Raw genomic sequence first — 203,941 nt, forward strand, 5'->3', positions numbered from 1 at the left:
CTCAAGACGGAGTACCAGAGTACTATTCCGCAAAAAGAAGAAAGAGAGGCATTGATTAGGGTGAAAGGAACTTGTGTATTCCTACATGTACGTGTTTAAAGTTTAAGAAAAATATGTAACACGGAAGACAAAACCTCAATAATTTGGATGGCTTTGTATTCTAAACAGAAACTGCCTGATTTTCACGAGTACTCCACATTCACAATCCCTAGAGTCTGTCCCTTACTAAGTGTTTATTACAATAAATGTACAGCGAAGTGAACTTTTCTCAATTCTTGTGGAACAGGAAATAAAAGTCTTTCAACATCATTCAACTGTAATTTGCAAAGCCACATACACAATGATTTATATATCATTGCAATTTTTAATACGTAGTTGAGTTATGCAAAGCTTAAATTCAAAGGAGGGAAAAAGGCCAAAAAGTCCACTGTTTTCAAGAGTTACAATATTTGGAGAAAGCACAGCACTTGCAGAGTAAAAAGAAAGAGAATTTAAGTTGCCCCCAGAAGAGAAGTATGCTAGGATCTCAGGAAAAGGACAGATTTAGATACTATACAGACTTAATAGTTCCACAGACACAGCATTTGTCATTCTAATCCCTCATTTGGATACTGCAGGACTTGATCCTCGCTTACACAAGATGCTCTCCAGGTAAGGCTTTCACCTCCTGGTCTAGGTGAAATACTGCCGACTTATCTGCTGGCAGACTCTAGGCCCATCCGCACCACTCTGTCTGACTCTTTGCTGGCACCAGCCGTGAATTTAGCAGCTCTAGTCTGGTCATCTAGTGCAGATGTTCACAAAGCAGCTGGCTTTCAGCACCTTTCAAGAAACCAAGTCACAAGCCTCCCTGCGGGCAAAGCACAGCAGTGGTTACATCTGCTTTTTGTCAGGCACCTCCAAAACCATGGAATGTAATTCTCAGAAGTATACAGAAAATGAAATGTGTTCAAAAGAGAACATGTTCCCTCCAGGCCTTCTTTTGGCATCTGCTGTCACCACGTTCAACACTGGACTGAACTAGGCTCTGAACGGCTACACTGACTCATTCAATACATTTCTCGTTAACATCTCTTGCCTCTAATTACTGTTGGTTGGTAGGATGAGAGAACTGGCAGGTAGAACACTCCAGTAATTACATTTATTATACTGCTTTCTTTTGCCATCCTACAGCTTGCTTTCCTCCTTAATTTCAGAGTTTTTTTCTATGCCCTCATAAAATATATTTATGACTTTGCTCTAGAGATCTCCCACAGGCAAAAAGTAGGTGGATTGGTACTTATGAATTAGTCTTGGCAGTGCTCTTTTGCCTCTCTAGATCTGGTACCGAGTCACAACTACTTTTACAATCCTCTCATTGAGTAGGATGTAAGGAATGATGACTAAACTATGTAGATTTACTGGTGAACAATTTTTGACAGGTTTCTCGCTTACTGATGATATCTAGCATCTGAGTATCTCTCAGACTTCACTGAGGTTAGCCTCATGACACTACTGCAAAGCAGGGAGGCATAGTCTTTCCATTTTATTCATGCAGACTGAAGCTTGAAGATGTTGAGAGCCTTGCAAAGTCAATTAAAGCGAGAGAGATTAATTCTGACACCTCGTCCACCGCATTAAGTACTAAGACCTACAATTTCCTACTCCATCCAAATTATACAAGCCTGAAGTTAAATAGTCTTCCATCTGCATGTATTTGCCACCCACTTACTTCAAATTATCTTATCTAAGTCTATTTTACATTACACCTCCCAAAACATTGTCTTTGCCATCCATGCTTGGAGTTTGAATATTGTGCTACATACCTTACACATTCGATTGCGCTGTGTTGGGTTTTTCTCTTTTGCACTCCAGTCTAAGGCTAGAAGGAACAGCCACAGTTTTTTGAAGGGATGTTATATATGAGTCAAAACAGTTGGAGGCATCAAAGCAGTTTGAGAAATTAGAAGACACGCATAAACAAAAAAACAGTAAAACACTAAAATCCTCTTCCAAAAGGAAGACATTGGCTATCTGTTTTTCCCCCCTCCTTGTCTGAATTTTACTTTATTGGATTTATTAAGGCACATATAATAATTCTATTATGACTTTATAAATTATTATACAATATTTTTAATAGCTGGAAATGCCTATAACTTAGGCATTTAATTTCCTCCATAAATGCCTAGATACTGACACAATTAGGTTATGATGCATGGGTATTTCTGCTTACTGGAAATCTGGTAGCAAAACGACTCTACATTTTGAATGGGCTCATAAATATATATTGAATTTAATTTTTTAATACACAAAATCCATTTTCCTTTTGTTTGGCTGGTTTGGTGGCTGCTTGAGAGAAATATTTTCTATAAATATTTTTGTTTTGTACAACTAATTAGTCCATAAATCAGTACATTGTAATATGACAGAGATTACCCTCAAGCCAATAGAGAGCAACTGATTGAATATACTTACCTTCTTCATAACTCATCTATCTCTAATGTCTCTGCATTTTCTTCTGCTGCTTTCAAACATTGTCTTTTTTTCCTCTTCCCATTCTTCAAATATAAACACCAGCTTAACCAATACGCACACTTTCTATTAACCACCAGATTTTTCCTGTGTTTTGTACCAAGTGCAGCAGGTTGACATAGTACATAAATAAACAATAACCAGATAATCACAGATTAATCACTGTGATTCTGTAGTAGGAATTCTTACACGCTTTCCATCTTCACATTATTTATTAAGGCCATTTATTGATATTAAAAATGTGCCAACTCTCAAGCATAAACATGCCTCTAAGAGTAAAGAGGAAAACTACAAATGTAAAATTCCTGTAACAGATGTCAAAGACTAATTTAGAACTCAATTCAGGATAGCAAACATTCAAAAAAAATTAAGAAAAAAACTAAGCATTTGCTGAACTTGAAGCATCTATTTCAATAGCATTGAAGCTCTTTTTTCTTCCTAATATATATGCCTATTTTATTTTTTAAATGGCTTTTAATGGCTAAGACAACGTAGGTAGTTCTGAGGAAGTAGACATTCAGCTCTCCACAACTGTAAAGTTTAAAAAAAAAAAAAAAAAAAAACCAGCAGAAGAGACATGGCTTTGTCATTATTTCTGCTGACTTAAGCTTCTAAATGCTAAATCTTGTGAGGCAATTAGTACATTGACTAATGGAGATGTACAGCAAAAGCTATCAATGCTCTCTCACTACCTGTCAATCTTTGCAAAGGAAGCCTAATGGAACTGGAATGAAGACAAGTTAACCTTGCATCCTTAACCAGGCCTCGAATAAGGAAACAGGCTGAGGAAATAGCATCAGACCATGCAGAACTTCAGCGGACACGATGCACCTGTTCTGTGGACAATTCAGATTCATTCTCCATAGACTGACCATCTGCATTCATTAATGACCTAGTCCAGAGCCACTAAATGCGAAGGAAAGCCTTAACTTGATTTCAGCAAAACAGAGGCAGGTTTTAAATCTTGAAATCTTTAAACCTTGAAAAACAATTTCAGTAAAGGAAAAGGTAATCCCTCAGGCATTATCTCCGTGATCCCAGCATAATCTGCAACATTCGTACAATTCCTTGCACTATTTGTTGTGCATTATTCTATTGCAGCACTTAAGTTATTCTCATTTGAATGTTTCCGCAGACCCAGCAATTCACGGCAAACATCTTAATTTTAAAAGCTGGTCTGCATGGCAGGCACTATTTCTATCCAACTGAGAAAGGAACTCCCTAGCTGAAGCTGTTTTCACCAACAATTTGTTTGCCAGCAGCATGTTTTCCTGTTTAATCCGTGTTAACATTTTGTTCAGAGTTATCCTAACTGGCATGTATTCTATCTGATAAACATCTCTTCTTTTCCCTCACGGAAACATTATTTATTTATGACATTATTGTTACAGACAACTAAACAGCCAAGAGGGAAACACATTTGCTTTTCTACAAATACCTGCACATGCTGTTAAACCTGCATCATTTTTCTTACAGAAACATCTAAAACTTGGTAAAAGGCTTCCTAGCATGTTTTTGGTATCCACTGAGAACAAGGAACAGACACCGACACATGCAGCAATACAAAATCAGCAAGAGTTCAGGAGAACAGGAGAAAAATAATGACATCTCAGGTTGTTAGGTTGATAGATGAAACTCTCTCCCTTCTGGCCCAATTTGTCATGACTATGACTAAATGAACTAAATGGGCCCAATTTAAAATGACTCAAATCAAAAGCTGCTTTCATTCACATTCTCTGTATCTTTGCCAATGCAGGAACTAACTACCGCATTATTAGGGAACCAGTGCCCAGCAAACAAAGTGAGCTAACACCAAATAATTTGTGTTTGAGGTCACAGTGCCCCCCAGGCTGCTTCATGACTGAGACTGAATTAAGGAGGAAGAGATAGCATAATTCAAAATTTCTAAAGTGCCTGAGAAGCAAATCCCCTCAAGTAAATTCGCTCTCACTTCAACAACTGGTACCACACGTTGGATTTGGGATGACAGAAATGCATATCCGTTTACAAAAGAACAGTAAGTTCTACATCTTTCTCATGAATGCCATGGAAATTGGTCATCAATTTGAATCACAGCTCTGCCCCAGATTGACACTAGCAATTTCCTGCATCCGTGAAGATCCTGGTCCATCCAGGATCGGTACTTTTATCCACATGTAAAGATTTTAGTGTGCCTAACTTTAGGTTCCCCACTCTTGGTTCTTTATGATCTTTGTCTCAAAGTGCAGGTTTCTTTAGCACATCCATGTCTACACACTGTGTGACACAGCTGAAGACATAGCACTTATCCTCAATTATTATTAACTGGCATTCTTGAATCTTCTAACACTGAGCTCAGACAAGTAATGGTTTCTGCAAAAAGGTACAAATCAAAGGGAGCAGGAGCAAAGAGGCAACTGGAAGAGATAGAATGCATTGACTATTGACAGCAGGGCAAAGGTAACAAAGATGAACTAACCTCTATGAATATTATTTATATAAGCTTAGATGCACTGAAATTATATAGGCAATATTACTTATATTATATAGATATACATAAATATTCTTATTTTAGTTTTATTTTCTACCTGAAGATTTTATAGGGCTTATCAAATATGTCAATTTTGTTATGTAGGGAAGCATCTCCATATTATGTGAACATACACAAATAATAACTGTGTTTGATCACCTACCCACCTGCTCATTTGCAATTCACTTTCTAAGTTACATCATCCTTTTTCTCTGTACTCTCAACTAAAGGATATTTCTCAGCCCATTATTGGCTTATTAGCACAGAAGATTTATAGACCTTCTGGAATCCCTTGTATGGGATTGTATAGTGCAAAACACCCATCACGTCACCTTTCAGCCAGGGACCACAGGGGGGATTGCCACCAGCCGTGAGGCAGAGAACACAGCACAGAGAGTGATCATGCAGACAGAGGGCAAGTGAAAGGGTCAGTAACATGGACAGCAGAAATAATGGTTACTGGCAGGTCAAGGGGAGGAACTGGTGTATTTTTCAAAAACATCAGAACATTGACTAATGTAGAAACATTTTAGCTTAGTCCCTATTTTTATATATACATATATATATATATATATTTTTTTTTTTTTTTTTTTTTTTTTGCTGCACACCACTACTTCAAGGAGGTCAGGTTGCTGATTGAGTCTCACCTGCCTAATGTTTCTCCACTAAATTGGAGGATATGTGGAGCGGGTATTAAAAAGAAAAGCTCCCCACAGCACAATCTCGAAAAACACATCTTGTTTCTAACGCACACCACAACTTTCTCTGTTTCTAACAATGATGAGCAAGTAAGGAAGTAGCGTTTATAAAACCTGCTTAAAGCCATGTGTTGGTTGGGTTTTCAGAGTCATTATTCGCGTAACTCCATTCCCACTGAAGTCACTGAGGCCAATGACTCATTAGACAAGAGGCCAAACTCAGAAACCTTGAACTTACAGTGCACAGAACTTGATTGTATGAAGACTTTCTACCTAATTGTATCTTACAACAAAACAGCAAGGGCTGAGAGTTTCAAATCATTTTAAGCAACTGAGTGCAAAAATCTTCGGGCTTTAGAATGAAGTGATTGTTGGGCTTCTTTAGACGTCTTTGAAAATCTACGGTTTAATCATTACACTCTTTGTCACTTTTATTTCTGTGTACACGTATATATGCATAAGCATAAATATACACGCACACTTAGACGAACAGTACTCGTCGCCCCGGTGCGCTCCTCCATATTCAGATTAGCCTGCCATCTTGTGTCTGCAGGGAACATAACACCCCATTTAACCCAGCACCTAAATACCAACCTCATGCGCACAGGCATGCTGCCTGTATTACAACCTAGGCAAATACTAAACAGCTCTTGAGCAATGCAAGACGATTACTTCAATAAATTAGATACGGTGGGATCTCTGTGTTGGATGCTGATGAGACAAGCTGGTATTGCATGGTAAAGGCCAACTACTGTTACAAAAAATGCAGAGCTTTGGTTAAAAGAGACCAGACTACAATAGATAATATTTTGCTCAAAACTATCTATCTATCTAATCTGACATCAGAAGTGCAAGGATTTCTGTAGTTGTTTTTCTGGAATTTTCATGTTCACTATTAGTTTGATTTTTGCCACTGGGCCACCACCATCCCTGCTGCAGGACCAGCACTTCCACGCAGCAGCCTACAAGAGAAAAGGCTTCCCAGGCAGGAAGATGAATGACTAAAAAGGAAAGTGGTTCTGCTTACACGCTTGGGATTAGCAAGGGTGTGTGAGTGACAGGGGAAAGGGGGGGAAATCAACCAACCTACAAAGGGTAGCTGCTTTTGCTTTTCCTAAAAAGGTGTCTTATTGATTCCTGTTAAAGAAAAATAACTGGACTCTCAGGGGAAGGAAAAGAAGATTTCTTTTAGGAGCATTTGCTGCACTGTCTGAAGAGGCCTGACACTCACCTCCTGTTCTCCTTTTTGGCACAGAGAAAAACAATCGAGCAGAGAAAATAATTTGTGCAGTTTGATTAGTTTCCACACCAGATGTTCCCACATATATTCACATCTCCCCAACTCTCTCTCTCTAGCCAAGAGTGTGCGCAGCTGCTGCTTCTATAGTCAACACCAAAGCTATTTCACAGAGCTATTAGCAGGGGGGTTACATTACGGATCCCACCACTTCTCTGGGGGCCTGCTCCCGTTTCCAGTGAAATTAAGGCATCATTGTGCTCATTGTCTTCAGGGAGTGCCAGAAAAGGTTGTTGGAAAAAACTTTTGCTGCTGATATGCACCTGCACTTTCAACTCCTCCAGCCTGATTTCCATCTCACTCTCACTCCCTCACCTTTCTTGCTGGCGCCACAAAGCACTGCAGCTGTTCTGCTGACCAGCTCTAGGTTTCCATTCTTTGTCAAGTGGGTTCCAATGACAAACTATTTTAAAAAGAATCACAAAGCATAAGAACTTGTGCTTGTTTGTTAATTTTAAGTTTTAACATCCATGGATTTAAAGAAACAGCAACTACAAAGTTGCATCTCATGAACATAGTGGTGACTGAATAAACCTTAAAAAATGGTACAAGTACTACCAGATGAAGATATTCACAGTTTCTGGCAAACTCCGCTAGAGCAAGTACTGGCTGGAAATCCATTACGAAGAAATTGGCCACATTACGTGAAGTTTTAAATTCTTTATAAAAAAAAAAAAAAAAAAAAAAAAAAAAGTTTTTTACTTAATACTGACAGGAATGCTTCTATAGCCTTGGAGCTTTGGGTTTGGTTCAAATTGCTCTGGATGCAGGTGGGAGGTTTCCTGCTGATGCAGAAGGAACTAGGGTTATGCACCTTTTCATTTCTAGGAACTCGGTATCAGTGCAAATGCTGCAGTCAGTTTGTCTTCATAACTGCTGCATCTTGTTGCAGAAGACAAACACATGGGATTCTTTCATGAAGGATTTATGCTTTCTTGATGCGAACTGACGGTGATCTGAGGCAGAAACATGCTGGTGAAAGCACTGCAACAACAACTGGGAAGAAGTCATCCTGCATACCAACAGTCATGTCCATGAGGATGTTTTACCAGTAGGTTCTCCGTGCATGCATCTGACAACAAGTCTTGTCCGTGTGGATGATGACTTGAGAGATAACATTAAAGATGATGAAAGTTGGTTATCAGCTGAAAGCCGCTACTCTCCAAAAGGGGCATTTTAAATGTTTAGATGTGCCAGGTTAGCTAGATGACCTTAGCTATCTAAAAGCATAAACTCATGCAGCTTCCAGGAGGCAAGGGACTGCAGGAACTGGTCAGTAAGATGTGATTTGGGAAGAAAGAATGGACAGTACCCAGCACTGAAGTCCCTGTAAAGAGACAACGTGGCACTGCGTTATGCCAATACAGCAAGACTGGGTGAACACTGACAGAAGATTGGCAAAGGACAGCATGGCACAGGCAAGCATCACTGCTAGTGGCACAGCACATACAAAAGGACTCAAGGATAAAAAAGCCAGTCGTACTCTGAAAGGGCCAGGCTAATAAGCAGAGGATCTCTTCAGAAGAAAGAGGGCAGTGGACATCATTTGGGTCTCCTAAAGATTTGAAGTTGTACTGATACCTTGCACAGAAAATTAGATGTAAATGATCAGTGTTCGTTGTTTTTGGACTTGAGATGTCACTAAATTTAAACACTCTTGTGGTGGCTGCTACTCTAGCACAGACTTGTGTAATCCCAGGGAGAAAATAAAAAAGGGGCCACAAAGTAAAGTAAGAGAATTCACTGTTTTCCTTCGTGTTGAATGAGGTGAAGGCAAAAGCAGCACAGAATTAGAGGCAAATTACATGGCTTATATGATTCTGATCATTGAAAGTAATATTAACAGACATCAGGATCTAGTATGTGGAACTTTGCTTCCTGACCTTTGCTGGAGTTGTGCTGCTGACTGCAACGTAGCCACAATTTTATCCTGAAAATGTCTTGAGTCAAACTCTGAGAGAAAATGGAGGCCTACCAGTGTATCAAGACGTGAGGACATTGCATACCTGCCTGAGGGAGTGGGGGGCACTTTGCTGTAAGACTGTTTCTGTTCATAGGGAAATAGGATATACTTGCATAATTTTATCCTACCAGCATAGTGGCCATGTTCCCCTCCCACACACACAGCTGATGCAAACTCCCACTGTTTTTATTATAACAGAGAAAGCACCCAGGCCTGTTTCGGCTGCATTATCAGAACCTAATTTTTAAAACCCTAAAGATGAAGATATGACAAGGGATTTTCAAATGCATCTCAACACCCTAAAATCTGTCCCCCAGGTCCACTGACATTGAAACAAGGCACAGGATGTTTTTATCATTTTCCAATACAACCTTGAGAGGTGACAAAGAAAAGCAAATGTAATAGAGCAAGATAGCATGGCCTAGTAAAGGACATCTTGCACAAGCTGAAGGAGTACACAAAAAATACCATTTGGACCCTTCCTCCCCAGAGTCAGAAAGCTTTGTCATCACAAATACTTAGGCAGACTATATGGCAACCAAATGCTTCCCTCGCCCCCTTCAGCAAGCTCATTTCAGCTGCAGTTATAAACACAAAGATTTCTTCAATGAACCCAGGAGACAGCAGATGTTAATTATAGCAAAATGGTATCGAAGCCAAACAAAAATTTGTTTTGGTTTGGTTTTGCATGATTAGTTCAGCAGCACTTCCAAATAGTGTAAACTGCAGGGTATGCAAACCCTGATCACTTGACTAAGATGTATGTAGACTTGCCCATCCTCTATAACCAAATGTCACCTACATAGTTATTAGCAATTGCCCTTAAGCTAATGCATCATATGTCTTTTTGACAAGAGGAATGGCTGGGTTCTGACAAAGAATAATTGTCATCTCAATTGAAAAACGTTAAAATATAACCAAAATCAAAAATGAAATTATTAGTGAAAAACGTAAGGGAGCAGACAGAACTGTGTAACTTGGCTGGAATCAGCAGCAGCTTAATTTAGGCAAATACAGATTGACCTTAATTTACCTCTAATAAGCATTCAATGCAGTACAAGCTAAAAAAAGTAAATGAAAATGGTAGCTGTAGCACTTCGAGATTAGGGTGCCCTCAGTGCCCAAGGAGCTTCAGCACCAACCAGAGGAGAGGAGTGCTTCTAGGGAGTTAGGTTGGATTTTAGGAAAAACTTCTTTACAGAGAGTTGTGAGGCATTGGAATGGGCTGCCCAGGGAAGTGGTGGAGTCACCATCCCTGGAGGACTTCAAAAGACGTTTAGATGTAGAGCTTAGTGACATGGTTTAGTGGAGGACTGGTTAGTGTTAGGTCAGAGTTGGACTGGGTGATCTTGGAGGTCTCTTCCAACCTAGAGGATTCTGTGATTCTGATTCCCGTTTCCACCTAACCTAAGGTTTAATGACCAAATTCTTCAGTTTTACACTAATTTTCAACTCTCAAGCTACTGAAAACACTGAAGCTATACAGTGTACTTAAATGAGGATGAAGGCCACATCCTCCAGCATCAGCTGCTCTGCTGCTCCAGCACACCCTTTCTGGAAGGTGACATAGAGGGCTGAAGAGTAAGTACTGCACATCTCTCCTTCCAGACCTCAGCCTTCTGCAGTATGCTATTGTCACACTTTCCGCATTATAAATTAAGCTCACTAAATATTCCAATCAATTACTTTTTGATTTACTGCCTTCCATGGCATTTTCCTCTTTCATTTATTGGTACACTTGACTTGCATTTCCTAAGGGGACGTCATGTGCTAGAATTATATGGCAAAGAACGTCATTCTTTTAAAAATGTCTTCTTTCCTTCCAGTGCAAGTTTAGGCTGTACCCTGTAGGGTGCCCCTGAACTAATCTCTTCTCTCCTCAGTCCTTGCAGGGATCTCTGCTTCTCTGGCTAGCAGCTTTTCCCACCACAACAATTAGAATATTGATTAAAAGCTTCCCCTGAATCCTGTCTCTATAGGACTGCACTAACAAGCTAACAGACTTAAAACGTCTTCCAGCATACATTTATAACATAGCAGTGTTTGATTTCCTACCTTCAAATGCACTGGTTGCAGTCCTTGTCTCCCTCTGAGGAATAACAGAGGCAAATCAGAGTGGGTTTTGCCCACGTATCTGTGCTGCCAGGCAGTCCAGACTTTGGGATTATTCTTCTTATACTGGCCACTAATCATTGCCAACCCTGTGGGTAACCAAGTCAGAAGATCCTTGCACTAGCCAATACTACAGCAGCTCCTCACAACTCACTAAACCTAAGCACTTATTGATCAACTAGAACTTGTATTGCAGGAGGTGGAATCTTAAGCGTTTGTGTTTTTGTTTTGTTTTGTTTTTTTCTTTCCTTGAAGTGAATTTAAAGTATCACTTTGCTATGTACCAAGGCTCCAAAATCTTCTGTCATTCAGGTCCACTGCTTTGTCATGGTTATCCACACATAACATTTTTCTCGCACACACAACCCTCACCTACCCTTCACAAACATTTTTTGCTTGAGAAAAGGAAGGAAAGGAAAAAAGGAAAGATCCCTTGGGATAGTAATCTCCTTCTTACAAGTATATTTGTTTTCCCCGTATAAATATTGCAGAATATATCCGTAAGTCTGATGTTCCTTGCTCTTAAAATATCAACAACTAATAAGGAAATCATTCCTACACAGTATTGATAATTCACAAGGCCACAGAAAGAGGCTGGGTGGGGATTCTTTGAAATTTTAATTAACCCTGGGAGAATCAATAAAACCATTTGTTTAGTTCTAGCACCTGTTTTTAGGCAATAATATCTTCATGCTACTGCTTGCTTGGTTATATTAGAAATTACACTATCTCTTCAGCTGCAAAAAAGATTATTGATTTGTATGTAAAGTCAGGCAAAAAATACTGGCTGTTTACAGCGACTCAGAGCTGCTGTGAGCAGTGTCTGTAAAGTCACCCAACTCCAGTGCAACACACCAGCATGCCTCAAAGCAAGCAAGCTTAACAAATCAGCAGTTCACATCACGTAAGGAGCCACTACGCCGCCTTCTTTGTCAGGTAAGAAACTTTCCAAGTCTGATGATATGAACAGCACAAAAGAACTCATGCTTTTCAACAGCTCCAAAGGGGAAGATAACGGTAGGATAAAACGTGAAAAATATGACTATTTACTATTCAGGCAGCTTTCCACTATTTTTCCCTTTCTTTATACCTACTTGATATATATAAATATATACAGAATTTAAAAAATATGAAAGCTTATCTAGCTCATAATGACTAACTACTAACCAGTGAGCACCCGCTGGTCCAAAGCACTGCAATGAGCAGCATTCCCTGGTCAAAAGGGTTTTGCCACTACAGCAAAAGTAATCTGCCCTTCAACAGTCGCACTCACGCTAGCCAAAAGTTGAACAGCTCTGAATTTACAATTTTCTTTCTTATCCATGGGATTTAGACAGTCCCTGTTCACCATTTCTGTAAAATCCATAAATTATAAGTACCCCACAATATTTATTATCTTTAAAAATGAACATCATCAAGTCTCAGACTACAGTAACTGTAGTATCGTAATGAATTCCTGCTTCCATTCAAGTCGGCAAACAACTTCTGTAGATATCAATCATCAAGTTTTATACTTCTGTTCACCTGGTTACTGCCTAACTTTCCTATGAATGGACTTACAGCTCTTTAGTACTGGCCACTGAATGTTTTTTCATCTTACTATGTCTAGACTGAGGTGTGAACTTAATTTGAAACTCCTGGCTTTGTCAGTTTTGTCATGTAAGACAGTTTTTGACTATCTTTTATTATTTCAAAAGCAGATAGAAGGAGGATTTTAAAAATCATAATATTAACATGTTTAGTAAGCATGACATTAGTTTCTCAGTCTTAAGAACAGTGAGACAGAGCAGTCCACTTTCAGCTAACATATTTCCTGCCCTGTGGCTAATTTGTAGCCGAACCCAGCGAATGTAAAAATGCCTGGGCTTTCTCTGCATTTACTTTTGGGATCACAAATCCCAGCAAAGTCAAACTAAGCAGGGAGGAAGCAAACGATGCCTCTCAAACTGTTTTCAGCAGATTCTTCAACATAAAGAGTTTTCTCAAAATATCAGCCATTCAAATTTCAAAAAAGTTGTTCTCAAACACTTCCCTTAATGGAACAAAGAACTGGGTACAAGCAATAGATCTTGGGTTTTTTTTTGTTCTACTTTATTTCTGATGCTCTAGGATTACCATAGCTTTTAGGCCCAAGCACAGGAATGCTTAACTCCCACAGAAGTAATTTAGGTTGAGGCTTTTGTGCAAATTTTGGTTTATCTTTAACCTCAACTTTCAAATATGTGATGCTAACGTGTTCATCCCTGTGCACTGAAGATCAGTTTGCTAAAGATGTAATGTAACTTTCTGGACGATTATTTATATGTGATTACCAGATAACTGGCTTACACTAAGACACATCTGCAGGCACCGCCACGGCTAAAACTCAAGCAGCTGAGTAATTCTCAAGAGCTTGCATCTCAGCTGATCCATCTGGCTTCAGTTTGTACTTCTCTGTGTCCTTTTGACAATGAAAGGTCCATGGTAAAACAGAACTTCTCAGTTCTGGTCAAACTTGAGCTGATTCAGAGGAAGTTGACTATATTCTACATCACCATGGCCTGTGCTTAAGACATGTTTTCCATCACAGAAGGTTAAGGCAAATATTACAGGATCCTAGCTTTATGTGCTACAAAGTATATTGGCGAATTCTTACCTTGAAAGTAACCTGATAAAATTTAAAGGGTATCTCAGTTTGAGTTTTCCCCCTTTTCATAACAAGCTGTTGTAAACAGAGGCACAATTGATTACCTAAGCAGAACTGTACAAAATATTTTGAAATAATATAAAATCTCTGGAAAGTTCCGTTACTTAATAGAATATTGTTAAAACGAGCATTCAGTTCCCTCTTGTAGAAAACTCCCTCCAAACCCCACAAAAATAAAAATAAAATAAAAGAGATGGCTCTGTAAGCTCCTTTGTAACAAAATGCTCCTATTGACTAGGTGATATGGTGATCCTCTTTAGGGTTCTGTTCTCATCAAAATATTCAGAATAGAACATGATTTCCAAAAAAAAAAAAAAAAAAAAGAGTTAATTAAAATACATGTCTACAGGAAATGCTCAATTTTAAAATAAGAAAAAAAGATGGAATTTTGACCATACCTGATCAAGTGTGCATGTTGCCACTGAATTCAATCCTACCTGTGTTCCATAGGGCTTCTTTTAGTTTTTATATATACATGCACTCACACACTGCTGTGTAACTATGCTGGGAAGTGTTTGTAGCTGCTTTAATATGTATACTCCAGCAAGTTGAAGTTAATGCTCTACTAAGCACTTTTCACCCTAGCTATACAAGAAAAAAAAAAAAAAAAAAAAAGAAAAAAAAAGCAGTTAAATGTTCCTTGCACCACTAAGTAAGTATAATAAGAAACCACTACCCAAAGGCAAGGTAACTCCTTGTGAAAACTTAATACAGGCTGGCAAAGACCTCTCTCCTCCAGTTAGTGCCTCCTGAAACAGGTATGAGGAGTTGAGTGGTCTCTTCTGCTCATGTGCACAGAGGAGAGGGAGCGATAGAAAGGAAACAAAGAAGGTGTAAAAAACAGGGAAGGAATGCAAGCAGAGAAGAAAGTCACAAATGAGATTTAAAAGGGTGGATTTTTTTAACCAAGTATTCACCAAAAACCTCAGATTCTGGAGATAAATGCTTGGACTGGCAAACAGACAGCTCTGTATACCTTTTGTAATTTTAGTGGCTGCACTAAGGAAATTTTTTACACTATTTTTTACTCCTTTTTGTTCTCCTAAGAGAAGCAAGGTTCCAAAGCGTGGCTAAGTACAAGGAACAGAAAGAAAAGAACATCCTGTATGTATATTTGAATCTGAAGGTGGTCTTATCAAACAGATACCGCTGTAATCAGTGTCTAGATAATTTTTAATAACTTCTAAAAACTCTGCTAAGTTAAAACATCAGTAGAGCAAATGCTGACATTTTGCCAACTCTCTGAAGGCAGGATAAAGCTACACAAGGACCCATCAACACCTTCTCCAAAATAAGCAGCCACTTATTTGGTTTCAGCCACTACATGGCTCGCTACACAACAGCCATTGTGCACACTCTAAGCACAAGCCAAGAACACGCTGTGGATTTGGAGAACAGACACAGCTCAAACTCCAGTGACACTGGGAAATACGAACACACATCACGTGCCAGTTACTCCACATGCACCTTCACTTATATCACAGGTTAATCATTGTCATTTCATCCAGCCATACATCACATGGTCTTTAATGATTAGTTAACAATAATTTACTACTTCTTTTTTCCTGAATTCTAATAGTAATTAGAACTGTACACGCAGTGACATTCAAATAAAGCTTCTTGCTCTTCACAGGGCACTCCTGATGAAGAAACAGAAAGAGAAGATGCCTTGTTTTAATCTTACTGAATAGATGCATTCTTTTTGGACCATATTTCTTTTCTGTGCTTGTTGATTTATTTCATTGATAACTACCAAATATTTACGACAATCCAAAAACTGAGACTCAATTCAAATGTGTTTAGGAGATAAACCATTGTACCTGTGTATGCATAGCTAAAACACAGAGAAAAGATGCCATGCCAAAAGCTAACACTTAGTTGTAATTAATCTATAAAGTCAAAAAAGATGATGTGTTCAGTCACCAGGTAGAATTAATTTTAGCTCTAGTATTCAATCTTTTGACATTTTAAAAGATTCCAATCATGCTGATAGCTGGTTTATTGCTCTCTTATGGACAAGCTGTAGTATTACGGTACTTATACAAATTCAGCACAAGAACAGACTCACCTTTTTGTTTTATAAAAGCACATTTTCTGTTGATTTGAGGTGAAGATGTTTCAAGCAAAATTACCTTCTTCTCAAATCTTGTATTTTTTGTTTGGAATTGAGTAGAAAGACATGGTACCTGAGAAGCCTTCACTATTAACCATCCCTGAAATAAATGCATATCTAAGAAAAAAGTTTCGATTTTGACAACACTGCATACACTGCAGGAACAGTACATTCAAAAATAAACTTATAAATGGAAATAATGTTGTTTAAGCTCTGCCTTCCTACTGTTAACCAAAGACTTTTTTTTTTTTTTACACCAGTTTTATACTGCTACTTGAGCTAAATATGATCCAGTTGCACCTCTTGAGAAATTGTTTCAATTTGTGAAGATTCAAACTCTGTGTATATTGAGCGACCTGCTAGCTCTAAATTGGATGTTCAGCTTATTACCTGTCATAGATCTTTTCCTCTCTATGCTGGCTTAACATCTCTGCAGGTTTTTTTGGCAAACACCAAGTTGATTGAAGCATTGTACAGCTGAAAGGCAATTACAGAAAGGTAGTACAGCAGGAGCTCCAAGGAAACATGTGGTCAGTATCTTTAGCATCTTTAACTACAAACAGAACCACAGAACAGTTTGGGTTGGAAGCGACCTTAAAGTTCACCTAGTTCCAACACCACTTCCATGTTTATGTCTAGATATCTATAAATTATCCCCAATATATTGCTTAGCTAACCATACTTCAAAAACTTCTAATGATGGAGGTTCCACAATTTCCCTGGAAAATTTCAAATCCAGGCAGCTTGGTATTTGGGAAACTTCGCTGAAGTCTACATCTCCTTGCTGCAGTTCAAGTTTGTTTGTTTGTTTATTTTTGTTTGTTTGTTTTCCCCCGGTACTATTTACACTGACCGTGCTTAGTCTCATTACGGTAAGCAAAGCCTTTCACTTATTTGAACACTATTTCCGCCACCACCCTTAGCCTGCTCTTCTGTAACTCCATCAAATAGCTCATTTCTTCACCCTTCCTTGTTGGTCTCTTCAGGAATGTTTTCTGTGAGCCTTACCTTACATCAAGTTTAGTGCCCAAAACTGGACCGAGTACTCCAGCACAAGCCTTTTCAGAAATCAGCATTTTATAGAAGATATTCTCATTATTATAGACCAAGACAGCATTTACCTTCTTCACAGTACAATCCTGTAACTTTTGTTCTCTCCATCATTCACTTTTTCTTTTCTCCCTCAACCCATTAATGCACTACTGCAGCTTAACCAGAAGTTCCCCAGCCTGAACTGCTGTACAAAATTCAGTCCACCTGTAAATGTAACTTTGTAGATGTTAATTTAATTGCTTTTTTTTTTTATATATATAACCAATATATAACCAATTTATCAGTATGTGTGTTACAACCCTATCCTCCAGCCCATTCGCAACCTATGCTTGCATGACATCACCTGCAAATATTTTTATGCTCTAGACAAGAAAAGGCAGCATTTGTTTGTGAAGAATTTGTTTGCTGGGGGAAGGTCACCTTTCAAATAGACATCCCTGAGCACAAGATAAATCCTAATGCAGTAAAAATAGACTGCGACCCTCAGAGACTCAAGAATGTGCAAGCAGGGAACCGTTACCACTGGAAGCTGTTTGTTTTTCCTAAAACTGTACAACTCTTTGGGGTAAGAGGCAAAAGAGATAATGTAATTGGAAATATTTTCCATATAAATCCTTTGTGTACTTGTACGTATGCTTACTGGCATCCCCCCAAAGATCCAATATAAAAAGGCTTTTGTGCAGCTGGTCTTTTTAAGTCCTGTATAATCTGAGAAATTGTAAATCAAATTCTGTTTCTTCCCAGTGACAGGAAGACTAAGCCTGTGTTCCCACATTCAGGACAACGTTTGGAAAAAAAGTGAACCTTCCCCTTCAGTGTGAATGAAAGTTGCAAAGACTGAAAAACTATCTAGGTTTTGTTCTGGAGCTTGATTTTCCACACTCACTATCTGGAAAAGGTCATGATGATGTACTGATTCAGAGAGCAGTAGGTTCCCGTGTCTACCTGATCCAACTGGATATGCTTTCTTTGCTAAGCAATTTTAAAAACAATCAATACTTCTTTTTAAAGAATAGAAAACCTGCTACTACATCCTCCAGTTGGAATTATCCTTGGGAATATTAACAGTTGATATATTAAGTAATGAATATCCCACACACCCTCAGCAATAAAAATGTTACACAAAAAAATAAGGCATGATTGTTTTTCTGATCTACCTATATTTTTCCTCTCTCCACATTAATATTCCTGATGACAAACAACATATCGCACGTGAACTGGTACCTTCCTTTCAGAGTGCAGAAGCACATCCAAGCGTTCTTTCAGCCAAGCCACCCAAATTTGATGACACCAAAGAGCCACACCCAGAACATGACAGTAGGCACAGTTCCAAGGAGGCCAATCTCTCATCCATCACAACTCGAGTTTAATGAAGCTATATTCAGAAACACCAAATCAAGTGAATAAAACAGGCCTACAGATCCCTCTGGGTCTGGTATTCCCTTCTCTTGCACTAAAACAAAAGGTTTTCTATACCTTCCTTACAGCCACCTGAAGTCCATCTTAAGCAGTAGGGAACCAAAGGAACAGGAAGGAGAGAAAGCTCCCAGCCCCGTGTTCAAACTGTGTTCAGCTAAATGGCTTTCTATGTCACCTGCTTTAAATAACACTTGACAGGAAGGGGAAAAGTAAATTCAAGATTCAAAAAGACAAATTTCTAGGAGAACAGGTAAGGAAGCTGTTTTTACATTATCTAGCAACTTAGTGGGGCTTCCTGCCACATTACCCTTTACAAACAGCTGACAAGCTACCAGGATACAGATTGTAAAATTACTAAAGAAAATGTTCCTTCAATTATACATATCTCCATTAGCCTTATGCATGAGTAAGAACTTGAATCCTAGGAACACTATTGCATCTCCTTGAGGAAGCCTTTTAATTGCTTTGGGAAAAAATAAAACTAATTGAAGACAAATTTATAGAGTTCTCTAGTATGACTGGGACCAAGTCCAAGTGTGCTCGATCCCTCTACTGCATTAGCAAAGTTTTTCAATACAAAAGCATTGATGAATTTCTTTTCAATCCAATGCTAACATTAAATATTTAATATTTTGAGCAATCGTTTATAAGAATTTAGTAGCAGGCTGTTTCTAGCACATATGGTATGGTATCAACTTTCTACTTCTTGTTCTCTGATCTTCTCTATTTCTGTTCTTCCTAAAGCCACACATTTTACCCTATTAAAAAAAAAAAAAAGTTTTGAAAGAAACAAAACAGCCTCACACCCCTTGGCCAACAGCCACCTCCAAACCTGCCATTTGCTGTAACTATATGCTTCAGGTCAGATTGCAACATTTTTAAATGAACTTGCATATTTTCTGAAAAGCACATTACCAGATAAACTGTAACACAGAAAAAGTCACCAATAGCTCTGATGTTACAGGTGACTAATTAAAATCTAACTTCACTGTCATGTAAAGCAGTAGAGATCCTTATAATGAATGGACAGAATAAACTACTGCAGATCAGAAATTATAAAACTAAATTAGAAACTCAAATCTCATTTGCTATGAAAACAAATGATTCTTTGTTCTTGAAAAGGAAGTCGCTAAGCTAATGCAATGAATCACCCTTCTGCAGTCAATTTCTGATGCTTAATCCTTTCTATACCTTCTATTATCTAATTATATATGCATCATACACTTCAGCACTTTGTGAAGAAGTACGTACCATTAACATCTCATCCCACAGTTTTATGAAGTCAAAATTACTCAAAATTACCCTTCCCCCACATAGGTAAAGGCTAAAATTCTATTACTTGTTTGAGGAAAGGCTAGGACATGTATTAACTTCTTTCTCTGAAACGTATAGATTCAAAGATTCAACACTGTGCATCAGCGATGGCCCTCACTGAATCTGATGTAAAGATACTCTTGTGGCTTGCTGAAGTACCATGGATTCTACGTATACACAGCATCTCCTGTTTTACCTATTAATTTACTTTTATACCTGCTACACTGGGTCTGGCTTAGACAGAGCTGACATTTTCATAGCAGCTCCTAGGGTGCTACAACTGGTGTAACCTGGCTGACAAGATTTTACCTGTTTCATGATGATCACCACCATGTTAGAGATGAAAGTAAGACTGTTTGAATCCTGTATTACAAATCAGCTTTCAGTGTTTACTCTTTTGCTCAAGTAGAAGCAGCAGTGCTCTATGAACAGAAGAATCTGAATTCCAAAGAAAGTGGCAACGTGAAGCTCTCAGCAGCTCAGTTTGAAGCAGAGCCAGGAGTTGGACTCCATGATCCTTGCGGGTCCCTTCTACCTCTGGATATTCTATGATTCTAGCAGTGTCAGTACACTTGGTGAATCTGCATGACAGCATTACTGTGTAAATTGTACTTGTAGTTGCAGCTTCTTTTCCTAAAGTGTTGGAAATATTGATTGTGAATTAGAAACAAGCATTTTTGTACTGAACATCAGAGCCAACAGAACAAAGCCTGGGTGCACAGCTGGATATTCTGTATAAACAAGCCCATCTCTTTATAGACAGCATATCTTTCTTACTCCTATGAGCTATTAAAACCTTTAGAATCAACCTTATCTTCTCCTTCACAGAGTATCTAGAGTTTGCCTATGAGGCAGAGGAGAAAGGTGTTCTGGTAGGCATAATTTTCATTGTTCAAGTCTTTTGTGTGTGCGTTATTTCTTTGTTGTTGCTTTTCAAGCTGAGATTTTCAAATAGGTCTCCAAGCCTTAAAACTGAAGAAATTATTCAGAAACCCAGTCACAGGTGGTTCTTATGCCCTAATTACAGTACTCACTGCTTTCTCAATTTCTCACCCATCAGAGGACACATATCTCTTCTCACATAAAAGGGGAAGGAGAACATCTGTGACTGAGTGTGATACTGTTAACAACAGAATTTAATTGAGAAACATTTTTGCATCTCACATTAGGTGTGTCTCTTCGTTATCTGGTATGTTCACGGCTGACAGGAAAATTATGCCTTACATCTGTACAGACGTGTAAATGCCTCATTAAGTTTAATAATTATCTGTTAGAAGGGTAGTTCCACAAGAAAAACTTTGCCACTGGAAAACAGAAGTGACATAATGAAACAACACTGCAACAGTATCATCACTGACCTTGCTGAATTAATTCACCTGTCCAGAAATATTTTTATAAACATATTAATAATGAATTCTACATTGTAAAAAATGTATGAATGGGTTACGCCATGAAAATACTATCAGGTAGCCCATGAAATTAGACATACTGTATTTTGAGATTTCAGCTCAATTCAACCTGAATTTGTATGTTAATTTACATATGACAAAGAGACGAAGCAGAAGGTGGATGAGGAAGGACACTCCTATGAAACACGACAGAAAAAGAAAAACTTTTTACAACCATTTTTTTCCTCAACGACTACAAGTTATCATCTTCGACAGATAAGATCAATAGTATATGACTGATTGCATGGTGTTCTCTAGAACTAACACACAAACAAAAACCACCACTTGCCTGGATGTGGCAAAAGACAAATTAGTCCAACTACAAAAAGCTCCCAAAAACCTCAGTCTTATAGTCAAACAGGGATTATACAGATCTGAGAAACCAAAACATTATCAGCCTTCACTCACAATAAGGAAGAAGTTTGACAAACCAAGAGCAACCTTCATACTAGCCAACTACATATTTTGACACATAACATTAAACAAAAAATTAACCAGTTTATTATATTTAACATATTTACAAAATATTACAAAGTACTGTAACTCCATCGTTGCATGACAACAAAACCTCCATACAAGCAAAAGCAGCACATGAAAGAGACACTCCAGAGTATTTAGGAAGTCTTTGGTACTCAAAATACAGTTTAAGTTGCAGCATTAACTCAATTAACACAGGGCATTAAACACAGACAATGTGTAGATTTATGCCACAAAAGTAAGTTGAGCTATGGCTTTCATTCTTCTCCTAGGCTGATTACTGGATTCACAAATTGCTTAAAAGCTTTACAGCACCTTTAGGATGAAGAGACTACTCAAAATAATTCTAAAATCAAGCTGTCAAAAATGACTGATGTATTTTTTAACTCACTGAATTAAACTGCCTCTTCTCAGGACTATACAACAGCAAAGCACTGAACACTTCACAGATCTAGAGCCTACTCCTCTACCCTTTGAGCAGACAAAACTGTGAAAGATCAGTTTTGTCTACTTAAGGAATACAGGATCAGGCTCACAACAGACAATAAAACTGTATGGCAAAACATGATCAAAGAGTATACCCTAGACTACACTGCTGTACAGATAATTTACAAAATGTTTTGTGCACAATGTACATATTTACAAATGCTCTGAATTGTTCCATCAAGTAATTATCATAATCACAGTTTACATAATTTTGAGGTAAATCCTTGAAAAGTTAAGAGCAGAGTTTCACCGGCAAGGCTGAATCTCACAAGTGGAAGATTTCTAATTTGCAGATCCTCACTTACACCTGGTCACAGCAGTGTATGCTAGGTGTAGCACATGGATTAGATGGTTGCAGAGAGGAGGGGATTTCTGTCATCCTTTGTGCTGTGCTTGGTTCTTTGTGATGGCCAGAAGGAGGCCAGAAAGAAGCAGGGAACACTGGGGGCAGCCCAGGAATCTAAAACACATACTAGCACGGATTCTGTTCTGTGGATGGACAGTGGACACGATGCTGCTTGTACAGTGGGAAAACTTGCAGTGTTCAATTGTGCAGTGCACACTAATTGCACGATGCCTGTGTGAGAAGGGGAGAGGGAAAAACGAAGAGGATGTGGAACAGAATGAATTAACTTCCTTGATTAGACAATGTCATCTTAGAAGAAAAACATATTTAAGAGCTTTACTTTCTCGGAAGTTTTCAAACTGGGTTAGAAATTACGTAAACATTAGAAATTGCACATCTGAAGGCATCATCCACACTTCTTTTAATTTACAGCCCTTCTAACACTACAAATACCTCAAATGACTGCCTCACCCAAGGGGTAGACACCACTTTGAGGCCTGATGTTTTGAGCTAACTGATCTGTATACATGGGGGATATTCACAATACCGCAACAAGACCACTCGCTGCCTTGCCATTAACATCCTAGGGGACAAGAGAGGAACAGACACACTGCTCTGCGAGTCCCCTCTGCGTTACCATGGACGAGCACAAAAGGTGTCCATCTCCACCTCCTAATTAGGAACAGAAGCTCCTGTCTAACCATGAAAAAAACGTTTATAGTTGGAAGCATCAAAAAGTTTAACTGAATCGACCATAATGTTAAGATAAACAATTTTGTTCTTGAAAAGTAAAATCATCCTGCATCAGTATATCCTGCTATAGGATCTTGCACTACAATATTTAATGCTAATGCTCAGAACTTTAAAATGAATCTTGTCGGTTGCACTTTTACGGTCAGCTGCTTAAATGAAAAACACACAAAACAGCTGGAATAAGACAAAGATTCCAGAATTCCAGCTTCATTGATTTTTCAGGCAACACCTTGTAGATACTCCTTTTTAAAATGCTCTCTTTAAACAAATTGTTAGAACATTTAGGCAGGGCCTCAAAGAATTCAGTTATAATTATATATGCATGAATGCTATTCATATTCACTACATTTGTTTCCTTCAGGTGTTTTTTGTTTTTGAGTGTAAAACTGTTTAGAAGGTGATAAGTAAGGTAGTTTGATGTTTCAAGACAAGTCTATGCCTACTGGAATGACTGAACTCTGTTTTCTGCATGCAGCGATAAGGAATAGTAAGCCTTCGTCTCCTTGTACCATCACAGATGTTAGCTAGAAGAAAATAGACTTATTAAAGTCTATTATTCTAAAGGTCTAAAGACCTAGTATTCAGCCATAGCTAGTATTCATGGTGTACTACAGGGAGAAATAAGAATAAAGAAATTTGTTTTCCAGAGATCTTCTGGGAAGGCGAAGGTTGGACTTTGTACTGATCCCCAGTGATGGCAAAGTGTCAGGTTGTTTCTTGCACAGCTCTGGGCAAGGTAATGTTCTGTCAGCACAAATTTCATTATAAATCCCAACATTAAGACTGGAAGGTTCAGACAGACAAAAACGCTGCTGCTTAAATACTTAACAAGACCAGTAACACTTTAAAGTTATTAAATTTTACAATCCCTGAAATTGCTGGTCAGCAGAGGAAAATTTAATTCATTCGTCCTCTTCAACGTAAGTAGATGGAAACCAGCCCACCTAAAAAGAAAAAAGCACAACAAAAATACATTTTTTAATAGCCAAACTAGGCAAAAGAATGGATCTGTTCAGTAAATATAAGAATAACATTACTAAGTTAAACATGTCTGACCTGCCACAGTTAGATTGATTATTCTAAAATCATTTTAAAAGAATAACTTATAGATATGATGATTTCAAGACTAAATGCCTCCTCACTTGAAAAAAAAAAAAAAAAAAAAAAAAAAGAAAAGAAAAAAAACACCTTTGCCCAAATTGTAGGTCTATGCATTTAGGAAAAAAACAGCTAGAAAAGTCAAGAGCAGAAGTAGCTTTTACTATAGACAGGATGCTGCTACCATTATAACATGCAGATGGGAAGTTAAGTATTTCACAGGCTTTGGCCAGGTCCAGAGAATCACCTTACAAAGGAAATAGTGACCGATTCCATTGCATTACATGGAGTTGGGTCCCGCTGCTGACAATGGGACTTTTAGATTAAACAGAACCGGAAGGCAGAGATCACTGTTTTACACTTCATAACTTACAAAGTTATCTCTATTCTGAAATTAATGATGTGTCAAATAAGGATTATATTAGACATACAGAGAAGCAATGTCGTATTATTGTCTTATCTATTCACTTCATTTTTTCATTCAGACTTTATTCTTAAGTTAATTTAACACTGGTGAAAGACCTCAAAACCAAACCTAGAACACAACTGGAACAAGTGATTGCATAAGCATTTTTTGAGACTACATTACTGAACTATCTACAGCAGTGATCTTAGATCTTATAATCTCAAGGCCGGGCTGTGAAAGCCATCAGAAGGAATTCTAGTGTACAACAGGGTGTATTTTAGGAAGCAGGTAGCCACATTGGAATGGGATGCTCCATTTTAGAGCTTAGGAATATGGTTTAGTGGGGACTGCTAGCGTTAGGTCAGAGGTTGGACTCGATGATCTTGAGGTCTCTTCCAACCTAGAAATTCTGTGATTCTGTGTGATTCTGTGATTTTCTTTGACACATTAAGGATATGGGGTGATCACTTCCTCTTCCTTATTTCTTTTTGCCTATTTTCACTTTAAGATCATAACCAGTTCCACGTACATTTAAAAAAAATCTCTAAGTTGCTTAAAGCACTACATCTGGACGTATGCTCCCTCATCTTCTCCTACTGGACTTGCAACTTTCATTTCCAGTGTCCATACAGTTCGCTTTCCTCCAGTCCACTTATAAAGCAGGAGAGAAAAAAGGCATTCCTTGACCTTGCCTCTCAGCTCTTTAGACAAGTAAGCAGCAGCCCTGAATTCTCCTGACTAATATGCATTAAGGAGCAATCCAACAAGATTGAAACAATATAGTCTTTGTAGGTCAGAACTGAAACCTTATTTCCATACATTCAAAGCCAGGTAAGTCTCAGAGTGCAGCATGAAGTGACTTTGTAAAGAACACTACTAGAATATATACACCACTTAATCAGAACCTTTTTTTAATCGGAACCTTTTTTTTTTTTTTTTTTTTTTTCTTTTTAAGAGATCAAAAGCAGAAGCCTCTTAAAAATCCATGGCTGATTCCACAGCATTATAGTCTAGTAAAGAGGTGGCAATCCTCCTGCACGAAACTGCAAACCAGACTCCCAGCACCAGGAACTCAAAGAGATCCTGAGGTTCTGACCTCCCCTCCCCCAAATCCATGTGCAACACTTCAAGAAAAGTCAGCAGTAGCTGTACTATTAATCCTTGTTATTTTCCAACCATACAATCTTGTCCAAATATTCAGCCTGGCAGGTTACATTAAATAACCAATTAATTTAGATGCTGGGAAAGCTAGCTGGCAGGAGTGCTGCCTGGCTACTATGAAGCAGATGAGAACATGCAAACCTTTTTTGTCTCTTAAATACACAAGGTGCAACAATATAGGAACACACCTTTTTACAAAATCACCCGCAGTGAAGGCAATACAAATAAAACAAATAAGACAAAAACAACATACCCTTCCATTTACTTCACCTCTCCACCAGCCATTCGCACTCATCTTCGTATAAATTTTTACAACGTCCCCTTTCAATAAGGACAGCTCTCTCATGTCTCGTGCACAGAAGTCATACCTGGCTATGGCAATGCCTATCACCTTTGGGCTTAACACTGAAACAAAACAGAAGTTGGTATTATTAGGGTTTGTTAATTGACAGCTAAATAAGGTAAATAACATTACTGTAAAATATAAGACCATGATTTCATGACAACATACACTGACATTAACTTTACGGAAATATGAAAGCATCTGCACTAAAGATATCAAGAAGGTTTCATTGTCGGTGAATGGTAAAAGTTGAAGGGATTAATGATTTGTTATAGCTTGCTATTATTAGAAAAAAATCAAATTTAATAAACCGTAAGAAAATAACTTTCATCCCCCAAATTGCTAAATACATTTGAAATTATTGTATTTTTGTGTTTCATAATAAAACTTGCTGCCAGTTACATGCATCAACATATTTTACTGGTCACTGGTTTCTTTCTAAACGAATTATTAGCAGCTACTGTTGGTTTACATTCACCCCTCTAATGAAGCAAAACAGAATAAGGTGCTGTTCCTTCAGAAACAATTCCCCAGTTAAATATTAATGCACATCAAATTGGAAGTTAACATCAGCATGAGAAAAAAAAATTAAAGTGTCCACAGCGAATTTGTATAGATCATTCGTTACAACCTGCATGAACACCAGCTAATATAACCTCACTCTTTTCAGGACTTTATTCTGTAAATCACCAGTGAATCTGCTCTACAAACCTCTCAAGAACAAAACAACGCTTGTAAAAATTTTCCAAAGTTTCAGTGAAATTATTACCTACAATATTCAGCCTACATCAGTATGTAAGGATTTTGCCAATGTCAAGCACAGATATTTTAAGCAACAAAGAGTTGTAGAATATTTTAAAGTAACAAACGTAGGGGGAAAAAAAATCTCATCTGAAGACATCCTCCGCCAAAATCTTTACCCTCTTGTAGAATGTCCTAATAACCCCTCAACCTCCTCAGAGGCAGCTAGGAGATAATGATCAGCCTAGAAAAAACATCTACTACTCTCACACTTTAACATTTGAATATTTGGCCAAAGGATTGATATATAAAAAACACACACACACATATATTAATGCCTTTTATTTTGCAGTTTTCCACTGCACACCTTTGTAGGTAGAAATTTATATGCACAAGCCAGCTTCCATCTGAAAAGATTTCAAAATAATTTTTTGTATAGTCACGAGGGACAACTTCATTATACTATACGTAAAATCATGGTTTTCCCCCCTCAGAACCTTTTCCAATTTCTTAAAATCTCCCAATTGTCCTCAGGAAATACCAGTAAGAATCTAGTTCTCACAGTGCTCATGTTTACAGCATGAAGCTATCGTAAAAATCTAGGCCATGTATTAGGTGTGTTAAAGTTCAAACATACTTTTTCCCCTCTACGCAATCAGCTGTAGACATTATTTGTTTAGATCCTGACATCAATATTATGTCCTATATCTTATCAGGATTTCAATAATCAATTTTGCAGGGAAAGGGCACAGCACAGGCAGAAATTGTTTTGAAAAGGAAAATAAGAAAGGAGCTACTGGTTGTAGTGTCGGTAACCATTTACAAGCGCAGCAACATCACTGTCAGATTTGCAGAAGCAGGGAGTGATGCTGGGCAACAGCGTATCACTACTTGTGCTAGAAAGGAGGAAAATGGGCAAGAAAGAAGGCAACACGAGGCAAAGATGAACAAATTTGGGAAAACACAGAAGGAAAAAATGACAGATGGAAGAAATGCGTGGACAAATAATGAAGAGGGAAAATACCAAGGAGAACTAGGGTAGAAAGATAAAGTAGGGCAGATGTGGGGAGAAGGAGGAGGAGAACTCTTTTTCAAGTTGTGACTCCAGCGAGGAAAACATGACAAAAGCAAGAAAAACCAAAAGCATAAAGCCTTGAGACAGGAAGTAGCAGAATTTAGATTAATTTAGAATCCAATATCTAGATTTTCAAATAACAGATGTTTCATACAGGAAATATATGAAAGGAAGCCAGTCAATTAGGGAATACAGAAGAATTCCCAGTGTTTCTTTTGGAAAACTATTAACCCTATCTCTCTGGTGACAGTCACAAAAAAACTTGAAAGTCGTGAAATCCCAATCCAAGCTGTCCCTAGGTAAATCTTGAGAGAAGACAGCATGCAGAAAGGACACCCGTATGGATTGGAAAGAGTAGAAACACTGAGTCAAGTACAGAAGTAGGTACAGGAAGGGGGTACAGGGAGAATAAGGAAGGAGAGAAAGGATTAGCAGCAGAAATTGATGGAAAGAAAGGACCCAACAGGAGAATGTGAAGAAAAAAAAAAAAAAAGAAATACCAAGAAAAAAAAAAAATATCAAGGAAGGAGGAATAAAAAAAAGACCTGGTATATTAGGAGGGAGATACTGGGAGAATGAATAGAAAACAGACTGGAGAAATCCAAGGGAAGTGAATAAAAGGTCCATAAATGGGAAAAATAAAGTTTTGCTTAATCCGGCCTTCCCCTCAGGCAACAGAAAGAGAAGACAGGGAAATGCAGTCAGCTTTGCCTCACACTGGAGCATTCTGGACAAGTTTCACACTGACAATGAGATAGATGGGCTGCCAACAAATTTTAATACTAGCTTGGTCCAACGTTGAAGCCACTAAGATGCAAACAGAAGAGGCTCCATGGGATTAGCTCACATTTCTGCCTGTGCTTAAATTCCACAAGGGTCACTGCCATAGCACCCAAGGGTTGCTCTTTTTATTAGCTTCCATGTGCCTTGAAACCACGTACATTTTCTTGAACTGTTTAACCAAACCTCAGCTCTATTATGCAGGCATGGGCAGCACCTCCAGTACTGCTCAACAGCCAGCTAAACTCTTCTTGTGTGCTACCAACTTCCACATCTCAGCAGAAGTAGGTCAGTTCTGAAGATACATTTTTGGGAAAAAAATATATTATAAAAAAAAGTATTTATTTAATGTAAGCATTTTTGTTTGCGTATTTTAAGAGCATTACTAAGAACACACAAAGTATTGTAGCCTATCAAAACATGAAATACCACTCAAACAGGTATATAAGCTTAAATTAAGAATTACTGGTTAGTGTTTTCCCTTATTACTCTGCACTTGTGTAAAGAAATACTTCATGAAGCACATTGTGATATACAAGACATGGAATCCTGACTTATTTTTAGTTATTTATGAATTTTCCAAACAAGTCGTTTTTCATAGGGGAAAAAAGAAATATTATTATTTGTTGAAATCATATGTGGGAATATACAGGATTGTGTGATAGGCTCAAAGTAACCCCGAGCCTTGATTTCTTGATTGCTGGTCTGTCATTGTGGGCCAATTCACGACTTCCCCCCCACTCCATGGAACACAGACCCAGTAAGAGTGCCTTTGTGATTAAGCATCATGCAACTGAAGGAGAGACAGGTCATCTTTTATCCTGGCCTTGAAGGTGATTGCCACATGCTCGCAGTACTCACCTGCAATAAAGTACCAAAACTTAACTCCTTTGTGACTAAAATAGGACTCAAGAGCTTCAGACGTTCTAGCTGAATATTATGACCATAGGATAAAGAGCTCTGCCAAAACAGCTTTCTATTCATCTTTTCTCCAGATGTGTCCCTTTACGTAAATAAATGTTAACTGGAAGAGTGCCTTACAGCCTGTATTCTCAGTCAATGCTGTGACTACTGAAAGGGAGTAATACCTGTCCTCCAAAATGAACTATAATATAAGGACACATCCTTACAGATAGGAACTGAAGAAACGAACTCAAAGAACAGTGAGCCTGAGAGCCAAAACATTCAAAGCAGCAAAGGACACTGTGACTGAAGAGCCTGGCATGAATCAAGGGAGGGCTTGCTAGAGGCACTGCCAACACAACTAAACACACTAACCACTCTACTCCTGAGCTGCCACCTACATGGGCTTCCCTCTAGAAACTACAGAGCATCTTGAGAATCCTCCTCAGAGCCCTAAGCAATTTAGACCACCTTGGTGGGACAGAAATAAAACACACTGATTCACATCTTCTAGCCAGACTTTGATTACAACTGCATCTGGATTCGTGCATGGCAGTCACCTCCCTTTCCCAGTGCAAGAGCTGGCCTCAGTCCTGGTTTGGAGAGCTCGCAGTCCCTCTGTCCCGTGCACATGGAAGGCAGGACACGGAATGAAAGCGAATGCTGCTACTTTATATAAGTACCTCCTGCTGGATGTTCCTCAAAGGCATTTACCTTCCCACTAGCAAAATCCCATTCAAATTGTCCAGCAGTTCAGTTCACATCTTTGAAGACTGTGTCTTAGAGACCAGAACAGGTCCTAATTGCTCTGGTACATTAATTGAGACTAGTGCTGCTACTGCTACTAATTCAAGCATTTCTATGCACTCCCATTTTAAAATGTTTGCATTTCTTAAAGCCAAAGAAGGTTAAATAAGAATCAAGAAAACAATATTTGGAAACAGATGGATAAAATTAATAGCCATGTTAACGCAGAATTTAAAGAAAACACTTTCTACAAAAAAAGACTACTATGCTCTAAAACAGTTCTGCAGTACGATTTGCTGCAGGGATGGGACGAAAATATTTACCTACAAGCACTGAAATTTTTAAATTTGTGCAACTGAACCAACACATTAAAATACAAAATTTATAAATGCCACAGTTACACAGCAAATTAATAGTCAATTAATTGATCACTGATTGAATCTGGCGCAACTAGTGAGCTTTGCAACAGCTATTCAAACTCCTTTACTGTAGCATAGACTTTTTCAGAAGTTTTAGAGTTTGATTTTTGTTTCACTTCAGGAATAACATGCAATAACGCTGGTTTTGGACTCGGAAGAACTAAAATATTAAATTCGTCCCTTCCCTCGCATGACACACGGAAATAAACAGAAACAAATTCAGAATATAAAAGCAGTAAAGCAGTACCTGACCAGAAAGGAGTGGAGGAAGGGGGAACAAAGCTGTAGTCTGGAGGAGTTACAAAAGAAAACCCACAGAACAAAGAGGGGGCTTAGAGAAAGAAAGAGAAAAAGAGACAAGCAAAAGAACATTGAAATATCGGCACAAGATTTAAATAATAGCTTTTTAACTATATAATTCATTGATAATAAGGAAACTAAGGTTCCCTACTAAGGATGTCTGGAAGGAAATTGACTATAATAACTAGAAAATTTGGATCTATGATTTAATTTTTAACAATTGCATTTTTCAAAGAATAAGGTAGAAAGAAGACACTCATTCAGGGTTTCAGAGAAGCAAATTAAAACTGCAGACGCTTGCAAATATAACTTTTTTCTTTTTAATTTTTTGTGCCCCATTTTGTAAGAGTACAAAAGCAGACACTCATGCATATAAAAGAATTCCTCTCGAGCCCAAAAAGACTAGAGTCACATGCCCTTAAGTAAGTAGGAATATAGTCAATGCAACAGTTGAAATGGGGTCTAAATAATATGCATGTGGAAAAAAAAAATAAGCCTTTTGCCCTAATAACAATTAAGATCAATAGCAATTCCTCAATGGTACTGTCTAAGGACCAAACAGGGTTTCTCATTTTTGCAGTTCTCCCATACTTGGGTGAAAAACCTCAAGCAAACGAAACAGGCCTGAGTTTGAACCAGGCAGAGCCAGCAAACCATCCCTACTGTAACAGCTTCCACGGGTGAATGTTAGAGATGTATTTGCACTACTGCCAACAAACCCAGGATGACCTGTCACCACATTTTTAAATGCAGAACTAGTTGAAATGGAGTTAAATGGCCACAAGTGGAACTATATTTTGTTGCCCTGTTCTCTCATTTTGTCATTCCTTTGAAGAAGCAATGCAGATCCGTATCATCGTATAACATGCAAAACCTAAATAAGTTGGGATATTTGCTCCCAGCTGTGCACTTGGAAAGTCTGTCCTCAACTGGATAAATAGTCTAGCCTTTAAATAACACCCAATATTTAAAATATATTTTCATGTACATAATCTACGGGTTAGTACCTGAAAGCAATAAATACAAAAGAAACATACCTCAGGGCCTCTTGCACACTAAAAAACTGCCTTCTGATCATTTACAGTAACAAACCTTTCTCTGCCTCTAAAACTAAATGGATTATCTGAGAACGCATGAGGTTATCTGAGGAACATCTTTATACTGGACCCAGTAACCCCAGGTGACAACTCTGTGTGGAAATGCATTATGCAAACCAAAAAGACACCTTTGCTCAAGCAGTGCATCCATTCTTCAGGATAACTGCCTTATTGCTACAGTAGCGTGATGACACTGAGCAAAACTATCACATTACTACATGCTAGATACTACACAGGGGGGGGTAGCTGGTCCTTTCCTGTCCATACACATCTTCATTTTTCAGACCTTCTCTCTGTGATATAACTGACAGTTTGATTTTCTGCAAAATTCTAGTCCACTAAACCTGTGTGGGCAAGGAACTCCTTTAAGACTTCTACAGATAACCAGCCTTTTCCTATGTCACTGGTAAAAGTTTTGGTGTTGGCCTCCGTGTATGGTCTAAGGTGACATTTGTTTTACTTTACTTTTTCAACAGATGTCACATTTACACATTTAATGCACATAGAATGATGTAATTAATGTACCTCCTTCCTAGTCTACAGCTGATAAAAAACAGTCATTCAATATTTGGCATCATAATTTAGGTACATTTAAAACTAAGTTTCACAAAGATGCAGATTTCTCAGTTGTGCTCTGCATCAGCAGATTAGAATAAAATGCCAAGAACTCTTTTAGCAGAAGGAATGTCAACTGTTCTTTTCCATGTTTGCCTTCGTTTCATTAAAAGGTCAATCACTCCTCAAACCTAATGCAAGAATTAACATTTCTGTGTAGAAAAAAAACAAAAAAAAAAAGATCATAGTACACCTAGAAAAGCCTGGAACTGAAAAATTAAAAGTCATCTTAATTAACTTGAATTTCTATATTGAGAAAAGGAAATGTCTAACAGCATTTACAACCACATTAAAAGCGTGCATTAAGTATCAGAATAGAGTGGATGACTTATCTAAGACCAGAAGAACTTCTAATTAAAATGGGAAGCAGAATTAGCTGTTTCCACAAAATGAAAACTTTTTTTTTTTTCTAAGAACAAAGATTCTAAAAAAGATTCTAAAAGGAAAAGCAAATTCCTTGAAAATATATGATGTTACAAAGTTATTTGTTAGGATTCATATCAGAAATTACAAATAAACTGAAATGCCACTTGATTCTTTCCTTCAGTGAGCAAGTAAAAACTTGACAATTGCCAAAAATAAATTAAATCCTTTCTCACATTGTTCTGGAAAGCGAAGTTAATTTGTTATGGTCATTCAGCTTCAGGACAGCTCAAAGACTTTATCTGCAGAAAATGATACAACTCCTCCAAAGCCTACAGTACTTTATCTGATATTTTTCAGAAATACTTTCCCACTTATTCTGTCAATTATACATGCTAAAGACCAGCTGCTTTGAATAAGCTGATGCCTTTTCAAAACATGTCCTCATTAAAACATCCAGATACACTGTCTCGTGAATAGTGTAGTCCAAAACCCACTTGAATTCAGCTTCAAGCCAAGGAAGTCCGTGGCATTCATTAGCTTCAACTTCATGCTTGTTAAAATGTGTTAAGTATAATATTGAGTAATTACCCATCCGAAAAATGTGGAAGTGCCCCTCTCACTTTCAACAGCTAGGGTTTTTTTTTGCATTGCAATTAGATGGGAAGAGGTCAAAGAAAACATCCATGTGGAGGTTGACACTCAGGGCCAAAACAAAGTGAACCCTAATGTCCAACTGCTGCCCTATGACTTGTTTCCTTCCTTAAACAAAACTGCATCCCGAAGTTTATCAACACCTTTTCAACTTCAGTCCTGCAGGGTTCACACCGCCTCAATACATGGTTATTTTAATATCAGCTTCGTAAAAACTAACAGGATGGTTGTAAAACTGAGCAACATGACTCACAGATGGGCTGCTAATCAGGGAAATTTGGCTTTAAGAAAAATTTACAGGGACACACTGACACTTAAAAGAAAACTGTCAAATCCATTAATTGAAGTGTCATCCAGAGTAAATCTAGGTAGGCTAGAGAACCGTGGACATCTATTAGGTTTTACACAAGTCTGAGAACTGAGAGGTTTTTGGTCAGTTTGGCTTAAGAGAAAACCTGCCTTTCCTCATCAGTACGCTTTGTAGTATTAAATGGCTGAAATTTACTGTAGCAAAGATGCACTTTTTCATCCCCTTGACTAAAATGAGAGCATCCCACGTTCAATTCCACTGAATCCTGTGAAGCATGAAACAATTGAGCTCGTGCTCCTACAGAGTAGTAAGTTGGTGGACAATATAGATATACGCTAACTGGTCTAAGAAAGGGAAAAAAACCTGTTTTTGCTCACATTCAGTAACAACCAACCAAATGCAAACAAAAAATAGACAAGGCTTATTGTCTCAACATTTAAAGCCTCAATGCTATGAGCCAGCAATGGATGAAGAAAGCACAGAGGATGGCAAGAGGAAGAGAAAAGCAAATAGAGATCGCAAGGTAATGGGAGAAAAAAATGGGACAGAAATCCACCAAGAACAGATATATACTGAGACACAGCACAGCAGGGAGAAAACAGACAGAACTCCTAGGAAGCAGTGAAAGAAAACAGAAACAAAAGGAATAAAGAGGAATTAGGATACAGAGACAGAGTAAATGAAATGCACAGAGACACAATGGTTTCTTACAATTACCTATCCTAAATTATCTTCACTTTAATTAGGGGAGGAAGAAAATCTCTGAAGCTACAGAAATGTTATAGAACAGAGAGAAGCAAGCAAGTAAACAAAAGCTTACAAACGCAGCAGATGAAAATAATTCCACCAGCTTCATCATCACTAAGACTAGACTGGACTCTATGGTCTTTCACAAGAGTCTTCGTATTGTTAAAATCACCATCAATTCTTATTTCCCTGGTATTATGTAGTACGGTACAAAGCTACAGCCACTGTCTGCAGAACTGCAATATTTGCTCTTTGACAGAAATGGTATATATTTTCCAGAGGTGGGCCATGTGGTAATTTTTATCATTAACACTGAACTTGCATGTATTCTAGGAATCAAGCCAGCTTCCACTTAAGATGTAACGTGTTAGAAAAAAGGATACCATGTGCATTGTAAATCTCTTAAATTTACTTCTAAATTTCAAAACTTTTTAATTGCTATTTACGTTGTACAGTAGTTCATTTACTTTTAGAAGCACACAGGCCTGTAAATAAACATCTAATGTTAAAGGGAAAGCATAAAAGTAATTATGATACGGTAAATCTAATAGGGGTGGGTTTATCTACAAAATTTGTGGTGTTATTGAGATCCTAGTTCATACAGCTGCACTACAAGACTGATTTATTTAAATCCTTTTGTAAGGATTAGAAATTGTCACAGATACTTATTAACATTTCAGCAAATATCTGAAAAAAATAGGCAGGATGTGATTTATTCTCTCACCAGAATTCCTAATAGATTTTTGAATATCAAGGAGATTTAATGTTTGGCAGCAAGACAAACTTGCTAGACATGTTTATAAACCTCTTGACAGATCTGAATCTGCTTAGCTTAAAAAAATCCTAACTAAAGGCATTACCATATTAATTGGTTATATGTCAAAAATGGAAAATGAAGATATTTAGGGTATCTTTCCCTTGTAATATTTATGACAGAAAATAGTACTTAAATTTAAAATACTTACAGTTGCCACCTGTTCTGCTACTCCTTTGACCCGATGAGTTTTCAGGTTCTTTATATGGAAACTGAAGAGTAGTATCCAGACTTCGAAAGCCTTCTTTGAGAGAGTGGTGCTTATAGTACTCTACAAGTTCCTTCCAGAAAGGAAAAACAACATCATTGGAAACTGAAATCACATCCTTTTCAAGATTCTGGTGCACAGTCAATGTCAGTTTTATAAAATAAGGTTACTTGTATATACAACATCCCACAGAGCACATATATTAAAAAATCAAGTATCCTAAATGTTGGTTCATTTTATACTTCAACTCATTCAATACCGTGTCATTTGATCCTTACCCTGGAGTAAGGAACACATTTATACAGTGAACACTTATTTTTCACTAAAATGATACATATATGCTTTTTTTTTTTTTTTTAATAGAACTTTATAGTCGAGTCAACACTTACTGCTCCTTTGAGCCATGCTGAGCATGTATTTGCTACTCTGCAGTCAGGCTGAAGGCAATGTTCGTTAAGTATATAATGGCAATTGTCTGTTTTCCCAAATTTATTTTGCAATATGTGGTACTCATCCACAAATGAATTTATAAGCACAAAGACCCCAAACAGGCATGTAAGGCTTGCCTATAAGGCAACAACTTGATGTGCAGATACATGGCCCATATGAAAGTTTCAAGGCTCTGTCATTATTATTTTTCTCCCATAGTGCACATTGCATTAAAAAAAATAATAAAAAAACACAGCATTTCACATTTTCCTTGGGCCCAATCCAAAAACTTCCACATTTCTTCATATACACATTGAATTGGATCACATAGTTTATGTAACCAAGGAGATAAATTACTTAAGTTTCTATTCTAAAGAAGGCAGCACACATCAAAATACTGACAACTCATGTTCTTTCTTTGCAACCTTCAACCCCTGTCACTGGCTTAGATTTGAGTCAGTTCTAATAATGACAATATCATACAGTTTGTACTAGGAGCCTGGAATAAGATTAGAAGTACCAGACAATTATAAGCAAACATATTTAATTTGATTAATGTTACTTCAACTGTGAGATTTCACTCTTCAGAAATGCAATCTCAAAGCAGTGTATTTACTGCAAACCCTTCACTCCTACCACTAACTCCCTCAATCATTCCATTCTTACGTTTAGATTTCTAAAATCAAGAGTTGACCAAGCCAAACTTGGGTCAAAATAAGGAAATTGTACTGTATTCAATCAACTCCTTATAGTTCAAAAAAAAAAAAAAAAACAACTAAATAAATAACCCACATCAGTTCAGCAATATATTAATTGCAGCAAACAAAATTACTCCCAAATGATTTAGTCCAAGATTACTGCCTAAATCATATGTTTGTGATAACAGACTGAGGCTTATCTTCTGAACTGAACTCTGGAACATTTTGCTTCCCATGCTGTGAGCTGTTGTACGTCTCTGGAAATGCTTCTAAAACAGTCTAAAGCTAAGTAAAATCTACAACTGCTTTAAACAGTTCATAATCACAGACTGCCAGACACTACAAGTAAGCAGGAAGGCCAGGAGAATAAGAACGGTTTGCGCTTTGTTACTTTGACATTAGCATAGCAGGCAAGCCACAATGTCAGCAACCAAATTTTCTTTCACTTAACACCAGGTACGAAAGACATTGAAATTACCAAGGCAACGAAGAGGGTGATTTGTAAGAAGCAGCACTTACATTAAGATTTCCAGATAAATGGAAAAACAGTTAGTATGAAACTTATTTTATTACCTTTTTTGCACCACAAGTTTGAGAATTATGTGGACTGGGAAAGATAGCAAGAATATCAACTAGACAGATTCTATTAATTGGCAAAGTACATAAAATAATTTAAAATTGAGAATAAATTCGGGTCTTGATGATTCAGTTGCTTTTAAAACCTTTCCTTTTAACACTAGCAACAGTCAAGAAACAACTGGTGTCTTACACACTCATTACACAAATTAAAGTAGCAAACTTACAAACAGGTAAGTAGCCACAGCCCCTACCTTTGTGGACAAGCTTCTAAGAAGTTTGTCACACCCCTGTAATCCACACACCAGCCTCTGAGCTGACTTTTCACTGTATGTCCTTAGGTGTGCTTTACACTCTCGGCATATTTTAATTACTCCCATGAAAGTTTTTCAAATGTACTATGAAAACTACAAGCAAGAGCTGTTCTGCTTCATTTTTTCCAAAGCAATACAGAATTCTGTCACTGAAAATCCATGGCTTCCATGGCTTTCCATGGTTTCCATGCCTGCTGGCTTGTGTCTCTTCCGCTCCCAATTCTACTCAAACTACTTTTGTTCCTCTCTATTTCCAGCCATGATTACTTTTTCCTCTTGCATCTATCCAGGACAAAGTAGATGGTTCCACAGCATACGCAAACAGTACTTACACTATCACTTTTCAATTTAACTCTCCAGGGCATCCTTTATAATATCCTAAAACTGAGTTATGAAATTACTTTTTCCTAATTGAATGTTAGTAAGGCTGAACAGGTAGCAATGAGGCCTGAAGGCCTCCAGTGTAAACACTACAAGTTTACTTTGTCCTCTCAGATCTCTGATGGAATGCACGTTCTTTTTGTTGCCATTTTACCAGGGGGTTGCGTACTGTACTTATTTCTGATCCTTCAGTTCTATTTTGAAATCTCCATCACTGCATAAAACTGCGTTGTCAGAAGCAGTTATCCAGGAGGACAACTCCAGCTCACGTGCTTTGTCAAGATTTTAGTGTGGTCATATGTTTTCATCAGTTTCCAGGCAATTATTTACAGTGTTTGTAGACAAAGTAGCTACCTCCTTCATGCATTTGAGAAATGCCACCACTTCTTTGTTGTAACCAGTGGTAGGCCCCTAGCATCCACAGCCCTAACACTAAACACTTCCTGGATTTTAAGTGCCAAATGATACCAGATTGTGGAAACAGGTTGGTGCATTTTTCATCAGGAATTTTATGTTCTTTTCATTCTAATGGGCACTTATTTGAATCGGGGTCATGCAAAACATAGATTTGCCCTCTTTTTATAAACCACTTGTAGACTGTTCTTGTTTTACAGAGTGTCAGTGATTCAAACAAAATAATTTCTAAGACCTCCTAGTTTTAAAGCTCGTCTCCCTGCTCTTAGGTTGCACTGTCTTTCATTTTACTTTACTGCTTTAGAGAATTTGGATATGCATGCAGAAAGGCTGAAATGTAAGTGCAAACTAACTGATTGGACTAAACATAATATAGTGAATAAGCTTACAGTGAATAAGCAGCCACACATTGCTGGAATTTAGACTAGTTGGTACTGACCCCAGATGACTATTCCAAAATGGATTTCTAAGCTATCAGCAGTTTAGACAGCCTCATTCTCCAGATACGCTTCTTTACTCTCTCTCTGGTGTACCATGACCAGAAAGATTAGCTCTCACGAGTTTTTCTGGGCTCTCTGACACAGCTCCAACTTCTGTCCTTCTCCCTCTGAACTCACACATCAGTAGGCATCGTTCTGCTCCTCAGGACACATGGGGGGTGGGGGCAAGGAACCTTCACCTAACTACTTCTGAGGATCATTGTTATATAAACATACTGAAAAATATCAAATTCTGCTTTCAATATTTATCATAATGCTATAGTGTGCTGATGTATGGGATTCAAATTCCTCCTCTCATCCATACACCACTGCAAGGTACACAAGCCAGCCCTAAATACATAACATTAAGCACTTGTCACCATCACTTAAAGTTTAAAACATAAACATCTAAAAAAATCCTATTTGCAGGACATGATTCAAATCTCTCACTCTCACAACCTTCTGCAATTCTACAGACCAAAGCAGCAGACACTTTAACATCAAGTTACACAGAAATCACACCTTGTTAAAAACCTAATCAATGCTTACCATTAAATTTTTAAATTTTCTATTTTCTGCAATGTGGAAAAAGCCATCTCTTGTTAAAATCTTGATGTGTTTCACTTCGTTATTGTACCTGTGGGCAATGAATAACTTATGAATATAAATGTGTTTTTAATCAGAGGCAATCAATAGTTACCTGAGGGCCTGTCCCAGTAACACTATACAAATAAATTCTTGGGACAAAATGTATATCCGTGCCAAAACAAAGTTGACATCTAATTAACCAAATATATTTATTAAAGTACAGCTGAAGAGGTAATCTATATTCAGAAAAGAAGTTGCAACTAATTGTTCTAATCTGGAATTCCCACATTTTGCTTGCTTTTAAATTCATGCTGATAATCAATATGGAAGCAAACAAGACCTTCGTGATAACTTCTGTCCATAGACTTTTATGAACATGTTTTTCTGAAATGCAGAGTTTTAACAAATTCCTACTGAAGACAATTGCTTAAAAGAAGCAGATCTTATCACACTTCAAACACTAGCTTAGTTTTACCCAACATATTATACCATCATTTTTGTATACCTGTTTGCTATACTAACATTATAAAACTACTACTTCTTACTTTAAGTCCATGCATTTGTCAGCAAATTCAGTTTTCCTAAATTGACTCTTAAAGATAGTGTATGGTCATATAAATTGAAAAACTTTATTTCTTTCCTTATCAATTTCAAATATTGAGTTATTTAAACATAAATGAAAACAGAAAAACTTTCTGTAGACCTTATCCCACTTACTTAATACTAATCGCATATTCTCCCGACTCTTTGGTTCTGTGCCGCACCAGGTAAGTGCTGTTTACTCTGTTAATAAGTTCACTCTCTGCTTGTAATCTTTCCATTGCTCCTGCAAACCTGCAACACAGAAAAGTAAAATTGTCTGAGTCCTCCTGAAGGTGCAAAGATAGCTACCAAACATGCAGTGCAGAGTCACGATATTCTGCACGAGATGGTGATCTACAAACACATCAATTGGGATTGAATGCTAATTCCAGGACTTCCAATGAAGTGCAAAGAAGCTATGCAATGGGGGTGGGGAAATCCTTAGTTAGAAAAAGTCTTTTTCTTTGAGGAGGGGGAGTGACAGAGCAGTGTGGTGGAGTTCAGCTGTCCAGCAGGGTAAAATCACCACAGAAGGTAAGACAAATAAGTCACCGATTCTGCAGTCTGACTACATAAGTAGATTTGTGCCCTTGCTCCACGCCTTGCCAGTTTGGGAGAGGCTTCATAAGAGGCTGTCTGTAGACACTGCAAAACTAGAGGCTAAGCTGGTAACTGAAGAGGGGGAAAATGACCTACCTTACAGGAAAACAATGCTGATTTTACCATTTTAGAAAATAATCTAAAAGCAGACAATGTCAGAGACCACTGCTCTGAAAAATTTCCTGCTAATATATCAGTATCAGTTAAAAAAGATCTTGAAGTTATTTTATCAAACACACCAGGAAGAATGCATTTTGAAGTTTATCACACAATACAGGACTTTTGCAGCCTGAAGTAATTTTTCAGCTAAGTTTTACAAAATCTTAGAAAACCAAGACTGATCACAGTGATACCCAATTAGAAACACAGCAAGTGTTAGAATTGAATTACAAATACAAAATTTGAGATGTTAAACATTCTATTTGGCTTGTTGTGAAAAATCAATGTTTTCATCTGATTCTGATTTCACTTTAGGCAAGCTAGAGGAACTCAGAATTCATCTCTAAATGATCAACTATAAAACCAGTCAAAGAACACAAGTGATGATTAATCTGTTCTCTCAGAATCAGCATGTACATGTATCTATTCTGGAGGTGGCCTGAATTCCAGTAAAGAGATCATTCACAACACTACACATACCCCAGACCAGCAGTAACTGTAGATCTGATACAGTGCCCTCTTACACTGCTTAGACATGCGTGTTTGTTTTTAAGGAAAAGCAGAATTATTCACAAGACCAAATGTATTTAACGTTAATCCTTCTCTTTATTTCCTTAGCATGTAAGATGTACTTGCATGCTTCATATTATAACCATCTCTTACAATTCCATTTCAGTCCTCTGGGACTAAGGCTACAAACTTGTAAACACAATATCAAAATCATTAAGCACATTATTACATCAGAAACACTTTTAGGCAATGCATGGTGCTGCTTTCGTAAATTAATTTGTAATAAGCAATTATCTTTCTATGACCACTTTTGTCAAAGAGATGCTTCTTATAAGATTAGACAACGACTCACCACAGCTGTGACGAATAGTCTACTGGTTTAGGAACCTAAGACAGAGGAAATACAAGAGAATGGAGATCAAGATGTTTTTTTTCTATTCAGCACATAAATTAAACAGTATTGATCTAATACTTTATTCACATAAAACAAGAGAACAGAAATGGACAATCTAATTAGTCTGGAATTCTATTTTCATTTTAAGAAACTTAAAAATTAAATATTCTGTACTCCTCTGGAATACCACAGAATATTTTAACCTTTTGCTGCTGTGACAGATTCTTTTTTTTTTTTTTTTTTTTTTTTTTAACTGTTTTTATGTTCATTTGTTAACAGAACTGTCATACTTTTTCTTTTGACAAAGCCTATATTAAAATTAGTACTTACAATAGCCTCATGGTACGTTGTCGAAAAATACTTTAAAATTTGCAACAAATATACACTAACATATACAGATTTCACTCCGTGTTTCCAAAATTACGTGAGCCCTAGAAAGACTGTCTACTAGGAAACATAGTACATAATCTCAGAGAGGTAACACTAATACATGGAGTGTATTCTGTGACTTCATTCATACCTTTGTACTTTGTTTTACTCTTGCACTATGGAATTAAATGTTTAAAATGAAGTGAACTATAATCAGTTTGTAAAATGGATGTTATATACATATATAAGAATGTTTAGATAATTTTAATACATGCAAAAAGCACAATATAGCAGTCCTCACAAAACTCAGCATTTTATCTTATCTTGACCATCTCCCCACTGTTGTCTGGTACATCAGCATTATCCTTCTCTAAAATAATTTGTGAGAAACTTGCAAGGTGCTGAAAAATTTATTTTAGTGGAAGCTTAGCACACATTTTGCAGACGTATAACCTACTGTCATGTATTCTGAAATAAGTAGTTGTGCTTTTTTTCCCCCCAGTAAAACCAATGAATGTTCTATTATTTTCTGGAACCTAAGAAGGTAAAAATTACAGTATCATTCTTCTTACAATTTTTAATGATATACAGACTGTATTCATCAGAGACTTCCAAATACAGATTAACTCAGGAAGACAGTACTACACAGGCCCAATAATACAAAATACTTGAAGTTTAAATTAATTATAACTCCCACTAGCTTGTATGCTGAATAACATGTAGCTATATACAGATGACCTTGGGTATCAACCAAGTCTTTTCCATGAGGTCACTAGACCTGACCTTAAAGTGAAAAAAAAACAAACCCTACATACCACTGCATGTTTAAGCACTATTCTGCAGTTACAGCAGCAACTGTCCAAAGGCAGCAAGCAAACGAAGATATAGCCACTTACTCGAATGCCTCTCCATCCAAGATGTCTATGATAAAATTGTCAATTACACAGGACAGTCCCAAATGTACATTTTATTTAAATAAGAAGACAGGTACTAATATGGAACAGATTGAAGTTCTTTGCGATAAAAAAGCATGGCCACATGCTCAAGTTTGCACAGCAGTACATCTATCCAGGTGTTAAAACAGTTCCTACATTAGTCTAGTTCTTGGGAGAAAAGGGGAACAAGAGACAAAAATACATTACTCCCTACCAGCACAGGCAAAGGGCCCTCAACCAGCAGTGCTGTAGTGCTGGTGCTATGCAAACCCCTCGGACATGTGAGGGCCTAACACAGCTAGGTCCTACCACTGCCAGCAGCAATGGCACTAGGTATTGCCACAACTACTGATGGGGTTACTAAAGCATTTCTGCCTCTAATGGTGAGACTTCAGTAAAAAAGTAACACCCTACAAACATCCTGAGAAAGAATTTCCATGAGAAATGTTTTAATGAAGCAATCAAATGGGGGTATTTCAAAGCCAAGGGGGCATTTACAGACTCTTTACATGTTGCAAGATATCTCAAATAATAAATTTCATCTACAGAAAAAATGCACTACGAATGATTTGCATTATCCCCCGTAAGATGAATTAACGCATTATCAACAGCAGCAGAAAAAAATAATTTAAAAACAAACATCCTTCATGTGTCAAGTATCCCTGCTATGTTGGAAAGAACATACAAATTTGAAGATGGTTTTAAGGCCATGCTTCAGAGCAGTTAAACCATAGATATATGGTTTAAGACCAAGATATACAACAACCCTTGTTCACTGTCAAGAAATAGACTAAAATCAAATATTATTCCTGAAGCTCTTGGCTCACATTGTGCTATATGTACACAATGTCTCAAGAGAAATGAGGAAACTGTAGGAAAGCTAGGAAGGACCAGACATTACTCTTTTAGTGTAGAAAATATCTAATGACATATACTATTTACGGCAAACAGGAAGAAATTGTTTATAGGTACATCTGTGAAAAGTCTGGAATATAGATATTCTGGAGCTCAGCAGTTTTTCATTCAATATTCATTCCTAAAGTATTTTGAAATATGTATTTTATGCTGTTTCTGGGCATTTTTATATCAGCTGGTTGTAAAGACTGTTAGACTTAATAATAATAGTAAAAGTTATAGCATGTTAAAAAACCTGATCGATGCTTCAGTATCTTTAACTGCGTCATTTGTCATAACAACATGTTTATATTTCATCCTTCCAGGTTAACAGTGGTGAAGCATCAATTTTTCTTTTTGGTCTGATCACGACATCGGTTGGTAACATTTCATGAATAATATTTATTCACTCTGTAAAATTGTATTATTTTCAACACTCCTTTTAATAGTTTATTTCTCAACTTCGCAGCAAGTTTTATCACTGGAACACAACCTTCACAACACCCCCAAACAGCATTTTTCATACGTCTGGATATCCCACTTCCTCTGCTTTAAAGTATAGTGCTGGTTCCTGAAATGTTGCTGCAGTTGCTGTCAGCAATGCTAAGGTATGACTGACTGTGTGGCTTCAGGAACCCAAAGCCAATCCACAGCATGTATTGCCTGTGTCCAGCAGCACTTGTGATGACACCAGGGCACAAGAAATCCACAATTTTATAATAAGCAAGGTATCTGGAGAAGGAAGCTAAGCTCGTAACATTTTCATCATCATCACAGAGCTGTTCTGTCACTCAATCTAGCATACCTTGTGCTTACAGAAATTCTGTGCCATCCTTCAAACAAAACTCTCAAAATATACAGTCGAGATGTCTCAAGATATAACAACGTGTTTATTCTTTAGGATCATGTATTTGTTTGAGAAACTACAGGATAATGTAAGCCTTAAAGGCATATCAAAATGTAGTCAGTAACAGCTGGTTCCATCTACTTATAAATGATTAAGTGGCATCTTGACTGCTGTAATGAAAGTAATTCCATTAATAAGTCAAACTGTTGTGAATCAAGTTAAAAAGTTAAAGCTGTCACAGCAAAGTGAGGAATATAATTTGTCACTGTTGTTATGGGTTTACATGAACTATCTCAATAAAAGGACAAACAGTGATCTGATGCACATCATCACAGAGGACAGAACGAAGGACCAAGCACACAGCCTTTTAATGCAGTCATCATATCTGTACACAAAAATCATGAGCACACATTGTTAATTTATTTTTTTTTTATCTTGCATTTTTCTTAAGAAAATCATTGAGTTAAATAAAGGCAGGTAAGAATGTGCAGAGATGAGATTTATCACATACTCTGAATTCAAAGTTTTATTTTAGTTCCATGTGTTTTTAAGCTCACTACTCAGTGTAATCTCTCTCTCTAACCCAAAGTGACTGGGTAATAGATTAGAACCATAGCATTCTCACCTTGCTGTGGGGGAAGGAAGAAAGTATACTTGCACATAAAATGTTCTATATTCTGGAAACTCTTCAGACAATTCAATTTATTAATAATCCCAAAAGTTAAACCTACCTCTGAAACATGTTTTCTTAACATGTGCAACTTAAATCCAGTAAATTAAAGTACTACAATGCTATATTTTAAGCAATATAGAATGCCACAAAAACACAAAGGAACTAGAAATAATAGGATTTTGGTAAGGTAAGACTAATAAAGTGCTGGTATCAACTAGGAAAATTTCCTATAAATTGACAAACGGAAATGAACAACTGTACTTACACATGGGCTAGGCTTTACTGCATCACTTGGGAAGAAGCCAAGCTCTCCTGTTGTTAGATTTCTGCCCTAGAAAAAAAAAATCCCATTTTTGAGACATTATGGCAATTAATAATAAATAATACATGCACAGCAGTTTAGGACCGTAAGAGTTTACCAAAGAGAGCCCTCAGAATAAAAATGCTACTCTAATAAAGAGTTACTCAATGGTATTTTTTAAAAAATATGCAATTAAGTAGTAATTATAGATGACATAGATGAGAGTTCTGGGAAATAAAACACAAGGTGTACCCCAAGCCTATGTTGTAATTCCCAGTCCTGTTAATGTCTGCAGTATCTGAAGTCTTCACTAAAGGTGATTCCAATTACCTCCTTTCAAATCACTTCCACCTGAGCTGGCCTCACTCTAGCAAGAGCTGACACACTACAACACCACAGAACCCCCAGCCAGCACCACCATGCAGTAACGGTTGCAGCACCCAGGAAATCATGCCAACTCCAATAGGAACTTAGAGCTAATAATTAATCACCAAAGTCTACAGTTAAGATTTTCCCTAAATTATACAAATCACTGGAAATTGTGTGGGCACAAGAACACCAACAGAAGTCAGGATTTACTGTCTGTGCCATAGCCACAGAAACATTGTTGATGTGGGCACGCAGCTGGGAGACGAGCTGCAGCAGTGTGTTCAATTCACCAAGGCCTGAACTGAGCCCTTGGGGTACCCCTTGGGTTCCATCAAAGTTGCAGGACCACCAATTTCCTCTGGGCTACTCAGTGCCAAATGTGACCTGATCATTACAGAGCCATGCCCATGCAGCTCTAAATTCATCACCAAGCCTTCCTGAAGAAATTTCTCAGCCAGTCAGAACAGAAAAGAAAAAGGGGAAAAAAAAAAAAAAAAAAAAGGAAACCACACCTTTCTAGTGCTAGCAAACATTCAGCTCTGACCATGCCAACCAGATCACTCAGAGCAGCATAGAACATATGGCTAAAGTTTCCAAACAGGTATCTAAAATGAAGGCATCAAAAGTTGCATTTTGGCAAATAAATGTTGTCATTTAACAGATTTTAGAGAGCACATAAATGCTTAAGCTCCATTAAGTTTAATATGCTGATGTAACATACTATCAGCACTTTGCAATAAGAGCAAGTATTTTGTTAGCAATGTAATCTTGAAAGCAACATTTATTATTTTGACCACATACCTGCAGCACAGTTTCAGGGGAAAAATGCTTCAGAAACACTTTCCTTCTGTCTGCCTGAATTTGCATCCTTATACTGTATTTACCCCCCAGTGTGAATACCTCTGAATTACAGGTTTGACTTACATACCTCCGACAGTCTCCCATCTTAATGATCCCTATTTACCATACTAATCTCATCTGAACAGTGACATCAAAGTCAATACAGCCAGCCACTAGAAAAAATGTATTAATGAGAAAAGGCATTCTAAGCAGCACAATTAAACAATAAGTTTGTATGTGCCCACACACCATTGTTAAATATATGAATCATTTATATAAGGTGAAAGAAGCTGAAATAGATGACGTCTTGCAATGTATGTCCACATCTAGAAAACAGCCAAAGATCAAAATCTGATGAGCTCAGGGACAGAGATCTCCACTATGTTCTGACAGTGCAAGAAGGGACATCTTTTCAGATGTTCAATAGTGTTTGCAACACCATGGACATGATCGAAGTGCCACATCCTTCAAATCAGAAATACAGTCTGGATACTTTCTCCTCCAGATTTTTTTTTTTTCTTTGTCCACCCACAAGTCTAGAATGAAAGCTCATTTTAGCTTGCAGGCACTTAAATGCTTCAATCTGCACCACACTGCAACAAGAACATAGCTGTTTCGTGCCCTCAGGTAGAAGGTTGGGGGGGAACAGAAAAGCCACATTGCAGCCGCTAAATGAACTGCAGCACATAAAGACCCAACCACGAGACAGTTAAGATGCAGAGCCAGCATTATACTACCTGGTTTAGCTGCTGTTATGAGCACACAGTGCCATGAATCACAGCTTAAAAAATCCAGCAAAGCTGCAAAAATCATGAGATCAGCTGTGCTCCACACATTAAATCATTATCATCACAATGCAGATGTTACAATATAGACACACTCAGAATAAAGCAACTGAGCTGTAATCCATAGGCTGGAGAACATTTTAACACGTATGCACACTTTCATTAAGTATCCTGCAGGTAGCAAGTCAACCACACTTGCTGCAGAAAATGAATCATGTGAAGATTCACTTGACACACCTAAGAGAACATTCATTGAAATGAAAAGTGGCAAGAAACTATCATCAGTGGACAAACTAACTTGAAAGGTAGAGCATTAAGGAATACTCCCACTTGTCAGAAGATGCTGTGGGACATTTTGTGTCTAAATGTGTCATTTTGTTGGGCAGGGAGAGGCTGTAAGTGTAGCATGCATTCCATGGACGTATACCAAACCCAAAGTGAAAGCAGCAGTCATCACGTGGACAGACTCTCTCCTCATACAAAACTACCACCACTGGGACACCAATTCCCCAAGTACTATGACTGGTACAAAACTCTGCCTTTACATTTTGAACAGAGAACCCCAAGAAAGGCTTTGTCTTCTGAGGAAAAGCTTTACATTGGATAACTTCAGATGTCTTTGCTAGTTAAACAAAACCAACCCCTAAAACAGAACAGGCTTTGATTTATCACACATTGCTCAAGGAAAGTGCTCACCAGAAAATGTTCTGCAGATAATGAACTGATATAAGTCATTTGGTAATGTTCTTCGGATAGTAGGTTAATTTATTTACCTTCAGAAATCCCAGCTAAACTCATCAAGGCTTGGTGTCATTCAGACAAGAAACTGACTTGTCAGATGATGGTTTTAAAATTTAAGATCTATCCATCAACTGCTCATGATTAACAGCATCATGCCACCATGCTTCACTTCTACTAATCACTTCTTTCTAGTTTACGTTTCCTGCTTGCTAATTGCTTACTGTTTGATGAGTAAGCATTTCATTTCCTTTGAACACTCACTGTAAAGACTTAGGGTCATCATAAAAGCAAAAGCAACTGACTGGACAGAATTGTTTTTAATATATATATATATATTAAAACATAAATACAATGTAACAGTATATGTGTGCATGTGGATACTTGTATTCATATATATTTATATATATAAGGGCCAATGAAGCCCTTCAGTCCATTTCTTCCAATGACACTCTCAGCATGACTAGAGGCTGCCTCGCTGCTCTTGTGCCTGTGTTAATGGCAGAGACATTCCCAAGTCAAATGACACTTCTGCTATTTGCAGACTCCTCCCTGCTATTTAGCTATGCAACGTGCAGCAACTTCAGTGGGCTTGCACAGAGCTAGCATTCCAGGACACCTAAAAAATTATTAATTATTGTGTCCTTAGCCCCCTCCCTTTTTTTTTTTTTTTGGTTACTGCAAAGAATCTGGTGAAGAAAGACATGAGTTGGATGGAAAAATCACAAACTGAAAGAAAAGAGCCCAGTTTTCACTTTCAGAGAGCACTTCTACAGTGCTGCCTCCCCAGCATTTCAGAAGACATTGGGTACCTGTGAGTTCAATACCAGTTTATTTGTATGTATCGTAAATATCATGGCTACAGGTAAGCATGTTGTAAGAACCACATGAATGCTGTCTGTATTCAGATTACATGCTATACATGCAACAGGCAGAGAAGTATGTTCATGTAGTGGGTTTACGTGGCAAGGTTTTGGTAGCAGGGAGCCATAGGGGTGGTTTCTGTGAGAAAGATCTAGAAGCTGCCCCATGTTTGGGAAGGGCCCCATTGTTTTCCAGATCCGAGCCAATAAGCGATGTTGTTTGCGCCTCCGTGAGAGCATATTTAAGACAGGGAAAAAACGCTGCGCCACACAGCAGCCGGGAGAGTCAAGGGAGTGGGAGAACAGCCTTGCACCAAGGTCAGTGTAGAAGGAGGGGGAGAGGTGCTCCAGGTGCCGGAGCAGAAGTCCCCTGCGGCCTGTGGTGAGGACCATGGTGAAGCAGGATGTCCCCCTGCAGCCCGTGGAGTACCACGGTGGAGCAGGGTTCCACGCTGCAGCCCGTGGAGGAGACCACGGTGGAGCAGGTGGCCCTGCACCGACGGAGGCTGCCGCCTGTGGAAGACCCCTGCCGGAGCAGATTCCGGGCCGGACCTGTAGCCCGTGGAGAGGAGACCACGCAGGAGCAGGTGATCTGGCAGGAGCTGCTGCCCGTAGGGGAGCCAGGTTGGAGCAGTTTTCTCCTGAGGGATGGACCCCGTGGTACGGACCCATATCTGGAGCAGTTCTGGAAGAGCTGCTGCCTGTGGGAAGCCCACGCCGGATCAGTTCATCAAGGACTGCATCCCGTGGGTGGGACCCCACAGCACAGGGGACGAGAGTGACTGAGAAGGAGCGGCAGAGAAGAAGTGCTGTAGACTGACCATAACCCCCATTCCCCGTTCCCCTGCGCCGCTCGGGGGGAGGAGGTGGAAGAGGGTGGATGGGGGGGGAAGGTGCTTTTGTTTTTTTTTTCCTTTGTTTTCTCACTTCTCTCGCTTGTTAGTTGTAGGCAATAAATCTTACTATCTCCTTATGCCGAGTCTGTTTTGCCCGTTACAATAATTATTGCGTGATTTTCTCGTCCTTATCTCAATCCTTGAGCCCTTTTCACATATTTTCTCCCCATTCCTCTTTGAGGAGGGGGAGTGAGAGAGCGGCTGTGGTGGAGCTCGGCTGCCCACCTGAGTAAAACCACCACAGTTCAGTAAGAAATACTGACTACCATTAATATGAGAAAGCAACTTTTCAAAAAGACCCTTCAAGATAAGGGTTTTAAACTGCCTACCAAACAAGGGGCATTGTAACATACACTGAAAATCTTTACCCAATATACAGCTATGATACCACAATGTGAAATTATTAACATCATCTCCTATTAATGAACTGCTACAGCCTACAAAGCTGCACAGTAAAATCACTCACTTTTCCAATATAGTCTAGCAATATACAGATTCTATATATATATTAGGAACTCAAAAATTATTGGTATTTTAAATGAAAGTAATTAAAAATCTATCCCTTTAAAAACATTTTGAACCAGCATCAGCATTACATGGAAAACACGAAACCAGGATAAAAGCAGTTTTCAGACCTAATTCAGGGTAGCCCTCTGTTGAATTCCTTTCATTTAAATTCAAGGCAAAGCAGCACAATTCTAGAGGATGCTTAAAAACATCCATCCAAGTTCAGCTCATTTATGAGAAATTCCCTGAACAGACAAAAATTGCAAATAAAGGAAAAACCAGACACACAGCACATCTACTCAGGAGCTCAGGGAAGACTTAGGAACAATTTAAGAGAAGTTTTCTGATGTATAAATTAAGGCCCTTATATTCTATCATCGTTTCATCTGAGCAAAGAAGTGCTTCAAGCTCTTCCTCTTTCCCTCCTACTTAGCTCCCACCTCAGACTGAAGAAGCTGAAGTCTATGTTCTCTCTCAACTTCCAGTCCTTACTTCCCTTGTTTGTTTGTTTTGCTCTTCCCCCCCAAAAAAAAATATCCACAAATGCAACATTTTAACATGTATGAGTAGGAACCATATTCCAGACCTGCTCCTTTCCCAGCAAAACCAAGTTTTGTTCTGCATGCTCTCTGGGCAGAACAGTTGCTGTTAGCTAGCTCTAAGCTGCTCCGTCTCAAAGCATGCCCTTTCAGGATCAGAAAGCTTACCTCCTTCTATCTGCTACACATTGAGCCTTTAAAATACTTTATCGAAGCCAACACCCATCGTGTTTTGGGGTACATCACCTGACTATCTGAAAAGCCTTAAAATGAATATTGTCAGTTTAGCTTGAGAAAACTACTTTGAGCAAAGACATCAGATTCATATTTCACTCTTTTAGCAGCAATCACACAGGAACTCCTAGTTTTCTGCAAATATCTTCCCAAATGAGAATTATGCTCCATATTTATATGGAAAAGATAAAGAGCTCATGCTAGCTCCTCTCCACATTCTGACTTTTTTCACACAGTAGCATCATTTTCCATTGTCCCAGCGGGCTGTCATTACATTGCAACATAGAAAAATTAATTCTCTCTCAAACACAATTTCCAGTTTTTATATCATAAGTGTATTTACAACATACTTAATGTCTTCTGGATGTTTACAGCAGGACTACTAACTACTGAAGCATTAGGAAGGACATCTGTATTAGCAATTACTTGATATGGGTTTAATTTGCATTAAAGAAAAGCTGGTTTTGAGAATGGCAAGAATCAGCTCAGGAATTACCTGTACTCTTTTGGCATACTTCAGAAAAATGACTGCCTGAGGATGGTGGGTAATTACAGTGGAAACCAGCAAAGCTAGAATTACGTTATATCTTACGGCAGGCATCGGGGCATCCCTAAAAGCCTGCCCTCAGGTTAAGCAGCTACCAGTTTACTCAGAGCAAACTCTGGAGAGGAGAGAAATGCTCACGTCCACAATAAAAATAAGACTACTTCAAAAGGTACACTATTGCAGCTGAAGCAACTAGTAGTGCTCTGGTTAAGGGTCTGAAATTTCCTTTTAAAATATCAAAATTTCTCTCCACCCACCCACTCTCGATCTCCCCCACCCCTTTTTTATTTTTAATTTCATTCTGTAAGTGAGGATAAACAAGCAACACCTAGGCAAAGAGCATGGCTCTTCCAGTTCTGCACCTTGACAGGAAAGAAAAGCAGTCATGCAAAATGGGATACAAGAGGATCAGCACAGGACCATCCTTTTTCTACACAAGTGTTTACTGAGAACAGTAAGATTACTTGTGATAGCAGCAATCCCCTTGCACCTTCTCTTCAAAGAAAGCTCAGGTTTGAATGATACTAGTGGGGAGGCAGAAAGCAAATGCACAGAATACAGAAATATACCCCCCAACCATCTTATTGTCTCTTTGATCGGTCAGATGGTCTCTGAGAAGGCCATCATGGAAAAAAATCCTGCTTCTGTTTTCCAGGCTGTGCAACAGGAAGATTCATGTTTGTGTATGGCCTTGACTGACTGCAGAATTACCACAGTAACTGCTATACAATCATTCATGCAAACATTAACTTCACAGAATTTTGATATCTGTCAAAACACATTTGATAGTATTGCTTTCCAGCTGCAGTTTAAGGTAAGTATTGCTTAATAACTTGGGGTGTTTGATATACTGTAAAGAATGAAAAAATTAAACCACAAATACTTCTCTATTACAAGAATTTGAATTTCTAAAATGAGCAATGGTGCGCTTAAAAATCCATTCCTATATTACTGTTTTGCAGGTCAGCTACAAGTTATTCTAAAACACCTCTTGAATAAAATTTAGATTTGCATAAAAATATGTTTTGAAGTTTTCTTAACATGCATTTTAAAATACAGATGTTGTCACAAGTCTTATGAAAACCCTTACTGAGCAGCCTGTGACGAGACCGCTTGTTAAGGAAAAGATTTCCTGAGTGATTCTACTGAACAGGAGAATTTTTACTAAGATTCAAACCTGTTACTAAGGCTTCTGAGGAAAAAGTCTCGCCCACTTCCCAGTTTCTGCTAGCTGAACACAATTTGATTCTAGCTAAATTATTTAACATGATAGGTACAAATAACATTGACGATAATTCCAGTAGATTGAGTTGACGTATGGAGGGATATGGACATAACAATAGAAATGGTCCCACAAGGTCACAATAATTTTGGTTGTATGAAGTGTATTAGTCTGATAATCTACTTGGTCAATTGATCCCAAATCAAGAGCATGCTTAAGAACTTCTCTAAATCAGAATTGAAGAACAAAGCCCTAAATATAAATCCATATAGGCAGAAATCTGACTACCAACATTTGACAAAAGTTATTTTTCACAATGTGAAATATCAATGGTCTACTATATAGCAAACTTTTTTTTTTTCTTTTACTATTGTTTACATATCATTTAATAGATAAGGCAATTCTATTGGTTATGACCTCCCCAGGTTAAAAGTTATTCAGAATCACCCAGAAGTATAGGAACAGAGTTCACTGGTTCTGTCCTGAGTAGTTTGGAGAAGATCATCCTCACTGAAGCCAGGAAAAAACAATTGTGTCTTAATTCATGTTACAGACCAAGCTGTTACAACTACATTTATTAATTTAATATAGCCATAAAGAAAAAATAAAATCAAACAAAAAAAAATCAAACATCTACAACAATTGAAGACAGCTGATGCTTCCCTGTTACTGTTCTATTAATACCCTGAATGTTCTTCTATTTTGCTCTATTTTCAATCCAATAATCTATAATCCAATAACATCAGTAGTATGCAGGATTCCAGTATAAAAAAAAAAAAAAAAAAAAAAAAAAAAAAAAAAAGAAAATGAGACATTTTCGTACATCTATCTTTAAAGTAAGTAAACCTTCCAGCATTTTTAATTCTCCTTTATAGTGCTCAACTAAAAATAAATTTAATTAACAGTAGTGATATGTATTATGTGATACTCAATTTCTGTCAGGGTAACTGATGTTGCCGTCAATAGATTATACTTGTCCTCTGTACATAAAAACTACCCTCAAATGACTTGAGAGGTAATCAGGATGCTTAGGTGTGGTTCTGTTTTGCAGAGCAATTTCTCTCCCCTATAAATCTACTACCTGTAACTGAGTTTTGCCAATACAAATTCGAGTTCTGCCATGCCAGAGAAGCAATGAGTGAAAATACATAGGACTTTGCCATTTATGTGTCAAACACTCTCCTTATCTCCAATAATTTCAATAGAAGGATTGCTACCTATGTCCTGGTCTTGCAGATTTACTCACTACAAGTTTTACTCTAAGCTGCAACATTCAAGCTTTACACAATGTAGGTACTGTTGGTACTTCAAAAGTAAGAACAGCTGTATTAGATATTTATTTTGGTTAAAACAAATCAGAGTTTCCTTGTTCAAGAAAAAAAGGAAGTTACAAAAGCAAAATATCAACACATTTGTTATCTGGGATTAATGACTATTTGGTAAACCATACAGTACCTGCCAAAATAAGCTATGTGCATCGCCAGTAATAAGTTCAATAGTGTCCCCAATCTGGATATGCAACGGTGGACCATCTTGTGGCGCTGGTTGTGGTATTCCATTGTAGTTTCGAATTACTTGCATTTTTGGTAAACCTGAAACAAAAACAAACAAACAAAAAACAAATATATTTTAGTTAGCAACAATTTATGAAGTACGAAGATCATAAAAGCATCCAAAAGATAATAGGTATCTGACTATGGCACAAAGGCAGACTATTTCTTTCACCTGATTATTACCTCATGAAAGTATACGATCACGTACCACCTCACTTTTTTATTTAAAAATTGTTAAAAAAAAAAAAAAAAAAAAAAAAAAGGGCAAGAAAAAAAGTAATTTGTCCTTCCTTCTTCTTAGGGCAAAGTTTGTTTCATTTTCACGAAGACTCTTCCTAGAAGAGCCTCCTCCTTCATTACTTTCCCTCCTCTTCCTTTTATAAGTGCAGAGATCCCTGGATCTATGTAAGGTTCAAATCTCAATGTTATGTCTGTAATTTTCAGCAAAGAATTGTGATGAACAGGTATTAAAAACACCAATATGGACAATTTCATAGCTTTTAGATCAATATTACCGAAGAGCCCACTGCTCTAGTGAACATGTTCAAGAGAATAAGGCTGACATTCCTTCATTTTTTGACAATATTTTGGGTTACATGTAGTGAAGCTTAGATCAATTTCATGTTTCATTTTCAAGACAAGAACTCTGGTTGCACACTACTACTTCTAAATGAATACCAGCTGCATTTAGACAGCTGAACCACATTTATTTCTGTATTTAAAGGGTGCACATCCATAACAAAGGTTACATATCCACCCCTAGAGAAACAAAATATTTCACTCAAAGATTATTCTCACTACCTCTATAATTAAGTCATTGTTTCTGACTTAGCTCAAGAGCCCTCCCCAGTAGATATGAAATAAGGGGGAGGGAGAATTCAGCAGGAAGAGAATATTGTGGGTACTCTAACTCCATGTTCTTATAACTATAACTGCACTTTTACAAAAATACTTAAAGCATTATGGACAGCTAGTGTATTGCAGTGAAACACTGTCCTGTGATATTACACGAATACTTGAAATCAAGTGAAGAAGTGCCAGCTCCATAAGAAACATAGCGAAGACTTAAAAGATGTTATGATAACATTTTTTCCAGTCTTTATATTACCAAGGAAAGCATCATTTCAGTTGAACAGGTCTACTGTTGATCACTCTCCCTCTACCTTTAAATTATACTTTGTGTAATAATTTCCCTCCAAATTGAATTTTCAAGATTACTATAATTAAGTGGGCATATCCATTTATAATCTTAACCTCAAGCTTTCTTGGTTAAGTAAGATTGTGTAAGAATGTATACTAATAGTACAAATAAGAGTGAAGGCACACAAAGTCAAGGTCACTGGGCAGCCCTGTTTAAACAGTTTCTTATTGTAAAGTAATGCAATCAGGGTCACCTGGGTTTGACTTTCAACATCAAGTCCAGCCAACAACCTGACCTACCAAGTCCCATCACTAAACCATGTCCCTTAGTGCCACACACACATCTCTAAAATACCTCCGTGGACAGTGACTCCCTCACTTCTCTGGGCAGCCCATCCCAGCCATGACCACCCTTCTCCAAGAGGATTTCTTCCTCATGTTCAGTCTAAACCTCTCCTGTTGCAACTTGAGACCCAAAACAGAACACAATATCCACCTGTGGTCTCACCAGTGCTGCAATCAAGAGGATCACCACCTCCCAAGGGCCTGTTGGCCACGCTATTCCTGATGCAGGCCAGGATGCCATAGGTGTGTTGGCCACCTGGGCACACTGCTGGCTTACGCTCAGTTGGCTGTCAACCAGCTCCCCCAGGTCCTTTTCTGCTGGGCAACTTTCCAGCCACTCTTCCCCAAGCCTGTACCACTGCATGGGGTTACGACCCAAAAGCAGAACTGGCACTTCACCTTCTCAAGTGTGATGTGGTTGGACTCAGCCCACTGATCCCACCTATCCAGATCCCTCCGCAAAGCCTCGAGCAGATCGACAATCCCACCCCACGTGGTGCTGCCCACAAACACACCGAGGGCCCACTTCAGAGATCCAGCCAGTTCTTCACCCAGCAAACTGGTCACCTGTGCAAGCCACAAGCAGACAGTTTCCCCAGAAAAAATACCGTGGAAAAGCATGAAATGCTCTATTAAAACCCATTTAAACAACCTCCCTTTCCCTCATCTACGAAGCAGGTCGTCCTGTCGTAGGAGACCAGGTTAGTGACTAACTGCTAACAGAAAGGATTGGTCCGTCTGGAAAAGACCTAATTGTGCTGCAAGATCATTGCTGCAATTCAGGTGGCAAGAAGCACAATTATTTGTCATCTCTTGCGTGATCTCCTCTAAATTGTATGAAACATGAAAGAAATCACGTTCAATAATTACTACTCTGTAGTTAAGAATAAATAATACTCCCAAGTGCTGATGAAACACTAAGCGAAATAATACCAGTTCCTACATTACTCAACCCAAATTACATCATAACTTTTACTATTTCTTCAGGTTACTGGTATACCCAAAATGGGCACCTAATTACTACCAGGTCATTATTCTACTTAGGTAAATACCAGGCCTTGCTTTATTTCTCAGCTTAACGCTGTCACGCTTTGCAATTCTGACCGAGCATCAAGGAACACTGCACCTATTGTGTGGCAAACGAAAGCAACGCTGCATGCAAGCAGCGACTCAAAGCTGACAACTTCATCCTAATGCAAGCAAACTCCCTCATCACAATACAGATGGTAGCTCTGCATACATGATTAGCTGCGAGCATGCCCTCATCTTACAGACAGACATGGAAGTCTACCCAAACCTACCAAAGCATTATTTGCTTTATGAAACGCTGTATCAGGTGATTTAGTTTATCACATTCCTAATGTACAGAAACAGCATACGTAAAACGCCACCTTTGTATTAATCTCAGGTGAGAATGAAGAAATTCTCATACATTTTTCAGTGCAAATCCTGTTGTTTGCAGTGGTTTATTTTCCTTTAAGACAATACATTTCTGAAATTAAGTTAATCATAAATGCGTAAAATTACTTGTAATTTTTATTTACCGGTATTTCGCTGGTAATTATGATTTTTGGCATCTCTGAAAACCAGGCCAATAGAATTTGGAAAAATGCAAGGTGTGAACTAGCAGAAGTATTTAAGATATAATGAAGAATTAATCATGTTGGAATATACTATGCCTAGAATACTTGCATATAATTCAATATGCTTAATTCTGTGAAATCCTACAGCAATGTTAATTACAGTACAGAGAGGTGTGATGGATCTAATCCCATCCATTCTTACCAGAGCAACCAGCTCATTCAATTTTATCTGTTTAGCAAGCTTATCCTAAAACTAATTTGTTTGTTGCTGCTGTTCATTTCAAAACTTCCATTTCAGCACTTTCTGCCGTCCGACATAAATCAGTTCATGGCCAACTTAGATCCATTTCACCTAGTGGGTACAGGCTGAATACTTCTTCTCCCTGCCTGCATTTGTTACAGACAGCAATCACACCCCTGCTAACTTTCATTCTGCTAGCTAAATGAGCCAGGTTTCTAGCCTCCTCTCGTAACAGATCAATTCCTCTGAGCCTCTATATCAAGTGTTTGACTGAAGCTCAGACAAAATCAAGATAGACAAGAAAAATATTCTGGAGGTTATTTTCTTAATTTGCACATGGATTCATCACAAATACACTTGTTAACAAACCTGAGTACCTGCTGGAAAACAACACAGACAGGAAAAAGTGGCATGTTACAGAACTGCTTTGAGTGTAACCACAAATTTATCACAAATATCACAAATAAACGAAGACTAGAATGTAAAATGCAATTAACATTAGAGACTGCCATCACCATGTACATAGCTGCACTATCAAGTGTATCTAGCAACTCCAGAAAACTTCTGGAAAAATATCTGGCAAAAAGTTATTTTTTTTTTCACGATTATGTTTAAAAGCAGATAACATTCCAACCAAAATCTCATTGATTTCCACGACGTCACATTTCCACATAACTGAAAGCTTCTGTCAGGAAGCTTCCTGCCTAATTTTAAGATGCTAAACCAGCTTTGCAGTTTCTGACCTTCAAATCAAGGAGCAAACTGGCCCAGTTATTCTATAAATAAATTCCTAAATCTTGCTTCACTTGAAAAGCAGAAAAACATCAAGATTCCTAGAAGAGTCTTCATAGCCAAGCTGTGGGTCACAGATCTAAGCAAATTGATTATCTGAAGCAAACTTTGTGAGAAAAGCAGAAAGCATGCTAGAGTAGGAGTTAAATAAGTACTAGTTTAGCTGCATTATAGAAAAATAACACCTTTCATAAAACACACCACACCTTTGAGTGTTTTAATCTTATAGCTACAGGTCGGGGTTGGAAGGGACCTCACAGGAGAGGTGCCCCAGCCCTCTCATCATCCTCACGGCCTCCGCTGGATGAGCTCACTCTGACAGGCCCACATCCTTGTGCTGGGGACCCTGGAGCAGAACACCGGGCTCCAGGTGGGGTCTCACGAGAGCAGAGCAGAGCGAGACAATCCCTGCCCTCACCCTGCTGGCCACGCTGCTCTGGATGCAGCCCAGGATGCAGGTGGCTTTCTGGGCTGCAAGCGCCCATGGCCAGCTCACGGTGCGCTTCTCATCAACCAGCACCTCCGAGACCCCCCCTCAGAGCTGCTCAGTCCATGCTCCTCCCAGCCTGGATTTGTGTTTGGGATTGCCCCAAGTGGAGGACTTGCATTTGGCCTTGTTGAAGTTCAGGAGGTTGGCACAGGCCCACCTCTCACGCCTGTGCAGGTCCCTCTGGATGGCACCCAGAGTCACGGAAGGTTACATTTCAGAACTGGAGCAGCACGGAGTAAGTTAGGATACCCGTTATGTATGTGCTCATCGTTTCATATAAACTACTTACATCCCTTACAGCAGCTCTCCATTTATGAAAGGCACTGAATGACCCTCAGTTTCGTGCAGATTTCAAAATGCTGACTTTTTTTTTTTTTTTTTGCCAACAACATGCATAATGTATGCCCTACAATAACCTCTATCTGTCAGAATTGATGCCAGCATCTGTTATTTCCAAACAATGCAGAACATGGTTTCTACTTTGGGCAGGAATCATTTTAATATACAGAATAATGACAGAGGATGGGAGACCAGGATACAAGGGTGAATTGGTGGATACACTATGTACTGGAAGCACAAAGGCATTAAACAGCTTTATCTGCACCGAACATGCACTCCAAGTTAACATGAGTCTTGAAGGAAGAAAGACTTGGTTTTTCTCTAGGAAAAATGCATCCCAGTTCCCAAGTATTTATAAGCTGATCCAAAAGCCACTAACATAATTGAAGGAAGCCTCCTGACTTCAAGAAGCTTTGAATTTGAAAGAATTTCGGACCATCTGCCAGGGCCACGTCTTGATGTCTGCAGAACCTCAACACAAAGAGAGCTGCCTTTCTTACAGGAAATGACATGAAGTCTCACTGATTCTGTTCTTTCTTTCCCCAAAAGAGCATGCTAGGTGTCTATTTGGAAACTCGGAACTTGTTCCAAACCTTTGTTACTTATTTTTATAGCTGGAAAAAAAAAAAAAACAAAAAACAGGCAGTGCATCAAGGACAAGGAGCAGACTGACATCCTGTGATTGATAAGCCTCCCATAGCAAAGACAAGAAGAAATACTGTCTCAGTTCTCAGAGCAGACACATCTCCAGCCACCTTCACCCTTCAACAAGGAAATAAGGGCAAAGCAACTCATGGCAGCACCTCGTTGTGTCATCAGATTAAATATCTGAACAGTGACCCACAGTGTAGCAAATGTATTAACAGCACAAACCGAAGACTGACAGGCAAAGTAAACCCCACATTTAAGTAAAAGCAAAGGAATCCAAAATTAGCATTTATACTGCAGTCAGTCAAGTTAGGCTGTGAAGATTTCAGATCAAGCATAACTGCAGATAATAAAGTAATAAGGAGCTTAAAAAATCACTTAGAGAGGAAAATAGATGGGTTCTTAGGGACAGGAGTGTGAAGAGCAGGTGGACAGAGTTAGACTTACACACTGAGCATCCATGACAATTTGTTGATTTTATACACATACAAAAAAACAAACCTTTACTATCTTTCTTGGCAACATCTTGGTTCAACACTACTATTATGAAAAGCTAATTAGAGAGATGTTCTACTCTGAGCATGGAGTACATAAAAACAAAGTCCTCTGTACGTCCTCCAAATCAGCCCCTCTAGCTTTAGGTCAATCATTGCTTCAAATCCCTGTTCCTAATGACTGCCTTGCAGAATTAAAAGCATTTTTCTCTTGCATTTTATCGAGAGAACTGCTTCTTAATTCCTTATCCGTGGCATCTACTTCTGCAACCGGGGAAGTCAACAGCATTATACAGCTACTGCCAAAGGGAAAAGCTTTCCAGAAAGACTTCGTAGCTGGGGAGAAGACCCAAGTACAGCAACACCACCACGCACCTTGCGGGGCTGTCTGCTGAAGACACGAAAGACAATAGCTGCAGTTGGTTTTTTTGTTTGTTTGTTTGCTTTTTTACTTTTAGGCTGAGTGACTTCTGCCCAGTTACAGAACTGGTGGAACATGGAACATGCCAGCGCAGTCTTTAAAGTGCCCTTTTCAGAGAGGCAATAATTTAAATAATTACTATTGGACAAAATTAATTCAGTGAATAAGTACACAGACATACCTCAGAAGATAATTTAATTGAACTTATTATTCTCCCCATCTTAAGTCATTATTTTTGAATGTCATCATAATTAAAGTTCTAATTTTAGATGTTGCACATAAATCTTACATCCAGGCAAGATGACTGAAACGTTGGGGGTACCCAAGACAGCTTTTAATGTTTCACTTCTGCTTGTCTTCTGAGTACAAGTTTGTCTTTGAGTAACATTCAGTACAGACTCCGTGTTTTTTACATGACTAACCACAAACAATGGTTTTGCTGTTTCACTCAAATTTAAGTCAGAAGACTTCAGAAGGCTGATTCTTAAAAAATTCATGGTTGCCATGAGCCTTGCTCAACTGTTTAAATTTCTGCTTATGCAGCCCAGCCAGAACTCCCTTCCACAGAGAACTCCCTAGCAGAGATGGAGGAAATCTTCACTGCCTCATGATTCAGATGACGAATTTGTAACACACTCCAAACCACGTTCATATTTCTCTTTCACTTCAAGACAGGAGATTTAGGAGATAGGACTGCCATCCCACAGGACAAACAGAACTACCAAAGAGATCAAAGCTCTCTAACCTGTTCTCAACAAATTTTCTTCCTCAACTCAAGATTTCTCTCCAGTCCTTTACTGCTCATCAAATCTCCTTTCCTGTAATTATTCAAAGACTTTTTCCACCATTCCTCTTTAACGCTGTGTATGTAAGCTGTATTCTTGGCAAAGACCTCTGCAAAAATGGTCAACCATCAATAAAAATGATGCTGTGTGGGAGGAAAAAATCTGTCTGCTAACAGTCTGATCAACAACTTGTGATCAGAAACAGAAAAACACTACAGCTTCGGAAGTCCTTTTGCTTCTTTGGGTTTTGTAGACCTGAGCAGCAGCAAGAATTCTCCCAGTAAGCAGCTGTAGCTCCATTTCCAGAGAAAACCCACACAAAACTTGGAGTTACACTGCAGATCATAGCAAGATTTCCCTCCATGGAAAAGGAATGAGGCTAGCTGTGTTATCAAGTTACATGATTGAATTATTGAAACTATGCAACTTGTAAAAAAATAAAAATAAAAATAAATCTGTGTAGAAGTATTTAAGATTGAAGTAGTTTGGTTTAAGAACAATGCACAGAGACATCTTCCCTCGCTCTGAACAACAGCGCTAGTTAGCTAGTGGTTTTGGTAGTGGGTTTTTTTCAGCAAAGATATTTGAGAATAGCTCTTTTTAATGCTGACACTGAGAGCAGCATTAGGAACATCAGCAGCACGGGTGCATTGACATTCACTGCAATGGATACTCCTCCCTCAGTAGGGGCTGCCAAGTCCAGGCTGAACTTAATGCTTTGCTTCGCCTTATTCCTTGACAGACACGCACACGTAGGTCTTGTACATCCCTGTGTAACTGCAGCAATGAAGAATCCCATTTTCAAACATCTCCAGTACACGAGACCTCTCCACTAAACTCCAGTTGTACTTCAAGCCTGACACTGAAAACTTCAGTGCACTGCTCTGGAAGACCTGGTTGTGCCCTTCACAGCTTATTATTTATACCCAGAAATTTGCATTTACTATTTAAAACTTTGATGCCTGCAGTTTATCCTTTCCAAAAAGACAGTTTTGAAAAGATTGCACTGAAAGAAAGGGGCAGAGAGCTAGGAAGGTCACTAACTTTACAAGGGTCATAATCACATTTATTTTGTGATAAACTGGACTGAAAACTACTTTTCTTTCACTGAAACACTTCTTTTCTGTTTCATGGCATGTCTTCTTTCAAACAAATGTTTTGTATAATCTCTCCTGTTTTTTTCAAAAACTTCTGCAGACAACTGGTCCTTACTTTCAGTGATGTAAGCAGGTATCTTTGGCAGAGTAAGGGATTTTGGAATTGTCTAGATTGAAACTTATCCCAGCACTCTGAACAAGCATTAGAAATGCCCTAGTGCTAAAATATTGTTATGTGAATCAACAAATAACAACCAGGTTTCAAAAATACACTGGTTTTGCTTCTGTTGACAAATAAATGACATTTTATTTTAGTGTAATTTACTGAGTGAATCGGGAATATGAATTTTAAAAATAATATTGCTTCAAAATTAAGAATCCTCATTATTTTCTTAAAAACTGAGCAAACCAGAGTTTTATCATATGAATTTAAAATAGTGGTAAGTAAGGTGCTGCTTTATATAAAGGTACAAGGTATGAAGATTAGCCATAGTTAACTACCATGTCTTTTAATGTGGTCCCAAAGACAGGTAGGGCATTCTAAAAGGTGTATTTGTTCCAACAAGTTTATGCCCTGAGGAGCGAACAACTTTCACTGGGCAGATACTATAGACGAGCTATGAAGGTGTGCCCGGACAGAAGGAGACTGTGTGCAGCAAAAGCCTCTGAAAAAAAGGGACAAATCTTGGAAAAAAAAAATAGTAATAATCCATGACTTTGGAGAAATAATTACCTCAAGCTGATTTTTCATACTGTCTTCTGCAGGCCCACAGATAATCCTGTGGCAAGGAGTCAGAAGAAAAAGGCTGGAGAACAAGAGCCAACTTTGTAAGCTAAATTTAATACAGTGAAATGTCCTGAACCTTGAACAGGACCTCAGCATTTTCTGTTGAGTAAGCTGTAGCACGTTCAGCGACTAATTTTGAACAAAAGTTGGTGAGCTTAGTAACAACAGAAAATTGTGCTTTCTAAAAAATATATGCACTGCAGTAACAGTACGATAGTCCAATCTCTCTTGCAGTGTACCTGAAAGCACAGCATGACGGGAGGCAACCCTACCTCTCAACAAGTCTAATCAGCACAAATGGAATTAGTCATCCTGCTGACTGTGCTATCTGTACACTTAAGTAATCTGTGGACAGCAAGGTGGTAACTGTACATATTATAATCCATAAAAAGGCAGACTTGAGCCAGCTAGCATCTTTCGCAGGTCTCGAATAGAACTTAAAAATATGCATTACAGGAAATGTGCTGAGATTTTATTCATCAGACGCTGCAAAAACAGAAATTATCTTCCACATTTCTTTTGTGCTCTGTATTGACTAATAGCATCTGACTCTAAGATAAAAGACCTTCCTCTCCGTTTCTGCTAATTACAAGAAACAAACTCTCTGGCAAAAGAGTTGCTTTAACTGATTACATAAGACGAGCAGGAAGTGGCAGATGCCTGACAAAGCAGGCAGGTTCCAGCAAATGACGGATTAAGCTCGCTTGCACGCACCCTCTTCATAATGCTGCGTAATCCTTCAGCATTCCAAGTTAAACACTCTTGTGGTCTTCCTCCTCAAGCAATATTTATTCTTGTTAGCCTCTACCCTTCTTGTGGCAGGTATCTTTCACTTCTTAATCGGCAGCTCTTACCCTACATACAAAAAAAACCTCAGCACAGAATAAAGATTCTTTGCATGGAAACTTCTATATAGACGAGCACTGTCAAGAATTACGATTTCACTGTTACCACACTGTAGATGAAATTGTTTATCCCCAGTACGTACTTGTGATTTCATTTTTATCCTGCATACTTTGCACATTTGAAGCACCGGCAGCCTGTGCAAGCAACTTGGAAGAAGTGCAAAGGGCATGGTGTTTTGTGATATGCCCAGCTTCTCCGTGCATTTGTAGTATCCCTGGCCTCATTCAGTCGACATACCTGTACACAAACTCAGGCCTTGTTTCAAGTATCCAATGAATGTAACAAACTCTGTACATACATGCATGTCCTACATATTATTTCATCTCACTCTCTTCATTTATAAAGTACCCTCTCTCTTCTGGCATGACTGGCATATCACAGTCTACACCCAACTCTGATGCCCTAATTTCTGCCAACTCCCTCCCTTTTTAACAAAGAAAACTATTTGCAATTTCAGTACAAATGAAAAAATTGTTTAAAAAATAGCTTGATTTTCTGTTATCATTTACGTACTTAACTTGAACATGGATCACACGATAAATAAACAAGCAGTAAAAGGGTGTTCCCCATAAAGATATAAACCCAAGTGTACAATAAAGTCACAAAAGTGATCAACGGTCACTTTTTTGTTGAAATAAATTGTTATTGCTAAATTATCACAGGCAGAGATCGGAATCACATCTAGTCCTCTGTCTAGATGTCAGTCTTGCCATAACAATCAGGCTACATCTTAAGACTTTTTGGCCTCTTTCCTTCCCAATTCCTACTTAAGAATATAAAATAAAACACATGTATACCCCTCATATACATCTTGCCATGACTGAGAGACCTCCTGTGCTCTATTTGCAGCGTGAACATGGATTGTGTGCTCCAGCAAATGCTGGGAAATTTGTTAGGACACAAATCGTGCCACAAAGCAGCAAAGGACAAGAGTTAATGTTCCACAGAAGCCAGTGTGAACCGTTTCTGCTGCACCCCCCTCCCGAAATGTGCAGCCACAGGACTGCACTGCTTCAGCAACCCAATCTCAGAGGAAATCACTTATCATGCCCTCGTCACCAGCACCTCCTCTCATGACCAGGTTTTCATCAACTTTCTGAAGCTACTTAGTCCTATAACCAGACAACCATCATAATTAAAAAAAAAATAGAGTGAGGGAATACCCAGGTGGGGAAGGAAGACCACACCTTGTGGCAGCAGCCTGTAGTTACATCGAAGAACCACCAGAGATCAAACTGACATCAGCAGAGCTCATGGAGTTGGTTCTTCCTCCCAAAAATCATGCTCTGACAATGAATGCCCTTTATGCATTTAAATCCCAGCATCAGCACTTTGAGCTTAGTTGCTCACTCAGTATTTCTCAGATGCCTGAGCCATGTGCAGAGCTACGTACAGCTACGTATGTCAATGCATCAGAAACAGAGAGCTAACAAAAGCAGCGTAAAACACCCAAGAGCAGTCAGATTTAAATCTCCGTAATTCTTTTACTCATCCTTTTGAGTCTCTCCCCATTTATCCTCTTCTCTCCGTGATCAAAAAAAAAAAAAAAAAAAAAAAAAGGTGCAAACTATAAGGCAAATTGTAGGATCTTACAGGAGAAAAAAATAAACTGTAGAAGATTTAGTGGCATTATGCAAATTTCACTCTACTAAAATTACCAGTGATACTTGCAAGACAACTGCTATTGCCAGAGATGACCCGTTACTCTGGAAGAAAAGCTGGGATCCACATCTGCACCTTTTGTTACTGTTTCATAATTCATACGATTTGCTGCTGTCAAAACCAATTAAGGGGAAAAAAAATCCAAGAAGAGTAAACATGCTGCTTACCATGTGAACTAAAAGACAGAGCTTCATGTTCTCTCCTCTCCCCACATCTGCCACTCCAAGTGAGTTGGTTAAAGAATAATCTCTAAGGTTATGAACCAGGGCAGTTTTCAAGGTACCAGATAATAAAGTTACTATTTAATTCCCTGTTACGCACTATAGATTAAGAAATGCAAGCTATGAATAGTGCAAGACTGAACAAGTCTTCTGTTTATTTGCAGGTCAGCAAGAGCAGTAAAGAGAGCTGAACTCAAGTACTTTCTTTGAATTCCTTATAAAGTTACCTTACCTTTTTTTTCCTGGATGAACAACATCAAAGAATTAAAACAAGAGAGTTGAACTAATTGATTCCACTAAAAAAAAAAAAATCAGATCACTTTTCTACTGTCACTACTAGGAATGACTCTTCAGTGCTAAATGAATTCAAATATGAAATTGCTGAATTGTTAATCATGATCTGTAACCTATTTCTTAAAACAGCCTCAGTACCAGAGAAATAAATGACTTTGAGTGTGAAAGCAGTGCTTTACAGCAATTCAGTTGATATCAGTAGATGCCCTCATATGAATATCTCATGTTTGTACCAGGCAACCTGGTAAAGTCTACTACTAAACCACAATTTGCAAATATATAGATAAGCGTAGATAACTAACGCAACAAATAAAACAATGAAGAAAAATGGGGCACATACTTTAGAAGCAGACAACAAACATGAGCATCAAGGTGATAGATATGCTAAAAGATCAGCAAAGCACTTTTAACAGGATTCACTATCAGACTCTCCTCCAGTTTTCATCATGAGACAGCTCCCACAGAAAAAGAAGCACCAAAAGCATAGGATGTAGAAGATTGTAGTGTTTTTTTTTTCTGAAATACGTTTCCAAGAAGGTCTTCCCCTTATGAATACTTGGTTTTTATTGTTCAAAAAATCGATAAGCATTATTGAAATTGAGTAAATAGTGGGTTAATAAGGCTTGCAGAAGATGCAAAATTGTTTCTTCGAGAAGAACGCTACTTAGAAAGAAATGGAGATTTCATGAACTGAAGTGTCTGTACAATAGGATGCATGCAGTTTTGGTGACAAAGATCATTCTTGGATCTATGAGCATGCAGACAAGCAAAAAGTATGGTCAGAAACCAAAAAGTTTCTGTATCAGAATAATTAAGCAGATAAGGGATGGAAGAGATGACTAGAAGGGATATGACAGACATAACTCAAGAGTGGCACAGCGTGAAAAGAGAAAATATCCAATTACTATTCACTTTCTCTTTTTTTTTTTTTAAACCAAGTCAGTAATAGTAGTAACAGTCAGCAGCTTTAAAACAACTACTTTATTCACACGACTAATTACGATACTAATAGTGAAAGGATGCTGTGAATATCAAGACTTTAGATTGGCTCAAAAAGAGAAAAACAAGAGTTTCTACATATTTTTCTTAAGAGCTAAGAAACAAAACCAAGAGCTTCCAGGGGGGAACTACCTCAACATCTCACTCCATATTCTATCCCTAAGCATCCATTTAATTGGTTACCATTCAAGAATCGAACCTGGGCAAGCTTGGCCCGCAGCCCAGCTCGGCCTCATTGTTCTCTTCTCTTGGAAGCTCAAAGAGGTGAGCAGATTAAAAACTCTTCTGAAGAGCTACATCAGTTTCTCAGGGTCTTGCCTCTGGCCCCTTCTACCAAGCTGCAAAATCTTCCTTAGGCAGAAGGCTGAGGCAGTTCTGTGAGCCTCTCTTCTGTGAATTTTCAGCAATCTTTTTTCTCCCATGGGATGGATGCTTTTAGTTTTACACTGTTTCCCAAATTCTTTGTGTGAGAATTACTTTGAAGTAGCGATCAAATACTGATTTAGTTAAATGAGCGAGCCACAAAAAAAGAAACCATATGCTTTAGAGTATGTTAAAATTCAGTAACTTTTGACTATTTTTAATCAATCATTGCCTTACTTTGTTTTGCCTTCTGAGAACAACAGTACCCTGAAGATTAAAATCAGATATGGAAATACATGGGTAAACGCAGTATTTCTCTTGAGGATGAATAAGAGATTTACAAGTCCCAATAAACATTAGCAAAATACTGTGCAATTCCTTTCTACTTGCCATGGTAACTAAAGGCAACTTCAGGTCTGCACACGTCTTTTCCCCTCTTATTTTTACTTTTTTAAAATTCTGCTGTATTGTTTATTAAAATGCAAAACAGTATCATTTTGGTTTTACTGATCATACAATGCCTGTTTTGTCCACTTTCATCCCAATCTTATCTTCTGGGCCTGCCAGCTCCCTCCACACAGTGACATTTTTCCCAGAACGCTCCAAGCTGATAGTTCCTTATGTAGAAAAAACGATGCTATAGAGTTGTTAACTGACCTCACTTTAAAAGTTATATTTATACATGCTCAGCATGTACGAAGCACCATATTACTCAAGAGAAAAATAAAGTGTTAGTTGCTCAAGATCTAGAGACTGTCCCCAAAACACATCCAATAAGACAAAAGAGCCTAAATTACTCAACTACAAACTCATCTTGCAATCCAACTGGGCAAGGATGAAAGAGTTCAAAAAATAAATATATTTCACCCTTTGGCATCTGGGTCTTCTGATGTTTAATTAAAAGAAAAGGCTAAAGGCTATGTTCTTCTCTGAATGTTAGCACACTGCTGAGATGCCAAAGGGACAGGCACCTTTCAAAATACCTTGCCCCAACAGGAATGTAAAAATCATTTCAATTTAAAATATAACAACCCAAATAAAATTCATTAAACTGCATTTGAAATGCTTCATTGGAAGACAAAACTCTACTTCACCTCCCAGAAATGCATTAGTGGAAAATTTCTTGGTGCAAAACATTAGACGTGTTCTTTCTTGTATCACAACAGAGATGAATACATTATCTTGGGAAACAACAATAGCTCAGCAAATGGCATTAGTGCTGCAGCACAAAGGCAGAGCACCCAAACGTAAGATACATTCTTTAAGATGTGGCATAAAGACTTAATTCGATCTCACAAATCAAGTCAAGAGTTCAGGGAACCTCTGCATTCACTGCTGCTGAGATGCACCTGCAGGGGGCTGTCCCCTCAACTGCTCCTATGAATCTGGTGACCTCAAGGAAATGAGCTCAGTCTGGTGTTGAACCCCCCATGCTGTCCCAGCCACATGATGCAGAACATGTCAAAACACAGCCGTCAACACTAAGAGTTGCTCAAATTACAGCTGCAACCCAACTCCTTGAACCACTCCAGAACTTGCAGAATTACACTTGTGTTGGCAAGAAGCACTGCCTGCCTGCCTTCCTGGAGCATGGAGCCCTTCTTCTGCAGCAAGAGAGCTCCTGGCTGCCCTGCTTAACCCGTCCTTACCTGAGGCTCTGGTTCACACAGATTCCTAGAGACACACACTGTGCACTTTAATGCACCTTGAACAAAACGTTTGGGTGCTGCATATGGAAAGGAGAAGCATCCAAAACCCAATAAAACACCCGTAATAGTTAAGCATATCTTACATATATATAATCAAAGTTCATTTTAGGTTTTATAGCTTACATTACAATAGAGCATTTCAGAGAAGTCTTTGGCAACTCAGGCAATATGACACTCCGCAAACACTGCAGAATTATCTCTAGGGAAATCGTGCAGAACTCTACATACTTGGACGTAATTGTTAGTTACTGGACACTAGCTCCCAGAGAAGTAAAAGTTTGAGTTCCTTCAAGTCTAAACTAGTTATTGGTGTGCTGCTTGTTTTTCCTTTATTTTTATAAGCCATCTAAGCTATGTTTTCACCTACAATATGGAAATTCCAAAGCTAAATCAAAAGGACCTAGCAAACAGGTCCTCATGGCTGGTCTGCATGCAGCAATGTCCAAGTCTCCTCCTCAGTTACAGGATGCAATAAATGTTTCTGTATCGTGAACCTTACAGTTTCTCTTAACAGTAAGCAGTACAAAAGACCTCAGACTTGTCAAACCACCAACTCCATCACCAAAGCAAGTTTTTTCAAACATCTTTCCTTCAGTATTCCTTCAGGCTTCCCCCGAGTTCATTTACAGTCAGCTGCTCCTTCATACACACCTGTACTTGAACTAGCCATCACAACTCACGTTTATGTTCAATGTACACAATATCTAAAGCTGAAAAGAATGTCTCACGTACACTGGAGCACTTCAGCCTACGCTGTCAGGAAGACCGTCCCACAACCTTTTTGAAGACGTGTAATACAGAAAGAAAGAAGCCTGCAGGACTGAGTAAGGTCCTGAAGGAAGATGCAGAAACATATCGCCTGTAATGGTTTGCTCTGCTCAGTCTGAAAGGAGAGGCAAGAACTGTTAAGAAGGGGGCTGGTATCCACGCCCACATTCTATTGATGGGAGAATAATTGTTAACCTTCATTATCAAACACCTCGTACCTATCAATATATTTCTTGACTCTATACATAGGAACTCCTGTAGTAAAGACAAACACGGCCTTGGTGTAATCCATCTTGATGAAGACAGCGGTAATACAGAGATACTTTTAGTGACTACAGTCAGCTCCTCACTTGCTCATGAGAAAGCTCAACACTGGGGGCTTGTTTAATGCTGGCTTGTGGTTTGGGGAGCCCTTTTTCTGTGGCTTAAAACCAGCATAAATTGCTCTCCTCAAAAACGATATTAATGGTCAGTCAGCAATAGGCCACGAGAGATCTGGCCAGGATCACAGGGAACTACCCTCGTTGCTGAGAAGAATAAATAAATTCCTGAGCACCAATTTTTCAGCACTGAGCTTAATGTTGCAGAAGGCTATTTTTCTTATTTATGAAGCTGGATATTCTCTGTGTGTTTGGGCTGAAAAAGGAAAGGCAACAATCGATCAGGACTACCAAAGCCTTGTCTGGATAGCTCTTCAGAAAATCAGAGATCTGCTTCAAATTATCAGTTGAAAAGGGTAGGTTTGTATGCAACAGCTACATGCTTGGCAAGGAATTACCCGCAGGTTGGGATATTCTGGCACTTGAATTTGGACCAGATTTTGCTTTAGGCTGGACATATGCTTGGACTGGCACCGAAACCAAAATCAGAGTTAAACTTGACTGTCACAGAGCACGCAGCATCACAATTTGTTGAAATATCTCATGATCCAATATTCTTAGCTAGGAAGTAAATTTAACCCACCTGTATTCTACTACTAGCTTTTTACAATGAAGACTAGATATAATCATTATCACAACACACAAATGTCTGAATGTTGTTTCACTGTTTAGTAATCAAACACATAACAGTGATACAACCTAGGTAGAAGGTTTCACAACCCAACTGCAACCAAGTACAAGGCACACAGTAGCTCACTTCCCACCACAGCTAATTAAAATCTCCACTGCTGTACTGCTTGCTGTATTTTTTTTGTTTGTATAATATATATGCTCTAGGCCATAAACCCAGCTATTCCCTTCAGATTCTTTTCATTATGATCTGTGTAAAATCAATAATAAAGGATTGCTTCACAAAGCAAGTACAGACCAGACACCAACCAGAAATATAAATACCCCTTTTTAAAATTACTGCTTGAACTTTGAACTCTCAGACTGAACACCAGCTTCACCCAACAGCAATATACATGTCCTTGCATATATTACTTGTTAACACAGTCTCCACCCCACAAGATTCAGTCAGTATTTCAGCTTATTTCAAGTCAAGAGGCCTGCTGCTTCTGTCCCTTAGTTCAGAACTGAGGTTTTCTACGTTTTAATCCATGCTTACAAAGAAATTAGCTATTTAGGATGTCAGAACATGCTCAATGACATTCTTGCACAGATCAGATTTTGAGTTTAATCTGCACTGAATCTTGAGTGCAAGGCTTCTGTAGCGTTCTATTTTTACCACGTTTATCCTTCTGATATGAAATATGCTTTCACACTTTTAGAGATTAAAGTTCCAATGTTTATATTAGCACAAGTGTTTAGGGTAAAACTAGTTTTAAAATCAACAAACTGTGAACCTATTATATTTAGACTCTTTACACCCTTAAAAATAAAAAGACAGCAAACATACAGTATATTATTTCAATAGCTGAGAAAAAAATCTGCTCTTATTAAAATGCATACAAAATGATTGCTATTAAAAACATGCCAGGTTGCATCATCCTTCTCAAGAAAAACACATAAAACCTTAGATTTATGCTTATGAATATACATATGAATGGTCCATTTGTCATTCAGGTCAGCAGTGCAAATCACATGCTTAAAATTAAACATATACAGAAGCTTTCATGAGACCCCTTACATTAGGAAAACCTTATATATAATTATCATTCCACACGCCTATTCCAGGCAAAATCTGACATCAATCTAATCACTTCTCAAACATATTTATGCAGAATTGTGTAGTTCCACAGTAAAATGCAAATGCAGGACTAAGTTCTTCCTAGTTTTAGAGATGCAGATGCATTTACAGGTTCATTCACTCATTGGCTTTTATTATCTGCCAATTAATCCAAAGGAAGTCTCTCCAAAATCTGGCTCCCCTAAAATGTAGATGGACCTGTTCAGATGGGCATGTACAAATGGACCACATGGTGAAGTCACAACACATGCCATACAGAAGAGACAGAGAACAAATTAGAAAGCAAAAGAAAATATCTATCAGCACTGTTTCTGCACTTATTTCTTTTCTCACACCTTTTTCATTTCCCAGGAAATTCTGTGCTTTCTCATTATTAATCACTTTTCCTTCTATGTTTCCTTATTACCCAACACAAAGAAGAAGAAAAAGCAAATCTCAAAGAGGAAACTGCCACTTATAACCAAACATCAAAAAAAATGATACAGCCATGAACAATTTACTGCTTTTAGGGTACTTCAGCTAGTTAGTTGAAACTATCAGCAGAAGCTATTTTAACCCACTACCCTCATATTAACAACTGCTTCTTTTAGACTATCTTCACTCACAGTACTTCTCAATTTTTTTCCCCTCCATTCAGGGCTAAATGGTGTCAGGAGAAGTTGAATTTGTCTGTAACAAAGCTAAAAAGACAACCATAACACACAAACTTGACTATGCCAAGCCTCCTTGCATTCATTATTCATTACTAAACTAGTCAAAGACACTAGGCAAGAACACGATGCTGAAAAGATTGTATTAAATACTTGCTGCCCACAGTAATTTTATTTACTGCTGATAAACTCCATCATATTAAGGCACTGCAGGTGCCTGCAATTGATTCACAGCAAATGTCTGCTTTCCTAAATTAGTACCGATGCTTCAATAGCATTGACATGAAATATGGTTAGCAGCAGCATGTTAGACCTCTTACACAGACACCAGTCCAGGCAACAAACTTTTCTCTTTAAATATATATGAAACGGTAACAACAACAATAAGGCAGTACATTAAGACCTTAAACAGTATCTATAACTGACTACTGCTCTCAACAAGAAGATCACCATGGTGCTATGATTTCCAGAGATTTATGTGACAGTTGTCTTGAAAAGATCTTAGGGTCTATGCAGCAATGTATGCCCAAAATAACTGATCTTTTAAGAGTGCTGCTCTCTGGATGGCACCTTCTGTCTCTCAAGACAACATGATATCTGATGAGCAGTATTATTTAGAATATTCAAAGGAGTTGCCAAGAGATTACCCAAGACATTAATGTCTGTTATCTCTACCAAGTTACAGCAGGACTCAGAACACATATGCTGACAGAATACAAATTAAAAAGTTCACTTAATTTGAAAACTGTCAAAGTATACATATGGAGTGTTAGTATGTAATTTTTTTCATTAAAAATTAATAATGTCAGAAGCAATTCTGTAATAGTCTTCTGCAATAGTATCTCTAAATGAAGTAAACAATGCACATGTTCTGCATTTCTATGGGCTTTCAGAAATAAACTCGGGACCAAGAACTTTACTCATTAAGACTACCCTCAGGAACTCACAGTACTATTCTGTACAGGTAAAGGGACAGGGAGGCATTATTTAGACATTAGTTTCATAAAGCTCTTAAGAATCTGTTTAATTCAATGACCCCAGTGATTTGAATGGTACTTAGTCTTCAATAAAAGCTAATTAAAAAGTATCTTTGTATATAAAGATCATGTAAATATTTCTACCAGACTTCAACAAGAAGTAAAACCGCCAGTATATTTGAAAACTTCTCAAAGACAAAATTACCTAACCTTTTCAAAGCCTAATATTAGACATGTTTAAAGATCTAGACCTGTACGGACGATTCTGCAAGCATACACTGTAGTTGACAGCACTATATATGACTGAATTAAAGAACTCAGTCCCATTTGGAACAAGTGTTTTCATCTTCTTCCAAATTATTTTGTTGATTTCATGATATTGTTAGTATAGCCAGCAGAGGAAACACTAAGTTTTAGAGCTGTTTGTTGAAATTCTTAAAGAAGAAAAAGCGAGCACCCAATAACACGAAGAACAATTTAGGGGCATCATGAAGTTTTTGTTTTTTTGCTTTTTTTTTTAAACTAGAGGGAACAAAGTGACAATACACAGTCCAAAACACCTCAAAGGTACATGCGTAAGAAAGGTGTGGTCTGATTCAGCTAGTTAGAGCATTTAGACTTCCCAAGCCAAGGCAGCTGCAATGCTGGTGGCACAAGTAGCATTCTTACTTTTTCAAAACTGCTTAGCTCTGCCAGGCTATAATGTGTTATCAAGTTGCCGTTCTGTTTAATATTTGACTCAACTATTCTCAAGTGTCCAGACCCAGAAATCTTTAATAATCTACAGCTTAGGTTCTTTCCAAATAGTATCTGCATAACAAATCTCCTGTAATTACACTATACAAGAAACCTATAAAGGACAAAAATGTAATTACTGTAAAAAAAATGATACTGAAAACATCACACAGTTACACCAAAAAACATTGCGTATTTCATTCAGGCACATAATGGGTCTCCAGAGGAAACATTCACCCGCTTGAGTACACAATCTATAAGCAAGCATTTAATTTTCTTAAGGGTTGCTGCTGCCATGATTCCACAAAAATATCTATTCTATACTAACAAAAACTAAAATCACTTAAATTCTACATTAAACTACAATTGGTTTATGTCTTTTAGAAGAGCAACTCATATTCAATAGAGCTAAACACTGAGCACCAATACAGTAAAGAGTTGAGAATACCCACAACTCTGCAGATCAGAACCCAAGCTTTGTAAGCAACTGTCTCCTTTTCATCACTTCTTTTAATTGCAGAGTACAGTAGGTGTGTCAAGTTAACCAAAAGCCCAGAGGCATTTCATTGTTCAGGCAGAAGTGCAGCACTGCTTCAAGAAAACAAGAAAAAAATAGGCCAGATCTTTGAAATCGCTAACCCAGAAATTGCTTTATACCTTCACTTTAGCAATGAAGCAGGTTCTCAACATTGCATACACTACAATAGCAATCATAATGCAACTTGATAAAGTGAGTTACAGTTTTCTTGCTCTTTTTATTTAATGTTTAACTATTAAAAAGCCATGACACAAACCTGGGTCCACGTGTCTGGAGTTTCTTCTAATTCCATTTGTTCGTTTCTAAATAGCAAAAACACAAATTAAGGATATGAATAAACTTGTTTTCATGAAGGCATATTAAACTCCTTTCATTCCCACAATCTACTAGGCAAAGATGGTTATCTTACGTTATTTCCCCCCACCACCATCACCACAATTATCTTTATCTGGTAGAAATATCATACTTTGAAAATTATTCTTAGCAATACAGAAAGTTTATTCATATATCCTATTTTTTCCTGACACAATGCTCAGAAGATTCTTAGTCCACAGAGGGTTTATTCATATATCAATTTCTTGGATACTAAGCACTTTAAAAAAAAAATCATTTACAAATATGATAATAGAAAAATACACAGTTTGGTAACATCTGACCCAGATAACGTCCACAAACACAGTAGTCGTGAGGCTGCTTCTCCTCTTGTCTTGCTTTAATAAGGTAGAAACTTTCACCGTTTCTACTCTGTACTTCAGGTATGTGGAATTTCCTAGAAAATTCTTAATTTTCTGGGCAAGTACTTAAACGTGTTTAGTAACTCCACTCCCTCTTTCTTTTAAATTTGGTTAAGTAGAGCTGCATAAAATCAGAAACACTAACAAGAATAAGACTTTTTTTTTTAATGATGAGGTTGATTTTTTGATGTTGTTATTGCTGTTGTTTTGTTTTTGTGTGTTTTGTTTTTCTATACACTTTATTCTCCAGGACATATAATATGGGTCCCTGAAAACATCACTGTGAAATAAGGCACATCTATGAACTACTATCTGCTTTTGCAACCTTGTTTTAACTGCTAGCTTGCATGGAGGTTCATGCATTTTTATTTATTTTTTTAATCAAACCAAGCAGGGGAAAGCACATTGCATAACAAAGGGAACAATTAGGTTGCTCCGATTTACTTGCAGTTGATATAAGCTGATGCAGGATGCACAACCAAGGTGAGCCAGAAAGCAGTAACCTGAGGCACAACCAAATTACTAAGCCCTATAGCAAGCTGGTAAAAAGGAAAAGCTTGATTTAAAAACAGCTTTCAGACTCTTGAGTCTTGGGACTTATTTGGTCTTTTGGCCTATACCTCACATTCTAATCAAAGAAAGGATGCACTTTTTTTTTCAGCTGCAGTAGAAAGAAGAAAATTGTGAATTGCTGCTACAAGAAGTGAAGGTAAAGTTAAAAAAAAAAAAAAAATAAATGGCTCAGTCATCTGACTCCACTTTTTAGAAATTGAGGCAGCATTATTTTTCAGGATAAATGCAGATTTGCACCTGAGAGGTAAAGAGAAAAAGCAAATGCAAAGGAAGATGTATTTAACTGAACTGAAAAAAATACAGTAATTATGTGACAACACAAGTCAAACATACCAAAGCACCAGATAGAAAATGATGCTCTATACCCTTAAATAAGTTGCAGTACCAACAAACTTAATTACTGGTAGGAAAAAAATCCATCTGTCCCAGAATCATGAATTCTAACTTATACTTAAATTACCTCTTGTTGAAAAATTAAACATTCTTATTTAAGAATGAAAGTAATTCAAACATTTTGGCTCAAATCAATAGCCAATACCAAATCAATAGCTCTCGAAAGGAAGCTGTCTCTTTTCACAAAAGAAGAGATTTCAGAATCACGCTGGGGGTGAGAAGCTTTGGGCCTTGGGGGCTTGGCTACAATTAGTATACATATTTTCTTCATCTGGCCACCTGTGTTCACCTTATTTAGCTTTACATACTTGGCAACATGGCCCACAAGGTGCAGTAAGCAATCTGTTCATGGCTTCCCAGTGCTGTCTGTCAGCTGCAGTACCAGGAGACTTAAGCTAACAGACCATGCCGTAATTTTCATATTTAAAAGTGTCCTTACTTAGCAGGCATCTCTAGACAGCAACATTAAAGACATGGCAGCAGGTGGCTGGAAGTACAGCTGGCGAGACACCGGCTGAGGGAACCGTGAGGCAGGCGGCAGCCATTTCGGGGCATGCAGGCAGGCTGCAGGGCCGCAAGCACTGGCTCTTGTGGTAACACAGCCCCAGCTCTCCTCACTCTGGGCTCCTCCTGGCCATGCTGTCCTCACCCTGACAGACCCCAGGAACCCCAGCAAGTCCAGCTGTAAAGGCTGGTGCTCGCTGCAGCCCCTGGCCTGCTGCAGCCCCCCAGCCCCTAAATGTGCCAGGTGCCGGGGCTCCCCTCCCCAGCAACACTGCAGCAGCTCGAGCGTAGGCGGGCATGAGGGGAGTCAGCCCTGTGTGTGACCAACCATGAACCCTTCTGCGCCAGTCACGTCAGCCATAACATCCTTTCAATTCCGTTACTGATCTTAGAGATAGCACCAAAACACCAGCGTTAATGGAGAAAAAGAACACGCATCCTCATACATTGTTCATAACCAGTGTGTCACTTAAGCAGTTAAATTACCATAAACTTCTGATGTAAAATAGATGCTAGGAACTCTTATACCCTAAGACTTACAGTGCTGCCTTTCTTTTGTCAGAATTGGCTGACACAAAGTAACTGCTACACCCTTCTGTGCTTCAGTGGAGAGGTACAAGTACCGGCAAGAACATAACCCAGTAAAACTAGCAGCGTTCTTGAATTTAAGTTGAGGTACGCTACATATACCACTGTGTCCATTTTAATGTTCTCTCAAGATGACATAAATTCCACAGCCACTGAATAACTCTGACAAACACGTTTAAATAAAGAGGCAAAAATTGCCCTGCCCGTTCTTCACTGCCCAGAGGTCTGTGGAGAAGCAGACTTGGACACTAGCACTTCACTGCCGCAGGACTGGCTACTGTTTAAAAAAAAAATAGACTTAATTCCACTGCCAAGTTTGGTCTAGCAACACTGAAAAACTAGACATCAGTTTTGAGGTAAAAGTTGTTTTTTTGTGTGTTTTGTTTTGTTTTTCTGGAACTTTAAAAAAAAAAAAAAAAAAAAACATATCTCCACCCCTTCCAGTTCTCAGCATTAAGCAATATCAACTGAAACTTGACACACACTTGGAGCACAGTACATTTGTATTTAATAAGTACTTTCCACCATTCTAAAGAAATATGTTAGTAAATGCAGAAGAAAGCATATATGTTCCAACAGCACATGCACAAAGTAAATGTCATCAACAATGCAAAAAATCACACGAAAACAAATCCTTACCTCATGTTTCAGGTTCCCGTGCTCTGAAAGGTAAGTAAAAATTGGCATTATTGTCAACTGTGAGTTTATGCTGCTTATGTAGCTTCCTCAGCCCGTGCTACGCTGCATGCCGAGAAGCACCGCTGCGCCCTGCGCTACCTGAGACCTGCAGCACGCCCGGGCAGCGCCGTGCTCGCCTCGCTCATTGGCTCATTGCACAGGGCTCGCACCCGCCAGCTGCCCGCAGGTACAGGACAGCCTGATCCAACACCCTGCACAAACTTTGCCAACGTCCCGAGCGCACTTGCTAAGTATCAGCTTGTTGGGAATTGAAAGGTACTGCTCTTCATTGCACATAGCGTTTGCACCTCTTCTCACCTGTCTTTTCAGAGTATGCAGAGTTGTAGCAAGATAAGATGTGTATCTTCAGCTGAAACATTTTCTACATTTCTCGTACTTCGGTTTACCCTTGCATTAGTATGCAATGGAATTTAAAGCCTGTGGGTTTTTATGTGCTTTTTTGCTATGCATTTCTTATACTGCTTAAAAATGATATTAAAAAACATAGTCTTGTGGGTGATCAGATGGCATCAAGACAGTAATACTTGCACACACAGAACACCAGACGTAACTACAGAGACAATAAAAGTTGCATTTTTTATATGTATTTTTTCTTTGTGTCTAATCTGATAACCAATACTTCCGTGTACTCTAGATGGCTATGGTTCAAGTGCCTTATCAAAGGACAACTGTATTTACCTGTGCGTGTTCTCTAGGACTACACATGCCGCTGAGGAAGAGTACAAACTACCCATGCCCAGTTTTTAGTTTGTCACATTTGAACACTTTTACTGTAATTTTTTGTACTCAGTGAGCCAACATTTGCAATAAATCAAATAAAAAGGTTTAACTGCAGGCTGATTTTGTTCCACCAAAAAAAAAAAAAAAAAAAATTACATGAACCAGTAAAGTGTGGGAAAAAAAACTTTTGGCTTTCTAGCATTTTATGCAAAGATAAGCAGGCATGCCAAGACCCAGCATGCTGGCTGGGGACTCAGGGCCAGGCACGCGAGGCCCAGCCTATTTACCACCAACAGAACTTCTCACGTATCATTTTAGTCATTGTTTCTTCTCATACCATATGCCAAAGATGCATCTTCCCATCATTCTCAGAAAATATTATCATCATTATACCCTTTCCAAAAGTGTTAATTTGCATTTGAGCAGCAAGCAAACAGAAGAAATATAAGCCAGTCCCAAAGGAGGAAATGCAGGTATGGAGGTTTTCAAAGGAGCCTGAGGGAATTAGTTGCCTAAGTGCTGCTGAAATCAATTCAATTTTGGTGTTTACTTTCACAGTTTCATATGCCTTTCAGAAATTTTGCCAAAATCTAAATAAAATCACCCTTTTTAATGTTTCATCTCAGTGTTATGTATGACTTCAAAGTAAAGTGATTTTGGTAAGTAGTTTCAGAGGGGAAAAAAATGAACTTCAAACCCAGACTTAAGGGGTCCGTTTTGTTAAGAATGACCTTATTTAGGTCTGAAGATCTCTTATCACAAAGCAGAAACGGACATGTCTTTCTATCCTCCAACAGGAATCAATCAATCTGACTCTTAATAGTTGCTGTTGAGTTGTGGGTTTTCTCCCACTCTAGCAAATATCCCAAACAACTACATGAATGAGCTCCATTTGACGATTTCAGCATCCAAACACTCTTCACAATGAATAATTAAGAAACTCATTAACTTCCAGTATCAATATTCAAGGAATCACTACATAGGAAGGTTATAAATAAACCCAATAATTTGCATAAAATGAGTTTCATGAGAAGTGTATGGGGTTTTTGTTTTGGTACACAGGTTAAAAAAGTAAACTGCTCCATTAACCAAGGCCAGGAGGGCATTTGTCATTAAAGCCTAATGGACATATTCAAACTCAGAAAAAAACAATAGCAACTCCAAGAAGAGCACTTTCTTTAAGCCGTCTCCACTTCACATTAACCCTTAAAAAGCCCAAAACGTAGCCAACACTGACAGACTGCAATGTGATTAGTTATTTCACTATTAACATGCAAAAAATATATATATCTATTTCCATATAAAGACCTATTAAAAATTAAGGCTTATGCTTGTCTTATTTCAATATTCCTGTAGTTCAGGGCATTTTGTACTGAATTATGTCAATTGCTTCATCAGGAGTTCAATTTTTTTTTTTCCACAATGTTCCATTAGCACAAGAGCAAAAAAAAAAATAAATTTCTATCTACTTCAATACTGAAGGTGGAAAATAAATGTTTGAGGATATCCACCAGTAGATATTTTACATGTGACAACTTTAATTCAAGTTTCTGCTCATCACCAACATACCTATGAAGTTAAGGAGCAAGTGAGTTCTTAGTTACAACAGCAAGGTACTTCTACTACCACGGTTCATCACAATTTTTGGGTTTTGTTTATTCAGTGAAGCCGTGATACTACTGGGTCAAATTTGGTAATCGCATTTTAGTTCAAAAACAACAGGAACAACAGCTGGCCTCAATAAGTAAGAAAACTCAGATCAGAAAACAGGTTTAGGCCACTCTCCTCCGGGATGCAACGGAGCTGCTGGATTTGCATGATAACGCAATGGAGAGTAAACAAATTAATCACATTAAATATAAAATGTAGTAAATTATTCAACTTACTATTCTAAATATTTTTTCTAAAAAATATTTTAGAAGTAGGAACTATAAAGTAAACCACCTTAAAAGAGCTGTGGGACTACCTGCAGCTTTCCAGTCACTTAGCCAGACATTGAATAATCAGAAGAAAAGCAAATAGTAACATAGAAATACCATGGTGTTGGCCTCTGCACAACATACCAAGCCCCATAAGCGACTTTTGTTCAGTCAGACGGTTAGTTAAATAACACAGCTCAACCTTTGTTGCAGTTAAACAAGTGGCATAACTCCAGTGAACATTCTGGGACTTGAACATTTACTCATCAATGCTGTTGACATGGTAGGTTTGGAGAATAGCCAGCAATTTTGCAACTGTTGATCAAGCCAGCAACAAGGTAAACAGGGAAAGCTGCTGTTTTCCTTTTAGATGTCAAAAATGCATGTTTTTTATAAATACTCTCTAACATGCTGTAGCAAGAAATTGTTACATCAACAATATGGACTGTATTATTGGGCATGCACATTAGCATATGAAAGCAGCCCCACAATTAACCCATTCGTATGGTAATATTTTCTTAAACTTTCTTCATACGTTTGAAGAAATACTTCTCCACCTAGGGAAAAGCAGGGGGGTTTCAAATGGAATAGTCCGAAGGAGAAAAAAAAAAAAATCATGCATGCAATAACTAAAAGTTAATATAAAAATGTCCGGTTAATGTTTTTCTGATCGATTTATGCCCTGATGACAGATGCTTCTAGCATTCCCTGGGAACAGAGGTAGAATGAGAATTTCATGGTTTGGCACTGTATTTAAAATATTCAAATACTTTCAGATTCTAGATCCATCACTGGAGGTTCATCTAATTGAAATATTCAATAGCCTGTGTAACCAGCAAACATTTGCTTGAGAATACTTAATTCAATATAATTGGATGAAGTTGGTAAAATTCCAGTCTGGCAATGGATGTGGACTGTTAATTCTGCTGTTTTAGACTAGGAAATGGACTGAAGTTCTGCATTATTTTCTGGGATATGTGATATAAAGTGTGCCTTTTATAGTGTGCCTATGAACTGATAAATGTGTGCCTTTACTGATGCTTAGCTAACAGTGGTCCCACTCTTAACGATTACCAAATATAAACCCTTCCAACTGGTGGAGGAGCATCACCATGTACGAATTGTACTCCGCCTTGAAATAAGGCATAGGAGTGCCATTGAGAAACCCGGAGATCTCTATGTCAGCCACTGGAGATAAAACATAGCACATGTGCCTATATAAATGACCTTGTAAAAGAAATACATGCATCCATTTCCTAATCCTTATGTTTAAGGATAATGGCTTCATAGAGCCTTCTATCCAAGTCTGTGCAGCCTGAAGGAGTTCACCTGAACATCAGCAACACAGAGGAATAATGGAGAATTTCAAGTCACAGAAAAATGAAGTGATAATGCATAAATATATGAAAATATTTGAGCATGTACAGGGCAGCATTTCAGGGGAAAGGAAGCGAAACAAAAGACAGAAGTGAGCACAGAAAACTTCAATCACCACTGAACATTTAGCACAACATAGACAGGAACAATAACAATAAAAAACAAGGACTAAATGCAGACATCTCATTCTATTTATTAATTCAACTGATTAAGTCTGTATCTTTTATCACTGCAACTTCTTAGTCTGATGAACTAGCCTTCTTTGAAGCAAAACATCTGAAGAACTGGCATATGTTTTTGAATATGGTATAGCATGAAATACAGCAATTTATCTTCAGATTTTGTCAGTGTTTCTCTCGTAAATTTATCATCCTAATCTGACACTTATTAGATTTGTCATTCTAAAGGCTTCATCTGTCTTTGCATGTCTGCCTTTTGAATTTTCAAAAACTGACTTGGAATAAAATACAAAAAGTTTTAATCTACTCATGGGGTGTTCTAAGCATAATTTCAGAAAGCTTAGCAGAAACATCTGCTCAGTGGTCTAAAAAGAGCAATGTTAAACTGTATTAAAAAAGGAAAAACAGTACAGAAGAAAATGCTCTGCAAATGCCTTTATGAAGCCCACCGATATTTTCTGTTTTGGGCTTTTTTTTTTCTTTTTTTTTTTTTTTAATTCTAATCATCTCTTTGCAAATAAAGGTCTAGTAATAAGAGGAATAATAATGAAAATGGTTTGCAGTATGGAAAAAGTTCCACTGATAAAGAGATGATAAATTAAGACTATTCAGTTCAGAAAGGATACTAACACAGATTATGAGAACCTAACTTATCTAGAAGCAGTCGGTAAAAACTTCCACTTACACTTTTCACAAAAAAAGCCGCAAGTTAAATTAAAAAGTTAACAAGGCCAAACATAACCAGGATAAGGTATGTAACCTAGGTGAGGCAGAGGGAAAAGCTTTACAGAGCAAAATGTTTCAAAAACTGAACCACAAACAAATATTTCTATACAAAAATAGGGAAGCTACCCAAAAACATCACCAAGATGTTTCTAAACAAAAATAGGGAAGCTACCCAAAAACATCACCAAGATGTTTCTAAACAAAAATAGGGAAGCTACCCAAAAACATCACCAAGATGTAAAAGCCCTTAGAACCCCAAAAAGGTAAAAGAAAATAAAACAAGATTAGAAAGTAGCATCATTCCTGGGCACCGTCTAACTCCAAAGAGGATTTGCAATTTTGCTCGTGTCTTGTACTAGAGAACTAGTACTAGGAAATCTGGGAGCCTTTGCATAGAGGAAAAATAGACTGGAAAGAGAAAGAAGTTTACAGAGAGGACCAAGTAGTGTACACCTAGATGTAAGTTGAACATGCAACAAAAAACAACTCATTTGCTTCCAACTTCACTTCAGATTCATACAGCATTATTTTACCAAATATATATGTATTTTAAATAAAATCTAAAGAAAAATTCTGCTCCTTTGAAGTTGTGAAATAGTTTCTTATAGTCGTGAGATACCCTAAATGTTTCATTTGCTTTGTTTGGGTGGGAAGGGGGGTGGTTTTTTTTGTTGTTGTTTGGTTTTATTTTGCCCCAAGCAAATGTACAGTATTACTGAAATATATATGGCAGGAAAACTGCAAGATATCAGACCTTGTGTTATCTTGGGATTTATGGTCATTCTTACCGATTCATGCTGCACCATATGTGTCCACAGATCTTTAGAGAAAAATTGAAAGGTAAGTTGCTGCCTTCCAGGATGCCAGATATCCAATTAAAATAAAAACTACAGAAGTGATTGGAACAGAAGGCGGGAAATAAAGAAAAAAGTAGTAGGGGTGGTTTATACTGGAGAAGATATCTTTCTTGTGAAGGACAGTATGCCTTTGCTTTTACACTCTATTAATTCAAATGTGATTGCTTTAAAATATTTTATCTAAGTTTATTTTTCTCCCATATATTCTTAGGAGATTCTGTGAAAAACCTATCCTCCAGAAAAGAAGAAAAATAGAAAAAAAAAAATTGAATGAACAATACTCTGGTTGCTTGTATGGTTTTTGGATCTACAAGAGGTGATTTAAAAAAAAAAAAAAAAAAAAAAAAAAAAAAAAAAAACAGACTAGGATAATAACATAGTAGAGTTCCAGTACAGACAGGAAAACAACTAAGATCAAAGTTCATTGGCTGCAGCAGAAGTCAGCATCTGACATCCTAATGGTTTTGTGAAAGGAGGAAGCAGGCAAATAACACACAGTCAAAAACCAAGCAAAAGTCAGGAAGTAACACAAACAGAGGCAAAGACAGAAGCAAGCTCATATAGCTTTGAAAGGAACAAAAAGCTAGAACCAAAAACTTGAAGCAGAAGCTTAGTGAAGGGGAGAAGATAAGGTGATGAGGTAATGATGTAATTCAAACAGCGGGAGAGAGATTATCTCAAAGCATTTTTCAAAGATTATAGATGACAATATCAAAAAAAATTAAGAGGTTGCAGAAGCCCATGTGAGATATGCAAGCAATTTCACACAGTTATAAAATGTTCCTGAAAAAAAGAACATACAGGTTTTAGTGAAGCAAGTAGGACAATTCCTGAAAAAGCTTCCATAAAAGATACAGCTACACTTCGCAGTAATCACAATGTGTTCCAATGTTTTTTCTCTTTCAAACACAAGCAAAAGAAATCCAAATGTATTAATGGTGGGGCAAGATCATATGTGGAGGACACATGTTCTTCCTGCTCCACCAACCCATCAGCTCTAGAAAGAATAGGAAACCTGGACAGAGGTAGGAGTCAAAAATGGTACTGTTATGTGACAAGGTGTCTGGAGTCACAGACTCACTGCCACTGACTGAACAGGTACAGGGAAGGGAAAATGTGCAAATGATGAGCACTAACATTTGGCATTATAAGTGGGAGGTGCTGGAGAATTACAGAAACACTACTGAGCAGAGGAGGAAGGGGTCAAATTTGGAGAAAGCACCCTAACAGGGAGACTGAACAGTAGCTGAAATTGGGACTTTAAGGATTCTCTTGAAGGGCAGAATGAGAATGGCAGCTTACTAAAAGAGAAGGAAAAAAAAAAAAAAAAAAAAAAAAAAAAAAAAAAAAAAAGGTCCTTAGATGCTGGCAGTAAGAAGCCAATCACCTTTTTTCTGAATATTGTGAGTGGCCAGAAATGTTGGAAAGCAACGAGATTAAAAAGGATGCTGAGGCAACACAGTTTCAGGAGCTAAGAGCTAAGAGTAAAATATCAAAACTTATACACACATCAAGGGAGAACAAGGGATGCTAGACAATATGCCATACACTAAGTGTTACCTGTGAGCCATCTATGATTAAAACCAGATCTACTTCTTGTTGTATATATAGGACACCAACAAAGAAATTGTGTTTGACCTATAACAGTTCACTCTCTTGCGCTTTTTAACAACTCAGTTTAGTACAAATAAAAGTCCCCATGAATTCTAAATGCAATTCTAATTGTACTTATAAATGGTAGTTTCACAAGCATGTATGTTACAATAAACACAAATTAGGGGTAAATTAAACCTTAATTATATCTAGCAAGTTTTATGTCCTAATTAAAAATGGTATTCTAACAATAAAAATGACTTACCACCTGAATTAGCTCTGCCACAATTGTCTAATCTTCCTAAGCATTCTTTGTGTGCTCCAGTTCCACACTTAGAGCATAAATAGCCTTGATAAAATGTTCCCCTGTAAAATAAAATTAGGTAGTGATACATTAGAAGTGATAAATTCCATGCATAAAGAAGTAAGAGACATGGCAGAAGGCATTAGATGCCATTTGCCTTGTTGCATAATGATAGTCCTTAAAGACCCAAGAACCAGCGACAACAACTGACAAGCAGCTCATCAGCTTTTCGTCACTGCTAGCCATTTCAAAATAACAACCAGATAGTTCCTCTGAACTACTGATAGAATAACAATCTTCATTCCTATTTAGCTCAAAGCAACCCTGACACAGCACAATTGAAATTGTAGCATTATCTATCCTACCATACAGCTACACTGCTTCATTGCAATGGGAATTCGCTCAGACAACATGAAGAATAGATCCATTTTGGGAAAGCCCTAAGTACAAATATATGTGTAAGTACTAAGGATTTTATAGGCTCCAACGCAAATATTCTCAACTTTAAAAATGTCCATTAAATAAATACAAAAATAAGCTGTTTGGGTACACTTCGGTTAACATTCAGACCTGCTAAGGAGTAACTTTCCTTACTCTAAATGTTCTCCAATTCCCCTTAATGAATTAAAATCCGAATTTGAGTCTGAGAACACATTTATTTTCAGATTTGTGCGTTGCTTTTCTCCCAGGTACAATCCACAAAAGGGCTAACAGTCTTTTACATGTAACTCTGAGCAATTACATGAGTTCCATCTATTGATGTGTCTGCTTAATCTTCACACTAGACTTGGCTGTCTCCGAGATTATCCTGACCAGTTTGGAGTGATTACACACCCTAGTCTAACATGACATCTTCAGCTTCAAAGGAAAATCAAGTTTCATGTATGGAACACAGGACTGGACAGGTTTAACCTGACTGCAACATACAGCAACTGCTATTTACTACAACAGGTATTAGACTTCAATTAATTGCCTTTATTTTATTAAACTCAGAAGCACATTAATATTTTAAGTATCAGAATACAGAAGCTTAGAGACAAATATAAAAATATTTTAATCCACTTTGTTCCGTTTTTGTTTTTTCTTATTGCTACACAGGAATACAAGACTCTACATAAGAGCATAGGACAAAATCATCCATCCCTACAGATGCTTTTAAGGCCGACATTTTATCCCCACTTCAGAAAGATCAGGCACAAAGGTTCAAACCTCACTTCAAGTATTTGCATGCTATTTTGTTTAGCATTTTGAAGATTAAAATGACAATCTCCTTTCAAAAATATTTAGCCATTTTAGGACCACAAACCCAGTACGCTTTCAATACTACTTAGGTACCCAGGAACATGTCTACATATCACGAAATAGCACCTAGGGGTACCTAAGCTATCTTGGAGCAAATTGGCATGCCTGTGCAGAACCGTGCAGGATCATGCAGCCTGTGTCCTGAAAGCAAGACAACCGTTTCTCAGCAACAGCAGCCAGTGCAGGAACAGAGACAATGACTCAACTATTCTGCTTCAAATTCAAAAATTAGGCATGCCATCTCTCAGTTCAGGATGTCCGTAGCAGTCTTCATAGTCACTTAAACCTTATTGCATTGAGCAAAGCATCATCTAAAAAAAAATCTCAGAATCCAAGTCAATAAAACTGTTCAGAACAAAGGTTGCTGAAGGGAAAAAAGGCAAGAAGGAACATACATGAGGTTACTGTATTCCTCCACACCTGTGCTTAACAAAAACAAAACCTATGCTCTGAACACCCTTTATAAAAGGCTATGGCTACATTTTATTTTTTAGCATCAACAATATGCAACATAAGCACCTGAACTGGCCAAGTTTACAGAGCTTTGGCAACTTCAGCTTCCACTATGAAACTTAGGTTCGATATATACATCTGGAGCATTAGACATTCTGTGTTTACAGAAATACAGGTAGCTTAAAGATAGCTCAAGTAATCCATGTGAAACCACAGATGTGCATGTACATGCACGTACTTCATAGGAAAGAAAGAAAACAAGGTTTTTTCAGCTCAAGTTAGTCTTACAATTTCTCGCTCATGGAAGAATTTGTGGTCTACTAGCATTTATTTAGCTTTGTAACATCTGTCTTTAATTTGCCGACTTATTTCTAGTTCAGCAGAGCTTTTGTGAGACAATTATTTTCTGTTTCACAAAGCAATCTCCCCATATCAAACGTTTATAAGCATCGTCATGATCTGCCTTTCTGAAAAAATATTCCATCTGTTCTTGGGACCGATGGCCTACAGCTATGGGGCCCGTGGACCAGCCATGCTGGTCAACACTGTATAAAATGGCCATCGTTTACTCTTACGAGCATGACTTTCCTTAATAAGGGAATTCTTAAAGAAGGTAATTATGACAAAGCAGCCTTCTGACAAATGGGAAATGGGGTAGCACCTTCAGGTTTTGATCTTTGAACAGCACTGCTGCTAATATTTGGTACTTAATTATAAAATCTCACTCATGTTGTGTATGACTGGCTTTATGGCTTGTCCATCCTGTAGGGGTAACCAGCTAGCCATGTATTTCATCACACTTTCACTCAAATATTACTGGGGGGGGGGGGGGGGGGGGGGCTTAAAATTCTTACCTCAGAAGCATTTGACAGACCTTGCAAGACGTCACACGACTGAAAGTATGCATTTTGAACTCATGAAAGCTTGTATCCGCATAGTCTGGTCGTATATTTGACCTAAAATAAAAATTATTTGAAAATCTGTTTTAAACCAAGGAGATTTAGAACATAATACACTATTCACAGCAGGAAATCAGAATCCATGAACAACTAATTCTATTTACACTACAATGATTATCACTGAGGTGAACTCAAAACATGGACTTTATCACACACCTTTAAATGAAGTCTGAGTCATTGTATCTTGCATAAACGATCCTTAAAATACATCCAAACTGTTTTAGCTATCACAGTAACTAGAAAACAGTTACTATACATCAAAAAACTTTGGTTGGTCCTGTATGGAGCAGGAGTTGGATCCTTGTGGGTCCCTTCTACCTCAGGATATTCTGCGATTCTATGAAAATACAAGTCTGCTTTTTAATCCTTATTGAGTAGGTTCATTTTACAGACCCAACGAACACTCGCTTCTTCATTCTCGAACATTTTGTTATGTGTATCTACAAAGAAGAGCAGCTCACAGTTTCAGAACCACGCCACTAGAAAAACGTAAGCAGGAAATCTGGGACAATTAGGTCACAAGTATGCAACAATGCACTGGATAACGAGCGAATTCAAAAGCAGTTAGAAAATATTTGGGGGTTCTGTTAGTGTTTCTTAAATGAGCTTCTTCAATGCCTACAGCTGTTGCTACACAACCTTGATTTAACAAGGAAGCAGAAGATCACTATTTATACTGCTAAAACACCACAACACAGTAGTTGCAGACTTATTTCCATACATCTAATTTGCCTAAGCACTAATCCATTGCTGTCTCTTGTTTATCCTCCCTACTGATCCCATTTAAAAGCAGGAGTTTAAGTTAAATATGACCCACTCATTTTGTTGCACTGGTGACTGTTTGCAGGCTTACTTAAATTTTATTAAGTAATCCATTTTTTTCTGTCATTTTCCACATTTCCGTGAGGAAAGAAAGGACAGGAAGTTTTAAGTGATTTGTCATGTCTTTTCCTTTAATTCAATGATACCCTTAAATTACAAAAATGCAACTACCTTACACTAACAAAAACAGAACCACTGAAGTGCTAGGTGCATAATTTAATACTCGATGACATTAAGCTAGACTATCCTAGACAAAAAGAATATACGTAGGATGCATTAATGTATTTTTAAAGATTATTTATCTTGGAACGTTTAGGACTCCATAGAATTCTGGTATTTCTTGCAAAAACAAAGGAACGCGGGATGCATAGGAATTAAAACAGGGAAACAACAGAGGATAAGAATGGAATAATCTACAATACTCAAAAGGAAAGATAAGAAGCTTTCCTGACACACATAATTATAAATTCAGGCATTAAAGTTGGAGGTACTTATTGGGCAAGTTTCATTTTTATGTATTATAAATAACTTTTGGACTATAACACAGAACAGCCACAAATTGCAACGAAACAAATATAAGTAAGCATGCAAGCATCAATCTCTCCAGGACTGAATGAAAAGGCTTATGAAAAAAACATTCAGAGAATCTGTTTAAGTACCCAGTGTCAGAAAGGTCAGACTTCTAATCTGCCTGCTGAAAATGAACGTGCTGAAAATGAAACCATACTCAGAAAGCAAATGGGATTTTGCTTTTATGCTCGAGAATAGCCTTTCACACAGTACTGTTTTAACTCGCTCACTGGTGTCTCTTCTTGCTGTGCTACGCAAGATGTCAACACTACAAGACCTACTCAAAAAGGCACAGATACTACCTATTCAGAGCAGGAAGGTACAGGTATCAGGCTCAATTAATCTTCAAAACAGAAGAACTTTTAAAACCAGAAAAACAATGCACTATTTTAGGGTTCTTAACTCTGCAGAGCAAGGCTTGTGTTGTACAACACATTTGCCAAGGGTCTGATAAAACCTCTGAGGCCACACAGTTCACTACAGACAATGCTGAAAACTCTAGAATGAGTCACAATACTTATACTTGCAACAAAAGCTGTTTTTAAACCAGTTTTGTCTTCAAACCTTTGATTCAGACCAGCATAGCTTGCAAAACCATGTCACAAGCACCCACCTCGTGCAGAGACTCATCACGTTTCAAAGCATATAAAATTAATCCTAACATCGTGACCATTTTTCAAGTACGAACCAAAGAATTGCATGCCATTGCTTAACGCAACTCTGTGACTAAGCTTCTGTCGTATGTAAAAGTTCTCTTGCACTCTTCCCTAGGACTCTTCCACAAAGACCGAAATACATGTAAACTACTGAAAATATCCCTCCTATTAACACAACAATAGCGATGCACTGGGTTCATACTTCTACTAAAAGGAGCATTTGAGTTTCTTCATCTTTTGTAAAGCCATTCAGTTTTATTCTACAACTCCTATTAGAAAAAATTACTGAGAGAAAAAATGAAGCATAGTCCTAAAATGGCAAAGAATGAAGCTGTCCCTTCACAGAGTAGCTGCCACAAGGCCTTCCAATAACATAGTAAGTTGTTTTTATTTCACCCATGGACTAAACTACCAGCTTACCAGGTCCTAACCAAGACAAGGTTTATCCCGATGAACAGACTTAGTCCTTTAGTCCTTCAGCTTTCTACTGTATGCCAAAATTTGTACATGTGTCCTGTTTGTATAAGTAGAAAAATATAAACTGGAAAGGTGTAATACAATACAAAGTTCAGAATGCAATTCAAACTTAAGTTTACCTTGTCCATCATGGCCTACAGAAGGGCATAGCTCAGATCCAAATACTTCGCAGTTCTTAAGGATTATGTAAGTGCATCATTTCTCAAAGGTTCTGTAAATCCCACCAGGTTTTAGTTGAGTGATTCTACTCTGAAGACTGCTTCAATAAATTTTCTTTCTAAACACCCATTTTCTCCACCACCTACAAGCCTTTCATACTCCCTGTAAATTCACTGCCGTTGAGCTTCACGTATTTACTTGCTGGCTAAAGCCAAACTTGCACAAAGATCCTTTAGAACTGCTGTTTTTAAAAGACCTACATCTGAGCAGCTCTTTTAGGGGTATGCAACAAGTCTTCATAAACCGAAGAGCCTTTTAAATTTCGCTGTCCCTTCCACCACTCAGAACATATCATTCCCCCTCTCACCCCAAAGCCAGAAAGAAAAGCAACAACAAACAAAAAAGCAAAAGAGATGCCACTGAAGTACGTCAGTCACACATTAAATGAATCTTGAAGGGACTGAAGCCTCACAATATCGCAGAGGATCCTGTGCAAGAAAGAGCAGGAATCAAAAGTCTGCACAAAAAGCAAGATTGGGCAGAGGATTAGATTTAAATATACTTCCAAACAGTAGTCTCAAAACAAACCATGCCATTATATTCACTGAGAAGAGCATCATTCCTGTTTTCTTTGTGATTATTCCTCCTAGTAGTCTACAATTTGAGGTAAAATGGGAATGGGCACATATCAGCAAAATGTATTCTTGAATTTGAGAATGTCGCATTTCAAAAACTTTGGTTTTATACACATCATTTCTTAGGATTCTCTATTTAAAGAGATAAGTCTATTAAAAATATTAAGTACTTAGATGCATCGTTTTTTCACGTTAGACAAGAACGCGTTTCCTTACCCCTCAAAAAAAAAACATCACATTTATATGAAAGCAGTTTCCAGTTGTCAATATTCTGACAAAAGCAGTAGAAAAGAACAGTGCAAAACCAGAACTGTTTCCTCTGAATGCAGAGTAACGTAAAGCGAATGAAAATACAGTGAGATTAATACTGACATTAAGAAAGATTGAACAACTGTAAATGTGGAGGTAGAATAAGGAAAGGTTTATCTAAATACATATATTTCCCTGCTAACTGTAGACAGGAAGACTTTCATATTTAGCACCTTTCAGTCATGCTGCATTATGGCAAACCCAGCTCTGTAGTCACACTCTGTCACACCAGCCAAGTCTGACGTAGCCTGCGATGATGCACTGTAGCAGGATATATCAAGTTACATGTCTCTTAACATCAAGTCTGAAGCTTAAGAAATCTGGGGGTTTGGTATTTTCATTTTTAGTATCTTACTTTTAAACATTATATACATGTAGCGTACCTACATATCAACATATGTTTTTATGTTATAAATCTAATACCTCTTCTGTGATACCACACAAAAGTTACAAACTAGAGATCAAAACCAACTCATCTTCTGTCCGTGGCCCATACCACAAGAACCACGGGATATTTTTTTCCATACAGCCGTTCACTCTGAACAGCATATACTATTTTTTCAGTTTTAAAAAATAGCAAATAAATCTGGCAACTTCAAAGGGAAAACATCAGCCATGGCACAGCACACAACTTTTCATAGTCACCTCCAACCATAAAGGAGGACTTAGCATTCAAGCCCTACACCGATACTCTGAGAGCACAGATGAGAGCTGTTACGACACGGTACCAAAAAAAACTTACTTCCCAATATGCAGGCATGTTCCACGATACAGAAGAAAATTAATATTAAGCCAGTATTAATTTTAAACTCAGAACTAAGAATATTGTCTTGCAAAGTAGTATTTCTTGCCAGGAAAATGAAGAGGAACTCACACACAACTGTTACAAAAATTCACTCATAGACTTGAAACAATTTCTGTGGCCAGTATTATAAAAATCTGATTTAGGACTTAAGCTTGGTCCCTTCCCCATTAGGCAGGGTGGGCTGGAGTCACCAGTCCAGCCTTCTCAACTTCTATCACGGGGTGCCCTGTACTCATCCCAGTGAACATATCCTCCAGCACTGCTTTTGAAAAATCTTGATAAGCATCTGGAGCAGGAAGTCACCCCTACACCAGCAATACTTAATCTGAGGTAAGTAGTGACAGAGAATTCGTCCCTTATTTCATTGTAAAACTGCCTCTTTTTCTTACAAACATTACAGGGAGTCAAAAGTGGCTTCCCTGTTTCTCTTCTACTTTTTCCCCCAGCTGTTATAACTCCTACACTCTAGCAGGGACAAAATGTCAGAATACAGAAACAGCGTCAATCTGTAATTAAGAAATTTTTACCAATTCTCTCTTTAATTCGGCAGCAGAATTTTTGCAAGGGACAACCATGAGTGCCCTCTCCTGTACAGCACTATATCCAGATTTACTCCAGTCACTACAGCAACGTCCTTGGGCTGCCCCTGACCCTTTTTAGTAAAGCTTTCTCTTTTCACGTAACCTGCAGAATATTAGTCCCACTGGGACCAATTCACTGCTACAGCACCAACCCAGAGACCTGCAGATGCTTGTCTTGCTAGTCCCCTTCGTCATTTGGGCACTCGATTCTTATCCCTGCACAAGCCATCAGAGCCACCACTGCAGGAAAGGACTGACCATCTGCTTCAGCCAGCCCCGCAGCTCTGGGCAGATCTCAGCTGCAAAGTTTGGAGAGCGCAGGGCAGAAAAGAGTTACCATGGGTCTTACACAATCACACCCGATATCAGACTTGTAAGCACTCCATTTTTGCTGACCTCGTGCCTATGAAATATTCCCCTTTTTAAAAGGCCCCAAATTTGCAGTGATGCAGTTGACTCTTACTTCTCAGGGAAGTAAATCGATGCACAGACCGCCCTTCCTTCAGCCACCCACATAACACAACACCTTTATAAACAGCGTCAGAAAGCGTCACGTTATTAACAGTCCCCCCAAGCTTTTGCAGAGGGAATTCGTTCTGGGAATCACCTCCACCTGATTTAGTGGCACAACTGACCACAGAATAATGTCATTGACAGTCCAAGACTATCTTGCCACACGTACAGGTATCTATGTGCCCATACCCATACCTAAAGGATAAGGAATAAATTCTGTGCTATCCTGTCTCAAATTACTATAATACTGCGCACACGAATAAAATGCAACAGTTGAAACCATGTTTTTATTACTTTCCTACAGCAGTTGGGATATCAGCTCAAAAACCCGAAGTAACTCCAAACCTTCATGACAAACACGTCATGAACAAAGCACTGATACTGAAGTCCAAGTAAAGCAATGAACTTTGGCAATCTTGAAATAGCTAACAACATCAACTCTGCCTCATTTTACAAAACTGAATTTTGACCATCTTGGCTCTGATGTGTTTCCAAGATGCACAACACAGTGGAAAGAGTACAACATCAATACCAAGCAAGTTAGATGGGATGTTTTGCTGGTATTTCCTTGCTTAATAAGAATCATTTTCTGTTGAGAAAAGAAAGATCAGAATGTGCCTGAATACCAACAGCATACAGCAGGCATTTGGCTAATATGTAGCAACAGTTTAATTTTTATCAGCCTTCTGACATTTGTTTGTTTTCAACAAGAACTATACAAAAATACCTTTCACAACAGGAGGTCAGGCTAAACAAACAAGCTGATTTCTTCAGTGGGTTAGGCACAAATATGCTTTCTTTTTACCATCAATTTAATTTTCTCTACCCAGTTAAGGCTTATAAAATAAAATACACCAAGAAAAGTACTAAAATTTCAGCCCCCCAAACTCTCTTATATCACTCCCTAAAATTAAATGTATGCAATTATTAAATATATAATTGCAATGGACAACATAACCCAAGAGATTAAATAAAGGAAGGCTAAAACAGCTTGGTGTAGCTTGTCCCTGACAAGCTGACATTTCTGAAGACACACCATGAAAAATCCTTACTTCACCAATTCTGACATACTGACTGGATCTTCCCTTGGATGTTTTACTTCTGTTGGAGATCCTTCAAGGAAGATCTGGCCTTCGGATATTTCAGTTTTAACCTCAGAGACTTTAAGAACTATTGTCTGAAGTTTATTTTTCATGAGCATAATTCTGAAAGCCAACAAATTGGCTGCCAACAAATTAACAGAAATATAGGAAAGGAATAATTTGAAGTATTACGTTGATTAGACTAATTAAATTCTTATAGAAGGTTTAAATTTTAAATAAGAAATTAATGAAATGCAAATAACATGACTTCTTCTGAAAAAGAGCATACAAGAGACAGATATTATAAAATGTAAAGAGCAGAAGCAACTAGGATTTGGGGTCTTTGGCCTCTTGGTTATGGGTACCACACTCTTCATGCAGCCCTTGTGACCAGAAGTCACACGGCAGCAGAGCAAGCACCAAGTCTAGCATCGTGGAGCATATTCTGCAGGCACAGGGAGTTAAACGAAGCCATCTAGGAACAACATAAAGCAAATCTCTTTTATTCTAAATCCATTCACTATTACCTCTAACACTACCAGCTGAAAATGGTGGTTTAAGCCATCTGGCTGCGAGGTCCGCTGCTGTTCTCCATCAGTGACTGGTTCTTCTGTCTCTTTCACTGCATTTTGAGGGCCGTTTCTTCTAATTGCTTCCTTGGCAGCTTTTCAATACTAGCTAGATTTCGGCAATTAAGACCTGTACAGATCCTCCCCCCTTCTTCCCTGGGTCAAGGCCTCTAGGAAGGTGTTGCTTATACTCATTACAAACATTTCAATTAAAGTTGAAAAATTGCTTCTCTGGAGTACTTAATTAACAACTCAACTTCCCCTTCCAGACTCCAAGTAATTTTAATCTAAATTTATTTTTCTTAAATTGGAAAGCAAAAAATAACTATTACAGAAAAAAAATAGAGAAATTTGATATTCCTCAGATTTTTCCACATCACCTTTCTACCATGCAAAGCATAGATATGATTCATTGCAAGAATTGCAGCATATATAGAAGAGTAAAAAAGAAAAATACATCAAACTCAGACAAACGAGTAAGTGCCCCTTTGCAAATGGATGGAGCAAGATCCTTTCAAAAGTGAATTAGCAGCAAAACAAGACAGGGTAACAACAAGAGCAGGTGCTGACCTAGATGCTGCCGAGTAGATCATTTCTTCTGTTACAAGACACAGAGAAAGCGAAAGCATTGTAAACACTGCCTGAATGGAGCCACTTCTCTCAGGAGGATGTTAGGGGGAAATTCTTCACTCTCAGGTTGGTGAGGCACTGGAACAAGTTGCCCAGAGAGGTTGTGGATGCCCCATCCCTGGAGGTGTTCAAGGCCAGGCTGGACGAGGCCCTGGGTAACCTAATCTAGTGGGTGGCATCCCTGCCCAAGGCAGAGCAGGGAAAAGAGATGATTTTTAAGGTCCGTTCCAACCAAAGCCATTCCACGGATTCGATTCAAGTCCAAATACGTTGCTCCAGATGATCATAACTAAGTGGGACAGACAACCTGGATAGAAGAGGCACCTTCTCCTCCCAGAGCAGCAATCCCACAAGCATGTCTCTGTGTGACGGAGAAAAGCAGCAAACACACCGCTATGGGTGCTCTTGGTTTGGGAACACGCTGTCCAGCAGAGCCACAGGTTCTCAGACTAACAACTTTCAGTTTTCCTCCAAAAGGGAAAAAAATGGTACATCTTAATCAGGGGGAGAGGGGCCAGGTTTTTGTTGTATTTTGTTTTTAAACATTAATGCTATTTAGGTCAGGTTGTGAAGCTCCTTTTCCCATATCGGTCACTTCAAGAAATGCAGTCTTATCAGAAGTTACACAGGATTTGACTGTATGCAATGTTTGCAGAATATCCCATCATTCAAAAGTGTATTATATTTGAAAACGAGTAGCCCTTCCATTCAATTAAAATGTGGCTTTAGAAAAATCAATAAATGTCTGTATGCCCATCCGTGAGCCCTGAGGCATAACAAATAAGCAGGTGCATCAAGTATCAGGTAAAGAGTCTGCACTGAATCAAAACTGTTTTAAGTATTAAAAGAAGAAATACTACAGGGAGCTCAGATAAAACTCAATACCTTGAACTCTCTTGGACTCTCAACCCTGATTCAGACCTTTGCATTTTGGAGCTGTTATTATTCTGCACTCCATGTTATGCTTATAAGAATTTAAAATGCTCCAAACAGAACAGTTCAGGATTATGGACACCCTGAGCACAAACTGCTAAAGAACATTTTCAAGCATATGTGACAAGAAATCTGATGCTGTAATCATGCAATATAGCCTACCAAGACAATGGCACAGATTAACAGCTACAGATGCTTAAAGTTTTCGTTCTGTTTTCACTTAAACTAATAGTTGACATCGCCACAGAAAATGCATCAAAACTAGATCAAAGTTATTAACTGCCATCTGAAGTTACTCATCTGAAGGACTCAGCCTAAAATTCCTGCTTAGTTGCTCAAATGACCAACTTTCAAAATTTTATGCACCTTACAAGTTAGCCACGTCAACTGGATGCATCTTAGAAAATTTTAGAAAATTTAGTAAGCCAATAAATATGGCAGATGTTAGCTACTTTTTCCAAGTGTTTTAATTTCTATCCATGTTATTTTTTATGAATCAGAAAACCATGTATGTTACTGTCAAAGAAAACAGAGCTTTCAGCAAAACCTCCTGTGAACAATTTCATTAAAAGTTTCTACTCTGTCACACAGACTTCCCTAAGAATCCCATTGCCCACAAACGGCAGAGCCACTTCACGTCCTCTCTTTCCACGTGAAACTTGGTGGCTGAGCTATTATCACCATTTCAACTGATCACTTCGTACAAGCTGCTAGCATCTAACAGAAAGGCACCTGTGTAATCAAGTAACCACGCAAAAGGGCAGAGACACAAATACAAATAAATCATTTGGGTATTTACAAGGATTTTATAATTAACTGTAAAAAGATGAAGAGAGGAAATAGTGTTCTTAAAAGGTGTTCTCACTAGACAAGGGTGAGACAGCCTTTTTCCAAAGGATTATTTTCAGCTTCTTTTCCACCTTCTCTCCGCAAGGAGCAGCACTGATTATTTACAGCTAATTCATTTTCCCTGTTCCAGATAGGCCGTTATATTTCAGAACCATCTTTGAAGAAGATATTTACTGAATTAATCAATCAATCAATTCTCTGTATGTTAATACTCAGACATTCTGGTTTGTCACATCAAAGAGTCTCCATCGAGAATACATGTTATATAATTAAATTAACCATATCACAAGTAAATTGTGCTTTTGATCAAGAACGTACAACTTCTAAGACTTTGCAAGGAAATTTACTTATTTGATCATATGATGAGTGGCTTTTCTGAGATCAAAGGAATCATCATGTTAACTTTTTAGAACTGTAATGCATTGTTTCAAACAAGATAATGGCTCTTCTTTGTCCTTATCAAGCTTCTTCCCTGAAAAGTATGGGAGATGGACTGCTTTGAGCTAATCCATTCTCATGTAACGTGCATGGACACCACCACCTGATAAGAACTCTGTCACACTTGACTATTTGTAATCAAAAGTGTAAGTACTTCGTATACTTTAAATGTTCACTGGCTGAGCCTTACGAGAGCATTATGTAAATTTGGATTTGTAAACTTTAGTTGCTCACTGTGATAAACGTCAAATGTTCTATCACAAATTCACGTTTAATGAATACAAGCTTCTGTTTTGGCATAGAAAGCGTAAAACTACAAGCTGTATGGGACCATAAATCTGTGAATTGCTGGACAAACACCTAAATCTGCTAAGTAGGCAAAAAGGATAGCATGGGTTTGCAGGGAGGAACTAGCACATTTGTTCACATGGTCAAAGTATCAGGACAAAATCAGCATTACATGTTTAGAGACTGAAAAAAAATAACACCTTGCACAAAAGCAGTATTTAGACAGTGGTACTTAAATTTTATCATGTGGTATCACTGCAGTCTTAACTCATGCTGATATTCAAGTTTATGAAATGCTTACTAATTTTCATAGTAGTATAACTCACATGTTATAAGGTAATTTGTGGAAACATAAGGACAGGAAAATCTATTTTTTTTTGAACCAGAAGACACAGTATCAAAGTATATTTATCTCCAAGTGTTTACACACTGTTTTCATAAATTGTTTTGCTTTCACATTCTGTGCTATCCTTACACTGCACTCTTAATCATATGCAGAATCTTCACACGGTTTTTGCTGTGCCCAGAATAATCTAAACAAATCACATAGCTATAAATATATTGTGAATGGTTGCTTGTAACCCTGAAAAACATTTGATCACAAACAACTGGAATCTCAGCAATGAACAGGCAGCCCTTCTTCTTCGGCAGACAAGAACTTTGTATTCATTTTTGCAGTACTGAAATATTTATACTGATGGAGAAGAATGGCAAATGTTTGTTTATTGCTTTGGTAGCCACCTATGCGAGGTTGGTGTAAGTGAAACACCTTTCCAGGCTATTTGGAAAACGCAACTGGTATCTTAGGTTTTTGAAGTACCCTGATAAGAAAGCTTTAATTTAATGTGTCAGTGTTCAATATGTCAGAGCTCAAATATTCTCTCAGAAGGAGTCTTAATGCATATGCATTATTAATGCTCTATCTGAGGGAACAGATCTGTTTGAGCTGAATCTGACCAATGTCATTAGTCACAGAGTGCAAAGCAAATTTGGAAATAATAGGTAAGAGAACAATTTTCACCTACTCTGTGTTTTATATTACTTTTCTATAAAATCTGGAAAACCAATGAGCTCTATCTACAATTTATGTAGCTTGCCTAATCTAAAATGTTGTACACACACCTATCGGGTTTGAGAATCACTGCATCTCAGGATTATTTCCTTTCAATCAGATGATCTGTTCTGCTTCCCTTGAGTTAAACAGGGTGAATTGATGTCTAATTGAAACAATTTTTCAAGAATATATTAGATGTTACCTGACCTGCTGCACAAACTCTACGTGATGTAAAAATTTAATATAACAGTTAAAATTAAAAACCACTTTTTTTGTGGAGGTTCTGTGTTTTCTGTTTGTTTTGTTTTTTTAAGACCATACAGCTGTCAAACGTGAAAAAGCTTCTATAGGAATGTAAAACTGAAAAAAATCAGATTCATTAACTCCATGCAATTAACGTGTGCACTAATCACTATAATGATGTTGGGTTTCCCACTGATGTTTCAGGGATGATGTTAATATTGTGATTTCACTAACAATGTCAAAGCAGAAGCTACAATCATGGTACTTCTGAAGGTGAAATTTGAACTAGTTACTTTTTAAAGGGCCTGTTTGCCTGCAAGATGTTTCACACACTTTTTAGTTTGTGAAAGATGTTGAGTAAAGCCTAATTAAAAGGCATGTTGCAACACTGTTGCATGAGGCTTTGCAATATTGGTTCAGTGCATCTTGAAATCCAGCAGTACTAAACTCAAGTAGAGAAGGCCCCAAGCAACCTAAGCCCTGCTACGGGCTAGAGACTGAAGTAGCCCATCTCCACACACCCCTTCCAACCTAAGTTCTTCTTTGGTTTCATTTTAAAGTGCATTTCTGCATAAGATGTTCCTATCTAGTAAAATATACTCAAGCCAAATATGCTGATGGCCATTTTTAGAGCGGATTACAAAGCACGAGAAACCAGAGAAAGACTTAATTAAATTAGGAAACTAGACATCATGATTACAAACTGAATTCAGTACAAACCAGCATAAGATACGGCATGCTGTATTACACTAATGGATTCAGATATGAAGTCAGTGAGAAAATTTAATACATGGCCTTTCAAGAAAAAGGTCTCTAATGCCATTGTGAGGACGACCTCATCCACCTGGCTCCGTGCTCTATGGTGATCAAGAAGCGTTAACCAAATAGGCACAAGGAAATTTCAGTGGGTTGAAGAAAATGTTCAGTGTCCCCATGAGACATAATTCACATCTCTCATTTCAGTATTTTCTTTCATCTTATAATGAAATAAAAAAAGAATGAATCTCATCACAGCAATGACAAGAAAAGCAGTTGCCACATAAGGAATTAACCCTGATAATTAGCCTGGCAAGTAGTTCCAAAGACAAAGTAGTAGAGCTGAGGTACGTATGCTCATACAATACAGGAAGAGAACTTCAACTTGCAAATGTTTATTTTAATAAAGAATAATTAGCATGAAATTCGTTAGTAAAGATATTAGTCTCTTTAAAAAAAAAAAAAAAAAAAAGCATCTATAGGAGAACTTCCTAGGAAAAAGCAATACCAACCAGTGCTCCTATCTTTTCCTATCAGCTGAGTAACACTGAAATGTCAAATATTGTATGTAATTTTTATTTATGAGACACATTCGTACTGATTCTTCTGGGTTTTGTGTGCGTTTTGTTTATTTTTTTTTTAACTCAGGAGAAAAGAACAGATTAGATGGGACATGTTACTAGAACAATCTATCAAAGTTGTGTCTGATAGTTGCAACCTCTTTCTGAGGTTTCAGTGGCTTGGCTACAGCAAATAAACCATGCACTATCACACTGCTGACAAACTTTCTCTTAATACATGTCATCTCTAGTGTGGCTCAGTAATTTGGTGCAGTAATTTAGCTGTACACTTCTATTATTATTATCTTGAATATGGAAAGACTCTGCATTTAAACCAATGCTATTTGACATGCTAGATTAAACAAAGGCTCCACATCTTGTGCAACAAGTCTTTGCAGTACTATCTATAAAAAGGTGCTTATTTACCCATACAGCTATAAGCTCATCTATTATTATTAATAGAGCTCCAAGAACAAAGTAGCTACTGCTTGAATTAACCACCACTGCTGCCAAGCAGCTGCTCTGAGGCAATGAGCAGTTACGCTCTCGCTGTGCACGCCGAACTTCCACTCACACAAATGAGAGGGCACAGACACACCAGGAGCGAGCTAATCCATTTGCAGTACCCAGGCTACTGCTACAAATCACTCCACTGGTCTCTGCTAACTTTATGAAAACCTCTCAAATTCAGAATCCAAAGCTTTAGCTTCAGGAGCTCCACTACAATGTTGACTGTGCTGCCTCAATATCCTGCTTCACTTCACAATGATCTAGTGCTTCCAGCTAACTGGCAATTTTGAAGGTTGTACAAATTATATATACATCAAAAAAAAAGCGGGGGGAGGAGACCCAGCCTCACCTTAGGCCAACAGCACCAGTGCTGCTGTGTTACAGTGCCACTGCTGCTGAGCATGTAGTGTAAGTAGTGGCTCCATTAATCATCTTTATGAAAGTCTTAGGAAAAATAATAATTATGGGTTTGTGGTCTTATGTATTTTCTAAATAAAGCAATGAAGTCTCAGGAAAACAGCCAATATATGCATACAGTAGAACTGCCATGTTAATAAAAACTCACTCAGTTTCTTACAGGCAGTAACCAGCTGTACACCCAACCTCCCCCATGAGGAACACCTCACCACATACTACAGTAACAACAAAGCAAGCCAAGAGGTAGAGTATTTTCCATAGGTTTGTGAAAATAGTTTTCTTATAAAGTTAGTAGTTAGCTTGTCTGAAAAATAGCACTCAAAAATTGCACAGGGATTTCATCTTTCCTTCAAAAGATTTTCCATATCAAATGTGCCTAATGTATTCCTGCCCTCCTCGCTGAAACTAAGCCCAGGCTGCAAAGCGGTGTTCTCCTCTATTTCATACTTCATCAATAACAGAGGCTTTCCGTACCCAGAGACGAATTCTCATCTCAGTTACACCAGAGCAGCAAAAGAATAATTGAACACATTTCACTGGATTTAGGGCTCGTCTACACTGAAAAGATTTTTAAACAGTGCTTTTCTTGAAATACATTTACAGGTTCAGGAACTGAAGTAAGGTATCTGTACAGTAAGTGCCTTTTCAGCAATATAACTATAATCACAGTTGCTCGTACACTGATACAAACATCTAACCTACAAAAAAAGTAAAATGGCATACTATTTAACAGTTATGCAAAAAAAAAAAAAAAAAAAAAGCATTCTAGTGGAAACAAGGCTCATTTTTAATTTAAAAACGAGATCCCTATTTGTTCTCTTGTTATGTTCTTGAATCAACACTTACAGAGACCTGATTTCCTACAGAATGCTATCAAGAAGGCAACAAAACTGCATTGAAATTTCTGTCTGGAGCTCAGTAAACAACATCATTTTTAATAATCAAGCAAGTATCTAACAATCCATCCCCTCTCAACTGTGCCATTTCTGCAGTCTCAGTAAAATTTTCAAGTAACAAGAAGTATCTTGCCTATAAAAGTACCAATGCTAATTGAGTATGATGAATAATAGCATGGTTCTAACCATGGCTACTTTTCAGAACAGATTCCCATTGGAACAGTTGTCCTACACACTAGGCCATGAGAGCCCTGAAAACAACAGATCAAAGCAACCTGCAAAACAAAATATGTCGTGTTGTTTATTCCCACATACAAACTCCTGTGCCTCGGTACATATAGGAATATAATTATTGCTATGTACACCCAGGTATGTTTTGGGAGAGCTGCAGTGGGAAATACGCTATCACGTCAAAGAAAAACCCATAACAGACTGGGGGAACATATAAAACCTTCAGGAAGGACCGAAGCTCCAAATTCTTTTTAATCCAGGTGGTTGTAAAATAAAATGGAACAGAAGAATTGGCTAAAGCAAATCACGGCCCTATATCACGTTACACCTCAGCCCTGACCCACAACAACCCTGCTGCTCCAGTTCCCTTGCCTCTGTGTTACAGCCTTGAATCCCACGGGAAGACACTAACCCAGAGGCATGGGTTTACGAGAGGGACAAACATCCACACAGCACAAGGCTGGCACCACGATGCTCTTTTTCAGTGAGAAACTCCACCTGCCCAAGAAGAAAGAGTAGGACATCAACTTGTCAGCCCTGCAGGTCCCAAACCACCGGCTGCAACCAGCACTGAGGGAAGGTGGATGAGGCACATGCGAGGGAGACTCAGAGTCTCCAGCCAGGAGTGGTGGAGGAGCTGCACATCCCCTGCATGCAGAGTGATGGAGAGCACCTGAGAGCACTGGAGACCAGAGAGCAAAGAGCAGAGGGCGTGAAAATAGACACGCAACCTGCACACAACCATAATGATATTTGGGAATATCTGAGGACATACTCATGGGGAAAAAACATCACTCTTACTGCTCTCCGTAACTGACTTTTGTTGCTGTATTGGGTGGGATTTTTTGCACACAGGTCAGAAACGGGAAGCCTGAAGAGTGATCAATAGCTGCAATGCTAAAGCTGCTAAACCTAAGCTCCCCATGCCTTTCATACATGTTCTATCTGTGTTTAAGTAAATATCAATAACGACATTTTTAAAAGTGCAGCAGAGAGAGCAGTCAGAAAGACAGGAAAAGCTGAAGTACTTGGCTTTCTGCACACATACAAATAAAGCCTCTTCCCATTCCCCACTATGCTATCCTTTTTTTTTTTTTTTTTTTCCAAAATATGCCATTTTTGTCTTTGCTAAAATCAGCAAGATGGGAACTTCGGTTAGAGGGCCTCATCATATCTGTCCAGCCTGGGCTCTCCCCCCTTCTATTCACATTTACATCATTAACAGTCATCCTACTAAGGTTTTAAATAAATACATTTAGCTTGTAAGCAAGTTTCAGTTGTGTCAGTTCATAGCAGCTTTTTGACCCCACTCCACATACCTCTGCAATCACATCCGAAACAGTCTTTATTAATTCTGTTGTTTTCACTCAGTATATCTCACTCCCCCCTCGCACTTTTTTTTTTTTTTTTTAGTAAGGCAAGCATCACCTTGTCATCCCTTGTTTATATGTTTTAAATTTAATCAGAATACCTGAGGTGTCAATAATCACATTTGTCTTTCCAACAAGAATCAGAAATGGAAATGAAGCTCATGCTGCATAACAATAATACAATCTGCAGCGCTACACGTGAGCAACTTCTCAAGAAGTCTAAAGCAGACTGCTTCTTTCAGTTCAAAATATACAAAGAAAATCAGCCTTTTGAAACAAGATGTAATAAGCTGAGCGACTTATTCCAAATACTAAAGAATAGATTAGTTAAAAGCCACTAGGAAAAATGGCAGAATCCTCTCCCTTAAATCATCAGCATCACTTCTTAAAAATATATTTCAATTAATCAAAACACTAACGTAAGGGGAAAAGAGTCACCACTACGTTAGATATTTATTGCTAAAATAATTAATGTTTTTCCCTGGTTGCTTAAGACAGTATTCCTGAAACAGTCTTCGCAGCAAATTTGTGAAGTAATACGTAGGCTAGAGTGCCCTCTTTCTTTTCCAAGAGGAGTTTCAGGGAAATACTCTGTTCATGAAGATGTCAGTCAGCACTACTGATCTCAAAAAAGTCAAATAAAACCGGCAACTAGCCTGTATAAAAAAAGTAAAATATGTAAGTAGCTCAGCTTAATTTAAGTGACGTCCTTAGACTTGAGAGGAACACAAGTTTACTTAAAATATATGTATATATATATACTTACAGAGCCATCTGAAATTGTTCAAGCCACTTTTTCTTCAAATCTTTAGTTTTGCAATAAACTTCTAAACCATTTTGACCTTGGATATGAATGAGGTAGAAGCCATAAGACCACTGCATGAAAACAATAGCAATAAATGGGTCAATTATGGAGAAAAAAATCATCTCTACATTTTGTAATAAAAATCCTGATTTTGGAAACACCATACTGTTCTGTTCACTTGAGAATGGCTTACTCAAATGTTTTAGTAACATCAGAACAAGCAAAGTTAAAATTCTTAAATATTCATTTTTGCTTGCAATTAATACATAAAAGTTTGGAAATTAATTATATATATATATATACATTCTTAACTCTTATTAAAAGGTTTGAACTGCTGCTGAAGATATGCATTTTGCATGAATTACTATTAAATATTTACCTTTTTATTTTCTTTATCAGTAGTGGGATTATTCGTAATTTTGTATTTCTGAAGATCTATTATTTCCTTCATCTCATAATTATCACCTCTCCGTTTGCAAACAATTACAGCTAGATCAAACAAAAAGATATGCCTACAAAAATACAACATGAAAAGGGTTAAAAACACTATTGACAGACAACACCCTATGTCTTATCTTATAAACCTTTTCGTGTTGCACTTAAAATTTTCAAGGTGAACAATTAAACTACTGAATACCAAAAGAAGAAACACTAGAAGTACTCTTGCTACAGACTTACTACTTGTAAGGGACTTAGATGATCTTACATGATAACGTACTAGCTAGCTTCCCATGAATCACCTTGCAAATTCACTTGCTAAACAGTCTAATGCTCTAAGATTGCACACTGAAATGAGAGTGCTCTCACGGATTACTAAGCTGACCTCCAGACTGAAACGAGAGCATCACTTTACAAGTATTTTAATAACAAACACCAGAAGCCATGCCATCACCTGTCTTGCCTTGCACGTTTGTCTAATGTAGTGATCCTTATTTCCCCATCACCTTGAGGCCTTCCATACTGTAAGAGGGAGTGATTCTGAAACAAAGAGAATGTATGATTCAGTAGAGCAACAGCAGTAAAACAGCACATTCCAATCTTAGACCACTCCCTCCTTTCACCCCACAAAAGGGCTTTTAAGGTCCATTTAAAAAAAAAAAAAAAAAAAAAGCATCTTTTCCTCATTATCATCAGAACTAATTACTGTAAGCATCAGTCCATTCTATATTTCTTCAAACAGATACGTTTTCTGCATTACAAAAACACCTGAATCACTGTACAAATACAAACATTTAACTACACAAATACATTTAAACACATATAGGCCTCCAGCTTGGATTCACTGGAATTTTACAGAATCCCTGCAGGTATTTCTGTGAATATATCATTCTAGGCCAAGGAAATCATACTTGCATTTGAATTTCACCAAGAGTACTATAATCTCATATGAAATTGGAAAAAAAATTAAGTACTTCATTGTATTTGATCAGAAGTTATTAAAAATTGTATAAATGCAAACTATCACATACCAAATTCTCTATTGATAGTTGAAATTGTCTAATTTCACGGAGTGTTTCATTATCTCTCTTCACTTCATTTACATATTGAGCCAAGTCCTAGAGCATCAACAGGAAAAGGGAAGAAAAAATCCAAAACAGTCCACTTAAGCCAAAGGCAGAATTAAAAATAAATTTGCCAAAGCGTATTAATATGCACGTTTAGTTATTTTAAAATACATACATCTTCCATGTTCAAGAGTTACCGATCTGTATGCCTAGATATAGAAGGAAAAAAGCCTCTGCTTATCTTAAATCATATTTACGACTTTCTTCATTGTATCTGTTCAAACCCAAATCTTGTAGCAAGAGAGAGGAAGACATACTGAGTATTAGAAAAGGGCCAATTTTCTGTATTTTGTTAACGTCCTGTTTTCAAAACTAAAGATAGAAATGTAATTTACACAGCACACTTATGGTCTGAAAAAGCAATCAACAACATCCAATACCTGAGAATAAGACAGAAAGTAAAAAATAGCATATAGTAGAAAACATATGTAATGCTGCTCAAAAGCAGCATGTAAGGTATAAACACGTGTCTGTGTGCTTATTAGGATGGAGAAAAGAAGCTACTGTACAGTAATAGTGCTGTACAGCAGAGGGAAGGTATTACACACATTTTAGGAGGGTTTTAATCGGATATACTACCTGAAGTCACAGGTTGAGATCATTATGGTCCCCCTTACCAGAACATATGTTGTACACATTTCACTAAAGCCTTTAAAAACCTCTGAACATGCTTGAGTAATGGTGACAATTTACTGGGGTTTCTCTGTTTACTGCTAGAGATAAGGAACAAGCAGCAGTGGTAATTGGTGAGGTCAGGGATGCCGAGAGCAGCAGTTAGAAAAGGTATTCTGATCTTCACAACGTGCTTTTACAGTATCCTTCAATATGGTCACAAATTTGGAAGGTGGAAAAATGCTGCATCTTGCGAAGACATTTTTAATCAGAATCCAAGAATAGCTGCAATCATTATGCTGCTTTCCCAAATGACACCAGACAGGATACAGCACATCAGTCTTAAAAGAGTTGGTACAGGAATTAAGTAACCTCCTTCTTGCTGCTAAAAAGAAACCGAGAGCCAGATTTCCTCCCAGAATTTTCTTTCCAGGGTGGCAGTACCACCTTGTTAGCAGGATATTTTTTCCAAAGATTACTTTCAAGCAGACACACCAGGGCGTTTAGAAGCAACACACCTACACTGCACAGTTACTGCTCTGACAGTTTACTAAGAGACAATACAGTAAAATGAGAAGGGAAACAATGTTGTGACCTTAATGAGAGATGCTAATTCCTGTACTGTTATTTACTATTATTGGCTGGTTATCTTCTGCCAGCCAGGGCACAACTGCCACAACCACTCTGAAATGAGGTTTCTTAATCTTATTTTGAGTCCAATCGCCAAAAACAATCACACACACAAAAGGGAAAGAAAAGAGAGGGAAAAAAACAAGTTTGTTTGTTTGTTTTTTTCCTCCTAACCAATTACCAGTAATCAAGATGCATGCATGGGTCGCCACTAGATGGAAGCAATGTTATACCACCCCCATTTCAGGCATCTACCTGGGAGATTATCTTGGTGGCTCTCTCTGCATTCACTCCACAGAACTGAATGACAAAAAGGGGAGCCAAAAACCTCTTTTGTGAGCTAGTCTGTATTCCGGGCATTCACACATTGACATAATAAGACCCAAAAATGTGGAACCCAAAACTAACTTATTCTGACTTCAGCATCTTCTATGAACCATACAGATTACAACAGGAGGCATACCCTTTGCTGTGTTAGCTTCCCCCTCCAAGGGAGGGAAGAAAAACTCAATTTCACCACATGAATTTCACAATTCATGTAGTAAAGTTAAATGAAGCAGAAATTACACTGTGCAGAGGAACACAAGGTAATATTAAGGCAGCACCACTATTCTAGAAACCATTTGTTTGTGCCAAACTTTCAAATGAGGAAGCTCCATTCATAAACACTCTACTTCAGAAAGTTACTGAATTTGTTCAAACACTTCAGCAAAGCTTTCAACTGTATACTTGCCCGAACGTACTCACGAAGTTCACAGCGACTTGAGAAAACATCTATTTGACCTGCTGTGAAGATCATCTCTTCCAGGAAATCAGTTGTGAACTAGCATTTTAACTGCCAACACGGACATAAATACTTCATTGACAGGAATGCTTACCTTCATTGCATCAAGTGCCAGTTTGAGATTTGCCTTCTCCATGGGATCAGTAGTGTGCTTTACCAGCTCCTGTTGACAAGAGTAATTACAGCTTTTTGCCTGTTGTCTGACAGTTTGAACAACAACTGAAGCTATTACTGCTTGCCCCATCCCTCCTAACCACCCAAAGAAACCAAGAAACAGGAAACACAGCCCAAGAATTCACATTTTCTTCTCCATACTGACCACCTATAACTGAGTGGAGACTGCTGCAGAGATAACTAGCAAGGTTTAAGAATGGCATAGCCTAAACACTGATTGTGGTGTTAATGAACAATCTTTTGAAGTTAATTTGGTCTGTGTGTCACTTAGAACTTGCCAATCGGATCATTAAAGCATGTGCATGCTGAAAGCACATGTAAACACGCAAGTTCATCTGCTGACTGCCATACAGCACATAATCCCTTTCCAGTGCACACACCTGTCTGCAGACAAAGATGTATGCTGGCATTAAGATCTCAGAGAAACTGTGCAGCTACTTAAAAGAAGCTACTGTTTCATTGTAACTCAGATAAAGCTGACTCAAAAGACACATTTACATCACATGCAAATGTTTAAAGATTTTTTTAGCTGCCTACCATTTGGATTTTTTTTTTCTGAAGTGAAAAGGTAACCTCTTAGGGAAACAGATTTTTTTTCGTTATAATTTAAGAAAATTTTACATTCTAGGTAACAAAATAACTTGCTAAAATCCTAGAAAAAAAGGAATATGTATTTATACGTCGTATTACATTTCCAACAGAATTACTGTTTTTTTTTTCTTTCAAAGTCTATAAAATATTTCTTGTACAATGCAAACTTATTTTGTGTTATCTCAAACATTAGGACATAGTGACATATTGTACATCATCATTTCATAATATACAGGCTGATAAATTTATGACACAGAGCTAAGTTTTTTAAAAAGCAGTTTTACCATTCATTTTGTTCCAACTTGCTGTTGATCTAAACATTGATGACTTAGAAATATTTCAAAAATTTAATATACAAAATGTATGTTGCTCCACAGAGTCAAAATTATGCTTCACATGCAAGTAGTAGATCTTTTTAAAAGGACATTTTACAAGCATCAGCAGGGTTGACAGTCTAATATAGTAATATATTTCTTTGCAGCTGAACTAATGAGTCTCCTGGCACAGCTATCAAATTAAATTTATAAGACTCTCCACCCTTATTACAGGACTAACTGTGAAAGCTAACGCTTTGTGGGTTATAACAACAAGCATTTCAAAATAAATATGGCTTTATTGTAATTTATGACAGCAAAGAAGCATCTTAAAAGTATTCTGTAAGTATGGTTTCAGCTTCCTTTTTAGGGATAATGGTCCACATTTAAAAGCACAATGATTATAGTTTGGTGCTACTAACCATTTTAAACATACCAAGAATGAAAGGTTCAGATACTAGGGAAACAATTCTGGTGTATTCATCTTTCCCAGATGTGCTTCAGCTCTGAAGAACAATCTCCATAAGGAAATCTGCACTTGACTGGATTTTATTTCATAGCAAATAAGCCTCGGATCTACGGAAATGTCAGCCACCTCCCCTGGATAAAGGTTTTTAGCTCTCATTCTTATAAACCACTGATCATAAACAAATCACTGTTTTGTTCTCAGTCCCTTAAAACTCAAAAAAATATATATACATATGTTTACATACACATACCTGGAGCAGTAGGTGATATTTCAGTACTCTTTGCATTGGAACCACTAAAAGATCCCGCAACGTAAATTTCCCATTATTGGCCCTCTTGGAACATTCCTAGTTCAAAGCACATTAACAGATTAAAGATTTGAGTTATATCAACTCCATATACATTTATTTATATGTATATAGATGATAAATAACATGTATTCAAATGACATATATAGTAATTCCAAGTGATACACTGGCCAACCAACTGTAGTAAACTTGAAATAAAGAACATCAACATACTGGAATAGTTGATATGGCAATAAAAGCTAAACTAAGAAATACTGTGTCTATGCATTTGTTCTTAGGTATTTCAAGAACATGAGAAAGGCTATGGAATAAACATCGTGACAGAAATTAAGCATTCAATTGAACTAAAAAAAGACATTGCTTATCAGCACAGCAAAGCAGGCAAGCACTGCATCCATCTTCAAAAAAGCAAAAGAGAATTTTAGAAGCTACAGGCCAGCCAGCCTCCCTTCAGGCCTCAAAAAGTTATGGATCAAGTGCTCTTGGAAGCCATTTCTAGGCACACAAAGAAGAAAGTACCTGGGAACATCCAGCACCAACCTGCTACAGGTAAGTCAACACTTGATCTACCTCATAGCTTTCTGTGATGAAATGGCTACATCTGTGAGTGGATGGGGAGAGTCTACCTCAACTTTTCCAAGGCTTTTAGCATCATCTCCCAAAGCACCCTAATATATCCAAGCTGGTGTGTTATGGTTCGGATGAACCAACTACTACATGCATGGAAAAACTAGCAAGATTATGAGGCTTGACGAGCCCACACAACCTGGGGGACAGCTGCAAGTACAGCTCCTTGAGCCTCTGTCCTGGAATCCCTCCCAGTTAATATCTTTAGCAATGATGTGAAAGAGGACAGGGAGGATATCCACAGCACGTCCACAGATAACACCAGATTGGAGGTGCAGGTGATGCTCCTCAGGACACGCCCAACAGGAATCTCATGATGCCAACAAGAAAAAAGTAGTGTCCTGCACCTGGGACACACCAGCCAAGGACACATCAACCCTAAGGGCTGGCCAGTAGCCCTGCTGGCAAGGACGTGATGTTCTTGGTAGGTAGCAAGCCCTGCGATGCTGTGGGACTGGGGCTTATTTGGCCTGGAGGTCCCTCCCACCACGGGCCTTCCTGTGATTCTATGTTCTCAGCAGAGATATCACAAACAGAAGGTTACTGTTTCCTGAAAAGCATCCTAACCCTACTGCTGTCGGGGCAAAACACGTTCACTTCTTCTTTTCAGGATGCCAGACTCTGCATAGCTAACGCATTCATTTGATCAGAGACTCCAGGAAATGAAAAGAGAAGAGAAAAGCACACACTCACGTATCAGTCTAGCCAGTTTTAATTAACACGGTTTTTGACTTGGATGAAAGCAGAGCATATTCATCAAAACACGTGTAATACATACACACAAGAAAATACTGATACCTCTAACTTCAGTTTAACATCTTCTTTTGTCTTCGAGATGTTGTCTAAGCATGATATGGCTATCTCCACTTGACTGCAGTACTGTCCATAAATAACCAATCTAAACCAAAGCAGGAGATAAAGAATAAAGGGAACGTTTGTTATTTAAGGACAAGCCTTGACCATTTTTCACAAATTGGTAACAACCCACCTTTCAATGGAAACAGTGCCTAAATATGCAAGAATCAGGTTTAGCTAGATTTCAATGGGCAACTTGAACATAAGGACAAATACGCAGAAAAAAATAAAATTTTAAGCTAACTTCAAAATACTGTAAAATCATAGCAATTTCCTTTAACTTTCACAAGTGGCTGTTGTGATAAACGCAGGACTCATTACAGGACCAACAGTCTGTACGTACAAAACTGTAGATTTCCAAGACTGTAGCTAACAAATTTTGTTAGAGGCTCAACAGGATTAATTGAATCTTCCCTTAAAAGAATCTAAAGGTTACTCAAACTGCACCATCTCCAACAGTTTCCACCAGGTAACACATCCTGTGAACCTTCTGATCCAAGTAACAGTTCATGTAAGTTCAAGACATATTCAGTAGTTGTCAACAGCACTTGTACTTCTCAAAAGAGCCTGTTTTTATTACAGAAGTTTCTTGCCCCTGCTTGAAGTGTTTCTGCTAGTCTCCCCGCAGACTGCTATTTCCTTTCACTTTTTCCATGTTTCTTCAGGTGGTTGTTCCTGTATACTTCATTTTTGGGGGATTCCCATGACTTTCCACTGGCATCTCCTAAATTTCTTTTTCCCCGATGTAATCTTTACCATTCATCTTTTGTTCTTGCTACAGAACTAGAACAACGACACTGATGTAACACCACTTCTGGTTACTTTTAGTAACTATGTGGTAAGACACCAGGCCTACCTCCAACTGCTTCCCTTTTGCAAAATAAATATGAGCTTGAGGTTTCTTCTTGGTGTCCTTTGTTCCCCTTTTAGCACACATCTCACAGCTGCTTTTCAAAAATAAGCATTTTCCAGAACAACTCCTTGTTCCCTAATACCCTCCTACTGCAGCTGAAAGTCTAACAGCCTGGGAAATAACTACATGCATGTCCTGCTCTGACACAAAAGCTGAGATACAGAGCCTCCAAAGGCCAGATTGTTTATGTGCAGCCTGGGACACCCTCCTTCCTCAGAAAACAACTCTCCTGTCTAGCGTTTTCCAGATGATGCTGCCCAGTTCTTCACAAGCTCATTATTATTCCAACAGCTCTTCTTCCCCATCACCCTCAAGCAAGTCCAATTAGCTCCCACTGGTCTTTTGCACTCTGGTCCCAGAAGAAACTCATTTTTAACCATAACCCAAGGGTTACTTCACAGTAAACCAGCACTATAGCTCGCAGTACAGCTTTTCAGCTAAGTATTACAGGCATACCACTTCATCATACAGCCCAACAGCTGTTCAGCACTGGCAAAAAAAAGAATTGAAAAAGTGGGTAAAAAAAATGATAACTACCCTACAGGGCACGGCACGCTCCCACGGCTATCTTATCAGTCTGACTGTTTTTCACAGTTTTAAGGTAAAGCACATCTACTTTACCATCACACATTTGACTGCAGGTCACAGTAAGACCCTAGTCTCTTCTCTCCTTTCACACCTGCCTCATCTTCTTTCAAGTTACCACCTCTTCTGTTTTCTTTAACCTGAAATGGCTTTAATATACATTTTCATTTTATTTTGCCCATTTTATAACATTTTACCTGTTAAACAATACAGGTGCATGCTATAAAATATCTAGGGTTATTTGCATGGGGAAAAAAGCACTGTGCAACAAGTCAACCCGACCATCAATCTGACCTACCGAGTCCCACCACTGAACAACATCATTTAGTGCCACATCCACACGTCTCTAATATCTCCAGGGATGGGAACTCCCCCACTTCCCTGGGCAGCCCATTCCAATGCCTGACCACCCTTCTCCATCAATAAATTCTTCATGTTCAATCTAAATCTCCGCTGGCACAACTTGAGAGGGTAAGTATGTCATTTGACATAATGGTCAAAACTGCGTGTAAAAAGAAAAAAAGGAAAGCTCATTGAGCAATAAGTTACATTTTGACTTCAGGACTAACACAAAATACTAGCTTGGTAAGTATCCCAGATATTTAATTCAATTCTGTTTTAGAAACATTCAAATAAAAATATAGTAAAATGATTTAATGGATTAGACACTGATTATCACAGTTAGTAAGATTAGTGCATAATCCTTACCTTTCCTTGTAGTTAATAAAAATTTGATACAGGTTCTGGTCATTTTTGTTAATAATAGCATCATTGATGTCCTGTGTTAGACTCCTGTGAATTTTCACCAAATCCTTAAAAACAACGAGGAGAGAAATGTATTTTAAAAAATAGAACAACTAAAGCTTTGAATATAAAAATAAATGGCTTTGTGTTAGATCCATTAATTGAATAAATTGGTAAACAGATCATTTGAGATTAGAACCTAATTTCAAGGTTTGCCACATCTTCCATATAGGGAAACTAGAAAAACTCAACTCCAAGAACTACCTATTAAAGACTAATTTATTCTAGCTTGGAACATGCACTGTTAATTCATCTTCATTTTATAATGATAATTTTAAAATTAAGCAAGTCAAGTAAATGCTTTAGTGACAAGATAAAGTAATGATTCATGTCCCTGAGCTGTGAAAAATTAGTTTTGTACATTACATTGGTCAATTAGTGATGTTCTAATGCTAAGTTAACTGCAATCATAATGAGTTTCCCAATACAGCAAGTAACTAATGGCTGAGAGAAAGGCAAGAACACTGCAAAAAATTTTCTCCCTAAGCACGGTAGAAGAGTTCACTATCATAAAAATCTGTATGCTACTGTAGATTACATCATCCTTAATACTATGTGGATACTGTCAGAGAAGTCACAAGAAAGAAAGTCAAAACAGGTTAAGAAGTTCTGAAATCAGAATAATTAAGTGGCATGAAAGCCAATGCAATTAAAAATAAAGGAGGATTAAAAAAAAACTAAAAACAGTTAATGCAGTAAATGATACATAACAAGAACACACAACAGTGAGTTCTGAATAAAGTGAAAGCATTTCACTTCACACTGATGTCAACTGTGAGTACGTATAAGGTCAATCACAACATCACAGTTGAGGTAGCAGAAACTAAAAACCAATCACATTCAGTTGCCAGCAATTGTACAGCCGTATCCCTCATAACCTTACGTTGCAGCATACAAAAATGTTATCACAGAAACGCTTCCAGACGAATATATTACAACAGCACATTTTTTCAGGAGTGCACAGGGACTCAGCTAAGCAATGGCCATGAAATATAAATGTTAGAAGCTCAAAGACGTTTTGTTCCTATATCTACACTGAAAATATTTAACTTTTAAAATTAAACCAATGTTAACATCATTAGAAGTTAATGAAAGCATCAGTACTTCAGTATGTTATAAATACTTCCCTCTCTCTCCCTCGGTAAGTCTGCATATGTCTCAATTCAAATTCATGCAGAGACATATATATAAATGCTTCTATTACAGAGAGATGGATATGCACAGGTAACGCACAAGTACAGAGCTGTACACACGTTTTATAGGACAAATCTTCCAATTCTGAGCCCTGATGAAAAGCACTCACTTTAGAGCAGTGAGTTTTGGTGGTTTTGTTTTTATCCTTAAAAATAAAGTACCTTCTGACACCAGCAGATAATTTTATCCAGCAAGCATCTCTCACAGTCTATATAAGGAACACAGCACCACCCTAAAGTACCAATCCTTAATTTGAAGGTTGTAAGGTACAACCTTTAAACAGAAGCAAATCCGTCCTGTTCTGAGACCACCACCTCTGCTCTCCACATCACAGTTTGCTGTAGAGCTCTGTAACAGCTATTTTTACTCTAAAACAAGCTTCCACTGCCCTCCAGCCTTCCTGCTGAGGAACTGCTGCAGAGATAAGGTCTGAGCACAGAAAGCACTCGCACGTGGTTTTGGCTTAGGCAAGCCCTACGTTTAAGGTTGTTAGGTGCCTATGAAATGTTACTGGAGTTAGAAATAACCACGGTCTTGTAAGAGCAGAATACTTAATCATGATAATGAAAAGTAAAACAACCTGCATACAGCCATTTACATCTTCCTAATTTCATATGAACAGCTTTTGACCTTTTTCCTCCTCTCATCTGATTCCCTGACACTTCTTTAAGGAGCAGCGAGTAGGCTGACCTTTCGGTGTGTGTGTGCAATGCATAAGCCCCCTTTTTTTTTTTTTTACATCCCAGTGCGGTGCAGCATATCACATTGGCTAGCTTTGTGGCTTTCTGAAGCCTTAGCAAAGAGATTTACAAGAAGTTAGGTAGGCTGCAACAGGGCTTCATTTACAATAAATAGGAAAAAACATTAGCGTAGGATGGAATGTCAATTTGGTTTTGAAAGCAAAGGGTTCTCTAAAGGCAGCTGACTGACATACTCGAAGAAAACAAGTAGGTTACTAATAGCCATGGCAGTATTTTGGACTAGCATTAAAAGAGGAGGAATTTTTAGCAGTTCAGGTTTGTGGCAAAAAACTTTAACACAGGAACAAATACAGCAAGATGTCAGGTACCATCCTGTAATTCATCAGTTTAACAACTGTCATAATTTAGCTGCTGTCAGGTTGATGTTAGCACAGCAATTAAAAACATTTTTGCAGTCCGGATTCCACTGAATAAAAATCCCCAGCACCCCCTCCCACATCCCAGCAAGGCTGCAGGATATGCCAGAGACAGCCAACACAAAGATGATCTTTTACAGGCGATAAAGGTTTGATGTGGTCTGTGGGCCTCACTTTGGGGATCCTTCCTTTACAGTCTGCCTCATAAAAGAACAGTCCTTTCATTTGTCTGTGTTAAGAGAAGCTTCAGACCGTGTCTGATGTCTTCCTTTCAAGTCAGATAAAGGAAAGATATCTGCTGGATACTTATATGAACTATAAAAAAGGTATGTAAAAATTGTCACACTATTGTGAGTAGGCCAGAAATAAGTGGGACAAAGTAATAATCACAGGAAACCTTTCAGATTTCAGTCAAGATATCTCCTATATACTTCACAGAGGATTTGCTTATCCTGTCCAGTTCCAGATTCAGAATCCAGAATTAAGTTATCTTAACTTTAAAACAGCTTCAATGATGACAGATCCAGGCTAGGTACAAGGATTTGCAGAGTACCTACAGAAATCCTATTGAAAGTACTCTGCAACATCCGGTGGTAGGCAATCTAATAGTCAAAGCTTCGTACAGTCACAAAAATACTGGCATGTTTTAGAAGTCAACCCATCTTCTATAAATTATCCTCTACAAGACAAAAATACTGCAACTTTTAACCACTCGCTATCGGGTACTATATTACTGTTCTCTTGGCCTATTCTGTGAAACAGGAAAAAATATTTTGCATATGCTTTTTGAAGTAACCTAACAGCTACAAAATGTATTTTGCACTGTTTCAAATAATCAGTTTATGCCGTAACATGTAACACTAACGTGATCAGATAAGCATCTTATAACTCTTCTTTAAATGTGTAATTACTCACAGGAATGTTGATGAAAACAGTATCAAACTCTGATGCTGACAGAAACCTTTTCAATGGCACCATGAAAAACTGCAAGGGAAAAACATACATACATACATTGGCTATGTTGTTACATATTCTAGAATGCTATAGAAACACATATGCAACGATACCGCAAGTTAGTAGTATCTTACTTTCTCTATTGATTCCAGAGTTTCCGTGTATTTCTCTTCAGTTTGTTTTATTTCAGCGAGACAACAGCTTCTTATATCATTTTCAGTGTATTTCTGCAATTACAATGAAGTCAAATACTTACAAATACAAGTCGAATACATTAACAGGCACCTAATGGATAACAAATGTATTTATTTGTTTAAAATTAAGCAATTAGGATAACTGCTTCCTGAAATTTTCTGAGTACTGCAGCCTCCAAAGATGATAGTAATAACCAAGAATATTTTAATGTTCAATTAGCTGATGACTTGAAGAGTTTTACTAAAATTCCACATCAAAGGAATATTATGAAAAGTTAATGTTTAGACAGAGAGCTCAGCTGTCTGCATATACTTCAGAAATTGAAACATAAGGTCGCATTTAACTTACATCCAGACTAAGAAATCTTATTTAAAATACTGAGCAGTTAGTAGTTCTTTTAAACTTAATGGGACTAACTCCTGTAAGTAACTTTACATTATAGAAATGTTCAGGGTAATCCCTGCGCTCATTTACAGTTTTTCCCTTCTAGTTTTCAAGGGGAGCTTTCTCTTCAGACACAATGTGAGCGTGCCTTCGAACCAGGAAACAGAGACCTCTAAGTCCAGCTCTTGCATGTCTATGTGCTTGTCTTGAATGAGACTGGGATTTTTCTGTGTAAATCAGACTGATAGGAAATTCAAGTAATTACCAGCACAGGATACCACAAAAGTAGTTTACAAGCACTCTTACTGAAGTTCAGATTTACAGCAATACAGCTTCAGTAACTTGTAAATCTCATTTCCAGTAAAAAAATTAGATATCTTGAAGCAGGTATGGAAGCATTCATGTCACGCAAGCCTTAAAAATACCTGGAGACAAACAGGTCTGCCTCGAGACCTGACACAGCACAGACCTGACCTGTCTCAGAAGTAATAATTGAACCAAAATGTTTTCTCAAAAAAAAAAAAAAAAAAGAAAAAACAATGGCATAACAAGTAATAGCAATGTGACATCCTTCCTGAAGCCTAACTACCAGTTACAACATCCTTCCAAGCTGCAAGAAAGCAGGTGCCTTTCTTACCTTTTCTCACCATGTGTAGGGATGGGAATCCACACCCTACATAGAAGAGACCTGAAGACCTGCTATTACTCACGCACAAAGGAAGTCAGAAAGAATTTAACAATTTAATATTACAGTCCTTTCCACACCAAAAGACTTTAAACATTTGAGCAAATGACTTTCTCTTCCAGCAATGGCAAAACTTCTGGACTATGAAATAATAAAAATTATCTCTTAAAATGGCGAAGAGCTATAGTCCTTTCACTCCCTCTCTGCACTGTCAGCCAATTTGAGCACATCATGGCAAATAGCTAAACACTATTAAACTGCCCATCAACCCCACACAGCTCGCCTGATATTTGGCTACCAATGAAGAGAAGGAAATATATGTTAGCTCCATACCAATTATCGAGTCATACAGGCACATGAAGTTTCGCCTGGTAATTCTTGCTATTCCATTTGCTATTTTGACTTGTCTCCTTTACCCTTCTGGGCTTGTCTCTGTGACTCTACAAGTAACTCCTGCAACTTGAACATGCTCCTCGCTCTACCAGGTGCCGTGTTCTCTCTCAAATTAATCTTTGAAACTGAACTGTTGCAGTTATCAGTTTTCCCACACCAAACAAGTGCTGTCCTTATTGGACGGATATAGAAATAACCATTTTGTACAAAATAAAAAAGCAGTCCATCATTACTACCAGAAACATACTTCATGAGCATTCTCTGATTAACCACATCTCAAAAGCTATCATTTATTTATTCCCAAATTCTTTGGTAAGGCAAGGGTGGGGGGGGGGGGTTATAGTTCCAGTTAAACGATCTCAATCAAGTTCTGGAACTTGACACTACCGAGGCTTCCAGTTATTTCTCACCTTCACCCTTGCAGTATTTGCATCAATACAAAATTCATTATACCCAAAAGGAGCATACATCCATTTGCAAAATGTGGGTATTTGTTGTTCAACAACTCACATGAGAAATGCAAACAAAATCCTAGGATTCCACTTAAAAGGACTGACTTTGGTTCAGACCTAACCTGAACAGGTCATCCCCATATGTACTTGTGGCAGAAATTAACACACCAATTTTCTATTCACACCACAAACTTCTCGAATTTGAATGTAGTAAATCAAAGGTGAAAGGAAAAAATTGTGCTAACAGCAGTACAAGTGAAAGGCAAAAAATGCCTTTGAAGGTCATTTACTGCCAAAGAAAGTATAAGGAACAGTTTGCTTTGGAAGATAACAGTGATAAATCAAGGATGAGGGAGATGCAGAGCATTTTGGCTGCTATTATGGACTTGTAAAAGTTTGGGGTTATTCTAAAGATGTACTTGAAGACTGTCCTGTGCTTATCTTTTTCATATGCAAGAAATTCTTGCATAGGATTCAAATGAATGAACTGCTCTAAATCATGTTAGCATGCAGTACATTTAAAAACCTGAGATGAAGTTATCACAGACCAGAAATAATTACCACACTCGAGAAAGCTGCCAGAGCAAATCAATTTTAACATCTCCATTCCTCATATGTTGTGCAAAAATATTTAGCTGTACCATGTTTTCATTTTTCATCTACTTCCTATTAGAAACAAATACAAGTCTGTTCAATCTGAAGTATCTAGGCTAAGATGCAACCCAATTAGAGCATGAAAGTTCTGATTTCTATATAATAATTTGCTAGAAACACAGATAGGCAAGAGTAACATTTGTCACAGGGGAGAAAGAATCCAAGTGTACAAACTGCCAACTGTCAGACATGACCAACTGTAGAAAAAACCCACACCCACTACGCAAAATCCAAATCTTACTGCCATCGAGCTTCAGTATAAAATAAAAACAACATCATAGTAAACATTTCCTGCAATTCAAACAGTTCTCTAAAACATCGTACTTGCAAGTGAATGCGACTTCATTAGATCCATTTTTTTTCAGCTCTATTTTTATTTGGCTTTCATTGAAAAGCCTCAAATTTTGCAATTAAATAGAATTCAGCAAAACGTGAAAAACTAACACGTTTCCCTTATCCTTGATTTATGTTCAGTAGTTGAAGGATACTGTATTAGCACAAAAACAGACTTGAAAACATTTTATACTCAAAACTATCCTATTATTACAATAGAGATGAAAACAAGCCAGTGCTCTTCCCAAACTTGTTTTTGTTTTGTTTTTAAAACAGATAGCAGTAACTGTAAAAGCACAAAATCCAAATTGCATTAGCCATCTTCTATACTTGTATTGAAAGGATACACAAAGAGGAAAAAAAAAAAAAAAAAGTAAGATCTTGAGAATTTTTCACTTCTTCAGGTAACTATATTAAAGAAAAGCTATTTGGAAAACCAAAAGCAAGCTTCCAATATAAGGAAACATGAAGCAGAGTATGAAGGAGAAAGAAAAAGATCTGAAGTACTGTAAAAAGCACATATTGCCATGGACACAGACTAACATTTCCCAGATCAGAAAGAAGAAAGTACATCTCTGAGGAAGGGCAGACAACAGCATTAGAGCTTCCCTCAATTAGGGCGTACATTTCATTGCTCAAGTTTAGATTTTTTTATTATTTTTTTTTTATGACAGTCTGGAAAACAAAGAAGCTACCATTCCCAGTAAAGCCAATCTGATTATCAACAAAAGCATGTGGTTGAATAAACATGTCATGCTGGTATGAAACAATTACCAGTTGTCATTTTTTAAGATTAGTCATCCGAATCACGGCTGAAACAACAGTGTTTCACGCCATCATATCTTTTTTTTTTTTTTTTTTTTTCTTTTTTTTTTAAAGTAAAACACTTTAAAGACACTTAAAGAAGTAAGCAGTTAATGTAACTGGTCTTAATTGAAGTATCTGGTAAATCTTACTATTCATAACGGCAATCTTACAATAAGTCACTTCCAGTAAGAAGTTACATTTCTTTCAAAAAATTGCCATAGTTACTGTTCAGGCCTTTGCAAAAAGAGACTGCAATGTAGGAGATAATGCACTGCACATTACAGCTCCATATACAGCTAAGCATGAGCAAAGTTTCAGTAAAACTAGCTATGAAGAGGTAATTTCACACGTCAAACTTAAAAAAATAAAACTACTGTTGTTCAAAATAGCTAGGAATTTGAAAACATACAGGTTGTTGTGCTGCTTCATCTTTCATTAGGTCTTCATAAACCTCTCCGCCTTCATCTTCTCCATAGACACAGTCGTACAGCTCCTCATCTTCATCAACACCCGTTTCACTGAAAAAGAAAATAATTTGAAAAAGGAAAAGCAGCTGTGCAGCACAGGCTAATTACCATGTCAGCTCTGCAAGGGAACATTTCTTATAGGAAAATTTCTACAGTAAACAGATTAATTAATAAAATTATCTAATGAAAAGAATCCATTACAATAAATTAAGTCCATTAATTGTCTTTTCTCAATGCATTTAAAATATGATTGTATGAAATCAACACAACACTGAAGACTGAATCAATTTATAACTGCACAGAAGCTCAACCAGGCACGAAAAGCAGTTTGTCAGGACAGTTTTGTCAGGAGGTACCACCCAACTACACTCTCAGCTTCATCCCTTTTCCCACCACATCCAGAGGCAAGGAGCAGCCTCTCCTGACTGCCTGGCATCCTGCCACAATGTGGGACAGTGGCACAGCAGCCCTCCTGCCTAGAGAAAAAATTACCTGGGCTAAAATGCACGCTGTGGAGCAAGCAGCTGAGAGCCTGCACCTCCGTGCCATAACCTAGTGCTTTTTATCATCACATAGCAGCCTTCAGCTACCCAAAATTAAAAGCAACCTTTCAAATTGAAAAATCAGTTTAACAAAAGAGGGTAATCAGAAGCAGTGTTCTTCTATTACACAGACTACAGAAATACCTCAGCATGAAAATCAATTCCCAACTCTACCCTCAGCTAATTCAGCTTCATTAGAGTCAGTCCTGTAGGAGTTTTGCCTACTTCATACTAAGACTGTACCTACTCCATAAAATGTCCTGTCCCCATATTTCTTACAGTATTTCTACAAAAAAAAGATACTCCAGGTAGTCTGGTCATAGTAATACAGAAAATCGATCAGATGTGCAGCTAATTTGGGGATTTTTTTGTTGCTTTAAAAGAACATTGAAATCCTTCAGAGTGAAAAAAAAAAAAAAATCAGGATTGGATCACTCAGATGCAAAGCTAGAATTAGGAAGGATGACCATTTCTGTTGGCGGATGGTCGGTGCTCAAGTACATCAGAAGCTCTGCTGGCAGAGACCCGTGATTTCGAACGAGTCAACATAAATCAGAATTGGTACCAACGCAGCTTCCACTCAGACAACTCAAATTCTAGACCAAATCATCACGTCTGTGGTCAGGGTAATAAACACAAACTAAGCAAGTTCCTTATTTCTCATCAAATACATCATGAATGTGTTTTCTTTTTTTCCATAAAGGACATCTGGAGGATAATAAAATAGCATTGGAAGCTCCAATGAACAGAATGATAAAAAATACTGACAGGATCCAACAGAGATACTGCACACACCCCTTCCTTTTCCAAGGGATACCATGCCCTTGGCACCCAGGTGCTCCAGGTTGGCCTGGCATTGCAGCGTACAGCAGTGATGAAGGTGCACTAGCATTTCCCATTAAGCATCAGCAGCTGTTTTAGATGCAGCACAGACATACTCCATTTTACCACATACGCTCTGGAGAACAAAAGCTGGTAAAAAGGTCAAAAGGGGATAGAAACATTTAACCATTACAGCCCTGATGGAAGGCCTTAGATCCATTCTAAATTCCTTAGACACCATTTAGACTCAGAGACAACTATTTCCGTCAAATACACTTCACTAATTAAGTGAAACTAAAAAAAAAAAAAAAATGTAGACCACTTGCATCATTCACTAGCACTTATTTCTTTTTATGAAGAGGGTACCTCTTCCACAATTGTGACAGCCTGTAAGTATCAAACTTCAGCAAGACATACTTGTTATTGATTAAAAAGATGACCTACCTATCTAAATTTCTTTGGTATTACCTGTTGATTTTTTTTTTTTTTTTTTTTAATGAAAGACCACCTCAGTAGCGAATTTGTATACCTATTTAAGAACTGTTAAAAATATTTGCTGATAATACTAACACCACCACATCTAATAATTGAGGACATCACTGGAAGGTAGATGCTACACTTTTAGCTACACCAAGTGAAAAGCAGCTGAGACAGCCAGTCAGCTGCAAGAGAGGAGAACTTTTTGTAGAGGTGGTAGGTCAACTAACACAGAGTGTGGTGGGGTTTTCCCTTTCCCAGAAAAGAAAGGAAACCATGGTGTGACCAGCAGCTACTTCACAACATCACAGCAAGCAACATACTGTGTGGAAAGAGAGAGAGACCAGTGATTTGAGCACTAGTGAACTTTGAGTTTTGGGACAGTATGCACTAACAGTGTGCTTATCCATCACGATTCCTAACAGATCTTTAAAGGTGCTAGCTAATGCTATACAGAATGTTCACGTCTATCTCATGTGTGCCTCAAATCCAATAAAAAAAATCGGCAATTAATAATCTTGCAAGCACTTACCCAAAAAGTCAAATGCATTTATACAGAGAATTTCATTGCCTTTTTTTTTTTTTTTTTTTTCCCAAGATCAAGACCTTTTCCTTGGGTTCCTTACAACTGAGGATTGTATGAAAGCATTCTCACAGTTCAGACAAATTATTGAAACACAAATTCACGATTCACTTTGTTACCAGAACCCTCCATAAAACATGCTTCTTTATATATACAAATTTATCACAATCATTCAGATAAGCCTTCATCATTAGTTCTTCCTGGTCATCATAACGACTAACCAAATGTTTTTAAAAGAAATAAATTCCCCATTCTCATCAAAACTGTTCTACAACACCATTAAAACAGTGTGCAACTGAAAAAAAAAATCTTTCATTTAACTAAATTATTTATGACATACTCTATTAAATCCGGAAGACCTTTGTAGACATCTTCATCATCAACACTTTCTTCCGTAGGGAAAGGTCTATAGAAAGAAAAATATTTTAAGTTATAGACAGCATTTGTCTAGTGGCAAAGCGGTTCTGGTCTGGTTTCTAATATTTTCACACAGATTACTGTTAAGGTTACCATGTTATATATTGTTTTCTTTCTCTGATGGGCAGTAAACATATATATTTAGTCTTGGTTGTATGTATTGATACTTGATAAAAACCTTACTGCATAGTGGGGTTATATATCATCACTAACACATATTATTGACAGTTTTTACTGTGAATTCTGAATTTTTAACGTAGTAAGTGGATTACAGGACTGGCTGGAAACTGGGAGTAAGAGGAGTTGTTTTGTTTTAGAAACACCATCCATTCACATATAAGATTACTGAATCAAAGCACTCAAAAAGGATGGAGAATCCCCAAGTTAAAGCATGCATTCTTTCACCTTCTCTCACAGCCCGTGTTTACATTCATGAGGTTAGGTTTAGTTGCATTTGTCTGTTGTTTTTTTGTTGTTGTTGTTTGGTTGTGTTTGTTCTTGTTTGTTTTGAAAACAACAATTGCACCAACTGGGCAGCTTTGCTGTTTTCTATAATGCAGAAACAGGAAAAAGTCCATTCTTCCTTCACACTGATTATGAGTCCAACTTACAATCCACGGCACAATTATCGGACGGGTTCTGTAATAGTAACTGCTTATTTGTCTACGCCATGTTTCATCACGAGAAGGCTTCAGGCACTTCAGTAAATGTACCAGAAACAGAAGATAACCTTCAGAGCTTTCATGTATCATCCACTTCCAGATAAACTGGGAGACAGCTTTCTACTTCTTTTGCCTGAACATCCCAACTCTTGTTAAAATGCTTAGTCTACCTATATGGCCTCCAACAGCTACTCGAAGGAACACCATGCAAGAGGCATTATTCCCACCACTCACTAGGCCAACAACATACCTTATTCCTGTTGCTATTGCAATAGGTGTGCGGGAAAGTTTTGAGAGTGTTTCTATAACCTGAAAAAAAAAAAAGAAAGAAAAACTGTGATAAGTTCTAAGAATGAAAGCATTAAAATAATCCTATTTTGATCACAGCAAATGATACAGGTAGACACAAATTCTGGCCGTGCCACATACTGAGTGCTGACTTGCACAAATTTCCCATGATGTGGTCTTCGGTTCTTGTGTATTGATGGAGGTAATGGGAGCACAAAGAAAGCACAGGTAAATTTCTTATTTACAAGTTTCAGCACAAGTTAAAAACAATTAAATCAGACTTAAAATAAGGTCATGAGGTAGTTTTAAGTTGGACCTGGATGTAATTGTAATCAGATTTTCTTGCATACTGCTCTGAAGGTTTTTTTAATCTAGTTTTCATTAGAACTTTTCCAAACGCTGACCAGAAGAGGGAGCCAAATGACAAATGAAAGCGGCGTTTTCAGGACTTGCTGGCAAAGTAAAGGTCATCTTTATTAGACAAATAGGAAAAGAAGCTACGAATTTGAACTCATAAGCTTTTTTTGAATTTTAGCCGATAGCATCAGTCTAGGAGATCCCGTTCTAAGATAATCCTTCACATAAGGACCCAAGGTTATGTACAATAGAAGGAGAACATTAGGGAGGGTAGAGGAGAGCATTTGGTCACGTACACGTAGAGATTTTGTTGTCAGTACAAGAACCAACTAGTACCCTACCTAGCACATCCTCTATGTCACAAATGATTTCCTCTTTTTTTTTTTTTTTTTTTTTTTTGAGCACTTTCAGATTGGCAAGTCTTATTTGCAAGAGAAAGGGGAAAAAAAAAAAAAAAAAAAAAAAAAAAAAAAGAAGCCAAAATGACCCAGTAGCAATTTCCATACCCGCAGCAACAACGTCCCCAGAACTTCCCAAGAGTTTCAGGATGGGTCTTTACAACTTCAAATTCTCAAACTGAAGTAAAATTTCCTGAGAAAGTTTGTACCAGTAGGATTAAAATTCAGGTATAGCAATGACTGTGCCATGGACATTGTGAATAAAGTTTAAAATTAAAATCATTTATTTTTGAAGTTCTAATTACAAGACTAGACTGATCATAAAGCTCACAGAGTTAAAAGTACATCTCTCAGAGGGAGGACAATGAGATGTTCACACAGGAAAATGACAAAGTAAAACCACACAAAAGAATTGCAAACTACAGAGCCTAAATGGAAGTAGAAATGCTTCCAAAGTGAATCAAGTTTCATTTGTTAAAAAACAATTTCAAAAGTGAAATAGGTTATACTGCCCCAGTTGAAGACGTGTTTGGGGTTCGTTTAAGTTACTGTAAAAGTTTACACTGTGGAAAACCTGGTTTTGTTTAATAGAAAAGGCAAAAAAAATTTAATACAAATAAATCTGTCATGTACGTAATTAAAGGTTCAGGCATTGTAATTCTCCTAAAAAATAAATATTACAATATAAACTAGACAAAAGTTTTCAAAATTCAAGAGAATAAAAACCTTAAAATTATTTTACATTAGCCAAAAGGTCAGAAAGGAAAAAGATTTTTAAAATATATTGCTTATTTAAAGCAGGTGAGTTGTGGTTTATATACAAAGGAACGACCTGCCTCCACAAATCTGACTGTCTCAGCACTGACCCGGGCAAGGAATGCTGAGTTGTACGAGACAAGGCTCTACGGGAAGTTCACTGGAAATTCAATAGCTGACAAGGTGATCTCTCCTGACAGATGGGTGAATATTGACTGGCAAAATAACAGGAAAAGAGGTTTAATGATTATTGAAAAAAGAGAGAGGCAAGTCTGGTGAACTAAATATCCCTTTCCTGTTTCAACGTGTTATTTCTCAGCACACACAACATCAAACTACTACACCCACGCAAACCCTTTTCCTTAAAGGGATTCTCGCTTATCTAGTGTAATCACTCCAAAGTATGGCTTACTCTTTATAACTAGTTATGGTTGTTTGAAGAACATAGAATGAAAATCTGGACAAAAATATGAATTTTATTAAGGTACTAGCAAATGGTATTCCCAAATTTACTGCCAAATTGTATTTTGCAGCTATCGATACAACAGAAACAAAAGCAAGTGTTAGAAATAGTGAGGAAAAGATTTTCAGGAACCAATGTAAAATCTCCCTAAAGAAAAAAACACAAAGCTGAAGAAGCCAGAGAAGTGTTTAAAGGAACATGCTGAAAAGGAACCATAACGAGAGAAAACGGAAGGCAACCAGTCATTTTCACTGCTCCGGGAAGAGAGAGGGTCTGGCATTCCAGGAAGAGAAAACTCATGTGACAGAAAGCCAAAAAGCAGATTTCTATCAAAATCCAAAAAACAGATAACCCATTAACAAGGAAATGGACATCACTGCAACAGCTGTCAATATCTCAACAGAAATACTGTGTTGTGCAGAAGTAGGTGATGAAGAGCGGTCACACTAGCATCATAAAAGAAAACACTGGGCAGAGGCTGCCCAGTTTCTACCCAGTTTTCTTAATTGTTTTCTACCTGAAAACAATTTTCTACCTGAAAACAATTAAGAACCAAAAACCATTAACCACACAATGTTTTTAAGGTTAAAATACCTGAAAACAGATTCAACTTCTACAAAATACAAATTGATGCTTGCTCATTGAACACCCCTATTAAAGCACAACTTAAAACTTCACTGTCTGTAAATATTATGGTTTCTACTGAAGGATTTTGTTGTTGCTGGGTTTTGTTTGTGTGTGGGTTTTGTTTTAAAAGCATTCTTAGAAAATGTCAGGATACACACCACAATTGTGCAAACAAATACATGAAACTAACACTTCTGGTCACACTAGAATTGATTTACCATCACATGTGTAAATTCATTTGCTTCAACATTTTGTAGGGGCAGAGAAAGATTTTCTACTTCTCCCATATGAAATCTCAGTTCTTTGTTTCTAATGCACTGCAGAAATTCTTCAGACGTGGCTTATTTCTGACTCCATAGGGAAGGTCTGAGTTATGGACAGGCTGAGTTGTCAGAAACACGATCCAAATTTTGAAACAAGTTCATCAAAATAATCAAACTATCCCCAGTAAAATGTCTGGTTTTCAACAAAATGACCGAGAAAAAGATGGGAGTTTCCTAACAGCTCTAGTTTCATGCCCAATACAACTTGGGAACCTATAATATAGAGCCATTCTGAGCTCCAAAATTACAGTGTACCCATGCATATGAATGTCCATAACATTCAATTTGAAAAGGCACAAGAACAGCATTTTTTGCCTTGCTCTTTTGCACTCAGAGGAGCTTCACCCATTTTACCCATTTAACCCTAGATGTGTTCCCCATTCTCTCCCACAGCAAGGACTCCAACACATCACTCAGGTGCTTCTGCACCTCTGAATGAGGCTAAACTGGATCCTAGCTTCAAGCGCAAAATTAGCACTCCTTGTTCATACAAAATCCAGAATGAAGTTTCTATGGCTGGGACTGCTCTACAACAAATAACTGTACAAAGGGCTGCGCGGCCTGTCCACACACAATGTGACCAGGAATAGGCACTGAAAATTAGACGCTGAGTAAGGATTCACATTTATGCTTTTGCGAGCTATGACGCATTAAAAATAAAAGCTTTATATTCCAAAACATCCTGCAACAACTACATCCATTCACATAGTCAAAATAGAAGGCTCACTAACTCTGACTCTCCTACAGCAAAACATAAATTTGGAGCGTTAGCAGGAGGCACATGAGGAGATGCCCCCTGCGCTTGGCTCAACATGGCCACTTCCCACTGACTAATTCTGTCAGACAGAGGTGGAGCGACTCTTCAGAAGTCACATCAAAGCCACGTTCACTTCAATATGATGTGAACATCCAAGTCTGGTTCTCAGTGTACAGCCAGTTTATGCAAAACAATGTGAAATTCAAAACTACGGCCCTGCAAGAGGAAGCGTACCTCGGCCTGCTCACCAGGGAGGGACGCTGCTCCTCAGCCTTGTCTCACACACGGCCAGCAGCAGCCACGGCCTTGTGCAAACCATTAGCTTTTTACCTCTTGAATTACTCCAACAGCTAATTTTTTTGGCTTGATATTGTTTCACTTGACTTGCTGTCAGAGGTCAGGCTCTCCAGTTTATGTAAGGGCTTGCATATCTCTTATCACAGTAACTTTGCAATTCCCTGCAGCCATACCCTTCAGTAAATCACCTCAGGTGTTCCTACACATACCTACCGCAGCAGTACACTAGAGGGACTATTTTACTTCTTTCTGTAGCCATGCCATCTATGAATCTGAATTTAGAATGGGCCTAAGTATTTTGGTGGGGTGAGTTTTCCATCTTGTTTCTGAAAAAGCAGCTTAAAAATCCTGCAGTTCAATAGCAGACAAAATACCTTTTAGAACTGCTTTTCTACTTTTAGAATAAACAAAAATACATCATTTTGCAGCTTCCCGTCGCCCCAGACAGGCAACATTTCTTCGCTGCTGACAGCTGCTTTCAGTACTAGACCCATATTTCAATTTCTGAATTTAGCTGAACTGAAGACATGAAGTGATCAGCAAATGGTGATGGCAACAGCTTCAGAGTTTGTGCCAATGAAGCTTACAAAGAGCACTCACACATGGGGCCAACTGAAGCAGTTCAATTCCCATGTATGCACTTACAAGAGGTTCTTCTAATACAGCAAAAGTCACTAAGAATATGTAACTATATCATATTTGAAGTTTTTTTGGTTCTTTTGTTTTCTCTTCAAAATCTGGGCATCCAGTTCAGTATAAGAGTGCCACACTTTGTTGACAACTTAGCCTTATTCCCTCCCATAAAGTAAATTTAGCAGATACATATAAAAAGAAATAAAGCAGTTACATTTACCAGTGAAAAATACTTCTAATACCAACATACTTCTCTACATGCTGTTTTGAAAAATGCATGTTGGTTTCTTACCAACCAGGATTTATTTTCTGACATCGAATTTTGGGGATAGAAAAAAAAAAAAAACAGTTATACAGGAAAATTAATTGCTCAGTGTTAATCGTCTCTGGATACAATGTGCCCCCAATTCCAGCCTCTGGGTTGGAATAGTGATCTGAAGCCATCTCACTTTAAGAAAACTTCAGAGGTTAGTAACTACGTGTCTAACATGCCCACTATCAACTAACTTGAAATAATGCCCCTTTTACAAGTAGTTGTAACTACTCTCAGGCTCAAGTCTAATCATGAAGATAATCTCATAGCTGCATAAGACAGCTCTATGTACCTTAGGTACCACCAACTCAAAAGAGACTACAGAGCTGCTACTTACTTCCTCAGAGAAGAAGGCATACCTGTAGTTTGTTATTCAGACTGTTTCTATCAAGACTTGACCAAGTCTTAGCATCTTTCACTTTTGTACGCAATACCAGCATACTGACCCCTTGTTTCTTCAAGAATCTATTCAAAGCCCATCTCAAGGACACTCAAATATCTGTTGACAATGAAGGCACCTGCTCATTTGATAGGGTAACATGAAAAATACTCCATTCTGAAAGCGTACATGAGCTTCCAACCAGTTTCCAAGCAAAATTGGTCAGCAATACGTAACGTTGAATGTGAAATGGATTAGAATCTTTTGGTAGCATAAAGGAAGAGTATTCTGAAGTACAGATTCTTGAGACTTGTGCATCTAAGTATTAATTATCTGCATATATATATATATACACACACACATTTACCACAGTTAAGGGCAGATTATGCAAAATAAAAAGCTAAATCAACTACAAATTACTTGGGACATAGATAATATTCATACAAGGCTAATTCCAAGTCTATTGTATTGAGCACGCTTCAGAGCCATACTGCCACAGGCTGAGGGGGTTTTCACCAAGCTGTTTTCACACAAGCATCACATTGTAGAGATAGAAAAATAGCAAGAAATCTTCACTTCACATACCTGTCACTCATGGATAAGATGAAATTGCTATACAAAAACATGTTCTCAAATGACTTATATTAATAATGAAGTTTTATTATTTGCTACTCTGAGGAAAGCATCCTTAGTTTACCAGGCCCCTGGACAATCCTGGATCAATACTTCATTTGGCACTGAAGAGGGGAGCACATCGTATTATTTTACCGTAATCCATCATTAACTTTTGAACCAAAAGACCTCCAGGAACTGCTACATTGACATTTTCATTTAACCTGGCTGACAGATGTGAAAAACGACATGCAGCCAGACAACTCCAGGGCTATCACACACCTAACACATCTAACAAGCATATTATTCCAAGTAAAGGGCGTTAATAAAATTGAACATTTTCTCTCCATCTGACTTGGTGTTTAAAGTGTTATTACTCTGTATTGGTTCACATTAGTTTTAATTAAACCACAAGCCTCTAGCAAAGAATGAAGTCTTTTCAAAGAAGGCAGAATGAAAACGTTAAAAAATGCCCTAAAAGCAAACCCTTAGCTTCGCACCTCTACCAGGCCCTTAAAAATAAATAGTCAATTTTCATCTCCAGCTTTGCAAATATGCCTCTACTAAATACTGCCATGACATACAATGAGGTGTCGAAGTTATACAGACACAAACACAGCAAAGAAAACGTACAGCCCTTGCACCCTCACCAACATCTCATTAGGCACATCTTGGCCTGCAGACATCCAGCACATAGAAACCTAACAGCCTGGTTTTGATTCAAAGCTTCACATACAGCTAAACACTGATTTCCCTCTCATTCAAATAATGAAATATAAGCTTTAGGTGTCGAAGTGCAATCTAAAGGAAGAGCACATTGAAGTTATTCATTTCCACAAAGGTGACCACCAGCCACAGGATGCCGCTTCCTCACCGAGATGACCTTCAGCTATCCTAGTCCTGGTGTCTCTCACCGTCCGTTCTGCCATTTCCCCTGAAATACAACCTCTAGAAATATACCTGAGGAATCCTCCACCGTTCTTTCCCATGCAGGCTTAGCACCGGCACAGCAGTAGTAAATAGCCCAACCATTCCAGTGAGTCACCGTAGAGAAATTTACAACCGCAAGCCAAGTTTTTTTTGTGACTGACAGGAGCCCGCCAGCAACTCGAAAAAACAGTTTGAAACCAGGTGCCAAATGCTTTTCTGCACAGGGAGCAAGGGCAGAGCGACTGCTGTAAAAGCTGTTCTTGGCAGTCACGCACGTTTCCTCTGAAAACAGCTCCAGCTGCAAGAAGATACCTCCACAGCGCTGCTGTGCTGGTTGGGGAAAGCATGGTGGGCTTCGGCAGGGACGTGTGGGCTTCGGCAGGGATGTCAGGGCATGCAGACCTCCTCCTTCCCTCCTAGGCAGGGGATGCTATGTGCAATGCATCCCCTCGGGGAAGTCTCATCTTGCATCAATTTTCTCCAGTGTGTCTCCAGTGTCTTCATAGATAACAAAGTAACAGGAAAGTCTTTCTCCAGACTGCATAAAAGAAATAGCTGAGAAAAAATAAATCCTCCTGGGTGTTGTCTCCTCCTGTTTGTAGATAAGCTAAGTACAGAGTTGCAAACTACTGGGACTTCAAACACTCTGGGGAATCAACAAAAGATGCAACATTTTCTCCAAAGCCTTGTAAAAAGAAGAGGTAAGGCAGGCAGTTTGGCATAAGGAAGGCAGAGCCGAAGAGAGAAGTGAATCATATTAAAAAAAAAAAAAAAAAAAACACTCTGAAAGATGTGAGAGAAAAGAGAACCTGATGTCTAAAAGAACAGTCCAAGGCTGGGTGTATTTTCCACTTTTAGAAAAAAAAAAAAAACATAGGAAAAAAAAAAACAGAAGAGTTCTGTTGTGCTGTTTTTTAACACATTTATGTATGTATTCCAAACATTTTTATCTTGTTTCACGGCTAGACAGAAGCATTTCATTCCTTGCTATGAGATCTCTCTCCTAAGAGCTCTAACTTACACCAAGCAACACCTGATTTCATGTACTTACAGCACAGATGTGAAGTATCCATAGCACTTCTCTCTCGGATAGTAGTGGAAATAGAACCTAAATGTAGTTTCAAGAAATACCAAAGGACAGGTCAAACCCCACGCTAACCAACCCCTTCTCACATGCCTGTGGCTCACTGAACATTTTTAACATTTATCCCTTTTGCAGGGAGCAATACCTCAGACCACCCCAACTGCTGAGCGGGAGCAGCAGGACTGGCAGACGGATGCAGCACACACAGCTCCTCAACATCACTTAAAATAAAAGGGAGAAGGAAAACTGAGTGTTCTCCGGGAATTTATAAGACACAAGGTCATATTATTAGGAATATAACGAGCAAGTCTTTAAAAACTAGTATCCAATTATGGACAAATCTATAGCCATTAAACAAGAGTTGTGCTTAAAAGCCCATTTTCAAGTTCAGTCTATGATGAAGCTACAGTTCCTAGTCCAAAAGCATGAAAGCTTCCCTAGACAGTTCTGCTCTTACGAGGAACTGAGAAAATCCGAATTGCACAAGCAGCATATTCCTCCTCAGCTCTCGGGTGGGTTTGTCCAGCAGACCCAGACACTAACCCAAGAGAGCAGCGGGGGAAGGGAGCCCCAGCAGCTGCTTCCTGCCTGCAGCTTGTGGTTTTGGTTCTATGAATACCTTCGAGCCCTCCCCATGCCTTCAGGGGTTGAGGGTTTTGTTTTGTTTTTGGTGGGGTTTTTTTGTTTGTTTGCTAAGATGATGTTGCCTGAAGAATGACAGCCTTCCTTCCTTCAAGCACTGCTTTAAGGGCCAGAGCACTTAAACACTGCAGCTAATAGCATTAGGGCAGACTGCCGTGTAAAAGCTAGAGAATAAAGTAGGATTTTGTCCTTCTGGTGCATTTATTATGTTTCAGGTTTTGCATAAAAGGCAAAGGAATAGAAAACGATATGCCCAGGACAGTTCTGTAACATCTGTCTGCTGTTGAATCGTTCCAGTTCCCTTCACAATCATCTTTATTAGGGTAACCAATACTTACAAACAGCATTAGCAAATTATATCCAGGCTTTGATCCAATGTTCTCTCCCAGGGCTTTCTAAATACTCTTATTGACAATATCATTTTTTTTAACTTATAAAATAAGGTAACACTAAACAATAAAGGACCAAATAGTTTTTTCCCTACACATTGAACTGCACTTTTTAATATAGTCCTAATTTCTTCCTAAATACAAGCATCCTTTTTAAATCCTTATCAAGTAGGATTTTCAGATGTGTTCAGAGTTTGAAACACAGATTTATTTTTCTTTAATGAATGGATGTAAATCAATGCCGTGTCTTGAAAAAAAAAAAAAAAAAAAAACACATTTCTTTTGCTACTGTCCTTGAACAAATTTCAAATGACTTTTTTTGTTGTTGTTGTTGTTTTGTTTTTTTTTTTTAATTTGAAAACAACAAGCAATTTGTCTAAATTGGAAACACCGGCTGTGGCATTTGCACACTTTGTATACATTTTGGGTCTGCTTGACCTTGGATGATCGATATTAGCACTAACATGTTCTAGAAAGAAACAAGTGCTGTCGTATTCAGTATTGATTGCACCTCAAACAAATGCTACTTTAGGTATGCATCCTAGAGTTTAATTGGCATGCGGTTTCTACACTCCCACCGTGTTATTTTTTTTATATTTCAACCTATTCCTTGTCAACCTTGGTATCAGCAAGAAGGATATTAGGAGGAGGCTGCATGAAGGAGCGTCTCTTCCTCTCTTCTGCTAAAAGCAGAGGAAGGTCTTTCGCTTCCTGTCTCGAGCGAAGCGCGCACCGCCACACTTCTCCCTTTCCTAAATTCACTTTAACCGCTGACTACAATTTCAACCGAGATTGTTGAACAGTATCTAGTCCCACTTGAATATATGCCAGTGCACAGTCATCGACAGTAAGAGTATTTATTGGGGTAAATGCACGTTCTATACACTTCCATTCTCTATTAGAAAAAAAATCCCCCTGCTACAGTGGGCAGTGCACAGGGAAGTGAGTTGTTCTTTTTGATACAATTATCATCACACACCTGCACTGTAATTTTTCAAAAGCCCCCAGTTGTCTTCAAGTCTTGTGCTCTGGATCTCTCTCTTCTCAACCAGAAGAGATGAGGGTCTGAATCAGCCCATAGGAAAAGCATTGCACCTGCCCTCAACGCTACAAAAAGATTCAACTCACTTTTACTCTCACCTTCTTCCCATCTCACTTTAAATCATCACCATGGGTACTGGACAATAAAAGATACACCCAAAGACATTCTGCAATGGGAATGGCAATCCTATTGATCCCCTTTATAGAAACTTGGAAAGAGGTGTGGTTTGCTTTTCTCCCTATTTGTTCATTTAGATAACGAACAAAACTGCACTTCATATAGTGAAAGAAAATACAAACCAAGATTGACATTCTCATGCTTGTACCTCACTCTCCTTTACCTCAATCTGTACTCTGAAAATTACAAATTGAGTGAGAGAAACTAGGTTACTCATTTTATTTGCTACGGCTTCATTTCTCATTTTGTTCCCCTGAACAGGCAGCAGCTTGTCAGTTGTAGCGTTACTCACGTACACCCGCATCCCCTCTCACACTGCAGTAAGAGCACTGCATTTCCAAAATGCTGCTGTGGAACAGCTCCGCCAAGGCAAAGGGGGACTCTTCTATTTTCATTACTTAAAAAATTTGGAATACATTTGCACATAACGATGACAACCTACAAAATACAACTTCTGTGCCTTCAGCGTCCGAATGACATTGTATCCTTATTTACGCCGACACTGTCCCTCTGCTGCCTGTAGCAGAATTAAGCCAGAGAGATCTCCGAGAGCTTCCCATCAGTGAGATCAGCTAGAAGACACAACTCTCAGACAAACAGTACATTGAAGGGCAGCACATGTAACAAATAATAATCATGTACCACATGCATCTATTTGGGTCAGTTATTTTTCCCAAGCCACCTGTATATTAACGCTGTAAAACACAAAAGTGTTTGAACACAAGAATACAAAGAACAAAAATATCTGAAGATAAGAACAACAGCAGAAGATCAAAAATTTCTCATCACTGTACCAAGCATAGGACCGCATCAGGCACTGTGCCCATATCAGCAAACAGTCAGAACCACAACTCTAACCAGCTCTACATGCCTGATTCCCCCAGTATGAACTGGGACTACTTTGGGCACTATGCTAGGACGTGGTGCCATCTCTGGTTAAGGAAAACAATACTTGCTTCAAGTCTCCTTGTCATTTTCACATGGCAGGGGGGATGCACTGGTGTTCATGGACACTGCAATACAATTCCAGGAAAGCTGTGGGGTTTCAGGCACAGGAAGAAAGTGTTTTGAGTATTATTTCAAGGCATGCTTTATTGTGCCACCCCGGTATCAGAAGACACAGCAGCCACCCCGTCTCATACTCGTCTCGGAACTGCAGCACCAGAGTTACCCTGCAGAGGAATCGGATTTGCTTATAAGGTATCTAAAAGTTAAGCCACTCACACGATGTCCTTCAGATAGGGAGTTGTTCTTCAGTTTTCACTTGGCTGTATATTTAGAAGTTTTTCAGGTCCACGATAGGGATCATACCATGCATCTTAGATGCCGATACTGTGATAAACAACAGCAAGCCGCAGATGTCTATCACTAACCTTGTAGTTGTGTTTAGCACTAAGATGCATCACGGGATTTCAGTAGCACTACTGACCTGGGAGACTTCTGCCCTCTGCCCCTCGATTCTGCCCTGCGCCTCAGTTGACTGCTGTCGTAGCCAGGCTAACCCAGCTGTTTACAGCACTGGGGCAGAAATCACATCAGAGAATGGATATGGAGAGAGTGAGCAAGCCTGATTTCTTAAAACCCAATTCTGAAGGGCAGATGAGCTCTTAGCTTGTTTCCCACCTCAGCCACACTGACAGGTATGCCAGCATGGCAAAGGGAAAGGAGCAAAGCAGAGGCAGTGACTGCTGCCATTAATCCTGCCTGTTAGAGCACAGAGGGCTATAGCTCACTTCTACTCTCGTGTTTATAGGCACTTCCAAATATTTTATGTGAAATTGCACGTACATGTAAGAGCTGTTGTGAAAGGGAACAGGGCTGAACATATCCTGGGTTGGCAGCAGGTTATAAAGCTTCATCTAAGGTCAACTTCAGTCCTACCCCCATGCATGACAACCACGAGCAGCACCCAGGAGTTCAGGGAAATGCTTCAAATGAATTGGGAATTTCAGTCCAATACAAAGCACCCACAGCAAGCACGGTACCCAGGGACTGCAGGGGGACTGAGTAACACCACCTCAGCAGGGAAGTCTAAGAGGGAATCAATGCAAAATTAACTGCAAGGCAAGTAGGTGCGCCCGGGTAACACACCACGACTAATTTTAGAAACTGTTCTGTCCTAGACAAGAATAAGCTAATGCAAGTGGCCATGCCTTATGGACGTAAAGGTACCACATCTTCTGTAGTCAATGCAAAGTCATTTCTGGGAGATAGAGCTGGAAAACATATTGCAATCAATAGCCTTATTTAAGCTCCCTGGATTTGTCTAGCATGTAATATGAAATAAAAACCTCATGTGTTAACAAGCATTTAACGTTCTAATAGCAGCATTGTCAGATGTACAATGGTCTCATTGAGAGGCAATGTTCACAGAAAAAAGCTTAGATTTTTATGGGACAACTGCCCTGGGGAAAGAAAAATTTCAAGTATCTAAGCCTTTCTTCAGACTTCACTACAAGCTCAGGTTGGGAGCAAACATTTTGAAGTTATAGTCTGTGTCCGTCCAGCAGCAACCTAACTTGACTTATGCTTCTCCCTTATTCGATTTCATATGAAAAAATTGGAGAACAAACAACAATCAGTCAAAAGGTACGCAGGCTCGTGGATGCCAGAGACAAACAGCCTCAATGCCAAGATCTCAAAGAAGCTGTTAAACATTAGCACTTACAGCTTTACCCCATGTTGATCACAATATGCTTCTTAAAAGTATGTCTTTCCATATATTTCCCTTTTTACTTGGCAAGCACTAATTATACCACTCACAGCCATTTCCAACAACACGAATTCCCTTGTTACACATAGACCAAAAATAACAGCTTCAGGGATGAGACAGCATCAAAAACAGTGAAATAGAGCAATATTCAACTGAGGCAGATGTGCGAAAAGTAATCCTCAGAAAGCAGTCAAGTCAGAGAGCTTGGCAAGAGCTTGATTTTTGGAAAGATGAGAGATGTCAACAACAGCAAGTAAGAAAGTCAAAGGAGGGAGGGTGAGGCAAGGGAAAAGTGGCAATCTCGTTTTAGAAAAAGTCGTGTTGCCAGCCTCTGACAGGGTTTAAGATGACAAAAATGTCACCTCAAAAACTAGAAAACAGGATGAGAAAACTGAAACCAAACCTGAAAAGCAAACGATATAAAATGAGAACAAAAAATCATAGTTCCCTCAACCATAACTTGTTTCAAAAAAGATGCTGCATGTTTTCCACAAAAAGGAACAAAATTATCAGGATGCATGCACATCCCGTGAATCTTCGTTAGCTGTATTAACATTGTTCGTTTCTTGCTGTAGGCAGTTCTCAGTCAAATGGAGTATTACGCACACAGTAGGCCAGGCTACTGCAATGCAAGGTAAATCTGTCAGTGGATGTTTAGGCGCTGAGACACTTACTTTGCCCACTGCCTGTGACAGTCCCAGGGAGACTCCTCGGGCAGCCTTCGACTACCGCATCTGACACACCAACAGAGCAGGCGAGGCTGGGGCTGCCAGTGGGATCTGCTGCCTGCCCAGCTCAAGGCTCTGCTGGATATTACAAGCTTCACGGCAAGATTTTTCCCGTAAGGATTTCATCTGCCAAGTGAACTAACATGGATCAATTTAAAGCCATCATGAGGTCTGTGGCACACTGTCAGACCAATTCTTTTGTATCAGCCAGGCAGCTCTGATACAACTGTACCAAGTCATAACATTGGGGAAATGCAGACCTTGCTTTTAACATTTTAGCTAACAAGCCAAATTTATAGCTCAATTCCCCTCGATGTCCAGAGGTCTGCACTTGTAAACATGCATCAAAGGAAAAACAAGTCAGATACTATACCTATGGGAACAACCAAATTTCACTGTGTCAAATTGTTTTCAACATGCGTGCAAATAACAGAGCAAGGCCTAGGGTTACTACAGTAAATTGAGTGGCTTTGTCTACTATCTATCTATTAATCAGTGTAATTTTTTCTTAACATTAGAGGAATGGAAGTGTTTCAAAAAGAATCTCGTGATTTAGTGTAGCCAGCAGCTTGACTTCCACAGAGGTTTATATTACTCCAAAGCGGTGAAAGCAGTACTTTCAGATGTTTATGGGAACACCTGCCTTCTCTAAACCAGCTCCAGAATTCATCATCACTTACCATTTCAGGGAAAGCACTTTGAAAATGAAAATGTTTTAGGTTATTACTCTGGCAGTCATGAAAGATGCTTTACGCTGCTTGGATAAAGTACTTTTAAGGAGAAAGAAAGCTTACTAACTTTATTCACTCTCCTAAATGGGATGCACTTTTTTTTTTTCTTCTTAGCCAGGAACATGCAGAGCATTCCCAGCTGGCTTACTTCCACGTGCTACGTCTACCTCAGCAGTAGGAGCTGAAGGTGTCTCCCAGTGTCTGTATATGAGATCATGTACAGAAGCCCCAACAAAAGAATTAAAGCAACGTATCAGCATCCTCCTGGAAGCTAACCAAACCATCTTCTGCACAAACGAGCAAGTAACATCATCTTAGATAGTCCTTTTCCCCCCCTGAGACAAGCAGAGACTTGAAACTGCTCAGTCCCTGGTCAGTGGCCCACAGACCCAGTGCACCCCCTGCATCCCCCAGCAGCAGCAGGAGCCGTGCACCAAGCGGCAGTGGGAGGATTTGGGGTTCAGTGGGGCAGAACAGCCAGGCTGCAGCCTCCCACATGGAAAGGGAGAACTGGCACCACCACAACCAGACTGCAAGGAAGTTGGGCCATCAGTAACTGCGTGGCAGCCTCCTTTATTCCACCCCTTTGTGTGCCTTTTTCCCTCACACACCGCACAGGCCGCCGGCTCCATGGCGCCTGCCCCGCCAACAGGCCCTCAAGCAGCAGCGCCACAGAGGCCCGGCCTCCACCTCCCGCCTCGCCCCGCGCTCTCCCTTCAGCCCGCAGCCGTGCCCTGGCACAAGACATGCTGTTTCTACACAGCATTTCCTCTGGAAAGATCTTAATCGGCTTCTGGCGTTTCTAGTCAGGGCTCCTAAGAAGCTCCGCTACCCTGGTACCCCAGGGTACTGCCTTGTGACACACGCCTTGCTTTCTGCGCTGAGCCCCAGCAGCAGATTTCAGTCCTGTTTGTAGCAGTGAGCTGACTAGAAAAAGAAAGCTCTGCCATCCTCCCAGATTCAATATTCTCTCAGTCAGTTTTACAGGATTTACATCACTTTTACACGATTTACTCAGTCAAAGCATCTTGTGAATCAATCACTCCAAATAAATGAAAGCTTATTTTACTGCTTGCAAATTTTAAAGAACTTTTTTAAACGATGTATTGGTCTCCAAATTGTAAGTTACTCCTTCACCTTGGAGAGGGCTAGTGTCATCATCCCCCCCTCAGCTAAGAGGGAGGAAATAAAACTTTATCAGAACATCAGTGCTAAGAATTCTTTCCTTTTCAGAGGCTTGCTGGTGTCAGACAGCAAAGACCACGGGTCTTCATTTACCTGCCAGCCAACATATTAAATCGACTCTGAATCAGATGCGAGAGGAAGCAAGCAAAACCACACTTGAAAATTCCTTTTTACGTGAGCGAAGTGAGAGAAGACAGCATGATACACAGGCTCTAGCAAATGTCCAACAGGAGAGAAAGCTGAAGTGCAGGATTTCCAATAGAGTTATATATGATTCTCTTACGAGTAGTGAGGACTTATCTGGTAGGCAGAAAAATTTGGAGATGTATTAAAATGAACACAGGCATAACAGGACCAGTCTCCTGGCCAAAAGCAAGAGACAAAATGAGACTGCCGAAACAAACCTGAAATGCAGAAACAAGAAAGGCCCAAAAAGCACTTCAGGGAGAAGGACTACAGCAGACTTCAAAGCAAAAGAGATGAGAGAGGGGCTAAGCATGAAGGCAAAGAAGACAGGGCAATGATCAAGATCCAACAGTAACTAAACAGGGAAAATGAGTTTAAAAATGTGATGAGAGTATAATTAAGTAGAAAGAGTCACACGGGCTGTGCTCATTAGGGGTAAGGCTAGGGCAACAAGAACACAAGACAGTGCTAAGAGCCCCGCATGGAGGAAGGAGACGGGCCAGCTCCCCTCCTCTTAATTTGGAGGGATAAAGTGTCTGTAGGACTTCAAAACCAACTAGTCCCAGCATATCCACAGTGAAGCTATAAACAGGAGAGCATCAAAAGATTTTATCCTTTATTTCTGAACCAGTGCCACGGTGGGGGGCACTGCTATTTTGGTACCATTATTTCTTTGTTAACATGAAGTTGGTAAGCAGCACGTTTTCCTAAGGTTTAGGAGACTGCTACAGGCACAGGTGGACTATGCTGACTAGAGAGAAAAAACACTTCCACAGCTGAAATAGACATAAGGAAATCTGCAGAAGTTCTGCAATTTGAATAGAAAGGTTCTCATGCACTCCCACTTAATTTGGCATCCAGCATCAGCATGCTTGCACTGATGAACTGCTAGTTAATCTAATTAATAAATCTTGCCCTTGTATGCATTAGAAGCAGTCTGGTTGTGGTTTCTACAGATTCTGAATTTATGCCACCCACCTGTGGGTGGCAAATCTCCATCAAAAAAAAAAAAATGTAAATGTGAATTACTTTGTAAAACTTACCTTATAAAAGTGCATGTTATGCTTATGTTCCTAGTATTTGAGCTCTTTCACTGAGTTTTGGATATTACCTAATGCTTGCTAGGTATGTCTTTCCTGCATTCCAAAAAAAAAAAAAAAAAAAAAAAATCATCTTCTATTTCCTTTAAAATACCCAGCTGCAGGTGCTGCACCACAGGCACCCACTTCTGCATTCACCAGATGAGGTACCCTGGACTCCCTGCCAAAGCTTCATCTTCCTCCACCAAAGCAAAGTTTCTACTAATTTGGACAGTAAAAACCTGTTTTTAAGGCACAATCATGATTTTAACGTTTTCTGCCACAAAATATGCAACTGAGCAAAACCATCATCTGTCTTCAAGACTACATTCAGCCTCCGAGTTAGCATAAACAAAAAACAGACCTCACCACTTGGAAAATAGCATGCTGACATTTCTAATGAGGTGGTTTAAGAGCTTTCATTAACTCTACCAAGCTGATACTTCAAGACTCATAATGAAGCTTGCCTCCTTGACTCGTTTCCCCCACAAATCAAGCAGAGCAGCTGCATCCATCCACTAAGTTGGGTGCTCAAGCTAACCTTTTTTTCCTAGCTGAAAGATTTTAAGGGGTATTTCCCCTGGGAAAAAAAAAAAAAAAGTCACAACACATTAAAACACAGCCTCAAAAATAAATTCAGAATTCTGTCAGCCAACAGTATTTAGTATAAATTTTAATAAAGGGTAAGTGCTTGAGTCTCAAAAGACAGTGTGTATATATAGGTATGTAAGTACACATGCATATATTTTTCACTGGTGGTGACGAGGAGATTATTTAAAATCATGAGAAGCCACAAGAGCCAAGTAAGTATCTTAAATGCAAAAGAAAGCACTCTCAAGAGGCACATGCACAGCTAATTCCTTCACAAAGCTGGCCATTTCTAACAGCTACAGGATTTCGTAATCATTACCTACCCAAGACAGGGAAGTTTCAAGGAAAAGCTGCAGATAAAATATATAAACATGAAGAAGTTGGTCTAATTCCTTAACTCGATGCTTTTGAAGGGACAGCTTTTGAAGGCAGGAGTTCATTCCAGGGGATCATTACACAACATGCCAACTACAACCAGGACTTTGACAGCACTAACATTCAGACAGTACATAGAGCCAGCTGTTTCGAGTGTGACTGCCACAAGCGTGGCATTATTTCCTTCCCTTATGCCACACTGCGCCCAGCTAATCCTTGAGAGCCACGTTGTGCAAGGAGCTGGTGATGTTGCCTGCCGGCCGCCTTCCCCAACCCAGGAGCCAGCCCCAAGGCGCCCCCAGTGCAGCAGCTGCAGGGGATGCTTATTCCCAGCATGTACCCAAGGCTCTGCTGGCACAGTTGGCTTTGTTTAGTCCACAAAGGAAAGGGACACATTGGAAAAGAAACACTAGGGAGGTCTTTCCCTGCATCATCCCTGCTTGCCCACCCTGACACCCCCTTGCCCCGCACGGAGCAGGCATTTAACACCCCTCCCTCTCCTCTGGAGAGAAGGGCCCTTCTCAAAATACAGCTTTAGACATGTCAGCTAAGCACCCCGGTGTGCTTGTTCCATGATATCTCATCACCTTACAGCACATCCGGAGCTGGCAAACACAGCCCAACACAGTGGGTACTGCGACTTGCGGTATCACGTGGAGGTACCCCGTACCAGCCACAGGAAGACTATTCTCTATCGACCTAGCAACACGGAGGAAAAAGCTACAGAAGGCCAGTGAGTCACTGTGAAATCAGCAGCGTCTCTGCTCCACACTTGAAACCACACCGTGAGTTTTGGACAACAGCTTACCCCAGCGAAGGCTGAATGGGAAACGGGAAAACTCCCTGCCCCCAGCCACCGCTGACCTACATTCCCATTTTCCCTCTACTCCCTGCAAGGGCACAGGCAGTAAATCCTCCCTCAAAAGCCATTTACATATTTTGGTAAAAAAGTGGATTACAGAGTGCACTGAATTACTCAGCTCCTATCAATTAGCTGCAGGAAACACACATCATGCTGCTTGCACAACACCACCGATGTATTTTGGCACAAATCAGTTCAAACTCAGAAGCACTCTGCGCCTTTCAGCATTTTAAATTAACCATGAAGTAGAATTGTGGAGAATGGGATATATTCATGAGCACTAACTCTCAGCTGGCTTTGCTGTGTAATTCTGCCAAGTGTCCTTGATGTGTCCATTGAACAAAATGGCTTTCAGTTAAAGATATATCCAGACCTGTAAGTAACTCTGTTTAATTCAGGAATTTTATTTTACTTTATTTCCAAGGTTAACAGTTATACATAAAACATGCCTGGAATAGCACATTCCAAAAACTCAGATATGCTTCTGTCAGCTACCTCTGCATGGCAGTGCATTTATACAACGTGCCCATGTTGCTACTTCATATCAAAGGCTCTTTAAAGACAGATCTTAAGACTTACGTCAGCAAATTACACTTCTAAACAATAAGGTGAAATTCAGGAACTGATTCACTTGCAGAGTTAGCACGAGCTGCAGTGAATCATTTAATTTGTTAGCAGTACTTCTAATTTCTTCTGTAATGTCACTTTCCACTTAGCTGCTGTTGCTTTCCACAACAGTTTTTAAACAGGTTCTTAAGTTGATCAACAAATACACTCAGTGCAAAAACGTTATGATGAATAATTTGCTACCGAATGGTTATTTTGGAAATGGCATGCCCATTTTTCAATCACTTGTGTTTCACCTTAGATACCTCACGCAGAAAGCCCTGAAAGTGCAAGCAGTCTGCTCAGTGGAACCTGTCCAGATAAACCTCGTGAATCATGCTGGAATATCAAGTACTTAAATTTATCATTTCTGTCTGAACACACAACCATAGTTTCTGCATAAGACTCAATAACTTTTATCGTCTCCAAGGTACTGTCACCCTGGTCTCCCTGTCTCAGCAGCCTTTTACTTTTTTCCACTCCCCCTCAGAGGTGCCCCCTTCCCTCTCCTGCTGTTCCTCATTGCTAAAGTACTACCAGGATATGGTTACAAACACTTAGGACCCAAAATCCAAGTCCCAAACCACCTCCTCGCCACAGCAGAGGCAGCCACAGCTCCAGCTCACTCAGCCTGCAGACAAACCCTGTGGTGGTGGCAGTGACAACGAACCCACCAGCCCTGCAGCACCACGAGCCAGACACTTCCCCAGCCCACAGCTCACCCCTCGGGTGCTGGCACAACACGGCTGGGCCTCCGGAGGGGCAGGGGCCCAGCAGAGGCTTTCCAAGGCAGCAGCAGGATCGCTGTTGGGCCTGGGGCTGACAGGGAGAGGAGCCCTGCTGCAGCAAGGCCATGGCCGCTCCCAGGCGCTCACCACCTCCTGAGCAGCCGAGGCTCACCTCCCGAGCCACCTCCTCCTGCCTCTGCCACCCAGCTGCGTTAGGGCCTCGCAGGACTGCGCAGAACAAGTGGCAGCACCTTGCTGGCCAACACAGGCCCAGCAGCTATTCCACATCCTTCATTTTCTCAGCTCCAAAATCATCCATTTTGAAAAATCTCCCTCTCAAACCTCTATCAACTTCCGCGAGAACCGCGAGGCCCTTCCCACTGATCTGATCACCAAGGAGGGACAGACAGTGCCAGGCACACCATCTCCCTAAATACACCTCATGTTTTGCACAGGAAGACTTAATACTTTTCACAGCAAGGTAGTCTTTATGATCCCAATCAACTACAGCAAATCAAGTACTTTTAAGTTCATAAATACACTTGTATGCTCGGACATTTCTGTTTCCAAACTACTTCAAGTATTCGTGCTGCTTTCCAAAGGCACAGAACACTGCGCATCAGACATTAATTCACAACCATTACTGTCAGAATGAAAAACAGAACAATTTTTAATCCCACACCTCCCTAGTCCCGTCACCAACACGTTAAGTAAGAGCCCTCTGATGCATTTTGTAAGCATTTCTCATTAACTCACACCTATTTCCTTTTTATGAAACACAGTGTTTCCGGCTGCAAGCCATTCACTACAGGTTTCACTTTCTCTTGAAACTGTACAGAAAAAGCAGTGAATGAAACTACAACCAATATGACTAGCAAAGCATCCTTCAGGCCAAACAAGCATTTAAGTTTTAATACTCACAAAGAAACAAACACTATCATCTTTGAAAACAGGCCATCATTTGGGACTGAACACTGGAACACGCTTCTGCTTTACATCCAACCCCTTCAATTCTGTGATTCTGTGATAATAAACCTACCAACTACAAACTATCGGAAGAGAGAGAGAGCAGGGGAGGAGATGAGCACCTACAGAAAAGGGGGGCTCCCACAGAGGGAGCAGAAACCCACTCTGCTACCCCACACACACTGCCATCTCTGGGTTTGGTCTCACCATGGCATCTGCACTTAGGCTCGTAGGACGCTTGCACTTGCTTGACTAACTCTTCACAGGAAACCCCAACGCTGCACTGCAGATGGTCGAGGCCAGCATTTCACTTTCACTCTAGCTTGTAATTTCTGCCACTCAGGTAGTGACCAAGACCATGGCCCAAATATCTCTGGTGAAGATTTAGCACAGATACTCTTCAAAAATATTTTTTAAACACACATGTAGATCCAGAGGCCAGGACATCTTTCAGTAAAAGAAAAACTTTAGCTATTTCAAATCATTCCAAAAAGAAATAATAGGAGAAAAATATACTTTATTACACTTTTTTGTTTGTTTTTTTACAGTGGAATGCAGCAAGAAAAGCATCATCTTTGTTCTTTTAAATCCACGCATAGACAACATACCAGTTTAATTGAACTGTTGTCATCATTTATGCATACAACCAGGACATTTTGGCAAGCAGCACAGGGACTGGTAACTACTCCAAGTTGCTCACTTCTGAATAACCTCCTCTGTTCGTTTCTGCTGCTTTCCCTCAAGCTTTAACTTTTATTGAGATGAAGTCAGCTAAAATTCAAGTTAAGCTGTAAGAAACACAAAAAAAGGACAACAGTAGTGCAAAAGGTGCTCTAGGTAATCCCTAGTGCTGCTCATCAATCTCTCAATCAGACAAAAGGCTAGGCACAAAGGAACAGTACATTAGGAAGAACAGTTGACCAGTATCACAGTAATTAAGCCAAGTGTTGTAATCAGAACTCTTCAAGGATGCAACAGTAACAAACTGAATGCTTTCTTATTCAAGTCCTACATAAAATCACTTCCCGTCTTTAAGAAGATGCCCAATTTAGTATTACTTTTGAATATGCATCCTACAGTATCTTGAACTTAACCTTGCAAAGCTTATTTAAACAGACTTTTTAATCTCTCATGTTCTCTTCTACAACCTGTATTAAAATCTTCTCAAGAAGTCAGATACATCTAAAATACATCAAATGGGTTGATCCAGATAGATCCACAGCTAGAGAATACTAGCAGAAGAAAATTGGGTAGATACAGGTGTAATAACACCAGGAGGGAACATAAGGCCCAGACAACATGAGAAGTGATAAATGGTATGTTAAAGAGCTGAATGCACTGCTACAATAAAAACAGTGTAAGTAAATCATGAATATACATTCATTAAAGCCAAAAGAAAGTAGCAGCACATATCAACAAGAATAACAGAACTTTTTACATAAGGATTAAGCCTGCTGAAGTGCATCAACACTAAGGCACCTCATACAGCCTGCCATTACCTAAAATCCTGGAGATACTTTGAGTACAGCAGGCAAGCACACATGCTTGTCCCTAACCACCTTATTTAGATACCATACCCAAAACTGTTCGGTTGCTTCATCTTTTACCAGCATCTAATAGTAATAGTGGCTTACTACTTCAGATACAAGAACAACCAAGTGCTCCAAACAACCCACCCAACTCTGCAAATAGACTACACTTGAGTCCATGTGGACTAATGAAACATTTGACTTTAACATGGCTGTTACAAGCAAGCAAAGCGTAGTCCAAGCCACTCAAAGATGTCTAGAAATATTAATGCAAATCTCAAGAGGAGGTGAAACGAAGCCTGAACATGACGTGCAATGGCACAAGCCTTGTCTCAAGATCTAAAAAGGGTGTGCAGTAAACCATGTCAGAACCTAGTGTGATGGAAAAAAGTGTATAAATGAACACAGATTTAGATCTGAAATAGACAGCACCTTAAACATACCCACTCAGAAAACAAACCCTGCACTCAATGCAAAGCCCAGCCTGAGACTACCACAAGGTAAAAGAAATTAAAATAGAAAAACATCCAGGTAGTTTTGGTAGCAATTAATGTTAATGGTAAAACATTAATTTTTACCACAAATGTTAATGTGACTTCGCTGTGAGTCTTAAATCTCATAGCTCTGACAGATCAAGTCTTCCCCACAGAGGCTGGGGGGAATTACCTAGGAAACTAGAATAAATGACTACAACGGGTTTTCCCAATTCCTGAGTAGGGAAATAAAAGGCTGATGTGCAACAGACAGAATCCCTCAGAACTGAGGAAGCCATATCAAGTTCTTTCTCCTTTTCATCACTCCCAAAATATAAACAGAACGAACAATGTACTAAAGAAGAAAAAAAAAGAAAAATTTGGACATCAAATGGAACATCTCCTTTATTACACAGTGATGGCACTTGGACTCCAAATTAACACCTACAAGCAAACACAAGGAATATCAACTGAAAGCAAACATGCCTCAGATCAGAAGAGGCAGGGAATCATTGATTAAAAATATTAAAAATGGCAAATCCTTTAGGTTTAAAACAGTGCCTTACATCAGTGTCCAATTTGAACATTTAATTTGCACCACTGATGACAAATATAAAATCACAAAGTCAAGGTCCAAGCCTTTTCATGTTCAGCGGCAAATCCCTCTTCCATCTTAACATGATCTGAAATTCAAACATTTGCAACAGGGTTTTTAATTCAATGTCAAGCCCATTTCGTGGCGTAACTGCAAAAAACAGAATGATCAGCATTCCCAGGTCACCGCAATAACCCTATTCTATCTGTTTCTAGGGTCGTTACAATTTTATATTTACATAATTTGAATATCAAAATCCCAGAGCAGTAAGAGGCGCAAGTGGAGAACCTGGACAACAAATGGAAGAATCTAGGTCAAAATGGGAGAGAGATTCTCCTAGAAATTAACTAAACTCAAACATGAGACAGTATGGAACAGCTTATACAAACGGTACTTCAACTTGTCTTTTCCTATCCCTTTTCCATTTGCTTTGCTCTAGTTGCAGAAAACTGCCACGCTTTCCAGGCTTTGCAAAAGAGGGAAAGGCAAACAAACAAAATGTTTCCTATCCTTCTTAGAGGGTGAACAATGTCACTCTCTAAGAAAACAAGATGTACAAAAGACTCTTTCAAGTCCATCTGGACTAAATCTGTAAGCTACTCCTTTGCCTTCTGTTTTTACTTGGTTTATAATAGTGTTTGTGTGACCAACATTGATAAATTAAGTGTTGGTTTTAGTTGTCTCTTCCAGCATCAACTTCCATTTACTTATCTGGTAAGTTTGTTTTGCAAGTACCACAGAGAATGAATTCCCTGTTTAAAAGTAAGGTCTAAAAATATTTCTATGAATAAATAAGTCTTCTCACACACGTCTTAAACACTATCAAACCTACTCAAGCTCCAATTGTCTTCTTCCACCTCAGAGGAAGGCATGCTACCAGAATTCAACACTGCAAGTCCAACATCTGCTGGATATGTGAATAACATTACACGTAACATTTGGATCCACATATTGTTCGGATAAGATCATCATAGCAACAGGGAGATGTGCTCACAAACTCATTTTTTCACATCAGCAGTTGCTCATTAATCTTGACTTTCCCAAGCCCGCTCATGTTTGCTGAAAAATATAATGAAGTCTACACTAAATAAAGACCTGATGTCTTCTGATACTTGCAAAAAAATTTGAGCACTCCCTAGATGAGAATTTTTCATTAATCACATACTTGTGGTACTTTTAACACTTTGTGATGTGGTCAAAAACAAAGATTACCATTATCATTTTCATCAACTGGAAGCAAATATTACGGCTCGAAAAAGTTATGACAAACCTAAGAAACTTATAAAAGCTCGTTTGGGAAGACAGCTGTCCACTCGTATTTTGCCACAAGAACATTCAAAAGCATAATCCTGAAATATTCACACTTAAATGTATACACTCATATAGAAGCTATAAGCTCATGCTAACAGTTTTAGAGTTCTTGACATTTCATGCCTAGCAAGTTGTATGAGCCGTGTGGGGATGACCAATGCAGTAGTCATTATTACTGACCAAAACACAGAATTTATCTAGTGTTTGTAATTGTTTGCATTGTCACACCATGGCAATGCCTTTCTAAAATTTTTCAAGGACTTTTCAATAAGGTTATTGACAAGCTACAACATCATTCATCCTATTGATTCTCTCCACTCACCACTTATCCCAAAAGTATGATTTATGTTCTTTGGGGCTGAAAGGTTTTTTTTGTTATTTTAAGAGAGGCTTTTAGGGAGGCTACTGAGTGCTCGACCTTTACGTAAATCTATACAAACAGGAATAGGACCTAACAGCTAAGGCTTTCCATACATTCCAAACATTTCATCAGTTTTACAAAACAGGTAGTATTTTCTTACTTGTTTTGTCCATGGCAATTCTGTAGAGAAGAAAGCTGAAACCTGGCTATATCTTTGTCTGTTTCAGGGTGTACTTCAGAATGTGGGAGAACGAAGAAGGAGTTTATCGAGTGCCATTCATCCCAAAACAATCCATCTCACATTAAAACGCTACCCCTGAAAGCAACTGTACAGCTGGTTTCTTAGGCAAACATCTACAGTCTTTTTTTTTTTTTTTTTTTTCTTTTTTCTTTTTTTTTTTTTTTTTTAATTCTACCACTGGGATCTCAGAGTGAAGATACAAACCTCTGGTTTTAATGACCATTGCATTTTTACCAGCTCCTTTCTCCTTCCCCACTCTAGGCTTTAGTATCTTTACAAAAATACGCTATGCCTTGACACGTTCCCAACGTTCTGCAGCTTTATTTTGACTATTTGTTGAAGTGCTCAAATTTTACTCTGGAAAATTTTTACTCTTTTATCTTGCTCTGTAAATTCACAGCTTAAAATGCGAAACAACTGTAGTTGATCTCAAATATCTCAGTTTTACTGAAAATTTCCTAAGTGTTTTTTTCCTCTTCTGTCTTCCAGGAAAGGTACATAAGTTGTTATAACAACTGTTGCTCTTTGTTGTGTTGATTTTGGTGTGTGCATCTCATGCACATCTGCCTGATCTTCCTGGAATCTGTTAAACCTGAGGGAATACTAACACACCAGGATCCTCAACTTCAGCATGACTTTCTGCTGCATCATTGCCCGGATTTCCTTTGCGCTAACAGAGTGACGAAAATGATCACAGACTACATGACCTTAATATATGTGTTCAGTGTTTTCACAGCAGTTTCTTCTTTTAAATAAACATGCTTTTCAAGCATTACTGGAGAGCTGGCTACGCTAGATACTATCTTAAATCCTTTTTAAGCATGCTTTTTTAAAATTAGGTACTTGTTTGATTGGTGGGAGCTGATACCTGATCCTGTTGATTTTTTCAAATCATTATTATTGCCTATTATTTCTAGATATCTATTACAGTGCCCCACTGCTGCTATTTAACCAATTTTGAAACGAGGTGTATTTATTCTTTACTGACAGGATTCAAAAATTAAAAACAAAGTTATGTTCATATGAGATCACTTGTATCATACAGAACACCATGCACAGGCACACCGCTTCGATTATTTAAAAGCAGAGTGAACAAAGTTGTTTTTCTGACAATATCCGGACAGCCTTTTCCCCACAGGACTTCAAACACTGCTCCTGAGCCCAGCGAGCGCCTATTGACATCAACAAGCTCCGAATCTAATCCCAATTCCCATTTCTGCAACTCATGAGTCTGAAATTTCCTTCAGACATTGGGGATAGCAACAATTTGTTGCGGCACACCCAACAGCGCAGACACTGTTCGAGGGGCGTGCAGGGCTCAGAGCCCAAAGAACAGGCACCAACCTTGGTTGTTGATTCTGGCACACAGGTAGAAAGGAAGAACCTGACAGCCCTGTACTAGTGAAAAATGACTCTCCAGCATGGAATTTGCAATGAAAACACTGTCTGGCACCCCGCATGCGTGGGAGGGCATTTCGTGCTCCGTCAGGAACTTAATGCAGCAACAATGAGATTTACTGAAAGAAAGGTGACTGAGTGGGAACGGATGAACAATGCAGAACTGAAGGCAAAACATGGGGGTTTTATGCTCAGAAAGCATGGTTTGAGAACCTTTCCATTTCCATGTGATTTATCCCCTCTTTTTTTCAAGTTGTCAGTCTACAAAGCAGAAATTCTGTGCTAGATTTGAAACAGAAGAAAACCCTCATCCTTTAACAGCTGAAACAGCTGATGCCAATACTTACACAGCACTTACACACTGAAGTCATACTCCTGGGATTGCCTGCTTCCCTCTTTCTTCACCTGTCCCTCACTCTGTACATGCTGCTGCTTCAGCCCTACTTTCCATAAAAGTAACTGCATACACCCTTCTTTCACTCTAATCATAGAGATCAAAGTCTCTCCAAAGCAGAGCACAAAGTTCAAGTCAAATTTTCATATGTTTTGACATAATATCTGAAAGCAATTCATTTACCCTGAGCTATTAAATATAAGTTTCACCATTATAATCAAACATTTTGTAACCAGTGTTTCCCAAGGCTGGTAAGAGGCCTATGACTATATTGACAGCATATAGCTACTACCGCCATGGCACAGGGTTTTGCTCCACTGTTTTAAAAAAAAATTGACAAATATATTTCAATAACAGATGATTTTGATCACTAGGGCATGTTTTTTCCATTTCAATCTTAGTTCCTTGAAAGCATATTGCTCATTTACAGTTGACACATTTCTCATCTTCCCCCCGTTAGCGTGCTTACTCATTAAAATCTGTCATAAAGCAGAATTTTATCCTAAGATCACAAACTCAGGTGTCTGGGTTTAAAAAAAAAACTACTTAAATTTAACCGGAAATTTTAAAAGTACCAACTATGTAAGGCTTCGCATCACCTCAGCAACAGTTTATTTACATCTCAGCACTGAAAAGTACTTGCCAACTTCTGACAACTCAAGACAGCTCCTGTCTGGCTCCCTGGGTATTCAGATGTTTCAGAGGCTGTGGAAATCACACAAACAACACCCATTTGGGTCAACAGTCTGAGAAACTTGTGTCTCGGAGGCTTTCTAAGCCTTCCTATGTTATTTGTTTTTGCCTGTAATCATTCATATTTGGGGCATATTTAGGGAGAGCAGTTTGAAGAATTATTTTTAGAAACAGCAAAGTTAGCTAGCTGCATGCAGTAGCAGGAAGAATCTGGGGCGCTGCTTTTTTGGCCTTTTGTATATGTACAATATTCAACTCGAATTCAAGCAAGCTGGAGATCTAGGACTACATTTGAGCAGTTATTCACAGGAATAAATAATAATTAAGGGGAAAGTTCAGAAGCAAAAAACAACTGGAAAACTAAGTTTGCTTATTCCCAACGCTAGCAATGGCAAATCAGAATTTCCAAAGAGGTACTTTATGAGAAATGAAATCCCATGCCACTTCAAATGCTCTCAAGCTAACCGTGCAAACATGTAACTTAAATTATAGAACTCACTCAGCATAATGCTATTGCAGAGGCTAGTAAAAAAAATACAGATCAACAGACCTGTTGCACACTGCAACCTTCACCTGCATGCAAGCAGTCACACAAGCATGTAATGCCAGCAGCTGAACAGCAGAGCCATTATGCGCCCAGAGGTGTGCCCCGCACAGCTTTTGGAAGGATTGCACAGGCTTGTTCAGTTCGTCATCTCCACCTCTGCACAAGCAGCTGTTACTTCACACACAGTTCATCTCGCTAAAGAATCCCACAGACCCATGTCTTCCAAATTTGTTGCTGTAGTTTTACCTGGCAGCTCTGCACGAAAGGTGACAATGGCCACTGAACAGGCCAAGACTACAAAAAACACTGCTTGCAAGCAAGCACATCACCACCCATAATACTAAAATAACAGTACCAGGAATACTAAGTCCATTTAAGCTGTATTGTGGCAGCAGAAGCAGAACAACTTCAAGTCTCTGGATCTAATTTTACTTTGGGATTGGAAATGGTAAATATCTTGGATGGAAGACTTGTTTTTTGTTGTTGTTGTTTTAAACAAGTTATTCTACTTACATAAAAACATGTTCTAAAATAAACTCTGTTACAACTACAAGTAAAGAGTGTCAGAAACATTTGTGCTGGGCTAAATTCAGCCTTAATTCAGAACTTGTTTACTTGTATTCAATTATACAGCAATAATTTGTACTGCAAAATATTTCTTCAAAATCAGACTGCTTAAAAACAGGCTGGGTACATTCATGTAGCAGGAAACATGAAAACAATCAATGAATTAGAAACTACAATAATAAAAGACATTAGGCATACACATCAAAGATTTGATGCAAACGTTAAGATATCTGATTTACTAAATACATGAATGAAGCATTGATACTGCACAAAGACAGTCAAAACCAGCTATTTCCTCTGCTACTTGCACAAAAGGATTTTTTTTTCTAAAATAAGAAACGTACTAAATTTGTAAAAAGACCGTTTTAACAAATGTTTTATTTGAAATATAATTTATGACAAAAGACATTCAACATCCAGAAGTAACAAGTGAGATTACCAGCTTTATCTGTTTAAAAAAAAAAAAAAAAAAAAAATGAAAAAGGACCAAAAACCTGACAAAAGATTCAGAAAAGGATATTTGGGTTAATACTATTCACTGAGCCTTGTCAAACACTCAGTCACACTGCAGCCCTGATTCATGCCAGCACTCTTAGATCAGATTTACCTCTGCATCTACTTACAAAAAAGGGCAGCACATAAAAGTTAGTGAAAGTACCATACCTTAAAAAAAATGAAATAATGCTTGAAATATAACAAATTTGAATACATAACTATTTTTGCTACTACCTCAGGTAAATTCTAGATCCTTTTCTGTGGAAATAGGGTAATGATACCGTATGACTCAAAAGCAGAAACCGAAGTTGAACTGAACATATGCTGGCAACGACAGATCAAACAGATACGTGGGAGGCTGTGAACAATATACTGGAAAAATCTTATATATATATAGAATAACTAGTGACAGGTTTAGAGAAGACTATACTTATGGCTGTGTAAATTAGAATAGTCACATTAACCTACCACAGCTGTACATGAGCTTTACAGCCGGCTAGAAAACCCAATAGCTTGAAAAAACAACTGGCAGCAAACAAAATTGCAAGGGAAGATACATGAACAAATTTCAAGGGCTTGAGACAGAAGAAACATGCTGTGTATCACATGGTCTTACAATGAAAAGGCCCAGGGTTTGATTCCACTTTTTTTTTTTTTTTTTTAAATCAGAAGTGATTTCACCACGTAGTACTCACCCACATTTTGCCATCTTCACATACTTTTCACATCCACTTTTAACTCAGCATCTTTCAATCATGTTTAATTTCTCTCTACTTTTCACACCTTCAAAAATTTCCGCCACGGATTTTCCTCTACTCTTTATTAGACCTCCAATTTCAATTTAATTCCTCTGCTTTCTTAATTCTTCCCCACTGTGGTTCTTCCCCCAGTGAACGCCCATCCCTTAGTTACAATTTCTGCCCCACATCTACCAAAAAAGTCTTCCATCCTCAAGCAGCAGAACATGGGTGCCACTCAGGATATAATGATAAAAGAATGCTTACCTTTCCAAAGTCTCTTACATCAAACAAATCGAATGCTTCAAAAAGCTCACTTTTCTTCATCCCAAATATTTCACAACATGCTGAAAGGAAGGTCCTTATGTTCTTCAAGCAAAGAAACTAGGGGAAAGAAAATAAAAATGCTAAGTATGAAGTGAATCAATCAGAAACGTGTATGCTCTCTTTGGTCACAAATATATTATAAAATGCATGAACTCAATTATTTTTAGTTTGGTTTGTTTTAAGTCAGCACTTCCACTATGCTATGAACTTCATAATTCAGTCAAATATTCCCTTCAGACTCAGAAGTGTTAACCAAATTCTGAATGGAGAATTTTCTTTTTACGTAAACAAAGAAATGGCAATATGCTACTAGATACAAGTTACTTTAAAAGCAGACTTACTTTTCAGTTTTAGACAGACAAGAAAATATAGAACGAAAGTAAGACTGCAGGGTTTCAAATATGAATACCTTAATAAAGCTATTCATACAAAGAAGTTATTCTACATACACATCAAGTATCTTCAGTTGTTAAGGTGAAAGTCTAGTTTGAATGTCTACTGATCACACATACAAATTTAGTACAGTAAAGACATTATGAATACACACTCTCCATGTGGACCACAAGAGGAGATGAAATTTGCAGTTGAAAGTACTCTACAATTTATTTATTGGAAATGTAATATCCTCAAACCACCTGGATTTCTGTACTGAACCAAGGGCTGTTTCCCCCTTTGCCTGTTTACAAGGGCATTAGCACCACAAAGCTGTCATTGCCAAGTCCTTCAGATCCTCTATGCAGTAGAGTACGAAGCAAAACACAGTATTTATAAGCAATGGCAGTTCAAATAACACAGCACTGTGCTGTGAATATGCATTTGGTAGGTACCTATAGAGCAGCTCACTATTACAGCGGAGATCCTGGAGCTCTCCACATTGTAGTGGATTGGTAACACGTGGATTGTTTACATTACGACTGATCATAGCATTGCTGCAAGTTGTGACTTCACATTGTTTACATAAAAACAGTATTTTTGGAATTAATACAGAACAAGTGTCACAACCATACATATCCGGAGTGCAAAGCAGTACCCAGACTGCTCAGTCATACGAAACGGGTCACTGCTTTGCCTTCAGCCTGAGACAACGAAACACCAACGCAACAGGGAGCCTGACTTCACCTCTGAGACAGAGCTAACCCACCAGGTACAGGAAAAGCAGGGCACCTGGTGGATCAGACCGATTCAGAAATTATACATGTAAAAGCACCGATCAACAGGAGAAACCCAAAGAGTGGACAGCTCCAGGGGCTGAGGACAAGGCGACAGCCAAGCTCCCCACAAAGCGCCACAGAAGCTATCACCACACAAGCTGGAGCTCACAGGAAGGCAAGCAGGATGAGCCCTGGTGAGACTGATGACATCCACACAGGGCCTAAAGGGCCACCAGAGCTGGGACCTCGGCCCAGACTCCCCTCAGAGCCGTCCTCAGGCCCACACCTGCTCCAGGCAGCTGGTGCCGGGCTGCGGCCACGGCTGCCCAGTCAGCACACTGCAGTCACACTGGCCTGAGTGACACCTGCCAAAATTTGAGGAAACGTGCCTAGATTGCTCAGTCAGTATCACCAGTGTCTCTGCTTTCACACGAATTACAGTTTCCAAGTCACAATTACACAGTTAGGAGATACAGCCTGCTAACAGATACAAGACATCGCACTCCTTCCACCCTAGCCCTGTCAGAAAGCGCCGGAGGATGAGTACAGAACAGCAATCCTTTTCTTTTTGTTATTATTATTGTTCTTACAAGCCAAAGGCTACGAGATTTCTCCATGCAGAGTACTGATTCAGCCTAAATACTGATTTACTTGCAGTGAAATTCTCACAGCTGCTAATTTCTCTCCTCACTGAAAACACTCAGCTGCCTTTTTAGCACCTAGAAATTTTTGAATTTAGGATCATTAGCGATGCCATTTCCCAACAAAAAGCTCACAGCTGTATTAAGTTGTTTACCTCTAAAGAAAACCTAAAGTTAAGGGAAAGACGGGAGCTGTCATGGGCCTGAAATCTGGCCTAGATTCACCACAGGTATTTCCAGGAGCTGCATTTGGCCTTTTATTGTAGCTAAGAAGTGCTCAACGCATCAGCAGGTACACACAAACAAAATGCTCTTCCCACCCTGCAAAACTTCTCCAAGTTTCCCTAACAGAGGCTTCTTATAACAGAAGACAGATGGGAAAGCAAATTACATGAAATAAAGTTTTCCTTTAAAAACAGTGGGCTAGGCAATGTTAAAGCACCTATGTTGCAAGTAAGAAATGAAATCCTTAGGTATGTTCTAACAGAAAAACCAAAGAAGATTCCAGTCCTCCTCCCACCCCCCCATTTTGTTTTGTATTCAATACTCACCAATTCATTAGGTGGCAAATTGCATTTATCATGTATCATATGTTAAACAGGCTTGACATAATTTTAATCTAATATTCAATAACCCCAAGACAACACGGCAGTTACATTGCATTTCTTGTAGGATCCAGAAACCACAGACTGCGCGTTTGTCAAATCTACCTGCACTTGGGATGGGACCACATCATCAATTACAGCGTGCCAAACGGTGCCTTCACCAGAACAGGCCTCCGGACAACACAGACCAACCTCTGCTAGTCCAAAGAAACCTCAGTGGGTTTAGCTGAGCATCTCATGATTCATGAGCCATCAATTAGCTCTTGCAAAACTGAAAATGAAAGGCTTATTTCTGAACTATTAAGCTAACCACAGCAGCTACCTGAATGCACCTCAGACTAGTAAAGCTATGTTCATATTATATGCACATATTTTTGAATAAAGCATATGAGAAAATAAAATATTTACAAATGTTATATAATGTTATATGCTACTTATATTTTCCAAAAGTCACTTAATTATACTGTTCAGAAAGCTTTCAGAAAATTTTCCAGAATGTTATATTGCAATCATCTACAGAAACAATTTTCTCAATGAAAACAAAGATTTTTATCACTGTGGTTATTGTATGAAGAAGTGCAAATTAGTAAAAGAAACCTCCAAATTAAAAAAAAAAAAAGTGCACACACGTAAAACTGAGGAAGCTCTACAGAATACAACCCTTCACGCTGGCAATAAAAGGCAGCATCAGTCTGCAGTCTCTCACTTATATGTATAGTCCTCAGGATATTTGGATACCTACTACATTTTTGTGTTTCATTTTCAAACAAAAACATTATGCTTTGGTACACCACAGGGAGATCAAAGGCATGACGAGCAGTTCTCATACAGATGCAAGGAGAGCTAGACATCGCTCATCTCTGAAAGTCTCCTCCACAGGAAATGTTGTCTTTCAGTTCAAGAACTGGTGCCTCTTCAGTAGAAGGTAACTTAAAAACATACTTATAAAAAAAGTGGTTTTTTGTTTGTTTGTTTTAAAAAAGGGGTTCATTGCAAAGGGTTCATTGCTATGTTAGGACACCACAACCTAGGAATCTTAATATGTGGATTGCTAAACAAAATTATTGCAGTAGGATGGTTCAAGCCACAAGTCCCAAAACACGTACACCAGTGAAAAATAAAGCTTGTCTGTCTCTTCTTCAGGTGTAGCACAAGAGAAGAGTGCACACAGAGACGCACCATCAAAAATCACCATCCATAGGGATGGCCAGGACCCTGCAAACAGGTGGAAATGGGGGATAGCTCCAGCCAACCCCATCACCCCCTGCACAGAAATGGATGTTCATCTGGCAGCAAGGCTGGAGAAATATTGCCACGAGATATGTTTAATATGACAAGGGGGAAAAAATTCCTTTCCAAATGTGTGCAGATTATCAAGATATTTCTAAAGCACCCTGGGTGCGCCACCACACAGGTACTTACACTTCTACAAACGGGTGATGTTGTCATTGTCAGGGCTGCTGAGATGTTACCACTCCTTTGATAAGCCCTTGTGTTATTTAAGGCAACAGATCAGAGTTTTAGCGGCCTCTGGTCTGCTCTGCACTGCATTTAATTTTGCAAGAGGTATTAAGGTAATATGTATAGAACTGAAGAAACAAAGAACAAGTTTGCAAAAAAAATCTACCACCCAGAAAAAAAAAAGCAACAGATATGATTTATGTAATTGGTACTGTATTTGTAAGAACTTAAATTGGATAAGAGTGGGCAAACCAAATTATACTTAGTTCCACAGAAAAAGCATGCTGTTTGCTACTGTAACGCTTGCTACTCGACACAAAAAGCAGCATTTATTTCAGGCTTTCCAACACAGCGCATGGTTATGGGTGCTGACAGAAATGTATAGAAAGACTTTACAAAGGGAATTGAATAGAAATGACTTATTAGACACAAAAAGCACAGGCAGGACTATAGCTACCCAGAGGGAAGACTGATTTCTCTAGCCAGTCCTCTAATGAAGTGAAACATGAAATGCAAAAGAAAAAAAATCAATTTCCTATTCCCTCTATTTCTATAGAGGTAGAGGTATTTCTCAGAAAATATGTTTTAGCAATGAAGTACTTCAATGGAAGTAAGATCTGTTGGTAGAGACCATATTCATACCCAGATGTACCTTTTGTACTAAAAGTATTCCTAAGGGAGTTCAGAGACCAATACAAAGAGCTCTGAAGATCAAATTCTGCTGTTAGACATTTATATGAAATTCCAACATAGCAACACCAGTCAGGCAAGTGAAAATCCAGGTCCAGAAACAACAAGTATTTAGAGCGGGCAGAATTCTAATCCACACTTACGACTTCTTTTTTTAATTGCTAAGAGTGGAAAACACAGAAATTCATCTTTATTTCTCCTTTTATTATAGGGCTTTTGCCATAAGCAAGGAAGCAAGCTTTCCTCATATTTGTACCCGTACCAACAGCCATTCATAGCATGCAGGACAAGCCAGGACCAAACACTAAGCACAGACCCAACAGGAGTCCGAGCACCTCAGACAGCCTGAAGAGGCGCTCGGCTACAAATGGCCAGGAATACAAAGCAGCCCACTATTACTCTATGTCAGGGGGAAGGTGTTTTTTTTCCTCTCCTTTTAAAAATAAGCTGGCAAACTAGATTCCACTGCTTCTTAAACAGGCACCATTACTCTTCCAGACATCCCACAGCTATCCCTCCATCACCACACTTTGCAGGCCTTGTGATGCCGCAGTCCCAGCTCTACGCAGGCTGCAGGAGGCTCCCCGTAACTGCCAGCACTGCGGACAGTCACTCAGCAGCAGCCCTGTAGGAGCTATGAAAGAAGTAAAAGCACAGGAAAAGAGGATTTTGGGGTAGCCAGTCGCCCTCTCAAACCACCTTACCACTCTTCCTTTGGGAAGAGCAGGGCCTGTCAATGAGAGAGACTTCTGAACGCTTCCCCTCCAGCCCGTCAGCACTACGTGATGAACCGCACGGCTGCAGCTACTGGCCTGTGCCATTACAGCCACATCAGCCACGCAGCCCAAAAGGGCAACAGCTTGGGTAACAGCAACCATTAGTTACAAAAACAGCTGAGGAAAGGCCAGACATTCAAAGCAAGCATATAAAAGGGAAGTAATCAGGTGAGCAAATGTGGCCTCAGCTCCTGCACCTCAGAAGGAACAGTCTTTTCTTTTGGTTTTTGATTTGGTGCAATTCTAATGGTGCGTGCAAGAAAGCACATACAGGCTTGTGAAGATGGGAGACTTTTTTTTGTCAGTCCTTATTTATGGCCTTAGAGAAAGCAGAATTAAGCAAAAAGAGAAGGCAGCAGAAAAGCAGAGGAACAGACCAGACCCCTGCTGGAACACCTCCATGCCCTTCCCAGACCCCAGCGCTTAGCGCAGAGCACAGGCTCCTCACCTTTCCTGCCCGCTTTTGGGGATGCTGATGAGAAAAGATTAACTAGAAAGATCTCATTTTTATTTCCACCCTGTTGCAGAGAATATACACAGAAAGTAAAATTCTTTCAGCCGTATCCAATAAAGGAAGAAAATTGGGTACTTACAGCTAGATTTGATCTTTGATAGCAAAGGCTCTTTGCAAGCCAGGCTGGACAGTCTCCCAGCAGATGCCATCTGACAGACCCATCCCAAAAGCAGGGTTACCGAAACAGCTGCACGCTATACCTCTATTAAATGTCTTTTTTTTTTTTTTTTTTTTTAAACCATTGTCACCATCCGATGACTGGGTACTCAGACAAAGCAGTGGCCCGCTGTGATACTGGCAGAACTGCATGCTCAGGGTTAACAATTCATCACAGAAATCATTCCTGGCTCCTTCACGGATTTCAGCAGCCAAAGCAGATTAGATTAGTTCTGCTCTGCCAACAGGGGTAATTATCACTATATGCAGTAAAAATAGCTGTAAGGATTCTCAGTGAATGAAGTACGGACCCAATGATGAAGTCTTAATTCAGCATCTATTAATGTCTTCTCCTGAGCCAGCAAGAAGGAAAAGCAATATTAAAGTCACGAACAGAGGTTTAACATTTGTATTGTCTGTGTGCAACTTTTCTTGCACAGATCTTTTAGAGCTGAAGTCCTGCTGAGGCAGGTGATACACAGGGCCATAAGGAATGTGAAGACCATGTCAATGGGAGAGGATGAGTGCTCCTACTTTCAGTACGCTAATGAAAACTAAAAGGTCATCTCATGAGCTTCTTGGGTTTGAGTGCGACAAAACCACAAGTGAGTATTACTCTGACTCTTAGATAAAATATTAACTTGTAAATGACCTTTAAAAAAAAAAAAAAAAAAAGAAAGAAAAACAACAAACACAGGAAGAACACACAACTCACACCAAAGGAATTCAATTTTAAGTTCTGCATTTGGCCTCTTGATTTGCAAACCATCTCCATCGTTCAGATATTCGATATTTTTAAAGCTGTAAACAGGAGCAAACGAGCCAAGTGTTAAATACTCCTAACCTTCATCCTCCAGAAGGGACTGTTCAGAAATATTTTTATTTCTGTTACAAAGCAGACACGCTAATAAGGCTGCAGGAATCAGCACACTGAGTTCTGGAAGAGGCAGGCTCGTTAGCAGCATCTCAGCTGCTTACAGCCTGTGCGTTAGCTGCTCACACAGCCACTTAAGGCAGGAATCATTTTCTGGGTTGCAGAACATGCAGGACTGGTGCCACGACGTAACGGTGAAGAATTTTGCTTAGAGTTGTGCTTTGCAGAGAACAGCAGGCATTCCTTAATTTGGAGAGGATGCTTCAGTGTGAAATCCTACAGGCAGAGCAGCTAGGGAGATCTGTAGCATTACTCCTTACTGGATGCAGGCTTTCTTTGAAGGCCTACACAACACACAGGATGCTGTATGAACTATAAAACATATTAAATTCCTTTGAACCACTGCTAACACAGTATGAATATTAATAGCATGTTCTTTATTTGCCCAGTTAATGTAGTAATTAAATATTCATGGCAAAGCTCTCCTTAAAATTCCTAACTGACTACTATTCAATTGTGTCTATTGCATTTTGGCTTGAGTATGGAGGATTTTTTTTTTTTTAATGTACATTTGCTCTTCTCTGTGCTTCAAAGAAGGAAAATGGAAATTGAAACTTGAAAAAGCTGAGGAAGCACAAAGGATGCTGAGCTTTTGTTCGTACTGATATGGGGTGAAGGGAGGTCAGGAAAAAAAAAAAAATCAGGACTTGTACTCCTGACTCTCTCCTCAGCTATGCTGGCACTACAGCACCGATTGAAAGCAAGGCCAAAGAAGCATTTAAATTATCTGTGCTTTTTAAATCAAGCTCTCCTACAAGCCATGAAATTGGCAGCTTCTAGTAAACGGTCACGGAATCCCATTCAGCCAACAGTTTCCACGTCCCACCATGTACACTGGAACAGGCATCACCAGGCTGGGGGAAGAAAGAAGCCTTTTCTTTTGCCCGTTGCAAGGTGAGGAATATAACAGAGCTTGGGGAAAGCACACAGTCACTAAGCAGAGAGCAATTTGTTGAGCATAGAGCCCTACATACAGGAATTCCCCAAGTAATCAGTGTAATTAGCGAGAGGCAGGGGTGGGAGCTCAGGACAGCATCCTGTTGCAAAGAACAGTTTTGGGGGAGCCCTTTGCGCCCTGCTAGCAAGACTTAACAAGTCTATCCCGCAGTATCTTGTCAAAAAGAGCAGTAATTAGAATACTGTATTAAGTATGCAAAGCACACCAGTTAGCTAGGGGCTTTCTGTGCTCAGTTACCTTTCCAAGTGACTAGCCCTATCCGTCTAATGTCCTGAAGCTGCATCCCTAAGATGTCTTCCTCTGAGTATCTCGGTGTTATATGAACAAATCCAAAAGGCAGGAATACAAAGGAAACACGGAACTGTCCTGAGAAGAACAGGAATAGGAGAAAAACAGCAGCAAGGAAATGAAGAGAGTACCACAGGAAAAGGAACAGGAAAGGAAGAGCCACACTGAAAACAAAGGTTAAAAAAGAAATCAAAACAGACTGAAAAAAAAAAAAAAAATGAGTGAAGTGGTTGGTTGTTCCCACTGTATAAGAGATTTGACTCTAATAATTAAACCACGGGAGAAAAAAATAAATAAAAGCCTAACATAAGGGAACAGCATGTTAACTTTTTGGTGTTAAAATGCTTCAGGCAAACCTATTTATAAAACTGCCATTGTCAGTGAGATAGCGGTCACTGTGCTGGGAATTTTATTTCAAACCGTGCCATGGAAAACACTTCTGGTGGAGGCAGAACTGCAAAGGGCGCTTACTTTCTGCTAAGATGCCTTTTTTTGGGTTCTAACATGAGGTTTCTGATCATTCACTTTTCAGCTTAGTTGAAGAAACATATGTCACCTACAGCCTACCTGATATGGGAAAACTGCAAAACAGATGGAACATCTCAAACAAATTGCCACCAATGTTTTCATGACTTAAAAAAAAAAAAAAAAAAAAATATCCACACAACCCATGAAAAAGCTTACAGCTCAGTATGAAGTACAGATCTTCACACTGAGGGTAAAGAGAGCCCCCAACACATTTCATACTGCTGGCCTGGCACACTGAGATACTGTTTCCGTCGCATCTTCATATCTTTTATTCATGACTGGTTTGTTTTTACAAGTCTCTGGCATTAGTATAACAACACAAGAAGAGGTTTTTTGCCTCTATTTGTGGAAGGGAAATTAATTCGGGGTGTGAGAAGCCCTGAGAAGGTGTGGCAAAAGATTTTCATATAGAAGTCCCCACCCAGAATTCACAAAGAAGATCTACACTTAACTTCAGCTTCATTACAGAAAAATAATCCCTTTACCTATCTATGCCTTTCCACACTCCTAAGAATCATCCTCGTTCAACTCAACTCATCATCTGAATTGGGTCTACTTTTAGGGATTAAGTTGTGGCCCCCTGTCCTGGACATGCCTACAAGGCCAGACCTGGGTCTCAGCCACCAAAATTCCTTTGGAAAGGCTCAAGGTATAGGTGGTTTTTTTTGTTTGTTTTTTTAAGTAATTTTTAAAATTAGCATGTACTTGCTTGTGCTCTCTTAAGTACTGTTTCCAAACTTTATACATGACAGATTCAACATTTATTTTGAAAGGTCTCAAACTGTCAATACTGAATCGGTCACGGAAATTTGACCCAACTGAACAACCTTCCCTAAGTTAGAGCGCGTCTATTTGAGGTGAACCTAATCCAAAGAACTCCTACCCTCTTCCATTTCTTACTGGCGGATCCCATAAGCTCATATTCTATGATTTTCAATACAGAACAACATTCTCACTGTCAATCATGTTAAGGCATGAGATTTGTGAAATACGGTGTTTTCTTGAATTGCCTGAGTACGCTTTTCCAAGCTCTTGTGGAAACGGTATCAACTCCTAGCCAGACCTTAAAGGTGTAGTACAGCTCTCTACAAATGCCCCAAAACGAGCATGGCTGTCCTCTATTTTAGGAATCCACTGCTCTATTTTTGCTAGTGTGGCATTTCAGGTCTGCAGTCTATTACTGCTCTCTGTAGCAAGGACAGGCTTTTCTGACATACTCAGGGAGCACTTCACGGACTGCCAGCCCCGTAAGTGGAACAGCTACGTCCAGAAGCCCAAACCACAAACCCATGGGAATAGGCATCTCTGAGAAACAAATTCCAGCAGTGAACTTACAGGATTGGAGGTGAAAACTCTGTGTTCACTGAGTAAACTGACTGCATTTGTACACCTGTGTGATGTTCTCTGGAGCTTTAACATATTGACCATTGTACTTAGCAGGCTGAGTGGTTCTGATCCTTCTGCAATCTCTATTACCTCGTGCATTGCAGTTGAGCATTTCCCAGTAGCAATGCATTATCTATTAAAAGCAAATCCAGTCTGCTTTCCTATTCCCAGATTCACACACGCTTTTCAAGTAGAGCAATGGGTACCAGATGCATCCAATCTTCCCACTCTCTAGTGAGATGAGAAGACTGCAGACAGGTGGCCTTCATTCACCAAATGCTCCAGCTGTGTTTCTGCCCCCAGCAGGGACACTGAGCATCACTGTGCCGTACCAGTGCCTCAACACCCAGCCTTGAACCAAGACGGGAACCAAGCTCAAGCCTGTGTTTACTTGCAGCCTGCCCTGCCATTTCCCCAGAGAGTGGAAGTGCAGGACTGTTCGTCCCCTCTCGTTAGGGGATGCCACATCCCAACAGCTCAAGCAAATGCAGAACTTGCTGCCAGGGTCAGCATACAACTGACGAGGCTGAATTGATCGCACCAGGAAAGCAGGAAGCCTGAGGCAGTAAGACTCTACATCGAACGTCTTGAGATATCACAGACAGGTAAAGTGGTTTTAGAAGCAGAAATACTGCACACCAATTCCTCTTCTTCATCAACAAGACTGCAGCACACCCTGCGCGCAGCCCATGTGGTTAACCAGCACACTCTGCCTCCCAGAACACGTATTCAGGCAGGCCTTGTCACCCCAGGGTCTTCATGGCCTGCACTAACTACAGAAACGCAGATATTTAAAGTAAATTACATCTTTATTTCAACCTACACTGAGGAAAAATGTGTAATACCACCTATTCCATAAATAATTACAGCAATCTAAAACTCTGATACTTTATCTTAAAACACCACAGAAAGTCTTCCAGAGGACAGAAGGCATTTGGGCGATTTCTGACTTATTTGATCTGATCATTTATAGTACTGCATTACCTCCGACGAGCATTAAGAGACACTTGCAGTGTTAATGACAGAGCTTTTCCGAAATACTTAAAAGCCATTACATAGACCACACAACCCGAAGTCTAAAAAGGAAAGATCCAGCAGACCACACATTCTACCTCTGTTTGCTGAAGAAGCATCTCCCAGTGCTTGTTTTGAACTTGCTACCTACTGCTTCCACTGGATCCCCCCTTCCATACTGGAAGGGACAACAAACAGTTTTGTCTTTCCTCCCTCAGACATCCATCATGATCTCCTCTTACCTTGATACTTCTCAAAGCTGAAGAAAAACCTTCCTTCTCTATTGAGCTGTTCCTCACCAGAAAGCATTTCATACCTTCAGAACCCCTGCTGCCCTTCTCCACCCCGCTCCCGTGGAGTTATGCCCTTGTTAAAGCAGGAGGCCACAACTGCACAACACAGGCACGCTGCGGGTTAAGCAGGAGACTGCAGTGGCATAATGGGCCATGATGCATAATAGCATAATGAATGTTTTGGGCACAAAACAAGCTGCTACAAATGCATTTTGCAAAAACCCTGGGGTGCTACATCCTCCACAGATGTCTACCAAAACAGATTATTGCTCTGAAGAATCAGGTCCAGATGATCACAAGATACCAAGCGAGACAAAACAGTGGTTTGGTCCACAGCTGCAGTTCTTGTGATATTGACATAAACAGGACACAAACACATTCATAGTTCTCTGCTTCCAGAAAACGAGAGAAGTCAATTAAAATATGACGTTAACAATGTAGAAACTAATGCATTTATACCCGTGTTCTTCATGTGGAGTCACTCTCAAATCCAGCCAGTGTTACGTAAACTGTGCTCTGCTTCTTCAGTGACACGTGAACCTCTTAATTCAGGAATTCCAAGTGAAATATAATATATATTTTATATATATAAAGTAGTTATCATACGAGAACTGATAAAGTTTAGATCAAATTCTACCATTGGCAACATTCAATCACAAAATCAGCTTAAAATATGCTGACACCTTACAAACCAGCAGCAGGTTTCCTTCCTTCAGTATGCTGGTAAGCAGCGAGAGGTAAACCTGGCGTAAGATGCTTCAGCCAAGTCCTGGCAGAGGTCTCTGCTGCCCAACAGGCTGCCTCCACTTAACTTACCCCAGCTGCCTGCCAAAGTGAAAGGCATCACTGAAGCAGCCCAAACTTGTGTGGGAGATGTATCGATCACGTAAACACCTACTTCACTACGATGAATTAGCAGCTGTGATAATCTCAGCAGCAGCAAACGGGTGAATGGTCATGGAAATTCAACCGTCACTTCCGTATGCGGCCCATCTGATCTCAGGGCTGAACCACGCTGGCAGCAGCCTTTGAAACCCACTGATGAACAGCCCACGGCTTCTTCAAAGGATGGCAGTCCAGCATCTCTAAGTAAAACAGCCACAAGCGTGGAGTCACGACGAAGGATATTTATGAAAACAAAAAATTTGAAATCAAAATTCGAGGGCGCAAAATGGTGTCAGATCACCTAAAACAATGAAAGGGTACACAGGGCAAATATAGCAAAATCCCTGCAGCAGAGTACACTCTAGGGTTACCTGCGCTGTCACCCCGAGCCCTTTGCTACACCACAGCAGGAGTTTAAGTGGAGCACATCAGTGGCAGCGAGCAGCCTGCTTTACCTGCCCCTGCTCCATGCCAAATGTGACCGTAATAGTAACTCCTTGTAGGCCCAGGCAGCCTGCAGTGACAGCCTTCACTCCTGCCACACAGCCATCTCAGGAGAACTACAGAGTACTCCACCCAAACCCTAATCCCAGTTATAGATGTACAGCACACTTTGAGTTCTGCCGCAGTACTTGCAGGGTCACGGGATGGTGAACTGTGCTAAGGATCACCCCAAAGCAATTTGCAGAACCCATCCCAGCCTCCAAGCTATTGACTTCCCGCTGAATGGCTCCCGGTCGCTGCAGGTGTCCTGGTGACCTCCCAAAAAGCAAGTTCCTGAGACATCCTCAGGAACACCTGCAGTAGGTATTCTCCATCCCCGAATGAAGGCCTGCATAAACGCTTGCCATTAGTTTCCTGCCTATATTTTTCTCCCTCCAATTTACGAAGAATACGCAGATGGGTGCTGGAAGCCTTCTCGCTCAGAGGGGAGCTGAGAAGTCCTACTGTAGGAAATCGCTTTGCAGCGTGCTGCTGCTCTACTGAACCTGGCGAAGGGGCTGAACCCTGCCTACTGCACTCAGTTAATTAAGCCTATTAAAATCATAAGGCACTTATATGGATAGAACAAATCCACTTACTATTTTAGCAGCAACATATGCTTGGAGGATGCAGAAATCAACTTTTTTTTTTTTTAAACCAGAAGCATCCCCATCATCCTGAACTTAATAACATCAATAAAATTAAGTTTAAAAAGCGCATGAAAATCAGAGCAGACACTGCGTATTTGCACAGAACCACACAAACACCAACAGTCACTCTTGTCATGGCTAAAAAAAATGTTTGCATGAGCCGTAATCTGTAACTAGTTTTGGCACTGATGCATACAAAAAGGAAAACACAGCAACATATTGTAGAGTCAGTGAAAGCATTTGCCTGCCTGCAAGCTGTAGGCAGTTTTGTGTGTTTTTTTCTTTAGCTATTACACAAAAGAACACATTCAAATCCAATACAAGCAGCTGCTGTAACATACTTTCAGACCTCTGAACAGCACCACTTCACTAAATGCCTACCAGAACATCACTTAAACACAAGTGATTCCTTCGGATGTTTGCTTTTTATCTAACACTAAAAACAAGCATTGGAGCCAAGCTATAACAATGTCCAGAAAGCCTAAGCTTGCAACTGATTGTTTGGTGTTGTTCTATTCTACAGACTAGTCAGCAAAATAGAAGAAAAAGTAAATAAAATACAGCACGGTCCTGGACCAGCTCCTGTCCTCTGAAAGGCACGATAGGTTGGTGAGCCAACCAAGCAGGTGGAGATTAGAAAGAATGCCAAAATCAATGCATTGGTAGTTTGGAACTGGGAATTTATAACAAGGACAGATTTTCCTCTGCCTCTGTATGGAGATAGTTCTCGGCACAGGGGAGAGAGTAAGAGTTATTTTCAGACCTGTGGACATGATAAAACTGCAAGGCCAATTCTCCCCTCTGAAGCCAGATAAGCAGGGCAGCAGCGAGGAGTCCTTGTAGCAACAAACCTGTCTGTTTGGTGAAGAAAACAGTGTGAACAACGAGACAGAAAAGTGATTTAGTAACATCGTTTTGAATGAATCAGGAGTGAGGCTATGTGAAACATGGGCAGTGAAGAGGCGAGACAATTAGAACAGACCCTTGCAGCTAGTTCTGTGGCTGTATCATAGTTTTTATTGAAATCCCAATTGTGGTGTGTGTGTTTTTTCAGAAACTAGCCTTTCTCCATTTGTAACAGTTATGTGCTACTTCTGAACATCTGTTTAAGAAAGAGCACATCAGCTCTTATTATTTTTTTTAAACAAGGCAAAAATAGGGTAGGGACCTGAAGTATATAGCTTAGTTATTGAACATTTATACCACTCATTCATTTCTAAGTGAAGCCATAGGGGCAGCCACGTGGGTATTTTCTACACCAAGGACTGGAAACTCACAAGGCTGTGACTCAGTGCTGTGCCACACACAACTGACCGTGCTGACTGATCTCCAAACGTGACTCACGGGTCTACCAGAACCCAGCTCGAGATGCACCCCAGGCTTAGCAGCTCCGTCACAAGCCGCAGCATCTCGGTACGTCTCCGCGACAAGCTCTCCCGCAGGCTCTAAAAACCTTTGCAGCTCAAGGAAACAAGTTCACCTCGCATGCTGAACCCCAGTCAAGTTACACGCTGCCAGCAATGAGCTAACTGAATTTACTCTAAGTCCATTCTCTGTAATTCACCAGGAAAGTTATTCTAAGGATAACAGGGGGCTTACAAAGTGTCCATGCAGTTCTTATCCACCCATCCATTTTCAGCAGCATTACCACAGCTAGGACATGCAACTTCTCACACTTTTTTTTTTTTTTTTAAACCAAAAACACAAGTTAAAACAACAATTGGATTGTAGGGGTAATATTTATCAGCCTATGTAAGCAATAATACAGTAAATGTAACACTAGATGATTGCACTTCTTTTTTGTGAATCACAAGACCTATGTAGCAGGAAATAGTTTTAAACCTATTAAAGACTTGGAGAAACATTCAAAGCACATCTATAGGGAGATCAATTAGCATGACTGCTACTTGAGAGCAGAGCTATGAAAGTGCGTAGTTGAGGGCAATCCAAACTCTAGAGTAGAGAGCAAGTCTTACATCTTCTGATTCAAATGATGTTCCCTGTTAACACCTGTATGCCTTGCCACTGTGGCTGATTTCTGGTTTCTTTTTGACACCTGCAGAGAACCAGTAAACAAATGCATCGTCCTACCTCCAGTTCTGTTTCACCAAGTCAGGTTACTGCCCAATCTGCCTGCTGGGCAGACCTACCATGTATCTGGTAATGATGCACCTCTACAGCGCATCTGCAGTCACTCGAGTTCTTCAGTTTACTTCTGCCTGCGAACATAAGCAACCTTGAAATCCACGTTATTTCAGAAAAGGCTCAGGCACAGGCCGAGGTGCAGCGTTACTTCCCAAAGCACAGAAACACCTTCATGAATTCATAGCCCACTCCTAACACGTCTGTAGACAGGAAAAAGGGTATTCGACAGAAAACCCGAGAAAACCCCACAGAAGCAGCATCAGGAATTCAGTGGAACAGGTCAAAGTGTAGATGACACGCGCGATAGCATCCCCCCAAGACAAGGCAATTAGCATCATCGCTGCCTTTATGCACAGGCGGAAACTTATGAGACTAAACACATCGGTAAGTGACTACAGAGACACGATAATGGCTGGGAACTAACAGGATTAAATTAAAGAGTACTTCAATTTTTAAAGGAACTTCCCCAGTTAAAAATCACTACTACAAAAGCTTCGAACCTGAAGAAACAAACGGAGGTCAGAATATAGCTTCTAAGTGATCTCCAATGAAGTTATTTTTAACTTTCCATCTAACCTGATTTCTCCGTTTACTGATTTACAGTTACCATTAGTCATCGAGGTAATCCCTCAGGGACACCACCCTGTTGGAAATCCTTTGACAGCTCAGAAAGTCCTCAGCCAGAGGGAGGCCAATTAAAGTTCTCAAACTATTTTCTATTGTTTATTTTTCCAAATAGTGCTCTCAGCTCCAACCTGGGAAGCAGAACTAAAATTGTCACCTCTACCAGCACCTGAAGAGTGAGTAGAGCTTACTGGGAAAGGAAAAGAAACCCTGGAGATGGATGCCCAACACGAGAGCTGCGCGACGAGCATGCCGGCTAGCAGGACTGGCAATTTCTGCCTTGCAAGCAACACAGAAAATCAATCTGAAAAAAGAAAAGTGGTTAAAAATAACCATCGTTCCCAGCCCCAACTGCTCCCTCAGGACACAAACCCAGAAAAAAAAAAGACCTAAGCACTGCCGCAGTGGCACAAACCTCCCAAGCGTGGTGGGACGGCAGGAGCCACGTGGTGCTGCCTTCAGGAAGAGCAGCTCCCAGCAGCAGTGCCCGATTCACCTTGCAGACTCCCAGCCCCGGCTTCCATCCTCACCACCCCCCACTGGAGTGCTCTGCCCCATCGTCCGGAGCAAGTGGGAAGAACAAAGCAATTTTGGGGATGCACTCATGTGGTAGAGCCTCTGGCTGCAACGGGAAGGAAGCAGCAATGTTGAAAATAGCTCTCCTTTTACCAGTTATCACCATTTATGAAAACTAATCGCTGAAAAGTCGTTGCAAACAGCCTAACGTGGGACTTCTGTTCAAGTGTGGCCTGGTGTTGGTGTGTTGGACACCCCGCCTGTGCTCACAGAGGAGCTCGGCTCCGCCACGAGCCCTCCCAGCCGGCAGCCACGCGGGAAGCGGCATCCGGAGGGGACGCAGGAAACAGGTTTTGGAGGATCTGCGGGGAGATGAGGCCAGCAGGACAACAGGGCAGGGAAACCAGCTGAAAGGAAGAAAAAGCATCAGGAAAGAAGCTAAAGAGGAAACAGATGCACCGGAGAGACGAGAAAACACCCGGGCGGGTGGGGGCAAGGCAAATAAAGAAGGTGAAGGCACCAGCCCAGCACGAGGGCGGAGGGAGCAGAACAGGCTGCAGGACTGAGATGACTCAAAGTGAGGGAGAAGCAGAGACAAGAGGAAAGGAAAAATCCCCCCCCTAAAGCAACCAGACCTGTCGGAGCAATGCCTCTTAGTAATCACAGAGCAGCCAGGGCACCCGGTTCCAATAAGTGAGATCAAGCCGCCTGAGTCAACGGAGAAAAACATGAAAAGCAAGGCAAATTGAGGAGAGGTTATCGCTAGCAGAGCTGACAGGGAAATGAAATATCCTACAGTAATCCTAACACTTCAAAATCTGCTGCTATTTCAGATCAAGATGAAAGGCATGTTCAAGTGCAAACTTCAACGTGACTTCACTGAAACACTGAATTTTAAGGTCAAACTCTAATGATACTCAGCATGAAACAGGAAAAACTGAGTACTGCATTTCTTTTCCAAATAGCTTAGAGAACATCTCTCAGGGATGACATTCCTGCAAAACCTTCTGAGGTTTAATTTTCTTGCAGAACTGCTCCACTACGGGTTTCACAGACAACATGAAACGAAACCACGACTCCTCGCTAGAATTAAGATGATGCATCACCCAGGAGCTGGATTTCCAAACAAAAATTTTTGGGAACAATTCCCCAGGCCTGAACTCCCACAGCACAGAAATGGCAACCGAGGTCTGAGATGGAAAGACCAAGACCTTAACTACCGGCAGCCACCATCAGTGGGTGTGCAAGAAAAACCCTACCGCACACCAGCTGTGCCCTAAAGGGGAACATTTCACCCTTCGGTCACCGCTAACCCCAGGCCACACGATTTCATGGCCATCATTACGCTGCTGATAGAAAAAGGCCCTACTCCTCCCAGCCCATGCCTATCAAGGGGTGCTAAGGGAGAACAGTACAAAACGCACTCCTCGTTTCAGTTGTGTGATGGTTTGTTTGTTTTGTTTTTAGCAGCTATTTTCTTATATTTCCCTCATTCGGAGAAGGCAAACAACTTACCATTTCTTTAAAAAAAATCCAGGAATCCTATGCTGTTGTAATTGGGAATCCCACACAGAACTGCAAGAGCGCTTTTTTTATTCCTTAATAAATATTTCTAACACTAGGCAGCAAGTCATGTTCCATTTACTATTGCTAAAGCTTTGTGCCCTTGAAACAACATGATGCACTATGGGGCTTATGAGCTACAGAAGCCTAAATTCTCAGAGAAGCAGCCATAGATCATATAAATTAACCAGATTTCCCAGGGGTCTGCGAAGCTGCTCAATTACGGCTCGGCAGGGCCGGATCCGAGGCTCTCTCCAGGCTGCTGCTCTGGGTGATGCCCGGCACAGGAGCACGGCTCAGCTGCTCCTGCCTCTGCCCGTGCCCTCTCCCCTTACGTCTGCTCAGGTCCTCATTGAAGGCTTTCATCTCTGCCAATCAACTTAGGAGGCTCTTCTGCAGGAAGGGGAACCTACAGGACTGATACAAGCGCAGAGGCATTACAGCAGGATTACTGGAGCCGCTTCTGTAATGCTTTGGTGAATCCTGCAGCCTGTAGGTGCCAGCACGCTGTAAGGCAGAGCCCATCTCACCAGCAGTACCACCCAAAGACGCTGCAGGGAAGAAGTGTGGAGTCAAACCTCAGCTTTCACAAAGGCTGCCACCTGCTCAGAGTACTTCATGGTGAAGTCTTGTGGCCTCGGCACAGCCCACAGGAAACACGCCACCGTAGGCAGTGCCGCCGGGCACAGCAGCAACGCGACTGAGCACGGGCCCTGAATAACGTGCTCATGGCTGCCTGCAGCAACTGACATCAGTTCACATCTTTCTGGTGGACACAAAGCACAGCAGGACATAAGGGGGACCAGACAGTGCTCAAAAATGGCTCAGGTGAGCCCCATTCAGGGCTCCCAGCTTCCGTAACATCTCCTGACATCTACACAGCTGTCAGCCCACCTGATATCTGAACGTAGCCTCTACTTCTTAAAATGCCCTAGGAACACCCTGGAACAGCCAGCCCTGTGAGGACATCCATCCCCAGCAAGCTCCCTGGGCAAGGCCCAGCACTGTAACTTCATGCCAAGCTTCCCAAAACCTGGGAGTGACCCACAACAAGCAAGACAAGAGGAGAAATAGGTGGGAAATCAAAGCTCAACAGGATTGTTCAAAAAAAACTTTTTTAAATAAGCAATTGCCAGTTCAGAAGTACACTATGCAACCTGAAATACCACCTCACTCTGTCCAGAGGGTAAACCACTAAAAGAAAGTGAAACTTAAATGTTCCCTCACTCAACTGGGTGCAATTTAGCAAAACCAACACTGCTCTCCAAAATGCAGAACTTAAGCCTCAAAGAAGCACCAAGCGGTTTTCAAAATATCTGCCTAGATACAAATCAGGTTCTCAAAGCCTGCAGGAAATTCTTCTTCAGCCAAGCAGACAGCAACTGACCGGGTGCCCAAAAGGCAGCAGCGTGCAGGGGCACTTCCCAGCCTGTCTGCTGGTCCGAGAGCTGAAGGAGCTGCAGGCAGCAGCTTCAATGTTCCCACTGGTGTTCTCTGCTTCCCCCTTGTTCTCCCAGATGAAGGCATTCAAAGCTTGAGCTAATTCCTATAGATCTGAGTAGGATGCTCAGCGCCCACCCCGAGTTACAGCTCACAGTAGGGCTACGTCACCACTGCACCTCCACCCAGAGAGGCCTGAAGTCTGCCAGGCACATCCGTGCAGCAGCGCTGTGCTCCTCTACCTGCTTGAACCACCCCACACCACAGTCAGAGGCACTCACACCCTGAGGAATTCAGGGGGAAAAGCAACACGGCCATCCTTCGCTGACACAAGGCACCACGGCTAAGGAGAGCAATAGCTGGGGGGATTCACTGCCAGTCCCTGGAGTATTTAAGTGTAATTTACTTCTAGACTAAGCAAACAGAAGAAACTGACAGCGTCCTCACAGCCTATGCGTTATTACTATATTAATTTAGAGCGTGGGCAGTGTTTTAGCACCAGGTTTCCTACCTGACGGCGAAGCCAGGCTGCTCCAACAGCCAAAGGTTGCCAGGGCCAAGCTCTAATGACTGCTGTAGCTGGCTGTAAGGCTGCTTCTCGCCTCGAAGTGATGTGAATGTGAAAGCCACCAGTGGCACACGGTGCCCTACACACAGATTACTCCATGCATGGCCTTGCAGAACTGAAATGGATGAATAAATGTGATTGTATCAAGGATTAAATGGCACATCTAAGGATTTTGGCAATACAAGTCAACTTATCCTGTTAAGCTTCATCAGTTAAAAACATGCCTTAAAAACACTTCATTTTGGTTGTGGAGCTGGGTTTTTGTTTTGTTTTTCAGATAACACCTTATTATAGCACCTACCTCAAATACGCATTTTGTTTGTTTCTGCAAGACACCAAACCATGTTCCCTCTATCACCTGAAGTATCTTTCAAGTGATCTTTAGAGAAGATAAAAGTAGCAGAAAAATAGGTAATGGCAGACTAACCAAATCCCTACTAACCAAATATAAAACAAAATTCTGATTAGAAGTAGCAGTAACTTCCAGGTCTGAAATCGCTGTATCATAAAACAAGGCAGCTGAATGTCACTTTCCCAATTCCATTAGTTCATACTTGCAGGTCTGCAAGCGTTTTAAATGAGTGGCTCTCATACCAATTGTGATGATAGTGCTCTATTACACAATTTGTGACTAAGGTTTCATGTTCTGAAAACACAGAGAATCAAATATCCTGTTAATAATCCTTCTGTGTTTCATGTCACCAACACATTCACTGCTGTCATTTAATACAGGATGAAAGAAAGGGTCATTCCCTTCCATTTGCCTGCAGTGCATGTTCTCACCTGATACTGAACCGGAGTCGGCAGCATTCACTGAGCTTTGAGGGAACATCTTTCTCAGAAACATAAAAATTCAGAACATTACGATAAAGATAACAGTTTAGATTACACTTTATATATTGCAAGCCGTTACAAACAGCTGGTATTTTACAATGCCTGAAGTCTTAAACTTGTCAAAGACAAGTAAGAGGAAAGGAAAGGTAGCTCCAGATGACGCTGAGTAAACTGGAAAGCACAAAAAAATACTAGACATTTTGCCAAAGTATACATCAATTCATACTTTTCCTTGTGAAACAATTTCTGAAGTGCTGAAATAACACAGTATAGGGTAATGGGAAACACTATTGTGGAATATCATGGAATAATATGGAAGTACTACGATGCTGCTTTGGAGCAATAGGAAGGGAAATTTAAGAAAAAAATCAAAGGTTTTTGGTGCAGGGGGGAAGTGTTGGTTGTGTTTTGTTTAAAGAACTACAAACTTAGCATTGGGAGGAGCCAGTTCAAAAACTGACCCCTTGCGGAGTATCAGGCAATAAATACACTTCAAGGTAAGCCTGCCAGTGACCGAACAAACCAGCACTTCTTCCTCTGCACTCAGAGGCCCCCACGCAACGCAGGGCACGAGCCAGGACCTCCCTGCCTGCGTGCGGCCACGAGCCCCCTGTCCCTGCACACAGGAGCTGTATTTAACGAGGCAGAAATCTTAAATCCTATCTTCAGTCTTCTCTCAACATCCCAACACGTCCCACAGGCTGATGCACCTTCGGATCCACCTCCCAGCTTTTCCTGACCCTTCTCTCCAGTGCATACTAGTTTCTTCTGATTTTTTTCCCCCTACTTCTTACAGGCCCCTTCCCTCTCCTCTTTCTGTCTCTGACACATCCCTTCCCACTGCCACAGGCACCCCACCTTTGTCGCACAAGGGAATAACCTGGCTTCTCCCCGACAGAGCAGCACCCCACAGACACTGAGTCGTTACCTGCTGATAACCAACACCCTGGCATCTCCAAGGAACCAGTACTAACATCGTTCCTGTGAACGCACTGCACAGCTCCCAGCCCACCACAGCTTTGTGCAGGAGGTGACATTTCAGGCAACTCTTGGCGAGATGCATATTCTGCATGTAATACCTCTTCGATAAATATAGCATGCGAAATAAGCTTTACAACACAAATATAGCACAACTGCAGTCTTCCCTTCCCCCCGCAACCAAAACTAATCAACCTGAACCAAGAAATACTGTGGCAGTTCTCCAATGTTATTTTCTCCATCTCAAGGTAAGCAGAACCACCTACAAAACTGGGTCACTCACTTGCTGTCAGTCGCTTTTCTTAGCACGAAGCAGAGGTTGTGTTAAGGTTTTGCTTTGAGGAGGTATTTGTTTAAAATAGCTTATTTCCCAAGTCCAACCTGCAGAAGACACACGTGTGTATCATGTGTGTAACATACATCCCCCACGGATAACAGCTCTCCTTCAGATGAATCACTGACATAAGGTCAACTGTTAGAGGCATTACGTGGGCTGAGGTACCAGCAAGGAAGCGAACAGATTGAAAAGGTTGAAAAGTTCAAAAAATGAAACCAATTGCACTGAACATTCAGCTTTAAATAGCTCCAAGGTGTTTATTTTGTTTTACTCACACTCTTATTACGCCTATAAAAACGGAACCAGCTCAAGCCCAAGAGGTTTGGCAGTTTCAGAACAACTCCCAAACCGGTGGCACAGAGTCAAGAGATGCTTCCAGTTTGCTCCTCCGCACGTGGTAAGCGACGTTTGATACCCGACACTTGACATGCTCTCCTATGCCAACATTTGGAATAAAAAGCAAGTGGCTTTTTCTCGATGCTCAGATGCCACCCAAAAACATCACACGGATACAACGATCGCGAACTTCCCTGCGCCACACGGTCACACCAAATAACTCCCTAAAATTAGAAGACATTTGAACTTGTAATACAAACCGAGGGATGTTCTGTTTATTTTTATTAGAATAATAGGAAATAGTTATTTTTAATATTTAACCTATGTCAACATCTCCTTTAGCGAACTCCCTTGCCAGTATTGCACTAAGTGCAGTTTTCCTGTTGAGCAATCTCTCATAAGCTAACTAAATGCCTTGCAAAAACCATTTCAAAACGAGTTTACAAAGTATTAAAGATAGTAGATAAGCATTGAACAGATGACATCTTCTGCAAATCCACTGTAATCCGCTGATTTAGGTTTTAAATTTCTGTTGATAAATTATTCAAGTTCTTGTATGATCAAGATGAAACATTAGGATTAGTGCTCTCTGTTATGGATCACTTCTATTTCTGCTGTTTTTCCCAGCCCACGTTACCCACGAAGAGGCATCTGGGCACAGTGACCGGCGGCAGTGAACAGCTCCATCCTCGTCTCACTGCCACCCAGCACTCGTGCGGGGCTTCGACACGCAGCAGCTCACATCTCAGCAACCTGTTTCAACCCTCTTCACATGGTAAAGAGCATGCCTGCAGCAAGACGGCTTTCACAACGCCACTACCAGCTCTCAGCTCTCAGACTCCCCGTAACTGGTTTCCAAGCCCAGGAGACACTCTGTGATCTGTCTTCAGAATTCCCTTCGCTGACTGTGCGCACACTGGGTGGAAATGACAACTCGTGGCGCTACAGCCCTTCAGAGGTCAGGCAGTGAAGTGCTCTGCAGCCCTGACACAAGAGCTCTTGCCAGAGGCCACACGCTGCTGTTCTTTGCAGTCGTGGTGAAAAAATCTGGACAAGAAAGTCCCTGAAGCCAGCAGCTCCCATTCCCACACACAGCCCACGTGGCATTTTTCACACACGACCTCGCACTGTGCCACGGCAGCGTCTCAGGCAGAAGGCAGTGCTCAGCTGGAGACCCAGCGCTGGGAGATTCATGAGCACAGCAACAACCCTGCTGTCCTTCACGAAGGCGAGGGTCAGGCTTTCGCATCTGGGGCTTGCTTTCTGCATAACTGACTCCATCAGCTTTGTTCTTCAGAGGACAACTTGCAGGAACCGAACGTACTGTCACAAGCACAGAAACACAGGCAGCAACAGCCAACATCCAAACAGCGCCCGAACCCCTTGTTTTGCCATCTAGAAGCACAGACACTCCTGTCACCCAGGCATCATCTCCAGGCAGGCAGAGGGGCTGAATCCACGGCTTTCAGGTGCATCCAACAGCCCACCCTGAGGACAGCTGTGAGAAAGTGCGTGGCTGGTGGTGGCACCAAGACATGCAGTTCCTGTGTTGGCCAGCCCGTAAAACAGACCGTACCCACTGCCTTTAGGTCAGGCATGAGTCTGCGCAGCAATACTGGGCACCACGAGTCTGTTTCTGCCCCTGCCCCGAGCACTGACAGCAGCTGAGCAGGGCTCCTGGTCCACCACACGAGGCCCCCCTGGCGAGAAGCAGCCTCTGCAGAAGTGACAGCAAGCACAGCCCCTCCGCACTCCTGGTGTAGCTTTTAATGCGTTACCAGGATGTACAGGGCAGCACGGATGAGCATTACAGACATCTGATCTGCCACATTCACTCCGGAACAAAATAAACGTGTAACGAAACGGAGGAGACTCGGCTCTCCTGGCAGAGCTGGCGCCTGCTCCCCGGCCTGCCCGGGGCAGCACCGCGCCGTCCTGTCCTTCAGTGCTGGCGGCCTCAGATCCAGCCCCCGAGCCACCAAAACTTGGTTCACAGGGACAGGCCTGATAACCGGCAGCAGCAGCACAAGCTGAGGCACAAATCAGGCAGCCCACCTGCCACCAGACCCATTCGTGGAGCACTCATCCACCTCTCATTCTCTAGGTTTATTGCCCAAGGACTGCTGCAAGAACCCCCTGACCGTTCGAAGGCTGAGCAGCACAAACAGCATCGGATCATGACAGAGGGGAGCCACAGCTCAATTTTAGAAGACAGCACAGAAGGGCCACGCGAGGCTCAAACAGCTCCGCTAGGCAGCACAGACACAGCAGCACATTGGAGCAGGCTACCCGACCAGGGGCTGGGACCACCGGCATCCCAATGCCACATCTGCCCTGGCACCCCATGCCCATAAATCACTGCCTCACAAGCAGTGGAGCATCACCTAGTGTTTCTACGTGCCCCTGAGACCCTACAGTACACCAAACACGTCAGTCTATTGGCAGGTGTTATTCTGACAAAAGTCACTAAGGCTCAGCTCTGCGCACCCCAACTAGCTCAAGACTAATCATCTGAAAGCCTCTGAGAGTCAGCCTAAGTTATTGCTAAGCTGCCTTCACAGTCTCAGCAGCAAACTAGAAGCAGCCTGCCGAATTTTGCCTTGCTGCATTTTTAATGACAACATCTGAAATCCTCACAGAACGATCCTTTCCAGCAAGAAGTACCTCCTCCAAGAGACTTCCATTAAGCCCCCCAGAACCTCACAAAGACCAACAAACCTCGATCTCACAGAAGATGAATGTAACAGGAGGGTAGGTTTAGCCACTACAGGTTTCGACCCAGCAACAGCTCCCTGTTTGCAAGGGTGGAAGCAGCGCAGGGCAGAAACGCACCCCAGTGAGAGCAGCCGGCAGCACCGCAGGTTCCTCGGGCACTGAGCGGGCAAGGCAGCAGTGGTTGGGGCTGGGAAGTGTCAGTGTCCATGCTGTGCACATACAGAGCCCAAGTTCGAGCTCATAAATCATCCAAGATCTCCAACTACAAGCTCAGAGAAGTAGATATGAACCGTAATAATTCTCAACCTGCTCCAATCAAGGAAGACAAAACGTTTCGATACTCAGAAGCAGCCCGGCACAGCTTTTATTCATCAAAAATAAAATTAAGTGATGTTGGCCCAGGCAAGGAGCATTAAGCTCGAACTGCAGCGGATTCAATCAGCTATCCAAACAACGCTGGGTAACACCGTGAGGCCACCTTTTGTCCCTTAGGAACAGGGCAGGAAGCCACCTCCAAGAGTTCATATGGAAATTATAGCTCTGCAAGCTCAGGTGAAGAAGGGTCACTTCGGCAGCAGCCTCACCATAACAGAGACACAACCCAAGGCTCTGGCACCGTTCAGCGAGCGCTGGTTCCCTCCCGGGGCTGGAGCAGCTCACGGCATGTGAGAACTCCCCAGACTCACCCCCTGCACGCCCAGCGCCCTGCTCGGGTACCAGCCCCGTGTGCCCAAGCCCAGCAGCTCCCCGTGGGGCCGGGATGCCCGTCCTGACACCCAGACCCAGCACCGCTGCTGCCTCACCGAGGCTCCCCGGGGGCTCTCCGTGCGCCCAAAGCCAGGGCAGGGCCCCCCGGCTCGGATCCGCTCCGCCGGTGCCGGGGAGGCCCCGAGGCCGCCCCCGCGGTGCCGCAGCCCCGAGCCCCGTCCCCGCCGCCCCCAGCGCGCACAGCCCGGGGCCAGCCCCCAGGGATCGGGGGGGGACAGGAAGCAGGGATGCTCCCCCCACACCCAAAAAAAAACCCTCCCCGGCCGCACCTGGGACATCTGCGGGCGCAGGTTGATCTCCTTGAGGTTGATGGAGTGGCCGCGCAGGTTGTTGAGCAGCTGGCAGAGCAGCACGCCGTCGCGCAGCGTCTGCGCCAGGTCGAAGACCTGCGCCGTGTCCCAGGTCACCCGGTGGTTGGGCGGCAGCACCTTGCAGCTGATCAGCCACTGCCCGCACTGCTTCCACGGCTCCATCCCGGCCATGCTGCGGCCGCCCCGCGGCCACCCCGCCGCTGCCGGCCCGCTGCCGGCCCGCTGCCGCCGCCCCGCTCCGCCCCGGTGCCGCCCCCGCCGGGCGGAGCCCACCCGGCCCCGGTCCCCGCCGCCCCCACGGGCTGCGGGAGGCGCTGGGGCAGCGCCGGGGCTCGGCCGCGGCCGGGAGCGGCCCCCAACGGGGTCAGGTTCCCCCCACAGCCCCGGGGGAAAAGGCAGCGCTGCCCCCCGCCAGCAGCGCCGGGGGCGGCTTCTGCGAAAGGAGCCTGTCAGCAGGATACAAAGCACCTTCCCTTTTCTGTTAAAAAGGCTGTTTTTCGTAACCAGAAAACACTTGAAGTGTTATTAACGTGCCGCTCTGAGGGAAAAAACAATCCAGTATGAGAACACCTTCCGACAGCACGACACAGCCGTGATTATCCACAGCTATCCCTCATTTTCGTGTTTCCTCCCTGAAGAGCCCGACAGTGCTTTCTGAGAAAACTAACCCCACAAAAAGCTCTTAATTTCTCCAAGAATTAATACACAATTTCTGGGAATGGATTTCACAAGCTGAGGCCTAACAGCCCATCCACATGTTTCCAGTGTTTTAAAACGCTGCTTCACCATTCCTGCGAGCGACAGCCCTGTCCTTCAGGCGTTTCCATCAGGACCCTGGCTTGTGTCAGGAATAGCAGGGCCAGGGAGGGGATCAGCCCCCTGCACCCAGCTCTGGGGAGGCTGCACCTCCAGTACTTTTTTCAGCTTTGGGCCCCTCACTACAAGAATCAAGGCCCTGGAGTATGTCCAGAGGAGGGCTACGAAGCTGGGAAAGGTTCTGGAACACAAATCCTGTGAGGGGCGGCTGAGGGAACTGGGGGTGTTTCGTCTGGAGAAGAGGAGGCTCAGGGGAGGCCTCATTGCTCTCTGCAACTGCCTGAGAGGAAGCTGTGGGAGCTGGGGGTCAGCCTCTTCTCACAAAGCACTAGTGACAGGACTAGAGGGAATGGCCTCAAGTTGCACCAGGGGAGGTTCAGGTTGGAAATTAGGAGGCATTTCTTCTCAGAAAGAGCAGTCAGGCATTGGGACAGGTTGCCCAGGGAGGTGGTGGTGTCACTGTCCCTGGGGGTGTTCAAGGAAAGGTTAGAGGTAGCATTTAGGGACATGCTTTTTGGGGACAGTGGTGGTAGGGTGATGGTTGGACCACATGGTCTTGGAGGTCTTTTCCGACCTTAATGATCCTGTGATTTTCCCCCATAGAACATGTGGTTAGCCCAGGATCAGGCATGGAGGTCTGCCCACCTCACCATAGCCTCCCCCCCAGAAGCACAGGAACCAGTGGGTCCCCTACCCACGACACCTGCGCAGTCACCCAGCAGACAACACATCAGCTAGGTGTGACTTGCCGCTAATTAGGAGGCACAACGGCTGGTTTGGAGTGTTTGGTTCCTCACTAGGGAGGCACAGAGCCATCAGCCTGCTCCCCAGGATGTCCCCAGCTCTGACAGGGCACAGGGAGCTCACCCCGCTGCTCCACACAGGCCGGTCAGAGCAGGAACCCCTTTAGCACAACACAAACCCAATGTAGTAGTAAGAGGATTTTGTGTGAGCAAGAAGAGGGATCCTTAATCCAAAGTATCAGTGGCAGTGCAGCTGGGCTTCAAACCTTCAGAGTAACCCACACCCTGCCAAGCGTGACCCCAGTTTGGGTGGTGTCTGCAGTTCCCATGCCCCGATCCCCACAGCTCCCTGGGCCAGGCCCGCCTGTGCTGCAGCTCTTGGGCAGCGGGTGAGCTCCCAAATCATCAACAGGAGGCACAGAGCCGCACCGCCCACAGCCAGGCAGAATTAGAGACAACTCGGTTCCTTGCTGACATCAAAAGGGACTGACGTTAACTACCCGAGATCACTTGGTTATTACCGCCCAACTGAATGAACATCAGAGCAGTTTGGTCAAGAATACAGCAAAGCACTGTCTCGTAGTAAGATTTTTTTTTTTTAAATCCGCGACAAGTTAAACACAAAATGGCACGTGAATAAAAAAAATCTGGTGGTGCCCAGGAGCCATCCCCACTCAGTCTGAGGACATTTGTAATCCTGAAGCCAACGCAAAAGGCAGCAAAGTAAAAAAAATAAACAGAAAAACATCTGCATTATCTACACCCCCACATCAGCTGCCTGCAGCCAGGATCAGCAGCACACTCAAGGCAGCATAAGCTGTTGGGACGCTTTTGCAGAAAAACAGAAAAGCAAGTACCATCCTGATTTATAAACAGAAAAAAGAAAAAAAAAAAAAAAAAAAAAAAAAAAAAAAAAAAAAAGCACACTTCAGGCAAGTTTATCAAATTGATAAAATCATTTTACATGGTTTATTAGGAGCAATCCACCACTCCTTAATCCAAGCTTCCTATCGCTAGAGTTTGTAGGCTTTAAAAGCAGTATGTGGAAGCAGACACCTTATAAACCTATTCTGGGGTTTTAAATTGTTTGTAGGTCATAGGCTGTTATACTGAAGCGTAAGAACTGAATTACATTCAAAATACAAAACACAGCAGAGGAACAAAAACATATTGACCAAGTGCCATTCCTCCAGATATATTAAGGTTATGTAGCTGGCCATGCTTAGTAATGGCAACAAGAACGCACTGAAAGGGGAATAATAAAAATCATCACTCAGGTAACCACTTCTGTGCGGAAGCAGAGGAAACGCATTTGTGTGAAGTGTCTGGCTGTCCTGCACTGAGCATTAGCTTACCCATAATGACACCTTGAAACTTACTGGAGACTCACATGGAGAAGAATCCATGTCTCCATATAAACTCCAGAAAACCATCTCTCTGCAAAAGTTACATGGTTGAAAGGAGCAAAGGGGCAAACAGGTGAAATTCATGGTCAGCACAGCCTTGATAGAACAGAGGCTCACTCTACCTAGGTGGAGGGATAGGCACACATTCCCTTTCCTTTTGTAGTACTTCTCCCAACCTTCCTCACCATCCTACACTGCCCACAATTGAAGAGTGTTTGATTTTTGAATTAATCCTGCATTTGTTTGGGTCCAAGAGCTACTTTTACATTGACAATTTTTGCTGTTAACATATGCAAAAACCACAACACCATAGCTAAAATATCAAGTACTTCAGGTGAACCACCTGCTGAAGACATACTGGAAATTTGACTTATTTGCATCCTGTTTTTCTCCTCATACTCCAAAAATTGCCCAGGTGGAGGGTGCTCCAGATGGATAGAGGGGCCAGTTTAAAAGTCACCTCAGCCCATTCCCTCTACTAGAACAGACTGATGCTCAAACCTATCATGGAGATCTCAGTTCAGATTGCTCAAAAAAGCTCAAGTTATTTTACATACCTTCCTCCTCACCTTAACACATCAGGAAACAATTCACTGAATTAGTTCATGTTCAGATTCTTAAAACCAGCAACATTAAGGACTTGCATTCCTGCATTCAAAACACTTCCAGTCAACTACATAAAAATAATAATAAAAAAAAAAAACTCCATTAAAAGAGCAGCAAGTCTGAAGATTTGTACAACAAAATGCACCCAGAAAGAACTCGTGCATGTTTTTTCTCTCCTTCCAAGAGACAACTGTCTCCTTGCTGGAGACATCATACATTTGTTGCTTTTACTCTTTACCCTGTGCTGCATCCGGTGAAGGTGGCGACTTTCCAGCTCCTTTCTTGTTACTTTATTGAGAGAAACTCAATTAGTTTTATAAGCTTTATCATTTCTGGCTCTTAAAGTTTTCCTGTCCTCTGACGATAGCTCAAGTGCATTTTTAAATAACCCAGAGCAAGCTGGGCAAGCTGAAGTGAAGCACTGCCCTCGTTTGTGGGTACTAAATGCCGGCGTGCCAGCTGAGCCAGCACTGAGCTCATGCTCAGCATGTCTCAATTAGACCCACTTAATTATACTAGTAAGAAAATTCAGTTACATGCAGTTTGCAAGAGAACAGAAATATACAGCCTTTGTCCCAGACGCTTGTATCGTTATCCTGCTTGAAAACGCGCCGGGCTAATGTGGCTCCTGGCCAGGAGCTTCCCTTGAACCATGCTCTTTTTGGCTGGAAGTGAATAATCAGGAGGTGGACAGAGTCCAGCATTTCTTAAGTAGCCTGCTCATCTTGCAGTAAAAGTAAACGAGGGTAAGATCGCTGACCAGCACTCTTCAATAATTTGCCTGCCACTTAAATGAATGTGAATGTGGATCAGGATCTCCCGGGTGCACCAGGCTGTATCCAACTGTGACCAGCTCCAGCCTCAGAACTACTGCGGAAACTTTGTGGCAGAAAGAAAAGCAGGGCTGCTTTTAATTGATTGTTAATTAGTTGTGTTAGCATGAGAAGTCTTACAGTAATCAGCGACGTTCAGAAAAACAAGCATTCTAAATCAATATCTGAATTTCAGCAAAGCACTACACATTGCTTTACAAAGACCATTTCAAGTTTGCATGGAAAGAATCGGAGTGACTTGAAAACTAAATGAAATGCTGAAAACAAAAGCCAATAACAAATAAAACAATAAGCTGAGATGCGTGGAGCTGAGCAGAACAAGAGCTGGTATTGAATTCACTTTTCAGTAGAGACCTGAAAGATGCAGTCAGTCAACATGTGTAAACGTGTAGATAGTTATGAACTAGGAGGAATTGTCAGTGCCATCTGACACCAGATGAACACCGAGATACTGGTTTTATTACAAAATTGCCTGGATACTCTAAATGCATGTGAAAGTTTGAGAAACCTATGAGTATGCAAGGGAAGGTCCATGTAAACCAGTCGGTGTTGAAGTGTTAAAGGAGTCACGCGGGCTGCCTAGACCTGACAGCTACCTACCAAACAATCATCTGGAGACATTGCCTTCAACTCTACTTCCCCTGCCAGAGATCTGCTTTCCACTGAAGTCAACAGAAGCTTGATTTCGATGGGCCCAGAACCTGTTGTTCTATTCCTAATATACAATATTTGATTTATAGAAACCAAAACTTCACCTCTCTAAAAGCCATTCATACAAAAGGAACAATGATACATCATCTGTTTGAGCTGAAAAAAAGGGGAATGTAACTGTCAACATGCAGTCATGAATTCTATAAGGAAAACAAAGTTGGAAAAAAAAAGAATATGTTGTGTAATACTTCACAACATTTTTAACCAAAATATCAAAAGGCTGGTGTCTTAAGTATCCAAACAACTTGAAGCAGTAAAGAAAGTTGTCACCTCCCCTATGTCTTAGTAGGTCCATCTCAATCTCCTCTGACTTCACTGATGCCTCTAAGCAATATTCCCATTTCTTACGCTTTCCCTTATTTTACCTCCATTGCTCATCTTCCGTAAGTTGTTCTCAACAGTCTGGTGATGTTTCTAAATGCAAAATCAGATCAGATGACAGGGTTACTGGATGGTGAAAACACCTCTTTTCACTAAAGATAGCAGGAGATGTAGACAAATGTACTTTTCACAGTCCCAGATGATAACAAAGTGATATTTTTATGAAAGGTCAAGGTGCTCAGGTACATATAACTGAGGTATGAGTGCACAGATTGCCAGGAAGTAAGCCCTAACGCAAGGAAAAATAGTTTTGGTTTGTTTCCATAGTTTATTCAGAACCCCAAATCCAGAAAGATTTTCCTGCAGCTTTGGATGAAGGCATCAATTGCTGGAAGACATCTGAATACAACAAGATCCAGGAAAACAGAAATCTCTACCTAAAGCTGGGTAAAATCTGAAAAGCACCACGCGTGAAATGTCTACTCAAAGAGCGAGAGAATATTTGAAGCAATGTTTATAACTCTATTGCTAATAGAATATTATTTCAAAGTTAACAGTATTAGGCAATTGAATTTTTCATATCCTGCAGTCAAAATTTACCACTAGTCTAATCTCATGCTGTGCTAACAGCTCTAGTAAATAGGGCAGTCACGTATCATCTCAAAGACACTATTCCAGTTATTCCACCTACCGTGTTAGACCTTTATTTACATACTAATCTATGTTTGGCAAATGAAAGTTTCCTTTTATGCTCACAAGTCAAAATTATTAATGATTTTTAACTGCAAAACTGCAGAATTTATTTTTAGAGATGTCAGCAGGCATAGTATTTCTAAACACTTCAGTAGGCAGCGCAGCTTCACCTCTAATGTTTCCTGTGCTTGTCTCTCCTCAGGAATAAAGAGCATCAATATTTCAGGACACACTGATACCTACTTTGTTAGTCTCTCATAACGAGTGTACTTGGGCATCGCTCGTCTAATGAAGCAGGGCCAGTGCTAGACTGCAGATCAGCAGAGGCTGAAGGATTCGGGGGCTCTTCGTTCAGTCCCTAGGAGTTGCATTTGCACTGCCTGGGACAAGGGCACGAGGCCAGGGCCTGCACCTTATCGATGCCATTAACCCTGGCCTACAGTTCAGAAGAATAAGCCACCACAAGAACAAGATACACATCTTGAAAACTGGCCTCTGAATGTGTTGAGCTTCCATTTCCGCAAGATCAGTGTTAGACCCCGCTCCCACGGTGCCAACACCAGCCAAAAAGTGGCTTTTATCTCACAGCCATGGAGTCCCACCCACTACACTGATATCAAAACTTCCCCAACCCCAGCTGAGAAATATTGCTCAAGATAAAGCTATCCATGTGAAGTGGTGATTTAGAAACAAAGCTTTCAGTTCAGGACTGCCACGTGGAACAGCATCAGAACCACGACGTGCTGCTCTCACCATCTTAGAAATAGTGGCAGGCATCTGCCAACATCAAGCATTTGGGATTTACCCACCTGAAGTCCAACTGAAGCCTGGCAAGCTGTAAAACTATTACACTATAAAACTATAGTGCCCTCAGCACTGCACCAGGACTCAGGCAGGAGTGAAGGTCCATTACTGTCCCCAAAAGGAGCAACACAGGTTATTCTGAAGGCACAGGGAATAACATAGAAACACAAGCTGCCTTAAAGAGCATGACAAGGTAATACAAACATCAGCCAAAGACAAAGGTATGGCCACCCAGTGACAGAGGCGTAACAGCTCTGTCTACTGCAGAGTTGATTTAGTAGACAAATTTGAGAAAATGCTCTCTCCAGGCACCACCGAGCCTTCCTCCTGTTTCTGTTCTTCCACATTTCCTGCAGCCAGCCCTTCTTCTGACACCGCATCTTGCACACAATGCTCAGACAGGGAAAGCTCGCAGCACCCGGGTACCAGCACTTCCCTCAGCCTCCGTGGATGCCTGTTGCTCGGGACCTTGGCATAATTTTAATTGCAATTAAAAAAATCCATGATATGATATCAAAAGGTTACATATCCAAATTAGATGAACCCATGCCAACTATTACAAAGCAAAGGAATAGCAACGTGCCAGCAAGCGACAGAAGGACACAGGTACAGCCAGCAGGAACCAGTCCTCTGCAAAAGCTGCCAGAGCTGCAGCAGAAGCCAATGCTACCATCACATACTGTTCTCCTTCCCTCCAAGCCCAAATTCTGCAGAGTTGTACCTGCTAATTGCTTTCACAAGTATCTGCAGCTACATCACCTGCTTCCTTGGATTTACAATGAAGTTTCAGAAACAAACACAGGCAGGATTACAGCACTTGAGTTGTTGGCTTTTCCCTATTTCCCTTTTTCCCAGGGAGGCACCAAAGGGCAGATGCAGGCAAAGGTGTTAGCTTAACACATCATCTTCATAGAAAAATAAAGTGGTTTTTTTTGTTTGTTTTTTCTCCAAATGCTTCTTGTGTTACAAATGCTGCTACACATGATTTGTACTGACTGATCCAGCATCACTCTGCACTGTGTGTGGCACACTGATAAGCAGTGCCCTTACCTTCACTGGTTGTGACATTCCCTGCAGTGGGAGACAGCACAAATGATGCTGGCAATCATCTGATCATTCTCCAGTTGCTATTTGCAGGTGGCGAGTATGCAAAGAGTCTGCCATGAATCTGAAAAGGCAGGAGTACAGGGCACTGAAATGCGTTGTCCTTTTAGCACAGCTGATAAGGATAACCTCCTATTTGGCTGCTGTTCAATTGCCCAAAGGCTGCCTTGGACTGCAGTTTCTGTTTCTGAGATCCCAACCCAAGTCTGAGAAACCCCTCTGGGTGGCCAAAGGCAAGAGAGAGAACTTAGAAACTCACTTATTTTAGAGGAAAGGGCACAAAATAAATGGGCATGTACAATGTCATGCTTACAGCGTCATTCTCCTCTGCAATTAAAAATAAAGAACCAGTAGTATGACCACATTAACACAATTTTCTCCAAAACTAGAGCGTGGAAAAGTTGGATTGCACAGATCTAAGTGAGAAAGCTCCCTTTCTGGATTGGAATAACACTGGAAACGTTTGGCACGGCCTTTCACTGCCCTTTAAAGCATTTCTCTTGCTGCCCCTGCATACAAATCCTGCAGCAGCAGCCGGGTCCGGAGCCAGCAGCCGTGCCCAGGAGCGGCTCCCCTCTGCTGCTCTCCGCCAGTCATTGCGAGCACTTAGGGAAAGAGTTAAGCAGATGTCAGCCTGAAATTGCACAGCGTGATAGTCTGAAGGCTCTTCCTTGTCTTCACTGCAAACTGCTGGATGGTATTTGAGGAGATAACGGATTAGCCCACTGCTGAGCCACAGCGGCCTTTCGGATGTCACATTTTTCAATGGGTAGCTCTCAAAAATGCAGGACCGGAGAGGCTGGTAGAGCCTGTGAGTCTGTTGCAGCATTCCCCATGCAAGAGGCCCGCATTTCTGTTTAATTTAGAATTAACCAGACCTCCAGAATACTCCTTGGGGTACAAGAGGTGTCTTTGTTTAAGTTTGTGTTGGAATTTCAGCGCCTGCGAAAGCAAGGGTCTGAACTTTCTCCCCGTTTTCAGGATAAGCTGCTCATGGCATTTTACTGAAATCTCGGTTCCCCCTCAGCAACCTCCCCCAGCTCTGGGTTTCTTGGACTCCTCTGGGTTTCTTGGAGGTTTTTCCTGCCGAGGAGGGGATGTGGGAGGCCGGTGGGGGAGCGCATCCCCACAACACCTTCGAGGACAGGCAGCTCCGTGGCTGCTCAGCCCTGCATCCGCTGTGTCCCTGTCCTGCTCTGCGTGTGCTGGGGGCACTCTGAATGCTGAGATACATTCAGCCCTGGTGAAAAGTGCCAATTTGTGTAGTTACACTAGGCGTGAGTTTAAGTCACTATATCCCTTTAGAACTGGCCATTTGGGATTAGTGACAGGAATGCAGTTAAGCTCAGATATAACGCTGTGGTGAGACTATAAAGCCACTGACGGATTGCAATTACAGCTAAGAAAAACAAACTTACTAACCAGCCAGCAACCCAACAAACACAAACGTATAGCAAGTGTTAGCTATTGGAACAGCACGCTTGCATTTGACACCTTAAACAATCTGGAAGATCGACATAATGATTACTCTAAAAGGGGGAAAAAAACTAAAAACATGTTGGAAACAGCTGTTAGGAAACAGCAAGGTTTTAAGCAGATGGGTAAAAGTATCGGTCTGAGGCAAAATCCAGCTCTCCCTGCTGCTGAATGAAAACCTCCTTCCTGGTTACAGCCACCCTACCTGTGTGCCCACCCTCTGCTCAGTAAGGCCGGGTGGATGTGGGCTCAGGGCGCCCGTCCCCATGTCTGTCCCACAGGATCCTGCCGCCTGTCCCCAGCCCCAGTGGCGCGCGGCCAGGAGAGCTCCAAGGCAGGGCATCGCAGCTCTTCCAGAGCTCTGGGAGTCCAAGAAGCTGGGCAAAAAAAGAAGTAAGTGAGATGCAAAAAGGACTTTCCAAAAACTGAGAAGCAAAAGCTGGTGTCAGAGATAGGCACAGGGGATTACCCTCTGACTTGTCACACGCTGCAAGGCTCTCCTCAGGCCAAAGCGAAGGGGGATGCCAAAGCAGTGGGTCGGCGCCTGGCTGCAGGGAGGGGAGCGAGCACAACGCACGGCGAGCAGCAGGGGACAAAGAGACAAGAGCTCGGGGCCAGCTCTGAGCAGGGTAGATAAAAGCTGCGACTTTGTGAGAAATCTCCCAAAGTGCATCCACTCAGAGAAAGCACAAAGTACTGAATTTTGTCCAGCCCCAGTGCTGAGGCAAACTCCGAGCAGTTGTCAAATTCTCTGCGTATTTGGAGACAGCACAAGTCCCCCCCGTCTCCACGGGCAGGACAGCGAAGCCTGCAGGTCTGCTCCCAGCGTGGAGCTGTCGGCACGGCGCAGGCCATCGGAGGCTTTGTCACCACCGGCTGCAGCCGCCGGGCTCAGGGGATGTAACTGCAGCCTGGGGACAGATCGTCCTGCCTGCCGGGTGGAGAGGGGACGCCTCGTGAGGACAACCAATTTCTTTACCGCAGCTGAGGTCACAATTAAGTGTTTATGCAAAAATATTGATTTCTTTGAAACGAGACACTGTTGCTTTTCATTAGCTGTGAGAGATGGCTACGGCAGCCTGCGGGGATGCATTATTCACAGCGTCAGAGCCAACGTGAACATGAGGGAGGTGGTAGCAGCCCTCACCATTCACTTCTTTTGACTTTGCTGGACCACGAGAGCTGAGCAGCGTGCAGCGAGCCCAAGGACACGGGGGGACATCGGGGCACCGTGCTGCCCACCCCCCGCGTTAAGCTCATCCTCTGGCTACGTGAAGCATTTGCAGCCAGAGACACAGAACTTAAACTCACTGCTGTTCCCCGCAGTGGGCAGATGTGACCAGACCCCTCTCCTCTCCCTCTCCTCTCCCTCTGCCTCGCCACAGCCCAGCAGCAGGACGGGGCAGCCCGGTTCCTGGCAATTAATGCGCTGGCAGGCTCCAGCCAGCCTCCTCGCCCCTCCTTATGTTCACCTGGGTTTCCTCAGCTGATGACAAAAATGATTTCAGATCACACAGTGGGGGTTTCGTCTGGTGCCATGCATGCAAATGCCTTTCAGCACGGCAGAAATGTAGCATGAAAATGCAAGCATTAAACGCTAATTTTTTGTGACTTGGGAAGCTTCAGGTTCGGGTCAATCAGGGTAGTATAACAATTCCTCCCGTGATCTGCTTTCAGCCAGATCCTGCCTGAAATTAGATATTAGATCTCCTCCTGGAGCTTGCCTGCTAGCAGATTTCTTTACATAATGCTCACAGCTTGCTTTCAAACGTGTGCTGCATAAATAGCTTAGGGAAAGGAAACAAACCCAAAGTCGCACTTCCAAATGATCGGAGCATGCTATTCAGTGTTTGCCAAATTTCCTCATCTTTCCACAGGAAAAAAAAAAAAAAAAAAAAAGGTTTCCTGATGTCCTACAATCACAGCAAATTTTCTCCAGAGAAATCCCCACGCTGACAATCAGCATTCCCAAAAAGGCACGGCCAGATCAACAAGAGACAGCTGGTAGAGGTGAGTGAACAGCGCAGGCACATAACATGTAGCTGTATGGGTCCTGGGGAAATGCTGGCGTCTGTCTTACAGGCTGACTGCCTTCAGCTTTCTCAGAAGGCCAATCTCCCGACGTCGCCATGCCCCAGCTCTACAGAAGGAGGACACGCTGTGGACAGGCAGCGTTTCTCAGTGAGATCCTCCTTGGCGGGGTGTCCCCTGCGCGTTGCCTGCGGGTTCCCACACCTTTCCCAGGACGCACACAAGCTGCCGCTTGCCAGCCTGGCCTGAACCCGCAGCAGGAGGAGACGTGCAGGACACAAGGTCGGGACAATTGTCCCTCAGGACCAGGCCGGGGCTGTAGCTGGTCCCTGGGTGCTGCCCTTTGGCTGTGGGGCTGCAGGGACTGAGTGTGGTCACGCCAGCACACAGCCAGGCTTCCCGGGCTGCCCACGCCTCTCACCCTCAAGAGCTACTCTGGTGAAGCAAAGCCCGTGGTGCACATAAAGAAACGGCCATCTAGATTTCAGTGAATCTATTGACAAAGATAAAGGAGGTGCACCTCAGGAGATAGCAGCACATTAGATGCCGGCAGAAGCTGTGTAAGAACAAAGGGTGGCAGGCATACCTGCAAAGGAAACGAGTGCTGCGTTTGTAGATTTTCCACAAAGAAATAACCCAGGAGCATGTTGGTGCTTAGTGAGCAGGGGAGAGGCACGTGATGCCCCTTCCTAAGATATTGTGACTATTTCTGTAGCACAAATTCTTTGAAGATTTAGTTTATTATGGTGTGAGAGCACACAAATGCGCACTTTACAATGTCACACAGCATCCTTTTCCTTTTACTGACTCAAACGTGATCATTTTTACAAGCATGTTATTATCCATGTGAATTTTGGGGGGGTCAGTGTAGACGACAATGAAGTAACAGCTTGGGAATGTGTTTATTAGCTAGTGTGAAACACCTGCTTTTACCTGTGGACACACACTTTGCATAGTCACAGGAGATGTAAGTTTTGTACAATTGTACATAGGATGCGGTGCTTTTCACAGGAAGGCTGCCCTGTCCTTCCCCTGGCATGCTGACAGACACAAGTGTTTGTGAGTGCAGAACGTCAGGGGCAGGAGCAGTGCTGCTCTGCCCCGTGACCTCTGTCAGACTGTCTCAAACACTATCACTGGGCTGCCAGCTCGAGGGCTCCTTTCGCTCATCGGCTCAGTTACTCTGCCCTTTGCACGGCTGGACCTGCTTGCAGAGACGTGCTTCCCTCACCGACCAGATCGGAAGCTCGCTGCTATTAATGCCAGCTCAGTGCAGACAGCGCGTGGAAGGAAGGAGAATGAGCCGCCTCGGCTGTGTTTATTGATCACCACATCACCTTCCAGTGTCGGTATAACGTAACGATGCTACAACATAGCAGCCCTTTTGCTTTCAACACCTTCTTTGCTCCCCCATCCTGAATTCCCTGGTGGATGCTAGTACGGAAATCCCTTCAGTCCCGGTGCTGGACACAATTTCTTTCCACCATGGAAATGTTGCTTACAAGGTTTTCACACACAGACAATGGCACTGCTTGGCTGTAACACCGGTACAACTTCTGCCCGTGCAGGGCAGTGACGATGACACACTGGGGAGCTGCAGCATTCATGAGGACAAAAGTGAAAATCCAGCTCCACTGCTGCAAAGTTGTCACTGTGGTGCCCATGGCACTAACAAGTGAGCGCAGCAAGGCACCTCTGCCTAGCTCGTGTCTGCCTCCAGGAAACTGAATTGCTGCTGTGCTTCTCAGGCACTGCCAATGGATGGTCACACAGCAACACCCACCCGTGGTCCAGCTGTGCCCCTGGCTTGGGAAAACAAAAACAATAAAAAAGCACATTTTTTCCTACCTTAGTTCTGAACAATAAAGAGCTAGGGTGAAAGCGGCTCTAGAATCCAACAGCCAGTAAATAAAAGCAACCAAATTAAACGTAGCACGTGCAATTCCAGTTAAAAAGAACTTGCTAAAAGCACATATACAAGTGATTTCTTACAGGGAAAAAAAATATTTCAAAAACTTTTTTTTTTTTACTCATTTTTACTACCTATTAATTTAAATGACTTGGGGAAGCAACCATTTTCTAATAGATTGCATAGTTAGGACTTAAAGAAGATTGAAAGTGAAAATTATGCTAAAATCGTTGGGGAATGTAAATCCTTGTTTAATTGACGCTGCAGGAGCTGCCAGAAATAATGAATATGGCTATATTTAACTGCTCTGGCAGCGTTTCCCTTTCAGATGCGGCTCAGTTTTGCCAAAGCCCGCTCGATCTCGGGCAGCTCCGTGTTTGCAGCGCTGCTGGGAAGCAGCAGAGCGGTGCCAGGCGAGCTGCCTGCCTTTGGAAGCGCTGCGCCCACCGCCCTGCCTGGGCACCAGGCACCGAGAGAGAGGTAAATCCTCTGCCATCAGGGGCACGCTCGTTCTGGAAACGGTGCTCGGGCAGCCTGAAAACTGGTGAGACCAGCTTGCACCAAACAATCAGGTTTTCCGTTTGCTTTTGTGTTTTGGCGTGTGAGTTCTCTGCGGGTTCACATGCTCAGCTCAGGACGAAGCTGTGCTACCCCTGCCTCCTGTGTGAGGTAGCTCGCTTTTGTGAAATGCAAGCAGGCGAATGACCTTTTCAGATCAGACCGAAGGGCCGTCTAGCTCAATTTCCTGTCTCTTGCAATTGCTCGAGGGAAAGAGCACAAGAAACGAGTATAAACTTGTTATCTGCTCATTTCATTTTAACACTCTCCTCCCATTTCTTTCCCTGTGAGAACTTAGGGTGCCCAGAGTAATGCTGTTGTATTAAGAAATTAGAAACAAATTACTGAAATTGAAATAGAACCCAGGCAATCTAACCCCCTGCCTTCTGCTGTAATAACTGGGTGAAAAGAGCTGTCCATGCCCCAGTCTGCCAAGGATGCTGTGTTCAGCTGTAGAGGTGCAATTAATGCATTCCTAAATCTGAAGGTAAATCTAACTTCCAGTGGGAGACAGCAGAAATGCCAGCCCAGGTGGCTCATCGACAGCTTCATTACGACAGTCCTGGCGAGGTCTCGGCTCGAGCAGCAGATCCGAGATGACCGCGCTGTCAGTCACGGCAGCAAGACCCAGCCTCGCGATGAGATCACTGACCGGTTTTGTTTTCTGCAACAGGAAAACATGACTCCAGAGCTCATCCCTGTTAGCTGGCGCTGCCAGCCCTGTCCCAAGTACAACCTCAGCTTCTCCTTTCCTTACCGTGTAATTAAAGGGAAAGAAAAAGAGCACAAGAGTGACCCATAAAAGCCCGTGTAAGTGGCAGTTGACAAATAATTGCATTCACATTAATTACCAAGGTGTTTGCTGGCAGGAGAAAAAGGAGGGCGTTTTTGTTATTGTTGTAGCACCAGAAATAGTACCATAGTATTTGGATAATGCATGCAAATGCAATTCAAGGTACAGTGAAGAAAATAAGTACTCTTTGCCAAGACTGTCCTGCATGAGGCAAGAGAATTTATATTGTGATCTGCGATGGGAGAAGAAGAAGCTGCAGCCATAAAGCTAGCTGTCTGAGCACCCACAGCAAGAGCTTTAAGATATTTTGGGACTGTTTGAGAAATGTTCTAAAATCCAGAACAAACTACCCCACTCAGAGAGAAAATTTGTTTTTGTGGTTAAGATGAAACTGGAAATTCAAGACACATTTTAATTTCTAGTCTGCATGACATTGGAGTAATTTGATTCTGTGTCCCAGTTCCTCACCTACAAAATAAGGCTGAAAATACTGCTTATTTTTTAAGACACCGCCTTTTAGATTACCAGATCACAGAGCAGCTATTACATCTTACTCTGTATCAGGTTCAGCATTCAGAATAAAGATGCAATAATCTCAAATGGGCAGCCTATATTAAAAACTTACATTTGTATGGTAAGATTTTAATTTTAACCTAATTCTGTCTTCTCACGCATCACTTCAGCTGTATTGACTTAAAGGAAAAGCAATAATAGCAAAAGACCTCTGTTTCACATACTGTAATAACCCTTGGAAGAAAAACTCACCAAAATTACAAGCTGTGAAAGCGAAAGAGAGCAGGAGCTCAAGTGTGATTGCAAAACTTGCACTGACACCAGCACCAGCATCAACTCCCCGCCTGCAGAGCTGAGCCCTTTGCTCAGTGAGCAGTTCCCACTGCCGTTCCTTCTCCCCATGCAGCACCCTGCTCTTGCACCTCTTCCCTCAGACCCCCACCACCTTGTGCACCCAGAGCCCTGCAGCAACGTGTCGGGAGCCGACAGACAAGGGGCCCACGGGAGGGAATGCACAGGGTCTGCAGGGAAGGGGAGCAGCTGCCCGACCCCCAGCTGAAGCCCTGCTCTGCTGCCTGCCTCCCGTGGGGAGCAGAGATGCTCACGGGCCTTATCCTGCTCCATCCCACGCCATCCTTTGATGCAGGCGTACCTCCCGGGAGAAGGGTGTCTGACCCCTTTGGAAGTGCTGCTCTGAACCCTATGTCTTCATGACGGCCACCGGTGGCCATCCTGGCTCCAGCAGTGCCACGTCCCTCGCCCGGCTGCCTGCAGACACCAGCAGCTCGTTCCCCTCCCTAATTTCTCCATTGCGTGAGATGCGATGCCCACCACGGCCCACGGCCTCGGCCCATCCCTCCAGGCTGGCTTTCTGCAGCTCTCTCCCTGTCAGGAACGCCCGGCTCCTCTATGGCAGGTTGTGCTGGCTAGCCTTGGCTCTGACGAGGTGGCCAATGGCAACCACGTGATGGCCAGGGGCCTCTCTTCGCCCTGAAGCAGTCTCTGCTTCAGCCAGGGTTGAGTTGGAGTGGGCCGCTTGAAGGGCAGGCAATGGCTCCTGTTCCCACTCATGGTAATAGAAGGGCAGAAAATGTCTCCAAATTGATTTCGGTAGCTGACTACTGAAGTACCCTGTCATCTCCATCTGTTAAATTCCCCACCAGCATCTTCTAAAGACAGTCCTGCTTCCACTTGTGCCTTAACTTGTCCGTTCAGAGCCCCAGACTGGATCTCAAACCCAGATTTCATATGTATGCAAAATATGCTAATCAGTTCATTACAAAGAGAAACCACGGAGGCCAGGAAGGCTAGCAACGCACGCTACGTGATAATTCAGACAAACACTGCCTGCCTGTGATGATAAAGGACAATTGCATGGCAAAGGCAAACACATCCCAAATAGGCTGCGGTGCAATCTGTCTCCGTACAGACCCATGAGTCATGCTGATTTGGAAAATACTTTATAAATGCTAGTAATGGCAGGCAATCATTTTAATTAGATATGGCCTAATTAAAAAAGAATAGAGGCTTTTATAGTTCATACCTCCCCAGTGTGCACTAGGGATCCCCACTGTTTGGCAAACAGGAAAAATGTTTGTATTATTTAATAAGCATAATGCTATCAGCAGAGCTTTAATGTAGGATTTAATGCATACACTCTGGCTCACCCCACAAAATGTCGATTGGTCAGCATGCAGGCTGGCTGCAAGAAGGTTACAGGAGATCCACCTCTCTAAATGAGACCTCAAATGTCTTGAAATGATGATGGACGCCTGAGGAACGGGCTAAACCCCTCTGGGTGTTCACTAGGCCATGTGTGGGAGGCGGGTAGATTCGTTCAGATACTGTAAAACTAGCCTAAAGCTTCAAAGCAACGCCTCTGGTTGGGTGCCCTCTCTGCAGGCTTCAAATAATGGGGAGAGAGGAGAAGTGATGTCAGTGCTCACCCTGTGCCTGCCCCCTGCCACATCCTACTCCCTGCAGCCCTTCCCTGTGGCACCAGCAGTGCCCAGGACGCTGCCAGCCCATGTGGCTGCCAGCCCTTGCCCAAAACAGCCACGCTGGGGGCTGCCACAGGCAGCAAACGCCAGCACGCCACAGCTGGGCCATCAGCAGCATAGATCCCTTTCTCATTTTCATGTTGTTGTGTAATGCTCTGGCTCTGCTGCGAGGGGAAGCAAAAATACCACAAGAAAAAGCACTTCCTGTACTATTTGTGATCTAAGCAAATCCAGGAAATAATGGAAATTACGGTGATGCACAGGCTATCAAGTTTCTCGAGCTTATTTTGCATTTCTGTTATTTCCTGTGCTTTTCATGTGAATATTTGAAGTCATAAAGAAGTGATCACAATACATGATCACAATAGCATTAAAAATGTAAAAGCTTCTCCTCTCCCTGCACATATTTAAAATACTAGCTCTTGGAGCAAGAACCTTTTGTGAGCAATTACCAGGCATTGTGCTTGACACATCACCCCAGCTCAGCCTGCAACCTCTTGGCCCCAACAATGCTAGGGACTGATCTAAGCATAACCCCTATTCCTGCTCAGGGGGTCCCTGTGACCTTGTCTCACAAAACAGCCAGGTGGTCTGCAGCATCTCCACAAGAACCTGCTGCTTAAGAACAACCAAAATACCCCCAAGGACACAAAATATCCCTGCAGGCCTCCAGCACCCAGTTCTGCCTCCACAGTGGCTCACCTGGTACCTGCAGCAGAGGAGAGGGGCCTTGAGGAAAAAGGATGAGCTCAGTGCCAGGATGAAGTGGAAGTCAACTGCTGTGTTCATAGTCAGGGCTGCCCAACTCAGTGCTCCTGCTGAGAACGAATGCTGCTTCCAGTGGTCCTGCATTGATCTGCCTCACTCAAGGTCACGTTAGGAGATGATTTACGTTATAAAAATCAAGGTTTTAAAAAGTCATTGCTGAGAGTGATGCTTGATTTCTAAATTCAGAGTGCAGCTGGGCACATATCTGCATACAGAGACCCAATTGTCACTAGAGATAGCAGGGAATCTCCTGTCTGCTCCATAACTTCACTCTGGAAATATGCCCCATAAAATTTCTGTCACTATCTCACTATCATAACTCCAAAGGACTCAAAAGCAAATGACTGTGCTTTCTTATCATTTTTGGCTTATTGCAACCAAGTTGTTAGAAGTGAATCCTTTGCCCTGAAGAGGAAAAAAGGGTTTTGCAATGGAGTTCTTTCCAAGTGTGTCGCCCACATTTTGTCATTTCCTTCTTTCAGTGAAGCACACACATTCACCTACTTTTTAATAACAGAACATCAGATGATACTTAGTCATTTGTTGCTCAAGGCTCTGCACAGATGTCGTACAATGCGCACAGCAGCGCATCAGCATAATGCCAGGAACACCGCCCCGCCATTGAAGTCTCTTCATGTCCTTTTGCTAATGGGCAGGTAGATCCCATGGGCACATCAATGTTCCATATCACTCCCCGCCGA

At 40.2% G+C, this 203,941-nt stretch overlaps 1 protein-coding gene across 2 annotated transcripts; it reads right to left on the reverse strand.

Annotated features, from left to right (window-relative positions):
• Positions 1-21,142: 21,142 nt before the first annotated feature.
• Positions 21,143-185,349, reverse strand: VAV3 (vav guanine nucleotide exchange factor 3). 2 transcript variants are annotated; one of them, XM_082766316.1, is made up of 27 exons: positions 185,114-185,349; positions 158,548-158,664; positions 127,973-128,031; positions 126,984-127,049; positions 124,162-124,270; positions 119,984-120,076; positions 119,811-119,879; positions 116,489-116,592; positions 114,226-114,325; positions 112,744-112,839; positions 111,040-111,108; positions 108,824-108,910; positions 108,247-108,332; positions 107,734-107,866; positions 107,316-107,425; positions 90,092-90,193; positions 87,447-87,544; positions 79,748-79,770; positions 76,573-76,618; positions 55,105-55,241; positions 46,074-46,139; positions 42,049-42,083; positions 40,563-40,679; positions 39,807-39,894; positions 35,910-36,039; positions 26,104-26,255; positions 21,143-24,129 (listed from the first exon to the last, which is right to left on the reverse strand). In XM_082766316.1, exons 1-27 carry the CDS (start codon positions 185,324-185,326, stop codon positions 24,088-24,090), a joined length of 2,547 nt encoding a protein of 848 aa, XP_082622442.1. In that variant the 5' UTR covers positions 185,327-185,349; the 3' UTR covers positions 21,143-24,087. The 2 variants fall into 2 exon arrangements, with proteins under 2 accessions (XP_082622442.1, XP_082622441.1); XM_082766315.1 differs by having other exon boundaries at positions 87,444-87,544.
• Between the last annotated feature and the right edge of the window lie 18,592 nt (positions 185,350-203,941).

The sequence above is a fragment of the Aythya marila genome (assembly GCF_965140915.1).
Source record: "Aythya marila genome assembly, chromosome: 8".
Lineage (NCBI taxonomy): Eukaryota > Metazoa > Chordata > Aves > Anseriformes > Anatidae > Aythya > Aythya marila.

Excerpts from the sequence above, each read along its gene's own strand:
- VAV3 (XM_082766315.1), bottom strand. The coding sequence starts at position 185,326 with ATGGCCGGGATGGAGCCGTGGAAGCAGTGCGGGCAGTGGCTGATCAGC. Across the intron at positions 128,032-158,547 it reads ATGTAAGAGACTTTGGAAAG|GTTATAGAAACACTCTCAAA; the intron begins GTAAGCATTCTT and ends TTTTTTTTTCAG. Across the intron at positions 116,593-119,810 it reads CTGTTTTCATCAACATTCCT|GATTTGGTGAAAATTCACAG; the intron begins GTGAGTAATTAC and ends GTTGTTTTTAAG.